Raw genomic sequence first — 288,358 nt, 5'->3', positions numbered from 1 at the left:
AGAAACTTAATTTTTCGCCCAAAAAAAAAAAAACGTAAGGGGTACCACTGTCGTTTTTTTTTCGGGCCCAATTTTTGAGTTTCGATATCTCAGCTCTGGAAGGGGCTAGAGCCTCCATTTTTGCACTCAGGTCTAAGTCTCATGGCCCTCTATCAGAATCCAGAGTTTTGGGAAGATTGGAGAAACTTAATTTTTCGCCCAAAAAAAAAAAACGTAAGGGGTACCACTGTCGTTTTTTTTTTTTCGGGCCCAATTTTTGAGTTTCGATATCTCAGCTCTGGAAGGGGCTAGAGCCTCAATTTTTGCACTTAGGTCTAAGTCTCATGGCCCTCTATCAGAATCCAGAGTTTTGGGAAGATTGGAGAAACTTAATTTTTCGCCCAAAAAAAAAAACGTAAGGGGTACCACTGTCGTATTTTTTTCGGGCCCAATTTTTGAGTTTCGATATCTCAGCTCTGGAAGGGGCTAGAGCCTCCATTTTTGCACTCAGGTCTAAGTCTCATGGCCCTCTATCAGAATCCAGAGTTTTGGGAAGATTGGAGAAACTTAATTTTTCGCCCAAAAAAAAAAAACGTAAGGGGTACCACTGTCGTTTTTTTTTCGGGCCCAATTTTTGAGTTTCGATATCTCAGCTCTGGAAGGGGCTAGAGCCTCCATTTTTGCACTCAGGTCTAAGTCTCATGGCCCTCTATCAGAATCCAGAGTTTTGGGAAGATTGGAGAAACTTAATTTTTCGCCCAAAAAAAAAAAAACGTAAGGGGTACCACTGTCGTTTTTTTTTCGGGCCCAATTTTTGAGTTTCGATATCTCAGCTCTGGAAGGGGCTAGAGCCTCAATTTTTGCACTCAGGTCTAAGTCTCATGGCCCTCTATCAGAATCCAGAGTTTTGGGAAGATTGGAGAAACTTAATTTTTCGCCCAAAAAAAAAACCTAAGGGGTACCACTGTCGTTTTTTTTTTTTCGGGCCCAATTTTTGAGTTTCGATATCTCAGCTCTGGAAGGGGCTAGAGCCTCAATTTTTGCACTCAGGTCTAAGTCTCATGGCCCTCTATCAGAATCCAGAGTTTTGGGAAGATTGGAGAAACTTAATTTTTCGCCCAAAAAAAAAAACGTAAGGGGTACCACTGTCGTTTTTTTTTCGGGCCCAATTTTTGAGTTTCGATATCTCAGCTCTGGAAGGGGCTAGAGCCTCCATTTTTGCACTCAGGTCTAAGTCTCATGGCCCTCTATCAGAATCCAGAGTTTTGGGAAGATTGGAGAAACTTAATTTTTCGCCCCCCAAAAAAAACGTAAGGGGTACCACTGTCGTTTTTTTTTCGGGCCCAATTTTTGAGTTTCGATATCTCAGCTCTGGAAGGGGCTAGAGCCTCCATTTTTGCACTCAGGTCTAAGTCTCATGGCCCTCTATCAGAATCCAAAGTTTTGGGAAGATTGGAGAAACTTAATTTTTCGCCCCAAAAAAAAAAAACGTAAGGGGTACCACTGTCGTTTTTTTTTTTCGGGCCCAATTTTTGAGTTTCGATATCTCAGCTCTGGAAGGGGCTAGAGCCTCCATTTTTGCACTCAGGTCTAAGTCTCATGGCCCTCTATCAGAATCCAGAGTTTTGGGAAGATTGGAGAAACTTAATTTTTCGCCCAAAAAAAAAAAACGTAAGGGGTACCACTGTCGTTTTTTTTTTCGGGCCCAATTTTTGAGTTTCGATATCTCAGCTCTGGAAGGGGCTAGAGCCTCCATTTTTGCACTCAGGTCTAAGTCTCATGGCCCTCTATCAGAATCCAGAGTTTTGGGAAGATTGGAGAAACTTAATTTTTCGCCCAAAAAAAAAAAAACGTAAGGGGTACCACTGTCGTTTTTTTTTCAGGCCCAATTTTTGAGTTTCGATATCTCAGCTCTGGAAGGGGCTAGAGCCTCCATTTTTGCACTCAGGTCTAAGTCTCATGGCCCTCTATCAGAATCCAGAGTTTTGGGAAGATTGGAGAAACTTAATTTTTCGCCCAAAAAAAAAAAAACGTAAGGGGTACCACTGTCGTTTTTTTTTCGGGCCCAATTTTTGAGTTTCGATATCTCAGCTCTGGAAGGGGCTAGAGCCTCCATTTTTGCACTCAGGTCTAAGTCTCATGGCCCTCTATCAGAATCCAGAGTTTTGGGAAGATTGGAGAAACTTAATTTTTCGCCCAAAAAAAAAAACGTAAGGGGTACCACTGTCGTTTTTTTTTCGGGCCCAATTTTTGAGTTTCGATATCTCAGCTCTGGAAGGGGCTAGAGCCTCCATTTTTGCACTCAGGTCTAAGTCTCATGGCCCTCTATCAGAATCCAGAGTTTTGGGAAGATTGGAGAAACTTAATTTTTCGCCCAAAAAAAAAAAACGTAAGGGGTACCACTGTCGTTTTTTTTTTTTCGGGCCCAATTTTTGAGTTTCGATATCTCAGCTCTGGAAGGGGCTAGAGCCTCAATTTTTGCACTTAGGTCTAAGTCTCATGGCCCTCTATCAGAATCCAGAGTTTTGGGAAGATTGGAGAAACTTAATTTTTCGCCCAAAAAAAAAAAACGTAAGGGGTACCACTGTCGTTTTTTTTTCGGGCCCAATTTTTGAGTTTCGATATCTCAGCTCTGGAAGGGGCTAGAGCCTCCATTTTTGCACTCAGGTCTAAGTCTCATGGCCCTCTATCAGAATCCAGAGTTTTGGGAAGATTGGAAAAACTTAATTTTTCGCCCCAAAAAAAAAAAACCGTAAGGGGTACCACTGTCGTTTTTTTTTCGGGCCCAATTTTTGAGTTTCGATATCTCAGCTCTGGAAGGGGCTAGAGCCTCCATTTTTGCACTCAGGTCTAAGTCTCATGGCCCTCTATCAGAATCCAGAGTTTTGGGAAGATTGGAGAAACTTAATTTTTCGCCCAAAAAAAAAAAACGTAAGGGGTACCACTGTCGTTTTTTTTTCGGGCCCAATTTTTGAGTTTCGATATCTCAGCTCTGGAAGGGGCTAGAGCCTCCATTTTTGCACTCAGGTCTAAGTCTCATGGCCCTCTATCAGAATCCAGAGTTTTGGGAAGATTGGAGAAACTTAATTTTTCGCCCAAAAAAAAAAACGTAAGGGGTACCACTGTCGTTTTTTTTTCGGGCCCAATTTTTGAGTTTCGATATCTCAGCTCTGGAAGGGCCTAGAGACTCCATTTTTGCACTCAGGTCTAAGTCTCATGGCCCTCTATCAGAATCCAGAGATTTGGGAAGATTGGAGAAACTTAATTTTTCGCCCAAAAAAAAAAAACGTAAGGGGTACCACTGTCGTTTTTTTTTTCAGGCCCAATTTTTGAGTTTCGATATCTCAGCTCTGGAAGGGGCTAGAGCCTCCATTTTTGCACTCAGGTCTAAGTCTCATGGCCCTCTATCAGAATCCAGAGTTTTGGGAAGATTGGAGAAACTTAATTTTTCGCCCAAAAAAAAAAAAACGTAAGGGGTACCACTGTCGTTTTTTTTTCGGGCCCAATTTTTGAGTTTCGATATCTCAGCTCTGGAAGGGGCTAGAGCCTCCATTTTTGCACTCAGGTCTAAGTCTCATGGCCCTCTATCAGAATCCAGAGTTTTGGGAAGATTGGAGAAACTTAATTTTTCGCCCAAAAAAAAAAACGTAAGGGGTACCACTGTCGTTTTTTTTTCGGGCCCAATTTTTGAGTTTCGATATCTCAGCTCTGGAAGGGGCTAGAGCCTCCATTTTTGCACTCAGGTCTAAGTCTCATGGCCCTCTATCAGAATCCAGAGTTTTGGGAAGATTGGAGAAACTTAATTTTTCGCCCAAAAAAAAAAAACGTAAGGGGTACCACTGTCGTTTTTTTTTTTTCGGGCCCAATTTTTGAGTTTCGATATCTCAGCTCTGGAAGGGGCTAGAGCCTCAATTTTTGCACTTAGGTCTAAGTCTCATGGCCCTCTATCAGAATCCAGAGTTTTGGGAAGATTGGAGAAACTTAATTTTTCGCCCAAAAAAAAAAACGTAAGGGGTACCACTGTCGTTTTTTTTTCGGGCCCAATTTTTGAGTTTCGATATCTCAGCTCTGGAAGGGGCTAGAGCCTCCATTTTTGCACTCAGGTCTAAGTCTCATGGCCCTCTATCAGAATCCAGAGTTTTGGGAAGATTGGAAAAACTTAATTTTTCGCCCCAAAAAAAAAAAACCGTAAGGGGTACCACTGTCGTTTTTTTTTCGGGCCCAATTTTTGAGTTTCGATATCTCAGCTCTGGAAGGGGCTAGAGCCTCCATTTTTGCACTCAGGTCTAAGTCTCATGGCCCTCTATCAGAATCCAGAGTTTTGGGAAGATTGGAGAAACTTAATTTTTCGCCCAAAAAAAAAAACGTAAGGGGTACCACTGTCGTTTTTTTTTTCGGGCCCAATTTTTGAGTTTCGATATCTCAGCTCTGGAAGGGGCTAGAGCCTCCATTTTTGCACTCAGGTCTAAGTCTCATGGCCCTCTATCAGAATCCAGAGTTTTGGGAAGATTGGAGAAACTTAATTTTTCGCCCAAAAAAAAAAACGTAAGGGGTACCACTGTCGTTTTTTTTTCGGGCCCAATTTTTGAGTTTCGATATCTCAGCTCTGGAAGGGCCTAGAGACTCCATTTTTGCACTCAGGTCTAAGTCTCATGGCCCTCTATCAGAATCCAGAGTTTTGGGAAGATTGGAGAAACTTAATTTTTCGCCCCAAAAAAAAAAACGTAAGGGGTACCACTGTCGTTTTTTTTTTCGGGCCCAATTTTTGAGTTTCGATATCTCAGCTCTGGAAGGGGCTAGAGCCTCCATTTTTGCACTCAGGTCTAAGTCTCATGGCCCTCTATCAGAATCCAGAGTTTTGGGAAGATTGGAGAAACTTAATTTTTCGCCCAAAAAAAAAACGTAAGGGGTACCACTGTCGTTTTTTTTTCGGGCCCAATTTTTGAGTTTCGATATCTCAGCTCTGGAAGGGCCTAGAGACTCCATTTTTGCACTCAGGTCTAAGTCTCATGGCCCTCTATCAGAATCCAGAGTTTTGGGAAGATTGGAGAAACTTAATTTTTCGCCCAAAAAAAAAAAACGTAAGGGGTACCACTGTCGTTTTTTTTTTCGGGCCCAATTTTTGAGTTTCGATATCTCAGCTCTGGAAGGGGCTAGAGCCTCCATTTTTGCACTCAGGTCTAAGTCTCATGGCCCTCTATCAGAATCCAGAGTTTTGGGAAGATTGGAGAAACTTAATTTTTCGCCCAAAAAAAAAAACGTAAGGGGTACCACTGTCGTATTTTTTTCGGGCCCAATTTTTGAGTTTCGATATCTCAGCTCTGGAAGGGGCTAGAGCCTCCATTTTTGCACTCAGGTCTAAGTCTCATGGCCCTCTATCAGAATCCAGAGTTTTGGGAAGATTGGAGAAACTTAATTTTTCGCCCAAAAAAAAAAAACGTAAGGGGTACCACTGTCGTTTTTTTTTCGGGCCCAATTTTTGAGTTTCGATATCTCAGCTCTGGAAGGGGCTAGAGCCTCCATTTTTGCACTCAGGTCTAAGTCTCATGGCCCTCTATCAGAATCCAGAGTTTTGGGAAGATTGGAGAAACTTAATTTTTCGCCCAAAAAAAAAAAACGTAAGGGGTACCACTGTCGTTTTTTTTTCGGGCCCAATTTTTGAGTTTCGATATCTCAGCTCTGGAAGGGGCTAGAGCCTCAATTTTTGCACTCAGGTCTAAGTCTCATGGCCCTCTATCAGAATCCAGAGTTTTGGGAAGATTGGAGAAACTTAATTTTTCGCCCAAAAAAAAAACCTAAGGGGTACCACTGTCGTTTTTTTTTTTCGGGCCCAATTTTTGAGTTTCGATATCTCAGCTCTGGAAGGGGCTAGAGCCTCAATTTTTGCACTCAGGTCTAAGTCTCATGGCCCTCTATCAGAATCCAGAGTTTTGGGAAGATTGGAGAAACTTAATTTTTCGCCCAAAAAAAAAAACGTAAGGGGTACCACTGTCGTTTTTTTTTCGGGCCCAATTTTTGAGTTTCGATATCTCAGCTCTGGAAGGGGCTAGAGCCTCCATTTTTGCACTCAGGTCTAAGTCTCATGGCCCTCTATCAGAATTCAGAGTTTTGGGAAGATTGGAGAAACTTAATTTTTCGCCCCCCAAAAAAAACGTAAGGGGTACCACTGTCGTTTTTTTTTCGGGCCCAATTTTTGAGTTTCGATATCTCAGCTCTGGAAGGGGCTAGAGCCTCCATTTTTGCACTCAGGTCTAAGTCTCATGGCCCTCTATCAGAATCCAAAGTTTTGGGAAGATTGGAGAAACTTAATTTTTCGCCCAAAAAAAAAAACGTAAGGGGTACCACTGTCGTTTTTTTTTCGGGCCCAATTTTTGAGTTTCGATATCTCACCTCTGGAAGGGGCTAGAGCCTCCATTTTTGCACTCAGGTCTAAGTCTTATGGCCCTCAATCAGAATCCAGAGTTTTGGGAAGATTGGAGAAACTTAATTTTTTGCCCCAAAAAAAAAAAAAAGTAAGGGGTACCACTGTCGTTTTTTTTTTCGGGCCCAATTTTTGAGTTTCGATATCTCAGCTCTGGAAGGGGCTAGAGCCTCAATTTTTGCACTCAGGTCTAAGTCTCATGGCCCTCTATCAGAATCCAGAGTTTTGGGAAGATTGGAGAAACTTAATTTTTCGCCCAAAAAAAAAAAACGTAAGGGGTACCACTGTCGTTTTTTTTTCGGGCCCAATTTTTGAGTTTCGATATCTCAGCTCTGGAAGGGGCTAGAGCCTCCATTTTTGCACTCAGGTCTAAGTCTCATGGCCCTCTATCAGAATCCAGAGTTTTGGGAAGATTGGAGAAACTTAATTTTTTGCCCCAAAAAAAAAAACGTAAGGGGTTCCACTGTCGTTTTTTTTTTCAGGCCCAATTTTTGAGTTTCGATATCTCAGCTCTGGAAGGGGCTAGAGCCTCCATTTTTGCACTCAGGTCTAAGTCTCATGGCCCTCTATCAGAATCCAGAGTTTTGGGAAGATTGGAGAAACTTAATTTTTCGCCCAAAAAAAAAAACGTAAGGGGTACCACTGTCGTTTTTTTTTCGGGCCCAATTTTTGAGTTTCGATATCTCAGCTCTGGAAGGGGCTAGAGCCTCCATTTTTGCACTCAGGTCTAAGTCTCGTGGCCCTCTATCAGAATCCAGAGTTTTGGGAAGATTGGAGAAACTTAATTTTTCGCCCAAAAAAAAAAAACGTAAGGGGTACCACTGTCGTTTTTTTTTCGGGCCCAATTTTTGAGTTTCGATATCTCAGCTCTGGAAGGGGCTAGAGCCTCAATTTTTGCACTCAGGTCTAAGTCTCATGGCCCTCTATCAGAATCCAGAGTTTTGGGAAGATTGGAGAAACTTAATTTTTCGCCCAACAAAAAAAAACGTAAGGGGTACCACTGTCGTTTTTTTTTCGGGCCCAATTTTTGAGTTTCGATATCTCAGCTCTGGAAGGGGCTAGAGCCTCCATTTTTGCACTCAGGTCTAAGTCTCATGGCCCTCTATCAGAATCCAGAGTTTTGGGAAGATTGGAGAAACTTAATTTTTCGCCCAAAAAAAAAAAACGTAAGGGGTACCACTGTCGTTTTTTTTTTTTCGGGCCCAATTTTTGAGTTTCGATATCTCAGCTCTGGAAGGGGCTAGAGCCTCCATTTTTGCACTCAGGTCTAAGTCTTATGGCCCTCAATCAGAATCCAGAGTTTTGGGAAGATTGGAGAAACTTAATTTTTTGCCCCAAAAAAAAAAAAAAGTAAGGGGTACCACTGTCGTTTTTTTTTTCGGGCCCAATTTTTGAGTTTCGATATCTCAGCTCTGGAAGGGGCTAGAGCCTCCATTTTTGCACTCAGGTCTAAGTCTCATGGCCCTCCATCAGAATCCAGAGTTTTGGGAGGATTGGAGAAACTTAATTTTTCGCCCAAAAAAAAAAAACGTAAGGGGTACCACTGTCGTTTTTTTTTTTCGGGCCCAATTTTTGAGTTTCGATATCTCAGCTCTGGAAGGGGCTAGAGCCTCCATTTTTGCACTCAGGTCTAAGTCTCATGGCCCTCTATCAGAATCCAGAGTTTTGGGAAGATTGGAGAAACTTAATTTTTCGCCCAAAAAAAAAAACGTAAGGGGTACCACTGTCGTTTTTTTTTTCGGGCCCAATTTTTGAGTTTCGATATCTCAGCTCTGGAAGGGGCTAGAGCCTCAATTTTTGCACTTAGGTCTAAGTCTCATGGCCCTCTATCAGAATCCAGAGTTTTGGGAAGATTGGAGAAACTTAATTTTTCGCCCAAAAAAAAAAACGTAAGGGGTACCACTGTCGTTTTTTTTTCGGGCCCAATTTTTGAGTTTCGATATCTCAGCTCTGGAAGGGGCTAGAGCCTCCATTTTTGCACTCAGGTCTAAGTCTCATGGCCCTCTATCAGAATCCAGAGTTTTGGGAAGATTGGAGAAACTTAATTTTTCGCCCAAAAAAAAAAAACGTAAGGGGTACCACTGTCGTTTTTTTTTTTCGGGCCCAATTTTTGAGTTTCGATATCTCAGCTCTGGAAGGGGCTAGAGCCTCCATTTTTGCACTCAGGTCTAAGTCTCATGGCCCTCTATCAGAATCCAGAGTTTTGGGAAGATTGGAGAAACTTAATTTTTCGCCCCAAAAAAAAAACCTAAGGGGTACCACTGTCGTTTTTTTTTTCGGGCCCAATTTTTGAGTTTCGATATCTCAGCTCTGGAAGGGGCTAGAGCCTCAATTTTTGCACTCAGGTCTAAGTCTCATGGCCCTCTATCAGAATCCAGAGTTTTGGGAAGATTGGAGAAACTTAATTTTTCGCCCAAAAAAAAAAAACGTAAGGGGTACCACTGTCGTTTTTTTTTTTCGGGCCCAATTTTTGAGTTTCGATATCTCAGCTCTGGAAGGGGCTAGAGCCTCCATTTTTGCACTCAGGTCTAAGTCTCATGGCCCTCTATCAGAATCCAGAGTTTTGGGAAGATTGGAGAAACTTAATTTTTCGCCCAAAAAAAAAAAACGTAAGGGGTACCACTGTCGTTTTTTTTTTCGGGCCCAATTTTTGAGTTTCGATATCTCAGCTCTGGAAGGGGCTAGAGCCTCAATTTTTGCACTCAGGTCTAAGTCTCATGGCCCTCTATCAGAATCCAGAGTTTTGGGAAGATTGGAGAAACTTAATTTTTCGCCCAAAAAAAAAAACGTAAGGGGTACCACTGTCGTTTTTTTTTTCGGGCCCAATTTTTGAGTTTCGATATCTCAGCTCTGGAAGGGGCTAGAGCCTCCATTTTTGCACTCAGGTCTAAGTCTCATGGCCCTCTATCAGAATCCAGAGTTTTGGGAAGATTGGAGAAACTTAATTTTTCGCCCCCAAAAAAAAACGTAAGGGGTACCACTGTCGTTTTTTTTTCGGGCCCAATTTTTGAGTTTCGATATCTCAGCTCTGGAAGGGGCTAGAGCCTCCATTTTTGCACTCAGGTCTAAGTCTCATGGCCCTCTATCAGAATCCAGAGTTTTGGGAAGATTGGAGAAACTTAATTTTTCGCCCAAAAAAAAAAACGTAAGGGGTACCACTGTCGTTTTTTTTTTCGGGCCCAATTTTTGAGTTTCGATATCTCAGCTCTGGAAGGGGCTAGAGCCTCCATTTTTGCACTCAGGTCTAAGTCTCATGGCCCTCTATCAGAATCCAGAGTTTTGGGAAGATTGGAGAAACTTAATTTTTCGCCCAAAAAAAAAAAAACGTAAGGGGTACCACTGTCGTTTTTTTTTCGGGCCCAATTTTTGAGTTTCGATATCTCAGCTCTGGAAGGGGCTAGAGCCTCCATTTTTGCACTCAGGTCTAAGTCTCATGGCCCTCTATCAGAATCCAGAGTTTTGGGAAGATTGGAGAAACTTAATTTTTCGCCCCAAAAAAAAAACGTAAGGGGTACCACTGTCGTTTTTTTTTTCGGGCCCAATTTTTGAGTTTCGATATCTCAGCTCTGGAAGGGGCTAGAGCCTCCATTTTTGCACTCAGGTCTAAGTCTCATGGCCCTCTATCAGAATCCAGAGTTTTGGGAAGATTGGAGAAACTTAATTTTTCGCCCAAAAAAAAAAACGTAAGGGGTACCACTGTCGTTTTTTTTTTCGGGCCCAATTTTTGAGTTTCGATATCTCAGCTCTGGAAGGGGCTAGAGCCTCCATTTTTGCACTCAGGTCTAAGTCTCATGGCCCTCTATCAGAATCCAGAGTTTTGGGAAGATTGGAGAAACTTAATTTTTCGCCCAAAAAAAAAAAAAACGTAAGGGGTACCACTGTCGTTTTTTTTTTTCGGGCCCAATTTTTGAGTTTCGATATCTCAGCTCTGGAAGGGGCTAGAGCCTCAATTTTTGCACTCAGGTCTAAGTCTCATGGCCCTCTATCAGAATCCAGAGTTTTGGGAAGATTGGAGAAACTTAATTTTTTGCCCCAAAAAAAAAAACGTAAGGGGTTCCACTGTCGTTTTTTTTTTCAGGCCCAATTTTTGAGTTTCGATATCTCAGCTCTGGAAGGGGCTAGAGCCTCCATTTTTGCACTCAGGTCTAAGTCTCATGGCCCTCTATCAGAATCCAGAGTTTTGGGAAGATTGGAGAAACTTAATTTTTCGCCCAAAAAAAAAAACGTAAGGGGTACCACTGTCGTTTTTTTTTCGGGCCCAATTTTTGAGTTTCGATATCTCAGCTCTGGAAGGGGCTAGAGCCTCCATTTTTGCACTCAGGTCTAAGTCTCGTGGCCCTCTATCAGAATCCAGAGTTTTGGGAAGATTGGAGAAACTTAATTTTTCGCCCAAAAAAAAAAAAACGTAAGGGGTACCACTGTCGTTTTTTTTTCGGGCCCAATTTTTGAGTTTCGATATCTCAGCTCTGGAAGGGGCTAGAGCCTCAATTTTTGCACTCAGGTCTAAGTCTCATGGCCCTCTATCAGAATCCAGAGTTTTGGGAAGATTGGAGAAACTTAATTTTTCGCCCAACAAAAAAAAACGTAAGGGGTACCACTGTCGTTTTTTTTTCGGGCCCAATTTTTGAGTTTCGATATCTCAGCTCTGGAAGGGGCTAGAGCCTCCATTTTTGCACTCAGGTCTAAGTCTCATGGCCCTCTATCAGAATCCAGAGTTTTGGGAAGATTGGAGAAACTTAATTTTTCGCCCAAAAAAAAAAAACGTAAGGGGTACCACTGTCGGTTTTTTTTTTCGGGCCCAATTTTTGAGTTTCGATATCTCAGCTCTGGAAGGGGCTAGAGCCTCCATTTTTGCACTCAGGTCTAAGTCTCATGGCCCTCTATCAGAATCCAGAGTTTTGGGAAGATTGGAGAAACCTAATTTTTCGCCCAAAAAAAAAAACGTAAGGGGTACCACTGTCGTTTTTTTTTTCGGGCCCAATTTTTGAGTTTCGATATCTCAGCTCTGGAAGGGGCTAGAGCCTCCATTTTTGCACTCAGGTCTAAGTCTCATGGCCCTCCATCAGAATCCAGAGTTTTGGGAGGATTGGAGAAACTTAATTTTTCGCCCAAAAAAAAAAAACGTAAGGGGTACCACTGTCGTTTTTTTTTTTCGGGCCCAATTTTTGAGTTTCGATATCTCAGCTCTGGAAGGGGCTAGAGCCTCCATTTTTGCACTCAGGTCTAAGTCTCATGGCCCTCTATTAGAATCCAGAGTTTTGGGAAGATTGGAGAAACTTAATTTTTCGCCCAAAAAAAAAAACGTAAGGGGTACCACTGTCGTTTTTTTTTTCGGGCCCAATTTTTGAGTTTCGATATCTCAGCTCTGGAAGGGGCTAGAGCCTCAATTTTTGCACTTAGGTCTAAGTCTCATGGCCCTCTATCAGAATCCAGAGTTTTGGGAAGATTGGAGAAACTTAATTTTTCGCCCAAAAAAAAAAACGTAAGGGGTACCACTGTCGTTTTTTTTTCGGGCCCAATTTTTGAGTTTCGATATCTCAGCTCTGGAAGGGGCTAGAGCCTCCATTTTTGCACTCAGGTCTAAGTCTCATGGCCCTCTATCAGAATCCAGAGTTTTGGGAAGATTGGAGAAACTTAATTTTTCGCCCAAAAAAAAAAAAAAACGTAAGGGGTACCACTGTCGTTTTTTTTTTTCGGGCCCAATTTTTGAGTTTCGATATCTCAGCTCTGGAAGGGGCTAGAGCCTCCATTTTTGCACTCAGGTCTAAGTCTCATGGCCCTCTATCAGAATCCAGAGTTTTGGGAAGATTGGAGAAACTTAATTTTTCGCCCCAAAAAAAAAACCTAAGGGGTACCACTGTCGTTTTTTTTTTCGGGCCCAATTTTTGAGTTTCGATATCTCAGCTCTGGAAGGGGCTAGAGCCTCAATTTTTGCACTCAGGTCTAAGTCTCATGGCCCTCTATCAGAATCCAGAGTTTTGGGAAGATTGGAGAAACTTAATTTTTCACCCAAAAAAAAAAAAACGTAAGGGGTACCACTGTCGTTTTTTTTTTTCGGGCCCAATTTTTGAGTTTCGATATCTCAGCTCTGGAAGGGGCTAGAGCCTCCATTTTTGCACTCAGGTCTAAGTCTCATGGCCCTCTATCAGAATCCAGAGTTTTGGGAAGATTGGAGAAACTTAATTTTTCGCCCAAAAAAAAAAAACGTAAGGGGTACCACTGTCGTTTTTTTTTTCGGGCCCAATTTTTGAGTTTCGATATCTCAGCTCTGGAAGGGGCTAGAGCCTCAATTTTTGCACTCAGGTCTAAGTCTCATGGCCCTCTATCAGAATCCAGAGTTTTGGGAAGATTGGAGAAACTTAATTTTTCGCCCAAAAAAAAAAACGTAAGGGGTACCACTGTCGTTTTTTTTTTCGGGCCCAATTTTTGAGTTTCGATATCTCAGCTCTGGAAGGGGCTAGAGCCTCCATTTTTGCACTCAGGTCTAAGTCTCATGGCCCTCTATCAGAATCCAGAGTTTTGGGAAGATTGGAGAAACTTAATTTTTCGCCCCAAAAAAAAAACGTAAGGGGTACCACTGTCGTTTTTTTTTCGGGCCCAATTTTTGAGTTTCGATATCTCAGCTCTGGAAGGGGCTAGAGCCTCCATTTTTGCACTCAGGTCTAAGTCTCATGGCCCTCTATCAGAATCCAGAGTTTTGGGAAGATTGGAGAAACTTAATTTTTCGCCCAAAAAAAAAAACGTAAGGGGTACCACTGTCGTTTTTTTTTTCGGGCCCAATTTTTGAGTTTCGATATCTCAGCTCTGGAAGGGGCTAGAGCCTCCATTTTTGCACTCAGGTCTAAGTCTCATGGCCCTCTATCAGAATCCAGAGTTTTGGGAAGATTGGAGAAACTTAATTTTTCGCCCAAAAAAAAAAAACGTAAGGGGTACCACTGTCGTTTTTTTTTCGGGCCCAATTTTTGAGTTTCGATATCTCAGCTCTGGAAGGGGCTAGAGCCTCCATTTTTGCACTCAGGTCTAAGTCTCATGGCCCTCTATCAGAATCCAGAGTTTTGGGAAGATTGGAGAAACTTAATTTTTCGCCCCAAAAAAAAAACGTAAGGGGTACCACTGTCGTTTTTTTTTTCGGGCCCAATTTTTGAGTTTCGATATCTCAGCTCTGGAAGGGGCTAGAGCCTCCATTTTTGCACTCAGGTCTAAGTCTCATGGCCCTCTATCAGAATCCAGAGTTTTGGGAAGATTGGAGAAACTTAATTTTTCGCCCAAAAAAAAAAAAACGTAAGGGGTACCACTGTCGTTTTTTTTTTCGGGCCCAATTTTTGAGTTTCGATATCTCAGCTCTGGAAGGGGCTAGAGCCTCCATTTTTGCACTCAGGTCTAAGTCTCATGGCCCTCTATCAGAATCCAGAGTTTTGGGAAGATTGGAGAAACTTAATTTTTCGCCCAAAAAAAAAAAAACGTAAGGGGTACCACTGTCGTTTTTTTTTTCGGGCCCAATTTTTGAGTTTCGATATCTCAGCTCTGGAAGGGGCTAGAGCCTCAATTTTTGCACTCAGGTCTAAGTCTCATGGCCCTCTATCAGAATCCAGAGTTTTGGGAAGATTGGAGAAACTTAATTTTTCGCCCAAAAAAAAAAACCTAAGGGGTACCACTGTCGTTTTTTTTTTTTCGGGCCCAATTTTTGAGTTTCGATATCTCAGCTCTGGAAGGGGCTAGAGCCTCAATTTTTGCACTCAGGTCTAAGTCTCATGGCCCTCTATCAGAATCCAGAGTTTTGGGAAGATTGGAGAAACTTAATTTTTCGCCCCAAAAAAAAAACGTAAGGGGTACCACTGTCGTTTTTTTTTCGGGCCCAATTTTTGAGTTTCGATATCTCAGCTCTGGAAGGGGCTAGAGCCTCCATTTTTGCACTCAGGTCTAAGTCTCATGGCCCTCTATCAGAATCCAGAGTTTTGGGAAGATTGGAGAAACTTAATTTTTCGCCCCAAAAAAAAAACGTAAGGGGTACCACTGTCGTTTTTATTTTCGGGCCCAATTTTTGAGTTTCGATATCTCAGCTCTGGAAGGGGCTAGAGCCTCCATTTTTGCACTCAGGTCTAAGTTTCATGGCCCTCTATCAGAATCCAGAGTTTTGGGAAGATTGGAGAAACTTAATTTTTCGCCCAAAAAAAAAAAACGTAAGGGGTACCACTGTCGTTTTTTTTTCGGGCCCAATTTTTGAGTTTCGATATCTCAGCTCTGGAAGGGGCTAGAGCCTCCATTTTTGCACTCAGGTCTAAGTAACATGGCCCTCTATCAGAATCCAGAGTTTTGGGCAGATTGGAGAAACTTAATTTTTCGCCCAAAAAAAAAAACGTAAGGGGTACCACTGTCGTTTTTTTTTTCGGGCCCAATTTTTGAGTTTCGATATCTCAGCTCTGGAAGGGGCTAGAGCCTCCATTTTTGCACTCAGGTCTAAGTCTCATGGCCCTCTATCAGAATCCAGAGTTTTGGGAAGATTGGAGAAACTTAATTTTTTGCCCCAAAAAAAAAAACGTAAGGGGTACCACTGTCGTTTTTTTTTTTCAGGCCCAATTTTTGAGTTTCGATATCTCAGCTCTGGAAGGGGCTAGAGCCTCCATTTTTGCACTCAGGTCTAAGTCTCATGGCCCTCTATCAGAATCCAGAGTTTTGGGAAGCTTGGAGAAACTTAATTTTTCGCCCAAAAAAAAAAAACGTAAGGGGTACCACTGTCGTTTTTTTTTCGGGCCCAATTTTTGAGTTTCGATATCTCAGCTCTGGAAGGGGCTAGAGCCTCCATTTTTGCACTCAGGTCTAAGTCTCGTGGCCCTCTATCAGAATCCAGAGTTTTGGGAAGATTGGAGAAACTTAATTTTTCGCCCAAAAAAAAAAAAACGTAAGGGGTACCACTGTCGTTTTTTTTTTCGGGCCCAATTTTTGAGTTTCGATATCTCAGCTCTGGAAGGGGCTAGAGCCTCAATTTTTGCACTCAGGTCTAAGTCTCATGGCCCTCTATCAGAATCCAGAGTTTTGGGAAGATTGGAGAAACTTAATTTTTCGCCCCCCAAAAAAAAACGTAAGGGGTACCACTGTCGTTTTTTTTTCGGGCCCAATTTTTGAGTTTCGATATCTCAGCTCTGGAAGGGGCTAGAGCCTCCATTTTTGCACTCAGGTCTAAGTCTCATGGCCCTCTATCAGAATCCAGAGTTTTGGGAAGATTGGAGAAACTTAATTTTTCACCCAAAAAAAAAAAACGTAAGGGGTACCACTGTCGTATTTTTTTCGGGCCCAATTTTTGAGTTTCGATATCTCAGCTCTGGAAGGGGCTAGAGCCTCCATTTTTGCACTCAGGTCTAAGTCTCATGGCCCTCTATCAGAATCCAGAGTTTTGGGAAGATTGGAGAAACTTAATTTTTCGCCCAAAAAAAAAAAACGTAAGGGGTACCACTGTCGTTTTTTTTTCGGGCCCAATTTTTGAGTTTCGATATCTCAGCTCTGGAAGGGGCTAGAGCCTCCATTTTTGCACTCAGGTCTAAGTCTCATGGCCCTCTATCAGAATCCAGAGTTTTGGGAAGATTGGAGAAACTTAATTTTTCGCCCAAAAAAAAAAACGTAAGGGGTACCACTGTCGTTTTTTTTCGGGCCCAATTTTTGAGTTTCGATATCTCAGCTCTGGAAGGGGCTAGAGCCTCAATTTTTGCACTCAGGTCTAAGTCTTATGGCCCTCTATCAGAATCCAGAGTTTTGGGAAGATTGGAGAAACTTAATTTTTCGCCCAAAAAAAAAAAACGTCAGGGGTACCACTGTCGTTTTTTTTTTTCGGGCCCAATTTTTGAGTTTCGATATCTCAGCTCTGGAAGGGGCTAGAGCCTCCATTTTTGCACTCAGGTCTAAGTCTCATGGCCCTCTATCAGAATCCAGAGTTTTGGGAAGATTGGAGAAACTTAATTTTTCGCCCAAAAAAAAAAAAACGTAAGGGGTACCACTGTCGTTTTTTTTTTCGGGCCCAATTTTTGAGTTTCGATATCTCAGCTCTGGAAGGGGCTAGAGCCTCAATTTTTGCACTCAGGTCTAAGTCTCATGGCCCTTTATCAGAATCCAGAGTTTTGGGAAGATTGGAGAAACTTAATTTTTCGCCCAAAAAAAAAAAACGTAAGGGGTACCACTGTCGTTTTTTTTTCGGGCCCAATTTTTGAGTTTCGATATCTCAGCTCTGGAAGGGGCTAGAGCCTCCATTTTTGCACTCAGGTCTAAGTCTCATGGCCCTCTATCAGAATCCAGAGTTTTGGGAAGATTGGAGAAACTTAATTTTTTGCCCCAAAAAAAAAACGTAAGGGGTACCACTGTCGTTTTTTTTTTTCGGGCCCAATTTTTGAGTTTCGATATCTCAGCTCTGGAAGGGGCTAGAGCCTCAATTTTTGCACTCAGGTCTAAGTCTCATGGCCCTCTATCAGAATCCAGAGTTTTGGGAAGATTGGAGAAACTTAATTTTTCGCCCAAAAAAAAAAAAACGTAAGGGGTACCACTGTCGTTTTTTTTTCGGGCCCAATTTTTGAGTTTCGATATCTCAGCTCTGGGAGGGGCTAGAGCCTCCATTTTTGCACTCAGGTCTAAGTCTCATGGCCCTCTATCAGAATCCAGAGTTTTGGGAAGATTGGAGAAACTTAATTTTTTGCCCAAAAAAAAAAAAACGTAAGGGGTACCACTGTCGTTTTTTTTTTCAGGCCCAATTTTTGAGTTTCGATATCTCAGCTCTGGAAGGGGCTAGAGCCTCCATTTTTGCACTCAGGTCTAAGTCTCATGGCCCTCTATCAGAATCCAGAGTTTTGGGAAGATTTGAGAAACTTAATTTTTCGCCCAAAAAAAAAAACGTAAGGGGTACCACTGTCGTTTTTTTTTCGGGCCCAATTTTTGAGTTTCGATATCTCAGCTCTGGAAGGGGCTAGAGCCTCAATTTTTGCACTCAGGTCTAAGTCTCATGGCCCTCTATCAGAATCCAGAGTTTTGGGAAGATTGGAGAAACTTAATTTTTCGCCCAAAAAAAAAAACCTAAGGGGTACCACTGTCGTTTTTTTTTTTTCGGGCCCAATTTTTGAGTTTCGATATCTCAGCTCTGGAAGGGGCTAGAGCCTCAATTTTTGCACTCAGGTCTAAGTCTCATGGCCCTCTATCAGAATCCAGAGTTTTGGGAAGATTGGAGAAACTTAATTTTTCACCCAAAAAAAAAAACGTAAGGGGTACCACTGTCGTATTTTTTTCGGGCCCAATTTTTGAGTTTCGATATCTCAGCTCTGGAAGGGGCTAGAGCCTCCATTTTTGCACTCAGGTCTAAGTCTCATGGCCCTCTATCAGAATCCAGAGTTTTGGGAAGATTGGAGAAACTTAATTTTTCGCCCAAAAAAAAAAACGTAAGGGGTACCACTGTCGTTTTTTTTTCGGGCCCAATTTTTGAGTTTCGATATCTCAGCTCTGGAAGGGACTAGAGCCTCCATTTTTGCACTCAGGTCTAAGTCTCATGGCCCTCTATCAGAATCCAGAGTTTTGGGAAGATTGGAGAAACTTAATTTTTCGCCCAAAAAAAAAAAACGTAAGGGGTACCACTGTCGTTTTTTTTTCGGGCCCAATTTTTGAGTTTCGATATCTCAGCTCTGGAAGGGGCTAGAGCCTCCATTTTTGCACTCAGGTCTAAGTCTCATGGCCCTCTATCAGAATCCAGAGTTTTGGGAAGATTGGAGAAACTTAATTTTTCGCCCAAAAAAAAAAACGTAAGGGGTACCACTGTCGTTTTTTTTTCGGGCCCAATTTTTGAGTTTCGATATCTCAGCTCTGGAAGGGGCTAGAGCCTCAATTTTTGCACTTAGGTCTAAGTCTCATGGCCCTCTATCAGAATCCAGAGTTTTGGGAAGATTGGAGAAACTTAATTTTTCGCCCAAAAAAAAAAACGTAAGGGGTACCACTGTCGTTTTTTTTCGGGCCCAATTTTTGAGTTTCGATATCTCAGCTCTGGAAGGGGCTAGAGCCTCAATTTTTGCACTCAGGTCTAAGTCTCATGGCCCTCTATCAGAATACAGAGTTTTGGGAAGATTGGAGAAACTTAATTTTTCGCCCAAAAAAAAAAACGTAAGGGGTACCACTGTCGTTTTTTTTTCGGGCCCAATTTTTGAGTTTCGATATCTCAGCTCTGGAAGGGGCTAGAGCCTCAATTTTTGCACTCAGGTCTAAGTCTCATGGCCCTCTATCAGAATCCAGAGTTTTGGGAAGATTGGAGAAACTTAATTTTTCGCCCAAAAAAAAAAACGTAAGGGGTACCACTGTCGTTTTTTTTTCGGGCCCAATTTTTGAGTTTCGATATCTCAGCTCTGGAAGGGGCTAGAGCCTCAATTTTTGCACTTAGGTCTAAGTCTCATGGCCCTCTATCAGAATCCAGAGTTTTGGGAAGATTGGAGAAACTTAATTTTTCGCCCAAAAAAAAAAACGTAAGGGGTACCACTGTCGTTTTTTTTTCGGGCCCAATTTTTGAGTTTCGATATCTCAGCTCTGGAAGGGGCTAGAGCCTCAATTTTTGCACTCAGGTCTAAGTCTTATGGCCCTCTATCAGAATCCAGAGTTTTGGGAAGATTGGAGAAACTTAATTTTTCGCCCAAAAAAAAAAAAACGTCAGGGGTACCACTGTCGTTTTTTTTTTTTCGGGCCCAATTTTTGAGTTTCGATATCTCAGCTCTGGAAGGGGCTAGAGCCTCCATTTTTGCACTCAGGTCTAAGTCTCATGGCCCTCTATCAGAATCCAGAGTTTTGGGAAGATTGGAGAAACTTAATTTTTCGCCCAAAAAAAAAAAACGTAAGGGGTACCACTGTCGTTTTTTTTTTCGGGCCCAATTTTTGAGTTTCGATATCTCAGCTCTGGAAGGGGCTAGAGCCTCAATTTTTGCACTCAGGTCTAAGTCTCATGGCCCTCTATCAGAATCCAGAGTTTTGGGAAGATTGGAGAAACTTAATTTTTCGCCCAAAAAAAAAAAACGTAAAGGGTACCACTGTCGTTTTTTTTTCGGGCCCAATTTTTGAGTTTCGATATCTCAGCTCTGGAAGGGGCTAGAGCCTCCATTTTTGCACTCAGGTCTAAGTCTCATGGCCCTCTATCAGAATCCAGAGTTTTGGGAAGATTGGAGAAACTTAATTTTTCGCCCCAAAAAAAAAACGTAAGGGGTACCACTGTCGTTTTTTTTTCGGGCCCAATTTTTGAGTTTCGATATCTCAGCTCTGGAAGGGGCTAGAGCCTCCATTTTTGCACTCAGGTCTAAGTCTCATGGCCCTCTATCAGAATCCAGAGTTTTGGGAAGATTGGAGAAACTTAATTTTTCGCCCAAAAAAAAAAACGTAAGGGGTACCACTGTCGTTTTTTTTTCGGGCCCAATTTTTGAGTTTCGATATCTCAGCTCTGGAAGGGGCTAGAGCCTCCATTTTTGCACTCAGGTCTAAGTCTCATGGCCCTCTATCAGAATCCAGAGTTTTGGGAAGATTGGAGAAACTTAATTTTTCGCCCAAAAAAAAAAACGTAAGGGGTACCACTGTCGTTTTTTTTTCGGGCCCAATTTTTGAGTTTCGATATCTCAGCTCTGGAAGGGGCTAGAGCCTCCATTTTTGCACTCAGGTCTAAGTCTCATGGCCCTCTATCAGAATCCAGAGTTTTGGGAAGATTGGAGAAACTTAATTTTTCGCCCAAAAAAAAAAACCGTAAGGGGTACCACTGTCGTTTTTTTTTCGGGCCCAATTTTTGAGTTTCGATATCTCAGCTCTGGGAGGGGCTAGAGCCTCCATTTTTGCACTCAGGTCTAAGTCTCATGGCCCTCTATCAGAATCCAGAGTTTTGGGAAGATTGGAGAAACTTAATTTTTTGCCCAAAAAAAAAAAAACGTAAGGGGTACCACTGTCGTTTTTTTTTCAGGCCCAATTTTTGAGTTTCGATATCTCAGCTCTGGAAGGGGCTAGAGCCTCCATTTTTGCACTCAGGTCTAAGTCTTGTGGCCCTCTATCAGAATCCAGAGTTTTGGGAAGATTGGAGAAACTTAATTTTTCGCCCAAAAAAAAAAAAACGTAAGGGGTACCACTGTCGTTTTTTTTTTCGGGCCCAATTTTTGAGTTTCGATATCTCAGCTCTGGAAGGGGCTAGAGCCTCAATTTTTGCACTCAGGTCTAAGTCTCATGGCCCTCTATCAGAATCCAGAGTTTTGGGAAGATTGGAGAAACTTAATTTTTCGCCCAAAAAAAAAACGTAAGGGGTACCACTGTCGTTTTTTTTTCGGGCCCAATTTTTGAGTTTCGATATCTCAGCTCTGGAAGGGGCTAGAGCCTCCATTTTTTCACTCAGGTCTAAGTCTCATGGCCCTCTATCAGAATCCAGAGTTTTGGGAAGATTGGAGAAACTTAATTTTTCGCCCAAAAAAAAAAAACGTAAGGGGTACCACTGTCGTTTTTTTTTTTCGGGCCCAATTTTTGAGTTTCGATATCTCAGCTCTGGAAGGGGCTAGAGCCTCCATTTTTGCACTCAGGTCTAAGTCTCATGGCCCTCCATCAGAATCCAGAGTTTTGGGAAGATTGGAGAAACTTAATTTTTCGCCCAAAAAAAAAACGTAAGGGGTACCACTGTCGGTTTTTTTTTTCGGGCCCAATTTTTGAGTTTCGATATCTCAGCTCTGGAAGGGGCTAGAGCCTCCATTTTTGCACTCAGGTCTAAGTCTCATGGCCCTCTATCAGAATCCAGAGTTTTGGGAAGATTGGAGAAACTTAATTTTTCGCCCAAAAAAAAAAAAACTTAAGGGGTACCACTGTCGTTTTTTTTTTTCGGGCCCAATTTTTGAGTTTTGATATCTCAGCTCTGGAAGGGGCTAGAGCCTCAATTTTTGCACTCAGGTCTAAGTCTCATGGCCCTCTATCAGAATCCAGAGTTTTGGGAAGATTGGAGAAACTTAATTTTTCGCCCAAAAAAAAAAACGTAAGGGGTACCACTGTCGTTTTTTTTTTTCGGGCCCAATTTTTGAGTTTCGATATCTCAGCTCTGGAAGGGGCTAGAGCCTCAATTTTTGCACTCAGGTCTAAGTCTCATGGCCCTCTATCAGAATCCAGAGTTTTGGGAAGATTGGAGAAACTTAATTTTTCGCCCAAAAAAAAAAAACGTAAGGGGTACCACTGTCGTTTTTTTTTTCGGGCCCAATTTTTGAGTTTCGATATCTCAGCTCTGGAAGGGGCTAGAGCCTCCATTTTTGCACTCAGGTCTAAGTCTCATGGCCCTCTATCAGAATCCAGAGTTTTGGGAAGATTGGAGAAACTTAATTTTTCGCCCCCCAAAAAAAAACGTAAGGGGTACCACTGTCGTTTTTTTTTCGGGCCCAATTTTTGAGTTTCGATATCTCAGCTCTGGAAGGGGCTAGAGCCTCCATTTTTGCACTCAGGTCTAAGTCTCATGGCCCTCTATCAGAATCCAGAGTTTTGGGAAGATTGGAGAAACTTAATTTTTCGCCCAAAAAAAAAAACGTAAGGGGTACCACTGTCGTTTTTTTTTCGGGCCCAATTTTTGAGTTTCGATATCTCAGCTCTGGAAGGGGCTAGAGCCTCCATTTTTGCACTCAGGTCTAAGTCTCATGGCCCTCTATCAGAATCCAGAGTTTTGGGAAGATTGGAGAAACTTAATTTTTCGCCCAAAAAAAAAAAAAAAACGTAAGGGGTACCACTGTCGTTTTTTTTTTTCGGGCCCAATTTTTGAGTTTCGATATCTCAGCTCTGGAAGGGGCTAGAGCCTCAATTTTTGCACTCAGGTCTAAGTCTCATGGCCCTCTATCAGAATCCAGAGTTTTGGGAAGATTGGAGAAACTTAATTTTTCGCCCAAAAAAAAAAACGTAAGGGGTACCACTGTCGTTTTTTTTCGGGCCCAATTTTTGAGTTTCGATATCTCAGCTCTGGAAGGGGCTAGAGCCTCCATTTTTGCACTCAGGTCTAAGTCTCATGGCCCTCTATCAGAATCCAGAGTTTTGGGAAGATTGGAGAAAATTAATTTTTTGCCCCCAAAAAAAAAACGTAAGGGGTACCACTGTCGTTTTTTTTTTCGGGCCCAATTTTTGAGTTTCGATATCTCAGCTCTGGAAGGGGCTAGAGCCTCCATTTTTGCACTCAGGTCTAAGTCTCATGGCCCTCTATCAGAATCCAGAGTTTTGGGAAGATTGGAGAAACTTAATTTTTCGCCCAAAAAAAAAAAACGTAAGGGGTACCACTGTCGTTTTTTTTTTCGGGCCCAATTTTTGAGTTTCGATATCTCAGCTCTGGAAGGGGCTAGAAGCTCCATTTTTGCACTCAGGTCTAAGTCTCATGGCCCTCTATCAGAATCCAGAGTTTTGGGAAGATTGGAGAAACTTAATTTTTCGCCCAAAAAAAAAAAACGTAAGGGGTACCACTGTCGTTTTTTTTTTCGGGCCCAATTTTTGAGTTTCGATATCTCAGCTCTGGAAGGGGCTAGAGCCTCAATTTTTGCACTTAGGTCTAAGTCTCATGGCCCTCTATCAGAATCCAGAGTTTTGGGAAGATTGGAGAAACTTAATTTTTCGCCCAAAAAAAAAAACGTAAGGGGTACCACTGTCGTTTTTTTTTCGGGCCCAATTTTTGAGTTTCGATATCTCAGCTCTGGAAGGGGCTAGAGCCTCCATTTTTGCACTCAGGTCTAAGTCTCATGGCCCTCTATCAGAATCCAGAGTTTTGGGAAGATTGGAGAAACTTAATTTTTCGCCCAAAAAAAAAAACCGTAAGGGGTACCACTGTCGTTTTTTTTTTCGGGCCCAATTTTTGAGTTTCGATATCTCAGCTCTGGAAGGGGATAGAGCCTCCATTTTTGCACTCAGGTCTAAGTCTCATGGCCCTCTATCAGAATCCAGAGTTTTGGGAAGATTGGAGAAACTTAATTTTTCGCCCAAAAAAAAAAACGTAAGGGGTACCACTGTCGTTTTTTTTTTCGGGCCCAATTTTTGAGTTTCGATATCTCAGCTCTGGAAGGGGCTAGAGCCTCCATTTTTGCACTCAGGTCTAAGTCTCATGGCCCTCTATCAGAATCCAGAGTTTTGGGAAGATTGGAGAAACCTAATTTTTCGCCCAAAAAAAAAAACGTAAGGGGTACCACTGTCGTTTTTTTTTCGGGCCCAATTTTTGAGTTTCGATATCTCAGCTCTGGAAGGGGCTAGAGCCTCCATTTTTGCACTCAGGTCTAAGTCTCATGGCCCTCTATCAGAATCCAGAGTTTTGGGAAGATTGGAGAAACCTAATTTTTCGCCCAAAAAAAAAAAACGTAAGGGGTACCACTGTCGTTTTTTTTTCGGGCCCAATTTTTGAGTTTCGATATCTCAGCTCTGGAAGGGGCTAGAGCCTCCATTTTTGCACTCAGGTCTAAGTCTCATGGCCCTCTATCAGAATCCAGAGTTTTGGGAAGATTGGAGAAACTTAATTTTTCGCCCAAAAAAAAAAACGTAAGGGGTACCACTGTCGTTTTTTTTTTCGGGCCCAATTTTTGAGTTTCGATATCTCAGCTCTGGAAGGGGCTAGAGCCTCAATTTTTGCACTTAGGTCTAAGTCTCATGGCCCTCTATCAGAATCCAGAGTTTTGGGAAGATTGGAGAAACTTAATTTTTCGCCCAAAAAAAAAAACGTAAGGGGTACCACTGTCGTTTTTTTTTCGGGCCCAATTTTTGAGTTTCGATATCTCAGCTCTGGAAGGGGCTAGAGCCTCCATTTTTGCACTCAGGTCTAAGTCTCATGGCCCTCTATCAGAATCCAGAGTTTTGGGAAGATTGGAGAAACTTAATTTTTCGCCCAAAAAAAAAAAAACGTAAGGGGTACCACTGTCGTTTTTTTTTTTCGGGCCCAATTTTTGAGTTTCGATATCTCAGCTCTGGAAGGGGCTAGAGCCTCCATTTTTGCACTCAGGTCTAAGTCTCATGGCCCTCTATCAGAATCCAGAGTTTTGGGAAGATTGGAGAAACTTAATTTTTCGCCCAAAAAAAAAAAACGTAAGGGGTACCACTGTCGTTTTTTTTTTCGGGCCCAATTTTTGAGTTTCGATATCTCAGCTCTGGAAGGGGCTAGAGCCTCCATTTTTGCACTCAGGTCTAAGTCTCATGGCCCTCTATCAGAATCCAGAGTTTTGGGAAGATTGGAGAAACTTAATTTTTCGCCCAAAAAAAAAAAACGTAAGGGGTACCACTGTCGTTTTTTTTTTCGGGCCCAATTTTTGAGTTTCGATATCTCAGCTCTGGAAGGGGCTAGAGCCTCAATTTTTGCACTCAGGTCTAAGTCTCATGGCCCTCTATCAGAATCCAGAGTTTTGGGAAGATTGGAGAAACTTAATTTTTCGCCCAAAAAAAAAAACGTAAGGGGTACCACTGTCGTTTTTTTTTTTCGGGCCCAATTTTTGAGTTTCGATATCTCAGCTCTGGAAGGGGCTAGAGCCTCCATTTTTGCACTCAGGTCTAAGTCTCATGGCCCTCTATCAGAATCCAGAGTTTTGGGAAGATTGGAGAAACTTAATTTTTCGCCCCAAAAAAAAAACGTAAGGGGTACCACTGTCGTTTTTTTTTCGGGCCCAATTTTTGAGTTTCGATATCTCAGCTCTGGAAGGGGCTAGAGCCTCCATTTTTGCACTCAGGTCTAAGTCTCATGGCCCTCTATCAGAATCCAGAGTTTTGGGAAGATTGGAGAAACTTAATTTTTCGCCCAAAAAAAAAAACGTAAGGGGTACCACTGTCGTTTTTTTTTTCGGGCCCAATTTTTGAGTTTCGATATCTCAGCTCTGGAAGGGGCTAGAGCCTCCATTTTTGCACTCAGGTCTAAGTCTCATGGCCCTCTATCAGAATCCAGAGTTTTGGGAAGATTGGAGAAACTTAATTTTTCGCCCCAAAAAAAAAACGTAAGGGGTACCACTGTCGTTTTTTTTTTCGGGCCCAATTTTTGAGTTTCGATATCTCAGCTCTGGAAGGGGCTAGAGCCTCCATTTTTGCACTCAGGTCTAAGTCTCATGGCCCTCTATCAGAATCCAGAGTTTTGGGAAGATTGGAGAAACTTAATTTTTCGCCCAAAAAAAAAAAACGTAAGGGGTACCACTGTCGTTTTTTTTTCGGGCCCAATTTTTGAGTTTCGATATCTCAGCTCTGGAAGGGGCTAGAGCCTCCATTTTTGCACTCAGGTCTAAGTCTCATGGCCCTCTATCAGAATCCAGAGTTTTGGGAAGATTGGAGAAACTTAATTTTTCGCCCAAAAAAAAAAAAACGTAAGGGGTACCACTGTCGTTTTTTTTTTCGGGCCCAATTTTTGAGTTTCGATATCTCAGCTCTGGAAGGGGCTAGAGCCTCAATTTTTGCACTCAGGTCTAAGTCTCATGGCCCTCTATCAGAATCCAGAGTTTTGGGAAGATTGGAGAAACTTAATTTTTCGCCCAAAAAAAAAAAACGTAAGGGGTACCACTGTCGTTTTTTTTTTCGGGCCCAATTTTTGAGTTTCGATATCTCAGCTCTGGAAGGGGCTAGAGCCTCCATTTTTGCACTCAGGTCTAAGTCTCATGGCCCTCTATCAGAATCCAGAGTTTTGGGAAGATTGGAGAAACTTAATTTTTCGCCCCCCAAAAAAAAACGTAAGGGGTACCACTGTCGTTTTTTTTTCGGGCCCAATTTTTGAGTTTCGATATCTCAGCTCTGGAAGGGGCTAGAGCCTCCATTTTTGCACTCAGGTCTAAGTCTCATGGCCCTCTATCAGAATCCAGAGTTTTGGGAAGATTGGAGAAACTTAATTTTTCGCCCAAAAAAAAAAAACGTAAGGGGTACCACTGTCGTTTTTTTTTCGGGCCCAATTTTTGAGTTTCGATATCTCAGCTCTGGAAGGGGCTAGAGCCTCCATTTTTGCACTCAGGTCTAAGTCTCATGGCCCTCTATCAGAATCCAGAGTTTTGGGAAGATTGGAGAAACTTAATTTTTCGCCCAAAAAAAAAAAAAACGTAAGGGGTACCACTGTCGTTTTTTTTTTTCGGGCCCAATTTTTGAGTTTCGATATCTCAGCTCTGGAAGGGGCTAGAGCCTCAATTTTTGCACTCAGGTCTAAGTCTCATGGCCCTCTATCAGAATCCAGAGTTTTGGGAAGATTGGAGAAACTTAATTTTTCGCCCAAAAAAAAAAACGTAAGGGGTACCACTGTCGTTTTTTTTCGGGCCCAATTTTTGAGTTTCGATATCTCAGCTCTGGAAGGGGCTAGAGCCTCCATTTTTGCACTCAGGTCTAAGTCTCATGGCCCTCTATCAGAATCCAGAGTTTTGGGAAGATTGGAGAAAATTAATTTTTTGCCCCCCAAAAAAAAACGTAAGGGGTACCACTGTCGTTTTTTTTTTCGGGCCCAATTTTTGAGTTTCGATATCTCAGCTCTGGAAGGGGCTAGAGCCTCCATTTTTGCACTCAGGTCTAAGTCTCATGGCCCTCTATCAGAATCCAGAGTTTTGGGAAGATTGGAGAAACTTAATTTTTCGCCCAAAAAAAAAAAACGTAAGGGGTACCACTGTCGTTTTTTTTTTCGGGCCCAATTTTTGAGTTTCGATATCTCAGCTCTGGAAGGGGCTAGAAGCTCCATTTTTGCACTCAGGTCTAAGTCTCATGGCCCTCTATCAGAATCCAGAGTTTTGGGAAGATTGGAGAAACTTAATTTTTCGCCCAAAAAAAAAAACGTAAGGGGTACCACTGTCGTTTTTTTTTTCGGGCCCAATTTTTGAGTTTCGATATCTCAGCTCTGGAAGGGGCTAGAGCCTCAATTTTTGCACTTAGGTCTAAGTCTCATGGCCCTCTATCAGAATCCAGAGTTTTGGGAAGATTGGAGAAACTTAATTTTTCGCCCAAAAAAAAAAACGTAAGGGGTACCACTGTCGTTTTTTTTTCGGGCCCAATTTTTGAGTTTCGATATCTCAGCTCTGGAAGGGGCTAGAGCCTCCATTTTTGCACTCAGGTCTAAGTCTCATGGCCCTCTATCAGAATCCAGAGTTTTGGGAAGATTGGAGAAACTTAATTTTTCGCCCAAAAAAAAAAACCGTAAGGGGTACCACTGTCGTTTTTTTTTCGGGCCCAATTTTTGAGTTTCGATATCTCAGCTCTGGAAGGGGATAGAGCCTCCATTTTTGCACTCAGGTCTAAGTCTCATGGCCCTCTATCAGAATCCAGAGTTTTGGGAAGATTGGAGAAACTTAATTTTTCGCCCAAAAAAAAAAACGTAAGGGGTACCACTGTCGTTTTTTTTTTCGGGCCCAATTTTTGAGTTTCGATATCTCAGCTCTGGAAGGGGCTAGAGCCTCCATTTTTGCACTCAGGTCTAAGTCTCATGGCCCTCTATCAGAATCCAGAGTTTTGGGAAGATTGGAGAAACCTAATTTTTCGCCCAAAAAAAAAAACGTAAGGGGTACCACTGTCGTTTTTTTTTCGGGCCCAATTTTTGAGTTTCGATATCTCAGCTCTGGAAGGGGCTAGAGCCTCCATTTTTGCACTCAGGTCTAAGTCTCATGGCCCTCTATCAGAATCCAGAGTTTTGGGAAGATTGGAGAAACCTAATTTTTCGCCCAAAAAAAAAAACGTAAGGGGTACCACTGTCGTTTTTTTTTCGGGCCCAATTTTTGAGTTTCGATATCTCAGCTCTGGAAGGGGCTAGAGCCTCCATTTTTGCACTCAGGTCTAAGTCTCATGGCCCTCTATCAGAATCCAGAGTTTTGGGAAGATTGGAGAAACTTAATTTTTCGCCCAAAAAAAAAAACGTAAGGGGTACCACTGTCGTTTTTTTTTTCGGGCCCAATTTTTGAGTTTCGATATCTCAGCTCTGGAAGGGGCTAGAGCCTCAATTTTTGCACTTAGGTCTAAGTCTCATGGCCCTCTATCAGAATCCAGAGTTTTGGGAAGATTGGAGAAACTTAATTTTTCGCCCAAAAAAAAAAACGTAAGGGGTACCACTGTCGTTTTTTTTTCGGGCCCAATTTTTGAGTTTCGATATCTCAGCTCTGGAAGGGGCTAGAGCCTCCATTTTTGCACTCAGGTCTAAGTCTCATGGCCCTCTATCAGAATCCAGAGTTTTGGGAAGATTGGAGAAACTTAATTTTTCGCCCAAAAAAAAAAAAACGTAAGGGGTACCACTGTCGTTTTTTTTTTTCGGGCCCAATTTTTGAGTTTCGATATCTCAGCTCTGGAAGGGGCTAGAGCCTCCATTTTTGCACTCAGGTCTAAGTCTCATGGCCCTCTATCAGAATCCAGAGTTTTGGGAAGATTGGAGAAACTTAATTTTTCGCCCAAAAAAAAAAAACGTAAGGGGTACCACTGTCGTTTTTTTTTTCGGGCCCAATTTTTGAGTTTCGATATCTCAGCTCTGGAAGGGGCTAGAGCCTCCATTTTTGCACTCAGGTCTAAGTCTCATGGCCCTCTATCAGAATCCAGAGTTTTGGGAAGATTGGAGAAACTTAATTTTTCGCCCAAAAAAAAAAAACGTAAGGGGTACCACTGTCGTTTTTTTTTTCGGGCCCAATTTTTGAGTTTCGATATCTCAGCTCTGGAAGGGGCTAGAGCCTCAATTTTTGCACTCAGGTCTAAGTCTCATGGCCCTCTATCAGAATCCAGAGTTTTGGGAAGATTGGAGAAACTTAATTTTTCGCCCAAAAAAAAAAACGTAAGGGGTACCACTGTCGTTTTTTTTTTTCGGGCCCAATTTTTGAGTTTCGATATCTCAGCTCTGGAAGGGGCTAGAGCCTCCATTTTTGCACTCAGGTCTAAGTCTCATGGCCCTCTATCAGAATCCAGAGTTTTGGGAAGATTGGAGAAACTTAATTTTTCGCCCCAAAAAAAAAACGTAAGGGGTACCACTGTCGTTTTTTTTTCGGGCCCAATTTTTGAGTTTCGATATCTCAGCTCTGGAAGGGGCTAGAGCCTCCATTTTTGCACTCAGGTCTAAGTCTCATGGCCCTCTATCAGAATCCAGAGTTTTGGGAAGATTGGAGAAACTTAATTTTTCGCCCAAAAAAAAAAACGTAAGGGGTACCACTGTCGTTTTTTTTTTCGGGCCCAATTTTTGAGTTTCGATATCTCAGCTCTGGAAGGGGCTAGAGCCTCCATTTTTGCACTCAGGTCTAAGTCTCATGGCCCTCTATCAGAATCCAGAGTTTTGGGAAGATTGGAGAAACTTAATTTTTTGCCCAAAAAAAAAAAACGTAAGGGGTACCACTGTCGTTTTTTTTTCGGGCCCAATTTTTGAGTTTCGATATCTCAGCTCTGGAAGGGGCTAGAGCCTCCATTTTTGCACTCAGGTCTAAGTCTCATGGCCCTCTATCAGAATCCAGAGTTTTGGGAAGATTGGAGAAACTTAATTTTTCGCCCCAAAAAAAAAACGTAAGGGGTACCACTGTCGTTTTTTTTTTCGGGCCCAATTTTTGAGTTTCGATATCTCAGCTCTGGAAGGGGCTAGAGCCTCCATTTTTGCACTCAGGTCTAAGTCTCATGGCCCTCTATCAGAATCCAGAGTTTTGGGAAGATTGGAGAAACTTAATTTTTCGCCCAAAAAAAAAAAACGTAAGGGGTACCACTGTCGTTTTTTTTTTCGGGCCCAATTTTTGAGTTTCGATATCTCAGCTCTGGAAGGGGCTAGAGCCTCCATTTTTGCACTCAGGTCTAAGTCTCATGGCCCTCTATCAGAATCCAGAGTTTTGGGAAGATTGGAGAAACTTAATTTTTCGCCCAAAAAAAAAAAAACGTAAGGGGTACCACTGTCGTTTTTTTTTTTCGGGCCCAATTTTTGAGTTTCGATATCTCAGCTCTGGAAGGGGCTAGAGCCTCAATTTTTGCACTCAGGTCTAAGTCTCATGGCCCTCTATCAGAATCCAGAGTTTTGGGAAGATTGGAGAAACTTAATTTTTCGCCCAAAAAAAAAAACGTAAGGGGTACCACTGTCGTTTTTTTTTTTCGGGCCCAATTTTTGAGTTTCGATATCTCAGCTCTGGAAGGGGCTAGAGCCTCAATTTTTGCACTCAGGTCTAAGTCTCATGGCCCTCTATCAGAATCCAGAGTTTTGGGAAGATTGGAGAAACTTAATTTTTCGCCCAAAAAAAAAAACCTAAGGGGTACCACTGTCTTTTTTTTTTTTCGGGCCCAATTTTTGAGTTTCGATATCTCAGCTCTGGAAGGGGCTAGAGCCTCAATTTTTGCACTCAGGTCTAAGTCTCATGGCCCTCTATCAGAATCCAGAGTTTTGGGAAGATTGGAGAAACGTAATTTTTCGCCCAAAAAAAAAAAAAACGTAAGGGGTACCACTGTCGTTTTTTTTTTTCGGGCCCAATTTTTGAGTTTCGATATCTCAGCTCTGGAAGGGGCTAGAGCCTCAATTTTTGCACTCAGGTCTAAGTCTCATGGCCCTCTATCAGAATCCAGAGTTTTGGGAAGATTGGAGAAACTTAATTTTTCGCCCAAAAAAAAAAACGTAAGGGGTACCACTGTCGTTTTTTTTCGGGCCCAATTTTTGAGTTTCGATATCTCAGCTCTGGAAGGGGCTAGAGCCTCCATTTTTGCACTCAGGTCTAAGTCTCATGGCCCTCTATCAGAATCCAGAGTTTTGGGAAGATTGGAGAAAATTAATTTTTTGCCCCCAAAAAAAAAACGTAAGGGGTACCACTGTCGTTTTTTTTTTCGGGCCCAATTTTTGAGTTTCGATATCTCAGCTCTGGAAGGGGCTAGAGCCTCCATTTTTGCACTCAGGTCTAAGTCTCATGGCCCTCTATCAGAATCCAGAGTTTTGGGAAGATTGGAGAAACTTAATTTTTCGCCCAAAAAAAAAAAACGTAAGGGGTACCACTGTCGTTTTTTTTTTCGGGCCCAATTTTTGAGTTTCGATATCTCAGCTCTGGAAGGGGCTAGAAGCTCCATTTTTGCACTCAGGTCTAAGTCTCATGGCCCTCTATCAGAATCCAGAGTTTTGGGAAGATTGGAGAAACTTAATTTTTCGCCCAAAAAAAAAAAACGTAAGGGGTACCACTGTCGTTTTTTTTTTCGGGCCCAATTTTTGAGTTTCGATATCTCAGCTCTGGAAGGGGCTAGAGCCTCAATTTTTGCACTTAGGTCTAAGTCTCATGGCCCTCTATCAGAATCCAGAGTTTTGGGAAGATTGGAGAAACTTAATTTTTCGCCCAAAAAAAAAAAACGTAAGGGGTACCACTGTCGTTTTTTTTTCGGGCCCAATTTTTGAGTTTCGATATCTCAGCTCTGGAAGGGGCTAGAGCCTCCATTTTTGCACTCAGGTCTAAGTCTCATGGCCCTCTATCAGAATCCAGAGTTTTGGGAAGATTGGAGAAACTTAATTTTTCGCCCAAAAAAAAAAACCGTAAGGGGTACCACTGTCGTTTTTTTTTTCGGGCCCAATTTTTGAGTTTCGATATCTCAGCTCTGGAAGGGGATAGAGCCTCCATTTTTTGCACTCAGGTCTAAGTCTCATGGCCCTCTATCAGAATCCAGAGTTTTGGGAAGATTGGAGAAACTTAATTTTTCGCCCAAAAAAAAAAACGTAAGGGGTACCACTGTCGTTTTTTTTTTCGGGCCCAATTTTTGAGTTTCGATATCTCAGCTCTGGAAGGGGCTAGAGCCTCCATTTTTGCACTCAGGTCTAAGTCTCATGGCCCTCTATCAGAATCCAGAGTTTTGGGAAGATTGGAGAAACCTAATTTTTCGCCCAAAAAAAAAAACGTAAGGGGTACCACTGTCGTTTTTTTTTTCGGGCCCAATTTTTGAGTTTCGATATCTCAGCTCTGGAAGGGGCTAGAGCCTCCATTTTTGCACTCAGGTCTAAGTCTCATGGCCCTCTATCAGAATCCAGAGTTTTGGGATGATTGGAGAAACTTAATTTTTCGCCCAAAAAAAAAAACGTAAGGGGTACCACTGTCGTTTTTTTTTTCGGGCCCAATTTTTGAGTTTCGATATCTCAGCTCTGGAAGGGGCTAGAGCCTCAATTTTTGCACTTAGGTCTAAGTCTCATGGCCCTCTATCAGAATCCAGAGTTTTGGGAAGATTGGAGAAACTTAATTTTTCGCCCAAAAAAAAAAAAACGTAAGGGGTACCACTGTCGTTTTTTTTTTTCGGGCCCAATTTTTGAGTTTCGATATCTCAGCTCTGGAAGGGGCTAGAGCCTCCATTTTTGCACTCAGGTCTAAGTCTCATGGCCCTCTATCAGAATCCAGAGTTTTGGGAAGATTGGAGAAACTTAATTTTTCGCCCCAAAAAAAAAACCTAAGGGGTACCACTGTCGTTTTTTTTTTTCGGGCCCAATTTTTGAGTTTCGATATCTCAGCTCTGGAAGGGGCTAGAGCCTCAATTTTTGCACTCAGGTCTAAGTCTCATGGCCCTCTATCAGAATCCAGAGTTTTGGGAAGATTGGAGAAACTTAATTTTTCGCCCAAAAAAAAAAAAACGTAAGGGGTACCACTGTCGTTTTTTTTTTCGGGCCCAATTTTTGAGTTTCGATATCTCAGCTCTGGAAGGGGCTAGAGCCTCCATTTTTGCACTCAGGTCTAAGTCTCATGGCCCTCTATCAGAATCCAGAGTTTTGGGAAGATTGGAGAAACTTAATTTTTCGCCCCAAAAAAAAAACGTAAGGGGTACCACTGTCGTTTTTTTTTTCGGGCCCAATTTTTGAGTTTCGATATCTCAGCTCTGGAAGGGGCTAGAGCCTCCATTTTTGCACTCAGGTCTAAGTCTCATGGCCCTCTATCAGAATCCAGAGTTTTGGGAAGATTGGAGAAACTTAATTTTTCGCCCAAAAAAAAAAAACGTAAGGGGTACCACTGTCGTTTTTTTTTTCGGGCCCAATTTTTGAGTTTCGATATCTCAGCTCTGGAAGGGGCTAGAGCCTCCATTTTTGCACTCAGGTCTAAGTCTCATGGCCCTCTATCAGAATCCAGAGTTTTGGGAAGATTGGAGAAACTTAATTTTTCGCCCAAAAAAAAAAAAACGTAAGGGGTACCACTGTCGTTTTTTTTTTTCGGGCCCAATTTTTGAGTTTCGATATCTCAGCTCTGGAAGGGGCTAGAGCCTCAATTTTTGCACTCAGGTCTAAGTCTCATGGCCCTCTATCAGAATCCAGAGTTTTGGGAAGATTGGAGAAACTTAATTTTTCGCCCAAAAAAAAAAACCTAAGGGGTACCACTGTCGTTTTTTTTTTTTCGGGCCCAATTTTTGAGTTTCGATATCTCAGCTCTGGAAGGGGCTAGAGCCTCAATTTTTGCACTCAGGTCTAAGTCTCATGGCCCTCTATCAGAATCCAGAGTTTTGGGAAGATTGGAGAAACTTAATTTTTCGCCCCAAAAAAAAAACGTAAGGGGTACCACTGTCGTTTTTTTTTCGGGCCCAATTTTTGAGTTTCGATATCTCAGCTCTGGAAGGGGCTAGAGCCTCCATTTTTGCACTCAGGTCTAAGTCTCATGGCCCTCTATCAGAATCCAGAGTTTTGGGAAGATTGGAGAAACTTAATTTTTCGCCCCAAAAAAAAAACGTAAGGGGTACCACTGTCGTTTTTTTTTCGGGCCCAATTTTTGAGTTTCGATATCTCAGCTCTGGAAGGGGCTAGAGCCTCCATTTTTGCACTCAGGTCTAAGTCTCATGGCCCTCTATCAGAATCCAGAGTTTTGGGCAGATTGGAGAAACTTAATTTTTCGCCCAAAAAAAAAAACGTAAGGGGTACCACTGTCGTTTTTTTTTTCGGGCCCAATTTTTGAGTTTCGATATCTCAGCTCTGGAAGGGGCTAGAGCCTCCATTTTTGCACTCAGGTCTAAGTCTCATGGCCCTCTATCAGAATCCAGAGTTTTGGGAAGATTGGAGAAACTTAATTTTTCGCCCAAAAAAAAAAACGTAAGGGGTACCACTGTCGGTTTTTTTTCGGGCCCAATTTTTGAGTTTCGATATCTCAGCTCTGGAAGGGGCTAGAGCCTCCATTTTTGCACTCAGGTCTAAGTCTCATGGCCCTCTATCAGAATCCAGAGTTTTGGGAAGATTGGAGAAACTTAATTTTTTGCCCCAAAAAAAAAAACGTAAGGGGTACCACTGTCGTTTTTTTTTTCAGGCCCAATTTTTGAGTTTCGATATCTCAGCTCTGGAAGGGGCTAGAGCCTCCATTTTTGCACTCAGGTCTAAGTCTCATGGCCCTCTATCAGAATCCAGAGTTTTGGGAAGATTGGAGAAACTTAATTTTTTGCCCCAAAAAAAAAAACGTAAGGGGTACCACTGTCGTTTTTTTTTTTCAGGCCCAATTTTTGAGTTTCGATATCTCAGCTCTGGAAGGGGCTAGAGCCTCCATTTTTGCACTCAGGTCTAAGTCTCATGGCCCTCTATCAGAATCCAGAGTTTTGGGAAGATTGGAGAAACTTAATTTTTCGCCCAAAAAAAAAAAACGTAAGGGGTACCACTGTCGTTTTTTTTTTCGGGCCCAATTTTTGAGTTTCGATATCTCAGCTCTGGAAGGGGCTAGAGCCTCCATTTTTGCACTCAGGTCTAAGTCTCGTGGCCCTCTATCAGAATCCAGAGTTTTGGGAAGATTGGAGAAACTTAATTTTTCGCCCAAAAAAAAAAAAACGTAAGGGGTACCACTGTCGTTTTTTTTTTCGGGCCCAATTTTTGAGTTTCGATATCTCAGCTCTGGAAGGGGCTAGAGCCTCAATTTTTGCACTCAGGTCTAAGTCTCATGGCCCTCTATCAGAATCCAGAGTTTTGGGAAGATTGGAGAAACTTAATTTTTTGCCCCCCAAAAAAAAACGTAAGGGGTACCACTGTCGTTTTTTTTTTCGGGCCCAATTTTTGAGTTTCGATATCTCAGCTCTGGAAGGGGCTAGAGCCTCCATTTTTGCACTCAGGTCTAAGTCTCATGGCCCTCTATCAGAATCCAGAGTTTTGGGAAGATTGGAGAAACTTAATTTTTCACCCAAAAAAAAAAAACGTAAGGGGTACCACTGTCGTATTTTTTTCGGGCCCAATTTTTGAGTTTCGATATCTCAGCTCTGGAAGGGGCTAGAGCCTCCATTTTTGCACTCAGGTCTAAGTCTCATGGCCCTCTATCAGAATCCAGAGTTTTGGGAAGATTGGAGAAACTTAATTTTTCGCCCAAAAAAAAAAACGTAAGGGGTACCACTGTCGTTTTTTTTCGGGCCCAATTTTTGAGTTTCGATATCTCAGCTCTGGAAGGGGCTAGAGCCTCCATTTTTGCACTCAGGTCTAAGTCTCATGGCCCTCTATCAGAATCCAGAGTTTTGGGAAGATTGGAGAAACTTAATTTTTCGCCCAAAAAAAAAAAACGTAAGGGGTACCACTGTCGTTTTTTTTTCGGGCCCAATTTTTGAGTTTCGATATCTCAGCTCTGGAAGGGGCTAGAGCCTCCATTTTTGCACTCAGGTCTAAGTCTCATGGCCCTCTATCAGAATCCAGAGTTTTGGGAAGATTGGAGAAACTTAATTTTTCGCCCAAAAAAAAAAACGTAAGGGGTACCACTGTCGTTTTTTTTTCGGGCCCAATTTTTGAGTTTCGATATCTCAGCTCTGGAAGGGGCTAGAGCCTCAATTTTTGCACTTAGGTCTAAGTCTCATGGCCCTCTATCAGAATCCAGAGTTTTGGGAAGATTGGAGAAACTTAATTTTTCGCCCAAAAAAAAAAACGTAAGGGGTACCACTGTCGTTTTTTTTCGGGCCCAATTTTTGAGTTTCGATATCTCAGCTGTGAAAGGGGCTAGAGCCTCAATTTTTGCACTCAGGTCTAAGTCTCATGGCCCTCTATCAGAATACAGAGTTTTGGGAAGATTGGAGAAACTTAATTTTTCGCCCAAAAAAAAAAACGTAAGGGGTACCACTGTCGTTTTTTTTTCGGGCCCAATTTTTGAGTTTCGATATCTCAGCTCTGGAAGGGGCTAGAGCCTCAATTTTTGCACTCAGGTCTAAGTCTCATGGCCCTCTATCAGAATCCAGAGTTTTGGGAAGATTGGAGAAACTTAATTTTTCGCCCAAAAAAAAAAACGTAAGGGGTACCACTGTCGTTTTTTTTTCGGGCCCAATTTTTGAGTTTCGATATCTCAGCTCTGGAAGGGGCTAGAGCCTCAATTTTTGCACTTAGGTCTAAGTCTCATGGCCCTCTATCAGAATCCAGAGTTTTGGGAAGATTGGAGAAACTTAATTTTTCGCCCAAAAAAAAAAACGTAAGGGGTACCACTGTCGTTTTTTTTTTCGGGCCCAATTTTTGAGTTTCGATATCTCAGCTCTGGAAGGGGCTAGAGCCTCAATTTTTGCACTCAGGTCTAAGTCTCATGGCCCTCTATCAGAATCCAGAGTTTTGGGAAGATTGGAGAAACTTAATTTTTCGCCCAAAAAAAAAAACGTAAGGGGTACCACTGTCGTTTTTTTTTCGGGCCCAATTTTTGAGTTTCGATATCTCAGCTCTGGAAGGGGCTAGAGCCTCCATTTTTGCACTCAGGTCTAAGTCTCATGGCCCTCTATCAGAATCCAGAGTTTTGGGAAGATTGGAGAAACTTAATTTTTCGCCCCAAAAAAAAAAAACGTAAGGGGTACCACTGTCGTTTTTTTTTCGGGCCCAATTTTTGAGTTTCGATATCTCAGCTCTGGAAGGGGCTAGAGCCTCCATTTTTGCACTCAGGTCTAAGTCTCATGGCCCTCTATCAGAATCCAGAGTTTTGGGAAGATTGGAGAAACTTAATTTTTCGCCCAAAAAAAAAAAACGTAAGGGGTACCACTGTCGTTTTTTTTTCGGGCCCAATTTTTGAGTTTCGATATCTCAGCTCTGGAAGGGGCTAGAGCCTCCATTTTTGCACTCAGGTCTAAGTCTCATGGCCCTCTATCAGAATCCAGAGTTTTGGGAAGATTGGAGAAACTTAATTTTTTGCCCCAAAAAAAAAACGTAAGGGGTACCACTGTCGTTTTTTTTTTTCGGGCCCAATTTTTGAGTTTCGATATCTCAGCTCTGGAAGGGGCTAGAGCCTCAATTTTTGCACTCAGGTCTAAGTCTCATGGCCCTCTATCAGAATCCAGAGTTTTGGGAAGATTGGAGAAACTTAATTTTTCGCCCAAAAAAAAAAAAACGTAAGGGGTACCACTGTCGTTTTTTTTTCGGGCCCAATTTTTGAGTTTCGATATCTCAGCTCTGGGAGGGGCTAGAGCCTCCATTTTTGCACTCAGGTCTAAGTCTCATGGCCCTCTATCAGAATCCAGAGTTTTGGGAAGATTGGAGAAACTTAATTTTTTGCCCAAAAAAAAAAAACGTAAGGGGTACCACTGTCGTTTTTTTTTCAGGCCCAATTTTTGAGTTTCGATATCTCAGCTCTGGAAGGGGCTAGAGCCTCCATTTTTGCACTCAGGTCTAAGTCTCATGGCCCTCTATCAGAATCCAGAGTTTTGGGAAGATTTGAGAAACTTAATTTTTCGCCCAAAAAAAAAAACGTAAGGGGTACCACTGTCGTTTTTTTTTCGGGCCCAATTTTTGAGTTTCGATATCTCAGCTCTGGAAGGGGCTAGAGCCTCCATTTTTGCACTCAGGTCTAAGTCTCGTGGCCCTCTATCAGAATCCAGAGTTTTGGGAAGATTGGAGAAACTTAATTTTTCGCCCAAAAAAAAAAAACGTAAGGGGTACCACTGTCGTTTTTTTTTTCGGGCCCAATTTTTGAGTTTCGATATCTCAGCTCTGGAAGGGGCTAGAGCCTCAATTTTTGCACTCAGGTCTAAGTCTCATGGCCCTCTATCAGAATCCAGAGTTTTGGGAAGATTGGAGAAACTTAATTTTTCGCCCAAAAAAAAAACGTAAGGGGTACCACTGTCGTTTTTTTTTCGGGCCCAATTTTTGAGTTTCGATATCTCAGCTCTGGAAGGGGCTAGAGCCTCCATTTTTGCACTCAGGTCTAAGTCTCATGGCCCTCTATCAGAATCCAGAGTTTTGGGAAGATTGGAGAAACTTAATTTTTCGCCCAAAAAAAAAAAACGTAAGGGGTACCACTGTCGTTTTTTTTTTTCGGGCCCAATTTTTGAGTTTCGATATCTCAGCTCTGGAAGGGGCTAGAGCCTCCATTTTTGCACTCAGGTCTAAGTCTCATGGCCCTCCATCAGAATCCAGAGTTTTGGGAAGATTGGAGAAACTTAATTTTTCGCCCAAAAAAAAAACGTAAGGGGTACCACTGTCGGTTTTTTTTTTCGGGCCCAATTTTTGAGTTTCGATATCTCAGCTCTGGAAGGGGCTAGAGCCTCCATTTTTGCACTCAGGTCTAAGTCTCATGGCCCTCTATCAGAATCCAGAGTTTTGGGAAGATTGGAGAAACTTAATTTTTCGCCCAAAAAAAAAAAAACTTAAGGGGTACCACTGTCGTTTTTTTTTTTCTGGCCCAATTTTTGAGTTTTGATATCTCAGCTCTGGAAGGGGCTAGAGCCTCAATTTTTGCACTCAGGTCTAAGTCTCATGGCCCTCTATCAGAATCCAGAGTTTTGGGAAGATTGGAGAAACTTAATTTTTCGCCCAAAAAAAAAAACGTAAGGGGTACCACTGTCGTTTTTTTTTTTCGGGCCCAATTTTTGAGTTTCGATATCTCAGCTCTGGAAGGGGCTAGAGCCTCAATTTTTGCACTCAGGTCTAAGTCTCATGGCCCTCTATCAGAATCCAGAGTTTTGGGAAGATTGGAGAAACTTAATTTTTCGCTCAAAAAAAAAAAACGTAAGGGGTACCACTGTCGTTTTTTTTTTCGGGCCCAATTTTTGAGTTTCGATATCTCAGCTCTGGAAGGGGCTAGAGCCTCCATTTTTGCACTCAGGTCTAAGTCTCATGGCCCTCTATCAGAATCCAGAGTTTTGGGAAGATTGGAGAAACTTAATTTTTCGCCCCCCAAAAAAAAACGTAAGGGGTACCACTGTCGTTTTTTTTTCGGGCCCAATTTTTGAGTTTCGATATCTCAGCTCTGGAAGGGGCTAGAGCCTCCATTTTTGCACTCAGGTCTAAGTCTCATGGCCCTCTATCAGAATCCAGAGTTTTGGGAAGATTGGAGAAACTTAATTTTTCGCCCAAAAAAAAAAACGTAAGGGGTACCACTGTCGTTTTTTTTTTCGGGCCCAATTTTTGAGTTTCGATATCTCAGCTCTGGAAGGGGCTAGAGCCTCCATTTTTGCACTCAGGTCTAAGTCTCATGGCCCTCTATCAGAATCCAGAGTTTTGGGAAGATTGGAGAAACTTAATTTTTCGCCCAAAAAAAAAAAAACGTAAGGGGTACCACTGTCTTTTTTTTTTCGGGCCCAATTTTTGAGTTTCGATATCTCAGCTCTGGAACGGGCTAGAGCCTCAATTTTTGCACTTAGGTCTAAGTCTCATGGCCCTCTATCAGAATCCAGAGTTTTGGGAAGATTGGAGAAACTTAATTTTTCGCCCAAAAAAAAAAACGTAAGGGGTACCACTGTCGTTTTTTTTTTCGGGCCCAATTTTTGAGTTTCGATATCTCAGCTCTGGAAGGGGCTAGAGCCTCCATTTTTGCACTCAGGTCTAAGTCTCATGGCCCTCTATCAGAATCCAGAGTTTTGGGAAGATTGGAGAAACTTAATTTTTTGCCCCAAAAAAAAAAACGTAAGGGGTACCACTGTCGTTTTTTTTTCGGGCCCAATTTTTGAGTTTCGATATCTCAGCTCTGGAAGGGGCTAGAGCCTCCATTTTTGCACTCAGGTCTAAGTCTCATGGCCCTCTATCAGAATCCAGAGTTTTGGGAAGATTGGAGAAACTTAATTTTTCGCCCAAAAAAAAAAACGTAAGGGGTACCACTGTCGTTTTTTTTTTCGGGCCCAATTTTTGAGTTTCGATATCTCAGCTCTGGAAGGGGCTAGAGCCTCCATTTTTGCACTCAGGTCTAAGTCTCATGGCCCTCTATCAGAATCCAGAGTTTTGGGAAGATTGGAGAAACTTAATTTTTCGCCCAAAAAAAAAAAACGTAAGGGGTACCACTGTCGGTTTTTTTTTTTCGGGCCCAATTTTTGAGTTTCGATATCTCAGCTCTGGAAGGGGCTAGAGCATCCATTTTTGCACTCAGGTCTAAGTCTCATGGCCCTCTATCAGAATCCAGAGTTTTGGGAAGATTGGAGAAACGTAATTTTTCGCCCAAAAAAAAAAACGTAAGGGGTACCACTGTCGTTTTTTTTTCGGGCCCAATTTTTGAGTTTCGATATCTCAGCTCTGGAAGGGGCTAGAGCCTCCATTTTTGCACTCAGGTCTAAGTCTCATGGCCCTCTATCAGAATCCAGAGTTTTGGGCAGATTGGAGAAACTTAATTTTTCGCCCAAAAAAAAAAAACGTAAGGGGTACCACTGTCGTTTTTTTTTCGGGCCCAATTTTTGAGTTTCGATATCTCAGCTCTGGAAGGGGCTAGAGCCTCCATTTTTGCACTCAGGTCTAAGTCTCATGGCCCTCTATCAGAATCCAGAGTTTTGGGAAGATTGGAGAAACTTAATTTTTCGCCCAAAAAAAAAAACGTAAGGGGTACCACTGTCGTTTTTTTTTCGGGCCCAATTTTTGAGTTTCGATATCTCAGCTCTGGAAGGGGCTAGAGCCTCCATTTTTGCACTCAGGTCTAAGTCTCATGGCCCTCTATCAGAATCCAGAGTTTTGGGAAGATTGGAGAAACTTAATTTTTTGCCCCAAAAAAAAAACGTAAGGGGTACAACTGTCGTTTTTTTTTTCAGGCCCAATTTTTGAGTTTCGATATCTCAGCTCTGGAAGGGGCTAGAGCCTCCATTTTTGCACTCAGGTCTAAGTCTCATGGCCCTCTATCAGAATCCAGAGTTTTGGGAAGATTGGAGAAACTTAATTTTTCGCCCAAAAAAAAAAAACGTAAGGGGTACCACTGTCGTTTTTTTTTCGGGCCCAATTTTTGAGTTTCGATATCTCAGCTCTGGAAGGGGCTAGAGCCTCCATTTTTGCACTCAGGTCTAAGTCTCATGGCCCTCTATCAGAATCCGGAGTTTTGGGAAGATTGGAGAAACTTAATTTTTCGCCCAAAAAAAAAACGTAAGGGGTACCACTGTCGTTTTTTTTTCGGGCCCAATTTTTGAGTTTCGATATCTCAGCTCTGGAAGGGGCTAGAGCCTCCATTTTTGCACTCAGGTCTAAGTCTCATGGCCCTCTATCAGAATCCAGAGTTTTGGGAAGATTGGAGAAACTTAATTTTTCGCCCAAAAAAAAAAAACGTAAGGGGTACCACTGTCGGTTTTTTTTTCGGGCCCAATTTTTGAGTTTCGATATCTCAGCTCTGGAAGGGGCTAGAGCCTCCATTTTTGCACTCAGGTCTAAGTCTCATGGCCCTCTATCAGAATCCAGAGTTTTGGGAAGATTGGAGAAACTTAATTTTTCGCCCAAAAAAAAAAAACGTAAGGGGTACCACTGTCGGTTTTTTTTTTTCGGGCCCAATTTTTGAGTTTCGATATCTCAGCTCTGGAAGGGGCTAGAGCCTCCATTTTTGCACTCAGGTCTAAGTCTCATGGCCCTCTATCTGAATCCAGAGTTTTGGGAAGATTGGAGAAACTTAATTTTTCGCCCAAAAAAAAAAAAACGTAAGGGGTACCACTGTCTTTTTTTTTTTTTCGGGCCCAATTTTTGAGTTTCGATATCTCAGCTCTGGAAGGGGCTAGAGCCTCCATTTTTGCACTCAGGTCTAAGTCTCATGGCCCTCTATCAGAATCCAGAGTTTTGGGAAGATTGGAGAAACTTAATTTTTCGCCCAAAAAAAAACGTAAGGGGTACCACTGTCGTTTTTTTTTCGGGCCCAATTTTTGAGTTTCGATATCTCAGCTCTGGAAGGGGCTAGAGCCTCCATTTTTGCACTCAGGTCTAAGTCTCATGGCCCTCTATCAGAATCCAGAGTTTTGGGAAGATTGGAGAAACTTAATTTTTCGCCCAAAAAAAAAAACGTAAGGGGTACCACTGTCGTTTTTTTTTCGGGCCCAATTTTTGAGTTTCGATATCTCAGCTCTGGAAGGGGCTAGAGCCTCCATTTTTGCACTCAGGTCTAAGTCTCATGGCCCTCTATCAGAATCCAGAGTTTTGGGAAGATTGGAGAAACTTAATTTTTCGCCCAAAAAAAAAAAAAACGTAAGGGGTACCACTGTCGTTTTTTTTTTTCGGGCCCAATTTTTGAGTTTCGATATCTCAGCTCTGGAAGGGGCTAGAGCCTCAATTTTTGCACTCAGGTCTAAGTCTCATGGCCCTCTATCAGAATCCAGAGTTTTGGGAAGATTGGAGAAACTTAATTTTTCGCCCAAAAAAAAAAAACGTAAGGGGTACCACTGTCGTTTTTTTTCGGGCCCAATTTTTGAGTTTCGATATCTCAGCTCTGGAAGGGGCTAGAGCCTCCATTTTTGCACTCAGGTCTAAGTCTCATGGCCCTCTATCAGAATCCAGAGTTTTGGGAAGATTGGAGAAAATTAATTTTTTGCCCCCAAAAAAAAAACGTAAGGGGTACCACTGTCGTTTTTTTTTTCGGGCCCAATTTTTGAGTTTCGATATCTCAGCTCTGGAAGGGGCTAGAGCCTCCATTTTTGCACTCAGGTCTAAGTCTCATGGCCCTCTATCAGAATCCAGAGTTTTGGGAAGATTGGAGAAACTTAATTTTTCGCCCAAAAAAAAAAAACGTAAGGGGTACCACTGTCGTTTTTTTTTTCGGGCCCAATTTTTGAGTTTCGATATCTCAGCTCTGGAAGGGGCTAGAAGCTCCATTTTTGCACTCAGGTCTAAGTCTCATGGCCCTCTATCAGAATCCAGAGTTTTGGGAAGATTGGAGAAACTTAATTTTTCGCCCAAAAAAAAAAAACGTAAGGGGTACCACTGTCGTTTTTTTTTTCGGGCCCAATTTTTGAGTTTCGATATCTCAGCTCTGGAAGGGGCTAGAGCCTCAATTTTTGCACTTAGGTCTAAGTCTCATGGCCCTCTATCAGAATCCAGAGTTTTGGGAAGATTGGAGAAACTTAATTTTTCGCCCAAAAAAAAAAACGTAAGGGGTACCACTGTCGTTTTTTTTTCGGGCCCAATTTTTGAGTTTCGATATCTCAGCTCTGGAAGGGGCTAGAGCCTCCATTTTTGCACTCAGGTCTAAGTCTCATGGCCCTCTATCAGAATCCAGAGTTTTGGGAAGATTGGAGAAACTTAATTTTTCGCCCAAAAAAAAAAACCGTAAGGGGTACCACTGTCGTTTTTTTTTTCGGGCCCAATTTTTGAGTTTCGATATCTCAGCTCTGGAAGGGGATAGAGCCTCCATTTTTGCACTCAGGTCTAAGTCTCATGGCCCTCTATCAGAATCCAGAGTTTTGGGAAGATTGGAGAAACTTAATTTTTCGCCCAAAAAAAAAAACGTAAGGGGTACCACTGTCGTTTTTTTTTTCGGGCCCAATTTTTGAGTTTCGATATCTCAGCTCTGGAAGGGGCTAGAGCCTCCATTTTTGCACTCAGGTCTAAGTCTCATGGCCCTCTATCAGAATCCAGAGTTTTGGGAAGATTGGAGAAACCTAATTTTTCGCCCAAAAAAAAAAAACGTAAGGGGTACCACTGTCGTTTTTTTTTCGGGCCCAATTTTTGAGTTTCGATATCTCAGCTCTGGAAGGGGCTAGAGCCTCCATTTTTGCACTCAGGTCTAAGTCTCATGGCCCTCTATCAGAATCCAGAGTTTTGGGAAGATTGGAGAAACCTAATTTTTCGCCCAAAAAAAAAAACGTAAGGGGTACCACTGTCGTTTTTTTTTCGGGCCCAATTTTTGAGTTTCGATATCTCAGCTCTGGAAGGGGCTAGAGCCTCCATTTTTGCACTCAGGTCTAAGTCTCATGGCCCTCTATCAGAATCCAGAGTTTTGGGAAGATTGGAGAAACTTAATTTTTCGCCCAAAAAAAAAAACGTAAGGGGTACCACTGTCGTTTTTTTTTTCGGGCCCAATTTTTGAGTTTCGATATCTCAGCTCTGGAAGGGGCTAGAGCCTCAATTTTTGCACTTAGGTCTAAGTCTCATGGCCCTCTATCAGAATCCAGAGTTTTGGGAAGATTGGAGAAACTTAATTTTTCGCCCAAAAAAAAAAACGTAAGGGGTACCACTGTCGTTTTTTTTTCGGGCCCAATTTTTGAGTTTCGATATCTCAGCTCTGGAAGGGGCTAGAGCCTCCATTTTTGCACTCAGGTCTAAGTCTCATGGCCCTCTATCAGAATCCAGAGTTTTGGGAAGATTGGAGAAACTTAATTTTTCGCCCAAAAAAAAAAAAACGTAAGGGGTACCACTGTCGTTTTTTTTTTTCGGGCCCAATTTTTGAGTTTCGATATCTCAGCTCTGGAAGGGGCTAGAGCCTCCATTTTTGCACTCAGGTCTAAGTCTCATGGCCCTCTATCAGAATCCAGAGTTTTGGGAAGATTGGAGAAACTTAATTTTTCGCCCAAAAAAAAAAAACGTAAGGGGTACCACTGTCGTTTTTTTTTTCGGGCCCAATTTTTGAGTTTCGATATCTCAGCTCTGGAAGGGGCTAGAGCCTCAATTTTTGCACTCAGGTCTAAGTCTCATGGCCCTCTATCAGAATCCAGAGTTTTGGGAAGATTGGAGAAACTTAATTTTTCGCCCAAAAAAAAAAACGTAAGGGGTACCACTGTCGTTTTTTTTCGGGCCCAATTTTTGAGTTTCGATATCTCAGCTCTGGAAGGGGCTAGAGCCTCCATTTTTGCACTCAGGTCTAAGTCTCATGGCCCTCTATCAGAATCCAGAGTTTTGGGAAGATTGGAGAAAATTAATTTTTTGCCCCCAAAAAAAAAACGTAAGGGGTACCACTGTCGTTTTTTTTTTCGGGCCCAATTTTTGAGTTTCGATATCTCAGCTCTGGAAGGGGCTAGAGCCTCCATTTTTGCACTCAGGTCTAAGTCTCATGGCCCTCTATCAGAATCCAGAGTTTTGGGAAGATTGGAGAAACTTAATTTTTCGCCCAAAAAAAAAAAACGTAAGGGGTACCACTGTCGTTTTTTTTTTCGGGCCCAATTTTTGAGTTTCGATATCTCAGCTCTGGAAGGGGCTAGAAGCTCCATTTTTGCACTCAGGTCTAAGTCTCATGGCCCTCTATCAGAATCCAGAGTTTTGGGAAGATTGGAGAAACTTAATTTTTCGCCCAAAAAAAAAAAACGTAAGGGGTACCACTGTCGTTTTTTTTTTCGGGCCCAATTTTTGAGTTTCGATATCTCAGCTCTGGAAGGGGCTAGAGCCTCAATTTTTGCACTTAGGTCTAAGTCTCATGGCCCTCTATCAGAATCCAGAGTTTTGGGAAGATTGGAGAAACTTAATTTTTCGCCCAAAAAAAAAAACGTAAGGGGTACCACTGTCGTTTTTTTTTCGGGCCCAATTTTTGAGTTTCGATATCTCAGCTCTGGAAGGGGCTAGAGCCTCCATTTTTGCACTCAGGTCTAAGTCTCATGGCCCTCTATCAGAATCCAGAGTTTTGGGAAGATTGGAGAAACTTAATTTTTCGCCCAAAAAAAAAAAACCGTAAGGGGTACCACTGTCGTTTTTTTTTTCGGGCCCAATTTTTGAGTTTCGATATCTCAGCTCTGGAAGGGGATAGAGCCTCCATTTTTGCACTCAGGTCTAAGTCTCATGGCCCTCTATCAGAATCCAGAGTTTTGGGAAGATTGGAGAAACTTAATTTTTCGCCCAAAAAAAAAAACGTAAGGGGTACCACTGTCGTTTTTTTTTTCGGGCCCAATTTTTGAGTTTCGATATCTCAGCTCTGGAAGGGGCTAGAGCCTCCATTTTTGCACTCAGGTCTAAGTCTCATGGCCCTCTATCAGAATCCAGAGTTTTGGGAAGATTGGAGAAACCTAATTTTTCGCCCAAAAAAAAAAACGTAAGGGGTACCACTGTCGTTTTTTTTTCGGGCCCAATTTTTGAGTTTCGATATCTCAGCTCTGGAAGGGGCTAGAGCCTCCATTTTTGCACTCAGGTCTAAGTCTCATGGCCCTCTATCAGAATCCAGAGTTTTGGGAAGATTGGAGAAACCTAATTTTTCGCCCAAAAAAAAAAACGTAAGGGGTACCACTGTCGTTTTTTTTTCGGGCCCAATTTTTGAGTTTCGATATCTCAGCTCTGGAAGGGGCTAGAGCCTCCATTTTTGCACTCAGGTCTAAGTCTCATGGCCCTCTATCAGAATCCAGAGTTTTGGGAAGATTGGAGAAACTTAATTTTTCGCCCAAAAAAAAAAACGTAAGGGGTACCACTGTCGTTTTTTTTTTCGGGCCCAATTTTTGAGTTTCGATATCTCAGCTCTGGAAGGGGCTAGAGCCTCAATTTTTGCACTTAGGTCTAAGTCTCATGGCCCTCTATCAGAATCCAGAGTTTTGGGAAGATTGGAGAAACTTAATTTTTCGCCCAAAAAAAAAAACGTAAGGGGTACCACTGTCGTTTTTTTTTCGGGCCCAATTTTTGAGTTTCGATATCTCAGCTCTGGAAGGGGCTAGAGCCTCCATTTTTGCACTCAGGTCTAAGTCTCATGGCCCTCTATCAGAATCCAGAGTTTTGGGAAGATTGGAGAAACTTAATTTTTCGCCCAAAAAAAAAAAAACGTAAGGGGTACCACTGTCGTTTTTTTTTTTCGGGCCCAATTTTTGAGTTTCGATATCTCAGCTCTGGAAGGGGCTAGAGCCTCCATTTTTGCACTCAGGTCTAAGTCTCATGGCCCTCTATCAGAATCCAGAGTTTTGGGAAGATTGGAGAAACTTAATTTTTCGCCCAAAAAAAAAAAACGTAAGGGGTACCACTGTCGTTTTTTTTTTCGGGCCCAATTTTTGAGTTTCGATATCTCAGCTCTGGAAGGGGCTAGAGCCTCCATTTTTGCACTCAGGTCTAAGTCTCATGGCCCTCTATCAGAATCCAGAGTTTTGGGAAGATTGGAGAAACTTAATTTTTCGCCCAAAAAAAAAAAACGTAAGGGGTACCACTGTCGTTTTTTTTTTCGGGCCCAATTTTTGAGTTTCGATATCTCAGCTCTGGAAGGGGCTAGAGCCTCAATTTTTGCACTCAGGTCTAAGTCTCATGGCCCTCTATCAGAATCCAGAGTTTTGGGAAGATTGGAGAAACTTAATTTTTCGCCCAAAAAAAAAAACGTAAGGGGTACCACTGTCGTTTTTTTTTTTCGGGCCCAATTTTTGAGTTTCGATATCTCAGCTCTGGAAGGGGCTAGAGCCTCCATTTTTGCACTCAGGTCTAAGTCTCATGGCCCTCTATCAGAATCCAGAGTTTTGGGAAGATTGGAGAAACTTAATTTTTCGCCCCAAAAAAAAAACGTAAGGGGTACCACTGTCGTTTTTTTTTCGGGCCCAATTTTTGAGTTTCGATATCTCAGCTCTGGAAGGGGCTAGAGCCTCCATTTTTGCACTCAGGTCTAAGTCTCATGGCCCTCTATCAGAATCCAGAGTTTTGGGAAGATTGGAGAAACTTAATTTTTCGCCCAAAAAAAAAAACGTAAGGGGTACCACTGTCGTTTTTTTTTTCGGGCCCAATTTTTGAGTTTCGATATCTCAGCTCTGGAAGGGGCTAGAGCCTCCATTTTTGCACTCAGGTCTAAGTCTCATGGCCCTCTATCAGAATCCAGAGTTTTGGGAAGATTGGAGAAACTTAATTTTTTGCCCAAAAAAAAAAAACGTAAGGGGTACCACTGTCGTTTTTTTTTCGGGCCCAATTTTTGAGTTTCGATATCTCAGCTCTGGAAGGGGCTAGAGCCTCCATTTTTGCACTCAGGTCTAAGTCTCATGGCCCTCTATCAGAATCCAGAGTTTTGGGAAGATTGGAGAAACTTAATTTTTCGCCCCAAAAAAAAAACGTAAGGGGTACCACTGTCGTTTTTTTTTTCGGGCCCAATTTTTGAGTTTCGATATCTCAGCTCTGGAAGGGGCTAGAGCCTCCATTTTTGCACTCAGGTCTAAGTCTCATGGCCCTCTATCAGAATCCAGAGTTTTGGGAAGATTGGAGAAACTTAATTTTTCGCCCAAAAAAAAAAAACGTAAGGGGTACCACTGTCGTTTTTTTTTTCGGGCCCAATTTTTGAGTTTCGATATCTCAGCTCTGGAAGGGGCTAGAGCCTCCATTTTTGCACTCAGGTCTAAGTCTCATGGCCCTCTATCAGAATCCAGAGTTTTGGGAAGATTGGAGAAACTTAATTTTTCGCCCAAAAAAAAAAAAACGTAAGGGGTACCACTGTCGTTTTTTTTTTTCGGGCCCAATTTTTGAGTTTCGATATCTCAGCTCTGGAAGGGGCTAGAGCCTCAATTTTTGCACTCAGGTCTAAGTCTCATGGCCCTCTATCAGAATCCAGAGTTTTGGGAAGATTGGAGAAACTTAATTTTTCGCCCAAAAAAAAAAACGTAAGGGGTACCACTGTCGTTTTTTTTTTTCGGGCCCAATTTTTGAGTTTCGATATCTCAGCTCTGGAAGGGGCTAGAGCCTCAATTTTTGCACTCAGGTCTAAGTCTCATGGCCCTCTATCAGAATCCAGAGTTTTGGGAAGATTGGAGAAACTTAATTTTTCGCCCAAAAAAAAAAACCTAAGGGGTACCACTGTCTTTTTTTTTTTTCGGGCCCAATTTTTGAGTTTCGATATCTCAGCTCTGGAAGGGGCTAGAGCCTCAATTTTTGCACTCAGGTCTAAGTCTCATGGCCCTCTATCAGAATCCAGAGTTTTGGGAAGATTGGAGAAACGTAATTTTTCGCCCAAAAAAAAAAAAAACGTAAGGGGTACCACTGTCGTTTTTTTTTTTCGGGCCCAATTTTTGAGTTTCGATATCTCAGCTCTGGAAGGGGCTAGAGCCTCAATTTTTGCACTCAGGTCTAAGTCTCATGGCCCTCTATCAGAATCCAGAGTTTTGGGAAGATTGGAGAAACTTAATTTTTCGCCCAAAAAAAAAAACGTAAGGGGTACCACTGTCGTTTTTTTTCGGGCCCAATTTTTGAGTTTCGATATCTCAGCTCTGGAAGGGGCTAGAGCCTCCATTTTTGCACTCAGGTCTAAGTCTCATGGCCCTCTATCAGAATCCAGAGTTTTGGGAAGATTGGAGAAAATTAATTTTTTGCCCCCAAAAAAAAAACGTAAGGGGTACCACTGTCGTTTTTTTTTTCGGGCCCAATTTTTGAGTTTCGATATCTCAGCTCTGGAAGGGGCTAGAGCCTCCATTTTTGCACTCAGGTCTAAGTCTCATGGCCCTCTATCAGAATCCAGAGTTTTGGGAAGATTGGAGAAACTTAATTTTTCGCCCAAAAAAAAAAAACGTAAGGGGTACCACTGTCGTTTTTTTTTTCGGGCCCAATTTTTGAGTTTCGATATCTCAGCTCTGGAAGGGGCTAGAAGCTCCATTTTTGCACTCAGGTCTAAGTCTCATGGCCCTCTATCAGAATCCAGAGTTTTGGGAAGATTGGAGAAACTTAATTTTTCGCCCAAAAAAAAAAAACGTAAGGGGTACCACTGTCGTTTTTTTTTTCGGGCCCAATTTTTGAGTTTCGATATCTCAGCTCTGGAAGGGGCTAGAGCCTCAATTTTTGCACTTAGGTCTAAGTCTCATGGCCCTCTATCAGAATCCAGAGTTTTGGGAAGATTGGAGAAACTTAATTTTTCGCCCAAAAAAAAAAACGTAAGGGGTACCACTGTCGTTTTTTTTTCGGGCCCAATTTTTGAGTTTCGATATCTCAGCTCTGGAAGGGGCTAGAGCCTCCATTTTTGCACTCAGGTCTAAGTCTCATGGCCCTCTATCAGAATCCAGAGTTTTGGGAAGATTGGAGAAACTTAATTTTTCGCCCAAAAAAAAAAACCGTAAGGGGTACCACTGTCGTTTTTTTTTTCGGGCCCAATTTTTGAGTTTCGATATCTCAGCTCTGGAAGGGGATAGAGCCTCCATTTTTTGCACTCAGGTCTAAGTCTCATGGCCCTCTATCAGAATCCAGAGTTTTGGGAAGATTGGAGAAACTTAATTTTTCGCCCAAAAAAAAAAACGTAAGGGGTACCACTGTCGTTTTTTTTTTCGGGCCCAATTTTTGAGTTTCGATATCTCAGCTCTGGAAGGGGCTAGAGCCTCCATTTTTGCACTCAGGTCTAAGTCTCATGGCCCTCTATCAGAATCCAGAGTTTTGGGAAGATTGGAGAAACCTAATTTTTCGCCCAAAAAAAAAAACGTAAGGGGTACCACTGTCGTTTTTTTTTTCGGGCCCAATTTTTGAGTTTCGATATCTCAGCTCTGGAAGGGGCTAGAGCCTCCATTTTTGCACTCAGGTCTAAGTCTCATGGCCCTCTATCAGAATCCAGAGTTTTGGGATGATTGGAGAAACTTAATTTTTCGCCCAAAAAAAAAAACGTAAGGGGTACCACTGTCGTTTTTTTTTTCGGGCCCAATTTTTGAGTTTCGATATCTCAGCTCTGGAAGGGGCTAGAGCCTCAATTTTTGCACTTAGGTCTAAGTCTCATGGCCCTCTATCAGAATCCAGAGTTTTGGGAAGATTGGAGAAACTTAATTTTTCGCCCAAAAAAAAAAAAACGTAAGGGGTACCACTGTCGTTTTTTTTTTTCGGGCCCAATTTTTGAGTTTCGATATCTCAGCTCTGGAAGGGGCTAGAGCCTCCATTTTTGCACTCAGGTCTAAGTCTCATGGCCCTCTATCAGAATCCAGAGTTTTGGGAAGATTGGAGAAACTTAATTTTTCGCCCCAAAAAAAAAACCTAAGGGGTACCACTGTCGTTTTTTTTTTTCGGGCCCAATTTTTGAGTTTCGATATCTCAGCTCTGGAAGGGGCTAGAGCCTCAATTTTTGCACTCAGGTCTAAGTCTCATGGCCCTCTATCAGAATCCAGAGTTTTGGGAAGATTGGAGAAACTTAATTTTTCGCCCAAAAAAAAAAAAACGTAAGGGGTACCACTGTCGTTTTTTTTTTCGGGCCCAATTTTTGAGTTTCGATATCTCAGCTCTGGAAGGGGCTAGAGCCTCCATTTTTGCACTCAGGTCTAAGTCTCATGGCCCTCTATCAGAATCCAGAGTTTTGGGAAGATTGGAGAAACTTAATTTTTCGCCCCAAAAAAAAAACGTAAGGGGTACCACTGTCGTTTTTTTTTTCGGGCCCAATTTTTGAGTTTCGATATCTCAGCTCTGGAAGGGGCTAGAGCCTCCATTTTTGCACTCAGGTCTAAGTCTCATGGCCCTCTATCAGAATCCAGAGTTTTGGGAAGATTGGAGAAACTTAATTTTTCGCCCAAAAAAAAAAAACGTAAGGGGTACCACTGTCGTTTTTTTTTTCGGGCCCAATTTTTGAGTTTCGATATCTCAGCTCTGGAAGGGGCTAGAGCCTCCATTTTTGCACTCAGGTCTAAGTCTCATGGCCCTCTATCAGAATCCAGAGTTTTGGGAAGATTGGAGAAACTTAATTTTTCGCCCAAAAAAAAAAAAACGTAAGGGGTACCACTGTCGTTTTTTTTTTTCGGGCCCAATTTTTGAGTTTCGATATCTCAGCTCTGGAAGGGGCTAGAGCCTCAATTTTTGCACTCAGGTCTAAGTCTCATGGCCCTCTATCAGAATCCAGAGTTTTGGGAAGATTGGAGAAACTTAATTTTTCGCCCAAAAAAAAAAACCTAAGGGGTACCACTGTCGTTTTTTTTTTTTCGGGCCCAATTTTTGAGTTTCGATATCTCAGCTCTGGAAGGGGCTAGAGCCTCAATTTTTGCACTCAGGTCTAAGTCTCATGGCCCTCTATCAGAATCCAGAGTTTTGGGAAGATTGGAGAAACTTAATTTTTCGCCCCAAAAAAAAAACGTAAGGGGTACCACTGTCGTTTTTTTTTCGGGCCCAATTTTTGAGTTTCGATATCTCAGCTCTGGAAGGGGCTAGAGCCTCCATTTTTGCACTCAGGTCTAAGTCTCATGGCCCTCTATCAGAATCCAGAGTTTTGGGAAGATTGGAGAAACTTAATTTTTCGCCCCAAAAAAAAAACGTAAGGGGTACCACTGTCGTTTTTTTTTCGGGCCCAATTTTTGAGTTTCGATATCTCAGCTCTGGAAGGGGCTAGAGCCTCCATTTTTGCACTCAGGTCTAAGTCTCATGGCCCTCTATCAGAATCCAGAGTTTTGGGCAGATTGGAGAAACTTAATTTTTCGCCCAAAAAAAAAAACGTAAGGGGTACCACTGTCGTTTTTTTTTTCGGGCCCAATTTTTGAGTTTCGATATCTCAGCTCTGGAAGGGGCTAGAGCCTCCATTTTTGCACTCAGGTCTAAGTCTCATGGCCCTCTATCAGAATCCAGAGTTTTGGGAAGATTGGAGAAACTTAATTTTTCGCCCAAAAAAAAAAACGTAAGGGGTACCACTGTCGGTTTTTTTTCGGGCCCAATTTTTGAGTTTCGATATCTCAGCTCTGGAAGGGGCTAGAGCCTCCATTTTTGCACTCAGGTCTAAGTCTCATGGCCCTCTATCAGAATCCAGAGTTTTGGGAAGATTGGAGAAACTTAATTTTTTGCCCCAAAAAAAAAAACGTAAGGGGTACCACTGTCGTTTTTTTTTTTCAGGCCCAATTTTTGAGTTTCGATATCTCAGCTCTGGAAGGGGCTAGAGCCTCCATTTTTGCACTCAGGTCTAAGTCTCATGGCCCTCTATCAGAATCCAGAGTTTTGGGAAGATTGGAGAAACTTAATTTTTTGCCCCAAAAAAAAAAACGTAAGGGGTACCACTGTCGTTTTTTTTTTTCAGGCCCAATTTTTGAGTTTCGATATCTCAGCTCTGGAAGGGGCTAGAGCCTCCATTTTTGCACTCAGGTCTAAGTCTCATGGCCCTCTATCAGAATCCAGAGTTTTGGGAAGATTGGAGAAACTTAATTTTTCGCCCAAAAAAAAAAAACGTAAGGGGTACCACTGTCGTTTTTTTTTTCGGGCCCAATTTTTGAGTTTCGATATCTCAGCTCTGGAAGGGGCTAGAGCCTCCATTTTTGCACTCAGGTCTAAGTCTCGTGGCCCTCTATCAGAATCCAGAGTTTTGGGAAGATTGGAGAAACTTAATTTTTCGCCCAAAAAAAAAAAAACGTAAGGGGTACCACTGTCGTTTTTTTTTTCGGGCCCAATTTTTGAGTTTCGATATCTCAGCTCTGGAAGGGGCTAGAGCCTCAATTTTTGCACTCAGGTCTAAGTCTCATGGCCCTCTATCAGAATCCAGAGTTTTGGGAAGATTGGAGAAACTTAATTTTTTGCCCCCCAAAAAAAAACGTAAGGGGTACCACTGTCGTTTTTTTTTTCGGGCCCAATTTTTGAGTTTCGATATCTCAGCTCTGGAAGGGGCTAGAGCCTCCATTTTTGCACTCAGGTCTAAGTCTCATGGCCCTCTATCAGAATCCAGAGTTTTGGGAAGATTGGAGAAACTTAATTTTTCACCCAAAAAAAAAAAACGTAAGGGGTACCACTGTCGTATTTTTTTCGGGCCCAATTTTTGAGTTTCGATATCTCAGCTCTGGAAGGGGCTAGAGCCTCCATTTTTGCACTCAGGTCTAAGTCTCATGGCCCTCTATCAGAATCCAGAGTTTTGGGAAGATTGGAGAAACTTAATTTTTCGCCCAAAAAAAAAAACGTAAGGGGTACCACTGTCGTTTTTTTTCGGGCCCAATTTTTGAGTTTCGATATCTCAGCTCTGGAAGGGGCTAGAGCCTCCATTTTTGCACTCAGGTCTAAGTCTCATGGCCCTCTATCAGAATCCAGAGTTTTGGGAAGATTGGAGAAACTTAATTTTTCGCCCAAAAAAAAAAAACGTAAGGGGTACCACTGTCGTTTTTTTTTCGGGCCCAATTTTTGAGTTTCGATATCTCAGCTCTGGAAGGGGCTAGAGCCTCCATTTTTGCACTCAGGTCTAAGTCTCATGGCCCTCTATCAGAATCCAGAGTTTTGGGAAGATTGGAGAAACTTAATTTTTCGCCCAAAAAAAAAAACGTAAGGGGTACCACTGTCGTTTTTTTTTCGGGCCCAATTTTTGAGTTTCGATATCTCAGCTCTGGAAGGGGCTAGAGCCTCAATTTTTGCACTTAGGTCTAAGTCTCATGGCCCTCTATCAGAATCCAGAGTTTTGGGAAGATTGGAGAAACTTAATTTTTCGCCCAAAAAAAAAAACGTAAGGGGTACCACTGTCGTTTTTTTTCGGGCCCAATTTTTGAGTTTCGATATCTCAGCTGTGAAAGGGGCTAGAGCCTCAATTTTTGCACTCAGGTCTAAGTCTCATGGCCCTCTATCAGAATACAGAGTTTTGGGAAGATTGGAGAAACTTAATTTTTCGCCCAAAAAAAAAAACGTAAGGGGTACCACTGTCGTTTTTTTTTCGGGCCCAATTTTTGAGTTTCGATATCTCAGCTCTGGAAGGGGCTAGAGCCTCAATTTTTGCACTCAGGTCTAAGTCTCATGGCCCTCTATCAGAATCCAGAGTTTTGGGAAGATTGGAGAAACTTAATTTTTCGCCCAAAAAAAAAAACGTAAGGGGTACCACTGTCGTTTTTTTTTCGGGCCCAATTTTTGAGTTTCGATATCTCAGCTCTGGAAGGGGCTAGAGCCTCAATTTTTGCACTTAGGTCTAAGTCTCATGGCCCTCTATCAGAATCCAGAGTTTTGGGAAGATTGGAGAAACTTAATTTTTCGCCCAAAAAAAAAAACGTAAGGGGTACCACTGTCGTTTTTTTTTTCGGGCCCAATTTTTGAGTTTCGATATCTCAGCTCTGGAAGGGGCTAGAGCCTCAATTTTTGCACTCAGGTCTAAGTCTCATGGCCCTCTATCAGAATCCAGAGTTTTGGGAAGATTGGAGAAACTTAATTTTTCGCCCAAAAAAAAAAACGTAAGGGGTACCACTGTCGTTTTTTTTTCGGGCCCAATTTTTGAGTTTCGATATCTCAGCTCTGGAAGGGGCTAGAGCCTCCATTTTTGCACTCAGGTCTAAGTCTCATGGCCCTCTATCAGAATCCAGAGTTTTGGGAAGATTGGAGAAACTTAATTTTTCGCCCCAAAAAAAAAAAACGTAAGGGGTACCACTGTCGTTTTTTTTTCGGGCCCAATTTTTGAGTTTCGATATCTCAGCTCTGGAAGGGGCTAGAGCCTCCATTTTTGCACTCAGGTCTAAGTCTCATGGCCCTCTATCAGAATCCAGAGTTTTGGGAAGATTGGAGAAACTTAATTTTTCGCCCAAAAAAAAAAAACGTAAGGGGTACCACTGTCGTTTTTTTTTCGGGCCCAATTTTTGAGTTTCGATATCTCAGCTCTGGAAGGGGCTAGAGCCTCCATTTTTGCACTCAGGTCTAAGTCTCATGGCCCTCTATCAGAATCCAGAGTTTTGGGAAGATTGGAGAAACTTAATTTTTTGCCCCAAAAAAAAAACGTAAGGGGTACCACTGTCGTTTTTTTTTTTCGGGCCCAATTTTTGAGTTTCGATATCTCAGCTCTGGAAGGGGCTAGAGCCTCAATTTTTGCACTCAGGTCTAAGTCTCATGGCCCTCTATCAGAATCCAGAGTTTTGGGAAGATTGGAGAAACTTAATTTTTCGCCCAAAAAAAAAAAAACGTAAGGGGTACCACTGTCGTTTTTTTTTCGGGCCCAATTTTTGAGTTTCGATATCTCAGCTCTGGGAGGGGCTAGAGCCTCCATTTTTGCACTCAGGTCTAAGTCTCATGGCCCTCTATCAGAATCCAGAGTTTTGGGAAGATTGGAGAAACTTAATTTTTTGCCCAAAAAAAAAAAACGTAAGGGGTACCACTGTCGTTTTTTTTTCAGGCCCAATTTTTGAGTTTCGATATCTCAGCTCTGGAAGGGGCTAGAGCCTCCATTTTTGCACTCAGGTCTAAGTCTCATGGCCCTCTATCAGAATCCAGAGTTTTGGGAAGATTTGAGAAACTTAATTTTTCGCCCAAAAAAAAAAACGTAAGGGGTACCACTGTCGTTTTTTTTTCGGGCCCAATTTTTGAGTTTCGATATCTCAGCTCTGGAAGGGGCTAGAGCCTCCATTTTTGCACTCAGGTCTAAGTCTCGTGGCCCTCTATCAGAATCCAGAGTTTTGGGAAGATTGGAGAAACTTAATTTTTCGCCCAAAAAAAAAAAACGTAAGGGGTACCACTGTCGTTTTTTTTTTCGGGCCCAATTTTTGAGTTTCGATATCTCAGCTCTGGAAGGGGCTAGAGCCTCAATTTTTGCACTCAGGTCTAAGTCTCATGGCCCTCTATCAGAATCCAGAGTTTTGGGAAGATTGGAGAAACTTAATTTTTCGCCCAAAAAAAAAACGTAAGGGGTACCACTGTCGTTTTTTTTTCGGGCCCAATTTTTGAGTTTCGATATCTCAGCTCTGGAAGGGGCTAGAGCCTCCATTTTTGCACTCAGGTCTAAGTCTCATGGCCCTCTATCAGAATCCAGAGTTTTGGGAAGATTGGAGAAACTTAATTTTTCGCCCAAAAAAAAAAAACGTAAGGGGTACCACTGTCGTTTTTTTTTTTCGGGCCCAATTTTTGAGTTTCGATATCTCAGCTCTGGAAGGGGCTAGAGCCTCCATTTTTGCACTCAGGTCTAAGTCTCATGGCCCTCCATCAGAATCCAGAGTTTTGGGAAGATTGGAGAAACTTAATTTTTCGCCCAAAAAAAAAACGTAAGGGGTACCACTGTCGGTTTTTTTTTTCGGGCCCAATTTTTGAGTTTCGATATCTCAGCTCTGGAAGGGGCTAGAGCCTCCATTTTTGCACTCAGGTCTAAGTCTCATGGCCCTCTATCAGAATCCAGAGTTTTGGGAAGATTGGAGAAACTTAATTTTTCGCCCAAAAAAAAAAAAACTTAAGGGGTACCACTGTCGTTTTTTTTTTTCTGGCCCAATTTTTGAGTTTTGATATCTCAGCTCTGGAAGGGGCTAGAGCCTCAATTTTTGCACTCAGGTCTAAGTCTCATGGCCCTCTATCAGAATCCAGAGTTTTGGGAAGATTGGAGAAACTTAATTTTTCGCCCAAAAAAAAAAACGTAAGGGGTACCACTGTCGTTTTTTTTTTTCGGGCCCAATTTTTGAGTTTCGATATCTCAGCTCTGGAAGGGGCTAGAGCCTCAATTTTTGCACTCAGGTCTAAGTCTCATGGCCCTCTATCAGAATCCAGAGTTTTGGGAAGATTGGAGAAACTTAATTTTTCGCTCAAAAAAAAAAAACGTAAGGGGTACCACTGTCGTTTTTTTTTTCGGGCCCAATTTTTGAGTTTCGATATCTCAGCTCTGGAAGGGGCTAGAGCCTCCATTTTTGCACTCAGGTCTAAGTCTCATGGCCCTCTATCAGAATCCAGAGTTTTGGGAAGATTGGAGAAACTTAATTTTTCGCCCCCCAAAAAAAAACGTAAGGGGTACCACTGTCGTTTTTTTTTCGGGCCCAATTTTTGAGTTTCGATATCTCAGCTCTGGAAGGGGCTAGAGCCTCCATTTTTGCACTCAGGTCTAAGTCTCATGGCCCTCTATCAGAATCCAGAGTTTTGGGAAGATTGGAGAAACTTAATTTTTCGCCCAAAAAAAAAAACGTAAGGGGTACCACTGTCTTTTTTTTTTCGGGCCCAATTTTTGAGTTTCGATATCTCAGCTCTGGAACGGGCTAGAGCCTCAATTTTTGCACTTAGGTCTAAGTCTCATGGCCCTCTATCAGAATCCAGAGTTTTGGGAAGATTGGAGAAACTTAATTTTTCGCCCAAAAAAAAAAACGTAAGGGGTACCACTGTCGTTTTTTTTTTCGGGCCCAATTTTTGAGTTTCGATATCTCAGCTCTGGAAGGGGCTAGAGCCTCCATTTTTGCACTCAGGTCTAAGTCTCATGGCCCTCTATCAGAATCCAGAGTTTTGGGAAGATTGGAGAAACTTAATTTTTTGCCCCAAAAAAAAAAACGTAAGGGGTACCACTGTCGTTTTTTTTTCGGGCCCAATTTTTGAGTTTCGATATCTCAGCTCTGGAAGGGGCTAGAGCCTCCATTTTTGCACTCAGGTCTAAGTCTCATGGCCCTCTATCAGAATCCAGAGTTTTGGGAAGATTGGAGAAACTTAATTTTTCGCCCAAAAAAAAAAACGTAAGGGGTACCACTGTCGTTTTTTTTTTCGGGCCCAATTTTTGAGTTTCGATATCTCAGCTCTGGAAGGGGCTAGAGCCTCCATTTTTGCACTCAGGTCTAAGTCTCATGGCCCTCTATCAGAATCCAGAGTTTTGGGAAGATTGGAGAAACTTAATTTTTCGCCCAAAAAAAAAAAACGTAAGGGGTACCACTGTCGGTTTTTTTTTTTCGGGCCCAATTTTTGAGTTTCGATATCTCAGCTCTGGAAGGGGCTAGAGCATCCATTTTTGCACTCAGGTCTAAGTCTCATGGCCCTCTATCAGAATCCAGAGTTTTGGGAAGATTGGAGAAACGTAATTTTTCGCCCAAAAAAAAAAACGTAAGGGGTACCACTGTCGTTTTTTTTTCGGGCCCAATTTTTGAGTTTCGATATCTCAGCTCTGGAAGGGGCTAGAGCCTCCATTTTTGCACTCAGGTCTAAGTCTCATGGCCCTCTATCAGAATCCAGAGTTTTGGGCAGATTGGAGAAACTTAATTTTTCGCCCAAAAAAAAAAAACGTAAGGGGTACCACTGTCGGTTTTTTTTCGGGCCCAATTTTTGAGTTTCGATATCTCAGCTCTGGAAGGGGCTAGAGCCTCCATTTTTGCACTCAGGTCTAAGTCTCATGGCCCTCTATCAGAATCCAGAGTTTTGGGAAGATTGGAGAAACTTAATTTTTCGCCCAAAAAAAAAAACGTAAGGGGTACCACTGTCGTTTTTTTTTCGGGCCCAATTTTTGAGTTTCGATATCTCAGCTCTGGAAGGGGCTAGAGCCTCCATTTTTGCACTCAGGTCTAAGTCTCATGGCCCTCTATCAGAATCCAGAGTTTTGGGAAGATTGGAGAAACTTAATTTTTTGCCCCAAAAAAAAAACGTAAGGGGTACAACTGTCGTTTTTTTTTTCAGGCCCAATTTTTGAGTTTCGATATCTCAGCTCTGGAAGGGGCTAGAGCCTCCATTTTTGCACTCAGGTCTAAGTCTCATGGCCCTCTATCAGAATCCAGAGTTTTGGGAAGATTGGAGAAACTTAATTTTTCGCCCAAAAAAAAAAAACGTAAGGGGTACCACTGTCGTTTTTTTTTCGGGCCCAATTTTTGAGTTTCGATATCTCAGCTCTGGAAGGGGCTAGAGCCTCCATTTTTGCACTCAGGTCTAAGTCTCATGGCCCTCTATCAGAATCCGGAGTTTTGGGAAGATTGGAGAAACTTAATTTTTCGCCCAAAAAAAAAACGTAAGGGGTACCACTGTCGTTTTTTTTTCGGGCCCAATTTTTGAGTTTCGATATCTCAGCTCTGGAAGGGGCTAGAGCCTCCATTTTTGCACTCAGGTCTAAGTCTCATGGCCCTCTATCAGAATCCAGAGTTTTGGGAAGATTGGAGAAACTTAATTTTTCGCCCAAAAAAAAAAAACGTAAGGGGTACCACTGTCGGTTTTTTTTTCGGGCCCAATTTTTGAGTTTCGATATCTCAGCTCTGGAAGGGGCTAGAGCCTCCATTTTTGCACTCAGGTCTAAGTCTCATGGCCCTCTATCAGAATCCAGAGTTTTGGGAAGATTGGAGAAACTTAATTTTTCGCCCAAAAAAAAAAAACGTAAGGGGTACCACTGTCGTTTTTTTTTTTCGGGCCCAATTTTTGAGTTTCGATATCTCAGCTCTGGAAGGGGCTAGAGCCTCCATTTTTGCACTCAGGTCTAAGTCTCATGGCCCTCTATCTGAATCCAGAGTTTTGGGAAGATTGGAGAAACTTAATTTTTCGCCCAAAAAAAAAAAAACGTAAGGGGTACCACTGTCTTTTTTTTTTTTCGGGCCCAATTTTTGAGTTTCGATATCTCAGCTCTGGAAGGGGCTAGAGCCTCCATTTTTGCACTCAGGTCTAAGTCTCATGGCCCTCTATCAGAATCCAGAGTTTTGGGAAGATTGGAGAAACTTAATTTTTCGCCCAAAAAAAAAAAACTTAAGGGGTACCACTGTCGTTTTTTTTTTCGGGCCCAATTTTTGAGTTTTGATATCTCAGCTCTGGAAGGGGCTAGAGCCTCAATTTTTGCACTCAGGTCTAAGTCTCATGGCCCTCTATCAGAATCCAGAGTTTTGGGAAGATTGGAGAAACTTAATTTTTCGCCCAAAAAAAAACGTAAGGGGTACCACTGTCGTTTTTTTTTTTTGGGCCCAATTTTGGAGTTTCGATATCTCAGCTCTGGAAGGGGCTAGAGCCTCCATTTTTGCACTCAGGTCTAAGTCTCATGGCCCTCTATCAGAATCCAGAGTTTTGGGAAGATTGGAGAAACTTAATTTTTCGCCCAAAAAAAAAAATATAAGGGGTACCACTGTCGTTTTTTTTTTTCGGGTCGAAATTTTGAGTTTCTCTGATTTTCTTGAAACTCTGGATTCTGATAGAGGGCCATTGGACTTAGACCTGAGTGCAAAAATGGAGGCTCTAGACCCTTCCAGAGCTGAGATATTGAGATATTTATAATGGCATAAATGCTACGTACAATTTCAAATTATGTGATTTAAATTCAGTTTTTTAATGCAATTATTCAAGTTTAGCCATTAAAATTCAAATATAAATGGTTCAAATTCAGTTTCTGGTGGCACATATTTCAGCCCATGAATTTGGGGACATTTCATGTCCCACCTATGAAATTTAAAATAATCTATGTACAATATACAAAAAAATGCAATTAATGTGTAAAAAAAAACATTTGTCCTGAGACTAAATATAAAGAGACTTGAAGATTTTTTTCTTCAAAAATATTATTGAAGATAAAAAATAAAGTCTCTCGTACCCACTTAAGTGCCATTTTTCTCTTGTCCCACCTTCTAGAGGACCAAATTGAATGTTAAATACAACTGTTAAAATACATTTTAATATTTGCCTCTTTTTATTGTTAAACCAATTTTTGAAATGATCGAAATTTTTTAAATAATAGAAATGTTGCAATAAAGTTATGTCCCACAACGTATATGCAACCCTGTTACCGAAACATATTTAGCCCGGCAGAAGAAGAAGAAAACAATGAGTGACATGATTCACAGGAAATGACATCACTAAGCAGTTTGCTGCCAGAATGGGTAGAAGAAAGGCATGTTCTCTTTTCGATTTTTCATATTATTACACAACTTTCAGCATTGATTGAATGTGTCACTCTAACCAATGCAACCCTGTTACTCTTATTACCAGAATGAGACAAAGCAATTTAAAGGTTTTCTTCTTCTTTTTACATAAGTAAGTTTGTCCTAAAAATGACAGTAAGAGCTAGCTAAATAGCTAGCTTTTATTCATGAGAAAAAGCCAACATTAGCATTAATTTGCAACCCTGTTACTCGCAACCCATTTTACCATAATTACCAGACGAACTGACACAGACCGACGGATGGACTGTTATAAGATGTTATTAAATTTGATTTAACAATGTTCCTGTGTTCCTGATCATTTGTCACATTATTGACCTGGTCTTATTCAAAAGTAATGTATCTATCCCCTGTAGCTTTTCGCAACCCTGTTACCTAAATTTCAACCCTGTTACCATATAATTTTTATTAAAATAACCATAAGTTACTTTTTTTTAGCTCATATGGGCTTGAGCTATTGTGCGCGATTGTCCTATCGTCATTCGATATCACTTAATTCAGATAAAAACGTGTTGATGGAAACATGGCTAGTGACAAGAGTCGGCCTTTATTTTAAAATTCCACATTTAATGTTACAGATGTGCTGAATGTTTTATAAAAAAAAAAAAAACATGGATGATTGAACTCATATTCAACCAACAACTTGTTTTAAACTAAATGAGTTTAACCAGGTTGCCCTTCCATGTTTTATGTTGCTGCTCCCTGGAGGAAGTGCCAGACTCCGATTTGTTCATTTTGTCATGAATCCATGGAAGGTATTTGGAAATGTCAGTGTATCTTGTGCAGTGGTCTCCATTTGACTCCAGTCGGTAATAAGATACAATTCCCTGAGCAACATCTCCACAAACCAGTGGACCTCCAGAGTCTCCCTGTGGATGATGATATTAGATTATTAGGGTAACATTTTACAATAAGGTTCATTAGTTAACTACCTTAATTAACATTAACTACTACCTCAGCATTTATTAATCTTAGTTAATATTAATTTCAACATTTACTAATACGTTATTAAAATCAAAGGTTGTATTTGTTAACATAGCATGAACAAACAATGAACAGCTGTATTTTTATTAACTATCATTAACAACGATTAATAAATACGGTAACAAATGTATTGCTCACTGTTAGTTAATGTTAGTTAATACATTAACCAATGAACATTATTGTAAAGCATTAGCATCATTGGTATATCTAGACTGCACTAACAAAACACCGTAGATAATAATTTGTAAGTGATGCCACTTGAAATACCATTGCTGGTCCAATCTTTCCCGCGCTGCACAGAGTGTCTTTTGTCCCACAGTTTTTAGAGTCCAACAGAGTTACATTTGCTTCCCTGAGAACCTTTGATGGATGAGACCCATCAGGGTAACCCAGCAAGCCCCAACCCATGACCATGCAATGTTTGTGACTCTCTTTTTCTGGCAAGGGGACAGTCTTCACAGTTTTATTCAGAGTTGCTGGGGTTTTAAGCTGAAAGGAAAGGTGCAAAGTTCTACATTTCTTTCTGTTTTTATTTTTTTTATTTTAGAGAATCTATTCATTAGATTAGATAGAACTTAATTAGATTTAGCCAAATGATATTCTGCAAACATCAGATTTACTATTATGAAAGACCATTTTTCAAAAGCATAATTCCAATTATAAATGGTTCAACGTTACCTTTAAAAGCATGATGTCGTGACCTGGTTTATTGTTGATGAAATGTGGATGTGGAATTGGATCTACAGCTACACCGTCAGGTAAAAAGTTGGTGTCATTGACGCCTAAATACACCTTAAGATGACTAAAGATGACAACAACAAAATAAACAGATACAGAGGCCATATTTACAAAAACATACATTTCAGGTCATACTTTACAATCAGGTTCATTAGTTAACATTAGTAAATGCGTGAACTAACAATGAGCAATACATTTGTTACAGTATTTATTAATCTTTGTCAAAGGAGTAGTTCACTTTTAAAAAAAACTTTTGCTGATAATTTACTCACCCCCGTGTCATCCGAGATGTCCACGTCTTTCTTTCTTCAGTCGAAAAGAAATTAAGGTTTTTGATGAAAACATTCCAGGATTTTCTTCATATAATGGACTTCATTGGGAACCAAACAGTTCAGAAATGAGAGTTTCAGTGCAACTTCAAAGGGCTTTAAACGACACCAGACGATGAATAAGGGTCTTATAGGACCCTTCGAGTCATGACTCGAAAAAAGATTTGTTCATTTTGATGAACGAGTTTGAACAGGAGAGTCACGAACGCTCATCACAGAACAGAGCAAGGCGAGCATTTGTGCTTATAAAACTTATTTATTTATTTCTTTTTTAAATGGCCGATCGTTTCGCTAGATAAGACCCTTATTCATCGTCTAGTGTTGTTTAAAGCCCTTTGAAGATGCACTGAAACTCTCATTTGGACCTTGAACCGTTTGGTTCCCACTGAAGTCCATTATATGGAGAAAATCCTGGAATCAAAAACCTTAATTTCTTTTCGACTGAAGAAAGAAAGACATGGACATCTTGGATGACATGGGGGCGAGTAAATTATCAGCAAAAGTTTTTTTAAAAGTAAACTACTCCTTTAATTGATTTTAATAACGTACATGTTGAAATTAATACTAACAGATCAATAAATTCTGAAGAAGTATTGTTCATTCTTAGTTGATGTTAACTAAGGTTGTTAACTAATGAACCTTATTGTAAAGTGTTAACATATATAAATACAAATATATTGCCACTTTGGATATCAATATCACTTGTTTATTGTGGAATTTGAGGCAAGTTGTATATCCTTTTTAATTCCAAAATCTGATAATTCATTTCACCTACCTATATTTACAGTGGGCGGCTGTCATCACGAAATCCTCTCTTACCAAAAAACCATCACACACTGCTTTGGATTGAGAGTCACGAATGTAGACCATGTAGGGTCGACTGTGTGGAATGGAGACTTTACCACCAACAATACCATCATGCATGGAGAAACCTAAAAAAGAGTTTAGTTTTAAGAAACAATTCGACAGCATATTCTGAGAAACAAACTTTTGTAACCACATAAGTAGATTAGATGTGATCACCTGGAGTGCAGGAACGCAGCAGTAGCAGACCAGTTATATACCAAAGGATGCTCATTGTTGACAGCTCAGTCACACTCGGTATGCACCACAGAAATGTTGTCTCATGCTTTTATACAGAGTCAAGGGACCCATACCCGGAAGTTACCTGATCGGTTTCACTGATGTTTGAGCTTATGATCACAAATCAGTGATTATCATCAGCTCTTGCTCATGTCTTGGTCAACATCAGAAAGTGCACACGATCAGTTTTAAAAGTTGTGAGAATTTCAACTCATGCTACCTCATTTACCACACTTTATCAGGTCCAATTTTCTGACCCCAGAACAGCTGTAATGTTTTGTGGCGATGATTCAGCAAGACCCTGCAAACATTCTAGTCTCGATTGACATGGTAGCATCACGTAAACTGGACATTTTTGATGTGAATCATGATCTTTCTCCACATTCCACAGGTTCTCTTTTGAGATCTTGAGACTGTAGAAGCCATCGGAGTTCACTGAACCTCTTGGGCATGTGTGCATGCTTTTATGCACTGAGTGTTCTTTGTGTTTCCTTTTGCTCAAGACACAACTCATTCAAGTGTCATCTTTTATGGTGGAATAGACTCTCAGCGTTTAACCTCTTCACTCTTCACACTGACTTTTACAAACTTGCTAATGGTTGGTGTCCTTGCAGAGTTGGACATTAAAGGTGTTATTTGGTGTCAAATTGTAGCTGAGAGTTTAAAGGATCCCTCTTTCAAAGATGGGTCCTCATTTACCAAAATCTTGACATCGCCCTTGGATGTTATCTTTGTCTTTTAAGTACAGATACACTTGTCAAAGGGGGTTTGTCCATCTAAGTTGTGCCATCCACTTTGACAGATGTACAGCTCTGGCCACTTGGATAAAAGGTGAAACATCTTGAAAAACAGAAAGTCATTAATCTGGCCAGAATAATCTACCAGAAAACTGAGAATCTTCACTGTCAAATGTTATGCATTGAGTTGCATTGAATTCAAAGCTTGCATTGTAAATGTGACTACTGTGATAAAACGGTACAGTGAAGTTACAGCAATGGAATTACATTTACCTGCCCAAATAAATAGGCACACAGCAATGCTAGAGGGTTTGCTGTGCTTGCGTGATCACCCTTAAAGTTGTTCAGCAACAGAGTTCAGTGGGCCAGAGTTTTTGTTGCTCCTTGTAGAGTCCTCCAAAACAGGAAATCCATTTTCATGGCTTTCATTACACGTCTTTAATGGATGTAATAAAACGCGCATTGAACAAAAACGCTGTTTTGAGTACCTCTGATATTTGCGATGTGGTCACATAGTTCCTAAAGGCTGTAATGCTATATGCTTGCTTTAGCCATGCAAATACGCAAAGCAGTAGCGCAGGAATGCCCATTAAGAAACTTCCTACGTCTAGACTGAGGTATGTTCTTCTCATACCTGAACCACAAGACGTTATTATAATCACTGTGAATGAAGCGCAGCCGAGGTTTCTGTGAGCGAGGGGTCGTGGGGAATGGGTTGCATGTAGAAGACTGAGTCTTGAACAGTAATGGGAATTACAGAAGGAGGTTTGGAGAGGCCGAGCAGAAGAAAGGGGGGCAGCGGAGGGGTGTCTAAAAGGACGTTTACCGGCAGACTGTCAGCTTTATTTGAACCAGGGGGTTGACTATGGGATGGTTAAGCAATTAGACGTCATGATAGAAGCAGGGAACGAAACGACAGTTGTAAAAAGTCCATCAATCACTGTGCAAATCACGATTATTAAGAATAAAAGGAAATGACAACAGTGCGCTTCCACATAAGAAAGTAGCATGACACGCTTTGATATCTGGCCACTCTTAAATGAAAAATCACATGAGAGGTCAGGTCATGTCTCTAGGTTTGTGAAATGCAATAAATCATCAAAATCTTCTGGATTTTTTTTATGGTTTCAGTTGATACTGTCTGAGTGTGGTTCGTGACTTCACAAATGTTCACTGTGATGATTTGCATCGCTCTCAGGCCTAATCGATATCATCGCTATTTGCTATTTGTCTACTCACAAACAGAAGCTACACTTATTTTGCAGTTCTCAGAAGATCACCAGATAAAGCCTCCTCATGTAATGTGTGAGAATGTGGTTTTGAGTTAGTTTCGATGTGTGACTCTCTACATGCCTCCCTGGAGCTCATCTCTGTACCAGTCAAGACTAGAAGAGGAGACATGAATTAAGAGGGGAAGATGAGCAGTGACAATGCATTCCAGACATGGCTAAATACTTATTTGTCTGAGCACTAAATCCACCCTTTGCTGCTTCCCCATAAAAATTCTAGTCTTTAAATTTATATTTGTCCTATTATTACTCATAAAATGGATCATCTGTGTCTGTGCTACAGAGGTGTTTCATTTGAGTGATAAAACAGGGTAGTCTTAAAAGACAAAATAGCTCCATAAAAGTATACGACTAGTTTTCTGAAGACATTGTTGGGGTTTTTTTTGAGAAGAAAAAGTGCAATTTACGCCATTATTCAATGAAAGTTACCAGAATGTCAGTAAAAACTTTGAAACTGTATGACGACTGTAGTAACTTGATCTACTGCCTCTGTGCATTGAATTGTTTATTACTGTAATTTATGTAACTACTATTTATTTTTCAGTGTCTTCCTTTTTTCCATTGTTGCTGTATTTGAATGTTCAGGAAAGTTTTGTTTATCTGTATTATCTGTTTTGTTCATAAATAATTCAATAAAGTTTTCTTTAAAGTTTATATAAAATATAAAATACATAGAATCCTGATTGGCCGATGGATTGTACGTCAACGGCGCCGCCATATTGGTCCAGGCAGCTTGCTGTAACTGGACTGAGAAAAGAACCCTGACTATTTTGAGCTTTTACAAACCTTCGTACAATCCAAACCATTTCTCGTGGAGATTACCTTTCACATGTAAGTCTGAAGAGTTTTTTTTTTTTTTCGATTTCTCAATAAAACACATTTTTTTTCAAGTTGCCAGAAATAATTAAAAATAATGCTGTCTGTTTAAAAAGAAAATAATTGTATGTCTTTTTTACTATCATATAAAATTTCTCTTAAGACATTGTTATGGTAAGAACAAAAAAACAAACATTTGTGTGTTAAACTGCAAGCATAAGATTAGGAGGCCACACATAAAAATGAAAAGGTGAAGATGCTTCAAATAAATAAGGGTTTGGGCTGCAAATTATCTTCACATTCACTTAAAATTGTCCTGTGACATTACGATGTGATTTTAGAGAAAATTAAGTTCCAATGAGGCGTTTATGTATACAAATATGTCCAGAGAGGCTTGTTCTCGCCTGCCAAAGCATTCACGGTTGAATTAGATTAGTCTAAATTCAATCTGTTCATCACATAAAGTGATCAATTCCCTTCAGAAAATGTTTACTAAACCACACTGACACTCTTCATTTGGATTAGCCTTAAGATCTCTTTATGAACTTTTTGAAGTTTCAAAGCGGTAGTTGTGTAAACCGTCAATGGAGGGACAGAAATCTCTCAGATTTCATTAAATATATCTTAATTTTGTGTTCCAAAGATGAACGAAAGTAGTGTTCTTTTGGGTGAAATAACACTTTTAGTACATTTACTACGGCTCTTCTTTTTTTTCTTTTCCTTTTGTTTTTGCTTTAGAAGAATCCCAATTAAAATGGACTTTTGTCTAAATCCTCATCTTGTCTCAAATAACACCTGCTGTTGCTGTGCGGTGTAGACTGAGGGTTCTCATGAGATGGATATGCAACATGGGAATACGCTCCCTGCCAACAAAATTATATCTGTTATTTTGATTGAGAATAAAACATATGAGCACATTTATTTTTAAATCTAAAAGCCAACGTATGTCTGACTTAAAGCAGTTTACATACCCAAAGTGTGCTGACACCAAGCAACCTTAGATTCAACTAAGCACACATGACCTTTTGTGTAACATGTACTCCAGAATTTGATATCCCTTTCACTTGGTTAGACAGGCAATTAAGTGCCTTTTGAGGATTATAGAGTATTTCATGAGCACAGCGTGCGGCGTGCCCTTGACTCATAGTTCAGGGTGACTGTAATTTGCATAAGAGCTTGTGGTTAGCTGCATCAAATGAAGTCAATCTCATTGCAATCTCAAATTCAGAACCTTTTGCACTAATTCTGTACGATAAACAATTTTTTTAAAAGTGTAAAAATATATCGGTCCCATATTGGTTGATTCCAACAGAAACACTCATTATAACTATACTTATAATTCATTCAATATTGAACATTTTTCAAAATGACTAAGTACTGACTATTTTATCCAAGTCAGGTCTCCAATGAGCTTCAATTTGTATGATTTACAGATTTCCTGCATATAGAGTGTTTCAAATCAGTCACTTATGAGGTTCCATCACTTATGAGGCAGTAGGCGAGACAGCTCACTAGGTTGTGGAACAGAGCTATTAAGTTTATCCGGCACTCCGCCTGCCAATCCAGTCATACATACCGAACCAGAAAATACGATTTTTTTAAAGGTTTCTCACCGATACCTGTGATATGTTCAGAAGCTATGACGGAGATGAAGCAATATGTGGGCAGCACTATCAGCCAAAGCACACAGGGACAATTTTTAATGTTTTGTACAGTTTTATTACTTTCCTCTGGACCATGACACACTTTCTCTTATTTACAATCCGTCTCTTTCTCTCTCTCCCTCTCCCTCTCAGACCGATAAGACATCCATCACAAACTGCGGTTGAAGGTCTGATGTTACAAAATGAGTCTATCAAGTGCATTTTTATTATCTCTGGCAAGGATCAAATGAGCAACTGTGCATGATCTCATGTCTTTAATAATGGCGCTGTAAACAGAGAACCTGCTTCATCTGGTTTTTCAAACGGGGACACCAAGGTCCAAAATGAACAGTCACAAGTGCCAAACGCACGAAAAATTGGCTTTTTTGCGAGTTACTCGCCAGTTTTTGGCTGGTAATTTTAAGGAAATGCAATGTAAAATGTGGTTTAAGTCAAACTGTAAGAATCATACTTTTTTGACTTTTTTTAAATGTAAAGAAAATATCTTTTTTTTTTTAATTACATTTTAATTTTATTTATTTATTTATTTACGGAAAAAATCCTTTTTAATTTCATCTAGGATGCCTAAGTATACTGTAAAAAGTGATCAGTTGACGTACTTTGAAAAACTGAGGAAACCCCTGCATTACCTTAAAACTAGGGATGCACCGATTTGAACATTTTGGCCATACCGATAACCGATAATTATTTAAAAGCTGATGAACGATATATTGACCGATAAATCGAAATCCAAATTTTCACCAAAAGTTTCACCATAAATCCACGTCCCAAGCACACAATTCTAATGTTCTAATGATAAGTTTATGTAGCCGATATGATATTTGCACTGCACGTTGCACTTAACTGTATTTTTATCATTTGAAGTAATTCCAATCATATATTTAGCAATTTAAAACAATCATGGTGAACAGTGAGTATCTGAAGTGTCTAAGCTAAAGGAAATAATCCATTATTTATCGGCTTTAAGATATCATGCACGTTTTCTTATCAGGCCGATAACGATAAAATTAAAAATGAACCGATATCAGCCAATACCGATATGGTGACTGATATATTGTGCATCCCTAAATAAACTCAATGCTTAATTGAAAAAAATAAGTTGACAATTCCACTTAACTTAATTTTTTCAATTATGCATGGTTTACTTAATTTTAAGGAAACTGGTTTTCTCACTTTTTTAAAGTTGTGGTGATGCTATTTCTTACAGTAAACCCACAAAATAAAACGAGACTTCCTTATAGATTTCCACGACGCATGCGCGAGATTTGCGATCTGCGTACACAGCTTACACTACTTCAGATCGCAATTCTCGCGCATGCGTTGTGGAAATCTATAAGGAAGTCTCGTTCTGGCCTACAAGGAAGAAAAAAATAGTCGAATAAACTCGTTATTTTTGTTTGTTTTTTCGCACAAAAAGTATTCGCGTCGCTTGGTAAACATATAGTTGAGCCACGGTAGTCACTTGGGATATTTAAACATTTTCTTCATTGACTTTTTGGGCCGTCAAGAGGCAGTCCCTTAGGAGCCAATGTGGTAGTTATACAGCTCTCAAATATAATCAAAAATATCTTTATTTGTGTTTCGAAGACGAACGAAGGTCTTACGGGGTTGGTACAGCATGGGGGTGAGTAATTAATGACTTAATTTTCATTTTTGGGTGAACTAACCCTTTAAGCGCAGTGTGAAAAATCAAACAGTATGTGTAAAATAGTTGTTTTCTCATGAGATTGGGTTGTTCAATTCACATGACATAAAAAAATAAAATAATTTTGGACCCTTTAGCTGTACTACAGACTTAGAGTTGTTGGACTGGTATCTGTTCTATTGCTTGCTCCAACTGTATAGCTAAATGGATAGGCACTGAACAAATCACATGGTACCAATAATTTTAAAGGATGAGCATGTAGAACGCATGACCTGCATTCGAAACCTGACCGTGGTGTAAGGAAAAGACAAGTGTTACATTCACTGAAAATAATGATGCTCGATAAAAGAAACTCCTGGCAAGTGTTTGCCGAAATGAAGCTTCTCAAGAAAGCCCCTGAGACCAAGAACTGAGAGATCAACGACATGTTAGAGAGAAGAGTATAAATTATGCTGAACATTTGGATGTTCTCCTCTTCCGAATTTGATTTGTAAAACATATGGTGTCTGCCCGCATCAAAGAAGGTCCTCGTTTTAAAAATCAATCCACTGATGACCAAAATGACATATTGCGAAATAATTCACAATCATATAGTCCTATCCAATGCCTATTGAATTAGCAAGACTCAAAGGCTCCACCGCAAACCCCAACCACTGCAAAGAGAAGCACACACTCAACTAGAGGAATGTAAAATCGCACAAAAACATCTCATCTTCCCGCAGATGTTGTTCTTCTAGAAGATGTGGGTGGATTAGAAACAGGGAGCTCTGAGAGAGAAGAGATAAGAGACAAACTACCAAACATTCAAGCATTGAACTTATGTTTCAGCTTAATGTGATAGACAAGGAGATGAAACATACTCATTTTGCAACTACAAGATAATGGCTCAAAGTTCAAAGGCAGCGTGCAACTCACATTCATTCCTTTAACAGATATAGAGCAGCCCAAAATTAGCTCTCTTTTGAGTTTACCTTTGTAATTTGCATAGTTTGTGAACCCTAATGAGACTGAGTTGCATGAGCCAGACTGTGGAGAAAAATAGTAGGGATTTATTGTAGGGTTTATTCAAAATTACTTATCTATTGACCAGACTGACTGTGGGCATGATCTTGTAACTGGAGGCGTGAGAATCCACTGTTGTATTTTTAGCAAGTCTGCACAGAGTCACTGGCAATTATTTGGTAATGTAAGCCGATATATTTAGACAGTTCTTTCATCATTGTTCGGACCAGGAGTAATTGTTTGTCCAGATGTGGTCTGGACCAAAAGAATGTGATCGGTAAAGGATTTATATGTTTGAAGGATAAAGCTGTCACTATGGCAAAGGGTGTTGTAAAGACAGTAGGCCTATACTGTAACCGACTTAAGCACTTGAAATGACGCATCTCGTAATACTGTATATGTTCAAATGCTGGGAAATTCCATTTGATAACAGTTGTGAAAACCCCGCCCCCCAACCCAGCATTCCCCTGTGTGCTTCATACACACATTTAGATAACAGAATAAGATTATTAATCTGCATTTTAAACCAGATAGATTTCATTTAACTGTTTAAGAAAATAAGACATCATTGAAAATATCTCAAATTAAGTTTCTTTTTGTTTTTTACCTCCAGTGGTAAATTGTTTTCTTGTTGTTTTCTAGTTTTAAGCATAATTCTAATAAGATTTAGCAAGATATAGGGGGCCAAAAAGGCCATGCTTCAAAATAGAGAATCAAAACATACGTAATTTTAACTATAGTTCTGAAAATAGCATCTTCAATTTTTTATTCTAATTGCAAATAAGAATATTTCAAGTAAATCCGATTTTTTGCTCATATGCGACTCGGATCTATTTTCCTATCGGAGTTCATGCGATGTTTACGTCACTTTAGATCAACACTTTGTCACAATAGAGTGGTGCAAGCAAGTATGACATCACTTTGTAGGCCAACCTGCAGTTAGCAGCACACGAGAGAAAAACCCAATATGATTTTCACATCATTTTTTAAATTATTGCAATTGCAGTTGATGATTCTCACACGTTTTGTCCGTCAAGGTAATTATCACAGGATGATATGAACACAGCTTGAGTATGATTTTTGAAGTCTAAAGGCCAATTTATACTTCTGCGTTGAGGGTTCGCTGTAGTGTACGACATAGCAACGCATTCTCACCCCAAGGCGTCACCTTTGACCATGCTTCAATATTTGACGTTTTAGGCGCCCTTTAGCGTCACTTACATGACGCGATCCTACGGCGTCATCTAAAGCGTCAGTTAGAGGACGCGGTTAGGTTTAGGTATGGGGTGGGGGTAGGGTACACGCGATCCTAGGGCGTCATCTAACTGACGCTAAAGGGCGCCAAAAGCGTCAGATATTGAAGCATGTCCAAATGCTTCCCAAGGCGTCAGTTAGGTGACGCCTTGGGAGTGAGAATGGGCTGGACATAGGCTAGTGTAGACGTAGGCGACGCCATCGTGAGCATTTACACTTCTGCGTTCAGGTCTTGGTTGCTCTGCAGTACTGCTCCGAAACGCTAGTTGGCAGCGGAGGGTTTTAATGTTCCACTGTGTTTAGTTTCCACTTTCCACGCGGCTAGGTTACGGATCATGTTGGAGTTGGAGCTTATTGAGGTGGAAAAACCGTTAATTTTAGTGAAATTACTAAAACTAAAAGGCAGAAACGAGAGAAAACGTCGGAGGAGATGGTACGTGCGGAAATGCGTGAGATGGTACGTGCGGAAATGCGTTGGAGGAAATGCGATGCTGCCAAGCCGACCAATCACAGATCTTGCAGTCTGCGTCGTCGCGACATGTAGTTACATTTTTGAGGAGGTGCGCGTCAGGCTACGGCGAAGGGTATGCGGTATGGTACGCGTCTGTTACGCCGTACCTACTGCGCACACCCTACGCAGAAGTATAAATTGGCCTTCAATGCAGTCGCCAGAAGTAATAAGTTAAGGTAGGTTATAAACGAACTACACCACGGTCGCTCGACCTCAACATCCCTAAGCTTTCGACAAGTGTTCGAAAACAACTCTGATATCATTTCCCAGAAATATTTAGTTAGAATAGTTTACACAATTATAAGCATTAAAAACGGACTGTGTTTACCTGTTCGGCGTGATGACGTTTAATCTTCTAAACAGCCTCTGTTGTCGCATAGCTACTTGTTAGCCACATTAACGACATTTTTAAAACACGTAACAGCTTAAAACGTTATTAACATGAGTTAATACTGATATATTTTAAGTCGTAGAATAAAACCTGAAAGATTCTTGAGCTTGTGTTTACCACAGACATTTTTTTCAGCCATTTGATCAAAACCCCATTAAAAAAACATTGACTTCATGCTAAAAGGCTAACTCGTTTCCGCGTTTTGGCCTGCACAACTCTATTCTGTTCCTGGGTCACTCAATGAATATGGAAATTGACAGTGAAGTTAGTAGTTGAAGTTAATCGAAGTATTACCGTGACTTATAAGTAAAACTTGAAACTGTAAGAGAAAAACTTTGCTCCTCATCATTGTCTGCATCCTCCTTGTTACCTACGCGCAAATTTTCTTCTACTTCAGTGGCACATCACCTAATAAATAAACATGTAAATGTTGACTTTAGTGACCTCCATGTTTAATTCTGTGCTGTGTTTCAGTTCAGGTTCTTGACCTGTTCACACTCAAATAAATCTGATATTGGACACATTGAAAAAAATGATTTTTGAACAAACAAATAAATAAATTGAGCACTAAGGCTTGCAGCATGAACCTGCTGTAGAAAAATCTATTTACTCAACATACTTTTTTACATTTTTTAATTTCCCAAAGGTATGTTCTCCTCTGAAACAAACAAAAATCATATTTCTTTTCCTTAATGGAGTCTTTCATGTCGGAAACCCAGGGAACAGGTATTCTGGGTATTTGGAGAGAAAGAGCAGATATTTGGGAATAAAAACACGAACGAGTGAAACAAAGAAGAATGGATTAGGGGGCGGAGGGAGGGGTCAGGCGAAGCAGACAGTCTGCATTGGTCATTAGAAGAAAGAGAGGATGGAGAAAACAGACCTTCAGTGGACAGTCCTTCAAAAATCTAGTGATGAGAAGAACGCTATGTGCTTCAGTTCCTCCGCAGAAATCTCCCAATCACTTCCTCACCCTCCTTATTGTTGCTATGATGGACAAAAACACGCTCTTATGTTTCACTTCATAACACATCAATCAAATCACACACCTTGAAATACTCTTAAAAATAAAGGTTCCAAAAAAGGGTTTTTCGCAGCAATGCCTTAAAAGAACCATTTCCCCAAAGAAGCTTTCAGTGAACAGTTCCTAAAAGAAATATTTTCTTCTTAGAGTCAAGAACTTTTTTTTAATCTAAAGTAACTTTTTTCCACTAAAAAGAATCGTTTGCGGAATGGATGTTAAAGGTTGTTTATGAAACCATCAATGGGAGTAAAAACAAATTCTTGGGAGGATCCTTTTAAATAATGTCTTTTATACAATTGTCAAGATTAATTGTCCATTTTGGCAATTGCATAAAATAACTGTACTTAATTTTACATGATTGCATTATAATTTTAACATATAACATTCATTATGCAGTAATGGGCACATCTTGTTAAGTTTAACTGGATTTGATTTAAGTCTTTGGCTTGTATTAATATTATTTTGGTAAGGAACTGTCTGCAATAATATCACTATACTTAAAATGAAAAGCAATGGTTAAATTTGAAAAATGACACGGTCACGTACTGTTTGTGGAAGCTTAATTCAGTGTAACAATGTTGAGGCTAGACATCGGTCCGACAGGCCGTCACCAGCTGTAAGTGCTTCTGTATTCAGTTTCTGCGGGATAATTCTTGTTCATAACTTTCGGTCAAGATCACCCACACCTGACCAAAATAACAACTCTTGTCTAAATGTAAGGACAGTGGAGAATCCATTATTTTATATTGTACTTAAGAGACCTATTTCCTCAGGATGATGAAGCATTTTGCATAATCTGAAAAAATAATGAGTGGTATTTTCATAGTGTTATTGTTTCATTTAACATTTTAACTAAGAAACAGTACCCTGTTGTCATTTACTGATTCATACCACAGATGTTTGGAATTGCTCTGTCTCACTTGCTTTCAACAAATACTTGTTGAAAAGCAAGAGATGTACCAATGTACCAATACAGTCTTTTCCCATTGAAACAGCAACATTTTATTGACATTTTAGTTTAGTCAGCACAATGTGTAGATACACATCAGCGATTAGATCAAAACAAGTTTCGAAACTTTTCAAGGGAAAAAGCTATCATTCTCGATCTCAACTCATCAGCAAGCAGCTCATCAACTCATTCTTATCAGCATCCTGTAATGATAACACTGATTCTGCTCGGAGGAAGCACAGAAGAAACGTGCCGTGTAGAAAACAAACTACTTCATTAATAGCTACAAAAACGAGTTGTATAAAAGAGTTATATAAAACAATACTTTACAAACAATTTTATTTCTTTAGACTACACAGGCAGATGGTGTAGTTACAATATCTACCAGCAGCAGGGGCTAACAGGACCCTGCTAACTAGCAAAACCAAGACAAGAAAACCTTGCCTCGTTCAAAGAGGATGAATTGCATGAAAACATACATATGTTAATGCTATTTGGGAATTTAACAGGGTGTAACTGTCTGGAAAGCGGTTGAAATATTTTTCAGGGCATATAAAAATGGTCACGGGGGCTTTGCTTTGCACCCCCAACAGAGACAGACTGCCGTCCGGGTGAGGGGAGCTATCTGTCATTTATCCACACATCTGAGAGTTAGTAGAAGCATTTGTCATTCCCTTCATCTTGTGCTGTTTTACAACGCTCCTCTTTTAGCCCCCTTAAAGTGTGTGAGCACATTGTTCTCTGCATGTCTCTGGGGTTCACTGCGATGAGCTGTGGCGGCATGCAGGTTTAAAATTAACTGAGGCGGGGGAAAAAACCTGCGCATGCTTTGGCTGAAAAGTTGTCCCCCCAGAGAAAGACCTGTTTTGACATCTGTCAAAGGACTGAGAAAAATGAGCATGGCAAGACCACTGGAATCAAATAAAGAAGTAAAATAAATGTTTGAGGCTAATGTCTTGTCATTTTCAATTAAGTGCAAACCATGTCATGTTACAATGGAAGATTATTCTGATTGACACGGCTGTTCGTTCGGGTTTTCTTTGTGCGCGGGCCAGAGAGCAACAACACGGGCAGTTTCACTCGCCGTTTAAACTGGGAAGTGTTTAGGAGTGTACTTGATTTGTGTGTGGGAAAAGATATTATGGGATTATAAGAGTATGAAGTAGTTTTAGTTCTTTATTGATACCTTGGGGAAAATTGAAGTGATTCCAGAATAGGAAATAATAATAAATGCAACCCAGTACATTACAAAAGTACTAAATATAGCAAGCAGATAAAATTAAAAAGTTGTTTTTTTTTTCGTGACGCACTACTGGCAACTGGGGGCGAATATACAGGAAGATACCGGCTCTACACAGAGGCTATAGAAACTAGTGAACATGTTAGATTCAGTCTCTTACACTCTCAGAAAAAAAGGTACAAAAGCTGTCTGTGGTTGTACCTTTTCAAAAGGTAAACTTTTGTCCATTTCAGGTGCTAATATGTCCATTTCAGAAGCTAATATGTACATTTTAGGTGTTAATATGTACATTTTAGGTGCTAATATGTACATTTCAGGTGCTAATATGTAGGCTACATTTCAGGTGCTAATATGTACATTTTAGGTGCTAATATGTCCATTTCATGTGCTAATATGTACATTTCAGGTGCTAATATGTACATTTCATGTGCTAATATGTACATTTTAGGTACTAATATGTACATTTTAGGTGCTAAAATGTACATTTTAGGTGCTAATATGTACATTTCAGGTGCTAATATCTACATTTCAGGTGCTAATATGTAAATTTTAGGTGTTATATGTACATTTCAGGTGCTAAAATGTACATTTCAGGTGCTAATATGTGCATTTTAGGTCCTAATATGTACATTTTAGGTGCTAATATGTACATTTCACGTGCTAATATGTAGGCTACATTTCAGGTGCTAATATGGAAATTTTAGGTGTTAATATGTACATTTTAGGTGCTAATATGTACATTTCAGGTGCTAATATGTACATTTTAGCTACTAATATGTACCGTACCAATATGCAGCCTTTAGGTACAAAAGTGTATCTTTTGAAAGGGTACAGCCCCAGTGACAGCTTTTGAGCTGAGAGTGTAGATCCCCTCAGGAACCTGACGTTTAGCTCATGCTTTTCCAACAACGGGCTAATAATGTGTAGCAAATGGTAAAATATACCGGGATAACCTGGCTTCTCTTCACTTGAAAGCCTTAATTACCGGTCTTCGAAACATGTAATTCCTCAAACCTTTCATAAATGTCCAAGAACTCAGCAAAACATTTTGAATAATTTTGGCTGTCAATGGATAAAAGATGTTCTTTGTTTTGATGGTATAGTTACGGCATGCATTTGCCAGAAGAGGCTACTAACCAGCCAAACCTTGACCGCACTAGCTGCTAAACCAAAAACCAACCTCCTTTTCAAATTATACCACAAACAGCAATGATTGCGCTCGGGCTGATCGCCGAGATTTTCACGAAAAGAAAAAAAAAACAGAATAACAATCATGAATCATGCATGCAGGGATGAAAGATTTTGGTCGAAGCGAGACTGGCCACCCTTGGGAATATGTACAACAGTTCAAGACTTGAGGGCTTGTTTGTTTATTCCTTTTTCATCTTCTGAATGTGTCGTCCTCTGATAACAGCCTCTCCCAGACAAACAAGCACGGTATCTGGATATGATTATGAGTTAAGACATGATGGGTCAGGGACGCACTGATAATTTCAGCAGACACAGAGGTCAGGAGAGGCCTGAGAATGGATATCCTCCACGCTTGTGTTCATCATCTCCCTTAAGGACATATATCAAAACACAAACTTCCTCCATTCTACAGGGCCCAGTCGATATCCCCACTTCAGCCCAGCAGGCACTAGCAGCTGTGCCCCATCATTCATCCTTGATGGGGTACACAAATTTGGCACAAAAATACATAAAAAGTAATTGTGACTTTCTTTTATCTCACAGCTCTGACTTTATTTCTGTCTATCTCGGCTGAGTCTTTCTCAGAATTTCAAGTTTATATCACACAATACAAGATGTTGTAATTCAAACGGAAAAAATGTTACAATGGGAAATCAGAATTATAAGATAAAAAGTCACTACCATTTTCCATCCCACTTAGCAATAAGGCTGTTGAGGGGTGACACTTAAAATTCTTCCTTTTCAACTTCTAGACTAAATATACACATACCCAGGATGAACCCTAATCAGCAGCCTCTCCAAGGCTTTTGTTTGTTTCTCGCAGAGCAGTAAACCAAGTTCAAAGTTGGGCTCTGTTTCCCGTGGAACTCCCCTTGCTTCGCAGTCAAGAAAAGTAATGGTAGAAAGGGAGAATGGATATTACAATAATTCTCCAATGCCTCAGGGATATCGAGGACCTTAACCTTTTTTAAACACCGGACAGGTGTTTTAGGGAATAATTTGAGCAGATTTCAATCAATCTTACCCGGGCCGCTGGACTGCCACACTAATTGCAAGTGAGAAATTTTTGCAAGGGACAAATCATGCTGTTGACTGATTTTTTGTTGATGTAATAGAAGCTTTCAGCAGGACTTGCACAAATGAAAACCACATTTTTGGGAGATCACAGTGTCTGCTCTGGGCTTGAGGATCAGGAGACTTTTGAGGGTATAGATGCTGGTGGAACAAGAACAACCTTATTTTGCATCAGTGGATACTACACAGCTTGAGTAAAGTTTTGTCCAAGCTTCTATATTGTGTCATTAGGAGTGTTTTCAACAAGGCCAACAAGCCTGCGGCAAGTGAGCTTTTCTGTACAAAAGTCATTTTGTCTGTCTGGCATTTTTGCTTTGCCATATCACTGTCTAAAACGCGCTATGTTCATTTTTAACTGCCAGACTTGTGCCTTGGCATGATGTCAGTTCTATGACATCATAATCACAGTCCTCATAAAACAATGTAATTGTAACAATGCATGCAATAGTTTTGAAAAAAGAAACTGAACTGACAGCCTTTGCAGAGGTAATTGTTTTTAATATAACTGCTGTGTGTGGACACACAGATATATATATATATTAACTGGGGTATTGTATTAATAAACGTTGACCTTTGAATTCTGACTTTTAAAAAAGTGTGTGATGTATTCAGAGGTGGACAGTAACAAAGTACATTAACTTGAGTACTGTACTTAATTACACTTTTTGAGTATCTGTACTTTACTTGAGTATTATTTTTTCTGGAAACTTTTTACTTTAACTTCACTACATTTGAAAGACAAATATCAAACTGTTTACTCCACTACATTTCTGTCAAGATCCTTGAGTAGTAATGTCAGTCAGGGTATGATTTTGGAAAAAAAGCATTGAAAAAAGCATGAAATGAAAGCATTGTTGACGTCAGAACCAGACTGATGTTGGTTTCTGACTTCAACCCATTTTTCCTTTTCAACCCTGTCCAACGTTGGAGATTAACGTCAATCTGACGTTGGATTCTGACATCAACCTGATTTTCATTTTCACTGTCGGGTTTGGTCTTCTAAATGTGAATTTTGTCATTGTTTTAGAGCACACTAGCTTATAGATTAACAGTTTAAGGCTAACATATTCATACTAAAAGCCAAAAAACTTTAAATAGTGCGCCCTATTTGAGGAAACAGCCATTTGGGGGTCCGAAACCATTGTGGACGTTATTGAGTGCACTTATTTAAGCTCACATTCAGTCCCACTACTGGAAGTGTGTTCTAGAAATAAATTTGATATTGATTTGAGGGTAGGTATATGGCATAGATTCAGAGGCATAAGGTACTGCAAGTATTACAATGCAACATTACTAAAACAATGCATTGACATTTACTTTTGATACTTAAGTTTTAAAAACTTTTAAAACCGAGTAAAAATCAGTCTTTACAACTTTTACTTGTAACGGAGTAATATTTGACAGTAGTATCTGTACTTTCACTCATAAGGAAGTTGTGTACTTTGTCCAACTCTGGATGTATTACAAGTTATGTGCATATTCAGAGCTGACCTTTATTAAGGATGATGTAATTTTTTTTGACTGTGAATGAGTTTGAACTTGTTTCTATTTAAATGGAGGCCAACAGGTTTATATGACTGAAGTATTAAGACTGACATTAGCTGTGCTCAGAACATTCATTTGACAAATGACGTCATGTTTCAGTCACATTTTGAGCCTTTGCAAGCCTATATTTTTAAGATCACTGTGTAACTAAACATTATATGGGGGAATATTTAGACCAACATGCCAAAAAAATATTCTCTCACACAGAATTATGGTAATTTGAGTCCGGTTCTTGAATAGGTGCGGGCAAAGAATGAGTCATTGCGTGAACGTGTACCAAGCACGGAAAACTCAACAAATGCTCTTACTGAGTCTGCTTGCGTGCCAGAAGGCTGGTGTAAGTCCCTTGTCTGGCTTGTTTCAAACAATGGAAATTCTGGGACACATACATACAAACAGAACAATCCTCATTTAATGCAGTAAACTGCATTTTTTTGAGCTTCCGCAATACTTGACAAATGGACACGATTCTTTGTTTTCAAATCGTGAAATGTCTGGAATTTAGCAATTTCATTTAATAGCAAAAACTATATACTTTATCTCTATCTTTTTGTATTGGAAAGTGTAAGTTTTTGTCCTCACTATTTTAGTGGTTTTGCGTGTCACATTAATTTTTTATATTCCATGCAGAATCTCAATTATAAAATAAAATTTGAATAAAACATTTAGATGACAGATTTAAAAGTCAAAATAAAATAAAAAAAATATATATATATATGAAGAGTTCAGATGCAAAAGCCTCTAAATGCCATTTGAAATTTTCTTCTTTAATGATGATTTTTATCAAACTTGTATATTTAAGTTCAGTAATTTCACTTAAATGGCAATGATAATTACCCATTAATTGTTATTTAAGTGAAATTACTGAACTTAAATATACAAGTTTGATAAAAATCATCATTAAAGAAGAAAATTTTAAATGGCATTTAGAGGCTTTTGCATCTGAACTCTTCATATATAGCAAAATAAATACTAAAAGTACCAGTTGCAGAGTGGCTCAAGTGGCTTTTGAAAACTTTTAATTTGAGGGAAATGAGAATGTGAAATGTGCTTCTAATGATAAATAGCCTTTGAGTGTTCATCTAGAGCTTGGACCGGAGAATCTGTTAGCCTACATTTAATGCTGTTAGCCTACATTTAATGCTTGTGCTGTGTGAAGCTGTCTTAGCATGGGCTCAGAATTGTTCTCTCATTTAAGTAGGCTTATTCAGCTCACTCACTAAAGATACAAGGCTTTTTGGAGACTGTCCGTGTCCTTTTTTTCATAGTGCTCGACCAGATGTTCACTCATCTCATGATTCGCATAGTAAGCATCTTATATTAATGTAAATGCAAGCCAACATAAATAGCAACCTGCACTATATCAGCACAAATTATTCTGGAGAACAAAGTTGCATTGTAATGCACATTGTAGAGTGTGCTGCTACTAAGTTTTGGTGCATGGCTGATTATGCTTATGGAATTAATCTGACTTAATAAGTTATGCTGATTAGGAATAATTGAGACAAAAGTGAGGGACACAGTTGAATGAGAATAACTGCATAACACAAAGGAGGACATCATAGCTTTGAGAAATAGCTAGGACATTGTGAAATAGCTTGATCTGTTTTTGTTCTTTTTTTTGTGTGTTGTAATCACTGAGAGCTTTATTCTTTGAGTTTGAGTTATGTATATTGTAATAAACCAGTCAGGCTAGGCTTGTTTTAATTTCCTTCCTTATCCTCAATATTTTTGAGTAATACCAGAATGCTGTAAGCCATTTCAGACTGCATGAAACATATTTTTTTTTTTTCCTCATTTACATTCAAAACTGCTTAGTTTAAAAGCTTTAAAAAAAATAGTTAGTCCACAGAGTATGGTTATTTTTTAAGTCATCCCTGATGATCAAACGGCTAAAACCTGCCAAACTTGTTGCCTGGTACGAGCTGTTCCTCCAGCCTGGTCATATGGTTTAGCAGGCTAGTTTTTTAGAAGGGTTCTGACCACTGGTGGTGTTTTACTTTTTTCTTTTTTTAGAAAGGTTGTTAAACGAGCCTTTGGAGACCTCTCTTCGGCGACGAGGTGCAGTGCAGCTTCCAGGAAGCGACAACCCGGCGACACCAGCGACTGTCGGTGAGCCGAATTCATCGCCTTGTTTATATCAAACAAGAAATACAACACGTTAATGAGTCGGTTAACCTACCTCTATGACTTCTCCAGAAGATGAAAGTGTTCCCTGGAGGCTAGTGGGGCCTGTGTCCGAGCTGTCCAAGAAACAATGTAGATTGATCTATTCATCTGATGGACGCGACGCGGATGTTTGTCTGTTTTATGTGAGCGGTGATTTCTTGGCGATGGACGCTCGCTGCGCTCATTCGGGTAACGTTATGACAATGAATTTTTCCACATTGTAGCTATCGGGTTTTAAAGCGCTAGAAAATGACGTAACGCTACTTTAGCTAGCCAGCTAGCCAGCAGCTGTCTGTTGTTCGATGTGTTCATTAATTCTCTACGCGCCATTTCATTAAATCACCATGGTAACCGTAGTTGCCTAGATGTCAGTTACTTACTTCACTCCGGTACGCTGTAAAATCATTAACATTATGGGATTATGATGTGATGTCCTGCAAACGTAATACGTTTCAGGGTATTTCTCACCCTTTTTTATTGATGAGGATGATAATTTTGTGGCAGCTAATGAAGTTTCCACTTCGTTCTATGAAACATTTCTTTTCTGTTTTGATATGTATGTGACAGATAATGTGTCTAGCTACACGTCAAATGCTATCTGAATTCCAAAATGAAGTAAAATGACTTTCAGGAGGTCCACTCTGTGATGGAGATATCGAGGAGGCCGATGGAGTTCTGAAGGTTTTCTGTCCTTGGCATGACTATGACTTCAATCTCAAAACAGGGAAATCGAGCACAGGTTTACAGGTAAAGCATTTTTTGGTTCAACATTTTAACTCCAGGTTCAGTACAAGTTAAGCTCAACAATAACATTTGTAACGTTAGTATATTCCCAAACAGCAACATAGTGTCGGCCCAGATCCGGCACACAGTTTTGGGCCAGATCTGGGCCGACACCATGTTGTCGTCTGGGTTGTTGATTACCATAGAAAACTATTTCAACTTTTACCTTAGCCAAAATCTATGTAAGCTTGTTTCTGGCACAAATTTTTCTCAGAATTGTGAGATAGAAACTTGCATTTGCGAGGTATAAAGTCAGAATTGCGGGATATAAAATCGCAGGTCTGACTTAATATCACTATTCAGAGATTTTTTTCTCGCAATTGCATGTTTATATCTTGCAGTCATATCTCAAAAGGTCTCTATTGCCTTTTCTTTATTTCATGGTGGAAACAAGCTTCCTTTCAAATACCTATTACAGTAGGACACTTACAATGGAAGTAAATGGGGCCAGGCAACAAAGGTTTATCGAAAGATGGCCAAAATATACAGGTTAACATGATTGAAACAATACAGAAAACAATACAGGTTAACATGAGTGTGATGAAATTCCTTAGTAATCTTGTCCAATCTTTCAACTTTGTTGTCATGACACCTGGGAACTGACATGATGCTTGTCTCTTTAATCAGAAGAACATAAGACTTGTGTTCTAGTTATCGACATACTTTCAGATCCAATAGCAAAAAAGAGAAATAGTCTTCAAAATAGTTTGAAAAACTAATAAAATAATGAAATAGTTATTATTTCAGCCAACAGATGAGATCAGATGATCTCTGTTCAACACCTACATATATTAGATTGCTTGTGAACCCACTGTAAAATAAATACAAATTTTGAATTAAGAATTAATGTAATAAAAAAAAAGAGCTTCACATTTCGTCCTTCAAACTCTCCATATGCTGGCGCTGTTTACATACCTTAAAAAAATACCTAAATTATTTTCTGTGGTAACTCATACAACAAATGCTGTTGAAAATGCCTAATTTGTATGTGTATTGACTCTTGAACATTCCTTAAAGTTACATCAGACTCTAATATAAGTAGCATTGAATCAGTGAGATGCTTGAGAGATCATTGTATACACTAGATTTCATTACTCAGCGGTCAGCCAGTTGAACCAGTTAAGTCAGCCAGTGATTCGACCGATGAATCAGCGTCTCTCCGAAAACACTTGTACTTAAAATTAAAACCACATTTGTTGTGCCATCACTTTAACTCAGTATGGCACCAAACATTATCTCACGCGGTAATGGATTGTACATCCACAGAAACATACAGAAGTCATTGCTGCCAAACAGACGTTTGGAAAGTTCCTAAGAATTAAACTACCATCATTTCGGCACGTTTCAATTTAGCCAAGCATCTGCTTTTTTAATGAAGACGAAATGTGTTCTCTCATGCTGCGAATAAATAATTGGGTGGTTGGACGTGACAGCAAACTCCATCCAATCAATATAAGGCCATAATCCATAATTACGACAGTCATCCTGGGGGTTTGACACCTTGAAATGTTCAGTAATTATACTCTATTCCCACCACCGGTTCACATCCACCGTGCTCGTATATATCAAAGTACCTTCAAGCTTTAGGCTTTTACAGCTGTGCAAGCAGAAATAAAGATTCAGATGCATTGGAGGCAGGCTTAGTTTTATTTCTCCTTCAAAATGTATAGTTCTTTTTCCTTTTCTGTTTTTTAGCAACGAGTTTATGAAGTGAAATTGGAGGACGGCGACGTATACGTCAAGCACGCAAGCGAGCTCTCGTTACAGCCTTTCGGACAGGTCAAAGAGCACTGAAGTTTTTGGTTACTCTTCCCTTGAACTAAATCATCTGTTTGTGTAATATTTGAAAAAACGATGCAGTTTTTTTAGTTTTCTCCATTGGAGCAGTTGTTAATGTTTGTGTCAGTTTGTATATATACACTACGAATAAAAGATTGTTTTTTAATGATGTATTGCAAATTGCTTCAAATAGAACATTGTTTTTTGACATTGTTTATTTGAATTGTTATACATATATTTAAAATGTAAATTGTCAATATTTATATGTAAGATTTATTGAACTCAGGGAAAATAAGGTCACAGACAGCGGCTTAATTACTCTTAGTTTTAGCTTCATAATTGTTAGTATTCCAGAGCTGTTAATGTGTTTCTCTCTAGGGCTGTAATTAATGTTTACAGTTGTAACTTGCCATAATTATACCCTCCTGGATCCAATCCTCTTGAGTGTCAGGTAGGAAATGGCTTTCAATGGAGGGAAATTAAGTGACTTCTGAGAATTCCTCTAATTACTTGGTCAACTTGTTTTTTTAATCTTATGATTCCATTATGATGTTCTTGTCTTTTTTTAAAAAAAAAAAAATACATATACATTCTTATTTCGAACATTCTTTCAATTTATCCTACCCCTATAAAATATAATTTAATGCAAAAAAAAAATAAATATATATATATATATATATATATATATAGGTTATTTGTAGTTAAAGCTATGCATGCAATGCTCAAACATTGGACTAAACATTTTTTTTTTTTTTTTTTTACAATTTAAAATATTTATGTGTGATATTTTGCCTGCTTGTGATTTCTGGGTTGTTGTTTTTTTGTTTTGCTTTTTACACATTTTGTATTTAACTTTGATGGAATAAAATCAATGTCAATCGAACATGTTTACAAGAGTTCTTTATTTACATTCTGGTAAAACTGACAGACATTTTAATCCACAATTTACACATAAAACTGGCTTCGAGAAAGCAAGGCAGGAAATTTCATGCAGTCTAAGCTACAATATGATTTGCAGCATTTGTTTTACGTAAGATGTTTGTGAAGCAAGCATGAAGAGAGATTTCCGAGAGCGCCGAGGCAACTATTCAACTCTCACATTGTAGTGTAGACAATGCGGTAGAGTTATCAACGCACATTTTGCCAGAGGATATTCCTGGAAATTTTGTAGTCTCCCTGAGACCAGCCAGACAGTTGAAGCGAGGACAAACACTCTTTTGAAAGCTAACTGGAGGCCAATTATTTTGTTTTAGCACCGTATTCATCCAATATCCACCTCGCCTGTGAAATACAAATGTACAGTATAGATATGCTGAAAGACCACAGGTTACATTAACTGGATATATTACAAAATTACAGAAGTTTATTCAAGTTACAAATGTATGACTCAACATCACTTACAGGTGAGACTGTCTGGGATAGAAAAAAAGCAAACATACATGATTTTAGTTTTAAGTGTGTACAGCAATGTTTTTTACAGTTTAAATGGGAAAAATGGATTAGAGGTATTTTTGATATTTTATTTCCCTAATGAATTTAGTTGGCCACAACAATGTGCTGTTAATGGCACAATTTAACATACTTTTTAAATATTGCAGTCTGTTTTAATATCCGACTTTGCAAATAGTGATCAACTGCAATTTTAGAACAATTCTACCACAATTTTATAGTATATTTCTTTTATTCAGATGAATCAATTTTCTTTTTTGACGTATGGTATTGTTGTTTAATTTGATTTTATTTCACAAAATTGTTTATATTCTACCTGCACATCTTTGGAGACAGACAATAAACTTTTCCTCCATTAAAACATGAGCCGTAATCCCTCAACCCAATTAACTTCCTTCTCAAAACCAATGCAGGATAATTTAACGCATAAGGGATTAGACAAATCAAAGCAGAATTACCATAATAAAATCCTATTTGCAATGTTTAACTATACAAAACGTACCTCAGAAAATACAGTTGTCCTGCTCATGCAGGTCTGCATTATTTTTATGGTCCAATGAATTTGTAAATGTCCATAGTTACTTCAGGGTGGTTATAAATACTATAGTCAGCTGGCTAAATGAGAGGAGGCTGAATTGGATTAGCAAGCTCAGATTCATTACATCTAGGTTAAAAACAGGTACTCTGTAATACACTTACTAAGGGAATAGCCCAACATTTTAAACAGTCCTATGGCTGATTGGCTCATTCCGTAAGCCGTTTTTTGTTAGGACTCTCAAGTCACTATTGGAACACAATATTGCACTTTAGGAGACAGACAGAAACAAGAAACAAAATACAATCAGTTTACCCAAAGATCTAGACATCATACACTGAAATGTACTGTATTAGTTGGATTTCATATCAAAAGAAAACATTTAATTAGGCCAGCCATGCGATTAAAAGGATGAGGAGGGGATTTCAAAAAAGGCGATGTTGCGAGTTAGGGCCAATATATCATCATTCTTTATATGTCACCGCGTTTGTTTAATTTTCCTTATTCGGTTAAGGAATGCAATTGTTGGCTAGAGTGTGGTCAGACCGATAGTTGGCCAAATCGAGACAGAACAAGCATCTTTACTGCCTCAGGTTTAGTTCATTGCATCAATATGTCGTTGATGAAAGGATTAGCAGCTGTCACACTTGACCTTAACCCATACAGACTTGTCTCACCTATTTAGCCTGTAATCAATGGAAGACACTGGTTAATTAGAGAAAATGAGTCGATAATCTAAAAGTAGGACACTCCGCATAAGCACGTTTTGACATTTAAAATAAATAAATGACATCTTCCTGTATTAGTATTTGGCCAAATCAAACAATTAACGTCTTAAACAATGAAGTAAACTTGAGAGGACAGTTTTCCATACACAAACAGAAAGAGTTTAAATGTGTTCGGATAAATCAGGTAAAGATTTTGCTCCGTTAGGACAGAGCATCCAATATCACCCAGCTGGCCAAGTTTAGGATTTCCATTGCAGTTTTTTTTTTGTCTTATTTCTTCATTCTTTTCAACCAGAAAAGCCTGCATGTGGACAGAAAGCATGCCCTTAATTTTCATCAACATCTTGAAATTATTTTTTTTAAAAGTGGACTCGGAGAACTCACCTTGAGAAATGTCTACTCCCTTGGTGTTGTCCTTGCAGCAGGTCTTCTTCTGTTAGTGTTCGTGGCTCTGCGGTTCTGGCTCCTGCCCTGTTGGCCAAAAGGGTAGGCCACCATTTGGGTTGACCCTCTTCTGACTTGCAGTCCCTGGGACTCCCTCATCTCCCGCGCCATCTGTGTTAGTGTTAGGCCAGGATTTGTTTGCAAGCGCTGGAATAAGCTCTCACGATTCACAGTTCTTTTAGGGCAGCTGAACGTTAGTGCCACTCCAGAATCTGACTTCATCTCCCTGGAAAAACCATCTGAGGTTCCATCAAAGCAACGGCCAATGGCGATCTCTTTGGCAACGCGTGGGTTCTGGTCAGTGACGGTGTATATTCCGTAATTGTGTCCTAGGGGATCAACAGGAGCTAACATGTTGAATGCATGAGATTCATTGTTCTGAAGAACAGGAGGATGCTTTATTAGATACTCTTGCAGGAGACCGTTGGTGCCTATCCGACGGCAGTTGCCTTGTGGAATCACAGAAATGAGTGACCTGTCTACAATAAACTGATCAAAGAGCATCCCGCTGCACTTGAACTCAAGACAAGCCGCAGAGGTGTTGGGATGGTTTAAGTCACGGGTACTACGAATGTCTCTGATGCCATACAACTGACCCCTTGTTTGAGGATGAGTGCCACCGAGGTTTTTCGACCTTACCATGATTTCTGTTGCTCCATGAATCTTAACTTTGATGTAGCAAGCCCTGAACTCTTGTGGATTTGGCCACCAGGAAAGGTAGTCTCCAGTCCAAGATGTGAGGTCACTCTCCTGAAAGGGTACCACGTTGTACTCGTACTTATCTTTTTCGACACGGAAGAAACGAAAGTGGTTGGCTTCAACCGGTGCGTTTTCACATGAAATTAAACTCTGGTAAGGATAGATTGGACCGTTCGTTTCATCAAAATTGTTAGGGTTTGGTTTGGCCAGGTTGATTCGGAAAGCTGTTTTCTTAAGTGCTGGATCCTCATGATCTGAGCGTTGGTAATCTAACTTCCCTAAGTAAGGCTGAGACACTCCAATAATGTTTGGGTTCATTTTTGGCGTTGAGGGGGCAGCTTCCAATTCCTCACCTCCCATTATTGCGGTGACGTAAGCCGTGTACGCGTCAGCCCTCTGAGCATCGCAGAAAGCTGGAAGACAAGCACCGTTTGGTCCTGTTATCACACTATCAAAGCGACCCCATGCCCTTGGGTTTGACGAGTAACCAGGCTTGGGCTCCAGGTTTATCAAGTTTATTACTACTCCTTCTATTTGCTCGTTGGGCAGGAACTTGTCGCTCATGTACGCCCTCACCTTGACATAGCAGCGGCGGTTTTCAGGTACATCGAGATTGAACAATCTACGCTCCCTGATTTCCATATTTCCTATTAGGAAAGTCCGCTCCTCTCGTTTATTCCTCCCACTGCCAGCAATGGTGCTTTGTGTGGGTTGAAAGTTACTTTCCTCCTCCCAAATGCCTGTGTCGGGATTGAGGGACCAGAGTTTCATAGTAGGAATGTGCTCCTGCATTTTAACATGCTCCGTATCGAGGAGAACTTGGACTGCGCCGGCTCCTAGAACCTCCTGGTTTGCCCCATCTCGGAAATCCACTGAAAACATTCCGTATGTCCTGAGAGGGAGCATGTCTCCTTCATTATCTACAAAGTTGAGGTCACCAGGGGCAGCAGCAGCCATGGTAATGTTGCGTGGGTCAAGGAACGTGACGCTGGCCTTAACGGTCCCTTCATACAATTCCCCTGTGTTTTTATGGAAAGAGTTTGGAGGTATGACCAGTTGACCAATAGGGTCCTCGCCTTTAATTTCACCTAGGTAAATGGTATTGCTTTCGGCGGAATTGATATCAACAGGTTCCTGCTTCCTCATCACTTTTACATCATGGTAGACTGCACCACCTCTTTTGTCAAAAATGAAAACCTTGATTGTGTCAATGAACTTCTCAGAAGGGTCGACAAAGTTTACCACAAGACGCTGCGTGTCTGGAGACACCTGGATTGTGAACCCACCCTGATATCCTGTGGTACCTATCCGTTCCTTCCCTATGTAAATGTATCCGAAGCGAAGGGGTTCATCATTGTCTGTCGCCACCACCCTGCCCCGTACAAGGACTCTGGGCTCCACACAGGTCTGGCAGCCACATTCACTCACAACCTTTATAGGCAGGGTGTAACGGCCACAGTTGATCTCTCTAGTGTCCAATTGTTTGACCCCACAGCAGAAGCCGGATCCATCCCTGCAGCGCATATCAAAGTCCAGCGACCCAGGGCATTTGTTATGTGGACAGCGACCTGCATTGTAAAACTTGGAGTCTGTTCCGGGCTGCTTGCAGTCAAATGGCAATTTGATCAAGTGAGAATCAGGTGTCGAGTTGCATGCTGGTGATCCTTTAGCTGTGAAAAGAAAACGCAAGATCAGTGTGCTACATTTTCAATGCATACAGAATATTTATGGGCACTGAAAAAATGTTGTTTTCTTAAATATTTTAAAACAGATCAATTTACTTGATGAGAATTTTTATTTTGTTCATTAAAAAAATTAAGTTTATTTTTTCTTATCCCACTGGCTTTTTCCTTTTTTTAAGCATAAAACTCATGAAAAAACAGAAAGAAAATGATATATATTTTCCTTGTTATAAAGATATTTTGTAAAAAATGTTTAACAAAAAATATTTTACAGTGTTTATCTTGTTAATTGAACTTTACTAGCCAAAGACTTTACATACCAATTTGTTTTAAAGCAAAATATTAATACGTTTTTAAAAGTCTGCCTTCAATAATATGGTAATGAACAATTGCGAACAAATAAATCTGGGTCACTCAACTTGGAAGCCTGAAAAGGGAGTTTGATGACTTGCCAAAGTATTGTTTCTGATTGAATTAAATCTCATTCTGTTAGCATGTTAATGACTGCAGTTATTATTCTCACATTACCACTCCACTGTAAATGGTGTTCATTTATTCATTAGAGAGCTGTTTTTTCCTTTAAAATGACACTTATTCGAGACAGCAACCATGTAATCTTATTTGAGGTTGATGAAATTGAATTTACAGAAATCTTTTCTCCTGTAGCTGTTGTTTAAATGCAAGAATGAATACAAAACACATTAATCATACTCCATTAAGAGTCCTGCTGTGACAGGTGTTTGCGTTTCATAAAGCAAAGCACATTTCATATGCCATAATGATTGAGAAGCAAAGAAATCCCTCAGACAAAGTCTAGGGCTGATTGCTTTACCACGCGTTTTCAGCAGACTATTTTTTGACAATCTATATCATGGATAATAAGCATCATGGGAATTTTCAGAATGTGTAGTTATGTGCGCAAAAGTAGAAATACATACTTGTCTGAGGATGAAAAAACAGGATTTATTGAAGAGCTTGGATTTCACTTTAATATGGAGAGTTTGTGGGATTTAAGGATTTTAGTCTGCTCCGAGCGACTTCTTGCCAGTCATTCCTTGTTTAGAAAGTGGTAATTTCTACCAACTTAAACATAATAAAACATTGTACCGCACATGTCACTAGACATTATAGACTTTAATATTTGATTGGAGACCTCAATATTTAATGGGATTATTTTTCTTCTTTAGGGACATTTTAACATATCCCTTTTGCCCTCTAAAAATGGTTTTGCACTTACCGAAAACTGTGAGGACGGCTGAAGTAGACTTGATGCTGCCTGTCAGACTAGTTGCTTTGCAGTGATATTCTCCTGACTGCTCTGTCTTCAGGTCCCGCAGTATCAAATCTTCATCGTACTTGTATTTTGTGCGATTCAATAAAGTTCCATTATGATACCTTTGAATCAAACAAATACATTTTTTGTAACTAAGACATTAACGCCATTTGTTTGAAAATCGAATTAGAAACATCGTTTTTACCAGTAATATTTGTCAGGTTTTGGTGTTCCTGTTGCTCTACAGCAAAGGGTTGCACGTTGTCCCTCATAACGTACTTTGTCTTCAGGATGTTTCTCAATATATGGCTTTTCTGTAAGACATAAAACAGAGAAATCAATAATGCAACAACCCAAAAATTGAAAATTTATCCCAATATACTCACCCTCAAGTCATCCTAGGTGTATATGACTCCGTTCTTTCAGCCAAACACAATCTGAGTTATATAAAAAAATATCCTGGCTTTTCCAAGATTTATAATGGGAGTGAATAGTAACTAAGATTTTGAAGCCGTCCGTGCATTCACAAGAGTCAAGTTCTATCATATGACGTAGGATGTAGGAGTAGCGTAAACTTAAGTGAGAGTAGACGCCTCTCGCAGTTCAAACTAACAGAGCAGAGCAACAAACTCAAGCTCCTCCAAAATTTAGTTAATAGTTTAAAAAATATATGCATTTTTGTATTTTTCTTACAAAAATGCATCGCTTCGCTTCAGAAGGTCTTTATTAACCCCCTGTAGTTGTATGGATTGTAGGGCTGTCAAACGATTAATCGCGATTAATCACATCCAAAATGATAGTTTGTGTTTACATAATATATGTGGGTGCACTGTGTATAATTATTTTGTATATAAATACACACACATGATGTATCTATTTAAGAAATATTGTCATGTATATACTAGATTTATATATATTTTATATGAAATGTAAATATAAATATTTTATATATAAATTATCTTTTTTTCTTAAATATACACACATGTATTTATATATATACAAAATAAATATACACAGTGCACCCACATATATTATGTAAACACAAACTTTTATTTTGAATGCGATTAATCGCAATTAATCGCGATTAATCGTTTGACAGCCCTACTTGTATGATGGATGGATGCGTTTTTTTGGGCTTCAAAATCTATTCACTATTCACTCCCATTACAAAACTGGGAAGAGCCAGGATATTTATATAATATAACTCAGATTGTGTTTGGCTGAAAGAAGAAAGTCATATACACCTAGGATGGCTTGAGAGTGAGTAAATCATGGGATCATTTTCATTTTTGGGTGAACTAACCCTTTAAGTTATCAACATGGGATAATTCATATCCAACAATGTATTAATATTATAACTTTTTCACGTTTTCTTCGTTTTTTTTACCTGAGGATCGTAAGACACCCCGTAGCCAGAGTTCATTAGTGCTGTTGATGGAAACCGGGAGAGTGATGGGTGAAAATTTGTCCTTCTGTATGAGTACTCGGCTCTGAGGGTTGGTGCACAGTCCTTTAATCTTGAATTGACCCTTGGCATCACTGTAGGCACGGATGACGTTGGCTTGGCTGGCCAGAGCCACTGTGGCGTTAGCCACTGGGACACCTGTAATGCTGAAGACCTCCCCTTGTAGGGTCTGTCCATCGCAGATACAGTAGCTGCAGTCCTTATTAGGACGTCCCCCAGGACAGACACGTTTGCATGCCACTGTAAAAAATAAAATAGGTTTTGATTTCAAGGTAGCTAAAAATATTGTCTTTTCAAAGATTGTGTGTTTCATAATACACAATACCTGGGCATGGATTTCCACACTTTTGGACCTCTACTGGTCGTCCTGTACACTGAATTTTGGTTGAAGATCTGTGACATGTCCTACGTCTTGTCCTGCGTCCCTTCCCACAGGTCACTGAGCAAGCACTCCATGAACCCCATTGGCTCCACAAGGCTATTTAGACGAGATTAGAGGGGAAATAGTGGTTAATTAACATAACTAGATCGCAACGTCTTGGCAAACACCAACACCACCATAGCATCACGGTGGCAAGTTTTGCACACGAAAATGCCACTCACATTATTTTACTATTTAAAAATATGATGTGTGTGTGTGTACAGAAATGTCAGACTCCGTTTTGACATCTTTGCCAGTGTGGTTACATTGATTTTATGATCAAAGACAACAAAGCTTAGTCTGTACATACAGAAACATGTTTAGGTTTAACAAGCTAATTGGGCACCACATGTGTCATGTAAATGTCAGCAGGATGTGATCACTCTAGAGGATCATGAGTGGAAAATAAGCCTAATTTAGGTGAATCATAAATACATCCAACAAACCTTCGGACATGAAGAGTATTACAATGAGCGCATGACGCCACCCGAAAAAAGTTGAAACCAACCTAAGAAGGTTTGATGTTTTTTTGGGGGGTACTTTAAAACAACTGGTTGACTAGCTAAGCCGTCATAGTCCCATCTTAGCCAAGTTGGGAGATCAACTAAAACAGATCAAAACTAACTAAAAACAATCTTCCATTGATTTAAGTATTGAAACCCAGCAATGAAGACTAGAAATGCATATTTTATCAGTAAGTGTTATCCAAATCTATTCACATTCGTTCTTTGTTTACCTTGACATGGTGGGGTTGAACACTCTCTCCGTTCGATATGAGGTCCTACGCAGACGGGCGAAAGCAGCAAGGGAAGAGGTTGTGTGCTCATGCATTTCCTCTGACGGACTTGGATGCCAACATCATTACAGGCGGTGGCAGAGCAAGGCGTCCATTCGCTCCAGTCGGTCCAGAATGAGTGGACTTAAGAAAGAACAAAAAAAACCTCATATGTTAAAATGCATAACACTCATGTGTTGAAATGATGCATATGCCTCCATATGGAATACACTTCTCTACTTTGATGGATTGTCTCTTGACTAATTGTACCTGGCGGACACTGGAATCGCACATGGTAGTTGGAGCAGCTGCGACCAAATGGCTGCTCCTTATTGATGCACCAGAAGCCTTTCTCCAGACTGGAATGGACCACCTCCCCTGTTTCCGCAGCTGCAACCCAGTCCGTGGTGCGGGCCTCCATGGCTACAGGTCGTGAGCAAACCCTTTCCCGATAGTAGAAGCGAATGGCTTCTAACCTCTCATAGTCGCCGTTGCCTCCCGGATGGTCGATATTGAACCAGGATGTCCACTCGGTCACGCCTGGGTTACACAAAACAAAGGTCACAGTAAAATGTTTTACAAGAACAGTATGCTCTTACCAGTGACCCAAAGACGTGAAGAAAGAGTTTCCAGATTACGTCAAACGTCTGCCCCATTGGGCTCGGTTTACTCCAAGAGATTAATCCAGCTTTTTTGCATCATATTAAAACACAATCCGTGTCTCTCAAAAGTGCTTGTTGCGATACGTCTAACTATCCCATGGGAGGTATGAATCAGATGACGTTATTCCAGGCAGAGAGAGCTGCCTGAATTGTCTAAGAGACAACTTATTCGTTTTCTCCAATTAGGAACATGTGTAAACTCATTTATACGTAAATGAGTCAATGTCTTATTGTTTCAGCATTGCGGTGGCTATATGCTTTCATCATAAGGCTCACATTTAATGAAGACGGATGACTCCATAAATCATTACATCACATTTTCTAGCATCACAATGCGGTTTGGATCAAATAGGACGCCACAAATTAGTTGATTGCATAAAGAGAGCATGTTAATATATCCATAACTACCTGTGGTCTGTGGTTCCACAAGGCTGTTGTAAGGCAGCTTTCTGTTCCTGTCCGTTTGGTTTAACCTCCGAAGATGTGAGCTGTCCCAGATGGGTCCTGTGGGAATGCAAACTTCATTACAGCGCACTCAACAAAGGTGCTACCAAAGGAACATTGGCTGCAACTAAACCTACAAGGAACACTGCCCTCCTTAGGGACTAACAAAATCTGGTCTTAAAAAGTTGGACACAAAATTTGTTTGATCTATTACAGCGCAATATCATTTGCAATGTAATAGATCAGAAAAACCCATTCCTTGCACGTTCCTTAGGTTGCAGACACGTCTGCGAATGTGATCGGAAAATCCTGCTTGGATTCGTGGTAAATGGAATGTGTGCTAAAGACATTCAATATTTAAGTACCGACTTTTTTTTTTTTTGGTGCCACCAGAGTCCAAGTGGCCTACTTTTATCGGCTCAGCATCCTTTGGCATCTACGGCTCTTCTGAACCACGTCCAACCAGTTTTGAGTTAGCACCTGATATCTGATCTCAGTATTGGCCTGAGGAGGACACATTCGGTCCATTTCTGCATTGTATCTCTTTCCGCTCTGTCTGGTCACATCGGGAGATGCTGCAAACACATGGAAAGATGGCCTGATCCCCTACATCCATTCTTAAACTAATCTGGAGACACTTACTAGCTAGGGCCCCAAAGGAGAAGATAGAGTAATGGGAACAAACACATGGTGTCTCATGCTTTCTAGATGACACATTACCAGAAGATACACTCCCACATCCCAGGCGGAGGACAGAGGGCCTCTGGTGCTTCTTGCTGACTGTCCCGCCTGTCAAAGGTACTGTAAATCCCTGAACCACTTTCCAGAACTTGCTTTATAGTGTGCTGTGATAAGAAAATCATAGACCGAGGGATTCATTCACCACTGCCATGACTTTTTTTCCCAAAGGCAACGTGTCTCACAGATATAGCCAAGCCTAACATGCTCAAATAGAAACAGCAGTGTCTTGACAGTGGATCGTTACTGGCATTACTCAACACACACTGAAGCGCTTATCTGCGGCAGACATGTCAGTCACCGTAGAAGCTTTGCAGGACGAACTCCAAGCCACCATTACTGTGATTATATGCCTCTCAAATACTGCATTGATTTACCTTGCAGGTTCACCTGAAAGAGAGCTTGTCATTCCAACGTATAGATCACAGGATATGAGAATGTCATTATTTCAGTTATACTTTTATCCTGAGTGGCCTGTTGGCATCGTGTCGCTTTTACATCACTTTTCTAAATACCACAAAAGACAATGATTAAGAAAAGTGCGCAGTCATTTCTGTTTGATGTCATTCAGATAGCTAGCTAGGTTCTCTTTAAACTTCAATCCAAGGATGATAACTGCAGTGATAACCATAATCACAACTTTTTAAAGGGCATGAGCATTGAAAGCAGCAAACAACATAACTGCAATGTGCACTTCAATATACAGAATGCCATCATCTCCTGTTGCTGTGGACGCTAATATAGATATCGTTCTTGGTGTGAGCACGCCTCAACTGATCTGAAAGAGACAATCACTCATAGAACAAGACAAGTATTCAGTAATGCCTGAGAATTGGTTGGGGAATTGTGATCACAACAACAAATGATGTCAAGCTTGAATACATAGCATCTGAGTTGCATAGGCTATGGCTTAAACCCAATTTGAACTTGAATCTTTATAAAGGCCACCAATATAATTAGCAATAACCACATCACATAATATAGTCTCTTTTATTCCAAGACGAAAGAACTACGTGTCCTCAGTGGAACCTTAATATCCACACCAAGCAACAGGGCATTATTAGGATCAGGTGTGTAAAAGTTATTTACCTTGCAGTGGAAACTAGCAACTATTTATATATCAGTGTGTCCTCCGAACATAGACTGACACCCTGCCCTCCCATAACAAACCATTCATACCAAGTTTATATTGGGAGATGGCTCTCACACGAGAGGGTAATTTAAACTTCATTCAGCAATTTTGTGATTATTTTGTACTGCCAGGGGGTTTGAGCCCACAATATAAAGTGCAGTATCATTACTCTTTTAGGACTTCTCGCGTCACCTCATAAAGTCTGCACAGTGTCCAATAGCCATCGTCAGACAATTAATCCATTTACGCAAATAACAGTCTGTGGCCTTTTAATAAGACATTCCCCCTTTTTAATGTGCGTTTGGAGTATTGCTACCCAAGCCAGAAGCTAGTCAAAAAAACATACAAGGGTTGGATTTTAATAAAAGAGCTAAGTCAAAACCGTGGCAAAGTGGTTAGCGAGCATGCTGTAGACATGCTGCTTATGCGGGAATCATTTTTGGTCCCTTCTATGCTGTCTGCAAATAAAAGCCTCCCAAGATAGACTTAAAAACATGGCAACATTTTGCTGGCTCTAGCATTATTCTTCTTTCTGAACATTTTTCCCAGGTTTTTCCAAAATGGAAAGGTGAATCATTTTGCCTTGTTATGTAATCCCTTCCACAAAGCGCTATAGTGCTAACCCGCATTCTCATGTGTATTAGGGCCAGTGCGAGAACACTGGGATGTCTTTAACGCAGTATACAAGGTTGGTAACAAGTAGGGATTTGTTTGAAATCATAGGCATTTCATTTAAGAAGGCAGTGTGCCCGGGCAGCTGTCTCAAAATTGCATTCCACATCCCATCGTGTTTTAATGAATGCAAATGAGAACTCCAAAGTGGTTTTGTCTGTGTGTTTATCCTGCGTCGGCAAACATGTGGAAGTAGTTTTGTGCATCTGGCACATGTCCTGGCTGAGGTGTGCTCGAATGGAAGATGGTGAGCTCTGTCTGATTGGGTTGAGAAGAAGATTAGAAGACACCAACTGTTCCACAGACTCTCCGGGGTGATGCATCTGTGCTCTATTATTCGAAACTGAACTGCCTCATTGTCACTGCATTATAATGATATCATAGCCAGATTGGTGATTTTTTTTTGTTTTTTTTTTAATGATCTGGATTAGTTTCCCTCGTCTTTGAACTGTTTGAACCATACTGTATATTAAAGGAGTAGTAGTTCACTTTTAAAAAACCTTTTGCTGATAATTTACTCACCCCCATGTCAGGATATCTATGTCATTCTTTCTTCAGTCGAAAAGAAATTAAGGTTTTTAAAGAAAACATTCCAGGATTTTTCTCCATATAATGCACTTCAATGGGAACCAAACGGTTCAAGGTCCAATAGATGGTTTCAGTGCATCTTCAAAGGGCTTTAAATGATTTCAGACAATGAAAAGGGGTCTTATCAAACGAAACGATTGGTCATTTCAAAAATAAATAACAAAGTTTAAGTTTTATTCTGTGATGCAGGTTCGTGACTCTCTTGTTCAAACTCGTTTCATAAAAATTAACAAATCTTTTTTCGAGTCATTTGGTCCATTCAACGAACGAAATGAACGAATTGACTCGGAAAAAGATTCGTTCATTTTGATGGAGAGTCACGCACGATTGAAGAAAGACATGGATGAGTCATGGGGATGAGTCAAGTTTTTTTTTTTTAAAGTGAACTCCTTTAAGTAATTGTATAAACAATTACTTCACAAAATCTGTGTATCGGAATCTAAATGTAACGTATCCAGTCAGAATTAAAAATCACATTGGTTTGTTTAACCACTTAATTTTTTTAGCCACTTCACGGAAAAGAGCGAAATTGAGACGTAACCTCTCGTCTTTGATGCCTCTAACCACTCTTTTCCGCATCAAAGCAACAGAAATCGATGTAACTTAACGGGCAGCTGAACTTCAGAGCAAAGTGAAACATCTGGAGAAAGAATCGTTTGAATGGAGCAGATTACAGAGTGGCAATATTTACTTTGGCGCGTTGGAAATGACTTCGCCGTGCCCTGGATGGAACTGGCACGGACGCGAGGGCTTGCAGCTCATTACCGGATGACTGAGCGACATCTGGTTATTTAAAACCGAATTTTAGTCCTAAAGGTTTTTAAAAGCCTTGACTTAGACCTCAGAAATGTCAGGCGCTATTTTCCGTGCCTGCTGTCGACTCGTGTTGGGAAACAGGTAATAAATTCCGCAGAGAGGTTGAGGACCGGAGACCACTGTGGAGTGACAGTGAATGAAACCGGTGCTGCTCCACATTTCAGTCTGGGGCTGCAGTTTCCCAGTATTTTGCGACAATCGGTCATTCAAATAACGAGTCATAATTTTTCCAAAGACGTTTGAATGACGTTGTCACGGAATCAGAAATAGTGCTGCTTTGTGATAGGCTACATTTACTATTTTGTTCAAGGTTTTTGGGTGAAATGTCATATGAGGTGTAATTTACACTTGTCATATCAAAACACTTTAATAAAAATAGATGGTAGTTGCTTAAAATTCACATTCATCCTACTGAATTTTCTTAATTTGGTAGCCAAGCCAACAGCTTTTCAAAGTGTCAGTTAATATTCAAATGAGTCAAACTTAAAATTTACTAAAGAGCACTCCAGCCATGTGATTTAATACACCTTTCACACACAAAAAACAAGCTTTTGCTGTTTTTCTGTCTTGCTGACAGTTGTACCAAACTATTATTAATTAATAACATCCTTACATGTTATTTAGGACAGTTATGAGATTATTTAAATTACATTACCTTGTCCCAGTGACACAACAAAGACGGTAGACAGCACCGACGTCAAGACTGTGAAGTCCCACATAGTGCCACTGTCACTGATGGGCAGCTGTTGGTAACAAAAAATAAATTAAAGAAACACACACTCATAAAAAGAAAAATAGGTTATGGATTTGTCAAGTTTTTTGAGAGACTTGACCAATGAATTAGTTTCCCCCGTCTTTCAATATCAAGTCTGATAGTTTTGTGAAGTTCCCAGAGTTTTAAAAGACACGATGGAGTGGAGAATGGTCCGGACCAGCCCCCTCACGCTTGCCATTGGCCAGTACGTGAACATCTGTGTCCTTATATCATTCCAACAGACAAAAAACAACAGACAGAGATCTGGGAGAAAGGTGAATGTTGCAACAACAAAAAAAAGATATGTTTGTGTTTTCAATCAAGATATGTTGCATTACCAGAGATCGGTGTGCTTGAGCAGAGCAATAAACATTGTGTGTTTTATTATGTTCTGACCTGGTGCATTACATCATTTCAACCACAAATGAAGGTGATAATGTGAATGTGATGGCAGCAGATATATTTAAATCTGTTTATTTCATAATATAATTTTCATATTTCACTGAATGTTCCTCCAATGTTCAGTGACAGTGAAATGGCTGTTGCATACAAAGGGAGTTGCAAACAGCTGAATGCTTCAAAATGTCTGTCACAGACACTGATTCACAACTATTTTGCATTGTTTGAAGGTGAAGTGTGTAATATTGTTCTTGTGTATAGATACATTAAAGATGGTGGGAATTTGGAATTGAATTGAGTGTTCAGTAAACCTGTTTGAAACAAATTATTTTCGTAATCCGGTATAATGCCACAAGTTGCGCTGAAATTACATTCCTCACCTTAAATTGTTTAATTTGCAGCAATACAAATGAGAGTTTCAGTGCAGCTTCAAAGGGCTTTAAACGACACCAGACGGCGAATAAGGGTCTTGTCTAGCGAAACGATCGGTCATTTCTAAAATAAATAAATAAGTTTAAGTTTTATAAGCACAAATGCTCGCCTTGCTCTGTTCTGTGATGAGCGTTTGTGACTCTCCTGTTCAAAATCTTTTTCGAGTCATGACTCGATAAGACCCTTATTCATCGTCTGGTATCGTTTAAAGCCCTTTGAACAGTTTGCACTGAAACTCTCATTTGGACCTTGAACCGTTTGGTTCCCAATGAAGTCCATTATATAGAGAAAATCCTGGAATGTTTTCATCAAAAACCTTAATTTCTTTTCGACTGAAGAAAGAAAGACGTGGACATCTTGGATGACATGGGGGTGAGTAAATTATCAGCAAAAGTTTTTTTTAAAAGTGAACTACTTTAAGAATGAGTTAAAAACCCATCTAAAGTTTCATGACAGAGCTTTGTATTAAAAATAAAACACTAAAATCAAAAATCAATTGAAACGCTACAGAGAATTTGTGCAGTATGAAAAAATGTATATTGATTTTTAGATTTACTAGAGATATACTTGAATCATTGGTGTTTTTAAAGACGTGAGTGTATTAGATAACAGCAAAGGCAATCTCAATGTAAAAATAGAAGAAATGAGCATAAATCTCCAACATCGACCGATAACAATAAACTAAAAAAAATCTTTAAAATGGCAGTAATGGTACTGATAATGTGCATTTAATGTTTGTTTGACTGTTTTTGGCTAAGTAGTGCACAGTGGCTTTTAAGCCAGAGCATATTGTCAAAGGAAGAGCTTTGAAGTCTAACTCATGGTTCATGAGAAATGGTAATTGTGTTTAAACATTTGTAAATATTCCCATGCGTGCTACATGTACAGTACTGTTCAACTGTCTGGGTCATGCATGACCCGAAGATGTGGTCACTTGCCAATCCATGGTGTCATCCAAACTGTTTTGAAAGCATTGACAAAGGGAATATTTCACTAAATGAGTCTGAAAAAAAAAATCACGATCATAGATTAGGGAAACTGTGGTATCAAAACAGAATAAACAGCCAAATTTGCAAAGAAAAGCACAGACGAAAATATTTCCCCCTGATTCCTTCTCAGTCTAAACAGATTTTCATATTTTCCTTTGTCACCATATTGAGTGCATATGGCTTCTTTTGCCGGTTACCTTTGTGAAGCTCTCTATGCGTGTTTAAAGACAATAAACCTACTTTTTGGCCTTCAGTGGGGTGACAGAAATGTAAAATGTTTATTGGCAGAATAAGAAATATGATCTCCGGATGATTTCACGTCCACCTTTTGATGAATATATCCGAGTTTACACAATGTCCTGAAACGGCATTAGTGATGAATCATTACGCTGCTCCGGTATTCCTGTCCATATACTGTCACTGTTGCTGCTTTAGACAGAAACATTCCTTTATATCACCCACGCCTTTTCCTGTCTTTTGAATAAATCTCTGGGAAGAAATAATATACTGTATGGTCTAAAGAATATCGTAGCTACCGCTTGTTCCCAAATACTGGCTAATAGAGCACATTTTTCAAGGTTTGGCTAAATAATAACATCCAAGGTTTCTTTAAACACCCGAATTTGACATCTCAATGAATAAACAGTTTTTACATAGATCATTTATTCATTCAACCTATAAGAACTAAGAAAACACATGTACATTGAGGAATGTAAAGTAAAAACAAAATGATTCACGTGTTGTTTGTCAGCCTCGGATATATACTATACAACTTTACCAAAAAAAAAAAAAAAGAAAAAGAAAAAGTACGGTGAAATAACTTGTATTGGAGTAAAAGTCCAGCAGAAATGCATTGGATTTGTAGGTGTCGTGCACATTGGACTGGAGGCACTATCAGGGTAATGCACTTTCAATACATCCAACATTTAAAAGATTTGCGTATTGAACAAAACTGCATTAGCGATTTTGTCGAATCAACAGGTAATGTCGAAAATGAGCAAAATTCAATAAATAATAGAGCCAGACCGATATTATCGGCCGATATTAGGCATTTTCCAAACTATCGGTATCGCCAGTTATAATGGCGGATAAATGAATATTTCAAAAATAAAATAAAAACGGACGAAACACGCTTCAACCATGTCATCAGTGTTGGAGTTGTATAGTTTGTCCACCAGAGGGCACTCTACACTCGTGTATAACGAGCCACACTGTTTTGCTGCTGTTTAATAAGCAGAGAGTGAAGCGGGATTAGCTAGTAATAATTACGTTACATTGTTACAGTTTAGTTGACTGACTGTCCTTTTAACTTTTGACAATGTGACTGAAGTTAAGTATTTTTTTAATATCACGCGACAGTTATAGCAATGAGACGTACCATATCGATTATATTGAAAATGTTTTACAATTTGCAGCATGACGTTATCCATTGCTAAATTATGGCTCATCATAGACTAGCCAACCACAAAGCTACAGTAGCTAATGCCACTATCATCAGTGGAAGACTGCTAACGTTAACATTAATGAGCTTTGGTTGCTATGTTCTGTTGCGACAATAAAAGAAACAGGTTTCTTTTTTTAAAATGCATTATCATATTATTTTAGTTAAAACTCTACAAATAAATAATGTTAGGGAAATCTGTTAATGTTTTGTTGCGTGTTTCTGAAATAAAAAAAAAATATCGGCCGATATATCGGATTTTAAAACCAAGAAATATTTGTATCGGTATCGGTCTCAAAATCCTTTATCGGTCGGGCTCTAATAAATAATTCTAAACCCACTTTCTTAGCAGCGAAAACTCATCTCAACTACCCAAAGTACATATTTGTCAGTAACTGAATGCCACAGAACAATCTATAAAATACAAAAGGGGAAAAACATCCTTGTTATTCAAAATACATGTTTGTATAAACGGCTACAGTTCTATAACACATTCCGTGCCGGGGAATTCTGGCAGATTAAGTTCGTATTTTTTCTGAATGTCATAAGGCAGGAATCGTCCCGCCAGAAAATGTTTTCCCGAGAAACCTGTTGCGCACTTTTTGGGAGCTGTCAGAGAAATGAGAACGTCTGGATTTATCCCATCTTTGGCCGGTTCGTCAACATCCCAACCTTCAAGAAAAGAGAGATAGGAAGAGTGAATGCTTTCTCACCATCACAAGCTACTGGTCATTAACTGAAACATAACAATGTTTCCAAATTCTCCCAGATTGGAGGTGGAAAACCGGCTCGTAAAGAACATTCATCACAATATCGTCATGTGGAAAGTGAGCAGCAAAAATGCGATGTGTCAGCCATCAGCTGCAATTTTCGAATGAGGTCTCCTGATGACATAATGGCTGCGGGTTCACTTTAGTTTTGTTCAGGTCCAGTGCAACACATTTGCACATAAAGGTCTCTGGTCAGGTCATTTATCAGAAAAACTGGATTTCAAACAGATTTCATCACTCAAATGTCCCTGGAGGTGTTAGTAACCCATTTCGCATACTTATGCTAGTAGCTATTAAAGGAGTAGTTCACTTTTGAAAAGAAATTGCTGATAATTTACTTACCTCCATGTCATCCAAGATGTCCATGTCTTTCTTTCTTCAGTTGAAAAGAAATTAAGGTTTTTGATGAAAACATTCCAGGATTTTTCTCCATATAATGAACTTCAATGGGAACCAAACGGTTCAAGGTAAAAAACAAACAAAAACAAAACACTTTCAGTTCAAACTGCAAATTGTTCAAAGGGCTTTAAACGATTCCAGACAATGAATAAGGGTTTTATCAAGCGAAACGATCGCTCATTTAATAAATAAATAACAAAGTTTAAGTTTTATACGCTCAAATGCTCGCCTTGCTTTGTTCCGTGACGCACGTTTGTGACTCTCCTGTTCAAACTCATTCATCAAAATGAACAAATCTTTTTCCAAGTCATTTGATTCATTCAACGAACGAAACGGACGACTCGGAAGAAGATTTGACTCGGAAGAAGATTTGTTCATTTTGATGAACGAGTTCGAACAGGAGAGTCACGAACACGCATCACAGAACAGAGCAAGGTGAGCATTTGAGCTTATAAAACGTAAACTTTGTTTTTCTTTTTTTTAATGAGCGATCGTTTCGCTCGATAAGACCTTTATTCATCGTCTGGAATCATTTAAAGCCCTTTGAACAGTTTGCAGTTTGTACTGAAACTGTCTTTTGGACCTTGAACCGTTGCCCATTGAAGTCCATTATATGGAAAAAAATCCTGGAACGTTTTCATAAAAAACCTTAATATCTGTTCGACTGAAGAAAGAAAGACATGGACATCTTGGATGACATGGGGGTGAAGTTTTTTTTCAAAAGTGAACTGCTGCTTTAACTTTTTAACGTTTGTAATGTTTTTCTCAATAATAGAATGGCTATTTTGCCTATTTAAAAAAATATATTTTTTTATTTATTATTTATCTAGTATTCAGTTTGATTTTGACAGCATTAGGTAGCTATTAGCAAGGGTAGCTAGCTATTAGCCTTTGATGGTAGTAATCAATTGCTCAATAATACAATAATGACTTCTGCATATTGACAAGGTACTGGCAATTTTTATGTTTATCTACTACTCAGCATGACCTCTATAGTACTTAACACACTGTAAAAAAGAAACATGTGTTTTTACAATGCTTTATATAGCCTACTTTACGGCATATCGTTAGCTGTAATGAATTCCACAAATGATGTTCAGTGTATAAAAATAGACTTTTCAGATTTGTTAGCAGTTTTCTCGAGTGTGCTGATGAACACTAATGAGCATTTTTTACAAGCTGCAGTCTGACAAAAATAACCATAACATTTTTCTGAACAGGTTGAGACTTTTTATCATTTTCTTTTCCTTGCAAGTAACCACTCTATTTACTGAATGCCACATTATTTTTTGTTGTGGCACTGCACAATAAAGATGCCATGGGCAGAATTTCTCTAAAATTCAGGATGTGTGTTTAATGAGCAAATACCTGAGGGCACGTCCACACTAACGATGGGTATTTTGACCTGTTTGAGAGTCACCAGCATCCCAGCATAGGGCTCCTTCACCTCCGTATTGTCGGTTTCTGGTCCAAGGATGGCATCGATCACCAGATTGTAGGCATCATTTAACAGCTGGACCTGGTCGTGGGGTCAGACGGGACTCGATTAGGATTGACAGAATGTCCAGAAGAGTGAACATCACATTGACATCTCTCTGCCGGCGAGCTTGATTATTTAAGACTGACACCCACCTCTGTCGGAAGATAGGAGAGGAAAGGGATGTCCATTTTCTCGCACTGAACAGTGAAGTCCTGGTGCAAACCCTGAGAAGAACGCTTGGGATAGAAAATGGTGGGCTCATATTCCTGCAAGTGAGAGACAAGGGAAAAATGAGTTTCCATACAGACGATCACTTTTCAGATCTTTTTCTTCTTGTTATGTGATGATTAGCACACAGCCAGTTTTTATTATGTCCCAGATTCAGACTTTCCAAGTTTAAATTTACAGTAAATCAAATATACTGTACTTAATATTATATATTGTGTTGGAAGTTGTGTTCCAAATTTAAAGTTGATATCACAAAAATTGAAGTTCTCATGAGATTTTGTGTAGGCGTAATACCAAAAATAGCCACCGGGTGAAATACATTTTATTGATTTTACTTGTGTGCATTCTGCCGTACCAAATTAATACATTTCTGTCCAAATATCACTTCTGTCACAAAATTTGTAACCTTGAGACTCAGACCTTTCTGACAATATATGTTTTGTCAAGATTAGAAAAGGTTTTGATTATAAATTATGAAACATGATTATGAAACCAAAAGGGGAGGAGCCCGATAAAATAATTTAGAATACCGTTTCTATGGTAACACAACATCCAATTTCAAAACGGTTTCACAGGATGAATTTGTTTGTAAGTTCGTAAGCTTTCAAATGATACCAAATTTATGATAACTACTGAAATATGTGATGTAATGAAATATTAATATATTATACATTTAAGAGGATAATATTATTTGATAATTAATTTATTTTTATTGAAAAATACTAGATTATATGCTTTATTATGAACTTTTAGAATAAAACCAAAGTTTCAATTAAAAGTGTGTTCGTCGACTTTTTGTGGCAAAGGTCAGAAACTCCTGTTATGATGTAGATTGTTGAGGTGCACTCTTGTCATAAATTCATCTCTTACTGTTCCTACATAATTTGTAACAAAAAACAGTGCTAAAATATCTATTTAGGGGTCTTAGACCTTTCCACCGATTTATAGTTTGTCATGATTAAATTAGGAATGAATTGTAATATAATGACAGTAATAAACAGTTCAGGGGATAACTTTTTCAAACATACATTTTTTTTTAATGTTTTCTTAGGTCTATATTCCAAAGCATTCTAGAAATACAAACATTTAAGTTTGAAAAGTGTATTTTAATGTCCATTCTCAAAAAGGGGGGTGACATTTAAACAAAATTTAAATTTTAAAAATTAAATGATTTTTTGTTGAAAACTCTGATCATCTAAACAACGAGTGAACCATTTTAAAATGTATTGTGTGTATATTCATATTAATTGTTAAAAAAATCTGTCCCTTGGTTGTGAAAAACACACATGAAAATGTGATGCATGGAAGCAATACAGGAACCTGACTGTGATTTTACCAAGTAAAACATGTTCCTGGATCGTCAAACAGTATTTTGTTGATCCTGGAACAAAACTGAGTCCTAAACCTATTGTTACCCCAAAACCTAAAGTTATCCCTAAAAATCAAAAGGAAATGATTTTAATCCTGGTTTTAAGCTTAAACTTGACATAAACTGTAATCTTGTCCCTCAATTCTGATTAGTTTATCAGGAGGAACATGTACTTGATGAAAACATGTTCACCTAAACAGTCTCCAAAAAAAGCTTTCTGTTTTTTAAAGCAATATTCTTTCCCCCTATGGATATGCAGAGGGACTTTTGAGTCCATAAATCACATACATAATTACCTCATAATTTCATTTCAGAAGAGTGATTAATGTGGACTAAAATTTATGTTTTTAAACACCTCATTTGCAATGGATGAAGTCCACACATCCTGGATAAGTTGCCAGGTAAATTCATTATAATCCTGCAGTTAAACGTAATGTATTACATAACGCTGGTATGGACACAATACTCAATGCAGATGTACACTGGGAATGTATAAAACAGCTGCCATCATATGATGAGCCTCTATTGTTAGTTTTTTCAACAAAGTTTTCCAATCCGTTTTTTTTTTTTTTTTTCCGTTCCAAGAATCCCATAATGTAAACTGCCCAAATATTATCTGGCCAAATTTCAGTCCATCAGAAAAAAAAGAAGGATAACTTTAACAGAGTATCTGATTATTAGACGAATACTGATGCTCCATAAATCTAACATCGCAAAGGAGCATGGTGAAGTATACACTTAAAACCAACATAAAAAGCATTCAGAAACCCATTTTACATTCATAATATTCTGCGTTTCTGAGTTAAACAGGTTTTCTAATGACAAAAATGAAGGGAGGGGCTTGATTTTATCCATTAGATAGAAGTGTTTTGAATATGACAGGAGGGGAAAGGCCCTGACCCAAATGGGACACTTCGTATGCACTTAAACATTGGCCTCCGCATTCGTAGGTAGGATGCCATCTGTCGTTTTAGGTTTCAGAGGGGTGCTCACGTGGTGGCCGATATGCGCCCTCGATTCACAATTTCGTCGCTCCCGCACTGAAGCGATCTATCCAACATTCATAGCGGCATTACGTCACGAAAGTGCGACTAGTAAGAATACCGTAAGTATTTAGGGTGCCATTTGGGACAGGGCCTAAAAGGGTTAGCTGATGTCACCAGAAAGCAAAGTCATTTAAGAAACAGAGGAAAATGCTATGTTTTAATGAACGATTACAACTTACTTTTTACTACTAACTTTGGAACAATGTGCAGTGAATCACACACAATAATAGCAGAAACGTGCTATAGGAAAGCAAATACACCCTGTCAGAATCCATTCTGTCTCAGTGCCCTTTGGCATGCTGTTCTATACTTACAAATATACGCAGATGGCGGGCACACACCAGACCGATAGAGCCGTTCTGCTCAGGACCACAAACAACCAGCAGGGTGGGCTGCTTTTTATTCAAAGAGCTCAAAGGAAACGCCTGGGGAGAGACAAAGGAGAGGGACACAGTTAAACAGGGCAGGGAGATGTCTCATTTTGCTCTATATCTGCATTTGGAGAGGCAATGTTCATCACAATAACCCAGCAACAGTAAAATAGTAAAAATCTGAGGAGACATTACCACAGGCTGCAGGCTTAAAATAACACGCTTTCTAAACTAAGCCTGCACAGTGTGTCCAACTCTAAACACACTCACAAAACTAAGTCTTTAAAGGTGAAGAGTGTATTTTCTGTGTTATGAAACAGAATTGCTAAAATATGAATTGTTGTCTAATTAATAGGTATCCATGTTAGCCTGACGTCGTCATACTCAGATTCGAGTCTGATACTGCTCCATTGGGCTGTGATTATGGGGCGTGTTTCACCCGAACCAAGAAAGAAAATGTCTCTGCACTTAATTGGATGGACCGAATCCCGTAGGAAGGACGGCAAAAACATCTTTCCGAACGACAAATGACTTGATCGCCGTTCTCTGTTCCTCCATTAAAACGAATGCGCTGTCTATAACGGATGCGATGGCTGAAACTACACATCTAAATTCTCCAGCGGCAGCTGTTCTTTGTTATAAACGAATTCAATCCAAGCGCTCTTTGGTGACATGGATAATCACGTTACTTTTGATCATCTGTCAATCATCATATAAAGCCCGCCCTGATAATTTGATTGATCCGAACAGATCAAGTCTGAACTTCCCAACCTCAAATGTTGTAAGTTCGGCTGGCATCCAGGCTATTTCCATGTACTATTGGACAACAAAACACATAGCCACGCCCCAAACGCATGCCATTGGTTGAGCTGTTGCTATGCCTTGCTGCTCATACTTAAACATACAGAAATGTTATGATAGGCCACAGAGCAAGTGCTCTTTAGGGAAATCAGACTGCAAATGCCGTACTTCATCGCTTATGCATAGGTAACACTTTAGAATACGGTTCCTTTGTTAATGAATAACTACACAAGAACTAATGAGTAACACAATATTAACAATCTAGTAACTATTATTAATTAACAAGAAACTCTGATTAACGAACTAGTAAGTAATAGCGCACAGACGAAAGTGGTAGTTCACTATTAACTAATCAATAACTACTATTTTTTTAATACTTCCCAGAGAACTACTGAAAAAGTTTATTAACAATCTAGTAACTACTATTAACTAAAATAAATTCTTATTAACAAATTAGTAAGTAATAGCTCACAGATGAAAGTGTTACTAGATACTTCTGTGGGAATTACTAATTATTTGGATTCGTATTATAAAGTGAAGATCATTGGAACTAACTAGTAATTACTCAAGTGTTACTAAAGACATTTTCTAAAAGTGTATTACAGTTCACAAAAAATCTTAAACGGTTGCACAAATCAGGACTAGATCATGTAGTAACACTTGAGTAATTACTAGTTAGTTCCAATGATCTTCACTTTATAATACGGATCCAAATAATTAGTAAGTAATAGCTCACAGATGAAAGTGTTACTAGATACTTCTGTGGGAATTACTAATTATTTGGATCCGTATTATAAAGTGAAGATCATTGGAACTAACTAGTAATTACTCAAGTGTTACTACATGATGATTTGTGCAAACGTTTGAGATTTTTGGTGAACTTTAGTATACTTTTAGAAAATGTCTCTAGTAACACTTGAGTAATTACTAGTTAGTTCCAATGATCTTCACTTTATAATACGAATCCAAATAATTAGTAATTCCCACAGAAGTATCTAGTAACACTTTCATCTGTGAGCTATTACTTACTAATTCGTTAATAAGAATTTATTTTAGTTAATAGTAGTTACTAGATTATTAATAAACTTTTCAGTAGTTCTCTGGGAAGTGTTAAAAAAAATAGTAGTTATTGATAACTTAATAGTGAACTACCACTTTCGTCTGTGCGCTATTACTTACTAATTTGTTAATCAGAGTTTCTTGTTAGTTAATACTAGTTACTAGATTGTTAATATTGTGTTACTCATTAGTTCTTGTGTAGTTATTCATTAACGAAGGAACCAACAAAACACATAGCCACGCCCCAAACGCATGCCATTGGTTGAGCTGTTGCTATGCCTTGCTGCTCATACTTAAACATACAGAAATGTTATGATAGGCCACAGAGCAAGTGCTCTTTAGGGAAATCAGACTGCAAATGCCGTACTTCATCGCTTATGCATATTATGCTCTAAAACATTTTAACATTTTACATGTAAGGACATGTGTTACTCATCCACCTGGTGCATATCTTAGTTAAGGTAATGTGCCTGCTTCATTCATGTCCAATTAACCGTGGCTGAAATATGGAACCTCGGCACAACTGTGGGCGTAATTGCAGACTGCCAAGAAAGAGAAGAAGCCAGACGCTAATGAAGCTAATGGCACTTTGGAGAGAAATTACCAGCTGACATGGATGTTCCATTAGCGAGCTGATGAAGTTTAGATTACATTATCATTGCTGGGCTTCTTAGTCACAATGCTGGGTGAACAAGAGTTGAACACACATCCGAGTGTGGAAAATGAACGTCTGTCTTCATCTGTTGCTACTTTGAGAGGAATCTGATTCGAAAAAATTCCCATTGGCCAAAACTGAGCTTGTCAATGAAATTGATTATAGTGGGCAGTATTTGCTTAAAAGTAGCAAAGCTGTTAATTCAATTCCATTTTCAGTAGAGGAACTGTAGCTAAACTGTTTTCAAATGGTGATGGAAATCATTTTCAGATTTGAGCAGATTTGAAGTCCTTTTTTAAGTATTCTGTCAACAACAACTTTTAAAGTAGCTTTCACAAGACTGATAAAATGTGTGTTGTAGTTTTATAATTTGCCCGCTAACAGTATACACATGGAAGGTATCTCAATATGCTCCCTAGTAGTCTCCTAAAGTAGTACGAAACCCTTTTCAAGGCGGTCTTATTGTCAAAATCAACTAGAAAAAATCCCCGATGCAGAAATTCTGCACCATAAAACCAGTTTGCATCATCTGCTCACAGTCATGTTGTTGGTTATTGAGTCATCAGTTTGTCGAAATGTAATGGATTGAGTTCTTTGCTAGTGCTTCGGTATACTGATGAATAATTCCTGAAGATTCAACCATGTGATATGGACAGTCAATTCACATGAAGCTCAAGCGAGTATGTGTCGTATCACGAAATAATAACCTCTCACTTCATCTCTGTTCTGTCCATTCCTTCTTCTCTGGAAAATGACATGGAATAGTGTGTTCCTGTGAGCCGTAGCCAGTGGATTCACTGTTCATTTCTTTTACAAGTCTGCTGCAGCTGTGCTGGAATTCTCCGTCGTATCAACTCCTGCCAGGACTCTGGAGACCGCCGCTCTGATCTGCTCCTGTTCGGAGCAACTCAACCCCTAGATTTCGCTTCCATGCCTCCAGCAAATGAGCTCTCTAGAGAGGTCTTGACTAATTAGCCTTGCAGTTTTTTTACCCTTAACGTGACACACAAAAACACTAGCGCTGTGTTTAATTCAGAATTGAACGATTGAGTGATTTTTAAATTTAAAGTAAAATGGGGATTTGAAGTGAGGATTCAAAGAATTCCCATTTGCCCATTTTCAACTCTGCTCTTTCTGTGTTCTGCATTTTGGGTAAGTTTGGGTTGTTATTCCACAGCATGAAGGTAAGGTCTTGCGTATTTATGAATGAACCGCTCGTTTTAAAATCTTCCGGGTCTAACTGACATTTGTTATGACATCTGCTTGAAACAGTACACAGCTCATGATAACTTTCGTTAACTCAACAATAAGTAAATACACGGCGATGCCATAGAAATATACAGAGCTTCCACAAAGACAGAAGTTCAAAGACAAACAAAAAATTCATAAAGTCTCTAAGCTGTTTTCCAATTCAGCGTCTGCATCCTTCAAAGGCTGCGAAGGTTGGACTGAGCGTTGTTAAATTGGACGGTCTAGTCTACGGAGGATTGTTCTTGTTGTCTAGTAAATGTGACAGCTGCAGTGACAGTACTTTTTGAAAGTTATATTAAACTGTCTGAAAACAAAACGTGTATAAGAAACCAATCACAGTTTGATTTGTTCATGTTTACGCAACACACACGCATCTTGTGTAGAATTCATACACTGGAGAATCCATCCAATCAGATGACGACTACAAAAATCCTGAAGTGTTTCCAGCTAAGTGTCGCCATATGAATCAGACGTTCAGCCAATGGTCTGTGGGCTTGATGTTTGAGGGTGAGACTATGGTAAACATAACTTGACATTTCATTAACATTTTGTTCTACAACACAAATCCAAAATGTTCTTATATAGTTACTTAACTCTTTGAATAACTGTTTCAAAGTTTGCGAGTGTAATTTACTTTGTAAAAAAAAACGTCAAAGTATCATCAAATTATGTTTACCACAGACCTTATTTTACTCATAAATTACAAAAAAAACATTGTAAAACAACAGAAAAATCTCGAAGAAACCAAACCAGCGGCGAATTAGTTTTACGGGTTGTGACATCATACCTGCACTACTCTTAATTAACTTTGGCAGCCCTAAAATACTAAAATTAAAACTAAAACTCAATTCAAATCAACAATGATAGAATGAAAATAACAAAAACTGACATCTAAAACGGAATCAAAAACAGACAAAAATCATTTTTAGGAAAAAAAAATCCTTTGTTTATAATTATTATAATTTTTTCCGTACATCTATTTTATTATTGACTAATTTCTGTGGATAACTGTGTTAACATCTTTCATTTATTCTATTTTATCGTATAGTCATGTTGAGATAAAGGGCAAACACAGAGAGATCACAGAGTCACGTCAGTCTGCATTTTTTACTCAACACACAAAGAGCGTTTTATGAGCCATAGTGATAAAAATAACTTCCTGATATCTAAAGCAGAGAATGATCACAGACATCAGCCTTGACGTAGCTCAACGCCAAAGCCCTTATCCCCCCGATGTAGACGGATGACGTTGATTTTGGCGTCCACTGTGATGGATAGTTTGGTTGTGAAATCACAATGTGGTAAAACTCAACCGAGATTTCGTCCCCCTCACACACACACTCGCTGATGTAATGCTTGTTTTACAGCTACTAGTTGGCATGTTTTCTTTAGCTGCGATTTATGGCTACCTCACAGAGGTCACAGCACAGGAAGTTTTGTTGATGCTAACCGCGGCGACTGCTGGTGACCGGGAGCCTTTGAGCGGTGGAAGGTTCAGTCTGTAAAACGCTTCTAACAGCGCTTGAAAATTCACACAAGCCAAATCAGGAAACAATTTTGGGCTTTAACCGACTCTCAGGTAGGTCAAGAGGAGCCCCGCGCTGCCTGTCAGCCTGACTGAATCCAGATGGGATGGTGACCGCAGTAGTCTGGTTTGGGTTGGCCTGGCTCTATCGGAAGCCTTAGGCCGCCCTGAAACGTAAGGCCCTGAGACAGCCTGACTGCAGGCCGGACACAGACGAGAGACTTTCAACACCATCCATGATGGTGCATTGGATCTGTCACAAGGGATTTTTAAGCAGAAGTTAAAGTGGGATTTTGGTTAAAGTTGGAAAGTGGGATTTTTACTGTGCTCACGGCAATTTGACGAGATATAACATGATCCCACAAAAAAGCAAAATCCCCATTTTTGCAGCCTCTTTGCATGGAAGCCTGTTCTGCCATATTTTGTCCCATAATTGCAACCTTGTATCCTATGTTTATTTCAGAAATGACTATATATATCTCATAATATTTTTACAATTGCGATTATTTTTTTGGAAATCATAATTATGACATTTCTTGTAATTGTGACTATATTTCATATAATTGCAAAATTTTATCTCAGAAATTGTTACTTTATACCTCACAATGTGGCTATATTTCACGATTGTGACTATTTTTAGAGCTGCAACTATCTCATAATTATGACTTTTTGCTATTTAATTGCGACATTTCTTGTAATTGTGACAGTGGCGAGCAGGACGAGGTCGAGGGCAGTGGGAGAACGGCGCGAGGCCGGTGGCGTGATTGATAATGAGCGACACCTGTGCGACGCACCGGTCTCGTATCTCTCACAAAGGGGCAGAAGCATAAAGGAGGAGCGATGACAGTGAAGGTGGAGAGAGGAATAGGCCTGATTTTATGTTGTGTTGTTTTATGTGTGGCTGCAGTCGACCGTGAGGGACTGCCGCCTTTATTTCTCCCAATGTTTCACAACTTTTTTCTCAGAACCGCAACTATTTATCGTAATAAAAATGACTTTTTGCTTCTAAATTGCGCATTTTTTTGTAATTGCACATTTATATCTTTATATTTTTAATAATCGAATTGCAACCTCACAGTCACTTTGTTTCTCATAATTGTGAATTTATTTCCCCAGAAGAGTTTCATAATTACGACTTTTTGCTACTCAGTTGTGACATTAAATTAAACATTAAAATTCTCAATTACTTTTTTATTATTTACTCTGAGGCAGCAACACACTCTCATCCATTTGTGATAGTACTACTGTATAATTGCAATAAAACTAGCAAAAATCACAGGATAAAATCAGTCAAAAAAATTGCACTTATATAATATATGAATAAACATATAATTCTTGTGTCTATTTGGAATCTAAAATACTGGATTACTATTCTGGATCGTTCTTCACCCCTTTTTCATAAGAAACCCCCCAGAGCTACAGATGCGGTCAAACCCTCTACAGAAACAGCGAGATCATCATCACTTGCAGCAGGGCCTCGTCTCTAAAGAGAACTGGTTGAAGTTGGGCAAATGCAGACAGATGCTAAGAGCAGTAAATGCAGAGTTGTCTAAATCACAGTGATGCTTGTATGCAGGATTAGAATCAGGATTTCAACACGTTAACTGCCACTTTATACTATGTGTAATTCATGTTCTCGTGTCGGACAAACCTTGGTGACGGCAATAGCGCAAGCATGGCCCCATATTTCAATCAGCTGCTGCTGCCCAAAGCGATAGTCCCTCAGGAGCTCCATCTCAACGGTCGCCACCTCTGCTTTACTACAAAAGTCAGACAAAGAAACAAATTGCATTGAAAAAGAGCTCATGACACGCACAGTATAAACTTGCCAGTGGGGATGATAAATAAATCATGTTCATGTTTCGACATGAATGTTAACAAGTGACGAGATAAAAAAAGGGTGGGTTTGATTACATGGAAACCAAAGACTGCAATACACCACCTGACGTTTACGTGTATATTCTGAGCACATTGTATTACACATGCCATCCATTCCAGGCATGGCGCCTGTTTAGCCGTACTTAGAGCTTATGTTACTGTGAGTTTAATGGGAGCACAACGTATCTGTAAAATCCAGGCCCTTATTTCACATCTAAAACACAAAGAGCCTTTCAGTAACCTACTGTATGGTCATAACATCAGAGCCCTCTGCTGGAAGTACACAGAAGCGCTGTCAAGATCTTGATAGTAAAGTTTTATAAATGAACATTAATGCACTATGAACAAATGAACAATATAGTATTTTTATACGGTATATCCTATACTAATCAATGCTGTAGAAATTGTTCTTTGTTAGTTTATGATACTTAATGCATTAGTGTTTAATATAATCTTACTTCAAAGTGTTAATTTTTTTAATGAGTGTTACCTATTCATTCATTTATTTATTTATAAGTATATACATCCATGCAGCTTATATTTTCAACATTAGAAAGATAATGATGCGTTGAGGAACAACAGCAGCCAAGGCACAAAAAAGTTATATTTCAATGAATATTAACTGAATTGTTTTGGTATGAAATAGAGCTGAAATAAAATATAAATATTACATGGAAAACCAAAAAAATAATAAAATTACTACACTGTAATGACAAAATATGTTTTTACATTGATTTAACTCAAAAATAAGTTAAGCAATTTGCCACTTTTTTATAAGTTATACACTGTAAAAAAATATTGTTGGTTTAACTTAAAAAATGAAGTAACCTGGCTGCCTTAAAAATGTAAGTTCATTGAAATGGAAAAATGTATTTAATCATCAGAAACGTAAAATATTATGTTATCGGAACTACATAAATTATTTAAGTTGATTTGACAAAAGAAATAGTTTTGTGATAACAACTCATGAAAATATTTTTTTTACAGTGTACAAGATTCAACTAAGTTAGGTCAGTTTAATGTAATTTAAGTTAAAATGACATCTAAGTTGATTGTAGTCTAAAACTATGGTAAAATAAGTACTAACAAAAATAAAAGAAAACTGAAAAATAAAAAGAAAACCTTATTTAAAGTATTAGTAAATAATATAATAAGACATGAATAATAGTAAAACAACACTGACATGCCACATCATTATAGGATGTTGATGGCTTTAATTTTCCTCAGAGTTTAATGTTCTCCATACCTTTCTGTCTTTTTGCAATTAGTTATTGTAGTATTTCACCCCGAGGAATATTCCACAGTGTTTCCAGGACAACAGGTTTGTTTGTGTTGTGTCTGTTGTCTGCTATTGCTTTAGGCACCAGAGGAACAGAAGAAAGAACTATTTACAAAAAAATGATTACACATTATTGAGTTCTGTCAACCGTGTACATGAAGTTCCCTGGCTGAATGAGGCCTTTTTCATTTCAATTCAAAGCATCTATCTGAAACCCTCTAGTTCTCATTCACTCTTCAGAAAAAATAACATTGAGTTTTCCACAAAAAAAAAAAGAGCTAGTCGTCTGAACAATCTGTATGTGCTTGACATTTTTGGGGCCATGTACAGAGCTAATAGGGTCTGTACTACATCAGCCATATTTTTGTCTTTGGTCACTTAAAATGCAACAGGTCACCAAGTCTTTTCTTGGGTCGGGTGATGCGCTCTGATCATTGCCGTAACCCTCGGCATGGAGTTTCCCGGCCTTCTGGCATTTACCGTCTCCAAGAGAGCTCCACAGCCGTCAAGCCGAGTTTGCAGGGGAGATTTCCTGGCGTACTGTGACACAGTGATATTTGTAAAGTTCAGCCGAGTCTAGCGCTTTTGATATTTCCGTCCCCAACGACCTATTCGGGGAAATCCTGATGGCTGTATTTCAAAAGTTCTCAGAAAGGTTCCAGGGATCAGAACACAGGTATCTAAAACCTCGTAATGTCGTAATGTTTCCAGTATTTAAAACTGTTTCTGGCCTGCAATGAAATCTTGCTTCACTTAAAATCTCTCAAAATTCAAACCTGTTGAATGCATTCTTGAGCCTTATTTGTTCAAGTTAAGCGTCTTAGTAAGCAAACTGCAATAAGTAAATCTAACCACCAGGGGACAGCCTGGCCCAGAATGTTCTCCCAGCATCCTCACACTCATCAGCGTAAATTGCATTATAATATTAGGTGAATTGACATATATCAGCACATTGAGTAACCATTTTTGGTTACTCAAAGAACTTTTCAGTGAACAGTTCTAAAAAGAATAGGGTTTTTTTCATAGTGTGCAGAACATTTTAACCTTTTTCTACTATAAAGAACCGTTTGTGTAATGGGAAGGTTCTACAATCTTAAAAATAAAGGTTCGAAAATGATTTTTTTTTTAAAAAGAGATGCTATAAAAGAACCATTTTGGGTTCCCCAAAGAGCCTTTCAGTAAACAGTTGTTAAAGCCATATTTTTCTCTAAATGTGAATAATTAATCAAAACAAAGCAGTAATTCTCAAATTTTTTGGCCATGGGACCCAAATTTCCCCCTGGTCATTAAGCCGTGACCCATTTCTTTAGGAATTTGATCTAATTCCTAAAAGAATCAAAAATGTGTGTGTGTGTGTGTGTGTGTACACATATTACATATATGAAAATATATACCGTGTACATACTGTATATACTGTATGTATACACACACACACACACACACACACACACACACACTCATCTAAAGGATTATTATGAACACCATACTAATACTGTGTTTGACCCCTTTCGCCTTCAGAACTGCCTTAATTCTACGTGGCATTGATTCAACAAGGTGCTGAAAGCATTCTTTAGAAATGTTGGCATCATATTAATAGGATAGCATCTTGCAGTTGATGGAGATTTGTGGGACGCACATCCAGTGCACGAAGCTCCCGTTCCACCACATCCCAAAGATGCTCTATTGGGTTGAGATCTGGTGACTGTGGGGGCCATTTTAGTACAGTGAACTCATTGTCATGTTCAAAAAAACAATTTGAAATGATTCAAGCTTTGTGACATGGTGCATTATCCTGCTGGAAGTAGCCATCAGAGGATGGGGATATGGTGGCCATAAAGGGATGGACATGCTCAGAAACAATGCTCAGGTAGGCTGTGGCATTTAAACAATACCCAATTAGCCCTAAGGGGCCTAAAGTGTGCCAAGAAAACACAATTACACCACCACCACCAGCCTGCACAGTGGTAACAAGGCGTGATGGATCCATATTCTCATTCTGTTTACGCCAAATTCTGACTCTACCATCTGAATGTCTCAATAGAAATCGAGACTCATCAGACCAGACAACATTTTTCCAGTCTTCAACTGTACAATTCTATTATGTTTTTTAAAAAAAAGTACACACACTGCGTTAGATTAAACTGGGAAGGGTTGTCGCACTTTCATATTGTTGTCCTATTGTTAGTTAACTTAGCCTGACAAGCCAGACCCACATTAAGATGTTGGGTCTGGGAACACACTATTGGCAGAGCTCAATCTGAAGGGCGATATAAACGTTTGTCTTTCAAATTCCCTCTGCACACAATAGGATAGCGCTACAACCAACCAGAGCAACGGAGAAGCCGTTCAGCGCCGTTTTTTTTTTTTTTTTTTTTCAAAGAAAAGCTTAACTCGAACTTCCAGAGTCGCGGCCAAAGCCGTTTTGAAAGAGCGTTGTTCGGCAGCAACCAACCATCTTTTTTTTTTTAAGTAGCAGGGAATTGCCGCGGAACTGTCGCAACTCTGCCGTCATGTTAAACCCGCCCACCGACTCTATACACGATGTGATTGGCCTGACTAGAGTTCGTTTGTTCTCATTTGTAAGTCGCTTTGGATAATAGCGTCTGCTGAAGGAATAAATGTAAAATGTAGATGTGTATATCTAATTTGTAACAGGCCTAGAAAATGACACCAAGTTTGCATTAGTGTCTCCTCTGACATTGCTATTCCACAGAGCTACGGCTAATTGTTGTTGATCACCCTTACAGCAAATACACACATGAATACACAGCCAAATGAACAACAGTATCAGCCCAGAGAGTTTACCTAATGTCCCCACGAGGAGCCGCGTTATCTGCGAGTCATGAATTGTGCTGATCAGCTGTAATAACAACTCAGCTAATGAGGTTGTTTACCTCCAGTCTGCTAGCTGGCTTAACGCAAAGGAGAGTTGAAATGGTTTCCCTGTTTGTGAGAGACGTTTGTGTTCAGCCTTCATTTGCATAGCAGAAAATGGGGGATACTTCTCAAAAATCCCGTTTTCTTCATTTTCAACCACTGTAATTACCTCAGAACACCATGAGACAGCTAAATAACCACCTTTCTGGTATAAATCAGTGGGCTTGTTTTGGGGGACCAGCCGCTTCTGACAAGGATCCTGTTTACAACTCAATGTTCTCAGTGAGGACCATTTAACAAAGGAAATGAGTGGGTGAAAACAATACAAAGGAAAGTAATGACTACAGGGAGCAGGAGAGTACATTGCTATTTGCATAGCCACCAAACTTAGCGCATGGCCCCATCGGGCTCCCAATAATGGATAGGGTTTAGGGGTGGATAGCCTTCATGGCACGGCTGACATATGCTAATTTATTCAACAAAAAGTCATTTTCACAGTGTCGCATGCACTATTTAATGACAGATTATATGAGCCCTGGTGTGAATGCTGCTATGAGCATTTGCTTACAATTTAATGTAACATTTGAAATAAAAAACTAATAATCATGTCAACGTGCTCAGCTAGAACGTGAAAAAGCCGGCTTTGCCACACGCAAAGATTTAAATAGGAATCAAATGTGAAAATATCCATACGTGTCAGAAAACTACTTCCCAGTTCACAGTTATCTAACTGAAATTAAATATTTAGTTATATTCTATTGTATTTCAGGTTATTCACAGCATCAAAAGCGACTGACAGCATCTTCCACAATTATAAATTGACTTTTATAGATTGTAATACCAGACAGTAGAGAGGCCACTCAAACGAATGTTTCAAAAACCTCGAATGAGTCATGAAAGGAAAGCGGGAAGCAACATCTAATGATGCTGAAGATCCAGGAGCTGAACTCTCATGTTACTCTTAAAGCAATTAAAAACTTCTAAAAGGGGGCGAAGCTCAAGCCCTTGCTGATTCCATCCTAATGAGTGTCTCAACTTCCTGTTCGTTAACAACATAAAAGCCAGTCTGGGGCGCTGGAGTGGAGCATTGCATTGGGGCGAAGTCAACGTAAGGACTGTTGGAGACTGGACACATGAAATGAAAGCATCCGCCGCAATATCACAAATACTTTGGGAATAATGAGAAACATGGGATATTTGAAACTTTTGCCATGTGAGGTACACCTTGAGGGCAATGAATCAGAAATGTATTTTTAATAGAAAAGAATCACAGAAGTGGAAAGAACAGGGAGGGATTGTGAGTTCGACGTAGAGAAAAAGAGCAGGGTATGGCGAGCGATGATAACACCTAGTGTGATAGTGTCTGAGTCAGCGGACACGTCGGTTTCCAAAGGTAATTTCAGAGCCAAAGAACAGAGGAACAGAGCGGACAGCTTTCTGGAACAACTTCACAGTTCTTGGCAGCGAGGAGCCTGGCTTGCCTGACATATGTTTAGAAAGGAGATGAAATATGCATGAAACGTGACAATCTTATCCTAATATTAGCCTGCCTGCGTATGACATTAATCGAGCAGGGAAGTGTTATTTCACAAAGACAGAGAGCATATTTAACGTGCCTTGTATTAACATCTGAAGAGGTATGTCTTTCCTGAGCCTATCCATGTTCGATGAACGACGTATTAAAGAGATAAACAAACGCTGGAACATACAGTCTGCTCTTCACATTGTTCCATGGTTGCCTTCCATTTATCCAGTCGTCATAAACACATCATATTTTAGTCACACTTCCTCTATTCATCTCTGCCCTTACACCAACCCCTGACCTTTCCAAACACATTTCAAGTACAAACAGTACAAAGCAAAATACAACAGCAGTGTAATAGATCAGCATTTTACCATAACATGCGTTAACAGCTCAACTGTGAATTGCGCATCTACAATTTCAGTTTTAATTGTCAAAGAATGTAAATGTTCGCCAGTAATACTGAAAAGAAAAATAAATCATGACGATCATTTAACACTATAATTACGACACACTGTCAAAAAATTTGAAAAAGCAACACCGCAAGATGTTGACTGAGAAATGCGCTAACAATGTTTTTAAGATCAAAAATCGAACCCTTATAGCATCCACTTATAAATAACGTTGAATCTAAACAATGAATGAAATGTTAAACTGAAGCACTTGGCTAGCGGGTTAATTAACTCACTCAAGCTCACCCAAATCAAATAAATATGAGATATACAGACAATATAAAAGTAATCACTGTAAAAAAGTTGCTGCCTTAAATTTAAGTACAATCAACTTGGATGCTAAAGTAATTTCAACTTAAGTTACATTAAACTGACTTAAATTAGTTGAAAAAGTTGAAAATTCATTTAGCTAATTTTAATGAGTAACTTATTGATCTTATAATTTCCTACAGTGAACTTGTATCTGCACAATATAGCATGAATGCACAAATGAGCTTAAGGAACGTTCTGGTCAGGATGTGTCGTGAACACGCTCTTTCCATAGTAATGCATTAAAACACGGACAAGGATAAACTAACGAGGTTGTGATTTCGTACTAATGTTGTGATTCATATGGAAATGTACGATATTTTGAAAAAATGAATAAATCTAGCCATCAGTGGAGCATAAACAGATAAACAGGTATCAAATTTACTAATTCATACAAATTAGCCACAATTCGCAAAAGCATAAAACAGTTACAAATTGCATTGAAAGTGTGTTGACATTACATCTCATCATAATGTTGTTTCAGGAGTTTAGGTTTTCACTTAATTGTCACTGTTAAGAATTGTAACTGCTTAAGACGTTTTATCATTCATATCACTAGCTAGCTGTATTACCCTTCAAATTGCCCAAACTGAAATTACGAATTTAAAATGCGCACAATGGAAAAACGTCAATTTTGCGAAAAACTTCCATATGTCATAAAAAATGTTTACGGTTGCATGCCATGAGTTGGTTTGTCAGGCAATTCGAAAAATGTATATTCGCACAATTTTTTTCACATTTACAGGCCACCTGGCGTACGTAACAGTTGATTAAAAATTGCTTCGGTATGTTTGGACAGAAGACGAGACAGAGTTCTTTATTAAACTCAAAGACAAAAGAATTATTGGAATACTGGATCTAAATTCTAAACAACAAATAAATGCCACAATTTATCAAGACCTCAAAGCAGATATGAGGGAGAAACACCCATAAAAATCTCATTCGTCGTGGCACTCCCAAGGGTCTTTCATTGCCATTAATGCTTGGATAACTCGCCTACGTCTTCTTCAATTAAAAATAATGGCTAGTGCGGTAGCTGGAATATACGTGAAACTAACAACATCCGTCGCCACGATTTTTTAAATGACTTACCGTGAGAGAAAAAAATTACATTAATTCGCATAACATTGGTTAATGGAAATGCCATCATTTCGCAATAGACGTTAAAATTACATTTAGAAAATATAGCGAAAGTTTTGCGCAAATCTGTAATGGAAACCAGACTATTGTTTGGGATGAGCAAGTGGTTACAATAGGTCCAGAAGAGCATCATCATCTTGGCTTGGTGCATGTGAGTGGTGCGGGTTGAGCATTTTCAGATCCCCAGTGCGAGATTTATGGTAGCAGTGGAGACACAATAAACATCTGGTGACAGGAAGGCCAAAGAGACAAGGATTTGACAGAAATGACAGGACTAATGTCCCATAATGCTGGAGAATGTTATGATATGTAATGATTAGGGTTGGGTATCGAGAATCGAGTATCGATTGGAACCGAGACTAACTTTTCGTTTTTCCCGGAATCGTTCAAAAGTTAAAATTTCGATTCCTAGTTTCGATATTCACAGTCCGCTGAGTGGAAGAAGAAACCGCTGAACAACACCAATGAAGAAGCGTCTACCGGAAGTGTTGGCATAACCACGTGAGTCAAACATGATTACCTTACGTCGGCGATCCAAAGTGTGGCTTCACTTTTCTAAAAATAACGAAATCTTGGCAAAATGCAAAATTTGTGACAAAAGGAGTATTTTTACAGAAGGAGTATTTCCTTCAGAAAGGATTATTTCCTTCAGAAAGGCCGTTGGTTAGCAAGGTTAGCTAAACTTTTTTGACCCTGCCTCTTAAAAGAATCGGAATCGAGAATCGTTAGGAACCGGAATCGAAACAAGGAATCGCAATCGGAATCAGAATCGTTCAAATTCAATTGATACCCAACCCTAGTAATGATGATACCCATATTGGTATCATCCTCCCCACTTTTGCATTATTGAATATTCACCTCCGCCTTAGGTCAACGACCAAATGTTTGGCCCAAAATCCCTCCCTCATTATGCATTTCAACTGTCCATTTAGGTGTAAAGGGATCCAGGCACCCCTGAAAATGCATTCAGGCCTCAACCCAGCTGGCCATCTCACTGCGCAATGACTTTCATCTGGCCAGATGAACCGGTAAACAACAGCCGGCTACATTTGAGCGTAAATCAGTTTTTATTTTTTTCTGAAGGCATAAAAACAAGGAGCTACACTATAATGCCCCGAATGGATCATGTTTCGGCCATTACTCGGAGAAAAATCGATAAACGGGTCATGGGCATCGTATCAAGTCTTATATCGCTGACCGATAAACTCGTCTCCACAACACTTCAGATTGGCTTGTTAACTCGATTTTGAAACCCATTGCTGAGGCGGTTCAACTTCCCCTTCAAAATGACAATAATACATCAACTGTTCCATTTTTGGAGCTCTGGGAATCTGTTGGAGAGCATGCAGCGCATGAACCTCTTCAGGAACGGGCCTGTTCCGCGGCTAGTCAGCTCTGGGCCGGGTGCCCGTTTTGGTGACACGGAAGCTTGATTTTGATGAACTGCGTTTGGCACCAAGGGAGCGATAACAGGAGATCTTCATTTGGAGGGATCGACTCAAAGACCCTGTGGTCACGTCCACCCGCTGTAAAATACGATCTTGCATCATAATAAATGCTCCATTGAGGGATGTTACTTTTTAACACAGGCCGTTTAGTTCAAGCAGACCAGACACTGAAACACTGAGCAGCAGTTTGGTTTGCCAAAGATGGAGAAACCACGAAATGTAATTAGCAACCACAATTTAGGGCTTGAATCCATTCGTTCCCTTCAACAGCATTACATCAAAGTGGAACTTTTTTCGATGGTCATGTGCTTATGTAATTATGGCCTGTGCCAGTTGGCTGTGTCTCAAGTAACTGTGCCCAGCTAGATATATATCGAGAGGACCACAGGAGACTGTGCAAGTGGAGGAAACCATGGTAACAGAGCAAGTCAGGTCACCGAACCGACGATGCCAGCAGACAGGTTGAAGGATGTAGATAAGAAAAAGAGACTGAAAATAGCGCAGGTACATTCCTTCAGGCCCAATTAAAACCAGGGTTCGACAGCAAACCAGGCAAATGAAGAAAGTGAATATTCAAGCGTTAGTAACAGCTGCGTTTGGCCATACTGTAGATATGGTTGAATAAAATGCCCTGTGGTTATTTTCTATAAGCATTCAAGTGTAATTTAACAGGCTTAATTAAGGGTGATAAAACAACTCTGACTGCCATCTGGATTAATCCAGGATGTATGATGAGTCATTATGCATGAATTAATGGTGGGATCAGTACAATTTCAGGGTTTAAGTGTTAACTTTTGGCATCTAAGGACGAATATGCTTTGAATATGAATTTGTTTCACGCTTTACTTCTTCTGGTGTTCGCACCATGAGAGCAATAAGAAGTGAAGTTGCGTGAATATGCATGAAGTGATGATTTGGAGCATGCGCTATAAATAGTTATAATTCATATAGGGATGCACCGATATGAAAATTTTGGCCGATAACCGATAATTCTTTATATTTAAAAAGCCGATAACCGATATATCGGCAGATAAACTTAAATCCAAATTTGTATCTAATTTTGAGAGCCTGATTACAAAAACAAAAGTCTCACAATTAAATCCATATCCCAAGCGCACAATTATAATGATGTTCTCATTATAGTGTTGTATAGCCGATATGACAGATTTGCGTTGCACATGTTGTCCCGAACCAGATTTAAATTTTTTGAAGAGATTTCAATCATATTTCAAGAAATTCAAAAACATAAACAGTTCTCAACAAGTGTCTCAGCTGAAGGGAATAATACATTATTTATCGGCTTTAATATATCGGCCAAATTTTCTTACCAGGCCGATAACGATAACATTAAAAATGAACATGTATCGGCCGATACCGATTTGCTGGCCGATATATCGTGCATCCCTAAATTCGTACGATATGGCTTAATGGTAAGAAATCGTATGGAGAAAAAACGTATGACTATGATGTACCACCCAAACTTTATCCAATACAAAAAATGTTGGGATTTTTTTCGTAGAAAGCAAGTTGCATCATGATGATATCTTATGATTTTCGCAATCTCGTACAAGATGTGTTAGATTACATTGCTCGGTATAGTTTTAGGGCAGGAAACAGCACAAATTCGGCCTAAATAATACCGCGATATATTTTCATTAGCACGCTGTCTTTCATATTCTCAGGGGATGTTTATAATTTCATTAAAAAATAAACTGGAACACAGAGCTCTGATTGGACTATTGAGCATAAATAAAGGACAGCAGAAGCAGCTTCTGCATTTTCGCACAGACCTCAAGTGTTTCCTCAAGGAAAACTCAGATACATGACAAGCTAGGTAAGGCAATGTATTATATCTGACCCCAATCTGCCAATGCAGTGCTATTTATGTAGTGATACTAATATGCTCTTTCACCGGGCTCGCTCAAACAACAAGTGTCATCACAATGCAAAACTTCCAAAGATGTCAAGTAGCCAAGCCATTTAATATGATATGAATGTCACGAAAACAAGTCCATCACACATTTCACCACAAAATCCACAAGAAGATATTTTTCATAAAGAAATCCATATCATGTCTTGTGTAATCGCTTAATCGGTGTTCCAATTACGGAAGGACGTCAATAAAACAGCCTATAAATAATGTTTTGTATGTATTGGACAATATATGAACATAAGATGATTTTGTTTACACCAACATTTCGCCGATTCTGCTGCCTCTGTCGTCTTATTTGCAATCCATGATGGAAGCGATATCGGGTACCATGCTCATTTTTGAGTTATTTTTTCTGAAATGAAATGCTAAATTGACACGATAATAAATTCACAAAGCACAAAAAACGTAAATGATTAGAATTTGAGCAAAATATAAAGTATATACTATTAGTTATACTTTATTTTAAAGTGTGTTACAGTGTAATTATACCTTAATAATAATATTAATTAGCTACATAGGATATATTAGGGTTTGAGTTAGGGTAAGTAGCATGTAACTATGCCTAATTTATATTACTATTGTAAATGCATGTAGGAACATGTCATGTGTAACAAGGACACATTAAAATAAAGTGTTACCTTAAAAAAATCCTTTTAAGCCCTAAAAGATTTTGGGGAGAAATAAATTAGGACCTGGACATGTTTTTTTTTCTATTTGTTTAAAATTTTTATTTGGGTACACTTGTTAATAAACTCCCCACGTGTTTTACACACTGACAAAGTGTCTCTTAACCTGTGAAAATGTTACTCACTGGAGTAAGGATCAACAATTTGTTCAATCATCCTGACCAATAGTGTCGCTCCAGTCCTTACATGACCTGTCAACACGAGCCAATGAGAGTGCATCCTCTGAGATTCTCTCTCTACTGACCTATCCTTGTTCTCTCCTCATCCTTTTCATCCAGCTCAGCGCTCTCTTGCTCAGGACGCCCATAAACAACATTGAGACTATGCCAGAGTATTTAGGCAGGGGTCCTCGGCATGTCCTCATCTGGCTGAACCGAGAATCACAATTTATCCTGAAAATAAGTCATGTTGACAACTGTCAATATAACACTCCAGCTTTGTTATGTAGAGACGGCCATATGGCACATGGAGAACGTGTGCTCAGACGTTCGCAATTCGAATTTCTATTAAGAAAAATGCGATAAAACATCTTAGTTTAGACGGTTTAATAGCTTCTATACCTATTCAGATGTCTTTCATACAGGAAACAAATATGCTATCAAGCCGTGCTGAATAAAAGCTTTGTTCCTCATCTCTGGCATTCTGACGTTCCCCTGTTGAGAGCATCTCAAAGGAAAACAAGCTTGCATTCATATTCCATCATCTGATTGCATCGTGTGCCCGGAGTCCAATTCATAACTTTTATAGACATCTTTAATGGAGATTAAAACAGCGCTGTTACTAGAAGCCCATTCAAGGGAGGACATTCAGTTGAAGTCAATATGAGATTGAATAAATTACCGGCATGTCATTTTAAATGGACAAAACACTTCCTTCACAACTTGAATATAATAAAACTAAGCAGACAGTTAACCTGAGCATGTTTACTCACAAATCTGGCTTTCAAAAGATGGAGATGGAGGACAGAAGCATTCTGGAATAAAAACATCTAATATAAAATTATATTTTATAATAATACAAATTATGCCGTGCTGACTTTTAAGTTTCAAGTTTATGAGAAACATATGAAGAGTTCAGATGCAAAAGCCTCTAAATGCCATTTGAAATTTTCTTCTTTAATGATGATTTTTTATCAAACTTGTATATTTAAGTTCAGTAATTTCACTTAAATAACAATTAATAGGTAATTATAATTGCCATTTAAGTGAAATTACTGAACTTAAATATACAAGTTTGATAAAAATTATCATTAAAGAAGAAAATTTCAAATGGCATTTAGAGGCTTTTGCATCTGAACTCTTCATATTTAAATTAGTCAATAACTGATAATAAAGCCAACCTAAGCTAAAATCCTTTTTGAAACAAAGATTTAATAAAATAAAATATAAATATTAGATGAAAAAGTTAAAGTTGAAGTACTGAAATGACTAAAACTGATATAAATCATGCAATAAAGATAAATAGAAATGAAAAATACTAAATTAAAATGAAAACTGAAAATATATAAATAAAACCTATAAATAAGACTAAAATAACACTGCTAACCACTAATATCTTGAATTAAGTGTTTATAAGACTAATTAAGATTAATACAGAGAGTTTGGATATAAGAATAGCACCGACAATTACAAATCTTTTTTCCCTCGAAGCATTTCAAATGAACCAAAAGCTGCAGCTAAAAACTTTCCAAAATATTACGGTAAGGAAAAACACCTCTAGACCTCTAACCAAGAAGGAAAAAGACATGCATAGTAATTGGCAAGAAAATCAAATCCTACGAACAGTAAAGCAAAATCTCCCAGGCAAAATAGAAAGGATATGACTAAAACTGAGGAGTGATGCTATCAGTAGGAGACTGACAAGGAATGAATAAAAGAAAGAAAGAGAATGTTATTTTTCTTTCAGATGCCCATGATAACATTATTACACAGAAATGTCAAATTTAAAAAAAAGGGGAGGCTTACTGCGCTTCTGAAAAATGCCAAAACGATCCGGTGCAACCAGGGCAGGACAAGATCAAACAGAACGGGAGAAACTCCGGTGCACAGATCTTCTTAGAAGCAAATTTATTAGAGGTGCAACAATTTGATTAACGTTTCGATGTACAACTACATCTTCATCAGAGTACTTGGAGAAAGTGAGTAATGAAGCCCTTAATAAGGATCATCAACAGGTGTGATTGTACGTAAAGGGGGCGTGACTCGCCCAGGACGCACTCATCAAAACCAAGGTGCCACACTCAAATAATCATTAAAAAATAAAAAATAAAAAAAAATTTAAGTACTCTGGTTTTAAGTACTCTGATGAAGATGTAGTTGTACATCGAAACGTTAGTCAAATTGTTGCACCTCTAATAAATTTGCTTCTAAGAAGATCTGTGCACCGAAATGTCAAATTTACTTTGTGCTTTCCTATCAAACAAAGCCCAAAAACTAAAACTAAAGTAGGCTACAAACCAAACCAAAACATGTATTTCATGGAAAGATGATGTTCTCCATGATTTTGTGTTCAAACAAACAAATTTTGTGTCTCAATAAACTGTGCCAAGCAATAAACATTAAAGTATCTCAATATCCCAAAGATGGAGTGAGGCATTTTGTCACTTTTATGAGATACTAAAGTGCTGCTGCCAACCTTGTTTATTGCCGGGGGTTTTTTCAGAGGGCTCTAATAAAGAGAAAACAGGACATATATCTACTGGCTCATGCAGAGTCTATTATCGCCTAAAACTGGAATTTTTCACAGAGATTAGTTAAAAATGGGTTTCCAGGGCTGGCAAATCCCCGCTACAGTGTTTTTTTCCCATTGCTGGAACATCACTGAGGAGACTCATCATGGAAAATGTGTTGTGCGGGAAGCATAAGCAAGCCAGCTGCCAAGATTCCTCTACCAAAAATGTTGTAATTAAACAGAAATGGATATTATTATATCGTAAACACCTTGCATCTCTGGTCTTGTAAGTTGCTGACAGCATGCCCAGCCCACATAGTGCAACTATGTTGTAAAAACGCTTTGCGAAACGATTGTCATTAAAAAATAAAAATACAAAACGAAAATGTTGCAAATTAGACTGAATGTATTTTTTTCTCAGTACGTAGCTGCTGTTCAATTTAGTTTTTTTTAGCAAAACTCTTATATTAACGTTTTTTTTTTTTTTAGGCTACCTCCACAACTGTCGATTGCATTAGTTTTTACGTCTTACTTTTAAGTGTGGCTTGCTACAACCAAAATGTGACGTTACATGCTTCTGAGTGCTCAAGTCAGGAGCGATGAACAGATAAATTACATTTTCTAGACCTCCAGCATGGTCATATAAATATATTTTTCCTGACACCAGGGCTGCCGAGGGCCGCCACATGTTGATTGTTGACTGTGATTAGCAAGAGCGCTAATCAACAGAGACCGCTGGCGGCGTCGAGAGCAAGTCCCCTCTCACCCTTGGTCACGGTCATTCAGATCACAAGACAGCAAGCATGCCTTTGGGCTGATTCACATAAAAAAATGCAGTTGATGAGATTTAAACGCCTGGTAAAGGTCAGTGATTTCTCCTCTAAGAGCCTTTTTGTTTGTCATTTAAAGGCCTACTATAACAACAAGACATGAGTTAACCCAACAGCACTTCAATTTTTTCACATGAACTGTTTTCATTTCAATGGTAAATACGTACAACATGATTTGTTAATATATTCATAATGGGAATGGTCTGTTCTTGTCAAAAATGCAGAGTATTGGAGATTGAAGGTACTACTTAAGATATGCCAAAAAAAATAGCAACTGGTATTTCGATTTCTCTGAAGTAACACCAATAGTCGCTTTTCCACCGCCAGACCGACTGGTTCTAAGAACGGTAAGGAACGGTTCCAGTTCCGTTCTCGGTACGGAATTCTCTGTGATGGTAAAATGCGTGTAGTGACGTCGCCACTCGGGATTGGTCACTTGTCTGTTGCCTGGCTACCAGTTTCTCTGTATCTGGCCAGTCGACCTACTTGAGTGAAGTAAGCACGAGTTAATAATAGAAATATCAGATCATCTACATTAGCTGAATTTAAATCCATGCTTAAATCATGATTTCTCTTGTGCTTTCAATTCTTTGTAATTCTACTGCGTATTTTTATTTTATTTTTCTATCCATTTTTCCCTTTTCTATTTTCTTTCATGTACAGCACTTTAGCCAACCAAGGTTGATTTTAAATGTGCTTTATAAATAAAATGTGATTTGATTTGATGCTTCACATCTCATACTGTCTGAAAGCCTTAGACATAAGGGCAGTTTCCACCTATTTTTAGCATTATAATCCTCCGAATGCACATATTCGTCCGGACCGAGAGAATACACACACCTGTCGATTGTAGTAACATTTGCACAGTGAGATGAGATCAAACGTAGACTCGTGAGATCAAACGTGACTTGAGAAGAAAAACAAATGGGTCCTCCATTTCGATGTCATCAACTGGATCTCGTGGCGTGAGTTTTGTTTTACGGGAAGAAAAACAAAGAGAAAAAACGAATATGGGTGATCTTTCTCAATGTACAATTCTTTCGAGGCATGTTTGTGGCCAGTGCTGTCGTAGGTGGGGTGTGAGGCCCTGTGCAAATTTGAAATGCAAAGTTGAAATGCTAATCCAAAAAAGCGTAAACAAGGGGGGTCAGATGCTCTGAAAACACCCCCGTTAGCAATTAGTGCTTTCCACCCGATGAAATTCAGAACGTATCGACCAATAAATCGACTGAGAGATTACAGCCCTTTGAAAAACCCGCTTAGGCAGGAGGGTTGCGAGGCCCCCTTGTGGCACGAGGCCCTGTGCGGTTGCATAGTTCGCACAGCCCTTGCGACGGCTGTTTGTGGCTGCAAAGTTTCAGCTATAGAAGCAGGTAACATCCGATTGGTGAAGCTTGCTCGATCTCACTGGCTCGATTAAGAGTCGCAAATAGTATATGTTTGATATTTACGATTTGGCATCGTGCTGGCTCCAACGCTATCAGGAGCAGTAAAATAATCATAATGACAACACACAATTGATGATTTTTTGGTCATAAAGTCGATTGCGAGAAGCCTTGAATCGGGCCACCCCCCCCCCCAAATGATTGGGGGTTGCTTAAACTCTTCAAGTGTGTTCCCAGCCTTAGCTCTCTCTTAACCATGACGGCATTTCCATTTACTTTTTAGCATTACTGTTGCCGCTACACTGATCCACTTGTCGATCCCATGCTCCGACCTAAACAAGACGTAGAGGACCGAGGTACTTCAACTCTTCTACTAAAAGAGAAGCAACTCACTCCCTATGGGAACCCACTGCTTTCCGGCTGAGGACCATGGTCTCGGATTTGGAGGTGCTGATCCTCATTCCCTCTCCTTGCAGTTAACCACCAAAGTAAACGCTGAAAGTCACAGCCAAATGAAGCCATCAGGACAACATCATCCTCCAAATACATGGTCAAAAACCTGAAATTTACTGACCCAGCACCTTCTCCCAAAAATGACCCACAGCTACATATTAAATGTAAGTAATAAATGTAGAATAAGTATTACAACACAAACTACATTTGAGGGCTGTAAACCAAGTAGCCTATATTCACGGAGCAAAGAGAGACATGGGCCAAATTATAACTCCTGGTTTCTAGACTGTCAGCTTTTGCCAGACCATAATGGCTTTGTAATAAGCCCAACCGAGCGAGAGAGTGAACCCAATTACGCTGTCTCTGGCAAAACAAAAAGGGACAATTTAAGACAGGCATGGCAGCGGAAAACTGCTAAAACGTTGGCCGTCCACATCCGTCAAAATTGACAAAGAACTTGATCTGGAGCAGAACATTCCGGATGTTTAATCTGGACGAGGCTGCGGGACATCGTTCTGTCTGACGGAATTCCAAAACATAATTGATACAGTTGATAAGAGAATATCCACATTTCCCTCAGTCCGTGGCTGGTCAACTGGTCCCTTTTCATTCCTCATTCTCATAGAAACTGCCATGCTGTCAAATACATGCATGGACTTCATAGGAATATGTTGCAGTCCCACTGTTTCTATGGTGACTTGGCCATATATCAGTCCCCGACTCGCAGCTGTTCTCTGCTAATGGAAATTGTACCATGTGCTCGTGAAAACAGCTCCTATTGACACTTTTTAACAGTTGATGGTTCCCCACTACATGCGTCTAGCCTCACTGATTATACATCACATCACATCTGATGCGTCCTAGTACTCATATTCCACCATGCTGGAATGTGGGCGAGATTTTAGGGGAGGTGGAACAAAGGAAAAGGACTCCACACAAAATTTCTTTTTTTTTTTCGCGTTTTGCTTCCCTAATCTGACGTTTTTCTGAGTAAAACATGAACTTCAATTACATCAAGAAATGTAGAGTATTCTAGGGCAGACCTTTGAACTTTATTGGCGCTTTTCCACTGCGTGGTACTACTCGGCTTGACACAGCACGGCTCGGTTCGCTTTAGCTCGCTTTAAAGTCCCCATGAAATCAAAATTGACCATACTTACTTTGTTTGCCTAAATTGATCGTTTTGTGGTGAACAATTCATACATGCAAGTCAATCCACACAAAAAAATGTTTTGGCTTCGTAATCTTTAATCAAATTTTGAAAATGCCCCTCCCCTCTGCATTGGAGGACCTTCCCCGATGACGGCTTTACGGTTTGGGTGTCTCCTTCACATCCATAACCACACCCCCCCCAACTGACAGCTGCTGTGTGTTTGCGAGCGCCGAGCGAGCATTGATTGACAGCGTGTGTAAACTTGCGTCATCCTCCATTTCAGAATGAAACACCCATTTTTCTAGATCCAATCAGGTGCTAGTTGGGAAAAAAAAGCCACGCCCACTATTTTGCCTCATTTAGTATTCCGTTTCTCTCGGAAATACGTCACAACACTGGAGAAAAGTCGTTTGCAACTTCCGGTTCACGGGGACTTTAAAGTGGGTGGGATAATAGACTGATCGATAACAGCGGTGGCTGTTACTGGCTATTTAAATCTAGCGGGTTTGGTTTCTCGTGTCGATGTCTATTGGTCGCAAATACAATGACGCTGATACTGACGATTCTGTCTGACCAATCAGTGATCTGCAATGTTTCACGACACATTTAGTACCGGAAGCTCAACAGACAAGGTCCGTACCATGCAGTGGAAAAGCGCCACAAGTCAGCCATACCGAGTCGAGCCGTACCGTACGGTCCCATGCAGTGGAAAAGCACCAAAGTGTGCCGTACCGAACCGTACCATACCATGCAGTGGAAAAGCACCATTTAAAGCAAAAATTATTCTTTTCATTTCTAACTTGACTTGCTGAATAAACAATAGCTGTGTGAATCAGAGAAAAAGACAAAAATGGAGGACAATTATTCAAGGGGATCTAAATCAAGTTTTCTTGAGGACACTGTGCCTGCATGGAGGAAGGTGCTTTCTTATAAACAATCCCACCTCCCCCATCTCCTACATCTCACCTAGTCTATCAGAAATAGAGGCACTTCATTACGTAGCAGCTTGGCAGTGAAGACACTCATTAAACACATCAGGGGGAGAAAAACGAAGCACTGTCAATCTTATCCAACACATTCACAGCCCCAACCACAAGCACAAGTAGTGATGACACTCATTATACACATCAAAGGGAGAAAAAGAAACACTGTCAACCTCCTTCAACCCCTTGATTGAAGAATAGACATTTGAGAAAAGTCAACCTCTGTAATCACTAAATTGGTGTGATATGGAGAGATCTGGACCTGGTTAGCATATGATAAACTATTTTTGTTTTAACTAGATTTGATTTACCAAGCTAACAATGAAAGCAGATTTGAATACTGAAGTGGTGGTGTTTTACTGTAGCCAGTTATTTTGCCTGTGATATAAACTTTAATCTCCCCTCTTTATGGCTCAATAAATGAGTTTCTATATGAGCTGACTCTGGTGGGCAAGCTCTCGGATGGATAATCAAAAGTGGTTAAAATAAAACGAACGTTAAAATCCTTCTCCCATAAGAGAAAAAGAAGCACTTTATCTTCAATTCTGTCCTTTTAGTGCCCTAACAATAAAACATGTCTCTATTTAACTCTGTTCTCAGAGATATTAGCAATTATGAATAATTTTATCTTTAATTATAGTCATGGAGCACATTATTCCATTAAAACAAATTTGTTTTCGTATTTCGTAGCAAAAACGCCAATCAAAACAGTTATCTCCATTTGCAGCGTAGAAAAGCGTACATTTAGGAACATACCTTGTGTTTTTATGACTTTCATGATGCTTCATCAGACTGCCTTTTTGATTATGTTTTTCACTTTGGATTTGTCGAATAATACTTGATAATACACTCCCAGCCATTCCTCATCCACGTTCGATGTTTATGCCCTCTCCTAGTTAAAAATTGGACATGAAGAGGAAAGTAGGAAATTTACGACAGCACGTGAGGTGCGAGGGGTGCTTCCCAATAATCGAATTGATGCTTCCTCATTTCTTTCCGGCCCGTGACCCGGAGACCAATCGAACTCAGCCATCTTGAAGGGCATCTCAATTCTCTAATTGGACCGTAAGGAGGCAACGACGAGGAAGAGTCATGAGCGAGGATGCACACGGCGTATCCTTCCCTCACATTCTAAGGGGGTGGAGCTGAGACACGAGGACAAGAGGCGAGGAAAGGAAACAAGAAATTAGAAGCACCAGATAAGCTGTATTTCATTGTGGGCGGGGCTACCTGGCGCAACACGGCAGAAATATAAAGTCAAAACATGCAGTTTCCCATAGAGACACTTGCCTGTTGTTTGTTTTTTTCAAGAGGATTAGAGTAAAGCGCCGTTGTGCTCGAGTTTGAGTCCCGGCTCGCGGACCTCAGTGGATTAAGTGGATTAGATGTAATATTTGCAGACATTTGAATTTAACACCAAGAAACACTGTTATCGAAAAGCTACGGTATATGCTGCTTAGTTTGGTATAGATTATGCCTATACAAGATAAGCATTTTTTATTTAAACTCAATTTTAAATAATTATTTAAGTCTAGCCTATATTTTTAACATTTTTTAAATGCAGAAACATTAAGATTACACAAAAAGAGATTTTTATTTTTAAAAAAATGATTTGTGAGAGATAACAGAATTGAAGGTGTCTGAACAAACATGAAATGTCATCGTTGTCAACAAAAATCTGTCCAATAAGAGATAAGCTGAGCCGCTGATCAAAGTTTGACAAAATTTCCAACTGACATGGACTGCAAAGTGCCACAAGTTGAACACGCCTATAGTTTGAATTCGAAAAAGCATACTATCATACTACTCTTATTAGTTCTGTGAAATTTTAGCCTCAATCAGCCTTAGTTTCAATTGTATTATTCATCTAGCAAATTTAAGAGTATTTTTGGCCCAGTGATTACACTAAAAATTTGTTTGAGTTTGAGTCTTGCTAGACCATGTTTGATAGATCTGGATTGATGGCGCATCAAACCATTTCTAGCATCAAAGCTGAAGAGACAGATGGTGTCCACAGCTCCATGATCTTGTAAGTCAGTGGCTTATTAAACATCAATACAGGAGGACTAAAAGCACACACGCCTCTGTTTCGCTCTTGACAAACTGAGTAAATCGAGACCTCGCCTCGCCATAATCTAACTTTAATGGGGGCCTCCATTAGAAGTATTATATTGCCTGGTAACAAACCACAAATCATGCAGACTGCTCCGTTATTGCACTTAGAGTCTAGGTCTATAAAAGAAAAACAGTGCCTGGCAAAAAAAAGAAGAAGAAACAGAGCTGCTCATAGCTGTGGAGAACGACAACAGGGTGGACACCTATCAGATAGAATAGGGTGTTAACTCCTATCCAGTTACAAAAACATTTTTCTTCATGTGATGCAACCGTTGGGACAAAAAGGTGTGCAATCCTAAATAAAGTATAAAGTTCAACATATACTAGGCCTATGTGAGGAAAACTAGCCATTAGCATTTCATCTCAAACGTAGGAGCCTTGAAATGTGCCATGTTTTTTGAGGTAACGACTGAAAAATAACTACAAAATTGTAGCGATTTATCCAGCTTACTTTTACGTAAAAGTGGGCGTGGCCATTTGTAACTTGAAAATGTCTAATATAAGCTGTACAAAACAGCACATTATGCTGCTTGATGTCATAAGCAGTTTATTTTATTTATTAACAATTACTTAACTTAATTTTACTTAACTTAATTTTTCACCTATAGCAGCTAATGAATCAGAAGTCTCGCACAATCACAAGAAAATGGCTTACTTCCACCATGAACAATTAAGGTGGACACTGTAATATTTCAATACATGGCTACATTTGAATGGCCATCAACTAGCAAAGCGACTCAAACATCCAACTTTTTGTGACCCAATGTTGTCCGTCTTGGTTTCGGCGTCAATACCTGACATCAATAAAAGGATGCAGGGGCCATTAACACACTTTAATCCCAGGATACACATTGTGAATCCACAAATCAATCTGCTTTGACTTGATTTGAAATGACTAATAATAGAATAGCCAATTGTTTGCGTTCACACTGCGTATTTACCACGCAAAACCAACACGCTATGAGGGTTTTAAGTTACAGCAGGAACATTAATCTCCCCAGAATTCACGCCGTTAAACCTCGAATCCTTAAATCCTATTATTCCATCCTCCCTTAAAGTGCATAATTTGCCTCGTCTCTTGTCGACCAGCGTATTTAAACGTCGTGGGCTGGTGTGAAGAGCTTCAAGGGCCTCTCTTTCCAAGAAAGCCCAGTATGGAAAACAAACCTAGTGCCGCTCAGATTTCTGATCGAAAACACCATTTGTTCTCTGTCACTTCCATGTCTCGTATTCTCCAGTCACACTCAGCAGCATCTGCTAAATCTAAATCTCCCATGAATATGAGGCAATCTGTCAGATGTTGGACTGAATTAGACACTTTTATATACTGATAATGCTTTAGAAAGCTCTCTGACACATGCCATATTTCACTCATATCAGGGAACAGGCGACCCCCTGCTTGTTTAAAGAGCAAATCGTTGGCCATGATGTTGCCATCACAACGTCCAGCAGCTAAAATGTCACATCACCTTTCCCAACATGCCTAAATCACCAACAAGCTGCTGTAGGGAGAGCTGAAGTGTGTTGTTCCTTCCACCTGTTTGTCCAAAGCCACGTTTCCAGGTTATTAAAGCACAGTGATCATAATCAGTGTGCCTTATTTTTCTAAACAGGAAAGCTGGGAGGAAATTAAGTTAGATGCATTTTCTTTAGACAGTGGGGGATATTACCGTCCTTCTGTGTCACAAAATACATTTACCAAAAAGTCAGACTGAAAAGATGGTGCAAATGTTTAGCTACTCACCCTTAACAGGCTCCCTATTGTGATGCATTTCAACACAAATCTGCCTTAAAAGGATCAATGTTTAATTTGGTCACATTGTGATGCTTAATACAAAAAATAAAATAAAAAAATACAGCATACCTGAGATAACGCAGTGGCTCTATGGTCTCAGGGTCTTTCTCGTTGGAGCTGTGGTTCATCTTGATTGATTCAGTAGCACTTATCTCTGGCAACAATCACCCCGTTATTGCTCTCTCTTTTCCGACTGTGTGCCCTGCTTCTGTCTGCTGCCTGATAAACCCAGGCTCCATGCGTAGATCAGCTACTCTTGCTGGAAGTGTCAGCCAATTAAGAGGCAGGGAGACACCGGGAGTGCCGTCTGATTGGCTGAGCACCCCTGATGCTGGAAAGCTCAGTCAAGCATAAACCACATCCCTTTCAGATGTAGCATCCTCAGTCCGGAGAGTGTTAATATGTCTATTTCAGTTCAAACACTGTTCTGTTTTGGCACATTATCAATGAAATACTACTGGTCATGTCATGCATATATTCATGCATTGGAGTATTTATATTCAAGAATGCTTTTAGAGAACAATATAAGACTAACTCATATAAATTATGATGTTACTAACATATAAACAAAACAAGGTTGCATTTTAAAGTACTTAATCTTATTATAAATGTGTATTGGTTAGTTTGTTTACATTTAACATGAGCAGTATGCCATGTTTTTAATAATGTGTGTGTTATAATTAATGGAAACAACAAACCTGGATTAATGGAGATGGCTGCAGTTAGCGCCACACTGCCGTTTAGAGGGGGTCTCGTGTCATTGCAGACAAGCACAAAGTTCTCCTATAAGAAATAAACACTGTAAAATTTGCTCGAATTTGAGACGAATTTGTAAATGTACAATTGAAATGAACTTAATGACTAATTTGACTAATCACTCACCATAAGCGTAAAGTACGTTAGGGCGTCAAAATAATAGGCTACGTCGAGGCTGAACAAACTGTATTGTTGGTAAGTGAATTATGGACGTTTCCGTGAAACAAACGGTTCCCAAAACATGTTATCTTCTCGATTATTCAACTCTGGTCTCTCTTTGCAAATCTTTAAAATTATGGTTGTAGAATCATTAGGAATTATTGAATTTTGGTGGCGCGAGGAGTCCTCCATTGTGTGTGGAAGCCTGTTCCCGCCTCAATAGTGAAAAATAAAAACGTCAGTGTGAATTAGTATTTATAGGCTAACGTTGAGTCAGATTGTGAGATATTAATAGATGAGAAGAAATTTACAAATATGCGATATTAAGTCAGAGATAAAAAGTTGTTACCTTTAATTTTTAGTCAGAAATTCGGACGCTGCCATCCATAATTGGTCTGGATGAAAACACTTTTCTATAAAAAAAAAAAATGTATTATTAGTATTATTATTATATTATTATTTTATTTAATTTTTTGGAGCTGGGCCAACAAACCAAAACAATTCAAAGGTTGCTGTGTTTGACTTTTGGCAATATTGACAACAGACAACAATGGACAAAAACTTCTCTTTTTTCCCTTTTTTTTAATGATCATGGAGTTCTCAACAGTCAGTCAAGTTTAAGAAGAAAAAAAAGCAAATACAAAACTATCAGGCATTAATTGGGATTTAATTGAGTAAAGATAAAAATCAGAGGGCTAAATTACTGTTTCTTAACAGCATGTGTCCAACAGTCAGACACCATGTGGTGTTCCATTATGACATCACAGAATAGAATTCTATTCAAATGCCAATGCCTGTTAAAAGACACTTTGCAGCAAAGGTGAGGAACATAATCCAAACTCAATCCAAGGTGTCTAAACTCTGGTGAGACATACAACGATGGCTATTAATAACATTTTGAAAGGCTTGGGCTACAAGTGCATCTCCACGCTGGGTGAAGGCAGTTTTTCCAAAGTCAAGCTCGCCACCTCTCAGAAGCACAACTGTAATGTGGCCATCAAAATCGTGGACCGCGTAAAGGCGCCCGAGGATTTCGTCCAAAAGTTTCTCCCGAGGGAACTGGCAGTTTTAAGACAAGTGCAGCACGACCACATTGTCCAAATGTACGAAGCCATCGAGGTGGCCGGTAAGCGACTCTGCATCGTGATGGAAGCTGCTGCAAAAGATCTCCTTCAGAAGATATGTGAAGTTATTCGCATCCCAGAAGACCAAAGCAAAACCTTGTTCTCTCAGATGGTCAGTGCTGTCAACTACCTCCACCAGATGGACATCGTCCATCGGGACCTGAAATGCGAGAACATACTGTTGACAGCCGAAGAACAAGTAAAGATTACGGACTTTGGTTTCGCCCGCAGCGTTCAAGACCCATCAGAGCTCAGTCACACCTTCTGCGGTTCTGCAGCCTATACTCCACCGGAAGTCATCGCGGGAGCGCCGTATGACCCAAAGAAGTATGACGTATGGAGCCTCGGGGTGATTCTATACACCATGGTGACTGGAGAGATGCCTTTCGATGACACCAATGTGAGAAGACTTCACCGTCTTCAGCGGAAGTCTCTGGATTTTCCGGATGACGCTGCTGTTGAGGAACCATGCCGGGTCTTCATCCGTACTCTGCTCCAGTTTGATCCTTCCACACGTCCAACCATTCATCAGGTGGCAGAACATCAGTGGCTGCAGATGGGACCAGGCTGAAGAACAAGAGCTAATAAAACAATGTGTGCAATTGCAGAAAAAGAGTCACAGAGTGTTTCGATAAGAGTGTCATAATCTCTGAATTTCATGAACATTGATCATGATTGAGGAAAATTATCAGTTTTATTGTTTTGGGAGAACAGTCGGAGGCTGAATATCCTCAAGCAATGGAGAAACTCATAAATTTGGTCTAATAAGAAAGGTGGGTGACCGATGCGCGTCTTTTAATGGCCCATGAAGATCTAGAGAGATATCTAGAAAGCAAGGTGGCCAAATGACAATATAATGATCACAATTGACATTACGCAAAATTGACGAAACCTATTTTACACTATTTATTCATACATGCAATCTTATTCCATTTAATTGTAGATATAAAATTACATTTATACAACAATTTAAATGCTTAAAAAAATATCAATTGGCTACTATAATTTTGTATGGTTAAAGCAATTAAAATTTATTTAAAAATTTTACTTTTCCACTCTACTTGAACATAACAGCAATCAGTTTGGTACATTAGTAATTAATTGCAAATTTTATTCCTTTTAAACTCGCATCTATATTCCTTATAGCTCTTTCATTCATATCAAATTACCTAAATTGGCCATTGCCAATTTAGGTAATTTGATGTAAATTACCTGTAAAAATGAATACGACTGAATGTTAATTTACACATTTTTTAAACAAAAATATCGGAAAAACAGCCTGACGTCAAAGATGAATTAAGAACTCTTTTTTTATTGCCATCATTGAAGACACCTGATGATAACAAGCAGAATCACTGAAGGAGAAAACCGTCATTTTTAAGTCACCATTGTGGTGATCAGTGTGCGTTTTAGTTGGGCTCTGGACCCTTAAATCATTAACTTTAGATGTTATTTGCCTGTTATATGTGAATTATAACAGCCAGGTGATGAACAAATAGATAAGGTGATCTGATGGTGTTGGTTGTGTTTTAACATAATTATATTTAAGTAATTCATTTGGTTAATTTTTACTCAATTCTAATTTTTAATTAACAATATTGATTGTAATATGTTAAAATTAGATTTAACATGTTATGAATTCTACTCATTTTAAATGGTTAACTTTTAAGTAATTAATTTGGTTTATAATCACTCAATTATAACTTGTTAAATTTTATTAATAATATTGATTGTAATCTGTTACCTCAATTTTATTGATTCGATTTAACATTCAGTCATATTAATTTTTACAGTGCGCCCTGACTAAAAGAGTTCACATTGCTCCTCAAACACTCGAAAGTTCATTAAATTAATTCAAATTTGATTATACATAGGAAAAAAAACTCAAAATACACCCACGCAACAGATGAAACTGGTTAAAATTAGTTTTTATTATAATTATTAGCTGATAGAGCAGAAACAGATGAAAAAAAAGACGTTTTTTGTGGGGTTTTTTAAACAATTCATAAAAGAGATGCTACCCAATGGCAGCTTCCCGGGGGAAATGGAATGGTGTTAGTTGTCAGCAGCAGGCAGTAGTCAGAACAACAGTCGGCTTTTGTGACCGAAACACTACACAGGCATTCGAGATCACTGAACGGATCATTCCGAGAAAAGAAAACGATGAATCGACGGAAGCAGACCTTACTTGATGTGTTTGTTGTACTGCGATGACTAAGAACCCGAGCTGTAGTATATAATATACATAACTGCTAAAATACAGAGCGTACTGCTAGCAAACCAAATCGGATGAAAGGAAAATAAGAGATGGTAAAAATAACATGACCACCACCTGACAGGTAGGACTCAGTTTCATTTAGCTAAGATTGTGTGCTACATTCAATAAGCAGAAATGCTTTCAACCCAAACATTTCCTTTAAGGAAAGATAAAGCCGTGACTTAAGCGGTACGACTTCCAACAGGATCTAAAATGGTAGACGGGACACAAACGAATTGTGCTTAAGACAAACAAAAAAAAAAAAAAAAAATCATTTATACACCCTAAATACAGTCCAATCTTAAATTCACAACCCTTTGAAGCTATTTGGGAAGGAGCTAACAGGATTTCCTTCATCTAAAGTGACATTTATAAATAACACAACATCCAAATATTACCTAGATGCCGTTACAAGAAAGCCTAAGGGGGAGCACATCACAACGGTAACATATAAGTGTAACGTAATATATCAATTGTTCCTGTAAGAAAAAGAAAAATGAGCTACCGTCAGACTCGTCTGATTAACAAATCGCACAAACATGAAGGTCTAGAAGTAGTAGTCCTGTTGTGGCTGCTGCTTTTTGTTAGTTACGTCCATCTCTGTAACCATCCCTGATGCACAACTCTTGGTTAAATGTCTTTTAGAAGCTTACAAAGAAAAAGAAAAAAGAAACAACCCAAAGTATTTAAAAACACACACACACACACACTACACCAGCAGATGTATAACCACCTCAACAGTATAACAATTCCTTAAACTTGTAGCCTTTAAAAAAGGCCATTTTGAAAAGGGTGGAATGAGTCCACAGTGAAGCTAAAAACAAAACAAAACAAAAAAAAGCAATGTATTGACATCAAATACACAAACATACACTTTCATATCTGTTCATGAGACGCTGCGGGGCAATCGTAGCCGAAGTGATTGGATAGCATGTAGATGGTCCACAAAAAGGTCAATCCGTGGCGTCACGCAGGATCTCTCCGGTCCCGTGTCCTCCACTTCCTGGTAAGTATGTCTCTGAAAATGCTGAACGGAGGGCTTTAGATTCACATAATGGAGGAATTTCTCCACCAGGAGGGCCGTAAATTGAGAGTTGTGGGTGATATCACCACCATGGATGTGTATTAGATCACTAAAGCCCATTGGGTAATGGAGAAATTCAGTAGATGGATACAAAGGCCTGTAGAAAAGGTCCTTGCGTCTCCTTGATCTATGATTCCCGGTACAGTTCTTCTCTGGGACACTTGTTGGCCTATGGGGTCTTACCTTAGACTGTACAACTGAGGGTCTCGGAACACAGGAGAAGTAGACAGAAAATATAATCATTTTTTAATTGTATTATTGCTTAAGGGCTGGTTGTCTGATACTGATAACCGACCAGATGTCCAACAAGACAGGACTATAATTGTGTGAAAATTTAGGGGGATTTAATCAGGGCACTACTTCCATGTGTTTGCCGTTTGGGAAATGGAGCGGGAAGGGATCATGTCCAAGAGGTACTCTCGCTGACGGTCCACCGGAGACGTAGTCCTGTGCACGGACAGACTGGGGTTGACATAAGCCATGGTGACACCTGTCGGGGGAGAGTGTGAAGTGGTTAATGGTCATTCATTTCAAAAGGATGACCAATTACATATCTACAAGATTTTTTTGAACAAAGACTGTTTGAAGACTGTTAATGACTAGCTTTGCCTTTCAAAACAGGGTTGTGAGGTAACGGTGTTGACAGTTTGATATTTACCTAGCAATTACTAGCCCCATGTTAAAGGTCATGACACTACAAGTTGTTTATTAGACAAACAACTGCTGCTATTTTTCCCAATACCCATTTTTTTCAATAATCAATTGTTTACTATGCAAAATTCATGGTAACAGGGTTGAGGCATTTAAGATTTTTTGTTTAACATACCTAATAACGCAAGAAAAGGCACAGAAAGGAAAAATGTACGCATCCACAATGATGCCATATGAGTTTAATTCATTCGATAATACTGACCTTTAATAAATCGACAGTTGTGATGGTAACAGGGTTGACATTTTAAGATTGTCCACTTCTTACACATTTAATAAATGTAAGATAAAGTGGTTAAAAAGAGAAGAGACATTTACTTGTCTATCGTTAAAAAAAGATGACAAACGGTTTTTGAATAATCAAAACGTACCAAAGGATGTCATATGGTGGTTTTTGATTAATTGAAAAATCATAGATTTTTAAGAACTGATTAGTTACGATGGTAACAGGGTTGCAGTTAGTGATAAAAAGATGTTTACTTGGCCATGCAGAGTTGAAAGGATGTCATGACATATTTTTGAATAATCAAATAATACAGAACTGTAATGATCAATAGTTATTATGCTAACAGATTTGACCACTTCAAATTTTCTATTTTTTACATACCAAAAAATGTAAAACAACTAAATAAAATACAATAAAATTGATAAGAGGACATTTATTTATTTATTAAAAGTATGATAATTGTTAAAATTCTGTACTATTCCATTCATCAAAATAAAAAATGAAAAAATCGATTTTGTCATGTCAAATTTTTTTGCTGTCGATTTTCAGTCTCTTTTTAATGATAGGCCATAAGCATCTGTAAATCATCCCGCTTGCTTTTTTGGGAATGAACTCAGCGCTGTGATTGGTCGAACTCCGCTTATTTTGGTGTTGCTTAATTTGAGGGCCACGCGTGCACAGATGCGTCACCAGGTTTTCGCGTAATTTAAAGCTACACTGTGTGATTTTTACCCCATCTAGCGGTGAAAAGGTATATGACCATCCAGTGAATTTTAGTTTCTGTTCCTCTCACTTACGATTTAGTTTTAACTCCTACGGTGGCCAATGTAGTTCAAGATTAACATGGCTTCGCCCATAAGTGTTAACTCAAACGTGAAAGGCGAATCTTGAATTAACGGGTATGTCCCTCTTTGACTAATGTACTTTCAAGATGGAGGGGCAACATGGCGACGACATTAGAACCCCTTACCTGTATGTATTTTCAATGGCATATTAAACACTCACGAGAATACTTTATTACTTGAACGAAGTAAATATACATTAATGAGCACATATATTTTTGAAAGAACTAAGTGTTTTTAGCTAAGAATAAACTAAAAGAGTTACACAGTGTAGCTTTAAAGTGACAAATCTAACCAGCATACTTTGAGGTCAAAATGCGTATCCACTACACAAAATGCGTATGGGATGGCAGGTCTGAGAACACACACATCAACGTTTAGGCCGTGTGTACACCAAAGCGTTTTTAGCCAGCTGAAAACGCTAGACGCTCTGCTAAAGACGCCATGCTTTAGGCGCTTGAGAGCGTTTTGGCAGCGCAGTGTTTTTTCCGTTGAGACGTTTCGTTGCTATGATACAGAATATCCGCAGCAGTTGAAAGTTGTGACAGTTGGTCGGTGTGGTATTAGTCCCGCCCCTCCTCCACTGTGATTGGACAGCTGGGTAAAAAGTGACAGTGATGAGCGCTGCGTTTTATCTGAAGTTGAACATTTTTCAACTCCCAGCGACCAGTAAAAAAATGCTGGGCGCTCGGCGCTTCAACGTGAAAAAAAAACGCGGCGCTCCCATTGAAAACAATTGAAAACATAAGCCAGGCGTGTGGAAAAACGCTTTGATGGACACACGCCTTAAAGTTCATCAAAGTTGTCCTAAGACAAGAAAGGGTATTGTTCAAAATTCATGTATAAATTTGATGATTCCACTTTAAAATGTTGACTACTGTATATACAAAATAAAATACATTGGATTTTTGTGTATGCATGCGTGTTAACGGCCACTTTTGGCCCATTTTTGTATGTGTGCCCTTTGTAGTATCAATCAGCTACTGTACACCAAAAAAGGTGTGCAGATACAGGAAAAGGATACAGGAAAAGAGGAGACAGGAAGGGGCAGACACTTTTTTTTTTTTTTAAGTAGGCATCATCTACCTGTGGTGCCGCTGTTCTGTTTCCTCCAGGTATTGGTGTTGCTGCTGCTGCTGCTGGAGCCCTTTTCCCCCGCCCTCACGGCATGCTTACCTGGCCTGCTAACCAGCGCGGCGGCCGTGACGGCGTTCTGGAGCTGAGAGGACGTGGAGAAGCTGTGGCTCACCCCGCGTGCGCCCGCGCTCACCGCCTGCTGTATGCTGCGGGACAGCTGGCCTGGAGTCTGAGAGGGGAAAAAATACGTTAAAAATCAGAAAAAAAAGCTGTGTTATGGACACACACCAGCCGAGCTAGGAGCGGCCATTACCTGCTTAGTGGTGATGGTGTGGTAGCGACCGGCCGACGTCACCCTGTTGGTCTGCTGGGGCAGCGACGTGCGCACCTGCTTGTACTGCGGAGACACCAGCACGTGTTCGGATTTAATCACCGGCGAGGATGAGGACGACGAAGATGAGGTGGTGGTGGTCTTGGAGACGGGCGAGGAGGCGGCCTGCTGCAGGATGCGCTGCTCGATCTCTTGCTCCTGCTGCAGGGCTTTGACGAATGCGGCCTTCAGACGGCTGGTGTGCTCGGCCTTCAGCACCTTCTTCTGGTTGGAGCTCATGCAGTGCTCACACAGGATGGAGCCGTTGCTTTTCTCCTGCCTCCAGCGAGAGGTGAAGTCTGTCTGGCACTGGGAACACTTAAAAGGCTCTTTGGGTGCCAGGGTTGATGCAGATTCAGTCTGCGGCTGCTTACCTGGAAAGAAAAGAAGTGACATTAGCATGGTTATGGTTTCACAGCTCATGCATGTGCTTTTCTCGGCTGTACCCACTTTTAGCCAGTGTGTCTAGCAGGTTCTGCACCACCATCTCCAGCCCCACCAGGTAGATGAACTCATTATTGGCTGCCGAGGGCAGGAAATTGAGCTCTGGTGCTGGAGGTTTGGGTGGTGGGATCTCAAGGAGGGTTTTCTCCAACTGTTTCCGTAACGCCAGTTTGGCGGCGGCCTGCCGGCTGGCGGGAGAGTCATTGGAGTTGACGGTTGAGGTGCTGCTGCCCAGACCAGACTGAGAGGTCTTCAAACCGGTTGAAGAGGCCTGGACATGGGAAAACATGACGGTGAGGCGATTTCTAGAATATCAGTTCATCGAGACAAATTTGATGTACACAGAAATATACAAAATATCTTTCATATTGCAAGTATTTTTGTTCATTGCATACTTTGTGAAGTTTTTACATTTTTATTATGACATTTATATATAAAAATATATAGTTTGTATAATATAGCTACTACATCAAACTAGGCATATAAGAGCAAAAATGTAAAATTATAAACTTTATATATATATATATATGTATTGTATTAAATATAAAATGTATATATGCATTTCACACACACACCAAGTTAATAGTAGCTTTGTGTACATACAATAAAATATGTATATACTACTAATATAATACATATACATATGTGTATATATCATTAAAAATATGTATAATACAATACTGTACCAAGTTAATTTAAGGATATAACAAAAATATTACAAATATTTACCAGATTTTAATATTATAATTTAAATAATATTATAAAATGTATACAATTATACAATTTAAATGTTCTAACACTATAATACCAAAAATGTATATTACAAATTGTATATGCTTCTAGTTAGTGGTTTCATAAAAATATATATTATTAAAAATGTATAAAATACATTCAAATATAAAATAAAAGGTTTTAATTAGGGCTGTCAAACGATTAATCGCGATTAATCGCATCCAAAATAAAAGTTTGTGTTTACATAATATATGTGGGTGCACTGTGTATAATTATTTTGTGTATATATATATATATATATATATATATAAATACACACACACACATGCATGTATTATTTAGGAAAAAATATAAATTATATATAAAATTGATATTTATCTATAATATAAATTATATATAAATCTATATACATGAAAATATTTCTTAAATATATACAAGCATGTGTGTGTATTTATATATATATATATATATATATATATATATAAAATAATTATACACAGTGCACCCACATATATTATGTAAACACAAACTTTTATTTCGGATGGGATTAATCGTGATTAATCATTTGACAGCCCTAGTTTTAATACTATACTTAAATATTACTAAATAAACATGCTCATTAGTAGCTTTAATTGTAAAATACAATACAATACATATAATACACCCATATAATATAAAACACATATAAATATTAAAATATGTACTATACTATAATATTAATTATAAACATTTAGCATTATAAATATTTTTACTGCATCTACAAATATTACTGTGGTAAATGTATAATAACTGTAATTCTGAAGCAAGTGAATGACAGTGACCTGTGAGACCAGGACGTTTGTGCCGGCTACACTGGCGACCCGGATCAGGCCCTGCTGAATGATCCTCTGGCCCTGCACCTGCACGCTGGGTACAGAGGTACGCGCGCCCAGAAGGAGAGGAGGAGGACCAGACCCCGAGTGCTGGTGCTGCTGCTGCCGTAGGGTCGCAATCTGCTGCGGGGTCACGGCAATGGGCTACAACACACAAACGGCAAAGAAAGAGGATTCATTTCAAAGCTAAAGCTGTTTTTTTTTAGCTGAGACAGCAAAGACCATGCATACCTGTGAGCCTCTGACTAAGGGTGGCATGACTACGGAGCCGTGCTTGGAGACCTGCGCTCCACCTCGAACCAGAGGAGGAGGAATGACTGTCCCTGAGTTTCGGTTGGAGACCTGAAATCAACCCACGTATTTAAGTCTCAATAGCTCATCACGGTTTAACTCGTAAAAACATGTCCTGTGTGACTGAACGGCACTGACCTGAAGGGGTCCTTTAGTGGATGAGATGCTGCCCCTGACGAGAGGTGGAGGAGCAGCCACAGAATTGGTTGACTGCAAAACAGAAAGGTCAGTTTTATACCTCAAACAACTGGATTTGAATTTGACATTATTTGTTGTTGTGTTATGTTCATCTTACGTTTCTTTTGAACCCGTTACCTTTTGCACAACGTCTTTTTGTGTCTGACTCTGCCGGAGTTTCTTCAGCAGGACGAGTTTGGCCTCCTGCAGACGGAGCTCTTCTTGCAGCTGCTTTATGATGTGCTCCCGTTCTGCCGGGCTGCTTTTCTGCACGTGCCATGAAGAGGGAAAATCATGTTCGCAAGTGAACGGGGCGTTTAAAGCATGAAGTCTGTGTGCAAAACTTGATAAGGCGTGTCAAAAAGACACGTTACCATTAGCATCTCGGTATCCGTCTTCTTAAAACTGTAGCTGACCCCATTCATACAAGGACTTGAGGGCTCATTGTCTGACAAAACAATGACATCATCATCTGGCGTCGAAGGTCGCTCTTTCTTTATGTCGCTGAGAGAGACAAGACGAGAAAACAAGAGTCAGGGCTGAAAACATGATGTTAAATACCTGAATATTCAGAGCAGACTTCATCCCACAATGCAATACACTTATTTGCTCATACTTACCAAAGAGTTTTACAAAAAGTGGATTAAATAGGCAAAATATTGTCTTTATTATTTTGTAATCAAAACTACTAAATATTTTATATATTTTATTTAATAATAATAACAATGATTATTATTATCATTATTATATAAAATAAAGGAAATATTTTGCATTTATAATCCATATATCATTATAATCATTTTAAGTTTATCATTATTTCTTTCCTCCAAATATTTTCTTTATTTTATATCATAAAAAAACTAACAATGCTTATTGTTACGCAAAATAAAAGGAAATATTTATTATTATTTTAATCATTTTATGTTTGTTATTATTTTTCTTTATTCATTATTTCTGATTGTATTTTTTATTTATTTATTTTCAGCGACAGCCAACATGCTGATTTACATCATGACAATGTAGTCGTGCAACTGTTTAGCATCGTTTGATTATTTACAATAGACTTTATTTACATATTATAAAGCCAAGTATGAAGTATATACTACACTAACGGCCCACTGCTCCTCACCTAAAGCTGCATTTCCTTCACTGCCCACTAGATGTCGTCCTACGATCTCCGTTTGCACGTTTGGTAAAAAAAAAAAAAAAAACACTTAAAAAGAAATGCTCTCCAAGGAAGCGGCGAGAGAAGTTTTCCAAGGCCTCTTAACGTGAAAATTAAACATTTTCAACGGTTCGATTAAACGAAAGCTGCTCCGAGTTCAAATCAGCCATAAGAAGCAATGGTGTCACGTTGATGACTTGTAAGGACAGTAGAGCTGTACACAGAGTAGGTCTACGGCCCCTCCTGAGGGACGACGGAGGAGGGGGATGGGATGGGATGGCTAGCGTCCAGGCTATTGTGTGTACTCCGTCCTCAACTTTCACTGCAGACAGGGTGCTCGCATATCAACAAAGACACCCTCTTTCATGCCTCTGCTCCGACCGCTGATAGGAAATCTGCTGCTTATAGGATAAGGGTCAAATACTAAACATATCGCAACAACACACTCGTCAATAGTGGAATTGGCTTCTTGGCAGGAAACTGTAGGGTAGCAGCTACATTTTCTGAAGACAACAAGTTAACGTTTGCACGCTGACAATGCTAGAGTGTTCTAGGCTGTTGTTGGGCCTTTGTTAGGGTTTCCTGAATGGACGCATACTGGTCTAAAGAGCTTATTCCCCCAAGTCATTCTGGTCCCTAAATATGCTTTAAGTTCCTTTATACCGAATTTTGTTAGTGCATTTTATCACTCGCTGACCCCTGAAGTAATAGTGTGCAAAAACACCCTCACATGTTTGCATGCTGATGTGATGCTAATGTGTTGTTTCATGATATAGTGGCTTTAAGGGCGTTGTTGGGGTTTTCTGAGTGGATGCATACTAGTCTGAGACTAAAAAGTCATTCTGGTCCTTAGATATGGTTGAAGTTCTTTAGTACTTACTTTTCGGTGCATTTGATCACCCTCTAAGCTCAAATGTGCGATTCCAATTGCCTCAAAAAGTTGGGATAGTAAAGTATTCATCGTAAACACACTTCCAGAATCTTGCCAGGTACATTTTCATGCGTACTGTAAAATCAGACATACTTGTTTTGTCACGTATGTATCTAGTAAAGAAGTATGCGATTTCAGATGCCTTTCTTCCCAAGTCTCCCGTAGTGATTGTCCACTAAGCCAAAAATCAGATTCCCTCAAAGTAACGGCACACAAAAAGCTGCACAATTTGACAGATCATTAATTTCTCAACAAGTGTGGCAACAGTAGTAAACGTTCCTAAAGTACGGCCCATTCAAGTAAAAAGGACAGGAGGAAACATAACACATCTAGGGGCAGAACTTCAGTTTCCTTAAAAGAAAACCGACCAATTAAATCCATCCGTCAAAACACGACATGCCCAAGTTTACTGGAACCACTGAGGTTCTTCATGGGAGTTGACAACCAAAACTTGACTAGAAGTGACTTCATATCACTTCCTGTGCATTAACCAGCATCAACAAGATCACGTGATGCAAGAATTTTCCTCTGGTCACATGACTCACACCCTCCTCCCTTTTCTTTAACTGTTCCTGGCAGTGTGGAAACCATGGCAACGGCCGGTTCAAACCAGTTTGTGACATAGGCCTCCTTTTGCAAAGTCAGTCAGGGTTCAGGTACGACGGGGGAAAGTGCTTCGGACTGCTGCTGCTTTCTTTTTTTGAAGTGGGGCAGCGTGCCACCCGAGGGAAGACCGGCGTGCTGAGCAAGCACGTACTCGAGTGTGGTCTTTGGGAAGAGTTGAGCATATGACGGTCGTGTTTGTGGAGTGTGACATCTTTCAACTCAACTTTCAGCCCCTCCCCCATCCCACATGGCATCAGGCCACCTCCTTTGTCTTTTATCACGAGCTCGACTCTGCTTCATCACGACTTCTGTTTGCTTTTTACATTAATCATGCGGTCACAAACAAATAGGAATTGCCTTTAGTTTATCATGATATTTTAACAGATTAATAACCAAAACAAACTTTGAGACCAACTATCAAGATGCATTTTTTGCCATTTGGAATATTTTTTAGCATTTCAAGATCTTTATTGCTATTATTTATGGATTCAACCAAGGAACCAATGATAAAAACCTATAAGAATAGCTTTGCAATTACCATGTAATGGGCCTGGCCAGTTTTATTCAGAAAAACGCAAGACTATCTTTTTTGCTACTATCAATACGATAAAAAAAAATGGACAGGAACAGGAAAAAACTGCATGCAAATAAAGGAGTAGTTCACTTTTAAAAAAACTTTATGTGATAATCTAAAAGAAATTAAGGTTTTTGATGAAAACTCTGTATAAATGGACTTCACTGGGAACCAAACGTTTCAAGGTCCAAATGAGAGTTTCAGTGCAGCTTCAAAGGGCTTTAAACAACACCAGATGATGAGTAAGGGTCTTATCTAGGACCCCTTCGAGTCATGATTTGAAAAAAGATTTGTTCATTTTGATGAACAAGTTCGAACAGGAGAGTCGCGAACGCTAAGGTGAGCATTTGTGCTTATAAAACTTAAACTTTATTTATTTTTTAAATAACGGATCGTTTCGCTAGATAAGACCCTTATTCATCGTCTGGTGTCGTTTAAAGCTGCAGTGAAACTCTCTTTTGAATCTTGAATCGTTTGGTTCCCATTGAAGTGCATTATATGGAGAAAATCCTGGAATGTTTTCATCAAAAACCTTAATTTCTTTTCGACTGAGGAAAGAAGACGTGGACATCTTGGATGACATGGGGGTGAGTAAATTATCAACAAAAGTTTTTTTTATAAGTGAACTACTCCTTTAATAGTAAAACTTCATTCATAGTGCAGTTCAAGTTGTTAACCTTAATTTTTTGGTATACTAATAACTTAATTCAAGTTGTACAATTCAACATTATTTCATGCATTATGAATGAACAAATTAAAAATAATAAATTGTTATATATTACATAATAACACACAAGATCACATGATCCTTTAGAAATCATTCTAATATGCTGATTTGAAGTTCAGTTATTCTCAATACTGGAAAGAGTTGTGCTGCTTAATATTTACTTGGAACCAACAATCCTTTTTTCAGGATTCATTAATAAATAAAAAATGTCAAAGAATTTATTTCTAATAGAAATCTTTTATAACAATATAAATCTTTTCAAATTTATAACCACTTCTGTCAATTTAACATCCTTGCTAAATAAAAGTATTACTTGTTACAAAATAATTTTATATTTATCTTTCTTTTACTTTTATTTTTTTTTTTACTTTTTGTTCAAAAAATCCTGAAAAAAGTATCACAGGTTATAAAAAAATAAAATATTAAGCAGCACAACTGATTCCAACTTCGATGAACCCAAAGGATCATGTGACACTGGAATAATGATGCTAAAAATTTAGCTTTGCAATCAGAGGAATAACTTGCATTTTAAAGTATATTAATATGGAAAACCATTATTTTAAATTGTAATAATATTTTAAAATATTACTGTTTTTACTGTATTTTTGATCAAATAAATGAAGCCTTGATGAGCAGAAGAGACTTTCAAAAACAATAAAAATAGTAATAAGGTACACATACATTCATTTTTTTGAGAATGATTTCTGAAGGATCATGTGACACTGAAGACTGGAGCAATGATGCTGAAAATTCAGCTTTGATCACAGGAATAAATTACATTTTAAAATATATTCAAATATAATTTTACTTTAGGTAGTGTTTATTATTTAACTAGACTAATAAATTCTGCAAAAGTTGTTAATTCAAAAAAAAATTTAATTAACAAATGTTATTTAATTGAACCTTGCTATAAAATGGTACCATTTTAATATTCAAACGTTCTCCCATTTGGTCTGCATCACTTAACTTCATTGAAAAATCAAGTAAAAAAGTTATTACACATGCTTTATTGCATGGTTTCCCACTTTATACATCCCAAGTTGTTATTTTTCAATGTTAGACCAAATTTGTGGAATTCGAGTTAAACTCGAATTGTACGCATGGTAAAAACAAGGCCTTAAAACCAGCAAAGCAAAAGCGGCACCAGACTGAACTCGGGCCGTTCTCTTTTGCATCTACTTGATACCTTGTTTACTTTGCATTTAGCAGCTTTATATTCAGAACTACAAGCAGGAAGTCTCAGCGGAGCAGCCTGAGGTTAAGAGCCCTCGGCACAAACACAAAAGAGAAATGGCAGGACCGAGATCACGCTAATTCTCCAGTTCACAGGTCACGACTACCTACGATCAGCTTTGGTGTTAGCAGCTTTGCTACTTCATTAAAGGAGTTGTGGGAATAAAAATACACTCTTATGTTGGACCTGTGGTCTACCTCTTAGATGTGCTCATGTCCACAGGCTCGTCGCTGGTCTGTACCTCCACCTTGATGGTGGCCTTGACCTCCCCAGACCGCAGGATGTTAGCCACCTTGTTGGCCTGTTCACTTTTGGTCTTCAGTCCATCTACAGCTCCCAGTTCGCCTCTCTCCAGTTTGACTTTTTTCAAGTCGGCCTCCGAAGCAGGGGCATCTCGCTCCAGAGCCCGCTTCTGACTACGAGTCTGACGCACCGCCTCTTCAGACATCTTCTCGCCTGTAAAACAGCATCAGAGTCAAGCATATTAGGTCAGATAGACAGTTATATTATATAGTGTCATTTTGTCTTAATGCACTCATAATATGCCTATTTTTACACAATATTTGGTCAATTCACAATTATGCTTTTTTTTTTTTACAATATTGATAAGGAAATGATAATATCTATGTAAACTGATAATAGATAAAATATCTATGGAACTGAATCGTCTGATGCCAATAAATACAATGACTAAAACAATATCAATATACATGTATTACATGATTCATGATTTTCCCATTTGTTGAGATTGAACAATAAATATTGTGTGATATAGTGTGATGCCAAACACATTTCAGTGCATGTGAAGTACGATGTTTCATGTCGATATTAATACGTGAGTGACGTACAAAGCCTAGTTTACATAATAAATAAGTTTAGCATTCAAACACATCACGAATGTAAGCATTAGGATCTGTGCTGAATGAGAGGGGCTACATGGTTTCAGTTTTACTTTAAATGAATTAGTTTTGGCTTATAGCCACTTATATTTTTCATTCTTGTTTTGTTCTGAATACCACTAAATTTAAAGGATTTTTTGTGGAGTAAAAATAGCCTTTCACAATGTTTATAAAGTTTGAAAACATTTAGCTTTATTTACCAGTATTTTACATTATTTCTGAAGGAAATGATAAAATGTGACATAAATATGACTGCTTAATCCACCCCACCCCCCCACAATTTTCTGTGTATCGTATTTGAAAAGAATACTTTAAAAATGACTTAAACTACTTTTTAAACCATTAAATAGGGATGCCCCATTATTAACATTTTTACCAATAACGATAACCAATAATTCTTTATATTTGAAAGTCGACAACTGATATATTGCCCGATAAATCCTAATTTATTCATTTTAGAGAGCCTGATTAAAAACGAATGTCTCACCATTAAAAGCCATGACCTAAATCACAATGATGATCTCATTATAATTGTATGTAGCCTCTATGACAGACTTGTGTTGCCCTTTTCCTTTTTGAAATGATTTTAATCATATTTCAAGCAATTCAAAACCATCGTGGTGAACAGTGAGCATCTGAAGCGTCTCAGCCGAGGGAAATAATCCATTATTAATCGGCTTTAATATATCAGCCAAATGTTCTTCCCGGGCTGATCGATAACATTAAAAATGAACACGTATCAACCGATACCGATATGGTGGCCGATATATCGTGCATCCCTACCATTTAACATAGTATTAATTGGTATAAATTCATACTGTTGTTGGTTAACGGTTGACCAGTTAATCATGAGCGTTAACTAACTTTAAACTATTACTTGCATTTGACATTGAGTGTTTCCTTGTTAATCAGAACAGATCTGCACCCCTATATGATGATGTTTGTACCTGAGCAAGACAACTCAAACAACAGTTTTTAAAGTGGCACAAAGAGAGACCACAGAAGCAAAGCCCACAAACAGGAAAGACAATCGCACCAAGCAGAAGCCTGAATTGTGCCAGGTTGAATTGTGGGGTTTGAACATGCATTCAAACCCCAACAGCCACTTTACAGAAAGCTAATCCATCATTTGGGCACACGGAGGCACATACGAAACGTGCCGACCGACCTACCTGTCTTACATATGATATCAGCCATCTGATAGCAAGACAGCTGACTCAACACCCAGGCCTGCTCTCATCTGCCATGACATCACTAGGGCTCCACATGACCCTTCCCAAGATTCCATGGGACACATAAAGCATTTCCCCTGAAAACCAGTCTGAACCGGTTGGTGGACGCAGCCGAGAGACTGAAGCAGGTTTTTAACCCCTTGAGAGACTGACTGGCAGTGAATGCGGCCACACAGACGCAGGAGTTTTGCCAGTGGGGGGAAGGGCCGCACGCATTCCAAAACACAAGTCTTTCAGAGATGAGGAGGAAGTGTCCGCCCCTTTGTTGCTCGCCAAATAACAACCGCCACAGTGGTCTCGACAATAAAGGTAGTCAACAAACCAAACGACTTTAAGAGCACATTTGATCATGTTGATCCAAGCAAGCTTATGCAAACTGTAGGGCTTGATAATCTTAATTCTTGAAATTGAAAGAGTTTCGCTGTCTCGTGATCCACGACTTTCACATTTGTTTGTGGTTTAGAGATGACACTCACAAGTTATAGGTGATGAAATATTTTAGAGTAGAAACGTATATATTCATAATTTACTGGTACTTATTCCTAGGCTTTATTAGGCCTGGAAACCACCATTTCTAAGATCCTGAAGAACATCAAAGCTAAGGATGTAACAAAAAAAAAAAACTCATTTTGAGTTTGTAAAAACTCATTTGATGCATCAACTTTAACATCATGAATTGCTTGAGAATAATCCAATCATAAAAATGCTAATAAAAGTAAATGATTCTTTTCTTACAACACTATGGTGGTCTTGAGTCTAACTTGCTAAAAACGAATTAAATAACTGACAGTAAAGATATTTATACTGTTACTTTAAATAAATGCAGTTCTTTTGAACTCTCTATTTATTAAATAATCTTAAAATAAAATGTGTCAAAGTTTCCAAAAAATATTAAGCAGCACATCTGTTTTAACATTAATAATAACAAAAAAATTCTTGAGCATCAAATCAACCTGAATGATTTCTGAAGGATCGTGTGACATTGAAGAAATGATGCTAAAAATTCAGCTTTGATCACAGGAATAAATTACATTTTAAAATATATTGAAATAGGAAAAAAAATGGTAATAATATTTCACAGTATTATTGTTTGTACTGTATTTTTGATCAAATAAATGTAATAAAATCCTGGTGAGCAGAAGAGAAATTATATTACAACCGTATTACAACTGTACTGTTTCCCATCAAGTTATACTGTCTGAAAGTGATACTGGCGAAAGTTATAGAATAAGTTAAAGAATACTAAATTATCTTGATTTGAATCAATTCCCTGTCTTCTGAAAGATCCACAGTAACGTTTAAATTAGCCTCCGGGCAATTTATATTTTGTTTATTTATATATATATATATATTTTTTTTTTTATTTTTTTTTTTGTGGGGTCATAGATATAATCGTCCATGTAAATGAACACTGGACAGGGCCCTTAAAAGTAGGTCACCAAACCTGTCAATGCACTGTCAGTTAAAAATGCAGTCAGCCGAGACCATTGCACAATCATGTCCATCGGTAAGAAAATCATTAGCTTAAAGAAGTCTTTGCTGTACATACACATATAACAGTAAAAAGACTTTTAAAAGAACATAGTAAATCCCAAAAGATCTCCAACTAAGACAAAGTGAAGCTTAAAAAAAAAGCATTTCACCACTTAATGTCACACTGAGAACCGGACTGCTATGTTTTCATACTGAGCGACCAGTTGAGTCATACACAAGCCACTTGTTCTGATTAGGAAATGGATGCTTGCCGCTAAAGCTGCAGACACGTGGCGTGCGCAGCCTCATGGGAAGCGGATGGCATCATATATGCAACACTTGCGCCTCTATGAAGTGTCCAAACCCTTTTTTAAAAAGAATCGAAGGTTGTTAAACCATACACGTTTTCCTCACTTTCATATAACCGAAGCTTAAAACGGACCACAGTGTGACGCAAGACAGGAAGCTTAATATTTTAATAACAACAAACAGTATGCAGAGGATTATTTATACATCAGTGTTTGGGTTTTACTAATAGGATTGAGACGTCACGTCATGTAAACCACCTGCCACATTAAGGTTGAACATTTATTTGTTTACTAACAATTACACTGAGGAAATACTCAAATCTCGGAGACGTCTGCATTTGATAAAGCATAAACAGCACGACAGGGGTGTATTGGATTGTCTTGAGCTGTGTGAAAAACATGTCTGTTCATGCCACGCCACGACGTGCTGGGAGCGCGGTGACTATCCTCATGGGGCCTTCTGAAGAAGAGTCGTCTGATGTAATGACGGCCCTTAGGGCGCAGGCCGAGCAAGACAATAGAAGGCATCGCCAGTGCTATACAACAACACAGCATGGCGGCAACACAACCCAAACTGGATTGGTGAATTCAGCTGGCCAACTATAAGGACGACACGCTGGCCCAGGGCAGGAGAGACGAAATCGTCACTTGACCTTCTGCAAGTGTAAACGTTTGATTTTCTGTGACAAATTCTACTAGTGGACCTTATTAAACTTGTCATCTAGAGGTAAAATTATTAAGCTGGTTGACGTCACATGAATGACCTGTAATAGCATCAATAAGAATGTGCTAAAATATATAAATAATTCAAATAAAATTATTTTAAAATAATAAATAAATACATTTAAAGAAAAATATATTCTTTGTAAAGAATGAATGAAGCATATGCGAAAAAAAATTATCAAAAAATATTTTATATAAAATAGAGCCCGACTGAAAAAGGATTTTGAAGGCCGATACCGATACAAATATTTTTTGGCTTTAAAAAATCCGATATATCGGCCGATATATATATTTTTTTTCAGAAACACGCAACAAAACATTAACAGATTTCCCTAACATAGTTATTCATGAGTTTTAACTAAAATAATATGATTTTAAAGCATTTTAAAAAGAAACTTGTTTGGTCACAACAGAACAGAGGAACATCAAAATATATTAAAGTTCTGATAAATAAAATAATAATTAGTCCCAACATTGCCTTTTAATCTACCTTATAATTACGATGTCAGGTTAGCTAGTCTATGATGAGCCATAATTTAGCAATAGATTGACATACTGCAAATTGTAAAACATACATTTTCAATTTAACAGGCCAAGGAGATATGATTGAAGCGTGTTTGTCCGTTTTTATTTTATTTTTGGAATATTCATTTATCGGCCATTATAACTGCCGACACCGATAGTTTGGAAAATGTCTAATATCGGCCGATAAATCGGTCTGGCTCTAGTAAAAAACCTATAGGCCTGATTTCAGAGACAGGGCTTAGATTAAGTCAGGATTAGGCAGTTCAATTAGGACATGGCTTTTATAAACGTACCTTAGAAGAAAAAAAACTTTATTGGTGTTCATCTTGAGACAAACTCACATATTTTAAGATATGTCAGTGCAAGGTGCTTTCAGTTACAGCAACTCAAACATAAATTTTAGTCTGAGACCGTGTATATGACGTATGTGTGTGTTGCCAAACAAGCTAAAAACTACTGTTAATAAATCCTTACCAAATTACTACTAATCGAGTATTAAATCAAGTTTAATGATCCTTGAATATCCAAATTATCCCCACTCGGTCAACTTTACTGTGGTAAACGCTGCACAATGGCAAGTGGAAATACTGGTTTAATTCAGACATATGTTTGAAACAGAAACTTATTCAGAAGAAGAAGTGGAAGAGTGAATTATACAGGCTCGTCTACTAGTCAACAAATCAGAATGGTGATGTGTTTTTTGTGTTGCTCTCAACAAAGTCAGACACATAACGTAATTGACTTGACTACGTTCTCAAACAGCTAATAACGTGTTGCTAATTTTCCACAAATCATGTTCTTGTTTGCCATTTCAGAGTAAAGGCCCGTACACACCGGGACGCATATCAGCACGCGTTATTCGTCAGTGTTTTTCCAACACATTTTTTGTGTTCGCACCCAAGCGATTTTCGCTGACGATGAGCCGAGTGAACATGCAAATTCATTCCCTGACATTAGATGGCGCTAATTTGCTCTGCAATACCACTCCATAACAGTTCTCTTTTATCAAGATGTTTGTAGTCTCTGTCGCATTTGTCATATAGTTCGCCGTTGCATAGGCTATGTGTGCTCGGCAAGACAGTTTTGTGTTTGAGTGCCCCCAAGTTGTGTTTTACGGTAACTTCAGAAGCTTCAAACACGTGAGCAAAAGCGCCAATCTCATTGGTCTCATTGGTTTTTGATGCGACGCGTCAAACTAAAAAAATAAACCTGAGGCGGTTTTAAAAAAATTACGCTTTTACGCATGGCGATGTGAACACTCACATTGGCGCCCTTTGTTTAGTCACGAGGCGCTAAACGTCGGTGAATAACGCGTGCGAAATTTGTCCCGGTGCAAAACGGAAACCTTTTGCTACGTTTGCACCTCCCATCCAGACTAAAACGGAAAAAATTAAGGCCTAAAACGGAGAAGTTTAGAAACGCTGCAGTTCTGTTTTGCGTTTTGAATCTCCGGAGGGCGTTTTAGTGAAGATGGGACAAAACCCGTTGTTGGTGAATGGTCACGTGATCCGCGTTTTCAGTCGTTTTGATGTGGACGGAGATCAATTCTAATACGCAAATGAAAACGCAGTAGTGTGGACGGGGCCTAAAACTACTGACTTTTAAGAATCAGTATCCTTTGAAAATCAGAAACGCTTTGAGAAACAGAGTTCATTATAACATTCCCTTTTTTTCCATATGTCTTAAAGCATAGTAAGACAACACAGACACAAACCACATTAAAAACTTGATTTTCATTTTTCACCACAGGCCTTTAACTATAGTACTTTAGTATGAGCGATATAATTGATGCTCAAGTTAGAAAAAACACCACCGCAGGTCACCTTAAACAGAGATGAGAACCAAGACACAGGCCAAACTGCACAGGATTATTAAGTGCTGGACAGTAGAGTTGCTTTAACACAGCTTGTCCAGTTCAGAAGGACTGATTGAGTCAGATGAAAAACAAAGTTCCAGGTAAGTCTAACATACTACAGATGTTCCTCTGGATCTCTAACAACTAGCTCATCTGGTCATCCAACAATGGCAAAGAGGCTGGCAAGAGGGTTGAGCCAAAGGTGCCTCTGTCGTCTCCAGTCCTGCATATCAAGGGTTAAGCCTGCCATTTTAACACCACAGACAGATCAGGCCACGAGGGTGTTACCTAACAAAATGGACGTTGTTAACCCTGTATCTGCTGGAAGATCCACCTGGTGTGCCCCCAACAACAGGATGACAAAGAAAGTACACCCGATTGCTTTTCACGTGGGCACAAAGAATAACTTGTGCTGTAAGAACAGTCGCGAGCAGCCACCCCCACTCTCTCACTCACACACACACACACACACACACACACGCATGTGAATTTACCCATCCCCCACTGTGATCTCAAACAGACTAGAGTGCAAATGTACACTGACGCACACACATTTACAATACTGGTCTTCAGATCAGTTAGCTATAGTCAAATTGGTTGAGAAGAATAACCACCACTGGGGCACCAAAGTGTGTTAAAATTTCCAGTAATTACTGGGGACGGTCACGACCAATGACTTGTTGATTAGTGAGGTCAACTTTCTTTTCTTTTTTTTTTTTTACTTCAATATTTTAAATTAGCATGCTAGAAGACAGTCAAATCATTTCAGCAAAGTCATATTTGACTGGGTTATATCCCTTTTAAAGCACGACTGCTATAGCCATAGTAAAACACGTTCACATGAGTGTTGCATTTTTAAGATGGCGCATGACGTAAACAGTAATCTTTTTTAAAACTTGTAAAAAGGCACAGAATACTTATTTTTTTTAAACGCCCTCTAAGAAACATCCAATTGTATATGAGAAAGAATGCTTTTTGGAAAAGTTGCGCCCTTGATGTTGCCATAACCAAATACATTAAAAAAATGTCATTTTAGGCATTACGAATGTTGGCATACCAACTTTTTTTTTTAAATGCTCACTAGCTGTTTTTGAACATGAAAAAGAGCATATTATGTAGCTTGTCTACCCCGAAACACATCAACCTGATTAAGTGTTGTTTAATCTGCATGTTAGAAGACACAAAAACTCTCATGGAAGTGCATCCGTCTTGAGCACCATCGCTACACCCAAACAAATTAAAACCGGTTTTGTTAATGAACGTCCTGTTTTTTTTTAAATGGGGTGCGAACTTTTAAAGGGGTACTATTATGCCATTTTTCGAAGTCTTGATTTTGTTTTTGGGGTACTATTTTTCATGCTTGATTTTTCAAGAACACATTATTTTCACATATTTTACATTACAGCTCATCTTTCCCCTATCTAACGCGTCATTAGTTCCTGTTTCGATGAAGCTCCTCCTTCTGAAATGAGCTGTGATTGGTTAGCTGGCCCAGTCTATTGTGATTTGGCAGCGCTTAGCGCGTTTGGACACTAGCTGCTTTTACATGGACCCTTATAATCGGATTGATGGCTCAATCGGACTAAAAAACCTTCATGTAAACACCTAAATTGATCAGATTGAGCTCGATCCAACTAGATTTTCGATCGGATTGAAAGGGGTGGTTTACTCCTTTTGTAATCCGATCGTGAGAATATGTAAACACTTGATCGGATTGAAAACCGAAACTAAAAGGACTGCGCATGTGCAATGACGTTGAAATAGCGTAATGACGTATGACGCACGGAAAGAGTTGTTCTTCCTGTTAAAGAAAGTGTCATATATAAATGAGTGTTCCGTTATTAAAAAACATCTCATTTAACTCAGTGTCTGTGAAGTGAAGCAGGACAACGTCCCACCAGTGCTTGTTTTACATTCTCATCCACACGCGAAATTTTACTGCGTGATTAATAAAATCAGCACGGCAAAACGGCTCATGATCATCATCTCCAAAGCATGACCAGAGACGGATAAATATTAAGTCTTTTTTTAAAACAAATACAGAACCAATAGGGGAGAATAGTTATGCGCGAACAGTGGCATACTCGTGCAGTGTGCGCATGTCAAAAAAAAAATCAATTCCGATTTGAATCTTGTGACATATAAATGTGCACATCAACCCTATCACTTTATCGATCATTCATGTAAACACAGTGATCGGATTCATCAATCGTATTGATTTCATTCCGATTGCGTCCATGTAAACGTAGCTAATGTCACACCCCTTCTTAACTGCGAGCTCTACTCAGATGTAAATATTAACAATGTTGTCAATTTCAAACCATTTCAACATTAACGAATATCATGAAATAACGAATTTCATGCACAGACTTTGAAAGCACGGATTTCACAGAACGTTTCAGAGGAGGAAATGTATGCTTTTTTTGTTATCGATCTGATGTTATCCACTATATAATCATATTTGTCGGAAAACCTATGGTAATACAAACAGTAATCGATCACAAAATCATGAATAATTTTCCTAAGGGGCTTACAAAAGCTAAAGTAAACACTACATCAATACTGTAATGTTAATTACCTTACAGTAAGGATATATCGGCCATCCTGCTCTCTAAGATATCGGCAATCAAAAGAACAATATCGGTTAACCACTAGATAATATTGTGTTAGGCTCTAAAGAGGAGCAGTGGGTCTGAAATTTTAGGATGAGCATGCCAACCATTGATATGTTGTGTCAACGTTTGTCCACATTCCTCTCCTACGACGACACAACCGTCCATTTGCGGATGCGTATCGGGGTTGCTCTCGTCATTAAACCGGAGAGACGTAGCCTAATGCCTCCGAGAGTCTGCCCGTCTACACCAGTCGCATTGGCACATATCTGATTTATTTCCTCAAATGAACGAGGTCGCTGCGCGGCGGCGACTCTGGACTTGCACCAGGCCCTTCTCATGGATCTCCGCAGCTACGGCTCGCGTTTGGGACCTCCGTCTTGGTGTCTCCCTTCACATACTGGTGCGGACCAGGGGAGTCTGACTGTTTAATTAAAACAAAGCGGCGGGAGTTGACGCGATGTGATTTCTGCCCAGTGCTCTGAAAGTCAATGTGAAGAAATTCAATGAAGCACAGGTAAACGGCGGGAGTAACTATGGGCCATAGTTACGGCGGAAGTAACTATGGGCCTCTTAAGGGCCTTTCATTTTGTATAACAGAACAATTATTTTATTTTATTTTTCGCAAAACTGTTTTCCAATGAAATATTACTGTTGTTTAATGAAATATTACTGTTATCCTGTTTTTTTATTAATTGAGCAACAGAAAAATTAATTGTCCAATTAGTTGTTAGGTTAGTCGAAGAATCAATAAAATAATCCCCCGACTAATTGTTTCAATAATAATCGTATACCCCAGCCCAATAGTTAAAGCTAATCAACAGGTGTAGGTCTAGACTAGGACAGCCATTTGATTGTTACAAATCCATACGGACAGTTCACCTTCAAAATCCTGGTGTCAAACTTAACTAATCGGCTGAAGACTTAAATTTAGATTGAAGCACTTATTTTGAATGACAGCCGGATTCTGCAGTTAATCTCTCTGGTCTGTCGGGCCGAGAGCCAGATCTACAAGAACTGACAGAGGAAACAAGTGGATAGGCTTCATCTGATCTTGAAAACTTCTGCACTTCTACATTTTGATCAAATATTGAAGCATATTACCCCAGACATGATTCTGAACTTTGCAACTGCATCTTGTGGTGTCATACCACAAATCATGCAGCTTTTTGAGAAAAGGTGTGCTAAAACTTATCCAAGTGATCAGATTTATAATTTGCGCAATAAGATGGGCAATAAAAACCCAAACTTACATTGACGGAGGGACCCAACCCGGAAAAGAATATCATCGCTGACATCTCTTACACGCTTGGGCAAAATGCACATATAGGGGAAAACAACCAAGCCCCAATGTGTCCGAGGTGTGCGAGGACCCATAAGTCTTCACTCCTGGATGAATACCTTAATGGTGTATTCATGTCACTACAGCACACAGAGAGTTCCAGAGTTGCCGTGTCAGCAAAGTCCAGTTTTGACACACAGTGGAAAATACTACTGGAGAAACTCTAGAAAAACACAGAATTAGCTTCTTGGTTCATAACAAGCTCCATTCCTACACAACTCAATCCACTGGGAAAAAAAAAAAACATCTCTGATGTATAAATGTGCAGTTTATTAGACGACTTAATTTTCCTCTTCTCTTCCAATGATAACCACTTGATTTTAAACTTCAAGAGCTTGAATTCACTTGCCTTGATTTTTAGTCACAGAGTTTTTACCATTAATATGGCTTAACTCTACTAAACCTTCCTTGGGCAGTAGTAGTAGCCTATTAGTAGAAGTAGAAGTTTTAATGCAATGTCAGCAACTGAGGCTATTTTCATGGCAAGAGCCGAGTTACAAGTTATACAAGAGCTGCATAAATACAATAACTAAAAATCCAACAAAAAACAGAGAGAGAAATTCAAGAGTTTAAAATTACACAAGAAGTTTTACTTTTAAATAATGATAAATGTTCTTTATTCTTACTAAACAAGTCCTTAATTTTAACCTGCCTGTGTAAAACTAAATTATCAGAGTTAGAAGCTAAACTAATTCAATTGTTAACATTTATATTTAAACTCTTACATGGTGGGGTTTTAAGAAAAACTTGTTCGGTTGCTTTTATAAATGACAATGACATATTAACAAACCTATGAAATTAAGGGTATTACAGATTTTTTTTAGAAATTGGTTTTTACACCAATGTTTCATGCTTTTGATTGGGCAACAGTATGCTATGTTAAAGTTAACCTAGCACGACCAAACCATTATCACTGGTCATTCCAACAACTTATGAAACTTTGAATTATCAGGTTTGGCAAAAACGTAAATCAAACATTCGTGAAACAAATAAGCATATTAAATTGGGATATGAGAAACAATTTAAACGTTAAAGTATTTAACTACACACCTGTTGAGGTATACTGTTGATATAATGGTATACTGTAAATGATCTAAATTACAAAATACAAATAGTCAGAAACTCAAAACTTAAAAATGAAAATTCTGTCACTAATTGCGCACCCTCATGTTGTTAAAACCCCGTAAAATGTGGGTTCGTTCATCTTCGTAACACAAATTAAGATTTTTTTTTATTAAACCTGAAAGCTGGATTACTCCTCCATAGACTTCTATTGTAATTGAAACTTGTCGGCCCAAAAAAGTTAGTAGAAACATTGTTAAAATAGTCCAAGTGAGTACAGCGGCTCAACCTTACATTTATCAAGCGACGAGAATACTTTTTGTGCGCAAAAAAACCCGGAATATAACGACTTTATTCAACTATTCATTTTTTTCTGTGTTCATTTTCTTCAGACTTTTATTTAGAATACATACAAATGTAATTTTACGTCTTTTAGTTTATCAAAAGTTTTAAAGTACCGTGTTTGAAGAGTGCGCATGTGCGAACGTGCTCTACTATGCAAGAACGAGCCAAATATTGACTCTGGTAATAAAGCAAAATAACTGAGAAAAATTTGAAATAGTCCTCAGATGACATGTCTGTAATTTATATTAACAAATCTAGCGTTAATTGGATCTCAAACAGTTTAATTAAAAGTGCGAAAACCAACGTGGTTGAACGATACTTTGCAACAATGGGTTTCGGGAAACAGACGCGACCAGCTAGTTGATTTCTCCAACGATGCATCGTACTATGGTAGTGAAGCAGCGAGTTACATCGTTGTACGGGAAACGCACCCCTGGACCGGAAAGTTTCAATTACAATAGAAGCATATGGAGGACTGATCCAGCTCTCAGATTTAATCAAAAAATATCTTAATTTGTGTTCTGAAGATGAACGAAAGTCTTACGGTGTTGAACAACATGAGGGTGAGTCATTACTGACAGAATTTTCATTTTAGCGTGAACTATCCCTTTAAAGTTCAAATTGTAAGTAACTGTTTGATTTTGAGCTTCAGGAAATTATAATTATGAACTTTATAATAACAACCATATTGTTTTTAACCAATAACAATGACTAAATTATAAAATGTGCAGAAAACAGAAATACTATTTCCAAACCGTCCCAATTCAAAACTGCAATGTTCTATTAAATGACAAGTAATAAACAATTAATAGTAAGTAATAGATAAGTTGATTTCATAATTCCATTTTCATGAACCCTGCAAAATGGTGGTGATTTCCAAGAAAACCAGCAAGCAACCCCTACACAAAACCACACCTTACTGATAATGACAGTCAGCTGAAAGTGAAACGCTCAAACTGTTACAATGGCATGTACTTTTGTTTTATAGCCAAGACAGAAGAGTCTTTCAAAAAAGAATAGTAGAATAAAAAAAAAGTCACATGTAGCCACGTCAATCAGAATAAATTGGCCATCTCCAAATGAAATTTCATTCGGATTGTATAGGTTGGTTTAAAAGGGACCTTTCCTTATCTGATTGAGAAAGTAAAGTACTGCGCATGTGCAATGTTGCGGAAATGGCGTAATGACGTACATCACACGTAATGAGCTGTTGTTGTATGAAGTGTCATTCTAAAATTTCCCTCCATTCATCATCTGTGAAGTGGAGCGGGACAACGTCTCACCAGTCCTTCGGATTCTCATTGGGCAATGGGAATTTTTACTGCTTGATAAATATAAGCAGCACAATAAATTGGTTCATGTGTTAATCATCTCCAAATAAGGATCCACAATAGATAAATATGCGTAAACAGCGGGAATCTGTATATTCATGCAGTGTGTGCATTTTGAAAAATCAATTCCGCTTGAGACATAAACACGCACATCAACCCAATCAAATACATCAATCCATGTAAACGCTCTAGAGTGTCCTTCATAAACACATCTAGAAGTCTCCAGCTCCTGACGTTATCAGGAAGTGGAGGTAAAACAGTAAAAAGATCTCACTAGATTGCAGCGGCCATGTATCAGTCTCCAGCCCTTCCTGTTTACCAGCAGCCACCATCTCAGATACAGCAGCTCTGGTGTGTTTCTCAGGTACTGATGAATGGATCCCAGCCCTCATTTCTGCTAAATATACATGGAAACAAAACTATTATTTTTCAACGAGTCTGTTATGGAGGAGAAGCCCACTGGTATCAGGCTTGTCCTTGGCATGAGATTGAGAGACATGCCTACTCGCATTAATGGTGAAAAGTGGCTTAACTGGTTGCTTAATAGACACTCAACATGGTACGCAAGGATTCGGCAACACCCGGCACAAAACGACAGGAGCATATTGGGACATTCTGTGTGGTTGGGCAGATACCAATGTGTTATGTATTATGATTATACTTGGTGGTTTCTTGTGACAGTAATTTGGTCCCACCCTATTTATTTATAAAAAGCCACCTCAAGTCATCCTTCAGACAAAACACCTTAAGCCACCACAACCACCACACCCATGCAGACCAGCCTTGATCTACACCTCTGCTCCACCTTAAGAAACGGCACAAGTATTTCAGGAGGATCGTGATATCATCCGATATCATACATCACGAGAGCTGACGGTCAGTTAGACTTTTACACAAGTCCAAAGTCTCAGAATTGAAACAACTGCCATTTTATAACCAACACAGATGCTAAATTCATCTTGGGTCAGTTGGTGTATGTTTACTGGATTCACATATTAGAACATTATTACAAGTGTGCACGTAAACAACAAAACCCTTTATGGTACATTTCATCTAAAACTGTTTTAAACAACACTACCATTCAAACGTGTTGGGGTGGGTTGGTAAGATTACCACCAAGGCTGCATTTAATTGCTCAAAAATACCGTAAGAACGGGAATATCGTGAAATGTTATTACAATTTAAAATAACTTTTCTATTTGAATCTATTTTAAAATGTCATTTATTCCTGCGATCAAAGCTGAATTTTCAGCATCCTTAAGGCCCGTACACACCGGGACGAATATCAGCACGCGCTATTCGTCAGCGTTTTTTGTGTTCGCACCCAAGCGATTTTCGCTGACGATGAGCCGAGTGAACATGCAAATTCATTCCTTGACATTAGATGGCGCCAATTTGCCATGCAATACCACTCCATAACAGTTCTCTTTTATCAAGATGTTTGTAGTCCCTGTCGCGTTTGTCATATAGTTCTTTATGTTCTAGCACCAACGAGAACAGCAGCTCTACATTCATCTTGCCTCGTCTTATTTCTTCCTGGCTGTGTAGTGTAGTAGACGGCGACGCGTATATCTTTTTCTCCATTCTGTAAGTGTGCTTGACAAGACCGTTTTGTGTTTGAGCGCCCCCAAGTTGTGTTTTACTGTCTCTTCAGAAGCTCCAAACACGAGAGCAAAAGCACCAATCTCATTGGTCGGATAGTTTTTGACGCGGCGCGTCAAACTGAAAAAACGATCCCGAGGCATTTTTTTAAAAAATGATGCTTACGCGTCGGTGTGAACACTCACATTGGCGCCCTTTGTTTAGTCACGAGGCGTTAAACGTCGGCGAATAACGCGCGCGAAATTCGTCCTAGTGTGAACAGGCCTTTACTCCAGTCTTCAGTGTCACATGATCCTTCATCCCTTCAAAAACAACAGCATTTATTTGAAACGGAAATCTTTTGTGACATTATCAGTGTCTTTACTGTCACTTTTGATTTATTTAATGCATCCTTGCATAATAAAAGTGTTAATTTCATTACTGACCCAAACCTTTTGAATGGTAGCATGTAATCAACATCATATTGAGATGCACTACATGAAACATCAATAGTAGGACAACTAGCTCAAACTAGTGCAACTGAACCCTGACCTTGGTCTCAACCTCTGAACTGACGACTTGCATGTTATTAGTCATAAATCTAACAGCGTAAACCAGGCAGACAACATTTTTTAAATGGTACTAGGATCCAACTCTTAATCTTTAACCAGATTCAGACCCATTGAAACATCTTATAGCAGTTGACGCTGTAAATGAAAGCTCAGAGCGTCTTGGTTTCACATGAACACTTTTACATGGCCAGTTTGCCCTCTTTGAAGAATGATGTCTGTGTCAAAGGAAGCATGTAAAACATGGCATAATACACATTTGGTGTACATTTAAAGGGTCAATTAATAAAATATTATCACGAAAGCTCTGTCTCATATAATCATAATCACAATACATAATGAAAACAGACATTTGTGACCAGTGGGAAAGACTTATTTTGGTGAAAAGTACTGTACTGTTAAATTAACCAAAACAAAGTGAAAGTAAAATTGCTTTACAGCATTACTTTATTGTTTTCAACTTTCTTGGGTCTTATTGACCAACTGAGTAATTTTAACCCTGCAGTTTCCCAGTGATTTCAATTGTGCGCAAGAATTAAACACATGATTCATAACTTTGAAAAATTTAAAAAGTGTTTCATTGGGGTGTTCAAAGAGTAAAATACACATGTCCACTTATCTGGGTGAATATGGGATTAAATGGGTTGATTAATTTAACTACACCCACTTCTCTGTATTAATCAAATCCAATACAATGGTCAAAAACATCAATTTCTGACAGATAATCTAATGACTAAACTCAACATTTCATAACTTGTGTTTAAAAAGGAGTTTGAGCTTGGTAAAGCTCAGTGGCAACAAACCAATTCTTGAATAAATAAGACCCCGGTGAGTTTAGTGCTGAGGAAGCAAAACTAGTTAGCTAACCCGGCTAACATCAGCTAATGCTGACTTACTCATCAAGTCCAATTAGCAGGCGAGCTAAATGAATAGTTTATATCCCCCAAAAAGAAAACAAATGAGCAGTTTCTTCTCTAAAGTTCATCATTATATCGCACTGTATCGGTATCGATATAGTTAGGTGGAATCTGTCAAATTTATTTGATGAAATGGATGGTTAAGTTTGTAAGTCCCCTGTTTAACTCAACAGTCCAGTTGCTAGCAAAGCTAATGTGAAGTCAAAACACCCTGAAAACCCTCAAGTATCACTCAATCTCTCTTTAGAAGAACTTACTGAGAAGATGAAACGCTTATTGGTCTTCTGGGGGACCTCCACGCGTCTGGTTGGTGTTTTTTTACCCTAGTATTTTGGCATAAAACTATCCCGGGGATCCCCTCACTGTCTATCTGCCCTGCCCGCTGCCGCTCCGGTCGCCAAATAAAGATCCTCGCTGCTGCTGCCTACACATGGACCCGAGAGACCGCAGTGCGCATGCGCAGTGGCGCACTGGCCCATATGAAGAGGGGATTTATAGGAGGAAGAGCATCCAAACACCATAGTCACCATTACAAGTATTTACTGAGGTAACCATAGTTTCAGATTAAACAGCTACTGTTGCATTCTGTTGACCACTCAAACTGTAGATTTTTTATAAAGGCAATGATGTCAGTCACATTTTTGGATATTTATCAATGACATGGTCAGACAACAAACCAAATGTTAATCATGCTACAAAAATAGTTCACGACTATATAAATGCACAGGCAAAATGAGAACTGTTAAAATATAATAATCTAGATCAAATATTACGAAGGACTGATTCAAAATAAATAAAATTAATAAAATACCTCCTAAATATCAATTGTACCACAATTTCCTCTTGCTATGACATGATTGTAAATAAGAATTTAGATTTTAAGTGACTTAACTGATTAAATAAAGGCTAAAAAAAGAAAAAGTTATCTCACCAATTAAATCAGCCTACATTAGTAACACTTTATAATATGGTTAATTAGTTAACATAAGTTACATTAGTTAGCATGAACTAATAATGAACTGCACTTATACAGAATTTGTTATTCTTTGTTAATTTCAGCATTTACTAATACTTTATTAAATTCCTGTAAACATTAGTTAATGCACTGTGAACTAACATGAACTAACAATGGACAGCTGTAATTTTATTAACTAACATTAACTAACATGGTTAGTTGAAGTTAGTTACATTAACTCATGTTAACTAATGAACCTTGGTAAAGAGGTACCATTCGAAGAATATATTTTGGTCCTTAAATTTAAAACGTCAAGACAGAAATTTTACCCAGGTAGGCCTACCGTAGGCTTAAATCAAATTACTTCATGTCCAGTTCAGGTGTGGCAAAAGTTTTAAAGTAATGTACATTGATTTAGATATTTGCTATTGAATCTTTAACGCGATTCTAGAACACTCCGACATAATCAGGCCAATTTTACCTGAGTTCATCTAATAATTTGTCAACTATTATGATCTCATTCCAAACTGCATGACAAAACAGGTGTATTCCAAAAGGGGGCGCTCTACGGCTCACAAAATCGATTAAATCCATCTATTTTTATCTTTTAATCTATAAAAAATGACTCTGAAAATTACTCTAAACAAAATACTCTGCACAAACATCAATAAAAATAAAATAAAATAAAAACTCGTCGTGTAATCACAAACTACTGTAATTTGTCCATCCCCACAAGCGCTGCGAAAAGTAACAGAAACCACGTTGCTAGTACGTACGCCGTCTACGAAAAGCAGACTCAAACTAATAGTAATACCGTAACAGTCTCATACATCATGGGTTTATGTCTTATAAACATGTAAATAAAATGAACTAATTCTGTAATATATACCATACCAGGCCCGTTAGCTTCCAGAATTAGTTTCCGCTTGCCTTGTTGGTTGTGACCCAGGTATAGCTCAGGGTCCGGGTGCAGCTCCGTGGGCTTCTTATCGACGAAATGAAACGAACAAACATACACTTTCTTCGGAGGATTTTTTAATTTTAGAGCCACGAGCCAAGCCTGTTTCCTCTCCTCTTTAGTCGGCATACAGTGTAATGCATACGGCGCAGGGCAAGGACATTCATCCCTGATTTTTTGGTGTTCGAAGCAGATAATTTTTTTTAAATCCTTGAGTTTTTTCGAGTTGTTGTAACAACCAGATACAGCACAAGTCGAACCGGAGCTCATTTTAAACTCAAGTTCGCTGTATGCGTATATACAAATAATAATAACATATATTTTTTTTTTAAACGAGACGGACCGGAAGCAGAACACCGTTTACCGGAAATAGGGAGAAGTTGCATTGTTTTCCAAACCAAACTTTATTTTTTATTTTGAGTAGTACAACATATAGTTACTTAGATGATAAAAAACGTAAGATTTATAAATATTTAAAGCATTTGAAAGGGTTTAGAAGCGATTTTACCAGTTGTTTTGTAAACTTTCATTTTACTTTCACTCTGTGGTTTGGACTTAGCCTACACTAAATCATAGGCAAATTCATCCCAAAAATGTTTTTTCTAGTTTCACATTTCCAATGTCTAAAAGTTTTATCATGAAGTAAAATGATCGCGTATTGCCTCATGTCGGATATATTTTGTCCACCTATATTTGGAGATTATATCCCTGCATGGTTTCACAGACAAGCAGTGGTGGAGGAAGTACTGAATCTCAGTACTTAAGTAAAAGTACAAATACCCAGATAAATATTTACTTTAGTAAAAGTAGAAGTAACACAATGACAACCATACTTAAGTAAAAAGTAAAAAGTACTTTATTTTAAATGTACTTTAAGTATTAAAAGTAAAAGTACTTGCATAACAATTTATTATCTTAATGTCTATTTTCTAATGATTAATAAAACATTTAATTCTAACTCATTCAACCTAATACTCCAATAATGATGTTCAATAATGATGGAAAAAAATGTCACCATTTCTGAAACAAGCTTGCAATTAGGCAATATCATGCTTATCCTTACTACATGTTAATATGTTTGGAAGTAAACGCGATTCATTTAGGTGTAATTCTGAACCTCTTGGCTTGCCATAATCCTAACCAAACCAAACATATATTACACACGGTGCGTTTACTATGCACGTAAAAACAAATTTTCGCGTATGAGTTGCGCTATAAACGCACTGCGTGTGAGACGCATTTAGTGTGACCGCCCGGGTTGATATACTGTATCTATGGCAACCAAACGTCACTGGTGAGACAAACGTGCAACGAACGGACGGTCAGATTACGTTTTGGCAGGGGAAAAACTGATCAGAAAATGTAACGAAAATATAACAGAAGTTGTAGAAATGTAGTGGAGTAGAAAGTATAATAATTGCTGCAAAATGTAACGAAGTAAAAGTAAAAAGTATGCACTATTTATTGTACTTAAGTAAAGTAAAGATACGTGAAAAATGTACTTAAGTAAAGTAACGAAGTATTTGTACTTCGTTACATTCCACCACTGCAGACAAGGCGCTAGCCTCAGACTAAAATGCATGTTTGAGCTGTTTTAACTGAAAGCAACGTGCACTGACATATCTTACATATGAAAATGAATATGTCTTGTCATTGTTTTGTCTCGAGAGATCCACACTAGTAATGTTTCTAAGGCAAGTTAATAAAATATACATTTCTCAGTTGAAGAGTAAAGGGTTAGATCACCTAAAATTTTAAATGATCCCATACTCAAACCATCCTATATTACTTTCTTCTTTCAGCCAAACACAATCTGAGTTATATTAATAAAGATCCTTGCTCTTCCCAGCTTTATAATGGGAGTGAATAGTGTGAGATTTTGAAACCCAAAAAAGCGCATCCATCTTATAAGTAATCCATACCACTCCAGGGGGTTAATAAAGCCCTTCTGAAGCGAAGTGATGTTATTGTAAGAAAAATATCCATAACTTTATCAATTATAATCACTGGCTTCCAGTAACAGCCATATACAAGTCGTTCCAGCGGGAAGAGCGACCTCTGACCTGACATATGACAAACACGGAAGCGCAGAGTCATGAATTAGAAGTATAAAACAAGAATTAAAAAAAAAAGAAATGTTGGAGGAGTTTGTTGCCCAGCCCTGTTAGTTTGAACCGTGAGAGGCGTCAAAGCTTATGCTACTACATGCGCCGGGTCAGAGGTCACTCTTACCATTACCAGAAGCCAGTTATCGATAAATATGGATATTACAAATACAAAAACGTATCGCATCACTTCAGAAGGCCTTTATTGGAGCCGTATGGATTACTTTTATGATGGATGGATGCGCTTTTTAGGGCTTCACAATCTCAGTTACCATTCACTCCCATTATAAAGCTTGGAAAAGCCAGGATTTTTACAAATATTTAACTTCGAGACGTACAGGCCAGGGGGAGGCGCTTTACGTCATCAGATACGTGTCACTTTTCTCACAGCGGATTGGTCCAGTTTTGTAATGATCTTGATCCCAGAATAAAACTTACTTCGGTACAGGTTTGGCGTGTAGCGTAAGTTACAAACAAATCCAGCTTATTGTGCACGAAAAAACAGAGTTTGCTCAAACTAATCTCGATCTTACCTTGGTAGAAAGTGAAACCGGCTTTGTGCAACAGGCCACAGAATACACCCATAGCTTGTATGGATATTTAGTGACATCTATTGGTTATTTTGAGGTATGACAGCTCATGATGACCAACCATACTATTTAACTAGTGTCAATTACAACACACACACACACACACACACACACACACACACACACACATATATATATATATATATAATAATTAAAAAAATTAAATAGTCAAACAAATCAATTACTAAACAATAAATATGTTTATTTTAAAATAACGCTTTATATTATTTTAATTAGCATAAAATAGTACAATAATTCTGTAAATGGTTATTATTACTTATAATTTTAGAAGATACGCTAGCCTATAGCTAGATAAAATATTTTATATGAAATACCATTGGAAATAAGCAACATGCGTACAATTACTACGTTAATTATTTATAGAATTGCTAATTTGATTTAATTTTAAAGATTTTTTTCGGGTTTTTAAATAATATTTCAAATGATGGCGTGCTAAAACACCCATTTCCTTACCTCTAGGTAGCAGCAAAGGCTAGGGCATCCTTATTGATTAGCAAATATATGAATTATGCGTATTAAAAGAGTCTGATAAATACTTCTCGTCTAATTTTGAACCAAATCTTAGATCTTACAACATCGTAGAGTTAATTAACAGTCCCAAATAGTTCTCCGGGCTAAAAGGACACGTCAGATTAGAGTCAGTTTGGCCTCTACCACTAGATGGCATTATTATACAGCAATATTCAATGTATTGACAAAAACCCTGATGAGATTCTGGCCTGAACTTGACCTTGGCAGTACAATATATGTGCCCTTTAACAACACATTGCAACATAAATTCCTATGGTGTGTTTATTAAATATAGTTTTTATTATTATTATTATTATTATTATTCAACATGCTTAAAGTTTTTTTAGGGCTAATGTAGGTTATAGGTTAGGTTTTCAACACAAACTAATAAATGAATTAAGAAAACAATACCAATATAAATATACTTATTTATAAATGTAAATACAATAGACTATTGAAGAATATCTCAAATTCAAAATAAAAACCAATTGTTTCCCAAACCTCCTTACATAGTGTGTGTGTTGAACCGTGAAGGTTATCTTGAATTATCTGCCTGCTAATTAATAAACTCCAGTGATTGTTAGAGTTGAGTAACTTCTGTTTCTCCGGGCTTCTGGGCTGCTTTTCTTCTTGCCAACCCCGCTGTGTTTCTACAGAATAGGGTACCAGGGCTGGGTGAAATCTCATTTGCATGTATTAAAATGACGCATAAATGCTTGAAGAAGGCAAAACAGAAAACCAGTCGACTCACGATCATCTTCGGACTGTACAAAGAAGAAAACGGCCCTAAAAACAAAGTCTACGGCTTCCTTCAGGTAAAAACAAATGCGGCACTGTGTGTGTTAGGCTATGTGAGCGACGTCCCATTAAATGGCCTTTTTGGCAGCTTCACAAGCATCCACTTACTAGAACCTTCCATAAATTACCACCACATTAAAATGCCCCACACGACATTATGGGAAAGGCTTGTAAAAAGGCAAGGAAAAACTAAAAAACATATTTACACACACAACAAATGGCATTTTCAGAGGGGGGGAATCTATTTTTACAGCTAACCTGTGTTTTTACCACAGACAGTAAGGTTTTTACCTTTCCCGCCCTTACAGTTTTGTTGGTTTTATATGAAAGAGGGTGTTGCTGCTTATCAGCGGGTGGTGCAGTAAAAGCGTTCAGGGTCAAAGCATTACTGAACCGTGATTGGTTCTTCCATTAGAAGAAGCGCGCGGCCCGAGTTTCCTTTCAGCCAATCAGATGCGCTCACCGTACTATTGTTCCAAGTGCAAGTGTGAATTCTTTAGACTCCCCCTATATGATATGAAAATAAATTACACATAATTGTGAGTGACCCTTCTTCTACAATCTGAAGATAATAGACTGCCAAAAATGGACGGCTGTTTGATTCAAACAAGCCATTTGGTGTATTAACAAGAAACAGAAGATATTCTGGTTTAGGTGAACAAAATAAAAGCAAAAACGAGAACAGACTGATGTTTATTTAAAAATCGACAGAGGCTTGTTTGTTGACAATAAAAAATGTTCCCTGAAACGAAAATTGAATAATGCTATTCAAATGTCAAAATATCTGATATTTTCAAGTTCAAATGCAGGTTGAAATAAATTAAACAATCGAATATAATTAATAAATCGTCAAAGGCTTTCCGGGTCCTGACATCAGAAACAAAAAAAACAAAACAAAAAAAAAACATTTAAAAAGAATTTAAGTAGGCTATTCAAATTTGAGATGTTTACAAAGATCCTTCTTTGAATCCCAATAATATTTAAAATATCAGTACGCGCTTAATATATAATCATAATTTATTGGGTAGGCCTACTTTCAAATGGGAGGGGGCTGTCCCGAAGCCTAACCCCTAAATTTCAACTTGTGAAAATGATATTGAAATGTTGTTGTTGATGTTGTAGTTTTAAATTTTTTCCATTGTTGTTTTTAAAATACCTTTTTGATTCATTCTAAAAAGCGAAGTAAAAAAACAACATTCATTTTATTTTTTTATTTTTAAATCATGAAACTTAAAAAAAAAAAATGTGACAGCGCATTTTTATGTCACTACCTAACCAGTGTGTGTTAGTCCATAGGCTGAGACTGATTTTAACGACCACACCCCTACATTTTTGATCAGATATTCCTGTGTCCCTCTCTCTCATCGTAGATATGCTGTCATGTTGAGGGAAATGTTCTAAAGCCTGAAAATCTGTGTGTAACTTTAAGGAACGTCACTACCATGCACCTTTTTTTCTGAAATTAAGAAAAACTTTTTGGGGTGTTATTCCATAAAATGAAGTTTTTATGTGTGTACAACTTTTCAGAACTGTGTTAGTTAAGCATGTGCTGATTAGCATCTTTAAGTTAGGCTCAAAAGTACCTAAAATTGTCACTACCGAAACATGTCGTCATTGTTGTAATATAGCCTAGTAGTGACAAAAGGGAACACATAATCATTTAGCCTATTTGGGAAAAATAAACAAAATTTTAGTACAGTTATGCAAATCATTAGTATCTTAGTATGTTTTAGACAGTATGATTAACTTAATGACTTTTGCAAAGATTGGATTCAAAATACAACAAATATTTAAATTGCACTTGAAAGATTGTAAAAATTGTCATTGTTATATTGATTTACCTGTGAAAGCTTGTTTTTAAATAGCTAAAAATATTTGTAAATGGTATGTAAACAAATATGAATAGGCCAAAATAAGCTTCTTATAGGCTATTAATATTGTGTTTCGGTAGTGACACATTTTGGGAGAGGAAAAATATTCCAAAACTTTCTGAAAATACATTATGATAATTAACTGCAAAATTACTAGAAATGTGTACCTTGGATTTTATCGTTTGCATACATGTTTCCAACTCTAATTTTGAACCAATTCTGCAGACATTTGACGTGAAACACTTTACCACATCATACCGCAGAACTATTTTGTAGCGGCAGAATTCTATTTATCTAATTTTGCTAATAAAATTACGTTGTTTTTGTTTGCCTAATTTTTTTTTTTTTAAATATGCATAGTTAACATATATATATCTTTTTTTTTTTAAGATTCACTCAGGGCCTGCCGAATAGCCTATCGTCCTCGCTGTAACCGTTACTAATCGCACAATGTAACGCGGCCTCTCATACGCTATTGGTTAACTGAAATGAAACTGAACTACTTCAATCAGCAATGGTGCTACATTATTCCACTTGTAAATAATAAAACGAGTCAATAGGCTACCTCTCCACATGGATTAGGCTATTAACTACGTAAGGCTACGTTATCAAGTTTCTCAGAAATATATGTGAGCCATGCACCCCCGCCCAAATCATTGAGTCCATACAGACACATATATGAACCCAGGGGGTGCGGGGTCTCACTGGTTTTGCATAAAAAAAGACGAGGTCCTGTGAAAGTTCTGCTCCCTGTGTGTGAATTCAATAGCTCCAGCATGGTTAGCATGACAAACTGCTCTTCAAGTTCACAGAAGAGCCTAACCTCCCCCGTCCCGCACACACACACACACACACACACACACACACACACACACACACGCACACTCCCGCTGTTGACCCTCGTTCATTCTCAAGTCTATTTTAGGCAAGTCAAAGGGCATCTTACTTCTGAAATTTCAATAATGCTTTCTGCTTGGGAGGAAATGTTTTTAAGGTCATGATTTTTCTTTTTATTCAGCCTCTTTAAACCGAATCACGCATGGCCAAACGGAAAACGCAACACTATTTATCCGTTTAAAATGAATTAGGAAATTGTGGAAGTTTTTTTTTTTTTTGTTAATGTAATGTGTGTGTTTGGCTTTTATTGTAATGTACAAATTTAACACGTGCACAGAATATCACATTCAAGATAATCTTCAATCGAAACTAATTATTTTAAGAGTTTGTGAAACTGTTGGGGTTTTTTTACCCTTTAGTTATTTTCTGCATTTGTTTATATTTATCACTTGTCTTGATTTATGTTGAATGTAATTGATAATTCACCTCATCTTCCTAATCTTCAAACTTATTTATTTTAAATATGATTGTCAACACTGGCCCATTTTGTTTCTTTTTTCATCATCCTCATCATTACAGATTGTATTACAAACATTTTCGTATAAATAATTGTTTTTTAATACACAAATATTTTTTTCAGATCCGTTTGTTTAGAGAAATAACCATTATTTATTTATTAAACCACCACAAAGATGAAAGAAACGGCAAGTCACAACAAAAATATAAAAAAATATTTTCAAAATAAAAGAGTTTTTGTTGTTTGTCTTTTCATCTTGTAAGCATCTTGATATAATAAGAGTGATCAACATTAAATATTTCAACAATCAACAATAAACATTTTATAATGGTTAGCACAAATAAATACAAACATTTATTATTATTAAACCAAGAACCAAAACTATATAAATGCGGTAAATATACATTTACAAATAAATTCAAACATCCAGCGAATAAAATCACTGACTTCTGAATTCATAACATAGTGCTAAAACAAATGGGATTTTTTTAAAAACATCTTCAACTTGTATTTTTAGCAGGTACACTGTAAAAAAAAAAATATTTTCATGATTTGTTATCACAACATTATTTATTTTGCCAAATCAACTTAAATAATTGATGTGGTTCAAAAAACATAATATTTGAAGTTTCTGATAAGTAAATCAATCACCGTCATTGTATTAACTCAATTTTTCCATTTCAATGAACTTCATTTTTTAAGTTAAACCAACAACATTTTTTACAATGTGTCATGTAATTAAATACACCAAAACCATCAAAATTACAGTATATTTCCATTGCTTTGCCTTGGTGGTCCATGTAGATTTTGTAGAGGTGATTAAACTGTATTTTCTCTCATCTGATGTTTCAAGAACCATAAAAGTAACAGCCAGAGGTAGCTGGACTTCACGGCTAAACTCACTCCTCACCTCTTATGGCAAAGACAATGAATGTCTTGGCAGACCACCAAGAACTGTTTCACCGCAGATTCTGAGCCCTGTCTCTGGGCAGAGGATGGTCGAGGGGGGTGAACGAGGGGACAAGAGCTGCCACCCTAATCTCCCCGAAAGAGGCTTGTTCACTGTGGGTTTATCCCGTTGAGAGTAAGGGAATCTGCCATGCTCAGTAAGCATGTATATCAGGCCATCTCATGGCTCAATGGACGCACCATGGGTGGCCCCTCCTGGTCAATACCACCGTACCCTCCGCCGGACCGGCCCAGAATAGGATAATCTCTCCTTCTCGCTTTCTTTCAGGCCAAAGCCTGGCCTCCCGGTGTCTGAGTCATGGCCAGGGTGGCTTGGCCCTGATCCCGGGTCAGTGTGGCTGGGTGACCGCAGGCGCTTTGAGAAGAGGGGCAGATTTCAGTAGGTGCACTGGAGTGCACTGGACCAGCGCTTGAGCTGACAGTAAAGGAAAACAATAGGAAGCAGGACTGCCACCGGAGAAGCCTGATGTGTGTGTGTGTGTGTGTGTGTGTGTGTGTGTGTGTGTGTGTGAGAGAGTCACTTTCTGGCTGAGCGAAACTCAAGGTGGTTTACTTTCTGTTCGATTTATAGGAAGTTTGCCGATTTTCAACCCTGTTAACAAATGCATATCTAAACAGTCCATAATCCTGATTTGTGTGATTTTTTTTATTATATACAGTAGGCTATATATCATTTTCTAGTAGTGATAAAAATATAAATAGGCAATTTATAAAATGTAAAAACAATTCCACACCAGAATCATGTAGTAACAGGGCTGAGGTTAGTTAAATATTACACTGTTGGGAAAGAAAATTAGTTGAGGATTATTATTATTTTACCTTAATAGCGATTCAACAGAAAATTATAAAGTTAAAATGGGACAGGCCAAAATCACCATCCGGCCCGTGTTTAAAATTAGTTACTTTTTAAATTATGTTATATAATAATTCATTAAATATATCTAATATTATTCTCAGCACCAAAAGATATGGGATTTGTACACAGTGCTCGGTGATTACTTACAAATAATCGGTTACTGATTCTTGATTACATGACAAAAATTGTGAATTTCTGAATGTATGGCTTTTTTAGAGAGGAAATTAAAAGATAAAAAAGTTGTAGAACAGAGAATCAATTAATTATGAACTGCCATTGTGAAATAAGATGTAATCAATAATAAAGTAACTGTAGTCGGATTACAAGTAATGTAATCCAGATTACATGTAATCAACCCAGCACTGTTTGTAAATCACTAATCATAAAACACCAACATGTTCCTCATGGAAAGTGCAAAAAACAAACAAACGAAAAAAGACAGAAAAAAAAAATCACAAAGATAGCAAGGATGTTTTTTTCAAGATTTATTTAAGTAACTTTCTATTTTTAATACAAAGCAATTAGGCACAAATTAATAAAATGGAATGTTTGACAGCAATAGCAAAACACTATCTATCTGTCTGTCCGTCCGTCCGTCCTACCATCCATCCATCCATCCATCCATCCATCCATCCATCCATCCATCCATCTATCTATCTATCTATCTATCTATCTATCTATCTATCTATCTATCTATCTATCTATCTATCTATCTATCTGTCTGTCTGTCTGTCTGTCCGTCCGTCCGTCCGTCCATCCATCCATCCATCCATCCATCCATCCATCTATCTATCTATCTATCTATCTATCTATCTATCTATCTATCTATCTATCTATCTATCTATCTATCTATCTATCTATCTATCTATCTATCATCTGTCTGTCTGCCTGTCTGTTTATCTATCTATCTATCTATATATATATATATATATGTCTATCTATCTGTCTGTCTCTCTCTCTCTCTCTCTCTCTCTCTGTGTCTATCTATCTATCTGTCTGTCTGTCCGTCCGTCCATCCATCCATCCATCCATCTCTCTGTACAATATTTAAGTTAACAGTAAGTCAAAGTCTCAGTTTCATTGACTGTCCATTGTACAGAAGATTTAAAATATTGAACTTACCTTTATTGTCCAAAAATACTTACTTGATGAAGAAAGAGATCCGACAAAAGCAACACAAACAGTCGTACTAAAAACAGTTATGTGCAGTAATTAAATAATAGAAAAATAAAGGAAAAAAAATGGATCTCCTCTTGATGGTCTCTGGTTGTCCTGGGATCAAGATTTAATCAGTTTCTCTTGCGGTCTCACAAAACCTGAGGAGACACAAGAAAATGGGAGAGAATTAGTATCAGTTTCACTCAACTTTTGAAGAATTATAATGTTATCCCAATAATGAACATTTTTTCATAGCATAAAATCTTTTTCTTCAAGCCACTGACTGTGCGCCGTCTGAATGAGGTGTGGCTTGAGCGCGGGAGGGGGGTTGAGAGTTGATTGACAGCACACAGATGCCGGGACGCTCAGAGTCACGTGTGTGTGGGGATGACGCTGCGTGTGTGCCACGCCACGGCATGAGTGTGTTTACCAGCACGCAGGTTGAAGGGGCGGGGAAGCAGACTTTATCAGCCGTGATGTTTGACCCCGAGCCTAGAGCCAGACAGGGGTCAGGGGAAGGACTGTCTGGGCAGTGGGATTGACCTCAGGGCTGTGGGGGTGCTTGTTGGTTCCAGTCTAGGGTGCTTAATATCACCTCTGGGGATTGAGGTGCAGACAGCTCAACGACTGACCCTGCTTAATCATCAGTGCGCAACGTCTAGTCTGCTTGGTCATGGTACAAGCCGTAGTCAAACATGGCTGCCATATTGTATTTTATTTGAATACATATATATATAGTGCTGTCAAATCGATTAATCGTGTATAATCGGATCTAACCAAAGGTTTTGTTTACATTTTTCATTTTTGATACATTGTTCATTGTCCAGCTAGCGTCTGAAACAGGACGTGTTTTATTGGACGAGTCGCGGGTGTGATTTATTTGAATTCTCCTACTGTAAACAAACCGCTAGCTTGATGCTAGGCTAGCAACCGTAGGGAACAGGTTGGGAGGACGAGTCGCGCCAAAGGCGTCAGGAGACGTTCTAATGTACCCAGCGTTTGGATGGGGGCAGGAATCGCCCATCTGGGACCCCCCCTCCATAGAGAAGGAAGCGCCTAGGATGCAAGCAGGATGGGGGGGGGGGGGGGGCTAGTCCTCGATTCAGACAGTACTGTCTGATGTCCCATTAAGATTTGAGTCCAGGACTGGAGGGTGAGGGGCAGAGCGCTGGTTAACCCCCCTGGACTTCTGCTACCGCTCCTGGGTCCTATTATTTGAGGCAAGCTGTTGGCTGCATACTAATTCTGCATCACTCAGTCATGAATCGGGCTTGTATAAGGAAAGGCGTTTGAAATAAAAGTGGCGCAGAAGGGAGGCCCTGTATAGAAGGAATATATGCTCACTAAACACACTCGTACTGGCAAACGTCCAGTGCACTTAATAAAAAAGGGTTCGCTCGGTTAACACAGCTCGCTAACTGGTTAGTTGCATCATTCTGCAGGGAAGAGGAGGAGCCTGGAATCATGCAGCTGAAATGATCTGGATTCGTTTTCATTTAGTTTAGGCCTTTTGGTCTAATGATACACACTGTCAGGAGAGAGGAAAGGAAGTGATGGGGAGCAGGAAATGTTGTGAGCCAGACTTGAACTTGCATCATCCACAGGAGCGCCACAGATTAATGAGACAGAGCTCATGCACTATAGGACATTTACATTAGAATGTTTATATGCTTATTTATTATTGAAATGATTAAGGAAATGTTTCATATTTACAATTAGTTTAAATATTACTAAAACATTATTAAGCAAGTTTTAAAAAAAAAATCTAATATTTTTGGTGTCATTTTAGTTTTAGTTATTTTCTCACCATTATAATAAATTGTAACAAAATAAAGATTTTTAAAATATAGAGAATGATTACCTTGTTATCAAAATAAAATAGATATTTTATTTAAATAGAATATGACTAAATATGGCTATTAATTCTTTTTATTTTAAAATATGTTTTATTTTCAATTATAATATTTTTGTTATAAATTATTTCAAATAATAAAAAAAAAACTGTAATGAAAGAACTGTCTTGATGTGGCACATTAAACTAGAATTATACTTGCAATATAAATACAAAATATAAAGTATACAAATAAATATAATAAAATGCCTTATATTTATTTAATGTACTACTATTTCATTAAATATTAACATGTTACATGTTATATATGTTATTAAATATTTGAATTTAATAATTATTGTACTTTGAAAATATTTTTATAAAATCTGTTTAATATTTTAATAAAACAAAACCTTTTCAGCCTTTTAATATTTAAAGGAGTAGTTCACTTTTTAAAAAAACTTTTGCTGATAATTTACTCACCCCCATGTCTTTCTTCAGTCAAAAAGAAATTAAAGTTTTTGATGAAAACATTCCAGGATTTTCTCCATATAATACACTTCATTGGGAACCAAACGACAGTGTCCAAAAGACAGTTTCAGTGCAAACTGTTTAAAGGGCTTTAAATGATTTCAGACGATGAATAAGGGTCTTATCAAGCGAAAAGATCGCTCATTTAAAAAAAAAATAATAAAGTTTAAGTTTTATAAGCTCAAATGGTCGCCTTGCTCTGTTCTGTGTGACTCTCCTGTTCGAACTCGTTTATAAAAATGAACTAATCTTTTTTCGTGTCATTTGTTTCATTCATCGAACGAAATGAACAAAATGACGCGAAAAAAGATTTGTTCATTTTGATGAACCAGTTCGAACAGGAGAGTCATGAACGCGCATCACTTAAACTTTGTTATTATTGTATATAAATATCGCTTGATAAAACCCTCATTCATCGTCTGAATCGTTTTAAGCCCTTTGAACAGTTTGCAGTTTGCACTGAAACTGTCTTTTGGACCTTGAACCGTTTGGTTCCCATTGAAGTCCATTATATGGAGAAAAATCCTGGAATGTTTTCATCAAAAACCTTAATTTCTTTTCGACTGAAGAAAGAAAGACGTGGACATCTTGGAAGACAAATTATCCGCAAAAGTTAACAACTTCTTTAATGTTTAAAAATATGTAATAAATATGGACATTTAATAATATTATATTACTTTCAATTTGATACTAAAGTAAATATTCTGCCTTCTTATCATATTATCACAGTAAGTCCAAACTATGTTTTTTAAAAAGTTGTAAAAGGCATTAAAATACATGCCACTGGATCACTGCTTCGTCATGTATTCTGCTGGGCTATACAGAGGCTGAATGAGACACAGACACCAGGCAAAGGCCAGTGGAGAAAAGCATCCAGTCTCCAATAAGACCCCTCTCTCCATAAAGGGTCTCATACCAAGATTTGTTCATCCGTTTAACAACAACTCTTCTTTATGGACTCAACAAAGCAAACCTTAGGCAAAGAAAAAAACAAACAAACAATGACAGCAGAGATGCACCGTAAGAGAAAGAGAGGATATGTAGACGTCCCTAGGGTTGCCAGGTCTGCAGTGAAACGAACATTTACATCCTATGTCGCAGTAATAATTGCACCCCTATTTGCCAGTCAAATTTGTTTCAGGGTGTAGCGAGACGACAAACCCCCCTGACCTTGACCTCTAGGGTCCTTCTTCACCTGCAGCTGAATAGAGCAGCTGGGCCGTCTAGCCAGCGAATGACTGAATATTTGACACTTTTACTCGTTCCCAAGTTCTACCATGGGGGGGATAGGGTGAACATTATTTCACCAAGTATAACATGGTCCTGGATCAACATTTAAATCAACCAATCAGATTTGAGCGACAAGCAGGGTTAGGTGCTTCTACACATTATCATTTCCCTCTGATTTTAGGGATAACGTTTGGGTAGGGTTAGGTTTATGAGTAACGATAAGATTAGGGCTAAATATTCAGACAGGAATGTTAATCCAGGATCAACAGAATATGTTGATCCAGGAACATGTTTTACTTGGAAAAATCACGGTGGCCACAAAGGTCCTTGTAAGGCTTATTCAAACAAGCAGTAGCATAAAAATCCGTTTTTTCGGGCATATCTGACACAAATATTTGTGTTTGTGAAATCGAAACAAACAAAAAAAAAACAGTGGTGTGAAACCAGATTTAAATGTGCTAGTGTGAACACTCTTATTTTAAATTTTCCATGGATTAACAAAAGCATTGTCGTACATTATCAGTTTGTAGCAGTAAATGAAGAGATGTCTGATCGATCACAAGTTCAGTATGGCGTACCACAAGGCTCAGTACTAGGACCGCTGCTAATCACCCTGTACATGCTACCATTAGGAGATATCATTGGGAAACACAGAATTAGCTTTCACTGTTATGCTGATGATACTTAGCTGTATATTTCTTCCAAACCTAACGAAACCTACCAATTCACAAAATTAACGGAATGCATAGCTGACATAAAAAATTGGATGACTAGTCATTTCCTACTACTAAATCCTGAAAAAACAGAGATTTTAATTATTGGACAAAAAAATTCCACACTAAACAGCCTAGAATACTGCCTAACACTTGATGGCTGCTCTGTTAAATCTGTATTGTAAAAAACGCTGTATAAATAAATGTGACTTAATATTTGCTCATTTGAAATTGTTTTAGATCATAAGACGTGATTTTATGGCCTCTTAAAAGTCTATCTGAATCAAGTTTCCTTAAAAAGTAGCTCCATACGCAAAATGCTGCCTGTTTAGTCATTCACTTTAGATTTCGGACACAGCCAGTACGGTACTGTAGACCATCACGCTCCCTCCCTCGCCCGTCTCTCTCCACTGACAGCATGAGGACCCCAGGATACTTCCTTATGGCTGCCTGCAACGCGCCTGTCTGAAATGCAAAACAACGGGGGTTGACGTATCGGGAGCTGAACGTGAAAACTCATTATTCAGTGGATCACAGAGCTTTAGGTGAATGTAATTACTTTCAGATGTGATTTATTGGGGGTTTATGTGACCTGTTCTGGCAATACAGGCATTTTCTTCTTCTCTTAATCTACTGCTGGGATGTGACTCATTTTTACAGACACCTGTATTCTGGTACACAAGATCCAGCAAAGCTGGTGGTCTCCCTGCTTGCTGTCATCTGAATACATTTACATAAATTGTGCTAGGCTGGCAGACACTAAGCACCGCCGAGACTTCACTGAGCAAGACAGTGTCCAAAAAAATCATAATACACAGGCATATCAGACAGCTTCTCGACTAAATCAGCCACATATTTACCACAGTGTCACGATCTTGCTGCAATCCCATAATTACGTAATCATAACTGAACAATCCAGACGGGAAAAGAGCTGCTAGGCAGCACAGGATGTGCCAAATGCATTTGAATATTATAAAACAGCAAAGTCAAACGAAGGCAAATACACAAATCAACATGTACATGCACTGTAAAAACGAAAAATGTACTAATAACAATAATTATAAGAGTCAAAATTATGACTGAATCAACCTGACAACACCAGGGTAACACCAATGGAAATGGACAGATTAGGTATAAATATGTCCATATGCCATAATTTCTACAATGCACATAAGCATGCATAAATACACAACTGGACATAATGTGTAAAAAAATAATAGATAATTCAGTATTCTGGTTATATTTGACAAGTTTTTTAACAAATATTTAAAAATATGTTCTGTTTTACCTTTTACCATGTATTTAAGCCCTGAGTTTCCGTTGACGTTTTACGTGTCTATATGTTACAGACCTTATTCAGAGCAGCATGACATGAATGAAAGGCTGTAAGGGACAGACTTACCTGTGTTTTCAATGGCATCTGCAGTATAAAGCTGCATAAAGCTCCCATATCAATAAAACATTTCCACAGCTCATGTTGTCTGGAGTTTTTTGCCTACTGAAATCTCTCTAAAAGATATTTTTCAGGTATTTTGATATATTTTTCCCCAAAACACCTTAAATAACAGTTCAACCCACTGAAGAGATGCGTGTCTATCTCTCACAGCCTCGCTTTCATTCCTGTTGAAAATCAAAGATGCCGCTTATTTGAATAAGATCTATAGTGAGTTTCTCATATGTTTTTCCTGTTACATTTGTGATAAAAGACTTTTATGAGTTATTGAATTCTCCATCGTCATGCTCTATTGTTAATAAATAACAATAACAGTTCATATCGTAATAGTTCACATGAAAGACCTAAGTAACACAAATAATTAGAAAATATTTAAAAAAATATAGCCGATATTTGAAAGCTGATAACCGATATATTGGCCGATAAATGTCAATCTAAATTTTTCTAATAATTTTCGAACAGAAGTCTCTCACTGTCAAAAGCCACATCCCAAACAGAATTATGATGATAACAATAACAGTTCATATCTTAGTAGTTCACATAAAAGACCTAAGAAACACAAATAATTAGTAAATATAAAAAAATATAGCCGATATTTGAAAGCCGATAACCGATATATTGACCAATAAATCTAAATACAAATTTTTGTGATAATTTTTGAGTCTGATTGCAAAAACAGAAGTCTCACCGTCAAAAGCCACGTCCCAAACACAATTATAATGATAACAATAATGGTTCATATCTTAATAGTTCACATGAGAGACCTAAGTAACACAAATAATTAGAAAATATTTTTAAAATTATAGCCGATTTTTGAAAACCGATAACCGATATATTGGCCGATAAATCTAAATCTAAAAAATTATTACATTTTTGAAATAATTTTCGAGCCTGATAACAAAAACAGAAGTCTCACCGTCAAAAGCCACATCCCAAACACAATTATTATGATAACAATAACAGTTCATATCTTAGTAGTTCACATAAAAGACCTAAGAAACAAAAGTAATTAGAAAATATTTTTAAAAATATAGCCGATATTTGAAAACCGATAACCGATATATTGGCCGATAAATCTAAAAAATTATTACATTTTTGAAAATAATCATCTGAAGTGTCTCAGCTAAAGGACATAATCCATTATTTATCGACTTTAATATATCGGGCAAATTTTTTTGTATCAGGCGATAATGATAACATTAAAAATGAACACATATCGGCCGATACCGATATGGTGACCAATATATCTTGCATCTCTAATACCATATTATATATATAAAAACTTAAAGCTAATTCTAATAAAATTATTTTCTAACTTGAGTTACTTTTTAACTGAAATCATTTATCAGCATTATATCAGCCATATTTGAGTTAAAAACTACATTTTGATGACCGTCAGAGTGCACAGATACTGGATTCTGCAAGAACCAGTTCATCATTAAAACACAAACTAACATCATATACTTGAGTCCGAGGGCAGCTCTAGAGACAGAACAAATGACCACGAGAGATCGAGGGGGTCAGCGAAGAGGAGGTGAAGCCCCAGAGGCGAGCGAGTGTCAACCCCAGCTGGGCGGACATTTTGTTGACATGCTGATAGGGATTTAAGCAGTGGGTGGGTGTGTGTGCTTGCGTGTGTGAGCTAGGTGAGAGAATGAGCCGGAAAGGGGGGACGCAAGGAGAGAGGCTCACAGCAGCGACGTTTCTAAGCTTGATTTCAGCGCGAGCTGAGACGATTAGGGGGAACGGTGAAGGACAAGGAAGAGGGGGCTCTCTGGGAGAGATGGGGACCGGTCCATTGAGACGCTGGTATGGGGGGGCGGGCTTTTTCAGCTGAGCTAATGAAGCATAGGTGGAGATGAATAATGGAATCTTCCAGAGGGTGGGCTGGTGTCTTCGTCCGCTATTCAAAAACTTGGTTTCTTTGGAGAAACATGTTGAGAGGAAGAAAAGCCCTCCTCTTAAAGGGGTATCATTGTTTACACTGCAGGAGATGGACAGCAGGAACAAATGTAGCATAGCGGCGATGTTGATTCCTTGCAAACGATGCTATAAATACATGTCTGTGGACTTCATTAAAACATGCTTAGGATCATGTAAATGAACACATTTTTTTAAAAACGGTTGCTAGGTTAGCGCAGAAAAGAAGCCGCGGTCATAGGCGCCCCCTTATTTGCTAGTCAAATACGTTTTGGGGTGTAGCGAGACGTCTGACCGTACAACAAACCCCCCTGACCTTGACCTCTAGGGTCCTTCTTCACCTGCAGCTGAATGGAGCAGCTGGGCCGTCTAGCCAGCGAATGACTGAATATTTGACACTTTTACTCGTTCCCACGCTCAACCGAAAAAGTATTTTTTGTGTGGAAGGGAGTAATGTTTTGCTGTGCTCGTTTTAGCATTATCTGCGATATTTCTCCCAATTAAAGGCCTGTTTACACCAATGATAAATGTTAGTAGCATCCACACCAAGGAATGAAACCTTTCTGTTTTATACAGTAACCTTTTAAGCATACAGTAAGTGTGTTTTATTGCAAGTCATTTTAAATGCTTGAGCTCTTTAAAGTTGGGTAGATTCTAATTGGCTGTCAATCAAAGTGACTATGAAACAGTCTTTTCTGTTATTATAGATGTGATGAGGACTTTCCTATTATTTAATTAAAACGAGTATTAAAACATATTTATGGTTGTTATAGTTTTCATCCTTGGTGTAAGTAGGCCTTTAGTCATATATGAGTCAAAATCTGCTAATTAAGGGGAAACAAATCAAAATGTATCATCTTTCATTGGAAAATTAAACAACATTTTACCAAACTTTGATAACTTCCTTAATATTTTAAACAACTAAGATAGTTCTCAAGCTACATTTGATCAAAATTGCCCGTCAAGTTCCCGAATCTACGCTTATGAGAGTCAAATTGGACGACTACGGGTTCTCATCTCGAGATCACTCTTTTAACAGTTCATCTAGCACCGTATTTATTTAATTCATTAATGCAATCCAAATGCGGTGTGAAATCAGATTAAAATGCGTTTCAGTGTAAACTCTCAGATTTCAAATGTTTTTTTGTCATTCAGAACACTAAATGTGTGTAACATCTTATAAAATATGTAATATATATATATATATATATATATATATATAAAAGATAGATAGATAGATATAGATGTGTCTGAACACACTTCTTTTTATCACTCTTTCCTGAACGATTTCATGTTCACAATGTTCACAAGTTCCTCATGATTTTAGCTCTCTGACATGATGGACATGAACAAAGAACAACTTGAACAAACAGAACAGATTTCATCATTTCCAAACTGACAGCATGCAATCAGTCGTAAAAATCAGAAGTGTGCAATGTATACAAAACATTAAAGGGATAGTTCACCAAAATGTTTTAATTCTGTCATAATCTACTCACCCTCATGTCATTGTAAGCCTGTAGGACTTTCTTCTGCAGAACACAAGAGAAGATGTTATAACGAACATTTTGGACCCCATTGACTTCCATTGTATGAAAAAATATCTTCTTTGTTCCACAGAAAAAAAGAGTGATACAGATTTGGAACAACATGAGGGTGAGTAAATAATGACAAAATTTTATTTTTTGATTGAGCTGTACCTTTAATTGTCGAATATGATGTACAGCACAATTTGAAGTTTCCTCGTCAAGCCCTCATCCTAACCTTACACTTCCTGTCTACATCTGTCTACATCATGTGCAGCCACGAAACCATTTGCCACGGAACGGTACTTTCTCATTCCCTCTCTTTCTCCCTGTCTGTCTATCTTGTTCCACGTCTCCTTTCTCTTCTCTGCGTACAGAAAGACCCGAGCTGGTCTGAAGCAATGTTTTGAAAGGGTGGGGGGTTGCAATTCGGGGGCATTTTCATTATGGTCAAATCTCAGGCCCGGCTCTTCAACGTGGCCTGTGCCACCGAGCCGACAGTTTAATCATACAAACAGCACTCCATTCCCATTTCCAGCCCTCTCCTTCACACACTCCACTCCTCGCTTCATAATTCTGCGCCCCACACACTCCGTACACAGCGCTGTGTTTTGGCTTAAAAATGACATAATCAGTGACTTGGATAAACGCCTGTTTTCTCTCAGACTGTAATCAGCCATGGTTGACGCTAGTGTGTTTTAAAGGGCCAGTAGCTCTTTTTGGATCAAGTTGTGTAGATAAAGCACAATTTGATGCTTTTGATATTGCATATATTGTATATGATCTTAAAAATACTTGAACAGAAGTCAAACATGACATGGTAATCATATATACTGTATATGTGTGTATGTATATGTACATCAAACGATTAATACTATCAAACGATTAATCGCATCCAAAATAAAAGTTTGTGTTTACATAATACATGGGTCCACTGTGTATAATTATTTTGTATATATATAAATACACACACATGCATGTATATTTAAGAAAAAATATTATTTATATATAAAATATTTATATTTATAATATAAATTATATATAAATCTATATACACTATATACATGAAAATATTTCTTAAATATATACAAGCATGTGTGTATTTATATATAAAAAATAATTTTACACAGTGGACCCCCATATATTATGTAAACTTTTATTTTGGATGCGATTAATTGTATATATATATATATATATATATATATATATAAACACACACACACACACACACATCTTGAATCTTACAAAATGCACAGCTTATATGTAATATGCATGAAAGTTGCTTTAAAAAAATAGAAAAGCAACAAACAAAATCCGTTAAAGTCTTCTTTTCTTAAAGGGGCCTTACGGAAGTGCTGAAATTCCTAACCGTTACTGACACCAGTGGCCATTAGAGAAACTGCAGCCAGTCCGCATGCTTGTTCTCGGTGCAAACGCTCACATGCTCGTTGGCCGCACTGAGGTTTTGTTTTTACTTACGAGGAGTTTCCGTGGGTACCTGGATTGCGCTGGAGGCTGGTCGCTTCTGAAACACCACCGCTGCTTACTAATGGCTACCGTACGGATGTAAGCCCAAGTAGACGAGAACGCGCATGACGTCACATTTTGTGAATTTTCACACCAATTTGGACCCAAATCCTCCACACACAATTGAGCCAACAGGCTAATAGAGGCAACAGTGGTGGACAGTCAATGTGTCATTCTTTCTATTACATTATGGTTGGGTCCTAAATGTACAAATGAAGACTAAGTAAAAACCTACACATAGCCCCTTTAAATGCTGCATATACAGCTTAACATGCTAAATGCTAATCAGTTTGACAAAAAGAGAGACTTATTATTTTTTATTATACAAAAAAAATCTATGAATGCTTTGTGGTAAATAGGTTTAAAATATTATTAAATGAGCAGCTAGTCAATTCACAGGCATTGAGTAGTGTCTTTTTCCCAAGAGTCTTTAGCCTGGCTAGCCACTTGTCAGATCACAGGTGGAACACAATCAAATAAATAAAAAAAAACTGCATATCACCCTGGCAGAACTGAGCAATGCCAATAAATGCTTTTAGCAACTATTACTTCTGTGGGTGGACCACATTCAATCAATAACCAAGCAAATAAAAGCAGCGGGTACTCAGAGCATAGAAACCCCCTCATAACGGTGAGACAGCACTAAGGCACGGCTAACATTAAAACATTAAACATATAAGCCGGTCTCTGCACAGAGGGGAGCCACAACGCTCTCACGTGATGTTACAGCACTCGTGGAATGTAAAAACGGTCCAGACTTTTTTTTTTTTCTCTTCAAGGCTAATCAGGAATTGGAGAAAGGCTTATAGCAGACAGGCAGTGAGGGGAATTTTTTATGTTGTCATTTTTATATTTTGATAGAGAGTTGGAGCCATATACCACTCATTTGAGATAGTTCAGCCCAGTCATTAAGCTTCAAGACTTTCAGGCCTTCAAGGTAGAAGTGTAAAAGGTTTACAAGCTAGACAGCCATAAGGAGTGTGGTTTCATATTGTGAGAACAACTGAAGCCTGGTACATGTAGCTGTTACGGCAGATAATAAAAAGGCAGCTCTAATAAATTAATTGAAAGTCTCTAACAAAAAAAAAATATCTTATGACACATTAATCTTGTGCCGTCCACCACACGTGTACACCTGTACCACAGGGGTGGGAGGTTAACATATTGCTGGGTCCTAATGAAAGCCACCTAATGGGCGTAACACTCGCTCTACCATCCCCTCCTTTCGTTTCCTACTAACAGGATTTACTGTACTCAGCTTTCCAGCCTAGCTTTGCGTTGAATTATGCATAATTGCGCTAGTGTACTCACACGCATGGCTAACACTGCTATTAGCATAAAAGCTTTTTGGTTTTCCTTTTTTTCAGGTGGGAGGGGGATATTTTTGTGTTTTGAAGAGAACTTGAATGTCACAAGATTTGCAGCATGTGTGAGTGTGTGTATTTGTTTAGTGTGTGTGTGTGTGTGGGGGGGGGGGGGGGATGTCATGGGGTGCGGTAGCCTTGCTAGCGTGTCAGGCTATATATAATTTTGTCTGGCTCAGGCTAAAACATATGGGCTCCACAGCTGTTGTAAATATGCAAATATGGAACAAACGCAGACTGCCTGACCTAGACGTACCACTCTACTGCTAATATGCGTTTTAGACATCAACTTGTCCAGACAGACGGATAACCCCACACCCACCCCAAAATTTAACTGCCCTCTCTGCCCAATTTAAACCAAATCACCCCACCCACATGACATATCAAATCTATGAACCACAAACGATAAAACCAATAAGAGAAACGGTTATTCCAGACAGTTAGCAGTTAGTTAGCATCACTAGCATCCAATATGCTGCCTTAAAAAACCTAATCAAAATTGAAAAGGGAGACTTTTCAAAGCTATAATAGGCTAAAAAGAATTTCTTTTTTTCTTTTTACCTTTTTGAGAAATACTGATTGAATGAACTTATTTAAATACAAGCGTTCAATATTAATGCGTCAAATTGTTTACTTCATGCTGTCCCTAACAATGCTAGCCTACCAAATAAATTTGCCGGGTCTTTTTTTTTCTTTATCGGTCTTACAAATATCACTGTCTTTACGAGAAAAAAATGTATTTTTACTGCCGTACGGTAGTAGTCTAGTTTCAGAATTTCACCCCTTTTACCGCTATGAAACATAATAATATGAGACAGGAACAAGTCATCACACTTTACGATGACTCGTACAAGATGGCGAAAATTTGTCTCATAAACGTAATTGGAGAAAAATGTATAAACGTAGCACTTTTTCTTACAAACTTTACGGTTTGCGTCATGCATTTTTGTAAAGCCCAACTTGTACAATTTCTTGCCGTTTTCCCATCTAGTTCAAATTATTACGTCTTTGCGCGAGTTTGGATCTAGTCAGTTTCGACTACTATGATGCTGCAGTTTCAAGCTATTGAGGACTTTTTAAACTCTGTGTTTTCTTGAAACAGCACATACAGCTTAAAATAAACTGAAGTGAAAATAAAATAAATAAAATCTGAATCAACCCAACAACTTCTTCATTAGCCTTGCTGAAAAACCCAACAGACATGTACACAGACATTTCCCTGAACATGCAGGCTAACTGCCTAAGCCCCTTTCAGATCTTCAGCTCCACTGACATGATTGTAATAAAACAAGTGTGAAGTTTTGTATTGTAAGGAGGAACACAATGTTGCCCGGCAAGCGTTTGTGTGAAGGGCGCGGATTGTCGGGTCCCACGGCACAGCAGTGCACCAGGGCCTACAGTGAGGAGTGCTGTGCATGCTAATGAGGTCATTATGGGAGGCTGTCTGGAACCGGGCCCTGCGAGTGAGGGATTTATGTAGCTAGACTACCCAGTCACAGATGTCACAGATGGCACAGGCATCAGATGCTTTGTGTGTGTTAACGCCATATTTTTCACCCATTTCCAATGATAGAACGCTACTGCAGCTTAACATAAAGCAGACAGACTGTAAAAGGATTTAAGCGATAAAGGAAACATGTGCATATGCCATGCGTGTTCAAAGGCGGCGTGGTTAACTGGGCCCACCAATAACGGGTAAGGGAAATAAGCATATGCAAACGCAATTATCTGGAATCTGCATACTGGCCCTTGATTAGGCAGATGGGCAGCGTTTAAAGTGCCGCCATCTTGGCAGGGAGACAGCTGGCAGGCATCGGCGGCCATTTTGTCGAAGGCGCTGCCCAGTGGAGACGGAAATCTATACAATCATCTGCCACTTTATTCGATTAACATAATGCAAATCAGGACCTTAAAACAAGACGCCCCATCAACTGGAACACCACGTAAAGCTGATGTTATTGCACCCACGCGTGACAGATTACTGAAATCTTTCCTTACCGAATCCAACTTGTTCCTGTTGAGCATCCAGGGACACAGGAACTATCCACTGCAACCAGCACTCCACTTTCGAACTGTTAGCATCGTGGGAAGGCCACGTTTCAGTCGTTCACATCCCAAGCGGATCTGCAACTTTTCTGGAACTTGCTCCATCTTGCACTGTTCTCCATTGGTCCGTGAGTTTATTAATACCCACCAAGTGCTTCGGTCAAGGGTGAAAGCCATTACGAAGTGCGAAGCCCTTCACCTACAAATCAAAGCCAAGTCCTTTTCCAAGCCACTCGAATGGTGGCAACCATCAAAAAAATCCAACCATGGTGGAAAAGGTGAAAACGAATTCAAAATGCTCTCTTATCCCGACCCATCAGATGTAGAGCACTTTGTACATGCTTAGGAGGAGGACCACTAAAAAAAGAAGGCCTCTTGATTTGGCGTAAAAGAGATCTCCGTCAAGCACTCATTACAACAGTCAGGGGGAATGTGCACTCGTAGCGAAAAAGGAGTCAAAGACGGGGGGAAAAAAAGACCTTTGACATTCTTTTTCTACTCGTTCTCCAGCAGGCAAAGTTTTATCAAGTGATGCCGAGCCTGGAAAGGCCCTCTGGCAGAACCACACACGCAACACGCACACACTCGGTGTTGCATGAAGAGCGTCAAGGCTGTTGGCCCTCTCTTTAGCTGATGCAAGTTGACTGAGATTGGGCCGAGAGAGAGAGAAAGCGGAACACACAGGCTCCCATGGCTCCATGGCTGGAGGCAGCGTTGGGCGACCCCTGGCAGCATCTCTCCTCAGTATTGATTTCTCTCCCTCCTCGCTGCTGAGGAGCCAGTAGCCGGCGGGGAAAGCGAGCTGCCTCGCCTGCCCACTCCGACGCTCCCTTGCTGGCCCCTGCCGTCTCTCAGAGACCCGAAGACGGAGAGTCGGGACCAATGGAAGAGAGCCCATGGCGGTCCGCAGCTGTGTTCACCTGCTCCGGGTTCACTCCTCCACCACTATCACTACTCCCACTCTCCGCTCGTCTTCCGACTCCTGCCAAAACAACAGCGAGGGAGAGAGAGAGAGAAAACAAGTTTAGCTTAACTTTCAGCATTTTGCCCATTGCAAATGTCAATCCGCAGCTTTGATCAGGGAGATGTGCAAGGTGAATGTTTTGGCATCTGCTCTCAGTTAGTAATGTGAACTTTCTAACCTTGGAATAAAAAAGATGAGGCAGGAGATTTTTTGAGTTAAGGATGTCAGGCTGAAAGAAACTGTCTGCCAAGTGCACTTAGAGCCCCTATGCTGATGCTTCCCCCGTACAGCGGACAAAACCGGGACTTTAAACAGGCGGTTTAAACAGAACTTGTAAAGCTAGCAACTTGACTAAAGACTTTTCCGGGCATGGGGAATCACATTTCCCATGTTATTGATGGACTTTTCTTGACCGTGGGAACATCCCACAACGTTCATATTTCATCCGGTGACTAAGACTAAACTGCAATGATTATTTTTAAATGACACTTAAGACACTGTTCCAGTGCTGAAAGTTTCACCTAAAGATGACGTTGTCTTTAAGTAGGTTAAGTGCTGAAAAATAGAGGGACCGCTTCTGAGTTTGGGGGCAGGGTGCAACCGAGGGGGCGAGCTGCATGTCTCAGACACAATAATACTATTCATTGGGTCCAGACATGGGTGTTAACACCCCTCCAGCAGCACACAATGGGGCTCCCTGGCATTGAGACAGCCTCGCTGATATTGTTAGTTCAGGGCAGCATTCGGCCGGCCGCGGGAGAAAGCGTCGGCATTGTGCCGGGCCGGCAGGACGGGCGGAGGGAGGTGAAAGGCGAAGAAAGAGAGAACAGTGTATCTGTCAGCTCGAAGGGAGAGGGCTGGGGCTAAAAGAGGGGATGGGAGGGTGGGAGGCTGAGGCATGGCATTGGACTTGTGAAAAAGAAAGGGCGAAAAAAATCCCTAAAAAGAAGATGGGGGTGAGAAAAAGATTGCACTATAAATATTATTGAAGGGGGGGAGAGAGAAGGCGGAGGGGACGGGTATGAAGGTTGGGGCTGGGAAGCCGCTTTCTGCGTTTAGGTGAATTTCATGCCTGCCATAGTTACAAAGCACAGGGGAACAATGAAACTGTGTGGCGATGGATAAAAAAAAATTTATTCAGGGAGCTTACAAGGGAGAGCGTGAGAGAATACGAGAGAGCGAAAGAGGGAGGGCGCTGCTGCAGTCGCTTCACGGTCGAAATCAGGTACGCCACTGACATCCAACTACCGCGAGAAGTATATCTCACTAGCTTCTCTCGTCTTTCCTCTGTGTCCACATGGGGAGCAAGACCGAAAGGAGGAGAGCAGGAGGGAAGTGAAAAAATATGGTTTGAGAGGTGTGAACTTTGCAGGACTAGTTCAGCGGGTAAAGCATTGCAGATATCAGATTAAATAATGGCAAACATGATATTGAGGTATTGAGGAGGTCTTACTCCATATTTAGATTAGTGGTTGACTGATACATATTTCTTGATACTCAAATAATTACATTTGTTCCCACCTAATCCTAAATATGTGGCTACATTCTTGCAGAAATGCTTGGCATTTGTATGCCAATACGTAGCATTGTAACACTCACCAGCAAAAGTCAATACATCTCATATAAAGAAGACATGCATCATGATACATCTCAAATTACCATTTTTAAAGGAACAGTTCACCCTAAAATTAGAATTATTATTTGCGGAAACTCTTGTCCTTTACTGTATCTCTCGAATCATATTTTTCTTGTGAGCTCTTAATAGATACCAATTGTGTCTTTAAAAGTCCAACTTGCCGTAATGTTATCATGCAACAAGTTCAAATATGCTCAAGCATGAAAGAGAAAACTACAGTGGAGGGGAAGATTATCAATGAAAAATCATTTGAATGTTAATCAAACAAAGCTATAATATGACGTAGAGCAAATATCACGTGGACTCATTTTACGCTGCTTTTAAGTCAATTTTTGATTTTTCAATTCACATTCTTAAAGAACAATATTCTTCAAAATTGAGTAAATCATGACAAATGTAATTTTTGGGTGAACCATTCCTCTGAAATAAGGCACACTGTGCTGAACATGAGCTTTCATTTTTTTTTACAGATGTGGAATACTTGAATCCAAGGACGGTATTTGCCAAAAACGTTTTTTTTTTTTTCTAAAGAAAAATATACCAAAGCATCTCCTCTCACTTTTACAATAGCAAGGCCAGTCAATCTGCCCTTGTTGCAAAGGTTCAAGAAGGTCTCTGCAAAATGATCTATGATTTGACTCTTTATGCTTACTTCAACACAACTTGAAACAAAACATTAGTACACACGCACACACACAAACACACACACACACACACACACACACACAACTAAATGGCACCGGTTTTGACCTTACACAAATACTGTACATAAATACGCAAACACATTTCAAAAGAGCTCCAGTTTCTTCTGCACAACACCAAGCCTGCTTTTCAAGAACACTACTTTATAAAAACGCTACTGTTTGTTTCCCTCCTGGTTAATACAGAGCATCTGTTCCCATGGCAACCTCACCTCCTCTTCCGTCTCTGACTGATACTGGGGCAGCGGGGGCACGGCCCGTCCGAGGACACGCCCCCTGCATCTCACTGCAGCCCATGAACACAATATGATCAAATATGCTATATGGACAAAAGTATGTTTTCCCCTCGGTTAAGCCCTTTAAATACAATGAGGAAACACTACGTACTATTGACCACGTAGTGTAGTCGAATTCACGTTATAAGAGAATATACAAGTCTTTTTTTGTCCATTGAATAAAGGTCAAAGTGGTCCAACCATTTTGTTGTATGGAAAAATTCTTCAAAATATTTTGTGTTTCACGAAAGAAAGTCTTAAAGGGGTGATGAACTGAGAAATCAAATTTTCCTTGAGCTTTTGACATCTAAGAGGTCATCATATTATAAGAATATCCTGTAAGTTTCAGAACTGAAAACGTCCTTGTTAGTCCAATAAAAGCTTTTATTGACACCAGGCTCAGCAAACGACTCATTTTTCAAAGTGGGGAACTATGACGTCAAAAAGGATAAAACACCACGCCTGCAGAAGAAGATCAACGCCTACTTCAACACGGACGGTTTTTCGCTTCATTTCACTGAGGATTGTTTTGTAAACAAGACTGGATTTGCAGACCGATTAAGAGTAAAGAACGGTGCTGTGCCGTCTATATTGGATCTGACAGGAATTGTGCAACACACGGACTCTGGGTCGAACATATGGGCGAATCATTCCGGTTGCCATTTTACAACATTGGACGTTTTCAAAACTGTTTCCCCCTTGAAACTCATTAATATGCAAAACTGTTATCCACTCACAGCAGTGGGCGTTTACTTCCAAGCCCTCAATATGAGACGCCCATAAAAACCAAGCGTTTTGGAGCTAGGCTCAAAACTAGGGTAGAAAATAGCCTATTACTTATTCATTTTGATGTTTTTGAAATGCAAAAACCCAGCAAACGTCATAAGTTGACCTCTAAAATTTAAAAATCCAGTTCATGTGCCCCTTTAAAGGTTTGGAATGACATGAGGGTGAATAAATGATAACATTATTTTTCCTTTAATTATCCCTTCAACTATAAGTAAGCCAATTGTTGGTTGATCACCATGGAAAAGTATAAACACTTCACCACTTTGTCAAAACATGTTTTGTTTGAACATTTCGTCCAGCCTGCATAGCATCACTGGCTCAACCGATGGTGTGGGTTTGGGGGCGTGGCTACCTGTTTAACCAACCAATAGCAGATGAGAGGAGTGGTTCTTGACACCAGTTCGAAAACAACGGCTGCATCTGAAATAGCATACTTCCCTACTATTTAGAAGGCGAAAAACAGTATGTGACAAAAGAAGTACGTCTGAATTCACAGTACTCATATAAGAGTAGGCAAAAAGTAACCGGATGACCATCAATGAGTTTCTGAAGTGTGCATATGATGGATGAGGCCACTGGAAAGGATTTCTGAATGGCAGTGAAGTGACGCACTGGCGCTGGTAGGTCACATGATAATGACAACATGGCGAATCTATGTCCAGATTATATTCGTACACATACCCATACTACTGTATATACAACATTTTTCAACAGTCGTGAAGTAATCACCTATTCAAAATAAGTACCTACTCAGGAGAGTATGCGATTTCACTTGGTCTCACTTCACTTCAACGCGATGCGCTTAAAGATCAACAATACTGAATTTCCCTTCTTCCACGGCCTTCACAGTGTATTGGATTCACATGTCGCCGATATGTCTGACATAATCTCCACATCACAAATGCTGCAGCTCAACTACAGCAGATCACAGTACAGTACACAGTCGGCTAAAGCCAAGCTGTGGGCATCACTCGCTCTGATAACAGGCTGCATTATTGGGACAAGATGTTTGATGTAGGGGCCAGATATCCCCTCAGCGCTGCGACATAGATCACAGCACCAACCAGCGTCGGATTGGCTTTTCTAACTCCTTACTGAGACCACAGGGGAGCTGTTCCACTCTGCACATCAGTGGGTCTCCTCCTCGCCACTGCCGTTTCATCTCCATGGACTGTCTCCCAGGCCCGCATGAATAAGTAACCGTACACACGAGCTCAGCTCTCGGCTTTGATGTGCCGAGTGCCGGTAGCTGTTAGCTGGGCTGGATGAGCGGGGCTCTGCCGCTCGGGTCAGAGGGCTCGCTGGCTGGTGGGTTAATGTACCTCTGTGGCCCGTGGGTAGGTCCTTTGTCCCAGTGGAAGGGATTACACCGGTGGGAGAGGGGCTGGACAATGTGACCCTCCTGAGAGGGAGGGTCACCAGGATTCCTTGCCATTGAGGCGGGTGGTTAACTTCTCACTCAACTCAATTACCTAAGCTGAGCGGGAGGGGAGAACTCACGAGCGGGAGAACGTCTCAACAACCTGGGAGAGGAAAATGACAGCAGGGCTAGCTAGCAAAGACTAATGATAGCTAACAAGCAAGGGATGATACATTTCTGTTGATTAAACCAATCTCCTTCATTGTGTTACCTCACATTTTTACCTGACGACCAGGTAACTTACTTTAAGTTAAACCAACAATATTTTGTTACAGTGTGATATCAGCTGGTCATTGTCACAAATTAAACCTACAATCGCAACGGGTCTTGTATCATTCAGAAAGGGTTTATTTTGCGATAATGATGAACAGCCAATGAGAGTTCCCTCTTTCACCGACAGCCCGACGCCGATTCAAGGTGTCGGAAAAAAGCAGACGAGGACCAATTTCAGCCAACGGTTGCGAACCGCACGGAAAACACACCGGTCGGTGTGACTGCCCGACGGCCGACCATCAGCTTAGTGTGTTCCAGGCTTTAAAAGCATGAAATATTTTTCCATTTCTGCAGCAAAAAGGTCTAATAAAATTTCCGGATCCGATTGCCAATAAACAAAATGTAGGCTATCACAAACTTCCTGAAACAAATTTATATGAGTTTCTACATTCTCATACTTTACACTATGGCGTCAATTATGTCTAAGGCCCCACCCACACTACTGCGTATTTTTATGCGTTTAACGGATAATTAAAACAAATACGATGTCCGTCCACACCGGCGTTTTATCTGCGTATTAGAGTTTATCTCCGTCCACATTAAAACGACTGAAAACGCCGATCACGTGACCATTCACCAACACTGGGCATGCGTGTGCCGGTGTAAACGGTGGCTGACGAATCAGGGAAGGACACGTCATGACTGATCACACCCAATCATAGAGGCGAGCGTGAGCCTCTTCGTCGTCATTTCTAAAGTCCTCCATTTTGTCCCATCTTCACTGAAAAGATTCAAAACGCAAAATGCAGCTGCTAACACAGTCTCATCCCAAGACGTCATATAACTGACGTCTTGGGACGTCTTCAATATCCGCCTTTTTAGGGTACCCTTGAACGTCGGTTATATGACGATCCTGTGACGTCATAGCTTTACCTTTAACGTCAGTTAGGTGACGGGATAGGTTTAGGTCTGGGGTAGAGTTAGGATCCGATAGAGTCATCTAACCGACGTTTAAGGGTACCCTAAAAAGGCGGATATTGACGTATGGTCAAAAGACGTCCCAAGACGTCAGTTATATGACGTCTTGGGGTGAGACTGCGCTGCAGCTGCAGCGTTTCTAAACTTCTCCGTTTTAGGTCTTCTTTTTTTCCGTTTTAGTCTGGACGGGAGGGAAACGTAGCAAAAGGTAGTGTGGATGGGGCCTAAAACACATTATTGTCATAAAGTTTAACACACTCGAGGCCCTCCTCAAAAAAAAAAGAAGCAGATCACAAAAACAGATCTTCTTAAGTAGGGCAGAGCCAAATGAAACAGACATGGACACAAAGCTCTGACCGCAGAGCATGTTAAATCTCACAAATCTGGTTTTAACAAGCGAGCCTATGACAGCAATGTGTAAAGACAGCCGAACGCAGAGGCGCTAGATACCAGGTGCACTTAAGACTCTTTATGGACCTCAGTAGAGCTTTCCTACACCCACCACCACCACCTTCAATGCCTGACTAGCCCAGCTCTCTGTTAGCCATATTGATCCTGACAAGGAGGAGGGGTGGGTTTTTTCTATACATACACTGTACCAGCACAGTCACTTGTCTATCCTCTCTGACCCCTTCATCTCACTCATCAAGGTTAAAGAACTCTCCAGAAAGAGGAAGAGAAGGCTAGGGTGGCACTCGTGCGGCGTGGTGAAGGGGAGAGAGAGGGATTTTCATGGTGAGCTTATCTGTCTTCATGAAAGTAACCGCCTCAGGGTGCCACTCACAGAAGCAACCTGAATAAGCCCCCCCATCCCCCCCCCCTTCAACCCCAAACACAATCACACCTCCCACTCAATTGAACAGAAATAGATTTACGACCGCGGATCGCAACATAGCATCGTTCACGGAAGTTCACGTTAATTGCACAAACGGTGTTCATCTTGTCACAAAACTTAAAGGTTTTTTGATACTGTCAATGATAACGGAGTCTAGACAAAAAAATGCACATCGTGATGATAATTAAACATTTAACGCTGCATGGTATTAATGCGCTAAGAATGTTTTATTTGTTTCAAGTAATCAAATCATAGGTCATATCAATACCAAGCTTGAGCTGTGTTTGTGAGCCGCTAAACAAGGAATAAACAATTTACTAGTGTTTGTATGCTATACTTACAGTATGAGATTAATCTGATATTTGATTACAAAATGTATACTATATCTGCACAAAATAACATGAACACACGAGGAAACTTAGTTATCCGCTAGCCAGAACGCGTAAGTCACATTGTGAATACGCTCTTTCCGAAACAACATGCTAAACATGGAAGGACATTGAATATTTGGTGTAAAAAGTTATTTTCACTGAGTGAAATTTCCATTTTAATCAGCGTAAAATTTTTTATTTAATTTTTTTTTTAATCAGCGTAAAAAAAAAAAAAAAGTTTGTGTTTACATAATATATGTGGGTGCACTGTGTATAATTATTTTATATATATATATATATATATATATATATATATATATAATAAATATACACACATGCATGTATATTTAGGAAAAAATATTATTTATATATAAAATATTTACTATACATAAATCTATATACAGTAAATACATGAAAATATTTCTTAAATATTAGGGATGCACGATATATCGGCCACATTATCGGTATCGGCCGATAAAGTATTATTTTTAATGTTATCGTTATCGGCCCAACAAGAACATTTAGCCGATATCTAAAAGCCGATAAATAATATATTATTTCCTTCAGGCGAGGCACTTTAGATGTATTGTGCACTGTTCAACGTGATGCTTTTAAATAGCTTGAAATATGAATGAAAAAGGAAAATCCAGTTAAAGTGCAAAATGTGCAGCGCAAGTCTGTCATATCGGCTACACAACATTAAAATAAGAACATCATAATTGTGTTTGTATCTTGACTTTTAATAAGGAGACTTTTTTTATAATCTGGCTCTCAAAAATTGTCTAAAAATTTGGATTTAGATTTAACGGCCAATATATCGGTTATCGGCTTTCAAATATAAAGAATTATCGGTATCAGCCAAAATTGTCATATCGGTGCATCCCTATTAAATATATACAAGCATGTGTGTGTATTTATATATATAAAATAAATATACACAGTGCACCCACATATATTATGTAAACACAAACTTTTATTTTGGATGCGATTAATCGCGATTAATTGTTTGACAGCCCTAGTGTGAATATATATACTAAATATACAGTCTAAATTTAAAGGTGCAATGAAACGGAAGTAGCAAAAATAAATGTAACATTTCGAGGTACATCTGAGTGTCAAAGAAAAAACGGTAGCACTTTATTTTACGGTCCTGTTCCCCATGTACATACTTTGTACTTATTATAGTAACTACAATAACTGGTTAATGTACTAACCCTGAATCTACACCTAAACCTAACCTTAACCCACGTAGTTACCTTATATATTAACCAGTGCTTCCTAAGGTAAATGCACTATAAGTACATTTACTGTAAAATAAAGTGCAATCGGAAAAACAATGAGTAAAACAAAAACAAAAAAACTAACAATACAATGGAGCGAAAGTCCCTCTATTGAAAAGATAGATATGCGAATATACAGTATCAAACATAAAAAGTGGATTTTTGACAGATTTTTGAGTGAACTAACACTTTCGAATAATAGCCCGACATTAATAGGTAACTATGCAGGAAGTAATGCAGGACTACGTAATAGTACTACCTTAACCCTACTATTAACTAATATGTAAGTAATAGCGAATTTAGATTAGCCTCACTAATAACTATCAACTAACTAAGACAAATTATAAAGCATTACTAATTCATTACTAATCACAACATTATTGTGTGTCTGAGACGTAATCATTCATCTTTTGTACTCAGAACATGGTGATAAAATGCATCACTAATTACAGGTGTTGCCTGGTCAGTCTGCAGGAACTACTAGTGATCTGGACTATTATTTTTAAGCGCAAAAAAAACATGATAGTGAGCTTTCCTAGCTGCAAAAAGACAACAACAAAAAATGACTATAGTGATAAGCGGTAAATAACAAATGTGTGAGGAGAAGACAAAAATGTGCAAGTTGGTCAAACAGATTCTTTAGAAAGACTGAGCTAGAACAGCACCAAACAAGCAGGATCCTTAAACAAACAAATATAATATACATCCGCACCTTCTCGAAACAAGGCTCAAAACACTTTCTCTTTAATTGAAGCACATCTGATCTATTACGCCGGCCATGCGCTAAACAAAAGGCTATTCTGGGCCCCGGGAAGCTCGCTACAACCGCACGCTGAATTAACATGCTGTGCGTTTCCCTCATTGTGCAGGGTGATTGCCCCAATGCATCTTCTCGCTCAGCTAATTAAGTGAGTCTCTTCTTTGTCTTGCTGTACTCTAGGAGCCTCTGAATAGGAGAGGGAGGCAAGAGGAGAGGGGCGATGCCAGAGCCTGTGCTTGTTTATCAAAAGAATGGGGCTTATTGCAGGACAAATGTACCATAAAGGAGTGTAAACGGCACAAGGTGGGTGGGGAGAGGCAGAAAGACTGTGACACACTGGCCGAGTTTGTAATACGCCTTTAACAAGATGGCACTTTCTATTGAAGACGAACCCGGGAGAGACGCAGGGTCCATATTCGCTAATAGACTGCATGTATAGGGCCATAAACGTGTAGTCAGGCGAGTGAGCTCTACAGAAAATGGGGAAACAAACATGCAGAAGCCTTTTATGGACCTTTCGACATAAAAGCAGTGCAATAAAAACCAACAAAAGATGCACTAAAATTAGTATAATTTTAATATATTTAATATACATAAACATATTTATAAAAAATAAAAATATATAAACATAATATAATTTTCCAGCATTATTCATTATTTTCACATATTTTATAAAAAAAAAAGGTGTGTGAAAAAATACACTCTAAAAAATGCTGGGTGGTTTTAACCCATCTTTGGGTAAAATATGGACAAACTCAGCCATTAGGTTAAATGTTTAAATTGCATTTTTAACCCAACATTGGGTTTGTCCATATTTGACCCAAATTTGGGTTAAAACAACCCAGCATTTTTTAGAGTGTATATATATATTAATATATATTAACTTGTAAAAGTAAGACTGTTTTCTCCTGAAAAATATAAAAATTCTAAAAAAAAAATGCTGGGTTGTTTCAACTCAAATTTGGGTCAAATATGGACAAACCCAATTGTTGGGTTAAAATGTATTTAAAAAATTACAGTTGAATGTTAAAGTTGGGTTGAAATTTTAAATTACATTTTTAACCCAACATTTGGGTTTGTCCATATTTGACCCAAATTTGGGTTAAAACAACCCAGCATTTTTTAGAGTCTATATATATATTAATATATATTAACTTGTAAAAGTAAGACTGTTTTCTCCTGAAAAATATAAAAATTCTAAAAAAAAAATGCTGGGTTGTTTCAACTCAAATTTGGGTCAAATATGGACAAACCCAATTGTTGGGTTAAAATGTATTTAAAAAATTACAGTTGAATGTTAAAGTTGGGTTAAAATTTTAAATTACATTTTTAACCCAACATTTGGGTTTGTCCATATTTGACCCAAATTTGGGTTAAAACAACCCAGCATTTTTTAGAGTCTATATATATATTAATATATATTAACTTGTAAAAGTAAGACTGTTTTCTCCTGAAAAATATCAAAACTCTAAAAAAATGCTGGGTTATTTCAACTCAAATTTGGGTCAAATATGGACAAACCCAATTGTTGGGTTAAAATGTATTTAAAAAATTACAGTTGAATGGTAAAGTTGGGTTAAAATTTTAAATTACATTTTTAACCCAACATTTGGGTTTGTCCATATTTGACCCAAATTTGGGTTAAAACAACCCAGCATTTTTTAGAGTCTATATATATATATTAATATATATTAACTTGTAAAATTAAGACTGTTTTCTCCTGAAAAATATAAAAATTCTAAAAAAATGCTGGGTTATTTCAACTCAAATTTGGGTCAAATATGGACAAACCCAATTGTTGGGTTAAAATGTATTAAAAAAAATTACAGTTGAATGTTAAAGTTGGGTTAAAATTTTAAATTACATTTTTAACCCAACATTTGGGTTTGTCCATATTTGACCCAAATTTGGGTTGAAACAACCCAGCATTTTTTAGAGTATGGCTCTGATTTAGCATCCAAAAAAATATCCAAAAATCAATCACCATCCATCAATCCATCCATCAGAATATGCAAATATCCATCAATCTATCTGAATATCCATGCATCTAAGATCAAAATATATGACTACAAATCGTCAATATTTGGGGAACTGACTGATCTCTGAACAGCAGGTGTGTGCCCGTGCGTGTGCATTGACCAGGTTAGCTTGTTAATTTTCAGAATCTAGGACTGTTGGTCTAGAACTAGACAATGGCCTCAATGTGACCGAAATTAGAGTCAGGGTCTTTTCACGCTGCCCCGTCTCCCCAGTCTGAAGGTGGCTGTGTGCACACACCAAATAAATGAGTTGTGTGTATGCATTGTCTGCGTACACAAGCTCAGTGTATATATTAGCAAAGTGACTTGACCCTGGCAGACTCGGGCCACTGTTTTGCCCCATTGCTGGGTCGTGGGAAAAAGGGGAGACCTCCTTTCACAGCTGCTCTGGCCGTTGCATTGAACCAATGGAGGCGCGGACCCTGCCGGCCCCCTCCCCGCTGGTCCCATTCACTTCGCAGCCTGCTGCCTTTTCATAACGTCCCCCGCTAAAACTCCCTCCTCCCCCTCCACACCACCCTCATCTTCATAAATACACTTCACTATTGAGGCAGTATTTTGCATGGCAATATCACAGAGGCCTTACTCAGCTCGGCTAGCTTTTCTATTCTTGAGAAAATCAGCCGATTTCTGCACCCGGTTTTGACGTTGCCAGCACACAGCACACTTTAAGAAGCAATCCACTGTAAGAAAGTGCAGGCTTTTTTGTAGCTTTTAAACAGTAAGAAACATCAATCAGGTTTCTACGGAGAAACATAGGCTTTAATTTATGTTAGCATATGCTAGCGCTAACAACAAAACCCTCCCTTGAACGCAACCCCCTCGAGCGCATGCATTTAAAGAGATTTATTTCCTATCAAGGCGTATAATGCAGGGGGTATAATTCAAATGAACTTACAAAGCGAGCTATCGAGCCCTGTGTATGAATTCCGATCTATAAAGAATTTTCCTTTCTGTTTTTTTGGTTTTTTTGTAGACCAGAGGCTTTCAAACAAATGAAAACTACCATGAGTAATATATCTACAATTTGGTTTGGTTCACAGCATTAGCCTGAGAAAACCACTGCATAAATCTCAAAATAAATTGTTGTTTAGAAACTTTTAGCCAGACGAATTCACTTCACAAAAGGGAATCAAAGTTTATGATGCAATGCTGTTCTAGTGATGAATGTAACATTGTAATGCTAATACAACTAGCATACTAACCAATCAACTGGAGAGATTAAGCTAGATTTTTATGTTTTCTGAAGTAAACGTGCATTGTTTGTCCGTACAAACCTTTTTTTACAGTCAAACCCTAAAACTGCCACAATATTAGTGCTGGTCTGATAACTTTCCTAGCATTGCTAGTTTCCATTGCTAGGTGGATGCTAAGCTGTTTTGAGTAGTTATATGCATCAAGAGAGTCCAACCTCAAGTTTATATGATATTCTGTGCCCAAAAAAATGCTTGATTTGTCAAGTCTATGATTTTATTTCTGATGTTTTTATCAGCCATGCGAAAATAAAATAATCTGATTGCTTGAAAAGTTTAACTTACAATAAAAAAAACTTATATTTTAAAAGATTTATTAAAAATGTAAAACTTTATTTATTTATTTATTTATTGGATTTTTTATTTTCTGCACCAGTCTTTAGTGTCACATGATCCTTCAGTAATCATTTTAATATGCCGATTTACTCTTTAAGAAACATTTCTCAATGTCAATGTTGAAAATAGTTGTTTAATATTTTTGCGGAAAGCAATACATTATGCATTATTGTAAGGATTTTAATGATGAATAGAAAGTTTAAAATAACAGCATTTATTTGAAATAGAAATCTTTTATAACAATGTTAAAGTCTTTACTGTCACCTTTGATCAGTTGAATGCATCTGAATAAAAGTATTTTCACAATCTAAAAAATGCTGGGTTGTATTAACCCAATTTTGCCATTGGGTAACATTTTCAATGGCTGGGTTTGTCCATATTTGACCCAAAATTGGGTTAAAACAACCCAGTATTTTTAAGAGTTCATGAAGAACAAAAAATATAATTCTTGTCTTGTGCACAAAAAGAGGGTTTGGGTTGAAAATAGTAAGTATGAGCAATAACAATAATTTTAGTGAGAAAACTGCAGCACTAGTAATTTCCTGGTTTTCTGATCCCACGTTTGCCCATAAACATTTGATCACAATGGTTCTGTCCATGTGAGGCATATATACACCTTCTAACTGAATATCAATAATTCCTGATACATTTTCAAAGCATTGCACTAACAGCGCAATCGTCCGTGGCATTTACAAATGGTAATAGTGCAAGTCAACAGACAGAACATCTTGAGAAATCTATAGATTTTTGTGTGCGCGTGAGGCACGGAGAATTTGTTTATATGTGCTGCCTCTTCTCTCTCCTACGTGGATGATTTCAGAAACTTTGAACCTTGCGTGTGCGATATTGAGTTCCTCTAGAAAAAGTGGGGGCTCGTCCGGGAACGTGAAGAGTGAGGAATAGCCATGGATAAGGGTGAAAGGTGGCTAGCTGGTATGGAGCGAGGGTTTCTCATAGCCACAGGGTGCTAAGTCCCCTCTGATCCTCTGTCTCTGATTCCACAATTCAATTCTTCCTCTGGGCAATCACGATCTAGAACTAGGCCAATGTCACAGACTGTTTTTCTGGCTTACAGAATGGGGGAGAAAGAGACTCACTTGCTCGCTCTTTCTTGACCAACTTGATATCCCTCCACTAGCCGTTTTCATAGTTAGCGCCCAAATGACACACTACACACTATGTACGCAACTGTGTAGTTTATGAATTCCACATGGTTATTATGTAATTCAACATCAGAGTCTGATCGCCCTCCCTTTCTTCTACATAGTTAAAACTGCGACAGTTGAGTGCATATTGTTTATCAGTTCATTTCCTGCATCATCCAGGTATTTAATGTGCACTTTTTCTATTGGGAATTGTCAATGTGAACACTAGCTTATTTATACTATTACTCAAAAAACAGATCTTGTGCATTCCCTTGGGATGTATGCAGTGTCTCTTTTAAAGGCTAAAAGATCTCAAGGAAGTACTTCAACTGTAAAAAGACTTCCATAGTCCATTTATTCTATATTTCTTCTGTATAAGACATTATATGAACTCAGTACTTATATGGACTGCTTTCTGACTGACTTGCACCACACTACCTTCACAAAAGTGCCATAAAACGAGAATACTTTCTTGTGTGGCGGCGTAAGAGCACTGAATACACTGCGTGGGAGAGAGTGGGTGAGTTTGAGAATTCAGTGTTAAGGCAACGGGAGAGGGAGGGAGAGAAAAAAGGTGCTCATTTCTTTTTCAATCTGTGTTTCACAATGCATGTGTGCCTGGAGAATTGCAGCTAAAGTTCACATGGGGGAGGGAAGGTACCTGCCCCCCATCTCGCAAAACCCACTAGAGTTGGGGAGAGGAAGGGGGGCTGGAAAAAAGGACAGAATGAAAAAAGTGCCATTGAACTCTGACTTGAGATTGTGAAGGGAGAGAAAGAGAGAGGGTGTGAGTCTGAAGAGGGTTAGAGTGAGGGCTTTGGTTGGAGGAGAGGGGGGCGGCGGAGGAGAGAAAGAAGGGAATTAGGAAGGTGAAGGACTGAACCACCCTCATAGCCTTTCCACATGAGCACACCTTATATACACACACACACACCGCCGGGACTCCTGCAATATTTTAAAGGGATAAGGCTCTGAACAAAAGAATTAAAATATAGATCACACAAACGGCCTTCCCATCTCCTGTCCGGCAACAGTGTGGAAACAAATTGGATGAGAGAGGGAGTGAATGAGTACAGCGCTACACTGTCAAGATCGTAAAGATGAGCATCACACTTTAAGACAGCGATACATTACACTACTATGATCAGAGTAACATATTAATATTTAATTAGATCCTGAGTCACTGATTTCAAGTACTAAGAATATTTGCAGTTCAGTCAATTACTTCTAAAATAGCATTTTAAAAATGAATAGGCCTATTGTTTATATACATGTAATAACATATTTATTTTGTATTATATAAATAACAATAATAATATTACAGTGCATCCTATGCTAGCCTCTGTCTCCTTGTTCCTGGGTAAAACATAAACATAAATTTGAGCTTTGAAATGAAGATATAAGCCAATGCCTGGCAGGATACGGCTCTGACTAGAGTCATGTGACATAAGTCTGCTTTACTCCTTACCACCAATGAGAAAGGGCAAACACTGTTGCCATAGTAATCTCTCCTATGTTTGCCATCCAGCATTTTTTGGGGGGGAAAAGAAACCCGTTTTGATGTCACGCGAAAGCCATATCACCACCGAATCTCAACCAAAATGTTCCCTTGATATAAATATTGAACATCTAGACAAAATAATGGCATCTAAGCAGGATCTACTCTTAGTTTCTAAAAACACATAACATATGGTTAGTCATTATAAAGGTTAAATTATTAATTGTATATGCGTATGTTATGTTAATATTATGTCCATAAAGGACATAAACTGAACTGCTCTTATGTAGTAGCAACAAGAGAATCTGTTACATATTTTTTTCTTAAACATGTAACCTCATGTAGAAGGAAAGTCAAGGTCATAGAGCGTATGACAACGGTTCATCACTCACCTGATCTGTGGTCACTTGATTTCTGCGTTTTGTGGTGTCTGAAGTCTTCTTTTCCTTTAAAAACACAGAAATACACATCTTAATGATTTCAGCATATCAAGTCAAAATACACACATTTTTGGGACATTTCAACATGATGCTGTTATTATTTTGTTTAAAAGTTTGCTTGAATTTTGCTCATCTTTCATCTTTGTAAGGCTCATCATTTGTGAGCTACTCAAGTGGAGATGAATAACAACTTTTTTGAAACATCCACCTGTTTACTAGATCTTAAAAGATCACCTGAATTCATGTTTAACATCACTTTCTTTGTCAGACACAATGTCAACACAATAGCATGCAGGCAAATTATGCAGGATTCAAAAATAGCATGGCATGCTTAAAAAAATATAAAAAGCTTATTATGCAATCTTCTTACATAACCACTAAAAAGCTATACAGATTTTTTTTTAATGTGACGTAAGCTTTAATAATTTATGTTCAAACAGGGGTGCACAAACCCTTGAGGGTCCCTGAAGGCACTCAAGGGTGTTCAGCAAAATAATAGGCTAAAGCCTATGTTAGGTCTATTTTATTTATTTTTTCCTTCTTGAATTATCGTTAGCCTATATTTCTAACTATTTGAACAACATTTACAATGATCTGTTCAGAATTAAAGTATAATATGGATGAAGAGTCCCTAATTTCCCCCAAAAAAGTTCAAGTTTGGCATTAATGAGAAACAATGCTTGACATGATGTGAGAAACAAAGCTTTGTAAATGCTTTCTAAAACAGAACGAAAATAATTTAGCACATGATAGACTAATGAAATTAAGTGTGGCGGTATACATAATAAAAATATATTTCTTCCGGGTTATGTCAGTTCACTTTTATCAATGTTTGTGCGGAAATCAAGTTTCTTTTGACGGTTAATGAGCGCGTGACGCTTTACGGAGACCTGCAGTCAAACTTTATGTGAATAGATTAATATTTTCAATATTTAAACTGCCTAATGAGAACAAAAATAGAGTCAGACATAGGCTATTTTATTATTTGGTGGTGTCTTAGTCAGGTTGGGCATTACCGACGTGTCGAGAGTTGTTACCTGAGGGGTTTTGGCACATTTGGGCGCGTTGATAGCCTAAACAAAAGTGCTGACTAGTCGGTAACTGTTTATTTCGTTTTGAGACCCAGACACGCAGACTTCGTGTTTTTCATTTCTCTGTATGTGAATTAATAAAATATTTCGTCAAATAGCTACAATAAATAATTAAAACATTTAAAACGGAGGTTTTATTCCATTATTTGGACTGCAACAGTGGATAGCGAGGCGGTTAAAAAAGCCAGCGAGTCTTTGGTGTAAGTTATGCAAAATATTTTCATATAAGGCCTACTGTATTGGGCCCGTTTAAATCTGCCAATGTAAGACTGCAAATAAAGGATGATTTTCGTTCCCATTTCATTTCTTGGATCAGAGGCCGTTGCTAAGATACCAAACTCAGAATTCATAAGTTCAGCAGAGAATGATTGACATTTGCTTTTTGAGGTAAAAATGAAAGAGGAATAATAATAGATAAAACGTCCACTTTTATTGTGAGTAACAGTACCTGTTTGAAACTTAATCTATTTGAATGAAATTCAGAGAGCAGCCTGCAAACAAAATTACAAAAAAATACAAGGTAGGTTAAATAATGTGTTATGTGAGTTTAAAAAAATACTTGTCACTGGCACCAATTTTAATAATCAAACATAGGCTAACTCCAGTACTGTCACTAAAGCTTACACCACTGATAGTGAACAGGATGCCAGCATTAAAGAAACAATAGAGATTACACAATTGGCATCATTTTTTTTATAAATACTGTCTAAATAATGTATACTGTCATCTGATATGAACAAGCTTTGCTAGACCAAAAAAAGGATTTGACCCTAAAAATGGCAGTTTTTCAGAACATAGTCAAACCAAATCAAATTTTATTACCACTTTCCTGGCTGTAAATAAGCAGCCCAAATTTATGCATCTTCCAAAACACACTCAAAATATTTAATTTATAGCCACACACTTACACTCACACCCAAAGAGAATCGAAACACACACACCGTGGCCAATTTTAAGGCCTTGTTGCAAAAGTACAACTGCTTCTTAACGCAGTGATAAAATATTGTGTTATCTATCTTTTACTAAATTCACAAACACAGTCTCTATAAGCATAAAATGAATTATGCATATTTTTAATAAATGGTCTATATTATCAGAACAAAATAAAGGCAATGCATCGAAAACTGCACAAATATCCCCACAAAACCCTGCCTGCAGCATCAATCCTCGTATTTTGAATCTGCAGTTAAACTGGGATGCAGAGTTGGTTACATTTAATTCAGATTAGTAGACGTAGACAATAGCAGTGCTGCGTATGCCAGGTGCTAAGACAAGACTCCATCTGCTGGGGCCCCTAACGCAGGACCAGACACATATTAATGTGGGAAAATGTCTGGGGCGCCTCTCAGACAGGCCTCTCGCTGCACCTCAGACTCGGTTTGTGTCATGCATCTATTACACGTCTCTGCCCTGCACCCCCCAAAAATTGCACATATCGTGATTTGTGTGAAACAAACAAAAAAAAAATGTTTAAGCAATCAGCAATTACCGAGACAATCTGAGGCGAGTTTCCTGATTCCATATAACCACCATACAAAACATTTGCCATTCACAAATATTATAAAAATCACCTTTGTGGTATTTTATCTAAAAAACTAAGAAAAAAAATTAGGAGATTACATGGTTGCTCTTATTGAGTCAAACTTAAAGGCGTTCTTTTTGTACAAAGAAAAATGCGTAAAGACCCATCTCCACTCACTAACAACATGCATTTTACCCTTGCATTTATTATTATAACATCCTAGTATTAAAAATGGCTGTGTGTGATGTAGCACTAACCAGACAGGGACATAAATTGCCAAAAACAACAGCTAGTATATATACTACAACTGTCAGATAGGCCTATAAATACTAGAGTGTGTATCAGAGGCCTATAGTTTCATAAAAAAGGATCTCATTTTAAAACAAGACACATTTGCACAGCATGTGTCATGAGCAGCCTGTTTAAAATAGCATGGAGATTTATTTTACAGTATGATGTCATACGTGATTTTATCATTTGGATAAGCAACAAAAAAACACTAAGCACAATAATCCTCCTCTTAGGCAGATGAAATTCTAAAATATCTTGCAAAAACGCACAGGTGAACAAAGGCGAAAAAAATCTCTTTTTAACCTCAAATAGGGAACATTGTGCAGTTTATATTTTATAATAAGCCACACATATGGATTATTTCCTAGTTAAGGCAGTACAATAAGACACAAAGAGTGTCAAACCACACACCTCCGAGGTTTGACTTTCCCATATTACATGAGGACCACGTGACCCAGAAGATCCCACCAATCGGTTGAAACACCTCGATGAACCGATTCCTGTCATCCCGAATTCATACATCAACATCATCATCATCACGTCTATGAAGGAATGTTGCCCAGCACAAGCACACTTGAGAATGAACGCGAAGTCCGTATCCGCCTTATTATCAAGCCGTTGCGTTCTGTCCGCGTACTAACGCGTCCCTACGTAACCGCAGGCACATTCCACGTAAAATCCATGTCTTCCACATCAGCTTTAGGTATTCCAATCCTTCCAGACCACTGAAACGCATTAACGCATCGCCGACTGCATGCCTACCGGATTCGATGCTCTTTGTAGCGGACATCGGCGTCTCCCCCATACCCACCATCCACATCCCTCCGGCTTTCCAGACTCGTTCCCATTCAAAGCGCACCGAAGTCTTAGGAATTAGTTTATACTTTCGGTTCTCTAGCTTTATGATATCACATAAACTCATACAGCTAGATAACCAAAGAGAAAAACTAACCCATGTGTCTTAAAGGGACCGCCGCGTAAGCCAGATCCAGCTTCTGTTGTGGTCACATGGAGCTATTGCATTCACTGCCGTGTGTGTGTGTGTGTGCAGCTCCTCCGATACAGTCTCACTCTCTCTTTCACGCGCGCGCACACATACACGTGGGCTAAATACACTCACATTCGGTGCATTGGATAGTCTAGCTATAGCGCACCTCGTGCATTTGAACATCTACCACATTGCAATTAATGTGTGTGAAACACATTCTTTTATGCATTTGGCTTAGCGAAGTCGGATAGGATGTTTATAAAATCAAAATACATGGGATAAGTCGTTGGAATTAGGCTAAGCAATACAATTAGAGCTCAATAAATCCACGCGCGTTGATGACGCGCTGTCAAATGACGATGTTAAAATTGCTTAGCCTAGCTACTATACATTATTTCAAATAATAGTGATTAATAGCCTATAGGCCTTATATATGATCGTTTGGATATTTTACAGCACAGTGAGGTGTACTGAAGGCTATCGATACCCTGCTGGGTGCATTAGGATATTTAGACTGTCGTTAAAAGGCCTACATTGGGTAGCTGGCCTTTTAAATTGCTCATCTCGTAAAATGAAATATTAAAAGGTGTTCTACGCTCTCTAAAATTCAATTTCACTTTAGCTACATGTAACAGACAACCCCTTCCGGAATTACATCTACATCAAATGAAGCAAATAAATACAGCTAAATTGCCAGCTATGGGGTTCTTTAATGGTTCTTTCTTCAGTGGCCCAGTAAAGAATATCACCCTAAAAACCAAATAAACAAACAAAAAAATGTTCAGTTTGGCAGTTCTTGAGTTAGACTAGGTCTTTGTAAATTATAAAGTTCATGCTGTTTCATATAGGTTCTTCCCATTAGTGCTTTGGTTTCTGGGTTGTTTGAAGCACCAGTTCACCAGATATTTTCTTAACAACTCGCGAATAAAACGTTCTCTGCAGAACTTAGAAAGGTTCTCTTAATGGCTACTAAAACTATATTTCGGTTCTTAGTGGATATTTTATTTTTATTTTTTAATGCTGCTATGCAAGTTTTAGTAGACTATCATCTAAATCAGTCACACTTTGACCAAGAATTTGGCGAATGATTTGACAGACAAATGGGAGAAAAATAGGCTACAACTTGACACATAAAATACAAACGAAACCCCCAGGTCGGTTTAAACGAAGTTAAATACACAATACGCCTCTAAAAACAACACACATTAATGTCACAAAAAGATACGTACTCACAATTTCATTTCCCATCCAGCGTTTCCAAAATTGTCCAGAACATCCATTTAATTCAGACGACAACACTCACAAATAAGTTAATCTTAAGGTTTACGTGGTTTACGGATGTCTTTTCGATGCCTTGCGATTTATTTGCCAAAGTAAAGACGGTAAAACAGAAGTAATACATTGTGGCGAAGGCTGAGAAGCCGAGCAGGAGGACGCGCAAGGCTCCGGCAGCAGAAGTGAACGGCTGAAGATTGAACTGAGGGGCTCCTCTGGGCAGGGCCACGGGGGTCACACACACCGCCAACACAACTGTGATGTCACCAGCATTAACCATTAATGCTTATTGATACACATGGCTGAGCAGAGCTGAGACACCCGGGGGACGCGCCCGTGACCGAGCAAAACTCGCAGCTTCCGGAAGACTCGTGCTTAAGCTTAACGTGGACCTCTTTAAACTGCAACATAATCTATTAAGTTATTCAAAATATAATTCATACCAATAATGAGCTGAATACACGTGTTCTACGATGAACATAGGCCTATGTTACTTTTATAATTGACTTAAGTCATTTTGGTGTTCTGTGGTGGGGCTCAAAAATGTCTAGGTAAGACGGAACGTCTAATAGGCTATCTTAGTATTTTCAATCAGTATTTTTTTACATAATATATTCAAGCAGTGAATATTAATTTTAAAAAAAATTAGTCCGCCAAATCAAAGTCAACCTGGTTTAACCAACATGCAGGACGCCAGTTTGTTGTCATAGGCTATAGCCTAATTGTCTTATGACAGAGTCAGGTCACACACGCACACATACACTAAATATAAAGGACGTATTTAGTAGGCGTGTAGCCTATTTATGACCGACACTTAGGCCTAAACAACGTTTAAAAAAAACTAAATTTATAATCTCGAAATGTTTTGTTTATAGCTACCCGCCGATATTGGTTTATTTACCATTTTATTCTCTGATATCTGTAACGTGTATTGTATAAACGCAATGCAATACAAAAGAAGAAACATTTAAATCCAGTTTGTGTTTCTTGGCGCGGAATATCACACTGCATTCTTTATGAGGTGCCACTGTACAAGTGATTCTGCAGTTGTGGCCAAATAAAACGTTTATTGGTGTAGCTTGCAAACGTTAAACACCATGTAAAAACTCGTATTGCTGCATAGTCTACTGTATGAAGGGCACGAGAGCAGAAAGGTTATAGTCTATGCCTGCTAGACGTCACTGTATCTAATGTGAAAGCAGGGCAGAAGTGTTATATACTTCTAGATTTACGCAAATTTAAATAAAGCGACTTAGTGCGCCATCAATAACCAAAATGAAAGAAATTAAGAAATGTAGGCCTACGTGAGTTTATAATAAAATACGTTCTCAATAAATACATATAACAAATACACATTTGGATGTAGACAAGCAGATGGAGTCTCTCCCTCTTTGTCTCTCTCTCTCTGATACACACACTCTCTCTCTCACACACGCAGACACACTTCTTGGCCTATCCTTATTTTCCATTAAAATATATTCCCCGGGTTATTTGAGAATGGGATCTCCCGGTGGCTCCATATAAAACAGAATGGACTGGTCCATTTAGCAAGAGGAAAGCAAGATATTAGATATTTCGTGTGCACTAATGAAACCGTGTAAAGCAATAAACTTTGTATTCGGACTAAATACTCGAGCTTTAAATCAAAGCGAAAAAAAAGTATTTTTTTTTTATTATAAAGGCAGAATTCTATAAATGCAGCGACAAGCGCGTGACCTAAATCTGAGAAATTAGAGCTTTTGTCAAAATAGATAATGACAAACTGTAAGAAAAAAAATATTATAGCCTATCACTAAATAATATCTTGATAATGAAATCCACCGATTAATTGGCTACAGGCAGTAAGTCTATGTAGAAGTTAAACGACACTATTTAAATAGCCTAATAAATTACACATAGGTCTATAATTTCATTAAATTCGTGATAAAAACATCTGAGACAAAATGTCTCGTCTCTAGGAAAGTCTTCTTGTTTCTTTGTTTTTAAACTATAGCAAGAGTGGCCTACAACGCAACGGGGACATTAAATATTAGGCTATATATGAGATTAAATATAGACCCATGTCAATAATATGAATGTTATATCAGTCTCAGCATTATGAAAGAAGTAAAAGAAATTATATTTTTAAATAAAAAAAATATAAAGAAATTATATAGGCTAGCGTTTAACGATAGCTCTTCGAAAAAAAAATCTTCCAAGGATGATTTTTAAACATCTGCTCATCGAGAACCTTTTTATTTCACATGAGCCATAACCAAACTGACTGCGAAATTTTCAACATGATTTTAGGCTAAAATGTTCATTTTAGATTTAGGTCGTTGCATTTGTGCAGTTATAATGTAAAAAAAAAAAAGAAGAAGAAGAAGAAGAAGAAGAAGAACTCTCTTTCACACTTTTGTCACAGTCAGAATCTAAACGCTTGTTTTGTTAACAATGTTTAATTCTAATTCAACAAGTTTGATTGGCCTCAGTACAATTTTACTTCAATAAAGCTTACCTTTCATTTCCCAACAAAATTATAGCTTATATAGGCTAGCTTATTAAAAAATATTGCTAGTTTTTGTTATTGTTCATAATGTTTATCGTTAAATACGCACAATTTACTACATACAATATACATTCATGCAAATGCAATTGTGAGTCTCTCTCAATCTTGCACCTTCAATCTCAACCCCCGCCCTCTAACACACACACACACCTCCGCTTGATTTAGACACTCCCGCTCTTTGCGTCATGTCCTGTTTCAAATATGCGCTTCCCACCCTGCTGAAAAATACACTGTAAACCCAGATAACAGGCCTGCATAACACAAATTTTAAAGCAATACATCGCATCTTTAAAACAAATAGCCTAATGTTTTAAGAGTTTTTTTCTTGTTCTTTCCTTTTATAGCCATAGCATAGGCTATGTGAGCAAGACTAATTTTTCTAACTGAAAGAAAAATAGCAATAAAAATGAACAATGATAAGAATGAAACTATTAAGAGATGTATTTTACAACATGCCCCGCAGTTTGAGACGCACTGAAGCTCATTCAAGGGATCTGTCCTTGGTGCTGAAGTTCACATCACACAAAACACCGCTTATATCTTTCACAATTATAGGCCTATTGGTAACTTTGACGTATTTTTTACAGTTGATTTTTTATTACTCCACTCAGTGTTGTCATGACAGGTAACAGCTGGTTAATGCAACTTGTCATTTTTAGCTGCTGCTTTATTTAACATCATGATCCAAAAAATTATCATGTAAATATACAAATTATATATATATATATATATATATATATATATATATATATATATATATATATATAAATGTGTAACTACGAGAACATTTTGTTTTCAAAAAACAATTAAAATCATGCAAAATCAGTTTAGCTTCACACAATTTATTTTTTTTAAATCATTTATACATTGAGCCGTGTTCTTGTTGTCAAGAACCGTGATATATGCTAAATATCTCTAAATAAAATATTTGCAAAAAAAAAAGTTGCTAGAACTTTATTATTATCATTATTATTTGTTTATTTTAAGATTTTAAAGGTCGCGTTAAATCATTAAGTTCAATTCTGCAGGCAAATTACGTTTCAACATTACAATTCATTCTTTTTACTGAAAGTCGATACAAATATTATTTTAAAGTAAGACCGTTTTATCCATCAAATCTTTTTAATTCTTACCTTTTAGCAGACAGTGATGACCTCTCATCTCTGAGTGCCTGGAGAAACAGAAGTTTAATGAGAATCAACGAAGTTCCTTAAACCTTCTTATTCATTTCCATTTCTTTACGTTTGATTTAAAAAAGAAGAAACTATTGTACAGTGCTGCAATAATGCAAACACAATACGAGGATGAGGCTATTTAATTGTGGAAATGTAAAGTAAAATGTTTTGCTGTACATCATTGACACTACCGTATGAGAGTGCAAAAGCACGTGCTTCACTCCCTCTCACACACACACACACACACCATTTTAGTTTTTCAGGAAAAGTTAATACTTTTAAAACCAAGTGTTGTGTTATATATTTAACTAGGCCTATAATAATAATAATGCGTATAGCTTACAATGAAAAAAAGAAATCTCTTAACCTACAACTCTCTTTCAGTCTGTTGTGGCTGGGAAGAATACAGTTTAGAAAGAAAAAAAAAACGTTTGGGGCCTTTTGTGGGGTTCCAGGGATCCTCATGGTCTCTATTGTTGGTCGCTCCAAAAGCCTGATTAATTAATTTCACACTGTAGCTCCCGAGAAAATTTTCCCACAAACAAGTGACCGAAAAAAATTCAGCCCTAAAGAAAGAAGTCAACATCAAGTTCAACAACGTGCGGGCTGCTCATTATCATGACAATAACGTCTGGGAGCACAGAAGTCCCCTCAACAAGAGGGTCTGGCGTCAATACACTCCACCTCCCGGACCCCGGAACATTTTCCCAGGCTCCTCTAACAATCGCACAACTGTTTGCTCCCCGGGCTCGCCTAATGATCACTTCATACGACGCTCAAAAGATGATTTAGTTAAAATACGCCACATTAACTCTGACAAATGGAAACTTTTCTCCCCCTTTCCCCTTAACAGAAACAGCACGAGAACTAGACTGTGTGTAAAATAATTACGTGAAATGCGCCCACATTTTTTTTTTCGAAAAGTCTTTGAAAAACAAAACTGCACAGTGAATTGTTTAATTTACTGGCAGATGTGTACCTTAACTGTCCTGTAAGAAAAACAGTGATGATCCCAAATTTGACGGCGTGTGTTTTACCAACGTTTACAAACACATTTTAAGATCTGTCCATTTTTGTAAAGTTTAATAAAACAGCTCATGTGATAGCCTACATTGATAGACATGATTTAAATGTGGTCCCTATAGCAGCTGTTGCCAATGAAAACACAAGAGCACAAAATACATTAAATGGCACTAAACATTAACCAAATCACATATAATGCAGCACAACACACTGTAATGCACGTCACTGATAAAACCGAGCGAAAAATAACTTTATTGCCTAGTTTTTGGCTAGTAGCCCAATATATACATTTTCACTGTAAATGATAAGGTAAAGAGACATCACTATGTTTTATTGTAGATTTGTACATTCTTTACGCTGAAATTACTAACATTTTACAGTGAAGTTAAAAAACAAACATTGACTGATTACTGATAAGTCAATTCAAATGACTGTTCACTTACCAAACTTGTTGTGATCCATTACACCCCAATATCTAATCCACAGGCACAAATAAATAAACAAGAACAGCCATGAACTATTCCCGTGAATAACGTTATACGTCACTTTAAAGGGCAACACGAAATAGGCTATCGATGTCCATTAGTTACAAACAGCCATTGGCGTTGGCTTGAGTGATCTGACGCTCTATTAGCTCAACTGCACAACTTGTTATCCAGTTTCCTGCTAAGTATCCAGTGCTGCTACTCCGAGGACTGGTTGGTCTCATGCGTGGACGTGTGTAGAAACTCAAGCAGCTCGCGCGTAAACGGCGTCCCGTAGGCTAGTGAATTGATGAGTTATTGTTCCAAAGTCCGCGTGCATGATCCATTTAGAGTTACGCCCATCTTTTTTTCTATCGCTGTTTTTGGGTTGGCATATGGGCAGACTGAAAGAAAGCTAGTCGGTTTCGCGAAGAAATAAACGCAAATTGTCCGTAGGATCAGCTCAGATTTTTAGGTAGAGGCGCATGCGAAGCTTATAGTATTCGATTTCATTGCACATCTATAGTTGTTAAACCATCACAGAGCCCGCAGTTGCACTTGCTCACACCTTTAGATTCCTGTACAGCACACGAACGCACACACGCCCTAACTGGGAAGTGCGAGTGTGCAGTGCAGGCCAATGGACGTTCGTGTTATTAATCTAACAGTTTTCCACTGAACATAGGCGCCTTGTTGCTTTGAAGCGTCACGTGCGTAAAATTACAGGAGACAGTTCGGGTTGCTATCAATCTATAGTTCCTAGTTCTACTGCTTCGAAATGGAGGTGTGTGTGTGTGTGTGTGTGTGTGTGTGTGTGTGTGTGTGTGTGTGTGTGTGTGTGTGAGAGAGAGAGAGAGAGAGAGAGAGAGAGAGAGAGAGAGAGAGAGAGAGAGAGAGAGAGAGAGAGAGAGAGAGAGAGAGAGAGAGAGAGAGAGAGAGAGGCTGAGAGTCATCCATTCACCGTAGCCGAAAGCGATTCCGTTTAAAAACGTGTATGGTTACGTATTGACGTCATAGACCTGGAGAATTTGTGCGTACATACATTATTGTCATCGTTCGCGTTTTGTTGGTGAAGACATTCTGCATTTACTCATTTATTTAAAAAAAAAAAAAAAAAAAAAAACAGGAAATTAATATGAATAGGCCTAATATCAGAATACATTCGGTAGGCCTAATATAAATACACCCAACACACACACACACACACACACACACACCCACACACACACACACACACACACACACACACACACACGTTGTTTTTCATGTTTTATGGGGACTTTCCATAGACATAATGATTTTCACACTGTATATTCTATCCCCATACACTAAACCTATCACTGTAAAAAATATATGATCAATAAGTTATAAAAACATGTTTTATATTGCTTAACTCAAAATTAGTTAAGCAAATGTCAACTTTTTTATTTTATTCAAGTTTCAACAATTTATTTTTGAGTCAGTTTAATTTAAGTTAAACATAAAAGTTTATTACTTAAAAATTTAAGGCAGCAACTTTTTTACAGTGTATCAGAAAACTTTCTGCATTTTTACATTTTCAAAAAACATAAGTTAATAAAATTATTTTTTTATAGAATTGTTTACAGGATTTATAAACTTTCTTCCTGATGGGGACCAAAAAATGTCCCCACAAGGTAGAAAATTACTGGTATTGCCATCTTTGTGTGTGTCCCCAACACACACACACACACAGCATCAGGTTTCCATGTTTTATGGAGACTTTCCATATAACAACTTTTAATTCAAGTCAAGTCAAGTCACATTTATTTATATAGCGCTTTTCACAATACAGATTGTATCAAAGCAGCTTCACACTGATAACATGAAAGTAGCACAACACAGATCAACAACATTGCTAAACACTAACCTTTTAAGAAAACATCCCTTAGTATGATTTATAAGTGTTTTTCCTCATGGGGACTTCAGGTATTGCCATCTTTGAAGGGACATTTTGTCCCCACAATGAAATTGAGTAGACCCACATAGGCTATGTAACATTAAAATACCACAAAAAACATGTCTGAAGAATATTTAAGGTTTTCTTTAATAGATAGCTATGGGGCGAAACAAATTTAACTGAAATAGGCCTAGAGAAAACTTAATTGATTGTGCCAGAGAATTTCATTAAAAAAAAAAAAAACCTAAACCGTATTTACGCTTGAAACAGAACAGCTAATCTTCTTTTACTCTTTATGTTGAACAACATGCAAAGAAAGAATGATAACAAAAACAAGGCTTATATATGTCCCATGTGATCATTTTTTGATCATTTTTTTAAAGCTTGGATTATTACATCCTAGACCCTGTGACATGTAAACTATTTGTATAGTTTATAAATGAATGTAGCCTATTTTACAGAGTCAAATCAATTTTTAAAAATGACACCGCACTCAAAGAGAAACAATAAATGAAATGAATCAGATCTAGCAGTACACAATTCAACGCACCAGGCATTGATATTTAATTTCTTTAATTTTTATCCCATAAAAAAGGAAAGAAAAAAACATTGGGGCTTCAATCATTTTTTTCTCATATAGGCTAGGGTTATTTCGTCTTTTATTAACATGTCGTTCTGAAACAAACAGAAAACAGCGACACCCATCGGTAAGACGCTGTAGCTGTTCAGATGATAATGAAAGGACCGAGCCCATCAATAATGCATGTTTACATATCAAGAAGAGACCATTTGATTTGTGTAAATCACAACCGTGTCAAAATAGCCAATTTATACTATATTTTAACGTTTTTAGACGTTTTTAAATCACTCAGAGAAAATAAAGTTAGGAGATAAATATTTGAACGATTTACATCAATTGCCCATTTTGAGATCGCGTCCAATTGCATGCAACTGTATAACCTATTACGATCTTTTATTAAACAAACAAATAATAAATTAATTAACTGTAGCACCACCAAATAGTAGTATTTCATATAGGCTAGCTGAGATGAATTTGAAGCTTGCATATGTAGGCTACCTAGTGGGCTAAATAGTCGAAGCACCAAACTGTACACCGTCGTCATTTAGATGAACTAAAATTCAATTAATTAAACTCGCTAGCTATTTTTAATTATGTTATTACAAACACAATTCTGAATGTCACTAAACGAACTAAATTAAAAGTCAGTAAGAAGATAATCGCTTATAGCCTAGACTAGCATAAACGAGTCTGTTCTTTAACACATTTTTAAAATAATATAAATAATGTAATGATCTTGCTGTGTGGTCGAACATTTTGAAAGGACAATAAAGGGAAATTAGATAAAAGTTACTAGTAGATTATTACCGGTAAAATCGAAATACAATTTATTGGGATTTTTTTTAGGCTATAAAACCCTGAAAAATTAAACCATGAAAAAGTGGCTTTACAAAATGTCCCTGCAAATGCACCTCAAAGACGCTGATCATGACGTTATAAAAATTTTTAGTTTAGGCAAAATATATATACAGCCTATAGCCTAAAATAGCCATAGATGACAGAAGAGCTAAAAAATTATACTCACTTCGTCTGATAGCCAATAGTTTCAGTGGTGACATGGAAATTTGCTGATCATGAATTATTAAAATATTAGCTCCAAAATGAATGAACAGACAGAAATGTGGATCCGCATTTACTCAATATTAAAAAACAACCGAAATCAAAATAACCATTAAAAATGATGATATGACATGACAATGACATACAATTCGTGACACATAGGCAATTTGAGGTTAACATTGAGGCTGAGATTCTAATTCAAATAAGTATTAGGCTATCATTTCATACGCTTTATCTCAAAGCATTCAAGTAAATAATAGGGAGTTTCCCATTCATCCCTATAGGCATGTCTTACAGGTTGCACTTGACCCTTTGCTCAAATATTTCTGTTTGACCCCCATGTCACAGGTCAAACACCAAATCTAAGCAAAAACCTGTGATCGTCAAAAGTCAAACGTAGCAAGTGACGAATAAAGTTTATCCTAAAAAATGTTTCAGAAATATCAGGTACACACTCAAGCTTTAGCCAATGTTAGGATGGTAGTTTCTTTTTAAAAGCAATTGTGAAGATGTCTTCAACGCAAAACATTAGGCTATGCGACACAACTTACGAATCGTGTAAAAAACGGCGGGAATAAATCATTAGCCTAAACAAACAATTTTTTTCGTTAGCAACCAGATGAAAGTAAATAATGATTTTTTTTTTGTAGCAAACACATACTGTCCAATTTGAAGCAATTAAAGAAAAATGAATTTTCTGAATTATACAAACCCCCAGTATAGCACTAAGTTAGTTCAAATGAGTTTCCACGACTACGTACCCAATATTGTTGACGTCGTGGAGAGATGTTTCCACACTAGCTGTTCCATGGGAAAAGACTCGTCTCAGAATGCCACATAGTCCTTTAATTGGAGCCGGACTGGATTTTATGGAAATGAGCTTTGAACACGAGTCTTAACAACTGATTGGCACATATAAGAAGAGAGCAAGGGCCATACTCATGTCTTTTAGCGACGCAATTCAGAAGGTCAAGTTCAAGCGCATATCTCAGCTCTCTCAATGCGCGTGACCAATTATCATGCACGTCGCGTGAAAGCCATGAGTCTGCAGCCCTACAGGGTGCGTTGAGATGAAAACAGCTCAACTGCTTGGATCCTTAATTAAAAAGCATTTATTTATTCAACATTAAAAAAGAAAGTTGAAAATGCATTTAAAAAGTGTGGGTAACAACATTACAACAAGTTAACACGTTATAAAGTCCACTGTAAGAAAAAAAAGTTGCTGCATTAATAGCCTATTTTTAAGTAAGAAACTTGGATGTTTAAGTCATTTCAACTTAAATTACATTAACTAACTTTAAAAATGAGTTGAATCTTGTATAAAAAATATTTTATAAAAAAGTTGAAAAGTGGACGATATTTTGAAGAGTTGAAGCTATGTATAAAAACATAATGTTGTCTTAACTTATTATTTATTTATTTTTTTACAGTGATTAAAATAAACAAATACATGAAATTTCATGACATGACTTGTTGAAGAGCAAATGCCTTTGTAATTCTTGGATTAGCCTACTATTATTTACCATAGTTTTGTTTGCACTTATGTCATTTTGCCAACAAAGAGATAAAGCTATTTGACAATTTCTTTGCAAATGTATTTGTTTAGGAAAAAGCAACTTTTTAAAGGCTAATCTTTTAAATAAAACAAACCTCAAAATGTAAACTACATGCAAAGAACTATCTTATTAGGGTTCTTGTTTATTAGTATTGTTTTATGTTTTGATGTTATACTATATCATCTCCAGACCAGTTGGTTTCTAAAGAACCACATCACTCTTAAAACTGAGTAAAAAGCATTTCAAAATAAGCGTTTTACAGCTATGCCATAGAAGAACCATTTTTAGGCTCCCAAAGAACCTTTCAGTCAATGGTTCCTAAAAGAACTATTTTTTCGAAGTATGGGGAACACCTAAAGAACCCTTTTCCACTAAAGAACCTTTTGTCTAGTAAGGTATGGGTTCCATGAATTGTAAAGGTTCTTCATGGAACATTCTATGCCAATAAAGAACAATAGAGAAAAAAATGTGAAGGAAGAAATTGTCCCTGAATTGGAAAGCAGCATATACATTTCACGTTTCAAAATTACATGTTATCCTCTGGCTAGAACTTTAGAAAACCAGTTTATTTTCCATTTTAATCTGTTTCCTAGAACCAATGTTGATCTGGGCTGAATTTCCCAAAAGCATTGTGTATATTGTAGAGACCAATTGTTTCTATTATAGGCTTACAATCCTTTTGGGAACCCAGCCATGCATGAAAATCTTGTAATGTAACATCAAGAATTGTATCTAATCTGCAAAGAACCATACAACCATAGCAACTCAAGATTCTTGACAAATAAAGGGGAGCAATTTAGCTTTATTTATTTATTAATTTAGCAGCAGTAAATTACATTTGGAGGAAAACAACTATTAAAGGATCAAGATGTATTTGCAGGCTTATCAGGTGTTGGTAGTTGTACATCAACCATAACAGCTGTAGCAACTAATGCTGCAGTAAAATTTCACAAACATTTCCATTGACATATTATTGGTTGTTTGTTTATGAATTTTCCAAAAGAATTTTCCAAAATTTGGGCTGACAAGAACATTTGACTGCAGAAAGCACGTTTATACAACATTTCTAACATCAAAAGAAAGTATTCGAGCCCACATAGTTAAAGGGATAGTTCACTTTGAAATCAATATTTGGTATGTTTTATCTTACCTCAAGGGCATCCAAGATGTAGGTGTCTTTGTTTCCACAGTATTTTCAATTTTGATATTTTAAGGTCAAACAGTTGTTGTCTGTCAGTCATATAATGGAGGTCTATGGTCACCACCTCAAAGAGCATGCACAGAGATGTCCAAATTAAACATGATTTATTGACTCGTAAATTTAAGTTCACATTGGCATAAGACACGAAACGAGTGGTTTGTGTGAGAAAACGAACAGTATTTATATGGTTTTTACTCTTGTAACCACAGCCACGTCCAAGTGATCTGAGCGCTGGAAACCCCCGAAAATGATATCTCGCGCATGTACGTCACCCATTGTTTACACAGAAAAAGATTGTAGGTAAGACGGCTAATTAAAATGGAACAAATTTGCGCTTATCCGGGATGTTTAAATCGTCGTAAAAGAAAACAATTATGTATGCTCGCGCAAACTCTTCTTCACTTCCGAAGAGATCACTTACGCCGCTTTCCGGCGCTTGCACAGACCAAAGCGCCCGCGCCCTCAGATCACTTGGACGTATTCATATAAATACTGTTCGTTTTCTCACACAAACTGCTCGTTTCGTGTCTTAGGCCATCAATGTGTACTTACATTTACGAGTCATTAAATCATGTTTAATTTGGACTTCTCTGTGCAGGCTCTCTGAGGCGGTGACCATAGACCTCCATTATATGACTGACAGACAAGAACGGTTTGACCAAAAATATCAAAATTGAAACTACTGCGGAAAACAAAGACACCTACATCTTGGATGGCCTTGAGGTAAGCTAAAACATACCAAAAATTGATTTCAAAGTTATCTACCCCTTAAATTGCTAATTCATTTAGAGGTGTCATCAGTGATTCAAATCCAGATTTGAAAGGTAGGCTGCATGAAATAAGTACTTAGCCCTATAAAACGGTCAGAAAAGCTAATGTATTTGCCGTTTGAACGTTTGTGTTGCCACAACACCTCTCCATTTGCACATCTTGACCCTCCCACAGTTTTATTTCTGTCCTTGAAGAAAAGCAAACGACTTTTACAGTTCCATCACGAGAACCAATCCAATTGTAGATGCTTTACCAGTCCGACCAATAGAATTGCAGCTCTAATGCGGCGTCGACATGGCCCAATCAGAGCGAGCGATTGTAGCATACGTCATCAAAATACTCCTTCAGCTGTTCGAACACTCAAGTGTCACCACGAGAGCTGCTACATGGGACATAAACTCATTCATTAAACTCACCTAACGAAGATGGTTAGTATATATTTATTTCAACCATTAAATCTATTTGTAAATGTGCTCTTTTACACGACCGATCCGGTTGATTGTTGTTTGTATCTTCGGTAACGTTACTGAAATCATGTTAGCACAGTGATAGCTTGTAGACTGGTTAGGGATATTTTGGATCCACTGTACTACTTGTCTTACTTGTGTCAGTGACTGTGGCATTGCATTTGCACTGTTTCTGTGTTCCAGATCTCAATAGTAGCTCTTTGGTGTTATATAGCATGGTTAGCTGTAGCATGTTAGCTAACTGCTCATGCCTCCCCATGTCATGGGGGTTTTGCAATGCCAGCACCTGCTCACTTTGACAGCATGGCTCCTGTGCTCATCTCGAGTGACTGGCTCAGGCCCATAGTCAAATAGATTTGGAAGTGAAGTGCTGTAAAAACACCAGAACCAGAGTTACAGGAATTGTCTCTGTTCAAAACAAGTAAGCTCCATTGAGCACAGAAAGCCATTTCGACCAAGGCAAACGCATCTCAAAACAAAACAAAAATATGTAAAGCAAACAAAAATGGCGTTTACTGTATTTTTTATTTTTTTTACTATGGAACTCTATGGGATAATTCATATCTCCGTGACAAACGTTAAAATACAATATTTTTACGCAAGTAAAGCCACATTGTACATGTTAAAATGAGACTAGTGTGATAAAACCACTTACTAACCTGTCTGCAAACTTAATTCAATGTTGTTTTTATTTTTTATCCATTATTTTTTGTACCAATGTACGTTCTCTATATGTCTGTCTCTTTTAAGGCACTGATGGGGGTTCAGTTGGTGGTGAGCTTGCTGGCGGTCAGCATAATGCAAAGAATGGCCCCACATCTCTCCTTCGCACGCTGGCTCTTATGTAACGGCAGGTTAGTACAGTAATACACATTTTTTCCATGTAGACTTATATATAACCCCTGGCTCTTTCGAATACCCCAGCTTGTTGGTTTTCTCAGCCTTTTCAGGTTCAAACATCCATCTGAAGGCGTATTGTGCGCCCTCGCAGGGAAGCAGATTCCTAAGAACAGCAGGCGAGACAGGTGTGAGCTTGGTTTAGTACATCTGTTACTTTTCTGTAAGGGAATTCGGTTAACTTCTGCTCAACCTCTTGCTGTTTCCAGGAGACAAAATGGACACGGAGAATCCAAGCCGCTCACAGTTCCGAAAGACATCGACCTTCACTTGGAGAATGCGCCTGTAAATGTCTTGGATGCACTTGGTAGGTCCTTATCTGGTTTCCTAAACAGTTTGATCTGATTAATCTGGATGAGCTTAACCTTTTCTCCTCCTCACAGTTTTGCGGTTCTTTGTGGAGTACCAGTGGCTGATTGACTTTGCCGTCTATGCGACAGGGATCTACCTCTTCACCGAAGGCTACTGTAGTTTAGTGGATGCCAGCAAGGAAGTCAATATCGCTTCCATCTGGTGTGTGCTGACTGTTTTCTTCTGCCTGTATCCTCCATCACTGCAGTCCTTTGGATTAACAGACCTGAAGCTACCTGAGAAATTCAGATCATGCTAAGAAAGACTATAACTTGTTGTAACGTCTTGTTGTCCTTGACTGAAGTTCCCAGGAGGACGCTGCATCTTCTTATGAGCCACTACTTCCGCTCTGAGGAGGGCGGCGAGCGCTCTGTGTGTCTTGCTTTCGGCTTCTTATCTCTGCTTATTGCCATGCTGATTCTTGTTGTGAGAGAAGACTACCTGGAGTTTGGCCTTGAGCCCGGTATGTTGTTATCTGATCTGTGTTTCTTGAAGTGACATTTTTGGGACTTGTTGCAGTGAAATCTTTCCTTATCGATTTTTCGCAGGATTCACCAGTCTTTTTGACAATTTCGAGGTCTTTGCCAAACAGCATGGCTATGAGTGGTCGTAAGTTATACATTAATGATTAGACATCCTTAGTCATGTTCTGTATTGTTTTATCATTAAAATAATGACGATGTTTTAATAGAGTGCCCTTCACCAAACTGTCAGTGAAGTTGGGGCTGGCTGTCGTTTGTGCCTTTATCGGAGCTCTCCTTGCATTCCCTGGTCTGCGATTGGCCCAAACTCACCTAGACGCCGTTCAGATGAACGCAGACCGTCCAATCATTCAGTAAGACACTCAAAATGGCATTGTATAAGGATTGAATATGAACAGAATTGACAGTTGCATTGATGATGTTGAACGTTTGATTTGATATACCACAGCAACTTGTTTTCCCTTTTAGGATTCTTTTGCACATTGGTTTTCTGTCGCCACTGGTCATTCTTGTAATGTGGATTAAACCCATTGCTCGAGACTTCTTAGAGAACGCCCCCATGGGAAAGACCTCAGTTACCTTGTAAGTTGAGCAAATTTTTTATATATCTATATATATAAAACATATATATAATAGACATATATATATATATATATATATATATATATATATATATATATATATATATATATAATAGACATTTATAATTTTCAATCATTTATTTTGTATTTGAAATATTTAGATTATATATATATATATATATATATATATATATATATATATATATATATATATATATATATAAAATATAAACGAAAGCAATATTTCAATTATAAAAAAGCTATAAAATAAATAAAAATATTAAAATATGAAATAAATAATATATAAAATACTGGGAAAATAATTCATAAATTAAAGAATTTTTAAATGTTAAATTATATTATCTATATATATATATATATATATATATATATATATATTATTTTTAATCTTTTATTTTGTATTTCAAATATTTAGATAATATATATATATATATATATAACATTTAAAAATTCTTTAATTTATGAATTATTTTCCCATTTGTTATATATATATATATATTATTTTCAATCATTTATTTTGTATTTGAAATATTTATATTATATATATATATATATATATATATATATATATAACATTTAAAAATTCTTTAATTTATTTCCTATTTTCCCATTTGTTAAGTATTTTATATATTATTTATTTCATATTTTAATATTTGTATTTATTTTAGAGTTTTTTTATAATTTAAATATTGGTTTTGCTTATATTTTATATATTTAAATGGTTTATGTTATATTTTGACATTTGTGTATAATTCCTATTTTCAGACTTTCTAGTTCTGCCTTTAACTCGGTACGTCTATGGACTATCGTGGCGCTGTGTGTTTTGAAGCTGCTGCTCACACGTTACCACCTGCAGGCCTACCTTAACCTCTCTCAGAAGTGGGTGGAGCAAATGAAGAAAGAGGCGGGGCGTATCGCTGCCATTGACATCCAGAGGAAGGTGGGGTTGAAAAATATTTTTTTTTATGTATACGAAACATTACAAATCACAGAGTGGAAAGTATCAATGTTTCCTATAAATTAACTGTAATGATGTAATAAATACGATGATGTAATGTTTTCAAACCTATTTATGTAGGTGACACGAGTTTTCTGCTACCTGACTGTGGTCACCCTCCAGTACCTTATACCTATTCTGCTTGTGCTTTTCTCAACTTTGGCACTCAAATCTTTAGGTGGGTCACTACACTGTTAAAGGCACTGAAAACTGCATGAATTTTGTGAAAGAACATTGTTTTGGTTGTGCTTTGGCTCTGCTTTACTGAATATGGTTATATGCTCATAAATCATTCACTACCACTAGGAACAATGAACTCTTGAGAGCTACATATGGCAAAGTTTAGCCAAAAATTTGTATTGGTCATACTTCCAAAAAGTAGAATCTGTGATTCTGAATGCCAGTATCGACACCGGCGCGGTGATTGACAGCTGCACATTATCCTTAAAAATTGTGTTCATCCATGCTGTGCAGTGCCGAGGTACAACTTGCATAAAGTTGATAATTCCCGCGAATGACTGCAATTGCAGATTTCGATCAGAAATGGCGACGAAGAGGAAAAACTATAAACTAAAAAATGTATTTATTATATTTTATTTGTGTAACTATTTATTTTATATTTATTACTATATACTTATATATATATATATAAATTATTTTTATTTTTTTTAATTAAAATAATTTTATTTATTTATTTTATTTTTGAATTTTCTTAAAGAATTTTAATGTATTCAAACATTCTAATCTACCCCTCAGGTGACTTCTCATGGGGCTTTGGAGCAGAGACTCCGGGTGTAACCCCTGCTCCCATACTTCCCACCACCCCTCCACCAGCCCCAAGACTGGAAGATGACGAGGACATGGAGGACATGGAGGAGGAAGTCCAGGCCACCGTAGCCCACCTGATCGAGCTGTTCTCTTCTTTACGTGGAGTCCTCACGCCTCTTTTCTTCAGGGGCATCTTCGCCTTTCTCACATGGTGGGTCGCAGCCTGTCAACTCATTAGCAGCCTGTTCGGCATCTATTTCCACCAATATCTGATGCAGAACTGAAAAGTGCCCTAAAAACGAAGCTCTGTGCGCTGAATCCAATCCTTCAAGGTACCGCAGTATCAACACGGACAGTCATGCAAACACATCTGATGCACCAGCGAAGATGAAGGCTGGCCTTTGGAACAAACGCTCATGTTTGAACCCACTTTATTTGCCGGTACCTTGTGGAAATTTTAGTTAGGTACAATCAAAGAAAAGATGCTAGTTAGCTGTATGCATAAGCTGTCTTGTTTCTCATCAGCTCTTCAGCACTCCATCAAACGCCATGTTTTTTACCTCATAAGTTTTCAGTTACGTTGTTGTGGTGATCATTTCATTGAGATGCAAATCTAAGGGCCTGGCAGCTCAGGGATGTGGTCCGAAATAGCAAATGAAAACCAGCAAAACAGTTTAGCCATATAGTTAATGGACTTGATTGTTCAAAAATGAAATTTGATTTTATTTCATGCCTTGGATTAATTTTTTTTTTAACAGAATGTTATGGTCTATTTTAAATACTGTTTGCTAAATAGCTGATGACGTCTTATACAGCTGTCCTAAACATTTTGCCAGTGTGTTTCATGAATAATCATTTGCAAGTTTTTAATTCGTTTGCCTGTTATTCTAAAGTCATCAGGGATTAATATCGTTTAAGACTAAAAACAATTTATTTATTCATTTTCTAATGTCAATTAGCTTTCATTTGATTCAAAACAATAAACTGATAATTAAAAATGAAATATGACTGTTTGTTTTTCCACTGTTTTCCATTTTTTTAATATATATATATAAAGATATATTTTATATATATATAAATGTATATATATATATATTTTATATATATTTTATATATATATATATATATATACTGTATATGTATTGGTTTGATCAGGCCTGTAGTTTTGTGTCTGTAAGATGACATGATTGATGGCTGATAAAATGTGACTTCCAGAGTCAGAACAGACAACGTCCCATTCAAAGGGTCAGGTGGTCACATGTCTGACTAGTTTATTAATTGGTATAGAATATGACTGGTTTAAGATGTTTATGACCATATGAACTTACAAAATTAATATTTCTGTGTTCAACCCTATGAACTGATATTTCTTCCATTAAATATTTTTTTATTACGGTACATCTGTACCATTTTTTTTTACTTGTACATGGCTCATAAAACCATTGTAAATTTAAATTTCTATGCATACGTATTATCAGGGGGATATTTGAAGCATTAATCGGCTAGTGCATTTGTGGCTATATCCTCTGTCTCGCCACCAGCCCGGTGCTGTCCCAATAACGTCTCATCTTGAGCGCAGACGGATATTTTTTCCCACGTCGGGATGGCTGATGACACGTCTGGAGGCCGTGTCTGGCTTAATGAAGTGGAGGGTGACGGGGTTGACATATCTATATAATCACATTAATTATGTGCATCTGTCAGGAGGCCCAGTCTGAGACCCACTGCACCCCTGGCTGTTGCTATAGGGACTGGACCGAGGACCATTCAGACGTGTCTCACAGACTCGCCCCATCGACCCCCTGAGACCTGCCCAGACGTGACCTCTGTAGCCCTCTTTTCAACTGTGGTAGGGTAGGGTGTGTTGACGAGATGGAGAGATGGGTAATTTCAGCCAATTTTCTTTTTTTAATAGCTCAAGGGGTTCAAGATGGTGTCTGAGAAATGGAATTTGAATATAATTGTGTGTAGACACAGAGGAAGTGTTCATAAGATCGTTGTAATGCTGATTATAATCAGTATTGTATATAGTAACAGAAGTGATATGACAGACATAACATCTGCTTGAATATTTGATAACACACTCATTTTGAAGAGCTGTGAAGATGATGTTCATTTTTTGCTCTTTATGTGTCAACATTATGGTAAAAAGCCTTTCAAAACGTACTGTGAGTCTACCTTGTTAAACACTTTCCGTTTTATAGGTGGTAGCTTGACTTTGTTCATTTGTCAATAAAATATTAAAAAATACATTTCTTAATTGTTTTCAATTGGCAAAAAAATGGTTTCAAATACACGTTGCGTAATATTTAATTGGAAAATGCCAGAAGCCCCCCTTGGCTGTTTGGGACATTTGGAAAACCAATTGTCCATAGAGGAAAAGGTGAACACCATGAGTCTTGTGTCATGCCAACAGTGAGCATCCTGAAACCATCCATGTGAGGGGTTGCTTTTCATCCAAGAGAGTGAGCTCTCTCACAATTATGCCCCAAACAGTGGTGTCAACACATCCTGCAAGAGCAACTTCTTCTAGTGATCCTGGAGCAGATTGGAGCTCTGTCACAAGGCAAGAGTGATAATGTAGTGGTTCGGAGATCATTACATTGAAATTTTGAGTCTGTGGCCAGACGACTCCCTGGGTCTTAATGATAGAGAACTTGTGGTCAGTCCTCGAAAGGCGAGTGGACACGCAGAAGTCCACAAATTGTGATCAACTGACTCCGAACGCTAATAAGGCAAGAATGGATCGCCATCAGTCAGGATTTGGGCCAGATAAGCTGATCCATCATGCACGTATATTGCAGAGGTTATAAAGAAGGGTCAACACTGTAAATATTGGCTTTGCATTGAATGTTATTGACAATAAAAGCCGTTAAAACTTATGAAATAGCCTATACGTATCGTTTTCCAGCATACAATAAACCTGAAAAATTCTATAAAAATATATATATTCTGAAGAAGGAAACTGCCAAACCTTTACGAAAATTATTGATGGTTTTATTACAAAAACAATAACAAAGACATGGTTCACGGTAACCACAAATTAACCACTCACAATGGCATGGTTATTTAAGGCAAAGACCGTACAGTCCTATCAATAATGCCTTCGTTAACTGTTGAATATTAAAAACGCCTTTCCAATATGTTTTCAGTTGTCAAAAATGTGGTTTCAGACGGTAATAAATTTACGTCATAGGCCATTACGAATTCGGCGGCAAACGTTTCATCGCCGCCGACTGAGGACATATTTTTTGCTATCTGGGTAGGCCTACTTAATTTAAACGAGCCAGTGAAGAATAAAAGTAGGCTATATTGTGTTTATAGTTGTACCTTGATTGCGTTGTCAAAGAAACATTAGAAATACGTCTTGAACCAACTAATTTTCGGTTGGCAAAACTCCGGAAAAGGTTTGTGTCATGTGATTTATACTTTCGTAGCTAACGTTAACGTTACAAGAGCATGTATCTCACAACCTCGTTTCATATGTCAAGGTAATACAAATGTTCCCTTACATCATGTTCCTCGATAAATACCACGACAGCGAAAGATTAATATTGACCTGGAATTTACAGCTTTCTATCATGAGAAATGCCCTAATTTACCTCATTATTATCATCGCCTCGCTACATTGAACGAATAAAACAAATGCTATTGGTCAACACAGCATAGAAGATTAGGCCTAACAGCAATTATGTACCATAGCATTTTATTAAGTTAAATTATTTTACGATGACTTATAAGTCCTTATAGTAAACAAAGTCCAGTAAGGCCCTCTAATGGCTTAAGTGCATGAACCACTGTATGACGCAACATGCGTTAATAAATGTAGCGACATACTACTCAAGATGTACAAATGAAATTCTTTAATTATTATTTAAAAAGTTAGACTACACGGTATCACGTCAACAAGAAGCATTCAGATGTCTGATATGTGCCGCCCTCTTATGGACATTGCAACAAACTGACAATACTTCAGGGTTGTACATGTTGGTATGCAGCATCAACACAAGCACAAGTGGAAAAACATAAGCATAAAATATGATGTAATATATAGGTAATGCCAGAAATAATGCAAATTAGCAAAAATACCAAGACAATATTGTTTTCTCATTAAAAAAAAAACGTTGAAAATAGAAAAGCAGTCCGTTCTGAGTGAAGATCATTTACATGAACATACTTTTTGGCTCTACAGTAATAAACACATGTGATGAAAAACAGAAATAACATTTCTAATCAGGGTCGACATTGATTTTTGAATGTTGCTCTGGTGAAGTGATAACATTACTACTTTTTTTTGTTTACTGGTTCTGATTAAAACATCATTAACTGCATGTATATTTAACTTTGAAGAATAGCTGGAGAAAAAACAATGTGATGCATTGCCTGTTAAGGAAAACAAATATAATGCATGTTTTTTTATGAAGATTGCATCTCCCAATTAAAAAAAATGAAAAGAATTTAAGACATTTTCAAAAAGGATGGGGTAATTATCTTATCCATTCATTACTGATGTCATGTTGTTTCAGAGGCGGGTTGCTTTTGCCCTCCCCCGAGTCTCTGTTTGGACCAGACTGGCCGGAGTAAGAGGCCTTCTGTATCTCACTCCTCTCCATCGCTGTGTATTCCTCCTCGCCCGTGGCTTTGGGCTCTTCCATTGGTGAGTGCTGCAGCATGTGATGGCTGGGGGGCGTGGCTGAGAGCATGTGATCAGGAGAGGTGCGCTCTGATTTGATGCTCAGGTTGAGGGAGGGGTGTGGCGGTGAGGAAGGAGAAGAGCACTGCGAAGGGTACGAGCAGCTTCCTCCTGATGCCATCCTGTGGACAGTGGCAGAAATACTTCATGAAAAATAAATATCAATTAAATAACATAATAAATTACTTAAAATATCAATGGGCTTTATGCCCAGCTCCACTACTTCCTGAACTTCAGCCAGCTCCTCTTTTCCTGTCTGCCATTATTGGCCAAATTGATTAATTCAGGTGTGTCTGATTATTGTTGCCATGACTACTGAGGTCAGGCACACCTGAATTAATCAATTTGGCCAATAATGGCAGACAGGAAACAAGGAGCTGGCTGAAGTTCAGGAAGTAGTGCAGCTGGGCATAAAGCCCATTCATTTAAATAATTTAAAATATTAAAAATAATTCGTATTATTTTATATGATGCACTGATTATGTCACGTAAAATGTGTAATATGGTTATAAAAGCCTCACCCAGGGCTGATCATGGACGGGTGGGCATCCTGGTGAGACAAAGGTTGCCAGGTGTTCATAGAGTTGCGTTGAAAACCTACAGTGTAACTCGGATGGCTGTATTCTAAGACAGAAAGTGACCGTTAATGCTTCTTGTATTATAATTTTGCAGACTGTGCTCTGAATAAAGATTGGGCCTTCACCTGAGGCCCCGTAGTTGCCCAGAAAGCCTGTCTTCCCCATAGCCATCATGTGGCCCCCAGCATGCATACTCTGATAGAGTGCACGCTAGATGGAAAGCAAACAACAAAAAACACGTAATCACAAGGTTATTAAAATGATATCATAAAGTATCACTGTAAAAAATATTTTCCTGATTTGTAATCACAACATTTTTTCATTTTTGTCAAATCAACTACAAATAATTTATGTAGTTCAGATAACATAATATTTTGAGTTTCTGATGATTGAATCGATTTCCTTCATTGTATAAACTCAATTTTTCCATTTCAATGAGCTTAAAATTTTAAGGCAACCAGGTTACTTACTTTTTTAAGTTAAACCAACAATATTTGTTTTACAGTGAGTATCATTAAGTTAAATTATATTTACTTTGAGTTTGAGTACAATATAATAATCTACAAAATTGATATGACAAATATTAATATTATATTTACCAGTATAATACTAGGTAATATTACCTGGATAAATTATATATACAAGTAATACTACATATATAGTACAACTTTAAATAATATTTTTATAAATATAATAATTTGTCAAATTGAAATGAAAAAAAAATATTAGATTTATATTATATAATTATATTATACAATTAATTTATAATATCATATAATTATAATATAATAATATAATGATAATAATATAATTGTTATTATTCATTGCTTATCGCATCATTAGTTATTGGACATTTAAATCATAGGCTATATAATATAATATAATCAAATTGATATGAAAATGTGTAATATTCCAAATTAATACTGCATAATGCTAAATTATGACATTTTCATAAAAACAATGATTTATAAAATCTATATAAAAATATTACATATTATAATATATAAAATAATATAAATGTATATTATATTAGGGCTGTCAAAAGATTAATCGCATTCGCATCCAAAATAAAAGTTTGTGTTTACATAATATATGTTGGTGCACTGTGTATAATTATTTTATTTATATATATATATATATATATATATATATATATATATATAAATACACACACATTCTTGTATATATTTAAGAAATATTTTCATGTATATACTGTATATAAATGTATATATAATTTATATGATATGTAAATATAAATAATTTATATATAAATATTTTTTTTTTATACTTTAATATACTTTTATATACATATTTAATTTAATACATATTTAATGTGTTATATTATATTATAACACAAACTTTTATTTTGGATGCGATTAATCGCGATTAATCATTTGACAGCCCTAATGTATACATAATATATATAATATGATATAATATAATGTTGTTGATACATTATGCACAATTATGAAATGTCTATATTTAGAAAAATCATGCAACTGTAAATCATGTATTTTCATAAATAATTACATATGAATATACATGAGCAACTAGAGCACTTTTTATTAATGATGTATTTACACAAACTTAATAAAAAGAGTAAGATAAAGTTGTCTTTTCCTCTGTACTTAAGTCATGTACAGTGACGTGTGTAAAGTTTGGCTGTGCATAGTAAGTCATTTCTGTGTATAAGTGAGTACTTTGGTAGACTCTCTCACTGCATTGGCCAAATTGCTGCGGGTTCCACACAGTCCGCTGTGAGCATCAATGCGACGTCCCTCATTGGTCATATTCAGAGGGGGCGGAGTCTTCATCTCCAAGGCCTTGCTCAGGTTGCCATGAGAAAACATCGAGTAGCCCATACCTTCAGACACATGGGAAGTGAAAAACAAGATGTGGTTGAAATGATTTTTTCAGTTTCTCTCTCCCGTTCTCTCTGTCACTCGCGGAAAGGAGAAGTTTTCCTTCGCAGACAACGTCTCTTCACTATCTATGCTTGCCAGCTGTATGGAAACACTGCTGATAAGTGTGAACTTGTCTTGATGTGATAATGATTGATGGCTATGAATGTCTTGCTAAGGCTAATTTCACTGCTAGCGTGTATGTATCCTAAGTACACATTATCAAATGTTTGGCATAATTTGACAGAATTAGTGGTTGATTGGAAATGGAAACAAAAAATCACTTCTCAAGTAACATATTTCTTGATTTCTCTGTTTCATTTGAGGTTTTAAGCAATTAATCTTATTTTGAAAACACTTTTTATGGACAGTATTGATGGAGAGTCATTGTTGAAAAAACTTCACTCAAATATTGAAATTAACTTTTTTTTATTTTACTTTACGTAGATTGTTATAGTTTTAAGTATATCGTTTTCACCACAGCTTTTCATTTATAAATAAATAAACTAATAAACACCCCCCCCCCCCCCCAAAAAAAAAAAAATAAATAAATAAATAAAGAAGATCTCATAACTTTTGAAAAAAAAATCTTTTTATGGACGGACAGTTATTTTCACACAAATATATTTCAATCAATTGTGTATTGCTCTTTATCTAGATTATCATATATATTTTAAGTAATATCGGTAACACTTTAAAATAAGGATTCACACTGTAAAAATTATTGTTGGTTTAACTTAAAAAAAGTAAGTAACCTGGTTGCCCTAAAATGTTGAGTTCATCGAAATTAAAGATTTGAGTTAATACAATGAAGGAGATTGTTTTATTCAACAGAAACTTAAAAAAATTCGGTTATCTGAACCACATGAATTATCTTGATTTGACCAAAAGAAAATACAGTGAGAATGAACAATACTTCTACAGAATTTATTCATTTTAGTTCATGTTAATTTCATCATTTGCTAATATATTATGGAAGTCAAAATGTTTGTTAACATTAGTTCTGAACTATCATGAACAAACAATGAACGGCTGGATTTTTATTAACAAACATTAACAAAGATTAATGAATCCTGTAATGAGACCTTTATTGTGAAGTGTTACCATAATATTTTTCATTGTGAATTTTTTAATTTCGTTTGAAAATTGAGGTTAATAAAAGAAAGCATGGTTAAAACAATAAATAGATAAATCATCATCATCAGGAAAATAAATCATGTTATATAAGTATCAAGCCCTGGGACATTAAAGCTCGCATAGTTCAAGAAAAATCACACGTTAAACCTGAAAACCTGAACGTCTACCTCGCATCAAACTATTTCATATTCCATTTCAAGACCACCGTCGCAATTAGAAACTGCATTCTGATGTGTCTGATACTTCTGCTAGCTTTCAGCGCTGGATTCTGACCACAGGTCGCTTTGAGAAGAATATTCCTATGCTGTACTACTAATAGTAATATGGAGGCGCAGCATCAAAGTCCAGCAAGTGTGACATTCAGCTCAGAAACCACAGCTCTGTCTTCAGCTACTGTTTCATATGTGTGCGTGGTAGAGACGGTGAGCTGTTTCATACTTGAGAACTTCCTGTGCGCAAGTACTAAAATACTCAACTTGGGGAGCGTTCCCCACTGCCTTTTAGTGTAACACCATCTGATAACGACTATAATACTGTTTATGTGGTACATATACAGTAGTTTATGTAGTTAAAACTACTACACTATGTAACATTTTTTTTAGTACCTCAACTGACAAGGAATATTCGCAGAATTTTGGATTACAAGGTTTTCTCAAAGTTATGAGTTATGATCAAAGGTTCTTCTATAATCTGGACTTTAATGTGTTCAAACCACTTTTTGAACATTGACATTGGAACATTTTATTTCTGAAACGTCTTTTTATGTTACAACACTGTAAAAAAACTGTAGTCACATTAACTATTTTAACGATGATTTTAATCTGGGCCGGCAGATGAAATTACCTAGAAGCCTATGGAGGAGTGAGACAGCGCTCAGATTTTCATCAAAAATATCTTAATTTGAGTTTAAAAGATGAACGAAAGTCTTACGGGGTTGAAACAACATGAGGGTGAGTCATTACTGACAGAATTTTGGGTGAACTAACCCTTTAAAATTTAAGTTTAATTTAAGTTAATTAAAAAAAAAAGTTAATACAATGGAGATTGGTTTAACAAACAGTATCTCAAACTATTATGTTATCTGAACCACATAAATGATCTGAGTTGATTTTACAAAAGACAATTTTTTTTGTGAAAACAGATCATGAAAATATTATATGAGCAATAAGTTATGACAACATATGTTTTTAAATTGCTTCAACTCATAAAAATAAGTTAAGCCATTTTTTTTAACTTTTTTTGTTATACAAGATTCAACTCATTTTTTAAGTAAGTTTAAAGTAATTTAAGATGAAATAACTTAAACATTGAAGTTGATTGTACTTAAAAATTTAATTTGAAAAAAAAAATTGAACTTTTGAAATTTGAAAAATTTGAACATTCAAAAGTAATAATAATGTTTGCAAGATGAAAAAATGTAATGTTTCCTTAAAGTTCGCATAACAAAAAAAAAAAAACTTAAAAACTGGACGTGTTTAAAGTTAAAGAACATTCAGAATAATGCTTTCATAACATATTTGTGTTCGCTGGGTCAATCATAAAGCCATCGTCCAAACAGTGTTTTGCCTTACACTAAATGATTATGGTGAGCCTATAATAATTGTATTTTAAGAGTTGTCGGGACAAATTTACTGGGAAAAAATAGACCATTTGTGTTTTTTGCAAACATTGATGACATGTTTTGTGGGCGGAGCCTACCTGGTGGCAGTATGTGAAAGTTCAGTAATCTGTTGAAGCCACGCAATTAAAGTATAAAAAAGCCAATTTCGAGTATATATCACAATTCTGCCTTTTTCTCTTTTTTTCTAAGTTTATATCTCATATTTCTGATATGGAAATCAGAATTGCAAGGTATAAACTCAATTTACCGTTTTTTTTTTCTCAGAATTGCAAGTTTATATCCTGCAGTTCTGACCTTTCCTCAGAATCATAAGTCAATTGCAAGTCATAAAGTCAGAATTGGGAGACATAAACTTAAAAAAAAGTCTGAACTGTGAGAAAATAATGTTATAGGTTTAAATGTAATCTATGTAAAATGTCTACGTTTAATGTTTAACTGTATATAGTAGTAGTATATAGTAAATATATATAGATATAGATATATGTATATAGTAAAATAGTAAGATAATCATCACAGGTTTCTTTAGCCCAACATGTTTGCTTAATAGCTTGCATCCAAAACTACGATGGTGGTATTCTGTAAAAATAAACATCTTCTTTTTTTTTACTCATTCTGACATCTAAAGCCACAACACGTCATTTTCTCTTTTATTCCATGGATCTCGCACGTTTTCCTCCACTTGTTACCACTGTTTTTCTGCCACCACAAAGATAACGCAGCTGCAAGGGACGCGACTGTGACGTCTACTCCCAAAAAAAGCGCATGTAGCCCCGCCCCTTTTTACCCCGCCCCTTTTTATGTCTTCTTGTTTGTATTTCCACAGCATGAAGGTGAGATCTTACGGATTTATGAATGAACCGCTCATTTTAATATCTTACGGATCTAACTGACATTTGTTATGACATCTGCTTCAAACATTACAATGCTCATGATAACTTTCGTTAACTCTACAATAAGTAAATACACTTGACCAGCTAATTACCCTTCGACAGCGACGCCATAGGAATATACTGATTTGCCACAAAAACTGAAGTTCAAAGAACGGGAATGCGACAGTACTCGTAATAAAACAAGAATCAACATTTGCGTAGAATTACATTTGCTCTGCACTGACTAGGTTAAAAAAACTATGTTTATGTTGATACCAATGCCAATCTCTAAACCAGCTTGCCTATAAACAGCCCATGCCAAGTTATAGCATCCAGCATTATCCGATACGAATACCAATTGTTATGTCTACTGCCAGAATTGACATTTTTTGTAACGTAATTTAAAAAAAAATGTATTGAAGATACATGTGTAGCTTTAAAAATAGAACCAGCCTTTATTTTAATAGTGAATGATAAGCGTAGTCATGTTATCAAATATTTTGAAATGTCTTGGCCGCTTAATACCTGAATGCGGTCCCATAAGGGCCGGATGAGAGTTGGAGCTGAGAGAACTGGTTGAGCCCGGCCTACCACAGAAAGGTTTGTAGGATGGAGTCCGATGGGCACCCACGTTAGGATTGGAGGAGTTGCTGTAGCCATTTTCAGTACTTGCACCCATCACTTCTGAAGGGAGGAGCGATGGAGCCTAACAGATTTATAACAGTACTTCAGAAGAACCCATATGCACATTCAGATCAGAAATTGTCATCTGAAAGATTCTACTAACATAATAGCGTTGGCGAGCGATGGAGAGGTCCATGCCGTCGTGATATTTCTCCGTTCCCATCGGCACGCTGTCTTCGTGTTCGAGCTCTGAACTCTCCAGTCCCAAACCTTTCCTTCTCAAAGTCTGGAGCGCTCAGAGAGAAAGAGGGTGGAAGAGAGGAGAAAAGAGAGAATAGTAAATTCTCAGAAAAAAAAGTTGGATCAGGAAATCACAGAGGCTGAATTCAAACCTCCATATGAGCACCACAGCTCTGCTATAATTCTGTTTTGAAATATGAAATACTAAAAGAAATGTAAAACTTTACACAATTTTATGTTAAATAGAATGTACTAAAGCTAAATATACAAAGTGCAACAAAAATATATAAGCTATTATTTTATAACTAATATATATACACACTAAAGTGTCTAAAATACTCACCAAGGCAGCATTTATTTGATAAAAATACAGTAAAAAATAGAAATATAATAATAAGAAATATTGTGAAATTTAAGTTTTCAGCTTAGTCACATGAAATCCTTCTGAAAACATGCATTTGATGCTCAAGAAACATGCCTTATAACTATTATTAGTGTTGAAAACAAGTGTGCTGTTTAATATTTTCATGCAAATCGAGATATATTTTTTCGGGATTCTTAAAAATTTCAAAAGAACAGCATTTATTTGAAACCGAAATCAAACTTTTGTGACATTATAAATATATTTACTGTCCCTTTTGACCATTTTAATGAGTCCTTGTTGAATAAACGTGTTAATTATTTGATTCCAGACTTGGTATATTTTCATATATTTTTATTTATATGTATATCTTTTAATTATAAAATAAGAAAACAGTGCAAAATAAAGCAGTTTCACTAAAGGTCTAGATTTTTTGCTCTAAATATTCAGTCAAATCTGTTAAGGACAAAACATTTCCAGCTTCATGTTGATCAAATTATCATAGCACGTCTATATTAAAATTGGGACTTTGTTTGGTTACTTTACAATTAAATTAAGCACAGTGAAACCGAAGCGGTAGCCCGCCTGATTTGGTGATTTATTAATAATGAAAACACTTCAGAAGGGAGAGATTAGGCATGTACCTCCAGTATGTCAGTATTTGTACGGCTCTCATGAGGTTCACTGTATTCGGTGTACTTTAACAGAACTTTGTCCATATCAGTGCTGGCGTACTGGAAAAGACGGTTAGTGCTGTTGAAGATGATGAGGGCGATCTCACAGTCGCACAACACGCTCAGCTCGTAAGCCTTTTTCATCAGACCAAATTTGCGCTTGGTAAATGTCACCTTGAAGAAGAGAACAAACCACAGGACTATTGTTACAGAAACATTTGATAGATGCCACAAAGCTATAATGGTTTAACTTCTCACACTGAGTCTTTTTTTGGACATGTTTTCTTCGCCCCTAAGTCAAAGCCATGTTTCACACCTTGAAATAATTTGACCTGGAATAAAATATTCTTTCAACTTTATCTTAATCGTTAATTAGGCATGAAAACATCACATAATTTAGTCCTGGTTGTCTGAAGAGAAAGGAAGGCCCATGTTTGTGGGGGGATTTATTCTGGCAGATATATTGTAAGATAGAGATATATAAACATTTGGGCTGTCAAACGATTAATCGCATTCAAAATGAAAGTTTGTGTTTACATAATATATGTGGCTATATTTTGTATATATAAATACACACACATGCATGTAAATATAAGAAAAAAATATAAATTATATGTATATATATATATATATATATATAATATAAATTATATATAAATCTATATACAGTGTATATATGAAAATATTTCTTAAATATATACAAGCATGTGTGTGTATTTATATATATAATAATTATACACAGTGCATCCACATATATTATGTAAACACAAACTTTTATTTTGGATGCCATTAATCGAGATTAATCGTTTGACAGCCCTAATAAACATGAAATCAAAATCAAAAGAAACATGGTTTTAGTTTGCACAACTGATCGTTGCATATCAATCCAACTGAAATAGTTTATTTTCATAGTTCATATTATAAAAATTACTTAATTTGTCCTTTTAAGTAACTTTTTGGCTGCCAAAACCAACGCTTTGTGTCGGTGGAATAAAAAAAAAAATATTCACTGATAATACAGGCTAACATCCACCAATCAAATCATATTAAAACCAAGCCCCACCCTACATTATTTCCTAATTAATATTCATTTTCCCACTGAAACCATTTGAAAGTCATTTCCTGTTGAATTTAAACAGCGTGGTATGACGTGAAAAGAGTACAGACCTGACGATTTCGCTGATCAAGAATCCGAGATATCTGTATTTTCTTCCGCCCCATGATGCTTTGTGTTCGGGATTTTTCTAAATCAACAGGACAGAAAAACAAAAACAAAATGTAAAAACACTTCATTAAATGTTTATATAATTTACAAAAAAAATAACAGAGATATGAGAGAATTGAGCATATTATATTATAAAAAATACAATATGTTTTGTAGTAAAATAGTATATATTCACAATAATCATATTTCTGCAGAAACATACTGTATGTATTGCTTTTATAAATATAACGGTAACTGCTCGTGCGTGATGTGTTCAACCAATACCAACTTCAATCCCAACTTCCCATCCAAGGATTACGGACGTTTGTGTACTTATACCCTCCAGAGGGTTAGTTGGGAGTAAAGTTAGCCCATGCGCACAAGCTAACACCCCCACAGTCTGGGTTATCCCAGCACAAACATGAATGTTTCCACAGGGCACAGGTTAAAAATATGACATCTCTATTTAAAGGTAGATTAAAGTTAGCTTTAGCGTTACAACCACACTTGTAATAATAATGTTTCAATGAAGGGAAAGTTCCTGTGTCCACCCCCTGTTCTCCCATGAGCGAAATGAGCAACAGTGGTTGTAAAGTTTCCTAGTTGAGGGTCATCATAGATCAGAAAGGTTTTAGCCAATTAGAGATAATTGGTGATGCTTTTCACAGATCTTAGCCTGGATGATTACTATTGCTATAGCTAAAGCTAACAACTTTGGCTTAAAAATAAAACATTAAAAATTTGCACTCAATACATGTGCTTTGCTATTTTACAGCATGTTTCATAGTGAAGTTGCACTAGAATAACTATTTTTACAGCTAAAATGCTAGTAGCTAACAATCTGGTGAGTTTATTGTAGCTAGAATCTGCTAAGCTGTTAGCTGCATTTGACGACACTGAGATCTAGTTGCTGAACTTGAATATAGTCATTTGATGTTGATGAAGCACACTTAATTCTACATAGCAAAAAGTCTGTACGCTTATAAATCAGTCAAACACAATCATAAATCTGACTTTGCTAATGTACTTCCTATCAATCCCACTGGGAAATGTCTTTCAGACCTACCCCTGCTGTTAGCATAGTGGCTAACTGCTAATGTAAAAGCCCCAGGACTTCAGCTATGCTTTTTTCCTCTCATATATTAGGCATGTGTAACCTCATCTATTTTTAAAATCTCAAAGCCAACGGTTTACGGAGAGAGCGCCACTGTTCCCACGATCCATGAGTGCCCGTTGCCCTCACACCCACCCCTTGGCACACAGGCAGACAAGTGGAGGAATCCTTGTTTTGTGCCATTATAACCATATAAAGAGAATACCAGAATGATGTTCTCCATGCACACACACACACACACACACACACACACACACACACATACACCTAAAGGATTTGACAGGTGGCCTGCATCAGGATCAGGCAGTTGGTCATGAGATATAAATGTAATGCGAGGAAGTGAGAAGCATTTGTGACAAGATTGCTATCACCAAACTATGTGTTGGGCTAAGTTTAAAGTTCCTCAAATTTGTCAATGCATTTGCTTTTGCATCTCGCAAACCAATGTGACTATAAGCGACATTACAAAGTTCATCTTTAACTCTGGTTTTCAGTGACTTCAGTGACAGTGTCTCAACAAAGTGATTTATGATGCTATAGTAGACATAACCACAGACAGAAATGTCATGTACAACTCTTCATGGCAATTCATAAATAAGTTTTGGCTAACTTTTGTTTTCATGCTTATGTTATGCACCACCGACGGTTAGAGGAGTGAAAATCATACTTTTTCGCATGAATCAAATTGAACGAACTCAACCAATTTGCCAAAACGTAAGATTGTTACATTTTCTTTTATATATATATATATATATATATAATATATAGTCTACACAAAAAACACTTAATTTTAACTTTTTAACTTAAATGGTGCGAAATCATACGAATTTGCCACTAATACGCCGTAATATAAAATTAGCTACATTTCCTCATTAAATGGGGTTGTCCATTGTGAGCCAAGTGTGAGTCGTCAAGCAGGAAAATAAATCTTTATATTAAAATTCTATAAAAATTTAAATAAAATATATTTATATAAAGTATAAAGTATTTATATAAAGTATATTTATATAAAATATACAATAATATATATATATATATATATATACACACTTTAGGGCTGTCAAACGATTAATCATGATTAATCGCATCCAAAATAAAAGTTTGTGTTTACATAATATATATGGGTGCATTGTGTAATATAATTTATATATATATATATATATATATATATACATGCTTGTATATATTTAAGAAATATTTTCATGTGTATACTGTATATAGATTTAGATATAATTTATATTATATATAAATATACATATTTTACATATAAATAATAATTTCTTTTTTTTGTGTGTATTTATATGTATACAAAATAATTATACACAGTGCACCCACATAAGCACAAACTTTTATTTTGGGTGCTATTTTCTTATATATGATTTATATATTTAGATATATGTTCTTATAATAAAATGCAACGAAAACATTCTAACCAAGCTGGGAACTGGAAATCCACGATTCGGTGGATTCGGTGAATGCTATACGCTAAAACAAATGCATTGAGAAAATTGTACTAATTTAAATAGATAACACAATTAAATAGTGACAAATTGTTGAAAAAGGATGTTGCTCAATTAGCTACTGCATACAGAAAAAAAAATCAGGTGTAATTTACTGATTCAGCTGGACTGCACATGAAAAATACTTTTTTTAAAAAAGAAAAGAAAAGACGTAGTTCGCAATAATGCAACTATTGCACCTCTGGATCCTGTCTGCCCTCGGTGTACATTCAGCTTCCTGTGCGATTTTCCCAGAGGCCAGACAGTGGAAAAGAATCCACACAAACAGAGGCAGTGTTATAGCACTCGCTTTGGGGCCGGAGGGAACTAATTTCTGGGTCCCTCATGGGGACAACACCACCAGAGCTCCAACAACAAACACCTTTTGTGGAGACAAGTCAAACCTGTTGGAGCTGGGGAACGCAACTAAATGAGCTCTAGAATGGACGCCAAAACTGTTTCAAAACCACATGCAACTGGCACCTGTAGCTTACAGATATTTCAGCTGTTGGTGGCTGAAGCTAATGCATCGGTGGGATGAGAAACCTGGGTGAGCCAAAAATAGTAAGTAAGACATATATTTGCATACCAAACTACAAGAGCAAACGGTCTAAGAAGCACAAGGAGCAAACAGAAGGCTATATGCTTTCTAAATGGTTATATGGCACAATATTATTGTTCGTATTATTATTAAAACACTTCAATTATGCTGGAGTACATGCACAAAGCCAATTTTAAGATGTGCGCTGAACGTATGGCTTCTGTATTTTGCAAAATGCAGCAAGGTCCCTGGGGTTTAAAATTACATCCAGCTGCAAGAACATCTATTAGATGACACATAAGTGTTTTGCGCAGGATTTCACCTTTTGGTTGACCTTTAGGCTGTTCTAATGGCAAAGCCTGCAACTGCAAGGTGCTAGGTTTGATTCCCAAGGAGTGCGCATTGTATACTACAAAATTGTACTTTTAGAATGCAATATAAGTTGATTTGCCAACATAAATACATTTTTTTGCACATCTGTACAATTGTGTTGAGGGAAAAAAGCGTTCATAACACGTTATGTAATAATAAATAAAACATTCTGCATTAGTTTCTCACGTTCTCAAGGTAACACGTGGATGGTGGCTTGATTAGAATTAACGAGTGAACGAAAGGCCTTGTTTTTGTGCTTATCTTCTATAATTTTAAATATTTAATTGTATATATATATATATATATATATATACATCAAATGTTAATAGTTATATAAATAGTTCAACCTGTCAACACAATAACTCTCCTATGTAAAACTACACGCAAAAATATAGCTAGCTATACTGTTATATAGGCTTTAACTATAACTTAGTTATTTAAAAATAATAATATATCTCACCTGGTTTTGACAATTAAAGTCGGTTGAGTCGTTGTGAACAGCGTCGCCAGTCAGCAAAAGAAGATGTTGAATGAGTTGGCTGAGTTCACATCACCTGATGATCGTCGAGCTCTTTTTGACAACAGCGCATCTCCAGCTGTTCTTACTGTAACAGCATCATGCGGATAATGCCACGCCCCCGCAGCGTTTCCATTGGCTGAAAGAGACGCCAATCATCTCCAGCTGTTCCTACAGTAGCGTCATCATTCAGAAAATGCCACGCCCCTCCGGCGTTTCCATTGGCTGAAAGAGACGCCCATCATCTTCGCCTGTTCTTTTTTTTCTATCCCACCTCTGTCGAGTTTCATTGGCTGCTAAAGTCAAGACGCCATCACTTTTATTCTGTCATTCATTTAATGAAAACCTCACCCGATACTCTAAATTGACACTTAAATATTAAGCGTACAAGGGTTATATTTAAACTAAAGATGTTAAAGTGAAACAGCGAAAAGAAAGAACTAGCCTAGCTCTCTTTCCATAAGAACACTGTCATATCAAACTATCGTCATGACGACACTTTGAATCCCCTAAACCAGTAAAATGTATTTCGGAAATTATGTGACTTTCTTTTATTTGTTCCCGTTCTCTGACATAAAATAATAATAATTACGCAATAGAGACAGGACCATAATCCAGGAGTTAACTGACCTGAAAAAAAGTCAAAAACTAGATTTACAAAGGCAAACGTTTTATTTTTTTTTATGACAATATTGGCGGGCTGTAATGTCCAAAAGCAACACTTTATAATAACGTTTAATAAGAACAGATAGGGTTATTTAGTTTGGCAGAAATTAATTTGAAACGTGAGGAAACCGTTATGAAACAATGTTAGTATGTTTATATTTGATTAATTAGGCTATTGTGATAATATATAGCCTAGGCTAATATTGTTTTATTAATCTACTGTATACCTAGGCTATATTTCGTTTTATTTGATGTATTATAGTTATTTAAGATATTTTATATATTTTATCCACTGACACCCTATAATATCTGGAGGGACCTTTAGTTTTTGACCTGTCAAATTTGCTTAACTTTTTTAAAATTAGAAATAAATAAGTAGTTTTATTTCATAAATATATGTATATAACACTTTACCATGAAAAAATCTATTTTCTTATTAACAATTCACATTATTAAAATTAATCTGAAATTCCAAAAATATCTATAGCTATTTTATTTTATTTACAGTATTGTATCATCATATAGGCTTAGCCTATATAAAATATTCACCATATATTCAGAATTTCATAAAGGACAGAACTTCATTGCATGTAGTTTCATCTCAAGTAATGCAACTTTTGCATATAGTGTAAAATATCTTAGCAGACTTACACTGGCTACTTCCCATAAAAAGTGACAATGAGATGTATATCTGTACATGCTGTGAAGAGGTTACTAATGTGATATCTCTCAGCATTTCTCAGAGGCTTTAGTTCCCCACCGAGAGTTTAATCTGCATGTCATCTGATGCAAGAATTAGCAAACTCATGTCATGCTCCCGACAGTCCCTCAGCATCCCCACTGCAGTAAGCTCAGTGTATTCCCTTCAGTTTGGAGAGAATACATAAAAACATTGATTTTAAAAGGCATATTGAATATGGCTTATCTGAAAAAATGGACCAAATTCCAAATACATTTTCACAATGATGCCAGAAGAATCATTTTGGGTTCCCAAGAGAACCTTTCAGTGAACCGTTCTCAAAAGAATGAAAAATGTCTTTGTGTGAAGAACATTTTAAAAAATCTTTTTAAGAACCTTCAAATGTTTCCATGGATGTTAAAGGTTCTTTATGGAACCTTAGATGCCAATAAAGAACCTTAATTCTGAAGAAATAACCGTTCACTGGACAGTTCTTAAAATAACAATTTTTTCACATCTATAGAACATTTGGTCCAATGGAAAGGTTCCATGGTTGTTAAAACTTCTTCTTGGGACCATGGATGCCAACAGACCTTTATTAACTCTTTATTAAGCTCGTTCTGATTAAGAAATGCATTAGGTGAGAAAGTTCAAATAATCATCATAATAAGACTCTCGTATATAGCCTATGACCTCTGGGTTCTAACGCATCATTATATGCATCAAACCAGTTCTTTGTGGTCCTGGCAGTGGGGTGTAAACACTTTGCGTAAAGTGCATAATAAATGTATATTGGTTATATTATACCCAAAATAACTGGGTCTCAATTAAATAAAGGAAACTCTGGAAAGTGTCAAGTGTCAACTTGTTTTCTTTTTTTCCCCTGAAACTTCTCACTTCTGCTTTTGACAACATCAGCGGCCTGAAGTTTTTGTACATGTGGTGAGTCTCTCGAATTCAGAAATAGCATCTCTGGTCAGCGTTCATGTATAGGCGATTCTTCAGGCAATGTTTTTTTTAGTGTCACGTTATCACGTTAAGCACAGCGGCAGACCTCGAGTTCCCATCAGCCCATTCTGAGCAAAAAAACCCACCTGTGCATTGAGGTAATAAGCAACGTTCACCTTTTTGCTATAAGCTTAAATAGATTATGACACTGAAGAAATGAAATATATGCCAATTTTAAATTACATTGAACATACAGATTGTAAATTTAAAAAATGAGATGATCAGTAAGTTATGACAACATATGTTTTCACATTGCTTTAGCCTAACTCTTCAAAATAAGTAATTTCCATCTTTTTTCTTACAAGTTCCTACAAGTTTCAACTAATTTTAAGTCAGTTTATTGTAATTTAAGTTGAAATGACATAGATCAAAGATGATTATACATACAAATGTAATACAGCAACCTTATTTTATGGTGTGTTTTTGTGCAAAATAATCATTCTTAATATCTTGTCATACAAATGGGCCCATTTGAGCAAAAATGTTTTCGCATTCTAGCAAGTTAATAGTCATGAGACATGCTTGGTTTAGAAAAATAGAGATAAACTTATTTGCAGATAAAGTTTTTAATGTTTTTTTTTTTTATTACACTGCATTCATATTACACACACACAAGTAAAATATGGGAAATTCGACCATATTCTCGATTACCGGTGTTGACAAACAACACTAACTGTTCATATAAATGTTAAGAACTGCTAAAATACATAATAAAAATATAATACAATATGTAATAAAAAAAATTAAATAATAATACTATTTTTGTCCTAAATTTCGCTGATGCTGATGCAAGCATGACAGACTTTTATTATTAGTGCTTTACACCTGCTGCATGCACTGGATAATAAAACTTGGATGGCATAGGCGTTGCTTTTCAACGGACAAATAATTGTAGGACGAATAAGTTGCGGTATGGCTTCTTACACGAATAAATCCAAATAAAAAGTGCATTGTTGCATGAAATGTGTTTAATCTGGGGATTTAAAGTGGATCACATGCTCTGACTGAACAACAGCGGCACGAGAGCACGCGCATTCCACAGCAGCCTCTCGCGCATCGTTTGTTTTTCGCCTCAAGAAACCCCACAACAGAAAACATAGCGAGAAAGTAGCAAGAAAAAGTGGAAAAACATCATTTTTGATGGACTATCGCTGTTTGTTTGTGGAGTAAATCGGACATTTATCCACTGTCGGACATGACGCATTCCTATAGTCAGCGTTCTCTCGTGGTGCTCGCGTTTTTAGGGATTTTATCCGCAATAATGTCCGTGTTATCCGTCATTTTGATTTGCCAGCTCCAAACGCAACAGGTTGTTATAAAAGATTCGCCTACTTTCGTGTCGAGTGAGATCACAGCGGTGTTATTGCCCGTTTCTACTGTCCTTTCAGCCTTGTCTCTGACACTCAACTTGAGCTCAGTTGTTGTGTGTTTGCTTCACAGCTATTTCGCTACCGAAATATGTCGAGGAGAACCAGATACACAAAGGTAATGGAGAAGCTTACTTGTGTAGTTACTTAATATGCGAGTTGTCGAACAAAGTGACATTTATTCGGAAGAACAATAGTACAAGCTCACTTTTCAAACAAAACAATGCCCCTCCAAAAAAGAGTTTGTTATAGGTCTAAAATCTTAGTAACTTTACACAAAAATCATCTGAAAATGACAACATTTGTGGTTGTCTAACTTTAGTGGAACATTTCCATAGTAGGCCTACATGTGATGAATCACACCTGAGTGAACTTGAGGTAAATTTACTTCATACATTTACTAAAAATCACATGAAAGTCAGGAAAGCGAAGTTAGTTCAACTTATTTGTGGATCAGGTGTCCAAACACTTTAGGGGCCATTGTATATCAAACATAATTGCCATTTAGGTTACTGGACCTTGGTATTTCATATTAAGCTCCTGAACCTTTTTCCAAGATATAGCCTAAACCAGGTTTGTACATTTTAAATTACTTCCAATTCATCAAAGTATAGAGCAGCATGAATAGTTACTTTATGTTTTCTAGCAGGTCACTGACATCTCTATTTGTTTTGCAAATTTAGGCCCTGCTACTAGTCCACACAACTAGAAGTGATCTATTTTGTTTTTTGCTTGTATTCCAACCAAGGGCCGACTGGTTTTTGTCGGATAGCAGGGCTGTCCGGCATGTGAACATTGGGCTGTTTTGCCTTGGAGTTTCAGTTTACTTAGCTGGTAAGTGGACATGACAAACCACAGGAAAGTCAGACATGAGTTATACTAAAAACTTTAATTATTAGACTCAGAATACACACATTTACAGAAGATAGTTAGAACAAGTGGAATTATAGTGCAAAATATTCCCCAAAGCAGCTTATGAATATCTTTTTTTCTTTTCTTTTCTGGCTCTTTAGTATGGAAGGCCGTTTCCACCTAAGAGTAAATAAAAAAGTGGTAACTGCGATTGTAATTGTGACTTATGTCGCAATGTGGCATTAAATCTAAAAAAACTGTGATATTTTCTTCACAGTTGCAACTTTTTAAATTTCCCAACTCTGACTTCACATCTCACAAAGTGACTTTAAATCTCATAATGTGACTTCATATCTTACAATGTCAAATTAATTTTGCTTTTTTGTTTTTCTTGCACTTGCAGGTTTATATTTCCCAACTGTGACTTTACATCTCTTAATGTGACTTTGTTTCATATTTAAACTCAGAATGAACTTTTTTTATTTTTTAAATAGAGGTATAAACAGCCTTTCATATTTAGAGTAGCAATCATCAATATGACGTGGTGGTGGCACCAACTTAATATGGCATATGGTTTCAGTTCTTCATCAGTGATCAAGTTTATATCCCAGAGCTGTGCTTTTCTCCATCCTTAAGCATGCCAGAATCCAAAGTTCTTTTCCTGTAAAGCAAAAACAACACATTAGTTTATATTCATCATTCAGAAGTCATAGTATGGAGTGATTTGACATTAATATATCTTATTTTTTTCCCTTCTTCACAGCCATGTCTGTTTACATGATATTGGTGTTTGAAGTCGAGACCGGCATAGCCAGTGTGTGTGTGCTCTCCTCTGGTGTTCTCGTCTTGCTACTTATCGTGATTCACGCCCTAATACGGGCCGCACATACAGCCAAATCCTTCCGCAGCGAACATACCCACACCATGTATCACAACTACCCTGAAAACAGCCCAGGAATCCATACAGAAAAGCCAATGAGGCAACACAGCTTAGCCAACCTGCATAGACATTACATCGACCCCGCTCACATCGATCCTAAATCGTTGTACTCGCCATCCAACGGGCCTCACGTTCACTCTAGCGATAAGGATGGGTACAGCGGCGGTGGGAGTGGACAGACACACCGGACCTTTTCAACAGAGTCCGGCCTGTTTCACACTCAGGCAAAACCCTGGAATGGCGTCAACAGCGAGATGAGATCTGTAATAGCTCGCAAAGCCACGGTCAAGGATTCAACTTTAGTTTGAGTAGTATCACATCCACTTTTGTGTCAAGATGTGCACTATATATATATATATATATATAAATGCTGCGTGTCTATACACTATTGTCTTAGAAGGCGGCCAAATTATTTGTGACATTTAAAGCAAAATATGCAAAAAAAACATTTTTGTGCACCTATTATCACCTTATAGGTGTTAGAAATCACACGAACAGATTTTAAAATAATATTGTGAAATTACTACTGGAATACTTTGTGCACTTGAATGCGTGTTGCAGTAACTGGATAATTTTTTCTTTCCCTTTCGCTTAAAATACAATTGTTTATTCAATGCACTACAGTAAACATGATTTGCTATGGAAAAATACAATTATAAAAATTAAGATGTGATGAAAAATGACATTACCAGATAATAAATTAAATGTGGGAGAATAAATTGGTGTCATAATAAATCTGAAAAACAATGAGGTTTCTGATCTTTTAACAATTTTGTATATAAACCACCAAATTATTATTAACACTGATGTAGAAAGAAACAAAAATGAAGCAAAACTAACCTTGGAGAAAGACTTCCATGAGTCAAGGTGGTGTGACTGAAGTGTGTGTGGGTGTATCGTTTGGGTTAATTTCAGGTTTCACAGCACTGAAGCCACATGAATGTTTAAAAAAAGAAAAAGTGAGCAACTTAAAAGTGAAGCAATCAAAGAAAAATGAAAGCATGAAAATGTCACATTTACATTTAACAAGTGATATATAAAACTACACAAAAAAGGAAAAGAATAGTGAATGTGTTTCATTGCAATGGGTTAAAATGGATAGTGAGTACAACCTCCGTCCCTGCGAGCTGCTCATCTGTTCCTTCAGTGAAATGGCTTGGCGCAGAAGACCATCTATGTTCTTGAAATAGAGGCTACTGTTTGTCATGCTTTTAACCGCACTGAAAGGAAAACAGCCATGAAGTATGTACATTATATGAATAATCAATTTGAAAAATCAATAATCAATTTCTTACCTGCATGCATATTCAACAGTGTAGATTGCTCCCTGACTCTGCTCCTCCCAGCTCTGCATGTCTGTCTACCAATTCATAATTCATTACAACACTAAAGACAGCTTAGGACGTACTTAGGATGTGTTTAAGTGGTAAATAATGTAGATGGCAGACAAAATATTAATAATATTTTATTCTTAATTTTATATATAATATACTTTTCTCATACACAAAGCTCTACAAGAAATAAAAGTATAAATACAAGCCAATAAATAACACAGAAGAGTACACAAAAGTACACAATAGTTGCTTAAACACAAATGAGGTTGTTTGTGTAATTATATGCGTGTATATATATTACATTTTCCTTTTTTTCAAAATTTTCCTTTTTTTTGCACACACAGACCGGCCAGGTGACTATAATTACATGGTAAATTAAGGGCTGCTTATTTATCCCCCCCCCCCCTTATTTAATTAATTATTAGGTTTTATAAATGTATGAACCCCATGCGTTTCCTTCCCTAGTTAGGTAGACCCTGACGTAATGTATTACATTACTTTATGTAATGATGTAACAAGATTATACTATTCATTTAAATTTAATAAACAAGTTAGGCTACAAATAGTCTAAAAGTAATCAGATTACCTAAAATGTGTAATGCAACAACAGTTTTTTATCATGTAATTTGGGGATATAGTTTGAACAATATCAATGAAACGCACCTTGTGTTGCACGAGCTCTGGTAGGGATCTCCTGACGTGCTCCTGTAACCTATAAAGCGCTATAGACGGTTCATTGGCCAACACATACATACTCTCTGTGAATTTATCAGTCACTGTAGAAGAAATAAAGAAAACGAGGAATCAGCATCTCTTAATAGGTTCATAACAAATCAGACTTTTGACGACAAACACATAAAATGCGTCTAGTAAGCTGTGTCATGTAAATTAAAAGTTATGAAACATGCACACGAATTCCTAATCTAGCCAGGATACCTCTTTTTACTTTTAATTGCATTTCTTGATCCTCCATTTTTTGTATTATCAATGCGCCGCTGGTATCTCTATGATTGTGCTCCCACAACATCATCCGTAGGAACACCAGCCCAATAACGAGTTCCTAGCCACTAGTTCGAATCTTCTGAATTGACTCACCAAAAAGATACATTCACTGAATCGTTCAGTTGCCCCTTTTGCAAATTACAACATTTAGGAAGTCATTGAACGATTCATTAAAAATACCGAGTCGTTCATGACTGAAATAAGTCTTATTGTAATATTTTTTCAACTCTAGATCTCAGAAAGAGTATATAACCAAGCATCATAAGCGTTACCCCACAAAATACAAAAAGAAGATTTGTTTTCTTTCACTCCATAAGCTCTTGAAAAAGACAAGCAAGCAAACAAACAAACATATGTTTTAATAATTTTCCTAAGCTATTTTAATGGTGGGTTATTATAAGTCACTGTACATATGATTCATAATCATCCCAGCCTAATAACGAATCAAAACGCAGTGAAGGGGGCGTATTGATTCAATTTATCCATCCAATGAAATGCTTTTCCCCAGCCCGCACTCGAATGCTATTGGCCCCAGCTGTAGTCAGTCTTGCGCTGAAAAGAGTCAACTAGAACGATTCTTTAAAGATTCATTCAAAACCACAGAATTGTTCACGAAAACCACTTCCAACTCTAATTGTTTAGAAGGATGCGATTAAGTTTGCAGCCAAAAAGTACAATATACATGATGATAAAAGTACTTCATACGATGTGATTCACTAGTGTGCGGTTTGTGTTGAGCTCAATGCACATGCAAGTCTCCTATTTCAGTTTCACTTTTGCAAACGAATCAGGAAACAAACGCAGCATAACGTTATGTGATCTTACAAGCCTGTGAAGTTTAAGATCAAAGTATTTGCTCAGTAAGTGTAAGGAATCGAAGGTAAGATACTCCAAAGACACATTTTTTATTATTTCATATCAGTATTAAAAATATAGGCTATAGTAATCCATTGTTTATTTTCTAAATTGCGTACATTTTAAAGCAGGTGTAATGATCAGTTATGGAAAACAGACTTGACGAGAACCACTCGACCACTCTGACGAATAAACAGCGTGGGAATGAGGTTACTGTCCGACCGGCCACTTTAGATAGTGAGTCTTTCACCTCCTTCCAAATGCATGAAATGCAGCCTTTTTGAACATAATTGTGAGTTTTAATTATGCCTTGTAGACCTCTCAATTCATCAGCTGGCAGCCCATGGAGAGATTTCACAACTGGAGATACATTTATCCAAAGGTACCCATAAATAAACAACATATAGTTATCCAACGCTTGCTGAAATAAATGAACAACATATATGGGTGATCTTGCAGACAGCTCTCTGCTCAACAGTCAAGATGAGCGAGGTTTCACCCCACTAATGTGGGCTGCTGCATTTGGAGAGATAATGGTGGTAGAGTTTCTCCTTCAGAAGGTGAGCAACACATTTTTTAGCCATGATACTGGGCATTATATTATTATATGATATTATATTATATTAGGGAGCAGATCCGAGAACACTAGCTCGGGAACGAGAAAGTGCCCTGTCTTTGGCCAGCGCTGGAGGATTTGCAGATATTGTAAATGTTCTCCTACAACATGACATTGAGATTGATTCCTATGACTGGGTATGAATAACTTAACTATTTTACACAAACAAATTACTGTAGAAAATGTACACCTCATAATCATGCTTTCAATTTCAAACACAGAATGGTGGGACCCCTCTTCTCTATGCAGTTCGTGGTAATCACATTAAATGTGTTGAAGCTCTCCTAAGTAAGCCTTTCCAAATATTCATTTTGTTTAGTTATTTGTGACGACAAACTGAAGTAAGTTTGTGTTTAGGATGTGGGGCAGATATCACGTTTGAGGCTGACTCTGGATACAGTCCTGTTGCCCTTGCTGTTGCATTGGGCCACAAAAAAGGCTAGTCATTCCTTACAGTGTACTGAAATACAAACAATCCAGTTTATTTTCTTAACTAATAACTGATAACTCATTTGCAGTGCAAAAAAGTCTTGAAGATCACATTCTGAAGCTGTTTCGGGGACCAGTTTCCGTGTCGGAGAACACATAAAGCAAAGGACTGCTCTTTGTCGACCTTACAATAATCCTGCATACCGTATAGCTTTATTTTGACATGAAAGAAAGAACAATCTGTTTTTCTACTTTTTTTAATTAAAAAACACTTTTACAAACATGCTGTTCATGTGTGTTCACCTAAAAAGGCACGTAAATGATCTATAGAACCTTTGTAGAAATTAGATGTGATCGAAAGTAACATCAGTTGATGCTTTCCCTGTGAGTAGGTGGGAATAAACTCCACATCCAGAGGTGAAAACAAAGGGGGAAAGCTGGTTGGCATTCCCGCCTCTTCATACTTCCTCTCTGTCCTTTTCTCAAAACATTACAAAACCTTTTCCCCCAGGATATCCAAAGTGTAAACAATTATTCTTCCAAAAAAGTCAGCACTGTTTTCAAACACTATTTTCAGCCTCTGCACCAAAGGGGCATTTTGAATGGGAAAGCTGTGGGTGAAGAATCAAGGATTTGACTAGCTTGGGATAAAAGGAAGACACGGCAATTTGGCCATTGGCTAGGAATGGACAGAAAACAAAAGAATTCCACTAATTCTGGTTGAGTTTCCATATGTATAGAATATGGTGATTAAATGCATTTATAAGTGGAAGCAAAAAATGGAAGGTGCTGAAGGATATTTGTAGACAGTTGTTGTCCTCTGGATAGAAGTCTAAAATATGTACGAGGTCCTCTTCTTTGGCAGAACCTGTAGAAGAGAAAGCATTTTAATGGCTCTAACTCATATGAACACAACTGTATAAGGCCTATTTGACTTAATCTTTAGTATACTTGTATTAGAGCACAACAGTGACACATTTTTAGTTTCTTCGTTTAACAAAAACGTTCAAAATCTTGCACAGTTATATTTAATATAAATATTTAGATATCTATTATCTATATGAATATTTAAGAATGATTACCGACAAAATACATTATGTACCTTTTTTGAAATCCAAGCAAAAAACACAAGCAAGAGTGCTGTTACTGATTTTCATATTAAATCCAAGATAGTGACAGACCAAAGACACATTTTTTCTTGTCCTTGAAGCCATTTTACTGGTATAAACGTCACGATCGTTTCCGTTTCATTAAAGCTGCAGTCCCCATTTTTTCCTCTTTGTCGCCATCTCTGTTCAAAATCTGCAATTGCAGTCATTCGCGGAATTATCAACTTTATGTGAGCTGAAGTTCGACACCGCACTGCGCGGATAATAAGAATAATAATAATTTTTCCTGGCATTCAGAATCACAGATTGTTATTTTTGGAAGTATGACATTGACTAACATACTAATTTTCACCGGAAAATGTCAACTGAACAAGTGTGTATCATCCACTTTTGTTCTGGTTCGGACATTGTGCTGATTAAATCTAAAAATCGCTTATCATCACGCAAAACCGTGCAAATTATAATTGGTTCTCAAATTGTTTATGTTAACAACGTCAGCATTGTGTGACTACATGTGTTCTTTCGATATGTCCGGTTGCAGTCTATTTTCCTTAAGTTAACGTTAGCCGCCCACTCCGAAGTCCGAACGAAGCATTTTGCATTTTACAATGGGTGAATATCTAGTTGTCACTGGGGATTCTCGTTTGAACTTTTCTGGATCCGCCATCAAATAAGTTTTGATAAGTTTAATTATAGCCTTTTCTCACAGCACTTGATATACCGTAAATCTCTGCCTCCAACATCCACACACTAGCCGAGAGTCCGAGACTCCTTCTTATGTGTACAGATGACGTAATGACATGCTTGAATGTCCCGCGAAAATCCACCAGTACCACTGGAATGGGCTATATGCACAAATAAGTTCGCATTTGACGCAAGGATGCTCTACAGTTTCAGGTCGGGGAGATTAAAGCAGGGGAAAACGGAATTATGGCAGAGTCTTCAAAATTTACTGTCCTCCTGTCTTTGAAACGAAACTTTCATACGTTTAGATGTAATTTTACATAGTTATGTTTATTTTATATAATTTTAAAAAAGAAGCATAAACACAACGAGGGGTGTCTGTTTTTGTGACTAACGTTTCTTTAGGTTAACCATGGAGTATACAATTCAATATAAATTCTCGGTATTGCATTGGACTCGGCGGAAGTTATCGAGCATCCTTAAACCTTCACCGGAAATACCGCCGTGCATAGAGCCCACTTACCGATTTGAATCGCGCTACAGCAATGGGCTTTATGCCCAGCTCCACTAATTCCTGAACTTCAGCCAGCTCCTTGTTTCCTGTCTGCCATTATTGGCCAAATTGATTAATTCAGGTGTGTCTGATTATTGTTGCCATGACTACTGAGGTCAGGTACACCTGAATTAATCAATTTGGTCAATAATGGCAGACAGGAAACAAGGAGCTGGCTGAAATTCAGGAAGTAGTGCAGCTGGGCATAATGCCCATATAGCGTTGAACACTGGCTGGTTATGCATTTTCTCAAATAAGTATTTTGGAACAATTTTAACCCCCCAAAAAGGTACGGACCTGTACGAAAATTTCGGTTATTCATAATAAAACAAAAAAAAGCAAATACTAAGTTAATTTTTGTTTTTTTGTTTTTTGCAAAGCTCTGGGTTCGGTAGAAAACACTATTCTTCAAAACAACGTCAATCATTCACAAGTGTAACGTTAATTATGGGCTACCATCGCTTAACATCCTCGGAACTCATCATGGTAGGTCATTCTAAATGTTATCCATCTATGATGTTACCGCTTAAAGCTGTTGTTTATATCTGACCTTTTAATTTACAAGATTTTCCTGAAAACCCTCCTTGGAACTGCAGTATGAGCTCTGATACTTTCACAGGCTGTGGAAACTCAAAGGCAACCCACTGAGATTCACCCTATAAAAAAAGATAGTATAACTGTTTAAAAGGACGAGACAACCAGAATTGTTTAGCAACACGAAGCGTCGCATCATCTCGGCAAAATCACCTGGTCAGAATTCCAGCACGTCTCCTCATTGGAATCAAACATGAACTTCTTCCCGAACTGTTTCACATCTCTGTTTAGCACAGAACTCACCCTGTGTGACAGAAAAAAACTCATTTACAATCAATGTTCCTACTGCGTTATTATAGTATTATATGTGTTTTCAAAATAAATACAGGCCTAGTTAATATTCATGTTAGTAATATGAAACACCCACGTGTTTACCTGCTTTGTGTGTTGTTACAAATCAACGACTCTGCCATCTTATATCGACCTTTCAACTGTGGGCAAACGAGAAGACGGAGAAATCCGTAATTTTACGACAGTGAGGGCAGTGTGTAATTCACTTCTCTACCGTTAGATGTCAGTGTCGCTCGTCCAATTGATATCCACGGATGGGCATATTTTTGGCCTCAACTCCGCTTGAACAGTCCAGAACTGGATGTAAATACTGTGCATCTAACCAAACTCAATCGTATTTTTGTGCAAAATCATTTGTTAAGGCAGAAGCAGCCAATTATTCAGATTCCAACATGAACAGGTTGCCTTGAAAATTATGATCAAAGCGAGGTTAATGGATAGGAGTTAGCATTCGATTCAGATTTTCCCGCTTTTACTTTTTTATTTGACTGTTCTCTGGTCAGTCCCTCTCTTTCTGTTTCTATTTTTGCATATAGTTGAGTTATGGAGTTCAGGCTAGCAGCAAAACCACATTAGAAGCACATATTCATATTTTTGAGGCGACACACGTCCTGTGTATTTTTGAGTGTGACTTGACCGAACACCACATTTAATTTCACAATCTTCTCTCTTGTCTTATTTGCATCAGTAACAGCTTTAATCTAAAACTGTTCGGCTATTTTTGGAACTAATGTTCTTTCTTGCTGCATAGAGAAGCAAGATCAGAGGAAGAAAGGGATTGACAAGATTATAAATAAAAATTCCAGCTTCAGTTTGTTTTATTGGTCTTAAGGTTTACAATCTATGGGCCGATTAAACAGATGAGTGGGCGAACACTTTAAAACCTCAAGATCACAATCAATTTTCAACCTGATTTTGAACAAAACCACACTTTGACTGTAGGCCTATACTTAATACAAGAAACCTTGAACTCTGGAATTCTTAGACAATACAATCTTTGCTATACATGATGTTATATATCTGTAAAATGGCTGGTATTATCCAAAAAATACCTAAATGACCCTTTGCTAAGCTCGGCCTTAGTTACTGACCAATCCTTACTTACCAACTGTTGCAGTGTGCCATGTAATAGACAAGCTTTTCCTCTTTTCCAGTTTATGTTGATGTACAATCTGTGTGTTTAGACCATTTTAAGTTGAATTTAACACAAATGACCTCCCCCACACTGTAAATTAATCAGTGCTTCAGCACTCATTTCCAAATTAATATCCTATATTTGTTTCAAGGAAAATTAATGATAATAATTTAGTAGATAGATAAAATGGTAATTCAAAATAGACTTCAGGTATTGATTCAGGTCAACATGGAGGCCAGTGTATCTACAGTCAAATTATTGTATTATATTGCTAAGTTAGCAATTAACATTCTTGTGAAGGAGAAAATCAATATCTAAAACTGATCACCTAATTTATTTTTGAGTTCCGCTTAATGGGGTATACAGTGTAGTGAATGCATTGTAGAAATGTTAGGAACTGTTCTTTTTAACTTAAAGTTTGCGTTCATGTTAAGCGTCTCTCTTTTCAGCCAACTGCCTTGATTCTGATTTGCAGTCTGTGCAGTTTTTAATCATGCTACTGCTTCATTTAACAATTTCTTTCAAGACAAATGGCAAATTAAATGCTTGCAATGTCACACTTCATTCCAGCTCATGTAGCCTACGCGTAATATCCATAAAATTTTTACCATTTTATGAGCACACAAGGAACTCTAATTTTTTTTAAATCATGTCTTGAGTTAGCAGCGTAGCTAAGTGTTTTTCTTTTTTTTGTATGTACAGGTCATAGTGATGGACGCTTTCGAAACACCCTTTGTGAAGCTTCAAAACCTTTGTGAATCATTTGTTTCAAACCAAGGATTTGGAGCACGCATCAAACTACCAAAGTCAAGGTATTTCAGTAAACGAGGCGAGTTTCGAGGCGAGACGAGTTTCGAAATTCTTCGAAATTTCAAAGGTTTGAAATTGAACCCATAAACCTGTGTCTGTTTGGTTTACCTGATCTCAGAATCAAATTTATAAATTTGTTGACAGAGTTGTAGAAAAAAAGTATCTGATTGGTCTGATTAATCAAGTGCTCCATAAAATAAACAAACCAAGCCCTACAACAATAGTGTCAGATAATTTGTTATTGCATTTAATAGATCACACCTTCAATAAAACATTTGAAATTGGTTTGTAAAAGGCACTTCGAAACAATGACTTATTTTGCGAAGCAATTGGTTCATTTGATTCAAAGTTTTGTAAAGAATTGTTTCTCCCATCACTACAGATCATTCACTGTCAAGATTTAAAGGGGTCATATAATGCCATTTTTATACACGTTAATATGATTCTTTAGGGTCTAAATGAAAAATTTGTAATATACTTTAATAAAAAATTCTCATTAGTATTGTTAGAAAACACTCATTTTACCTGGTCAAAAACAGCTCTGTTTTCAGCACGCTGTTTAAGTGCATATGCCTTTAGATGATAATGAGCTTTGCTCACTCCGCCCCTTTGTTCTGTGGTGCGTTTTGACACTAAGCACATGGAGTGTTGCCTTGACAACAGTTGAAGGTATATTTTGGAGAAAGCATGGCAGCGGGAGTCTCTGAGGAAACATCTGTGCAAAGTTGATTTTTTTGACATTACTACAGTAACAGACACCGTTATAAACCATCTAGAAAAGTAAGCTCAGTGTAGTGTTATAAGTAAATAAGTAAAAACACAATAACCATAGTGCGTTGTCCATCATAAATGTGGGATTATGAATTATATTGAGAATTAAATTGACATCACACGGTCAAACGGCTCGATTTGAGACTGGGAAGAATATACAAGGAGATTAAAACAGAAACATTGGATGGATTTGTATCACATGATGGTTTTGTACAGGCTCTGCCCACACAGATTTCAGTACAATCAACTTGGAAAAAGTGCATTTTACAAGTGATTTGGGGTGTCAAGCACAGGATTGGTCGGTAAAACATCCAAGGTGGGGCTTAGTTCTGTTTGTACAATCTGTTATATTGCTTGTTATATTGATTTTCAATCATGGTTCTGATTTGAAAATCACCACTCAAAGAGTGATATGGATGGCCTTTTCTTTTTGCATGCCGTAGGTTGAAACGATTCGCAGCCAATCCATTATTCCGAATGCCAATTTGATGTCCCACAAGGCACTCTGTGCTTTAATAAGCTGAAAATGGCTCCAAATAGAAGACGCATCTGTTTGCTCTGGAGCAATTAGCGACACGTCTGAGCCGTTCCATGGTTTTTGGCAAGTCTCGTATATACTTGTACTCGTATACCGAATTTTCTGCTTCAGTATTAGCTCGACTCATAATTAAACCCTTTAAGAGCGAAGCATTTGCACAATATGCTCGGCTGCTTCTGTTGGAAAGTGCAGGACGCTCATGCTTTATTGATTCTCTTACAACTGCAAGCAAAAGATTTTGATTATTGTCTCTTTCCTAGTACATTGTCTTAGAGAGGCTGGCAGTCATTATTCACAGTGAACATGTGTGCGACTGCCAGCACTAAATTAGAAGAAAGATGGATGGACGTAGAAAAGAAGATTGATGACAAGGAAATATTCAGTATGCTCTAATCACTGTTTGTTAAATAGAAAGCTTTCAGTTGCTAATGGATGGTTTAGTCTTTGTAATGGTGGGAAATCAGCTTTAAAATGTGCTTGTCATCTTTAGATACTTGCCTTGGCGCATATTTGCCATAATTCAAATGGTGAAAGCGGTTTTCTTCCCTTTGGACATACAAATTCGTAAGCCAGATCTTGGTAACACAAGCAATGAGAATAATTGGAGGGATTTTAAAATGAAGATTCTGCCAATTAACAGCATTTGCAGCGAAATGTTGACCACAAACAGAATTATTACGATTTGTCTTTATAAAAAAAACAGCAAAAATCAAAGTTACGGTAAGGCAGTGGTGGAGGAAGTACTGAATCTCAGTACTTAAGTAAAAGTACAAATAACCAGATAAATATTTACTTTAGTAAAAGTAGAAGTAACACAATGACAACCATACTTAAGTAAAAAGTAAAAAGTAGCTGATTTTAAATGTACTTTAAGTATTAAAAGTAAAAGTACTTGCATAACAATTGATTCTCTTAATGACTATTTTCTAATGATTAATAAAACATTTAATTCTGACTCATTCAACCTAACACTCCTATAATGATGTTCAATAATGATGGAAAAAAATTGTTGTCACCTTTTCTGAAACAAGCTTGCAATTAGGCAATATACACATCATGCTTATCCTTACTATATGAAGAGTTCAGATGCAAAAGCCTCTAAGTGCCATTTGAAATTTTGTTCTAGAATGATCATTTTTATCAAGCTTGTGTATTTAAGTTCAGTAATTTCACTTAAATGACAATCAATAGGTAATCTTCATTGCCACTTGAAATTGACACGTGAAATTACTGAAATTTAATATAAAAGCTTGATAAAAATGATCATTTTAGAAGAAAATTTCAAATGGCACTTAGAGGCTTTTGCATGTGAACTTTTCATATGTTAATAACTATGTTTGGCAGAAAACGCGATTAATTTTATGGTGTAATTCTGAACCTCTTGGCTTGCCATAATCCTAACCAAACATATATTACACACGGTGCATTTCCTATGCATGTACAGACAAATTTTCACGTATAAATCGCACGATAAACGCACTGCGTGCGAGACGCATTTAGTTGATGTATCTATGGCAAGCAAACGTCACTGGTGAGACAAACGTGCAACGAACAGACGGTCAGATTACGTTTTGGCAGGGGAAAAACTGATCAAAAAATGTAATGAAAATGTAACAGAAGTTGTATAAATGTAGTGGAGTAGAAAGTAGAATAATTGCTGCAAAATGTAACAAAGTAAAAGTAAAAAGTATGCACTATTTATTCTACTTAAGTAAAGTAAAGATACATGAAAAATGTACTTAAGTAAAGTAACAAAGTATTTGTACTTCATTACAATCCACCACTGCAGTAAGGTATCCAATTTTTAGAGATTTCAAAATACAGAAATATGAAGCTTGTAATTTTTTAAAAATGCACATACATAAATTCCTCTATTAAAATGTGTATTATTTGAGCTGTAAAGTATATCAGTTTGTTTCGATGGCTACAAAATTGTAAAATTAGCTATAACTTTACACAGAAGTTTAATAAGCGTTTTTTTTCCCCCTACTAAAATCACTTGTTTAGGCTACTGTTTGCGTCTTACCATAGAAACGCTGAGCATTTTAATGTAATCGGATTGCCACGTTCACTTTCATTGTAAGTAGTGTCCAACTGTAACTCAATTTTTTGCGTTTCTTGTGAGAAATTAATTAATTTAAGTTGAAATGAATTTATTCAGTATTATGCCTCAAATCATGAGATTAACTTTTGCTGAACCCGTAATAAGTCTCCTGTTTCTCTGATTTTGATCCTGAGAATGAGAAAAATACTTAAGTTGTCTCCCATGTGCTATAGATTACAACTGAAGCAATGTCAGCTTCATCTCTGTAGAATGACTGCAGGGCTTACTATTACCTTTTGGCAAATGACAGACCTCAGCAGCACTGTCCTGTTGTCAAGTCATTGCACTTTGTCATGGTACCTTGTGAACGGAGCACTAAATCCCCTTGGCTATTGGATCTACTGTAAAAACGGCCTGCATCAGCAGGGTTTGTGAAGTGTGCCCTCTTTGGTTTAAATACTCCACTGGTGCTCGACCTAAATCGCCCAAGGGCTAGAGGAAGAAGAACCTGCTATATTGAAAATTTTACACTTCTCCATTTGGGACTCGCGCCAGGTTACCGCTGTTACAAAACATAGTGAGCTGTCTACTTAGACAGCATTTTAATGCCCGGTACACATTGTAAAATTTGGGCTTTTACAGATGAAAGATGACCAATCGTGGTGACCTAAACGGTCCAATATGGTACAGTGAGAGAGATTCAAAGATGGCCGTTGTCACTGTCAGTATGGAAGAGAGAGGCCGCACTTTGCATATACAGTTTTATTACACAAACGCGTTTCGGCGCGTGCCTTCTTCAGTCTGCACACTGAAGAAGGCACGCGCCGAAACGCGTTTGTGTAATAAAACCGTATATGCAAAGTGCGGCCTCTCTCTTCCATACATGCATTGTCATTATTAGGCCAGCACTCTTAAAACAATTTGAGATATAAACTTTGAGTGAAGCCTGCTCCAACCTCCATTTATTCGTTGTCACTGTCAGAAAATGATCGCAGGTTATCTTTGGTCGCCAGAGAGTGTTCTCACAGTCTCACAGTGTTTTACAACTAGCCAATAAAAACGCAACATGAAATGGCGTATATTCATCAAAACTTAAAACTACTTACCTCAAGGTACATTTGCCAGATTGGCGCCAAGTTGGCCTCATTTCCCTAGCCATAACCACGTCCATATTCTCCTCTAATGCTTTGTTTTCTTTTTTTCTTTTTCGCATAAAAAACACAATTGCCAATGTTCGATTAATCGATATACATACTGTAAATACACACGCATGCTTGTATATATATATATTTAATTTTTCTTAAATATATGCATGTGTATATATATATATATATATATATATATACAAAATAATTATACACAGTGCAATTATTATGTTACAAAATACTAACTGTGCAAGTTATTTTGGATGCAATTAATTGCGATTAATCGTTTGACAGCCCAACTTTTTATACATTTTGGCTGTTCATTTGCGTTTTGGGGGTCTGAAAACGCAAACTTTTTAAAACGTTTCAAAGTGCACGTTTTTGAAAAAGATTTTATTGTCTTTTATTATCTCAGCATACCTGTCAGCATACCTACTTCATGAATAATCAGACCAATATGTTTGTCTAATGTAGACCAATTGCCAGATCTTGTAGTAAATGCATTATGATCACACAATCCACACATTATATACAATTTCAACCCATTTGTCATCTCAAACTGGCAACCTATAGTTGCACAGTCGCGCAAAGCTTAACCCGAATGCGAGCACCAAACTATTCACTGCCTGACATGCCACAGATTCCTCATAGAAGGACATAAGAGGTCATTTGTTGTCATGGTGATTCAATTTGCCTGTTGTTAAACTCTTGGTCTGTGCGTGAGAGTTAGTAATGTGTTGCAGATCAAATGGAAAATAAACATCTAGAGTGCAAATGTGCAAATTAAATTATGAGTGGCATTTCAAACTGCTGTTTAAAGCATCATCAAGAGCAAGGCTGTTTTATTCAAAAAACCCTTTCCACATAAAGGACAAATCATTTGCCGAACGCACTAAATTTTCACAAGGTCGGGTTGTTCGATATGAACAAATTGACCAATGTGTTCTTTTTGAAGGCCCTTCTGTGCTTTTTTCAGGCGGTGAGTAGTATTCGATTACTAGTTTCCCCAGTGCGTTTTCTTTCCCAATGCCTTGAATGAAGACACCTGCCTCAGTCGCCTACATCCGTGAGAAACAAAGGTGTGAATCCTTGCACAGGCTTTAATGCCTTTTACTTGAACTATAGATTAACCTGGCAAATTGCTTTTACAGCTATTATCACAGAATAACACCTTGAATTAGAAGGATTCCATCTCATTAACTCAGACTTACAGCAACCCACAGAGTGAACATCTGGGTGGCTCAACATGAAATGTTTGTGGAGGTTGAGAAAGAGTCCACTGGAACATTATGGAACAAGATGTGGAACAGTCTTCCTTTTCATATCAGTCTAGCTCAGACAATAGACATTTTTAAAAACTCTCAATTAAAAACCAAGCGACAACATTCTAATCTGAAAAATGAAGCCTTGCCGGAAGTGCGAAAACTGCAATACATCGATAATCCGCTAGAGGGAGGTCCCAAAAGGGAGCAAATATCCATAGTCATGTTAAAATGTCCGTTTTCACTGCATAAATTCATGTTTACAGTTTGGTCCTAATTACTTTTATTGTAACCTTCAATATGTTCTGCCTGCGTGCCTGACAACTGTGAGGGGGGTGAATTTTTTTCTAACTCGTTAGTTTAGATCGTATTTATAAAATGTATGACAATAAATGGGCGGTTAACTTTGATTAACAGCTGATAAGGGGCTGCGCCGAGTGGAGTTTGACGTCTCGGCCATGATCTGACACAACACATCATACCACATCTGTATCCTTTCTGAACATTTGTATTTTGTATTTCTCAAGATTTTCCAGTATGGCGCCGCCCATACCCCCCATAAACAGCCTCAAACCCGTTCTTCAGAAAGTCTTTGGGTGACGTAAGACGCTTTGTCCATATTTTTTACAGTCTACCCATGTTAAAACTTCTCTTTAATCTAGCTTTTAGTTAAGTGCAAGTACATTGTTGATATAATTTACTCTTTTTTAATTTTCACTATTTGAATTCTTTCCACAATTACCTCACATTGTTATGTGAGGGGCTAGTATGTCTAGTGTCGTCTTACCTTCATGTATGCTTTTTATACATGAATGTCTTACTGTTTTTAGTTAACTGTGAAGCCCTCTGGGCAACAACGTTGCTATTAAACGTAAATAAATATAAGTTGAAGTTGAATTTGTAGGGTTTCAGAGAGGTGGTGGTCTCGAAGTCCAACAGCTGCCAAAAAGGACTTCATCATGACAGGGTCAATTCAGTTCCTGCTAGTTCAATTCAAGCTCCAATATTGTCCAATCCAATTGATTTAGATTCTCAATGGCGCCAATTTCACCCCATAAGTGATCCAATTTCCATGCAAACTCCATTCAAACTCTTTCACTTTATATCCAATTTCTTCAGTTCATCCCCACATAATACATCTACTCTCTCATTACAGCTCTTCAAATGAGAATGATGAACCTTCCAGACACTTGGACCGGGTCTGCGAATATATTTCTGCTAGCTTTGGGAAACCATACAATGCAAGTGTTTCTAGTGAGTAAGCCCTGTTGCTTAACAATGGAAACCCTTTGATATCGCTGTCCATTGCAATGCAATATCTCGTGTTTACATGTCATGTGTGCAAATAACCTCGTTTGAAGAGGATTTTTACCAGTACCTTGAGGCTATCTTGAGGGACCCCAAAGAAAGATAGCATATTTTTTGGTAATATTGGGTTCAACATTGGCTGAAATAATTACTTTTTGTTCCACTGTCTTCCATCTTATAATCAACAAATAAATGGAAGTTGGCATGAAATGGGAATTAAACCTTTCTATTTTCTAAATGCATTAGGGACGCACCGATATAAACATTTTGGCCAATACCGATAACCAATTATTCTTTATGGTTGAAAGCCGATAACCAATATATTTGCTGATAAATCTGAATCCAATTTTTATATAATTTTTGAGATCCCGATTACAAAAACAAATGTCTCACTATTAAAAGCCATATCCCAATCACACAATTATAACGATGTTCTCAATGTAATTTTATGTTGCTTATATGACAGATTTGCACTGCGCATATTGCACTTAACTGTATTTTTCTTTTTTGAAGCGATTCCAATCCGATTTCGAGCAATTCAAAACCATCACGGTGAACAGTGAGCATCTGAATTGTCTCAGCTGAAGGAAATAATCCATTATTTATCTGCTTCAATATATAGCCAAATTTTCTTATCAGGCCAATAACGATAACATTACAAATCATCATATATCGGCCAATTCTCGTCATGGTGGCCAATATATTTTGCATCCCTAAAATGCATGTTATTGATCTTGTTGTGAACGATTCACCCATGCATGTTTTATTTTTATTTATTTCTTGATTTTAGACATTTTATCAAAATGTCAATTGATCTCTGGTGAAATGACAGTTTGCCGGACTTCTCCGCTTTGTCTGCATAATCGCCACCCCTTTCTTACAGTCTACTGCAAGCTCGCATTCAGATCAGCCTCCATTCAATCAATTGAATGCGATGAACTTGACCATGGCCTACTTTTTTTCTAGCTAATCTGTTTCACTCATATGTAGCCTATGTCACAATATGGAAGACAAGATGTGTTGCTGCTGCCATTACATCACGACTTTAACCATGGAATGGGTTAAATCGCTGCTATACCAGCCATTTAACATAGCACTGGCATTGGGGAGTCAGTGGTTTAGATATGTCAGTAGACTGAATACTCTGTATGACAGAAGAGGAAATTATTTGTAAGTCTATTCCTTATTCCTTAGTCATTCTGAGTCACACAGAGCAATTTACTGGCACTAGGATGGTAACCCTTTTGTTGAACCGAAGACCAGACGAATGTCTCAGTCGTTCTTGGTAGCTTAGCAACATGCTGAACATCTTTCAAGTCTTCAGATACAGATATGTAAACATTGTTTTTTCAGGTGAATTTACATCCTGATGTTGACTCATAATTAGCTTGTCTGAGTGCTCCTCGTGTGTTAAATTTGAATGGAAAACACTTTGAGTGCAGTTGGAAGTGTTTGCTTAACATTTTAGAAACATTTCAAGGTTTCAGCTTTCTGGAGAAAGATTTGTTGTACTAGGTGTGGAATCCAATCTCATCTTCAAAGAATCCCCTGCAAAAAACGCAAATCAAATTATGAAAAACAGTGTTTATATGAAATAAATAAGCGCTGACTTGAATTACCCTCGAATCCAATAGCAAATCAAATAGAATTGTGGCCTTGTTACTGTAAGCATATTTTCAAGCTGTCAAATAATTCAGACTGAATATTAATAGGATTATGGCGCGACAATCCATGGCCCACAAATCTGATGGCTTGGAACTGGATTAAGGCGAGAAATTGGATTGCTCTTATATACTGTATATAACAGTCATCCTTACGACTTCTCGGCAGGCCGACTTTTGGAGCAGGATTTGGAGACAGACAAACTAATTAACTCAGTGGCATTTCATGGGAACGCAGTTATTGTTTGTGGATCAAATTAAAGTGAACAGACAGGTGTGTAATCCCAAAGTCACAAAAAGTTCTCACCAATGAAGGAACATTCAATAGCTATTCTGGCAACAAAGAAGTCGATTTGTAGAAAGAAGGTCCAGACTTCATTTCTTTGCTACAACAAATGTCTGGCCTCGACTATTTATTTATTTAACCCTCTGATGGTCTTCCTTTATGAGTCACGTCCTGGGCCTTCCCGGTCAGAAGTGACCGGAGGCCTAAAAATGAAACTTCTTCCATCCCAGTAAAACCAATGTAATTTATTTTTGTTCTATAATATTTATTCTTTTTAATTTAGTATTTTGAGACATGGATTGGACATGGATTTTCAATGGAAATGTATATATATTTTTCTATATATATATTATTGTTTTTTTTTTAATTCTTAATGCAGTATTTTTGTTTAATATAGAGTCTAGGCCTTCAGAAAGAAAATATTTTTTGAAGAAAATTAGCACCATCTGGTTACAGTAAAGAGAAAAAGCGTAGAATCATGGTGTAACCACTACATGGTATGTACAGCTCTCTATGGAGAGGCATGTGAATTCCCCAGCTGTTTATGAACACTTTTTTTTTTTGGTGGATTTCAATATATAATTGAAACAATCTCAAAAATGATTTTTTATTTTAAAAAATTGTAAAATTTTTACTTTTGTAAATTGTGAAATTTTGTGTTTTTGTCAATTTCCCATTCATTTCCTATGGGGGTCATTTTTGACCAAAGACCAAAATCGTGACTAATTTTTTTATGACCACTTAGCATGCTCGGATCACAAACTCATTTTTTTTTATGTGTTCACATACCTATGCCAGAAATGTCACCAAGTTTCGTAACATTCCGATGAAGCTGTGATTTTTAAAAATTCAAAACAGATGAGGTTTTTCCCTTTTCACACCATTCTTTGTAAACCCAAGAAATGGTTGTGCGTGAAAATCCCAGTGACTGAGCAGATGATTGTGTTCTACAAAATTGCTTAAATCACCTTTCTTTCCCATTCTGACATTCAGAATTCAGTCAAGAGATTGTCTTGACCAGGACCACACCTCTAAATGCATTGAAGTGCCATGTGATTGATTGATTAGATAATTGCATTAATGAGAAATTGAACAGAGTTCCTAATAATCCTTTAGGTGAGTGTAGATGTAATAACTGGTGTTAAAATCTCCCTTTTTTTTTTTTTTAATGAGAGAGCTATCAAGTCCCCAGAATTAATTAGCTTTTGAGTTAGATAAGGATTATATTATTTTAACTGTTATAGAATAATCAAAGTGATTAAAACACAGAACCTCATTCTCATAAATGGAGGGCTGAGGTGATGAACAAGGATGATGCAATCCGACTCCTAATTAAGACTGTGGTGAAGTGCATCATTTGTTGTGTGGTAAATACATCTTATCTTGTTTTGAAAAGAATGGAAAGCCAATAATATTCCATCGAGGTTGATATCTTTTAAATCCTTTCCCCATCGTTGAGTGTAGTGAAACTTGTGTCTTTATCTCGAGGTGCCAGACACACATTCAGACATCATGTATTACACCTGATTGTTATCTTGGTGGGATCTTCGTGAAACTACTTTGTTACAGCGAAAATAATTCTTGACCGTCGAAGATAAGAAGCCGTGCATGCCCTTGAAAGTTTGGGATCTAGTGGCATGAAAAAATGCTCCAATGCTTATTCAGGATCATCAGAACATTGACAGGAATTCCATATAAACATCCTGCTAAATATCTTCCTGAAAGCAAGGAAGTCATACGGGTTTGGGGACGAAATGAGAATTTTCATTTCGGGGTAAACTGTTCCTTTAAAGATAGAGTTGAGGTGAGCTTTAATCTTTTGATGGGTTTTATGAGCAACCATAGCTGTTCTGTGATCCAGAAAGTCGCAAACAGCTTCTCCGGGCTTATCAGATTCCAGTTTGCATTTCTGAAAGATCATCAAACACTGTAGCGTCTCTCTCTACTTTCGATACTCATCGCCACTTATAGTTATGAATGCTTTGAAACACTCCAGTGCTTTGGATCGTGTCTATTTTTTACATTCTTCCACTTTTGCAGATAAGTTCTCATTCTCAAGGCGAATGCTCACAAGGATCCATAGACTCATTACTATGATCGAGGATCAGGGTTGAAAGCATTGTTGTTTAGGGAAAGGGACGAATAAATTTGACACAAGGCACACGGTTCCAACCGGCACCCTCATTAACACTTGAGACTCATTCTGTTGCCTTTGATATGATGAGTTGTCCTATGGAGACGCAATTTAGACCCCATACAAACTACTGAGATGCATAAGCGTGTCTCTCTCATGCCATTAAAGACTAAACAAATCTCCCATCGGGTCATGGGAACTTTTTTTGTCCTTTGATTAGGAGTAAGCAAACTATAAGCATGAATAGCAAATCTGTGTTAGAAAGCCTCATCTGGTTTAAAACATCGTCCGGGGATAGTACAAAGCAGTGTGCATACTTTTTTTCTCAAAGGGGGGTTGATCATTCAATCAAAATACTCCCACTATCAGTTGTAAACGCTATTCAGCACAATAAGAACAATGAACAATCTCTAAAACTTACAGAATAAAGAGATAAAGGGTTAAACGAACAGGTTTGAGTAGTGGAGAAAGTTAATATCACTAGACTATTACCCTCGGCTTTCAACCTGTTTTTATTTTTAATTTCATTCGTTTTGAACAAGCTGTGTCATTAGACATTTCATTTTTTACTCTCTTTGTGGATTTTAGGAATGCCCTAATGGGTTGTGCAGGGACAATGCCAATTAGCTTACTGCTTTATAGATGAAAGGGTGATTCAGATGAGCGGTCAGGTTAACAAAGCCGTAAAAATGAAAGAGGAAAAAGAGAGAACAATCGTACTGTCACAGCTTTGAAAAGAGAATTGTCTTTGGGGGTGTTTTGGGCATGTGATGTGACAGATTTTATTGTTCTTGTATCAAAAGCCCAGGAGTACCTCTCGAGTTCATGGGGATGTATCCCCATCCTGAAACCTTCAAATTCTAGAAGATATATATTGTAGGGATGCACAATATATCGACCACCATATTGGTATTGGCCGATATACGTTCGCTCTTAAAGGTGACATTTCATGGTACAAAAAGCCGTTTTTCGAACCCATACATGCTTAAACAATTGCCTGATGTGCTGAATGAGCTCTTCTCTGATCACTGCGATTGCCTAATCCTGGGCGTGACGTCATGCACATTTAGAGATGTATAAAGTACTTGAAACCCGGACTTGAGTAAAAGTACAAGTGCTCTATCAAAAAAGTGACTTGAGTAGAAGTTAAAGTGCTCTTTAAGCACGTAGAAGTACTAAAGTATTCAACATTTTTTTTTACTTAAAGGTGCCCTCTGGGATAAAAAATCAAATCATACACCATTCCATACCAGATGGGGTCAGTATACCTCCAGAAAAATACCTCCGCGGCCGCGTGCACTCATGTCTTCAAACAACACGGGCGAGCGGGTCTCCCTCGCGCATATTAATCAGTAAAACTAATAGTAAAAGGTTGGAAGACCGCAGTTTCACGTGGATCATTTCACTCTAAAAAATGCTGGGTTGTTTTAACCCAATTTTGGGTAAAATATGGACAAACCCAGCCATTGGGTTAAAAATGTAATTTAAAAATGTAACCCAATGGCTGGGTTTGTCCATATTTTACCCAAAATTGGGTTAAAACAACCCAGCATTTTTTAGAGTGTTGGAGATTTTCAGAGATTAGAGACTAAATGAACAACATCTCAATACTAAATTATAAGGGCCGTCTCATAGACAAGCCGGTGCATTTCGACGATATGGGAAAATTAAAGCCCAGGCATTTTTAGTTTATGGTATTCGTTTTGTTCATGTATCATTAGTTTCAATTAATTTGACAGACAGCATTCCCTGATGTGGACCAAGCTAGCGCCTTTCAGAGCTGCCAACTCTCACGAATTCACCGTGAGACACACAACTTTTCCATTTTGTCATGCACAGAAAAGGACACAGAGACCGATCTCAGCTCTCAGATTCTGTTAATTTTATTACGCAATTCAAACAATAAATGCAGTTTTGGCGCTTGTAAATGTTAGACGACAGATCCCTAGCGCACGTGAACCGATCATCTCTACTAGCTAATGGTAAAAGAACACGAACACTGTTGAAAGATATGTTACAACTTACCAAAATGTATTCCTCATGCATAATATCGACCAATCATTTATTTAACTCATCCCTGAACTGAAATTTAGTAGCGGGCATCACGACATGACATCAGGTTCAAGTATACACAAGCCGGCGCGAGCACGACTTACTCGTGTTACTGCAGTTTGGCTGGTGGTAACGTTGCCCGCCCGCATACCGCCTCCCATGGCCGAAACTGGTATTGCGACACCTACCGGGCCGGGGCTAATAATTTAGCATGCTAATTTAGATTATATCTCGGCAGCACTATAAATTGCCAGTTTTTTAATGACATCATTGCACTTATTTCTTCTCGTTCTTTTGATGTGTGTAGCTCATTTTTTGGATATTTTTACCTCAATTATTCCATATGGCACCTTTAAGTATTGCAAGTAGTTTACTTTAAAATTCACTACTTAAGTACTAAAAGTACAAGTACAAGTATTGTGTCACGCAATTATTAAAGAAAGCAGTCAAAAGTTTGAACTAGCAATCAAATAAGGCGCTTTGGCGCGATACAAATTTGCTTTGGTGGCCGCCAAAAAAAATTTAATTGAAGGACAACCCCTGCATTACTTGTCAATGTGTGTGTCAATCAATACCATTACACTATAAAACTGGCGTGTGATTTAGGCAGCATGAAAGCCAACTTGCAACGATGATGATTCGTAAAAAAAAATTATAATAGTAACGAGTAACTAGCAGAACATAAAAAAAGCTATCGAAGTAAAAGTATTAAATTCATCGAAAATATCTACTGAAGTAAAAGTAGAAGTATGAGAAAAAAAACACTCTAGTAGAGTACAGATACAGCATTTTAGTACTTAAGTACAGTACTTAAGTAGTTCTACTTCGTTACTATACATCTCTGTGCGCATTCACGCTCACCTGGCTATGTCTGGCAGGTTTGTGTATTCGCCGCCATTCTCTGTATCAGCGAAGACAACTCGAGCGACAAAAGTAGAAGATGAATTCAAAGAGGCCGGCTTGTAGTCCATTCCAAACCCCAACGCAAACTCCACGTAAGGCAAAGAAAAGAAAACTTACTTAGGGTGAGAAAATGATGACTTGACTTGACTTGAAACTAGTTCAGTAGCTCTTTATGCACCTTAGAACTGTGTTTTTTAGCAAAATGCTTGAAAAACACTGTGGGTTGCACTTAGAAACGACAACCACACCAATAAATCATCCATAGATTGTGTTCGAAAAAACCAAATGAAAACTAGATTTTTATATTTTTGCCAAAAAAAAAAACCCTGCAGACATAATTCTAGGGTGTTGACGGACACAGAGGTGTTCTTGTTGGAGTTTAGATGGTTACACAAAAGGAGTATTTTATAAGACTTCACTCTTATAAAGCGAGAACTCTTGGAGAATGAAGCACTTGGGCTTTTTTCAGGCTGTTGTGCTTTGACCAAGCATAACTGACAGAAGTGTTTCCTCTGAGACAAGCAGCCTGAATTGCTATGGCCACCCCCCCAGCTTTCACAGTTTCTAGCCTTGCTGGCTTAATGGGCACTAGTGCTCTCACAGACGCTGCTTACCCAGTCCATTCCACGTCTGAAAAAGACACATTCGCGTAGTGTTTCCCATTAACACCTAGCTTTCCCTCACACATAATAGGGTGAATCGGTGAAAATAGGCTTTTTTCTCTCTCTTTTTTAACCCTGCTCTTGTGAAATGTCAGCCTGACAGTTGTCGGATTTCTTTCATTGGATGATAAAGTGTAAACCATGAAAACCTCACTCGCGTAGCGCTCTTGGCAACAATGTGAATCTGAACCACGGGAAATTTCTTTCCAGATGTCCTATCGCTGCTTACCGCGGTCCCTTTATATTTGCCAAAGTCCGTTCAGCCGTTGAGGTATCTGTTTAGTTTAAACAAGGTTAAAACAAGCCAAGCTTTATCAACAGCATCTTTGGCTTTCCATTGGTCGTTGCAGACAATTTCAAATCATCCAAACAAGCAAATAATTGGTTACTGTTCTGGATGAATTAACATCAGTGTTTTTTTTATTCAATTCAGTTCACATTTATTTGTTTAGCGCTACAATACACATCATTTCAAAGCAGCTTTACAGAAAGTGCACGAGTCGTATTGCAATTTTGATCTGTTATCAGAGGTAACAGATTATTATGCAAATTATGCTTTTTAAATTACAGGTACAACATGCAAGATTTTCGCTAACCTCTTACAATAACAAAGGCGTATATTGATTACGTATATTCTGCGTTAAAGGGATTCTCCACTTTTTTTTTGGAAATGGGCTCATTTTACAACTCCCCCAGAGTTAAACAGTCGAGTTTTACCGTTTTCGAATCCATTCAGCCGATTTTCTGATTATCAAGAATATCAGTAACCAGACAGTTTCTGGTCTCATTGACGTCCATAGTAGGAAAAAAAATATACTATGGAAGTCAATGAGACCAGAAACTGTCTGGTTACTGATATTCTTCTAAATATCAGAAAACCAGATCTCACGGGAATTCGCACGAATTTTACGAGGTGGCTAATTCGTAACAATTCATACGACCTCACTCGTACAAATTAGTACGATTTTGCTAAATCGTACATATTTTACGAATTGGCCAATTCGTATGAATTCGTACGAATGATCTACCCCTGACTCCGCCCCTAAACCTAACCATCACGTGGGTTTAAACAAATCGTATGAATCCGTACGAGTGAGGTCGTACGAATTAGCCACTTTTTAATCACTCGTGCGAATTCGTACGAATTGGTCGTGAGATAGGGTAGGAAAATCGGCTGAATACATTCGAAAACGGTAAAACTCAACTGTTTAACTCTGGGGGAATTGTAAAATGAGCCTATTTCCAAACAAAGTGGAGTATCCCTTTAAGAATAATTATGGATCTTGTCGTCAAGCTGATGGATATTTTATGGATTAGTGAATACATTGATGTTTTTAACATGACTGTGGTATGAAGCAGGGCGCTATTGATAGACATATACCAGCGCCACACGCAACGCGAATCCAGCGGATATAAAGGAATAAGGACATTTCATTCTACCGAACTACACGCAAGTGCTGATGCTGAATTACTCTCACAGGTCAGTTTATTAGACAAATGAAACTTGAGGTAACTCAGCGCTGCTTCTCTTGCTCTATTTGAGTGTGTTGTATGTTGTTAGTTAGGTTGTTTGTTGGCTGTATGAGACTAAACATACAGATCATATTCTAACTTTTCATAATGTTGAACTAAATAACATTGATTAGTTTGCTCACCATGCTTAACATTTGCTCACCTGTTTAATAAAGTAACATGCAACACTCGCGCAACACTCCATCAAGTCAAAGTTAGTCGGCATTTCGAAAGATGTTGATCTTCGTTTTAGTCCTCTTTTTGTCTCAAAGTCTGCTTGCCATGGTCCATAATGTTTGACCATGAGCACGCCGTGAGCGACCTGCTAGGCATAAGCGGCATAACCGACCTAATTGTCAACGTCTGTCGCCATGGTTACTATTGCAGTACGAGGTCAAACCGAGGGTAATGCGGATATGACGCCATCGACTGGCGACTCCTCACCCCTGCCCACACGCCCCGTTTCCTCGGTTAAAATCGCAATTTTCTCGCGATTTACAAATAGTAGGAAACATTTGGGATATTGTAAGTAATCAACTAAACAAAATA

At 38.2% G+C, this 288,358-nt stretch overlaps 12 protein-coding genes and 1 long non-coding RNA gene across 27 annotated transcripts; 5 read left to right on the top strand and 8 right to left on the bottom strand.

The window, feature by feature from the left end:
* Positions 1 to 62,218: 62,218 nt before the first annotated feature.
* On the bottom strand, positions 62,219 to 64,893 carry LOC120486303 (granzyme-like protein 1). Of its 2 annotated transcripts, XM_039682235.2 has the most exons (5): positions 64,765 to 64,893; positions 64,517 to 64,673; positions 63,353 to 63,476; positions 62,942 to 63,163; positions 62,219 to 62,559 (listed from the first exon to the last, which is right to left on the bottom strand). In XM_039682235.2, the coding sequence occupies exons 1-5, from the start codon at positions 64,817 to 64,819 to the stop codon at positions 62,344 to 62,346; spliced, it is 774 nt and encodes a 257-aa protein (XP_039538169.2). In that variant the 5' UTR covers positions 64,820 to 64,893; the 3' UTR covers positions 62,219 to 62,343. The 2 variants fall into 2 exon arrangements, with proteins under 2 accessions (XP_039538169.2, XP_088991274.1); XM_089135148.1 differs by lacking the exon at positions 62,942 to 63,163.
* Positions 64,894 to 83,226: 18,333 nt separating this feature from the next.
* LOC120486279 (Rieske domain-containing protein) lies at positions 83,227 to 86,451 on the top strand. Its single transcript, XM_039682211.2, has 3 exons — positions 83,227 to 83,514; positions 83,957 to 84,072; positions 85,804 to 86,451. Exons 1-3 carry the CDS (start codon positions 83,343 to 83,345, stop codon positions 85,900 to 85,902), a joined length of 387 nt encoding a protein of 128 aa, XP_039538145.2. The 5' UTR covers positions 83,227 to 83,342; the 3' UTR covers positions 85,903 to 86,451.
* A 338-nt stretch (positions 86,452 to 86,789) lies between these two features.
* cilp2 (cartilage intermediate layer protein 2) lies at positions 86,790 to 101,280 on the bottom strand. Its single transcript, XM_039682060.2, has 10 exons — positions 101,066 to 101,280; positions 96,429 to 96,524; positions 95,629 to 95,898; positions 95,320 to 95,502; positions 94,488 to 94,640; positions 94,085 to 94,402; positions 92,903 to 93,011; positions 92,662 to 92,819; positions 88,984 to 91,412; positions 86,790 to 88,900 (listed from the first exon to the last, which is right to left on the bottom strand). The coding sequence occupies exons 1-9, from the start codon at positions 101,127 to 101,129 to the stop codon at positions 88,996 to 88,998; spliced, it is 3,768 nt and encodes a 1,255-aa protein (XP_039537994.1). The 5' UTR covers positions 101,130 to 101,280; the 3' UTR covers positions 86,790 to 88,900; positions 88,984 to 88,995.
* Positions 101,281 to 103,623: 2,343 nt separating this feature from the next.
* yjefn3 (YjeF N-terminal domain containing 3) lies at positions 103,624 to 140,534 on the bottom strand. Its single transcript, XM_039682121.2, has 6 exons — positions 140,357 to 140,534; positions 117,031 to 117,139; positions 110,032 to 110,142; positions 107,227 to 107,340; positions 106,963 to 107,113; positions 103,624 to 105,097 (listed from the first exon to the last, which is right to left on the bottom strand). Exons 1-6 carry the CDS (start codon positions 140,413 to 140,415, stop codon positions 104,901 to 104,903), a joined length of 741 nt encoding a protein of 246 aa, XP_039538055.1. The 5' UTR covers positions 140,416 to 140,534; the 3' UTR covers positions 103,624 to 104,900.
* A 1,481-nt stretch (positions 140,535 to 142,015) lies between these two features.
* On the top strand, positions 142,016 to 142,939 carry tssk6 (testis-specific serine kinase 6). Its single transcript, XM_039682935.2, has one exon. The coding sequence runs from the start codon at positions 142,082 to 142,084 to the stop codon at positions 142,895 to 142,897; it is 816 nt and encodes a 271-aa protein (XP_039538869.2). The 5' UTR covers positions 142,016 to 142,081; the 3' UTR covers positions 142,898 to 142,939.
* Positions 142,940 to 144,237: 1,298 nt separating this feature from the next.
* gatad2ab (GATA zinc finger domain containing 2Ab) lies at positions 144,238 to 175,665 on the bottom strand. Of its 5 annotated transcripts, XM_039682301.2 has the most exons (12): positions 173,675 to 173,836; positions 170,625 to 170,747; positions 156,841 to 157,099; positions 151,781 to 151,910; positions 151,545 to 151,673; positions 151,368 to 151,439; positions 151,170 to 151,280; positions 150,888 to 151,082; positions 149,341 to 149,605; positions 148,834 to 149,264; positions 148,530 to 148,749; positions 144,238 to 146,157 (listed from the first exon to the last, which is right to left on the bottom strand). In XM_039682301.2, exons 2-12 carry the CDS (start codon positions 170,740 to 170,742, stop codon positions 146,024 to 146,026), a joined length of 2,064 nt encoding a protein of 687 aa, XP_039538235.2. In that variant the 5' UTR covers positions 170,743 to 170,747; positions 173,675 to 173,836; the 3' UTR covers positions 144,238 to 146,023. The 5 variants fall into 5 exon arrangements, with proteins under 5 accessions (XP_039538235.2, XP_039538233.2, XP_039538234.2 ...); XM_039682299.2 differs by lacking the exons at positions 170,625 to 170,747; positions 173,675 to 173,836 and adding an exon at positions 175,267 to 175,665; XM_039682300.2 differs by lacking the exons at positions 170,625 to 170,747; positions 173,675 to 173,836 and adding an exon at positions 175,267 to 175,665 and having other exon boundaries at positions 148,620 to 148,749.
* A 9,209-nt stretch (positions 175,666 to 184,874) lies between these two features.
* On the bottom strand, positions 184,875 to 231,569 carry LOC148995798 (uncharacterized). 8 transcript variants are annotated; one of them, XR_016169753.1, is made up of 5 exons: positions 231,332 to 231,569; positions 225,485 to 225,522; positions 216,589 to 216,642; positions 199,656 to 200,685; positions 184,875 to 185,720 (listed from the first exon to the last, which is right to left on the bottom strand). It is a non-coding gene; the product is annotated as an uncharacterized LOC148995798 (long non-coding RNA). The 8 variants fall into 8 exon arrangements; XR_016169752.1 differs by lacking the exon at positions 231,332 to 231,569 and adding an exon at positions 226,993 to 227,246; XR_016169748.1 differs by lacking the exon at positions 225,485 to 225,522.
* Positions 231,570 to 234,402: 2,833 nt separating this feature from the next.
* On the top strand, positions 234,403 to 239,656 carry tmem161a (transmembrane protein 161A). The gene is made up of 12 exons (XM_039682953.2): positions 234,403 to 234,526; positions 235,316 to 235,419; positions 235,507 to 235,590; positions 235,672 to 235,769; positions 235,846 to 236,002; positions 236,125 to 236,276; positions 236,362 to 236,422; positions 236,505 to 236,648; positions 236,764 to 236,877; positions 237,663 to 237,837; positions 237,976 to 238,072; positions 238,651 to 239,656. Exons 1-12 carry the CDS (start codon positions 234,524 to 234,526, stop codon positions 238,944 to 238,946), a joined length of 1,485 nt encoding a protein of 494 aa, XP_039538887.2. The 5' UTR covers positions 234,403 to 234,523; the 3' UTR covers positions 238,947 to 239,656.
* Positions 239,657 to 242,502: 2,846 nt separating this feature from the next.
* On the bottom strand, positions 242,503 to 252,630 carry mef2b (myocyte enhancer factor 2b). Of its 2 annotated transcripts, none has more exons than XM_039682117.2 (8): positions 252,528 to 252,630; positions 251,331 to 251,534; positions 250,249 to 250,371; positions 249,987 to 250,167; positions 245,634 to 245,797; positions 244,059 to 244,143; positions 243,877 to 243,979; positions 242,503 to 243,477 (listed from the first exon to the last, which is right to left on the bottom strand). In XM_039682117.2, exons 1-8 carry the CDS (start codon positions 252,579 to 252,581, stop codon positions 243,150 to 243,152), a joined length of 1,242 nt encoding a protein of 413 aa, XP_039538051.2. In that variant the 5' UTR covers positions 252,582 to 252,630; the 3' UTR covers positions 242,503 to 243,149. The 2 variants fall into 2 exon arrangements, with proteins under 2 accessions (XP_039538051.2, XP_039538052.2); XM_039682118.2 differs by having other exon boundaries at positions 245,652 to 245,797.
* A 7,222-nt stretch (positions 252,631 to 259,852) lies between these two features.
* tmem221 (transmembrane protein 221) lies at positions 259,853 to 262,866 on the top strand. The gene is made up of 3 exons (XM_039682293.2): positions 259,853 to 260,445; positions 261,076 to 261,161; positions 261,943 to 262,866. Exons 1-3 carry the CDS (start codon positions 260,156 to 260,158, stop codon positions 262,425 to 262,427), a joined length of 861 nt encoding a protein of 286 aa, XP_039538227.2. The 5' UTR covers positions 259,853 to 260,155; the 3' UTR covers positions 262,428 to 262,866.
* borcs8 (BLOC-1 related complex subunit 8) lies at positions 261,198 to 264,614 on the bottom strand. 2 transcript variants are annotated; one of them, XM_039682297.2, is made up of 6 exons: positions 264,390 to 264,599; positions 264,117 to 264,229; positions 263,415 to 263,479; positions 263,232 to 263,339; positions 262,960 to 263,045; positions 261,198 to 261,840 (listed from the first exon to the last, which is right to left on the bottom strand). In XM_039682297.2, the coding sequence occupies exons 1-5, from the start codon at positions 264,481 to 264,483 to the stop codon at positions 262,982 to 262,984; spliced, it is 444 nt and encodes a 147-aa protein (XP_039538231.2). In that variant the 5' UTR covers positions 264,484 to 264,599; the 3' UTR covers positions 261,198 to 261,840; positions 262,960 to 262,981. The 2 variants fall into 2 exon arrangements, with proteins under 2 accessions (XP_039538231.2, XP_039538232.2); XM_039682298.2 differs by lacking the exon at positions 262,960 to 263,045 and having other exon boundaries at positions 264,390 to 264,614.
* An 829-nt stretch (positions 264,615 to 265,443) lies between these two features.
* Positions 265,444 to 266,636, top strand: rfxank (regulatory factor X-associated ankyrin-containing protein). Its single transcript, XM_039682295.2, has 7 exons — positions 265,444 to 265,547; positions 265,627 to 265,692; positions 265,770 to 265,870; positions 265,938 to 266,063; positions 266,148 to 266,214; positions 266,284 to 266,364; positions 266,445 to 266,636. Exons 1-7 carry the CDS (start codon positions 265,457 to 265,459, stop codon positions 266,513 to 266,515), a joined length of 603 nt encoding a protein of 200 aa, XP_039538229.2. The 5' UTR covers positions 265,444 to 265,456; the 3' UTR covers positions 266,516 to 266,636.
* On the bottom strand, positions 266,597 to 269,781 carry nr2c2ap (nuclear receptor 2C2-associated protein). The gene is made up of 5 exons (XM_039682296.2): positions 269,671 to 269,781; positions 269,449 to 269,539; positions 269,252 to 269,357; positions 267,156 to 267,223; positions 266,597 to 266,968 (listed from the first exon to the last, which is right to left on the bottom strand). The coding sequence occupies exons 1-5, from the start codon at positions 269,706 to 269,708 to the stop codon at positions 266,846 to 266,848; spliced, it is 426 nt and encodes a 141-aa protein (XP_039538230.1). The 5' UTR covers positions 269,709 to 269,781; the 3' UTR covers positions 266,597 to 266,845.
* Between the last annotated feature and the right edge of the window lie 18,577 nt (positions 269,782 to 288,358).

The sequence above is a fragment of the Pimephales promelas genome, chromosome 2, assembly GCF_988280905.1.
Source record: "Pimephales promelas chromosome 2, fPimPro1.hap1.1, whole genome shotgun sequence".
Lineage (NCBI taxonomy): Eukaryota > Metazoa > Chordata > Actinopteri > Cypriniformes > Leuciscidae > Pimephales > Pimephales promelas.
Note: the sequence above shows the minus strand (reverse complement) of the source record. Positions and strands in the feature narration are given on the sequence as shown.

What these genes read in the sequence shown, in the direction of transcription:
- tmem221 (XM_039682293.2), top strand. Translation starts at nt 260,156, where the DNA reads ATGACGCATTCCTATAGTCAGCGTTCTCTCGTGGTGCTCGCGTTTTTA. An exon ending in GGAGAACCAGATACACAAAG is followed by an intron (nt 260,446 to 261,075) that starts GTAATGGAGAAG and finishes ATTCCAACCAAG; the next exon opens with GGCCGACTGGTTTTTGTCGG. An exon ending in AGTTTCAGTTTACTTAGCTG is followed by an intron (nt 261,162 to 261,942) that starts GTAAGTGGACAT and finishes CCTTCTTCACAG; the next exon opens with CCATGTCTGTTTACATGATA.
- LOC120486303 (XM_039682235.2), bottom strand. Translation starts at nt 64,819, where the DNA reads ATGAGCATCCTTTGGTATATAACTGGTCTGCTACTGCTGCGTTCCTGC. An exon ending in GCTGCGTTCCTGCACTCCAG is followed by an intron (nt 64,674 to 64,764) that starts GTGATCACATCT and finishes ACTCTTTTTTAG; the next exon opens with GTTTCTCCATGCATGATGGT. An exon ending in GCCGCCCACTGTAAATATAG is followed by an intron (nt 63,477 to 64,516) that starts GTAGGTGAAATG and finishes TGTCATCTTTAG; the next exon opens with TCATCTTAAGGTGTATTTAG.
- rfxank (XM_039682295.2), top strand. Translation starts at nt 265,457, where the DNA reads ATGGAAAACAGACTTGACGAGAACCACTCGACCACTCTGACGAATAAA. An exon ending in AGATTGATTCCTATGACTGG is followed by an intron (nt 266,064 to 266,147) that starts GTATGAATAACT and finishes TTTCAAACACAG; the next exon opens with AATGGTGGGACCCCTCTTCT. An exon ending in ATGTGTTGAAGCTCTCCTAA is followed by an intron (nt 266,215 to 266,283) that starts GTAAGCCTTTCC and finishes GTTTGTGTTTAG; the next exon opens with GATGTGGGGCAGATATCACG.
- cilp2 (XM_039682060.2), bottom strand. Translation starts at nt 101,129, where the DNA reads ATGTGGGACTTCACAGTCTTGACGTCGGTGCTGTCTACCGTCTTTGTT. An exon ending in GCGATTCCAGTGTCCGCCAG is followed by an intron (nt 95,503 to 95,628) that starts GTACAATTAGTC and finishes TTCTTTCTTAAG; the next exon opens with TCCACTCATTCTGGACCGAC. An exon ending in AAACCTGACAAATATTACTG is followed by an intron (nt 92,820 to 92,902) that starts GTAAAAACGATG and finishes TTTGATTCAAAG; the next exon opens with GTATCATAATGGAACTTTAT.
- nr2c2ap (XM_039682296.2), bottom strand. Translation starts at nt 269,708, where the DNA reads ATGGCAGAGTCGTTGATTTGTAACAACACACAAAGCAG. An exon ending in AAAATCTTGTAAATTAAAAG is followed by an intron (nt 267,224 to 269,251) that starts GTCAGATATAAA and finishes TCTCTTCTACAG; the next exon opens with GTTCTGCCAAAGAAGAGGAC. An exon ending in AGGACAACAACTGTCTACAA is followed by an intron (nt 266,969 to 267,155) that starts ATATCCTTCAGC and finishes TTCTTCACCCAC; the next exon opens with AGCTTTCCCATTCAAAATGC.
- yjefn3 (XM_039682121.2), bottom strand. Translation starts at nt 140,415, where the DNA reads ATGAACCACAGCTCCAACGAGAAAGACCCTGAGACCATAGAGCCACTG. An exon ending in GAGCCACTGCGTTATCTCAG is followed by an intron (nt 117,140 to 140,356) that starts GTATGCTGTATT and finishes TGACTTTTGTAG; the next exon opens with TAAAGCAGAGGTGGCGACCG. An exon ending in TAGTGTGGACGTGCCCTCAG is followed by an intron (nt 105,098 to 106,962) that starts GTATTTGCTCAT and finishes CTTTTCTTGAAG; the next exon opens with GTTGGGATGTTGACGAACCG.
- tssk6 (XM_039682935.2), top strand. Translation starts at nt 142,082, where the DNA reads ATGGCTATTAATAACATTTTGAAAGGCTTGGGCTACAAGTGCATCTCC.
- gatad2ab (XM_039682299.2), bottom strand. Translation starts at nt 175,600, where the DNA reads ATGAGCTCCGGTTCGACTTGTGCTGTATCTGGTTGTTACAACAACTCG. An exon ending in AAAAAGACGTTGTGCAAAAG is followed by an intron (nt 151,440 to 151,544) that starts GTAACGGGTTCA and finishes TCTGTTTTGCAG; the next exon opens with TCAACCAATTCTGTGGCTGC. An exon ending in ACACCATCACCACTAAGCAG is followed by an intron (nt 148,750 to 148,833) that starts GTAATGGCCGCT and finishes TTCCCCTCTCAG; the next exon opens with ACTCCAGGCCAGCTGTCCCG.
- tmem161a (XM_039682953.2), top strand. An exon ending in CAGCATGGCTATGAGTGGTC is followed by an intron (nt 236,423 to 236,504) that starts GTAAGTTATACA and finishes ATGTTTTAATAG; the next exon opens with AGTGCCCTTCACCAAACTGT. An exon ending in GCAGACCGTCCAATCATTCA is followed by an intron (nt 236,649 to 236,763) that starts GTAAGACACTCA and finishes TTTCCCTTTTAG; the next exon opens with GATTCTTTTGCACATTGGTT.
- mef2b (XM_039682117.2), bottom strand. Translation starts at nt 252,581, where the DNA reads ATGGGGCGGAAGAAAATACAGATATCTCGGATTCTTGATCAGCGAAAT. An exon ending in TTGATCAGCGAAATCGTCAG is followed by an intron (nt 251,535 to 252,527) that starts GTCTGTACTCTT and finishes CTCTTCTTCAAG; the next exon opens with GTGACATTTACCAAGCGCAA. An exon ending in CAAATACTGACATACTGGAG is followed by an intron (nt 250,372 to 251,330) that starts GTACATGCCTAA and finishes TGAGCGCTCCAG; the next exon opens with ACTTTGAGAAGGAAAGGTTT.
- borcs8 (XM_039682297.2), bottom strand. Translation starts at nt 264,483, where the DNA reads ATGATGTTGTGGGAGCACAATCATAGAGATACCAGCGGCGCATTGATA. An exon ending in CAGAGCTCGTGCAACACAAG is followed by an intron (nt 263,480 to 264,116) that starts GTGCGTTTCATT and finishes ATGAATTGGTAG; the next exon opens with ACAGACATGCAGAGCTGGGA. An exon ending in ACTGTTGAATATGCATGCAG is followed by an intron (nt 263,340 to 263,414) that starts GTAAGAAATTGA and finishes TTTTCCTTTCAG; the next exon opens with TGCGGTTAAAAGCATGACAA.
- LOC120486279 (XM_039682211.2), top strand. Translation starts at nt 83,343, where the DNA reads ATGACTTCTCCAGAAGATGAAAGTGTTCCCTGGAGGCTAGTGGGGCCT. An exon ending in CGCTCGCTGCGCTCATTCGG is followed by an intron (nt 83,515 to 83,956) that starts GTAACGTTATGA and finishes AATGACTTTCAG; the next exon opens with GAGGTCCACTCTGTGATGGA. An exon ending in AATCGAGCACAGGTTTACAG is followed by an intron (nt 84,073 to 85,803) that starts GTAAAGCATTTT and finishes TCTGTTTTTTAG; the next exon opens with CAACGAGTTTATGAAGTGAA.